Raw genomic sequence first — 288,358 nt, 5'->3', positions numbered from 1 at the left:
CCCCCAAAAATGGGCATTTCAAATGAGAAATGAGTCCAATGAACAAAATAGGGTGAATAAGTATGTATTTCAGGGGTGAGTTAGCAGGTTATTGGGGAAGTAAATCCTGATATTTTTGGAGGTTGCAGGGGCAACTACACCATTCAAAAAAGGCAGGCTTTAGCATATGCAGTTAGGCCCTGTAGGATGATTTTAGCTAAAAAGTGCCCCAAACACTCAAACGGGCTTGTATCTGGGAAGGGAAAATATGGGAAACATGACTTAGACACCAAATGATACACTGTATGCCATGTTTCCAAATTTTTATGCACAGTGGTTACAGCATGAAGCGAATGCATGTGAAAATACAAAGGTGCATTGCATTAAACAAGTCCAATGAGCGTCCCAAAATGGCCGGCCTGCCTGCTTTCATCCATCAATTGTTCTAAATTTTTCATTACCCAATGAGCTGAGGTGGAGTCTTAGCCAGTGGTACCATCAGGGAGGTGTGTAAAGCACTTTAGGCTAGACAGCCAATCAGCTGCCAGCTTCCATCTGTCAATCAAATACAGCAGCCAATCAGAAAGCTGCCCATTGATCAGCAGGCCCTTTATGACATCACAGACAGACCCTCAGAACTATCTGTGCATGTCTACTGGCTGGCTTTCAGTTGGGCGGGTGGGTGGCAGAGGGAGGGGATGTCTGTCTCGTTTCTCCTGAAAATTGCGGGTTTTTTTGCGTTTACGGGAAAAGTTGAGGTCCGACGCGCAAAATTGGGGTATCGTAGAAATCACCTTTTAAAGACGCACATTTCTGGACCCCCAAAAATGGGCATTTCAAATGAGAAATAAGTCCAATTAACAAAATAGAGTGAATAAGTATGTATTTCAGGGGTGAGTTAGCAGGTTATTGGGGAAGTAAATCCTGATATTTTTGGAGGTTGCAGGGGCAACTACACCATTCAAAATAGGCAGGCTTTAGCATATGCAGTTAGGCCCTGTAGGATGATTTTAGCTAAAAAGTGCCCCAAACACTCAAACGGGCTTGTATCCGGGAAGGGAAAATATGGGAAACATGACTTAGACACCAAATGATACACTGTATGCCATGTTTCCAAATTTTTATGCACAGTGGTTACAGCATGAAGCGAATGCATGTGAAAACACAAAGGTGCATTGCCTTAAACAAGTCCAATGAGCGTCCCAAAATGGCCGGCCTGCCTGCTTTCATCCATCAATTGTTCTAAATTTTTCATTACCCAATGAGCTGAGGTGGAGTCTTAGCCAGTGGTACCATCAGGAAGGTGTGTAAAGCACTTTAGGCTAGACAGCCAATCAGCTGCCAGCTTCCATCTGTCAATCAAATACAGCAGCCAATCAGAAAGCTGCCCATTGATCAGCAGGCCCTTTATGACATCACAGACAGACCCTCAGAACTATCTGTGCATGTCTAATGGCTGGCTGTCAATTGGGCGAGTGGGTGGCAGAGGGAGGGGATGTCTGTCTCGTTTCTCCTGAAAATTGCGGTTTTTCTGCGTTTACGGGAAAAGTTGAGGTCCGACGCGCAAAAGTGGGGTATCGTAGAAATCACCTTTTAAAGACGCACATTTCTGGACCCAGAAAAATTGGCATTTCAAATGAGAAATAAGTCCAATTAACAAAATAGGGTGAATAAGTATGTATTTCAGGGGTGAGTTAGCAGGTTATTGGGGAAGTAAATCCTGATATTTTTGGAGGTTGCAGGGGAAACTACACCATTCAAAATAGGCAGGCTTTAGCATATGCAGTTAGGCCCTGTAGGATGATTTTAGCTAAAAAGTGCCCCAAACACTCAAACGGGCTTGTATCTGGGAAGGGAAAATATGGGAAACATGACTTAGACACCAAATGAAACACTGTATGCCATGTTTCCAAATTTTTATGCACAGTGGTTACAGCATGAAGCGAATGCATGTGAAAACACAAAGGTGCATTGCATTAAACAAGTCCAATGAGCGTCCCAAAATGGCCGGCCTGCCTGCTTTCATCCATCAATTGTTCTAAATTTTTCATTACCCAATGAGCTGAGGTGGAGTCTTAGCCAGTGGTACCATCAGGGAGGTGTGTAAAGCACTTTAGGCTAGACAGCCAATCAGCTGCCAGCTTCCATCTGTCAATCAAATACAGCAGCCAATCAGAAAGCTGCCCATTGATCAGCAGGCCCTTTATGACATCACAGACAGACCCTCAGAACTATCTGTGCATGTCTACTGGCTGGCTTTCAGTTGGGCGGGTGGGTGGCAGTGGGAGGGGATGTCTGTCTCGTTTCTCCTGAAAATTGCGGTTTTTCTGCGTTTACGGGAAAAGTTGCGGTCCGACGCGCAAAATTGGGGTATCGTAGAAATCACCTTTTAAAGACGCACATTTCTGGACCCCCAAAAATGGGCATTTCAAATGAGAAATAAGTCCAATTAACAAAATAGGGTGAATAAGTATGTATTTCAGGGGTGAGTTAGCAGGTTATTGGGGAAGTAAATCCTGATATTTTTGGAGGTTGCAGGGGCAACTACACCATTCAAAATAGGCAGGCTTTAGCATATGCAGTTAGGCCCTGTAGGATGATTTTAGCTAAAAAGTGCCCCAAACACTCAAACGGGCTTGTATCTGGGAAGGGAAAATATGGGAAACATGACTTAGACACCAAATGATACACTGTATGCCATGTTTCCAAATTTTTATGCACAGTGGTTACAGCATGAAGCGAATGCATGTGAAAACACAAAGGTGCATTGCATTAAACAAGTCCAATGAGCGTCCCAAAATGGCCGGCCTGCCTGCTTTCATCCATCAATTGTTCTAAATTTTTCATTACCCAATGAGCTGAGGTGGAGTCTTAGCCAGTGGTACCATCAGGAAGGTGTGTAAAGCACTTTAGGCTAGACAGCCAATCAGCTGCCAGCTTCCATCTGTCAATCAAATACAGCAGCCAATCAGAAAGCTGCCCATTGATCAGCAGGCCCTTTATGACATCACAGACAGACCCTCAGAACTATCTGTGCATGTCTAATGGCTGGCTGTCAATTGGGCGAGTGGGTGGCAGAGGGAGGGGATGTCTGTCTCGTTTCTCCTGAAAATTGCGGTTTTTCTGCGTTTACGGGAAAAGTTGAGGTCCGACGCGCAAAAGTGGGGTATCGTAGAAATCACCTTTTAAAGACGCACATTTCTGGACCCAGAAAAATTGGCATTTCAAATGAGAAATAAGTCCAATTAACAAAATAGGGTGAATAAGTATGTATTTCAGGGGTGAGTTAGCAGGTTATTGGGGAAGTAAATCCTGATATTTTTGGAGGTTGCAGGGGAAACTACACCATTCAAAATAGGCAGGCTTTAGCATATGCAGTTAGGCCCTGTAGGATGATTTTAGCTAAAAAGTGCCCCAAACACTCAAACGGGCTTGTATCTGGGAAGGGAAAATATGGGAAACATGACTTAGACACCAAATGAAACACTGTATGCCATGTTTCCAAATTTTTATGCACAGTGGTTACAGCATGAAGCGAATGCATGTGAAAACACAAAGGTGCATTGCATTAAACAAGTCCAATGAGCGTCCCAAAATGGCCGGCCTGCCTGCTTTCATCCATCAATTGTTCTAAATTTTTCATTACCCAATGAGCTGAGGTGGAGTCTTAGCCAGTGGTACCATCAGGGAGGTGTGTAAAGCACTTTAGGCTAGACAGCCAATCAGCTGCCAGCTTCCATCTGTCAATCAAATACAGCAGCCAATCAGAAAGCTGCCCATTGATCAGCAGGCCCTTTATGACATCACAGACAGACCCTCAGAACTATCTGTGCATGTCTACTGGCTGGCTTTCAGTTGGGCGGGTGGGTGGCAGTGGGAGGGGATGTCTGTCTCGTTTCTCCTGAAAATTGCGGTTTTTCTGCGTTTACGGGAAAAGTTGCGGTCCGACGCGCAAAATTGGGGTATCGTAGAAATCACCTTTTAAAGACGCACATTTCTGGACCCCCAAAAATGGGCATTTCAAATGAGAAATAAGTCCAATTTACAAAATAGGGTGAATAAGTATGTATTTCAGGGGTGAGTTAGCAGGTTATTGGGGAAGTAAATCCTGATATTTTTGGAGGTTGCAGGGGCAACTACACCATTCAAAATAGGCAGGCTTTAGCATATGCAGTTAGGCCCTGTAGGATGATTTTAGCTAAAAAGTGCCCCAAACACTCAAACGGGCTAGTATCTGGGAAGGGAAAATATGGGAAACATGACTTAGACACCAAATGATACACTGTATGCCATGTTTCCAAATTTTTATGCACAGTGGTTACAGCATGAAGCGAATGCATGTGAAAACACAAAGGTGCATTGCATTAAACAAGTCCAATGAGCGTCCCAAAATGGCCGGCCTGCCTGCTTTCATCCATCAATTGTTCTAAATTTTTCATTACCCAATGAGCTGAGGTGGAGTCTTAGCCAGTGGTACCATCAGGGAGGTGTGTAAAGCACTTTAGGCTAGACAGCCAATCAGCTGCCAGCTTCCATCTGTCAATCAAATACAGCAGCCAATCAGAAAGCTGCCCATTGATCAGCAGGCCCTTCATGACATCACAGACTGACCCTCAGAACTATTTGTGCATGTCTAATGGCTGGCTGTCAATTGGGCGAGTGGGTGGCAGAGGGAGGGGATGTCTGTCTCGTTTCTCCTGAAAATTGCGGTTTTTCTGCGTTTACGGGAAAAGTTGAGGTCCGACGCGCAAAAGTGGGGTATCGTAGAAATCACCTTTTAAAGACGCACATTTCTGGACCCAGAAAAATTGGCATTTCAAATGAGAAATAAGTCCAATTAACAAAATAGGGTGAATAAGTATGTATTTCAGGGGTGAGTTAGCAGGTTATTGGGGAAGTAAATCCTGATATTTTTGGAGGTTGCAGGGGCAACTACACCATTCAAAATAGGCAGGCTTTAGCATATGCAGTTAGGCCCTGTAGGATGATTTTAGCTAAAAAGTGCCCCAAACACTCAAACGGGCTTGTATCTGGGAAGGGAAAATATGGGAAACATGACTTAGACACCAAATGAAACACTGTATGCCATGTTTCCAAATTTTTATGCACAGTGGTTACAGCATGAAGCGAATGCATGTGAAAACACAAAGGTGCATTGCATTAAACAAGTCCAATGAGCGTCCCAAAATCTCCGGCCTGCCTGCTTTCATCCATCAATTGTTGTAAATTTTTCATTACCCAATGAGCTGAGGTGGAGTCTTAGCCAGTGGTACCATCAGGGAGGTGTGTAAAGCACTTTAGGCTAGACAGCCATTCAGCTGCCAGCTTCCATCTGTCAATCAAATACAGCAGCCAATCAGAAAGCTGCCCATTGATCAGCAGGCCCTTTATGACATCACAGACAGACCCTCAGAACTATCTGTGCATGTCTACTGGCTGGCTTTTAGTTGGGCGGGTGGGTGGCAGAGGGAGGGGATGTCTGTCTCGTTTCTCCTGAAAATTGCGGTTTTTCTGCGTTTACGGGAAAAGTTGAGGTCCGACGCGCAAAAGTGGGGTATCGTAGAAATCACCTTTTAAAGACGCACATTTCTGGCCCCCCAAAAATGGGCATTTCAAATGAGAAATGAGTCCAATGAACAAAATAGGTTGAATAAGTATGTATTTCAGGGGTGAGTTAGCAGGTTATTGGGGAAGTAAATCCTGATATTTTTGAAGGTTGCAGGGGCAACTACACCATTCAAAATAGGCAGGCTTTAGCATATGCAGTTAATCCCTGTAGGATGATTTTAGCTAAAAAGTGCCCCAAACACTCAAACGGGCTTGTATCTGGGAAGGGAAAATATGGGAAACATGACTTAGACACCAAATGATACACTGTATGCCATGTTTCCAAATTTTTATGCACAGTGGTTACAGCATGAAGCGAATGCATGTGAAAATACAAAGGTGCATTGCATTAAACAAGTCCAATGAGCATCCCAAAATGGCCGACCTGCCTGCTTTCATCCATCAATTGTTCTAAATTTTTCATTACCCAATGAGCTGAGGTGGAATCTTAACCAGTGGTACCATCAGGGAGGTGTGTAAAGCACTTTAGGCTAGACAGCCAATCAGCTGCCAGCTTCCATCTGTCAATCAAATACAGCAGCCAATCAGTAAGCTGCCCATTGATCAGCAGGTCCTTTATGACATCACAGACAGACCCTCAGAACTATCTGTGCATGTCTAATGGCTGGCTGTCAGTTGGGCGGGTGGGTGGCAGAGGGAGGGGATGTCTGTCTCGTTTCACCTGAAAACTGCGGTTTTTCAGCGTTTACGGGAAAAGTTGAGGTCCGACGCGCAAAAGTGGGGTATTGTAGAAATCACCTTTTAAAGACGCACATTTCTGGCTCCCCAAAAATGGGCATTTCAAATGAGAAATTAGTCCAATGAACAAAATAGGGTGAATAAGTATGTATTTCAGGGGTGAGTTAGCAGGTTATTGGGAAAGTAAGTCCTGATATTTTTGGAGGTTGCAGGGGCCACTACACCATTCAAAATAGGCAGGCTTTAGCATATGCAGTTAGGCCCTGTAGGATGATTTTAGCTAAAAAGTGCCCCAAACACTCAAACAGGCTTGTATCTGGGAAGGGAAAATATGGGAAACATGACTTAGACACCAAATGATACACTGTATGCCATGTTTCCAAATTTTTATGCACAGTGGTTACAGCATGAAGCGATGGCATGTGAATATACAAAGGTGCATTGCATTAAACAAGTCCACTGAGCGTCCCAAAATGGCCGGCCTGCCTGCTTTCTTCCATCAATTGTTCTAAATTTTTCATTACCTAATGAGCTGAGGTGTAGTCTTAGCCAGTGGTACCATCAGGGAGGTGTGTAAAGCACTTTAGGCTAGACAGCCAATCAGCTGCCAGCTTCCATCTGTCAATCAAATACAGCAGCCAATCAGAAAGCTGCCCATTGATCAGCAGGCCCTTTATGACATCACAGACAGACCCTCAGAACTATATGTGCATGTCTAATGGCTGGCTGTCAATTGGGCGGGTGGGTGGCAGAGGGAGGGGATGTCTGTCTCGTTTCTCCTGAAAATTGCGGTTTTTCTGCGTTTACGGGAAAAGTTGAGGTCCGACGCGCAAAAGTGGGGTATCTTAGAAATCACCTTTTAAAGACGCACATTTCTGGACCCCCAAAAATGGGCATTTCAAATGAGAAATAAGTCCAATTAACAAAATAGGGTGAATAAGTATGTATTTCAGGGGTGAGTTAGCAGGTTATTGGGGAAGTAAATCCTGATATTTTTGGAGGTTGCAGGGGCAACTACACCATTCAAAATAGGCAGGCTTTAGCATATGCAGTTAGGCCCTGTAGGATGATTTTAGCTAAAAAGTGCCCCAAACACTCAAACAGGCTTGTATCTGGGAAGGGGAAATATGGGAAACATGACTTAGACACCAAATGATACACTGTATGCCATGTTTCCAAATTTTTATGCACAGTGGTTACAGCATGAAGCGATGGCATGTGAATATACAAAGGTGCATTGCATTAAACAAGTCCACTGAGCGTCCCAAAATGGCCGGCCTGCCTGCTTTCTTCCATCAATTGTTCTAAATTTTTCATTACCTAATGAGCTGAGGTGTAGTCTTAGCCAGTGGTACCATCAGGGAGGTGTGTAAAGCACTTTAGGCTAGACAGCCAATCAGCTGCCAGCTTCCATCTGTCAATCAAATACAGCAGCCAATCAGAAAGCTGCCCATTGATCAGCAGGCCCTTTATGACATCACAGACAGACCCTCAGAACTATCTGTGCATGTGTAATGATATGCCCCGGTGCTGGGACAGCTCCCCTGCTCCCAGCACCGGAGCAGCAGCAGGGACGAGGAGAGGGAGGGCTGGGTCCCACACGGGACACCACCGTCCCCGGCGCAGGGATCAGCTGTTTGATCCCTGTGCCAATAGTGCAGGCAGCGACGAGGAGGAACAGCGCTGGGATCAAAGCACCGATCCCAGCGCTGACAGTGCGGGCGGCGAAGCGCCGCTCGCGTCAGTTTGAATCTCCCGCCGTTCGGGAGCCAATCATGGCTCCCGAACCGGCGGCCAATGACAGACGGCCGCGGCGAGCCAATCAGCGCTCGCCGCGCCGTCCTAAAGCCCGCCCCCGGCGTCTGGCGTCAGACGCCGCCGGGAGGCGAAGGAGGATGAAGGTCCCACGCCGGCGGAGCGCAGGAGCGCCCCGGCTGAAGAAAGAAGAAGACGCCGCAGAGAACAGCAGACAGCGGCGGCGGAGACCAGAGTTCCGGCGGCCGCTGAAGAGGGCAGAAGACGCCGGGATCAAGAAAGAAGATCTCCGGCGCCTCCTGGAAGAAGAGCGGAAACGGCGCCGCCACTGGCCAGGACAGGCCAGCGGCAGAAGAAGGAAGATGGCTGCCGCGCACGGAGAGGCCAGCGGGGGTGGAAAGCATCAGAGCTGAGGAAGCTCCCCCCCGCGGCCTCTCCCAACCCCAGGTAGGCGGCCCCAGGCCACCTACCCCCTACCCTTGACCACCGGGAGTCGGGCACTAGGCCCGTGGGTATTTTCAGGCCCCTCCGGCCTGTGGGATTTGTAGTCGGGCCCTCTTGGCCCGTGGCCACTTGATTGTTGGGCCCTCCTGGCCCTCTTGGAATTGTGCTGGGCCTCCTCCCCGTGGCCCCTATCCCGATAGGCCGGGCATTAGGCCCGTGACTCAGATAGCCGGGCACTAGGCCCGTTGCACAGCAGCCGGGTGTAAGGCCCGAGGCCCCCATAGTTCGGGGGGGCTAATTGAAACAGGCCTCCTGCCTGTGCCTTATTGTCAGACCTCCGGCCTGTGTCTCGTCGGCAGGTCTACTGTCTGTGTCTTATAGGCCTGCGGCATCCATCTTAGGTCTGTCGGCCATTTTGTATGTTAGTTAACTGTATAGGAAGGGAAGGGTGATCCAGCCCTCCCACACCACAGGCCCTGAGCTGGGATAGACGGCTGTCTACCCAGGTTTTGGTGACTGTTCTAAGGGAGTACATCTGAATACAGGCAGAGGTTAAAGGAGCAGCTGGTTGGTAAGGTCTTGTACTGTATTGTATGTTGTCCGTGCAGAGCAAAGTTGTTTAGATTTGCGTAGTTGTGTTGCACCACACACACTTAGTCAGTTCTAGGGCTTTGTGTTGTAGTTATGTAGTCGTGCCACGTTTAGGTTTGTTAGGCTCTGCACGGGTCTGGTGTTTGTCTCCTTACAGGGACCTGTGAGGAGAACCGTGGGTTAGAGTACAAGAGTGCGGACGCAGTACAAGAGTGAGGACGGTGAGTGTCGTCTTGTTTGTTTGTGTGTTCCTGCCTGTTTGTGTGTTCCTGCCTATCTCCCTTCCTTCCTTCATCCAGGGCGTACGCGGACCTTGTACCCCGTGCAAGGTCAAGGCCTCACCTAGGTGCGCCAGTGCCAATAGGTGACACTCCGGGCTCTGAGGCAGTGCGCCGATGATGATGTTTCCCGGAGCCCGGAGGGTGCCACTGTAGAGACGTCGCGGGACGGAGGGCGCATCGGTCTTCGTCCAGGAGGAACAGCTCTCACCTACTCTCCTTCCTCCTAGGTGTTCGTGTCCGGGTGCCGGAGAATTCCAGGACCGTGATTTGGCACGGCCTGAAGGTGAGAGGGTGCGGCGCCAGGTAAGTGGTCCGACGACACCTGCACGGCAGCAGGCACCACACCGCACCGCCCCTACACCCATCTCACACATGTCTAATGGCTGGCTGTCAATTGGGCGGGTGGGTGGCAGAGGGAGGGGATGTCTGTCTCGTTTCTCCTGAAAATTGCGGTTTTTCTGCGTTTACGGGAAAAGTTGAGGTCCGACGCGAAAAAGTGGGGTCTCGTAGAAATCACCTTTTAAAGACGCACATTTCTGGACCCCCAAAAATGGGCATTTCAAATGAGAAATAAGTCCAATTAACAAAATAGGGTGAATAAGTATGTATTTCAGGGGTGTTAGCAGGTTATTGGGGAAGTAAATCCTGATATTTTTGGAGGTTGCAGGGGCCACTACACCATTCAAAATAGGCAGGCTTTAGCATATGCAGTTAGGCCCTGTAGGATGATTTTAGCTAAAAAGTGCCCCAAACACTCAAACGGGCTTGTATCTGGGAAGGGAAAATATGGGAAACATGACTTAGACACCAAATGATACACTGTATGCCATGTTTCCAAATTTTTATGCACAGTGGTTACAGCATGAAGCGAATGCATGTGAATATACAAAGGTGCATTGCATTAAACAAGTCCAATGAGCGTCCCAAAATGTCCGGCCTGCCTGCTTTCATCCATCAATTGTTCTAAATTTTTCATTACCTAATGAGCTGAGGTGTAGTCTTAGCGAGTGGTACCATCAGGGAGGTGTATAAAGCACTTTAGGCTAGACAGCCAATCAGCTGCCAGCTTCCATCTGTCAATCAAATACAGCAGCCAATCAGAAAGCTGCCCATTGATCAGCAGGCCCTTTATGACATCACAGACAGACCCTCAGAACTATCTGTGCATGTCTAATGGCTGGCTGTCAATTGGGCGAGTGGGTGGCAGAGGGAGGGGATGTCTGTCTCGTTTCTCCTGAAAATTGCGTTTTTTCTGCGTTTACGGGAAAAGTTGAGGTCCGACGCGCAAAAGTGGGGTATCGTAGAAATCACCTTTTAAAGACGCACATTTCTGGACCCAGAACAATGGGCATTTCAAATGAGAAATAAGTCCAATTAACAAAATAGGGTGAATAAGTATGTATTTCAGGGGTGAGTTAGCAGGTTATTGGGGAAGTAAATCCTGATATTTTTGGAGGTTGCAGGGGCAACTACACCATTCAAAATAGGCAGGCTTTAGCATATGCAGTTAGGCCCTGTAGGATGATTTTAGCTAAAAAGTGCCCCAAACACTCAAACGGTCTTGTATCTGGGAAGGGAAAATATGGGAAACATGACTTAGACACCAAATGATACACTGTATACCATGTTTCCAAATTTTTATGCACAGTGGTTACAGCATGAAGCGAATGCATGTGAAAACACAAAGGTGCATTGCATTAAACAAGTCCAATGAGCGTCCCAAAATGGCCGGCCTGCCTGCCTGCTTTCATCCATCAATTATTCTAAATTTTTCATTACCTAATGAGCTGAGGTGTAGTCTTAGCCAGTGGTACCATCAGGGAGGTGTGTAAAGCACTTTAGGCTAGACAGCCAATCAGCTGCCAGCTTCCATCTGTCAATCAAATACAGCAGCCAATCAGAAAGCTGCCCATTGATCAGCAGGCCCTTTATGACATCACAGACAGACCCTCAGAACTATCTGTGCATGTCTAATGGCTGGCTGTCAATTGGGCGAGTGGGTGGCAGAGGGAGGGGATGTCTGTCTCGTTTCTCCTGAAAATTGCGGTTTTCTGCGTTTACGGGAAAAGTTGAGGTCTGACGCGCAAAAGTGGGGTATCGTAGAAATCACCTTTTAAAGACGCACATTTCTGGACCCCCAAAAATGGGCATTTCAAATGAGAAATAAGTCCAATTAACAAAATAGGGTGAATAAGTATGTATTTCAGGGGTGAGTTAGCAGGTTATTGGGAAAGTAAATCCTGATATTTTTGGAGGTTGCAGGGGCAACTACACCATTCAAATTAGGCAGGCTTTAGCATATGCAGTTAGGCCTTGTAGGATGATTTTAGCTAAAAAGTGCCCCAAACACTCAAACGGGCTTGTATCTGGGAAGGGAAAATATGGGAAACATGACTTAGACACCAAATGATACACTGTATGCCATGTTTCCAAATTTTTATGCACAGTGGTTACAGCATGAAGCGAATGCATGTTAAAACACAAAGGTGCATTGCATTAAACAAGTCCAATGAGCGTCCCAAAATGGCCGGCCTGCCTGCTTTCATCCATCAATTGTTCTAAATTTTTCATTACCCAATGAGCTGAGGTGGAGTCTTAGCCAGTGGTACCATCAGGGAGGTGTGTAAAGCACTTTAGGCTAGACAGCCAATCAGCTGCCAGCTTCCATCTGTCAATCAAATACAGCAGCCAATCAGAAAGCTGCCCATTGATCAGCAGGCCCTTTATGACATCACAGACAGACCCTCAGAACTATCTGTGCATGTCTACTGGCTGGCTTTCAGTTGGGCGGGTGGGTGGCAGAGGGAGGGGATGTCTGTCTCGTTTCTCCTGAAAATTGCGGTTTTTCTGCGTTTACGGGAAAAGTTGAGGTCCGACGCGCAAAAGTGGGGTATCGTAGAAATCACCTCTTTAAAGAAGCACATTTCTGGCCCCCCAAAAATGGGCATTTCAAATGAGAAATGAGTCCAATGAACAAAATAGGGTGAATAAGTATGTATTTCAGGGGTGAGTTAGCAGGTTACTGGGGAAGTAAATCCTGATATTTTTGAAGGTTGCAGGGGCAACTACACCATTCAAAATAGGCAGGCTTTAGCATATGCAGTTAGGCCCTGTAGGATGATTTTAGCTAAAAAGTGCCCCAAACACTCAAACAGGCTTGTATCTGGGAAGGGAAAATATGGGAAACATGACTTAGACACCAAATGATACACTGTATGCCATGTTTCCAAATTTTTATGCACAGTGGTTACAGCATGAAGCGAATGCATGTGAAAACACTAAGGTGCATTGCATTAAACAAGTCCAATGAGCGTCCCAAAATGGCCGGCCGGCCTGCTTTCATCCATCAATTGTTCTAAATTTTTCATTACCTAATGAGCTGAGGTGTAGTCTTAGCCAGTGGTACCATCAGGGAGGTGTGTAAAGCACTTTAGGCTAGACAGCCAATCAGCTGCCAGCTTCCATCTGTCAATCAAATACAGCAGCCAATCAGAAAGCTGCCCATTGATCAGCAGGCCCTTTATGACATCACAGACAGACCCTCAGAACTATCTGTGCATGTCTAATGGCTGGCTGTCAGTTGGGCGGGTGGGTGGCAGAGGGAGGGGATGTCTGTCTCGTTTCTCCTGAAAACTGCGGTTTTTCTGCGTTTACGGGAAAAGTTGAGGTCCGACGCGCAAAAGTGGGGTATTGTAGAAATCACCTTTTAAAGACGCACATTTCTGGCTCCCCAAAAATGGGCATTTCAAATGAGAAATTAGTCCAATGAACAAAATAGGGTGAATAAGTATGTATTTCAGGGGTGAGTTAGCAGGTTATTGGGGAAGTAAGTCCTGATATTTTTGGAGGTTGCAGGGGCCACTACACCATTCAAAATAGGCAGGCTTTAGCATATGCAGTTAGGCCCTGTAGGATGATTTTAGCTAAAAAGTGCCCCAAACACTCAAACAGGCTTGTATCTGGGAAGGGAAAATATGGGAAACATGACTTAGACACCAAATGATACACTGTATGTCATGTTTCCAAATTTTTATGCACAGTGGTTACAGCATGAAGCGAATGCATGTGAATATACAAAGGTGCATTGCATTAAACAAGTCCACTGAGCGTCCCAAAATGGCCGGCCTGCCTGCTTTCTTCCATCAATTGTTCTAAATTTTTCATTACCCAATGAGCTGAGGTGGAGTCTTAGCGAGTGGTACCATCAGGGAGGTGTATAAAGCACTTTAGGCTAGACAGCCAATCAGCTGCCAGCTTCCATCTGTCAATCAAATACAGCAGCCAATCAGAAAGCTGCCCATTGATCAGCAGGCCCTTTATGACATCACAGACAGACCCTCAGAACTATCTGTGTTTGTCAAATGGCTGGCTGTCAGTTGGGCGGGTGGGTGGCAGAGGGAGGGGATGTCTGTCTCGTTTCTCCTGAAAATTGCGGTTTTTCTGCGTTTACGGGAAAAGTTGAGGTCCGACGCGCAAAAGTGGGGTATCGTAGAAATCACCTTTTAAAGACGCACATTTCTGGCCCCCCAAAAATGGGCATTTCAAATGAGAAATTAGTCCAATTAACAAAATAGTGTGAATAAGTATGTATTTCAGGGGTGAGTTAGCAGGTTATTGGGGAAGTAAGTCCTGATATTTTTGGAGGTTGCAGGGGCCACTAGACCATTCAAAATAGGCAGGCTTTAGCATATGCAGTTAGGCCCCGTAGGATGATTTTAGCTAAAAAGTGCCCCAAACACTCAAACGGGCTAGTATCTGGGAAGGAAAAACATGGGAAACATGACTTAGACACCAAATGATACACTGTAAGCCATGTTTCCAAATTTTTATGCACAGTGGTTACAGCATGAAGCGAATGCATGTGAAAATACAAAGGTGCATTGCATTAAATAAGTCCAATGAGCGTCCCAAAATTGCCGGCCTGCCTGCTTCCGTCCATCAATTGTTCTAAATTTTTTATTACCCAATGAGCTGAGGTGGAGTCTTAGCCAGTGGTACCATCAGGGAGGTGTGTAAAGCACTTTAGGCTAGACAGCCAATCAGCTGCCAGCTTCCATCTGTCAATCAAATACAGCAGCCAATCAGAAAGCTGCCCATTGATCAGCAGGCCCTTTATGACATCACAGACAGACCCTCAGAACTATCTGTGCATGTCTAATGGCTGGCTTTCAGTTGGGCAGGTGGGTGGCGGAGGGAGGGGATGTCTGTCTCGTTTCTCCTGAAAATTGCGGTTTTTCTGCGTTTACGGGAAAAGTTGAGGTCCGACGCGCAAAAGTGGGGTATCGTAGAAATCACATTTTAAAGACGCATATTTCTTACTCCCCAAAAATGGGCATTTCAAATGAAAAATGAGTCCAGTTAACAAAATAGGGTGAATAAGTATGTATTTCAGGGGTGAGTTAGCAGGTTATTGGGGAAGTAAGTCCTGATATTTTTGGAGGTTGCAGGGGCCACTACACCATTCAAAATAGGCAGGCTTTAGCATATGCAGTTAGGCCCTGTAGGCTGATTTTAGCTAAAAAGTGCCCCAAACACTCGAACGGGCCTGTATCTGGGAAGGGAAAATATGGGAAACATGACTTAGACACCAAATGATACACTGTATGCCATGTTTCCAAATTTTTATGCACAGTGGTTACAGCATGAAGCGAATGCATGTGAAAATACAAAGGTGCATTGCATTAAACAAGTCCAATGAGCGTCCCAAAATGGCCGGCCTGCCTGCTTTCATCCATCAATTGTTCTAAATTTTTCATTACCCAATGAGCTGAGGTGTAGTCTTAGCCAGTGGTACCATCAGGGAGGTGTGTAAAGCACTTTAGGCTAGACAGCCAATCAGCTGCCAGCTTCCATCTGTCAATCAAATACAGCAGCCAATCAGAAAGCTGCCCATTGATCAGCAGGCCCTTTATGACATCACAGACAGACCCTCAGAACTATCTATGCATGTCTAATGGCTGGCTGTCAGTTGGGCGGGTGGGTGGCAGAGGGAGGGGATGTCTGTCTCATTTCTCCTGAAAATTGCGTTTTTTCTGCGTTTACGGGAAAAGTTGAGGTCCGACGCGCAAAAGTGGGGTATCGTAGAAATCACCTTTTAAAGACGCACATTTCTGCCCCCCCAAAAATGGGCATTTCAAATGAGAAATGAGTCCAATGAACAAAATAGTGTGAATAAGTATGTATTTCAGGGGTGAGTTAGCAGGTTATTGGGGAAGTAAGTCCTGATATTTTTGGAGGTTGCAGGGGCCACTAGACCATTCAAAATAGGCAGGCTTTAGCATATGCAGTTAGGCCCCGTAGGATGATTTTAGCTAAAAAGTGCCCCAAACACTCAAACGGGCTAGTATCTGGGAAGGAAAAACATGGGAAACATGACATAGACACCAAATGATACACTGTATGCCATGTTTCCAAATTTTTATGCACAGTGGTTACAGCATGAAGCGAATGCATGTAAAAATACAAAGGTGCATTGCATTAAACAAGTCCAATGAGCGTCCCAAAATGGCCGGCCTGCCTGCTTTCATCCATCAATTGTTCTAAATTTTTCATTACCCAATGAGCTGAGGTGGAGTCTTAGCCAGTGGTACCATCAGGGAGGTGTGTAAAGCACTTTAGGCTAGACAGCCAATCAGCTGCCAGTTTCCATCTGTCAATCAAATACAGCAGCCAATCAGAAAGCTGCCCATTGATCAGCAGGCCCTTTATGACATCACAGACAGACCCTCAGAACTATCTGTGCATGTCTAATGGCTGGCTTTCAGTTGGGCGGGTGGGTGGCAGAGGGAGGGGATGTCTGTCTCGTTTCTACTGAAAATTGCGTTTTTTCTGCGTTTACGGGAAAAGTTGAGGTCCGACGCGCAAAAGTGGGGTATCGTAGAAATCACCTTTTAAAGACGCACATTTCTGGCCCCCCAAAAATGGGCATTTCAAATGAGAAATGAGTCCAATGAACAAAATAGTGTGAATAAGTATGTATTTCAGGGGTGAGTTAGCAGGTTATTGGGGAAGTAAGTCCTGATATTTTTGGAGGTTGCAGGGGCCACTAGACCATTCAAAATAGGCAGGCTTTAGCATATGCAGTTAGGCCCCGTAGGATGATTTTAGCTAAAAAGTGCCCCAAACACTCAAACGGGCTAGTATCTGGGAAGGAAAAACATGGGAAACATGACTTAGACACCAAATGATACACTGTATGCCATGTTTCCAAATTTTTATGCACAGTGGTTACAGCATGAAGCGAATGCATGTGAAAATACAAAGGTGCATTGCATTAAACAAGTCCAATGAGCGTCCCAAAATGGCCGGCCTGCCTGCTTTCATCCATCAATTGTTCTAAATTTTTCATTACCCAATGAGCTGAGGTGGAGTCTTAGCCAGTGGTACCATCAGGGAGGTGTGTAAAGCACTTTAGGCTAGACAGCCAATCAGCTGCCAGTTTCCATCTGTCAATCAAATACAGCAGCCAATCAGAAAGCTGCCCATTGATCAGCAGGCCCTTTATGACATCACAGACAGACCCTCAGAACTATCTGTGCATGTCTAATGGCTGGCTTTCAGTTGGGCGGGTGGGTGGCAGAGGGAGGGGATGTCTGTCTCGTTTCTCCTGAAAATTGCGTTTTTTCTGCGTTTACGGGAAAAGTTGAGGTCCGACGCGCAAAAGTGGGGTATCGTAGAAATCACCTTTTAAAGACGCACATTTCTGGCCCCCCAAAAATGGGCATTTCAAATGAGAAATAAGTCCAATGAACAAAATTGGGTAAATAAGTATGTATTTCAGGGGTGAGTTAGCAGGTTATTGGGGAAGTAAATCCTGATATTTTTGGAGGTTGCAGGGGCAACTACACCATTCAAAAAAGGCAGGCTTTAGCATATGCAGTTAGGCCCTGTAGGATGATTTTAGCTAAAAAGTGCCCCAAGCACTCAAACGGGCTTGTATCTGGGAAGGGAAAATATGGGAAACATGACTTAGACACCAAATGATACACTGTATGCCATGTTTCCAAATTTGTATGCACAGTGGTTACAGCATGAAGCGAATGCATGTGAAAATACAAAGGTGCATTGCATTAAACAAGTCCAATGAGCGTCCCAAAATGGCCGGCCTGCCTGCTTTCATCCATCAATTGTTCTAAATTTTTCATTACCCAATGAGCTGAGGTGTAGTCTTAGCCAGTGGTACCATCAGGGAGGTGTGTAAAGCACTTTAGGCTAGACAGCCAATCAGCTGCCAGCTTCCATCTGTCAATCAAATACAGCAGCCAATCAGAAAGCTGCCCATTGATCAGCAGGCCCTTTATGACATCACAGACAGACCCTCAGAACTATCTGTGCATGTCTAATGGCTGGCTGTCAGTTGGGCGGGTGGGTGTCAGAGGGAGGGGATGTCTGTCTCGTTTCTCCTGAAAAATGCGTTTTTTCTGCGTTTACGGGAAAAGTTGAGGTCCGACGCGCAAAAGTGGGGTATCGTAGAAATCACCTTTTAAAGACGCACATTTCTGGCCCCCCAAAAATGGGCATTTTAAATGAGAAATAAGTCCAATTAACAAAATAGGGTGAATATGTATGTATTTCAGGGGTGAGTTAGCAGGTTATTGGGGAAGTAAATCCTGATATTTTTGGAGGTTGCAGGGGCAACTACACCATTCAAAATAGGTAGGCTTTAGCATATGCAGTTAGGCCCTGTAGGATGATTTTAGCTAAAAAGTGCCCCAAACACTCAAACGGGCTTGTATCTGGGAAGGGAAAATATGGGAAACATGACTTAGACACCAAATGATACACTGTATGCCATGTTTCCAAATTTTTATGCACAGTGGTTACAGCATGAAGCGAATGCATGTGAAAATACAAAGGTGCATTGCATTAAACAAGTCCAATGAGCGTCCCAAAATGGCCGGCCTGCCTGCTTTAATCCATCAATTGTTCTAAATTTTTCATTACCCAATGAGCTGAGGTAGAGTCTTAACCAGTGGTACCATCAGGGAGGTGTGTAAAGCACTTTAGGCTAGACAGCCAATCAGCTGCCAGCTTCCATCTGTCAATCAAATACAGCAGCCAATCAGAAAGCTGCCCATTGATCAGCAGGCCCTTTATGACATCACAGACAGACCCTCAGAACTATCTGTGCATGTCTAATGGCTGGCTTTCAGTTGGGCAGGTGGGTGGCAGAGGGAGGGGATGTCTGTCTCGTTTCTCCTGAAAATTGCGTTTTTTCTGCGTTTACGGGAAAAGTTGAGGTCCGACGCGCAAAATTGGGGTATCGTAGAAATCACATTTTAAAGACGCACATTTATGGCCCCCGAAAAATGGGCATTTCAAATGAGAAATGAGTCCAATTAACAAAATAGGGTGAATAAGTATGTATTTCAGGGGTGAGTTAGCAGGTTATTGGGGAAGTAAGTCCTGATATTTTTGGAGGTTGCAGGGGCCACTAGACCATTTAAAATAGGCAGGCTTTAGCATATGCAGTTAGGCCCCGTAGGATGATTTTAGCTAAAAAGTGCCCCAAACACTCAAACGGGCTAGTATCTGGGAAGGAAAAACATGGGAAACATGACCTAGACACCAAATGATACACTGTATGCCATGTTTCCAAATTTTTATGCACAGTGGTTACAGCATGAAGCGAATGCATGTGAAAATACAAAGGTGCATTGCATTAAACAAGTCCAATGAGCATCCCAAAATGGCCGGCCTGCCTGCTTTCATCCATCAATTGTTCTAAATTTTTCATTACCCAATGAGCTGAGGTTGAGTCTTAGCCAGTGGTACCATCAGGGAGGTGTGTAAAGCACTTTAGGCTAGACAGCCAATCAGCTGCCAGCTTCCATCTGTCAATCAAATACAGCAGCCAATCAGAAAGCTGCCCATTGATCAGCAGGCCCTTTATGACATCACAGACAGACCCTCAGAACTATCTGTGCATGTCTAATGGCTGGCTGTCAGTTGGACGGGTGGGTGGCAGAGGGAGGGGATGTCTGTCTCGTTTCTCCTGAAAATTGCGGTTTTTCTGCGTTTACGGGAAAAGTTGAGGTCCGACGCGCAAAAGTGGGGTATCATAGAAATCACTGTTTAAAGACGCACATTTCTGGCCCCCCAAAAATGGGCATTTCAAATGAGAAATGAGTCCAATTAACAAAATAGGGTGAATAAGTAGGTATTTCAGGGGTGAGTTAGCAGGTTATTGGGGAAGTAAATCCTGATATTTTTGGAGGTTGCAGGGGCAACTACACCATTCAAAATAGGCAGGCTTTAGCATATGCAGTTAGGCCCTGTAGGATGATTTTAGCTAAAAAGTGCCCCAAACACTCAAACGGGCTTGTATCTGGGAAGGGAAAATATGGGAAACATGACTTAGACACCAAATGATACACTGTATGCCATATTTCCAAATTTGTATGCACAGTGGTTACAGCATGAAGCGAATGCATGTGAAAATACAAAGGTGCATTGCATTAAACAAGTCCAATGAGCGTCCCAAAATGGCCGGCCTGCCTGCTTTCATCCATCAATTGTTCTAAATTTTTCATTACCCAATGAGCTGAGGTGGAGTCTTAACCAGTGGTACCATCAGGGAGGTGTGTAAAGCACTTTAGGCTAGACAGCCAATCAGCTGCCAGCTTCCATCTGTCAATCAAATACAGCAGCCAATCAGTAAGCTGCCCATTGATCAGCAGGCCCTTTATGACATCACAGACAGACCCTCAGAACTATCTGTGCATGTCTAATGGCTGGCTGTCAGTTGGGCGGGTGGGTGGCAGAGGGAGGGGATGTCTGTCTCGTTTCTCCTGAAAATTGCGGTTTTTCTGCGTTTACGGGAAAAGTTGAGGTCCGACGCGCAAAAGTGGGGTATTGTAGAAATCACCTTTTAAAGACGCAGATTTCTGGCTCCCCAAAAATGGGCATTTCAAATGAGAAATGAGTCCAATGAACAAAATAGGGTGAATAAGTATGTATTTCAGGGGTGAGTTAGCAGGTTATTGGGGAAGTAAGTCCTGATATTTTTGGAGGTTGCAGGGGCCACTACACCATTCAAAATAGGCAGGCTTTAGCATATGCAGTTAGGCCCTGTAGGATGATTTTAGCTAAAAAGTGCCCCAAACACTCAAACAGGCTTGTATCTGGGAAGGGAAAATATGGGAAACATGACTTAGACACCAAATGATACACTGTATGCCATGTTTCCAAATTTTTATGCACAGTGGTTACAGCATGAAGCGAATGCATGTGAATATACAAAGGTGCATTGCATTAAACAAGTCCACTGAGCGTCCCAAAATGGCCGGCCTGCCTGCTTTCATCCATCAATTGTTCTAAATTTTTCATTACCCAATGAGCTGAGGTGGAGTCTTAGCGAGTGGTACCATCAGGGAGGTGTATAAAGCACTTTAGGCTAGACAGCCAATCAGCTGCCAGCTTCCATCTGTCAATCAAATACAGCAGCCAATCAGAAAGCTGCCTATTGATCAGCAGGCCCTTTATGACATCACAGACAGACCCTCAGAACTATCTGTGTTTGTCTAATGGCTGGCTGTCAGTTGGGCGGGTGGGTGGCAGAGGGAGGGGATGTCTGTCTCGTTTCTCCTGAAAATTGCGGTTTTTCTGCGTTTACGGGAAAAGTTGAGGTCCGACGCGCAAAAGTGGGGTATCGTAGAAATCACCTTTTAAATACGCACATTTCTGGCCCCCCAAAAATGGGCATTTCAAATGAGAAATGAGTCCAATTAACAAAATAGGGTGAATAAGTATGTATTTCAGGGGTGAGTTAGCAGGTTATTGGGGAAGTAAGTCCTGATATTTTTGGAGGTTGCAGGGGCCACTAGACCATTCAAAATAGGCAGGCTTTAGCATATGCAGTTAGGCCCTGTAGAATGATTTTAGCTAAAAAGTGCCCCAAACACTCAAACGGGCTTGTATCTGGGAAGGGAAAATATGGGAAACATGACTTAGACACCAAATGATACACTGTATGCCATGTTTCCAAATTTTTATGCACAGTGGTTACAGCATGAAGCGAATGCATGTGAAAACACAAAGGTGCATTGCATTAAACAAGTCCAATGAGCGTCCCAAAATGGCTGGCCTGCCTGCTTTCATCCATCAATTGTTCTAAATTTTTCATTACCTAATGAGCTGAGGTGTAGTCTTAGCCAGTGGTACCATCAGGGAGGTGTGTAAAGCACTTTAGGCTAGACAGCCAATCAGCTGCCAGCTTCCATCTGTCAATCAAATACAGCAGCCACTCAGAAAGCTGCCCATTGATCAGCAGGCCCTTTATGACATCACAGACAGACCCTCAGAACTCTCTGTGCATGTCTAATGGCTGGCTGTCAATTGGGCGGGTGGGTGGCAGAGGGAGGGGATGTCTGTCTCGTTTCTCCTGAAAATTGCGGTTTTTCTGCGTTTACGGGAAAAGTTGAGGTCCGACGCGCAAAAGTGGGGTATCGTAGAAATCACCTTTTAAAGACGCACATTTCTGGCTCCCCAAAAATGGGCATTTCAAATGAGAAATGAGTCCAATGAACAAAATAGGGTGAATAAGTATGTATTTCAGGGGTGAGTTAGCAGGTTATTGGGGAAGTAAGTCCTGATATTTTTGGAGGTTGCAGGGGCCACTACACCATTCAAAATAGGCAGGCTTTAGCATATGCAGTTAGGCCCTGTAGGATGATTTTAGCTAAAAAGTGCCCCAAACACTCAAACAGGCTTGTATCTGGGAAGGGAAAATATGGGAAACATGACTTAGACACCAAATGATACACTGTATGCCATGTTTCCAAATTTTTATGCACAGTGGTTACAGCATGAAGCGAATGCATGTGAATATACAAAGGTGCATTGCATTAAACAAGTCCACTGAGCGTCCCAAAATGGCCGGCCTGCCTGCTTTCATCCATCAATTGTTCTAAATTTTTCATTACCCAATGAGCTGAGGTGGAGTCTTAGCGAGTGGTACCATCAGGGAGGTGTATAAAGCACTTTAGGCTAGACAGCCAATCAGCTGCCAGCTTCCATCTGTCAATCAAATACAGCAGCCAATCAGAAAGCTGCCTATTGATCAGCAGGCCCTTTATGACATCACAGACAGACCCTCAGAACTATCTGTGTTTGTCTAATGGCTGGCTGTCAGTTGGGCGGGTGGGTGGCAGAGGAAGGGGATGTCTGTCTCGTTTCTCCTGAAAATTGCGGTTTTTCTGCGTTTACGGGAAAAGTTGAGGTCCGACGCGCAAAAGTGGGGTCTCGTAGAAATCACCTTTTAAAGACGCACATTTCTGGCCCCCCAAAAATGGGCATTTCAAATGAGAAATGAGTCCAATTAACAAAATAGGGTGAATAAGTATGTATTTCAGGGGTGAGTTAGCAGGTTATTGGGGAAGTAAGTCCTGATATTTTTGGAGGTTGCAGGGGCCACTAGACCATTCAAAATAGGTAGGCTTTAGCATATGCAGTTAGGCCCTGTAGAATGATTTTAGCTAAAAAGTGCCCCAAACACTCAAACGGGCTTGTATCTGGGAAGGGAAAATATGGGAAACATGACTTAGACACCAAATGATACACTGTATGCCATGTTTCCAAATTTTTATGCACAGTGGTTACAGCATGAAGCGAATGCATGTGAAAACACAAAGGTGCATTGCATTAAACAAGTTCAATGAGCGTCCCAAAATGGCCGGCCTGCCTGCTTTCATCCATCAATTGTTCTAAATTTTTCATTACCTAATGAGCTGAGGTGTAGTCTTAGCCAGTGGTACCATCAGGGAGGTGTGTAAAGCACTTTAGGCTAGACAGCCAATCAGCTGCCAGCTTCCATCTGTCAATCAAATACAGCAGCCAATCAGTAAGCTGCCCATTGATCAGCAGGCCCTTTATGACATCACAGACAGACCCTCAGAACTATCTGTGCATGTCTAATGGATGGCTGTCAGTTGGGCGGGTGGGTGGCAGAGGGAGGGGATGTCTGTCTCGTTTCTCCTGAAAATTGCGGTTTTTCTGCGTTTACGGGAAAAGTTGAGGTCCGACGCGCAAAAGTGGGGTATCGTAGAAATCACCTTTTAAAGACGCACATTTCTGGCCCCCCAAAAATGGGCATTTCAAATGAGAAATGAGTCCAATGAACAAAATAGGGTGAATAAGTATGTATTTCAGGGGTGAGTTAGCAGGTTATTGGGGAAGTAAATCCTGATATTTTTGAAGGTTGCAGGGGCAACTACACCATTCAAAATAGGCAGGCTTTAGCATATGCAGTTAGGCCCTGTAGGATGATTTTAGCTAAAAAGTGCCCCAAACACTCAAACGGGCTTGTATCTGGGAAGGGAAAATATGGGAAACATGACTTAGACACCAAATGATACACTGTATGCCATGTTTCCAAATTTTTATGCACAGTGGTTACAGCATGAAGCGAATGCATGTGAAAATACAAAGGTGCATTGCATTAAACAAGTCCAATGAGCATCCCAAAATGGCCGACCTGCCTGCTTTCATCCATCAATTGTTCTAAATTTTTCATTACCCAATGAGCTGAGGTGGAATCTTAACCAGTGGTACCATCAGGGAGGTGTGTAAAGCACTTTAGGCTAGACAGCCAATCAGCTGCCAGCTTCCATCTGTCAATCAAATACAGCAGCCAATCAGTAAGCTGCCCATTGATCAGCAGGCCCTTTATGACATCACAGACAGACCCTCAGAACTATCTGTGCATGTCTAATGGATGGCTGTCAGTTGGGCGGGTGGGTGGCAGAGGGAGGGGATGTCTGTCTCGTTTCTCCTGAAAACTGCGGTTTTTCTGCGTTTACGGGAAAAGTTGAGGTCCGACGCGCAAAAGTGGGGTATTGTAGAAATCACCTTTTAAAGACGCACATTTCTGGCTCCCCAAAAATGGGCATTTCAAATGAGAAATTAGTTCAATGAACAAAATAGGGTGAATAAGTATGTATTTCAGGGGTGAGTTAGCAGGTTATTGGGGAAGTAAGTCCTGATATTTTTGGAGGTTGCAGGGGCCACTACACCATTCAAAATAGGCAGGCTTTAGCATATGCAGTTAGGCCCTGTAGGATGATTTTAGCTAAAAAGTGCCCCAAACACTCAAACAGGCTTGTATCTGGGAAGGGAAAATATGGGAAACATGACTTAGACAACAAATGATACACTGTATGCCATGTTTCCAAATTTTTATGCACAGTGGTTACAGCATGAAGTGAATGCATGTGAATATACAAAGGTGCATTGCATTAAACAAGTCCACTGAGCGTCCCAAAATGGCCGGCCTGCCTGCTTTCATCCATCAATTGTTCTAAATTTTTCATTACCCAATGAGCTGAGGTGGAGTCTTAGCAAGTGGTACCATCAGGGAGGTGTATAAAGCACTTTAGGCTAGACAGCCAATCAGCTGCCAGCTTCCATCTGTCAATCAAATACAGCAGCCAATCAGAAAGCTGCCCATTGATCAGCAGGCCCTTTATGACATCACAGACAGACCCTCAGAACTATCTGTGTTTGTCTAATGGCTGGCTGTCAGTTGGGCGGGTGGGTGGCAGAGGGAGGGGATGTCTGTCTCGTTTCTCCTGAAAATTGCGGTTTTTCTGCGTTTACGGGAAAAGTTGAGGTCCGACGCGCAAAAGTGGGGTATCGTAGAAATCACCTTATAAAGACGCACATTTCTGGCCCCCCAAAAATGGGCATTTCAAATGAGAAATTAGTCCAATTAACAAAATAGTGTGAATAAGTATGTATTTCAGGGGTGAGTTAGCAGGTTATTGGGGAAGTAAGTCCTGATATTTTTGGAGGTTGCAGGGGCCACTAGACCATTCAAAATAGGCAGGCTTTAGCATATGCAGTTAGGCCCCGTAGGATGATTTTAGCTAAAAAGTGCCCCAAACACTCAAACGGGCTTGTATCTGGGAAGGAAAAACATGGGAAACATGACTTAGACACCAAATGATACACTGTATGCCATGTTTCCAAATTTTTATGCACAGTGGTTACAGCATGAAGCGAATGCATGTGAAAATACAAAGGTGCATTGCATTAAATAAGTCCAATGAGCGTCCCAAAATGGCCGGCCTGCCTGCTTCCATCCATCAATTGTTCTAAATTTTTTATTACCCAATGAGCTGAGGTGGAGTCTTAGCCAGTGGTACCATCAGGGAGGTGTGTAAAGCACTTTAGGCTAGACAGCCAATCAGCTGCCAGCTTCCATCTGTCAATCAAATACAGCAGCCAATCAGAAAGCTGCCCATTGATCAGCAGGCCCTTTATGACATCACAGACAGACCCTCAGAACTATCTGTGCATGTCTAATGGCTGGCTTTCAGTTGGGCAGGTGGGTGGCAGAGGGAGGGGATGTCTGTCTCATTTCTCCTGAAAATTGCGGTTTTTCTGCGTTTACGGGAAAAGTTGAGGTCCGACGCGCAAAAGTGGGGTATCGTAGAAATCACATTTTAAAGACGCACATTTCTGACTCCCCAAAAATGGGCATTTCAAATGAAAAATGAGTCCAGTTAACAAAATAGGGTGAATAAGTATGTATTTCAGGGGTGAGTTAGCAGGTTATTGGGGAAGTAAGTCCTGATATTTTTGGAGGTTGCAGGGGCCACTACACCATTCAAAATAGGCAGGCTTTAGCATATGCAGTTAGGCCCTGTAGGATGATTTTAGCTAAAAAGTGCCCCAAACACTCGAACGGGCCTGTATCTGGGAAGGGAAAATATGGGAAACATGACTTAGACACCAAATGATACACTGTATGCCATGTTTCCAAATTTTTATGCACAGTGGTTACAGCATGAAGCGAATGCATGTGAAAATACAAAGGTGCATTGCATTAAACAAGTCCAATGAGCGTCCCAAAATGGCCGGCCTGCCTGCTTTCATCCATCAATTGTTCTAAATTTTTCATTACCCAATGAGCTGAGGTGTAGTCTTAGCCAGTGGTACCATCAGGGAGGTGTGTAAAGCACTTTAGGCTAGACAGCCAATCAGCTGCCAGCTTCCATCTGTCAATCAAATACAGCAGCCAATCAGAAAGCTGCCCATTGATCAGCAGGCCCTTTATGACATCACAGACAGACCCTCAGAACTATCTATGCATGTCTAATGGCTGGCTGTCAGTTGGGCGGGTGGGTGGCAGAGGGAGGGGATGTCTGTCTCATTTCTCCTGAAAATTGCGTTTTTTCTGCGTTTACGGGAAAAGTTGAGGTCCGACGCGCAAAAGTGGGGTATCGTAGAAATCACCTTTTAAAGACGCACATTTCTGCCCCCCCAAAAATGGGCATTTCAAATGAGAAATTAGTCCAATTAACAAAATAGTGTGAATAAGTATGTATTTCAGGGGTGAGTTAGCAGGTTATTGGGGAAGTAAGTCCTGATATTTTTGGAGGTTGCAGGGGCCACTAGACCATTCAAAATAGGCAGGCTTTAGCATATGCAGTTAGGCCCCGTAGGATGATTTTAGCTAAAAAGTGCCCCAAACACTCAAACGGGCTAGTATCTGGGAAGGAAAAACATGGGAAACATGACTTAGACACCAAATGATACACTGTATGCCATGTTTCCAAATTTTTATGCACAGTGGTTACAGCATGAAGCGAATGCATGTGAAAATACAAAGGTGCATTGCATTAAATAAGTCCAATGAGCGTCCCAAAATGGCCGGCCTGCCTGCTTCCATCCATCAATTGTTCTAAATTTTTTATTACCCAATGAGCTGAGGTGGAGTCTTAGCCAGTGGTACCATCAGGGAGGTGTGTAAAGCACTTTAGGCTAGACAGCCAATCAGCTGCCAGCTTCCATCTGTCAATGAAATATAGCAGCCAATCAGAAAGCTGCCCATTGATCAGCAGGCCCTTTATGACATCACAGACAGACCCTCAGAACTATCTGTGCATGTCTAATGGCTGGCTTTCAGTTGGGCAGGTGGGTGGCAGAGGGAGGGGATGTCTGTCTCATTTCTCCTGAAAATTGCGGTTTTTCTGCGTTTACGGGAAAAGTTGAGGTCCGACGCGCAAAAGTGGGGTATCGTAGAAATCACATTTTAAAGACGCACATTTCTGACTCCCCAAAAATGGGCATTTCAAATGAAAAATGAGTCCAGTTAACAAAATAGAGTGAATAAGTATGTATTTCAGGGGTGAGTTAGCAGGTTATTGGGGAAGTAAGTCCTGATATTTTTGGAGGTTGCAGGGGCCACTACACCATTCAAAATAGGCAGGCTTTAGCATATGCAGTTAGGCCCTGTAGGATGATTTTAGCTAAAAAGTGCCCCAAACACTCGAACGGGCCTGTATCTGGGAAGGGAAAATATGGGAAACATGACTTAGACACCAAATGATACACTGTATGCCATGTTTCCAAATTTTTATGCACAGTGGTTACAGCATGAAGCGAATGCATGTGAAAATACAAAGGTGCATTGCATTAAACAAGTCCAATGAGCGTCCCAAAATGGCCGGCCTGCCTGCTTTCATCCATCAATTGTTCTAAATTTTTCATTACCCAATGAGCTGAGGTGGAGTCTTAGCCAGTGGTACCATCAGGGAGGTGTATAAAGCACTTTAGGCTAGACAGCCAATCAGCTGCCAGTTTCCATCTGTCAATCAAATACAGCAGCCAATCAGAAAGCTGCCCATTGATCAGCAGGCCCTTTATGACATCAAAGACAGACCCTCAGAACTATCTGTGCATGTCTAATGGCTGGCTGTCAGTTGGGCGGGTGGGTGTCAGAGGGAGGGGATGTCGGTCTCGTTTCTCCTGAAAAAATGCGTTTTTTCTGCGTTTACGGGAAAAGTTGAGGTCCGACGCGCAAAAGTGGGGTATCGTAGAAATTACCTTTTAAAGACGCACATTTCTGGCCCCCCAAAAATGGTCATTTTAAATGAGAAATAAGTCCAATTAACAAAATAGGGTGAATATGTATGTATTTTAGGGGTGAGTTAGCAGGTTATTGGGGAAGTAAATTCTGATATTTTTGGAGGTTGCAGGGGCAACTACACCATTCAAAATAGGTAGGCTTTAGCATATGCAGTTAGGCCCTGTAGGATGATTTTAGCTAAAAAGTGCCCCAAACACTCAAACGGGCTTGTATCTGGGAAGGGAAAATATGGGAAACATGACTTAGACACCAAATGATACACTGTATGCCATGTTTCCAATTTTTTATGCACAGTGGTTACAGCATGAAGCGAATGCATGTGAAAATACAAAGGTGCATTGCATTAAACAAGTCCAATGAGCGTCCCAAAATGGCCGGCCTGCCTGCTTTCATCCATCAATTGTTCTAAATTTTTCATTACCCAATGAGCTGAGGTGGAGTCTTAGCCAGTGGTACCATCACGGAGGTGTGTAAAGCACTTTAGGCTAGACAGCCAATTAGCTGCCAGCTTCCATCTGTCAATCAAATACAGCAGCCAATCAGAAAGCTGCCCATTGATCAGCAGGCCCTTTATGACATCACAGACAGACCCTCAGAACTATATGTGCATGTCTAATGGCTGGCTTTCAGTTGGACGGGTGGGTGGCAGAGGGAGGGGATGTCTGTCTCGTTTCTCCTGAAAATTGCGTTTTTTCTGCGTTTACGGGAAAAGTTGAGGTCCGACGCGCAAAAGTGGGGTAATGTAGAAATCACCTTTTAAAGACGCACATTTCTGGCCCCCCAAAAATGGGCATTTTAAATGAGAAATAAGTCCAATTAACAAAATAGGGTGAATATGTATGTATTTCAGGGGTGAGTTAGCAGGTTATTGGGGAAGTAAATCCTGATATTTTTGGAGGTTGCAGGGGCAACTACACCATTCAAAATAGGTAGGCTTTAGCATATGCAGTTAGGCCCTGTAGGATGATTTTAGCTAAAAAGTGCCCCAAACACTCAAACGGGCTTGTATCTGGGAAGGGAAAATATGGGAAACATGACTTAGACACCAAATGATACACTGTATGCCATGTTTCCAAATTTTTATGCACAGTGGTTACAGCATGAAGCGAATGCATGTGAAAATACAAAGGTGCATTGCATTAAACAAGTCCAATGAGCGTCCCAAAATGGCCGGCCTGCCTGCTTTCATCCATCAATTGTTCTAAATTTTTCATTACCCAATGAGCTGAGGTGGAGTCTTAGCCAGTGGTACCATCAGGGAGGTGTGTAAAGCACTTTAGGCTAGACAGCCAATTAGCTGCCAGCTTCCATCTGTCAATCAAATACAGCAGCCAATCAGAAAGCTGCCCATTGATCAGCAGGCCCTTTATGACATCACAGACAGACCCTCAGAACTATCTGTGCATGTCTAATGGCTGGCTTTCAGTTGGACGGGTGGGTGGCAGAGGGAGGGGATGTCTGTCTCGTTTCTCCTGAAAATTGCGTTTTTTCTGCGTTTACGGGAAAAGTTGAGGTCCGACGCGCAAAAGTGGGGTAATGTAGAAATCACCTTTTAAAGACGCACATTTCTGGCTTCCCAAAAATCTGCATTTCAAATGAGAAATGAGTCCAATGAACAAAATAGGGTGAATAAGTATGTATTTCAGGGGTGAGTTAGCAGGTTATTGGGGAAGTAAGTCCTGATATTTTTGGAGGTTGCAGGGGCCACTAGACCATTTAAAATAGGCAGGCTTTAGCATATGCAGTTAGGCCCCGTAGGATGATTTTAGCTAAAAAGTGCCCCAAACACTCAAACGGGCTAGTATCTGGGAAGGAAAAACATGGGAAACATGACTTAGACACCAAATGATACACTGTATGCCATGTTTCCAAATTTTTATGCACAGTGGTTACAGCATGAAGCGAATGCATGTGAAAATACAAAGGTGCATTGCATTAAACAAGTCCAATGAGCATCCCAAAATGGCCGGCCTGCCTGCTTTCATCCATCAATTGTTCTAAATTTTTCATTACCCAATGAGCTGAGGTGGAGTCTTAGCCAGTGGTACCATCAGGGAGGTGTGTAAAGCACTTTAGGCTAGACAGCCAATCAGCTGCCAGCTTCAATCTGTCAATCAAATACAGCAGCCAATCAGAAAGCTGCCCATTGATCAGCAGGCCCTTTATGACATCACAGACAGACCCTCAGAACTATCTGTGCATGTCTAATGGCTGGCTGTCAGTTGGGCGGGTGGGTGGCAGAGGGAGGGGATGTCTGTCTCGTTTCTCCTGAAAATTGCGGTTTTTCTGCGTTTACGGGAAAAGTTGAGGTCCGACGCGCAAAAGTGGGGTATCATAGAAATCACTGTTTAAAGACGCACATTTCTGGCCCCCCAAAAATGGGCATTTCAAATGAGAAATGAGTCCAATTAACAAAATAGGGTGAATAAGTAGGTATTTCAGGGGTGAGTTAGCAGGTTATTGGGGAAGTAAATCCTGATATTTTTGGAGGTTGCAGGGGCAACTACACCATTTAAAATAGGCAGGCTTTAGCATATGCAGTTAGGCCCTGTAGGATGATTTTAGCAAAAAAGTGCCCCAAACACTCAAACGGGCTTGTATCTGGGAAGGGAAAATATGGGAAACATGACTTAGACACCAAATGATACACTGTATGCCATATTTCCAAATTTTTATGCACAGTGGTTACAGCATTAAGCGAATGCATGTGAAAATACAAAGGTGCATTGCATTAAACAAGTCCAATGAGCGTCCCAAAATGGCCGGCCTGCCTGCTTTCATCCATCAATTGTTCTAAATTTTTCATTACCCAATGAGCTGAGGTGGAGTCTTAGCCAGTGGTACCATCAGGGAGGTATGTAAAGCACTTTAGGCTAGACAGCCAATCAGCTGCCAGCTTCCATCTGTCAATCAAATACAGCAGCCAATCAGAAAGCTGCCCATTGATCAGCAGGCCCTTTATGACATCACAGACAGACCCTCAGAACTATCTGTGCATGTCTAATGGCTGGCTGTCAGTTGGGCGGGTGGGTGGCAGAGGGAGGAGATGTCTGTCTCGTTTCTCCTGAAAATTGCGTTTTTTCTGCGTTTACGGGAAAAGTTGAGGTCGGACGCGCAAAAGAGGGGTATCGTAGAAATCACCTTTTAAAGACGCACATTTCAGGCCCCCCAAAAATGGGCATTTCAAATGAGAAATGAGTCCAATGAACAAAATAGGGTGAATAAGTATGTATTTCAGGGGTGAGTTAGCAGGTTATTGGGGAAGTAAGTCCTGATATTTTTGGAGGTTGCAGGGGCCACTAGACCATTCAAAATAGGCAGGCTTTAGCATATGCAGTTAGGCCCCATAGGATGATTTTAGCTAAAAAGTGCCCCAAACACTCAAACGGGCTAGTATCTGGGAAGGAAAAACATGTGAAACATGACTTAGACACCAAATGATACACTGTATGCCATGTTTCCAAATTTTTATGCCCAGTGGTTACAGCATGAAGCGAATGCATGTGAAAATACAAAGGTGCATTGCATTAAACAAGTCCAATGAGCATCCCAAAATGGCCGGCCTGCCTGCTTTCATCCATCAATTGTTCTAAATTTTTCATTACCCAATGAGCTGAGGTGGAGTCTTAACCAGTGGTACCATCAGGGAGGTGTGTAAAGCACTTTAGGCTAGACAGCCAATCAGCTGCCAGCTTCCATCTGTCAATCAAATACAGCAGCCAATCAGTAAGCTGCCCATTGATCAGCAGGCCCTTTATGACATCACAGACAGACCCTCAGAACTATCTGTGCATGTCTAATGGCTGGCTGTCAGTTGGGCGGGTGGGTGGCAGAGGGAGGGGATGTCTGTCTCGTTTCTCCTGAAAATTGCGGTTTTTCTGCGTTTACGGGAAAAGTTGAGGTCCGACGCGCAAAAGTGGGGTATTGTAGAAATCACCTTTTAAAGACGCACATTTCTGGCTCCCCAAAAATGGGCATTTCAAATGAGAAATGAGTCCAATGAACAAAATAGGGTGAATAAGTATGTATTTCAGGGGTGAGTTAGCAGGTTATTGGGGAAGTAAGTCCTGATATTTTTGGAGGTTGCAGGGGCCACTACACCATTCAAAATAGGCAGGCTTTAGCATATGCAGTTAGGCCCTGTAGGATGATTTTAGCTAAAAATTGCCCCAAACACTCAAACAGGCTTGTATCTGGGAAGGGAAAATATGGGAAACATGACTTAGACACCAAATGATACACTGTATGGGGTTGGGATCATTTGGTCTATTGCATTATGGTCGAAAGTCATTAGGTCGAATCCATTAGGTCGACATGCTAAAAGGTCGACATGATTCTAGGTCGACATGGGAAAAGGTCGACATGATTCTAGGTCGAAAGGTCATTAGTTCGACAGGTCATTAGTTCGACAAGGTCATTAGTTCGACATTGTCTATGTCGACATTCACAAGGTCGACATGGGGTTTTTCACTGTTTTTTTACCTGAATGTCAACACAGTCGACATGGACACAGTTTAAAGTGCACTGCATCCCCTCGCATCGCTCGCTGCGCTCGCTATGCGTCGGGCACGGTGCCTCGCTACGCTCGGCACACTATTTTATTCTCCCACCACGCCCTAGTGGATGGTAGGGCATGAAATACCGCCTGTCGGCACATGTTGGTTCAAAAAACAGTGAAAAACTCCATGTCGACCTTGTGAATGTCGACATAGACAATGTCGAACTAATGACCTTGTCGAACTAATGACCTGTCGAACTAATGACCTTTCGAACTAGAATCATGTCCACCTTTTCCCATGTCGACCTAGAGTCATGTCGACCTTTTAGCATGTCGACCTAATGGATTCGACCTAATGACTGTCGACCATAATGCAGTAGACCAAATGACCGCATCCCACTGTATGCCATGTTTCCAAATTTTTATGCACAGTGGTTACAGCATGAAGCGAATGCATGTGAATATACAAAGGTGCATTGCATTAAACAAGTCCACTGAGCGTCCCAAAATGGCCGGCCTGCCTGCTTTCATCCATCAATTGTTCTAAATTTTTCATTACCCAATGAGCTGAGGTGGAGTCTTAGCGAGTGGTACCATCAGGGAGGTGTATAAAGCACTTTAGGCTAGACAGCCAATCAGCTGCCAGCTTCCATCTGTCAATCAAATACAGCAGCCAATCAGAAAGCTGCCCATTGATCAGCAGGCCCTTTATGACATCACAGACAGACCCTCAGAACTATCTGTGCATGTCTAATGGCTGGCTGTCAGTTGGGCGGGTGGGTGGCAGAGGGAGGGGATGTCTGTCCCGTTTCTCCTGAAAATTGCGGTTTTTCTGCGTTTACGGGAAAAGTTGAGGTCCGACGCGCAAAAGTGGGGTATCATAGAAATCACTGTTTAAAGACGCACATTTCTGGCCCCCCAAAAATGGGCATTTCAAATGAGAAATGAGTCCAATTATCAAAATAGGGTGAATAAGTAGGTATTTCAGGGGTGAGTTAGCAGGTTATTGGGGAAGTAAATCCTGATATTTTTGGAGGTTGCAGGGGCAACTACACCATTTAAAATAGGCAGGCTTTAGCATATGCAGTTAGGCCCTGTAGGATGATTTTAGCTAAAAAGTGCCCCAAACACTCAAACGGGCTTGTATCTGGGAAGGGAAAATATGGGAAACATGACTTAGACACCAAATGATACACTGTATGCCATATTTCCAAATTTTTATGCACAGTGGTTACAGCATTAAGCGAATGCATGTGAAAATACAAAGGTGCATTGCATTAAACAAGTCCAATGAGCGTCCCAAAATGGCCGGCCTGCCTGCTTTCATCCATCAATTGTTCTAAATTTTTCATTACCCAATGAGCTGAGGTGGAGTCTTAGCCAGTGGTACCATCAGGGAGGTATGTAAAGCACTTTAGGCTAGACAGCCAATCAGCTGCCAGCTTCCATCTGTCAATCAAATACAGCAGCCAATCAGAAAGCTGCCCATTGATCAGCAGGCCCTTTATGACATCACAGACAGACCCTCAGAACTATCTGTGCATGTCTAATGGCTGGCTGTCAGTTGGGCGGGTGGGTGGCAGAGGGAGGAGATGTCTGTCTCGTTTCTCCTGAAAATTGCGTTTTTTCTGCGTTTACGGGAAAAGTTGAGGTCGGACGCGCAAAAGAGGGGTATCGTAGAAATCACCTTTTAAAGACGCACATTTCAGGCCCCCCAAAAATGGGCATTTTAAATGAGAAATGAGTCCAATGAACAAAATAGGGTGAATAAGTATGTATTTCAGGGGTGAGTTAGCAGGTTATTGGGGAAGTAAGTCCTGATATTTTTGGAGGTTGCAGGGGCCACTAGACCATTCAAAATAGGCAGGCTTTAGCATATGCAGTTAGGCCCCATAGGATGATTTTAGCTAAAAAGTGCCCCAAACACTCAAACGGGCTAGTATCTGGGAAGGAAAAACATGTGAAACATGACTTAGACACCAAATGATACACTGTATGCCATGTTTCCAAATTTTTATGCCCAGTGGTTACAGCATGAAGCGAATGCATGTGAAAATACAAAGGTGCATTGCATTAAACAAGTCCAATGAGCATCCCAAAATGGCCGGCCTGCCTGCTTTCATCCATCAATTGTTCTACATTTTTCATTACCCAATGAGCTGAGGTGGAGTCTTAACCAGTGGTACCATCAGGGAGGTGTGTAAAGCACTTTAGGCTAGACAGCCAATCAGCTGCCAGCTTCCATCTGTCAATCAAATACAGCAGCCAATCAGTAAGCTGCCCATTGATCAGCAGGCCCTTTATGACATCACAGACAGACCCTCAGAACTATCTGTGCATGTCTAATGGCTGGCTGTCAGTTGGGCGGGTGGGTGGCAGAGGGAGGGGATGTCTGTCTCGTTTCTCCTGAAAATTGCGGTTTTTCTGCGTTTACGGGAAAAGTTGAGGTCCGACGCGCAAAAGTGGGGTATTGTAGAAATCACCTTTTAAAGACGCACATTTCTGGCTCCCCAAAAATGGGCATTTCAAATGAGAAATGAGTCCAATGAACAAAATAGGGTGAATAAGTATGTATTTCAGGGGTGAGTTAGCAGGTTATTGGGGAAGTAAGTCCTGATATTTTTGGAGGTTGCAGGGGCCACTACACCATTCAAAATAGGCAGGCTTTAGCATATGCAGTTAGGCCCTGTAGGATGATTTTAGCTAAAAATTGCCCCAAACACTCAAACAGGCTTGTATCTGGGAAGGGAAAATATGGGAAACATGACTTAGACACCAAATGATACACTGTATGCCATGTTTCCAAATTTTTATGCACAGTGGTTACAGCATGAAGCGAATGCATGTGAATATACAAAGGTGCATTGCATTAAACAAGTCCACTGAGCGTCCCAAAATGGCCGGCCTGCCTGCTTTCATCCATCAATTGTTCTAAATTTTTCATTACCCAATGAGCTGAGGTGGAGTCTTAGCCAGTGGTACCATCAGGGAGGTGTATAAAGCACTTTAGGCTAGACAGCCAATCAGCTGCCAGCTTCCATCTGTCAATCAAATACAGCAGCCAATCAGAAAGCTGCCCATTGATCAGCAGGCCCTTTATGACATCACAGACAGACCCTCAGAACTATCTGTGTTTGTCTAATGGCTGGCTGTCAGATGGGCGGGTGGGTGGCAGAGGGAGGGGATGTCTGTCTCGTTTCTCCTGAAAATTGCGGTTTTTCTGCATTTACGGGAAAAGTTGAGGTCCGATGCGCAAAAGTGGGGTATCGTAGAAATCACCTTTTAAAGATGCACATTTCTGGCCCCCCAAAAATGGGCATTTCAAATGAGAAATGAGTCCAATTAACAAAATAGGGTGAATAAGTATGTATTTCAGGGGTGAGTTAGCAGGTTATTGGGGAAGTAAGTCCTGATATTTTTGGAGGTTGCAGGGGCCACTAGACCATTCAAAATAGGCAGGCTTTAGCATATGCAGTTAGGCCCCGTAGGATGATTTTAGCTAAAAAGTGCCACAAACACTCAAACGGGCTAGTATCTGGGAAGGAAAAACATGGGAAACATGACTTAGACACCAAATGATACACTGTATGCCATGTTTCCAAATTTTTATGCACAGTTGTTACAGCATGAAGTGAATGCATGTGAAAATACAAAGGTGCATTGCATTAAACAAGTCCAATGAGCATCCCAAAATGGCCGGCCTGCCTGCTTTCATCCATCAATTGTTCTAAATTTTTCATTACCCAATGAGCTGAGGTGGAGTCTTAGCCAGTGGTACCATCAGGGAGGTGTGTAAAGCACTTTAGGCTAGACAGCCAATCAGCTGCCAGCTTCCATCTGTCAATCAAATACAGCAGCCAATCAGAAAGCTGCCCATTGATCAGCAGGCCCTTTATGACATCACAGACAGACCTTCAGAACTATCTGTGCATGTCTAATGGCTGGCTTTCAGTTGGGCGGGTGGGTGGCAGAGGGAGGGGATGTCTGTCTCGTTTCTCCTGAAAATTGCGGTTTTTCTGCGTTTACGGGAAAAGTTGAGGTCCGACGCGCAAAAGTGGGGAATCGTAGATATCACCTTATAAAGACGCACATTTCTGGCTCCCCAAAAATGGGCATTTCAAATGAGAAATGAGTCCAATGAACAAAATAGGGTGAATAAGTATGTATTTCAGGGGTGAGTTAGCAGGTTATTGGGGAAGTAAGTCCTGATATTTTTGGAGGTTGCAGGGGCCACTAGACCATTCAAAATAGGCAGGCTTTAGCATATGCAGTTAGGCCCCATAGGATGATTTTAGCTAAAAAGTGCCCCAAATACTCAAACGGGCTAGTATCTGGGAAGGAAAAACATGTGAAACATGACTTAGACACCAAATGATACACTGTATGCCATGTTTCCAAATTTTTATGCCCAGTAGTTACAGCATGAAGCGAATGCATGTGAAAATACAAAGGTGCATTGCATTAAACAAGTCCAATGAGCATCCCAAAATGGCCGGCCTGCCTGCTTTCATCCATCAATTGTTCTAAATTTTTCATTACCCAATGAGCTGAGGTGGAGTCTTAACCAGTGGTACCATCAGGGAGGTGTGTAAAGCACTTTAGGCTAGACAGCCAATCAGCTGCCAGCTTCCATCTGTCAATCAAATACAGCAGCCAATCAGAAAGCTGCCCATTGATCAGCAGGACCTTTATGACATCACAGACAGACCCTCAGAACTATCTGTGTTTGTCTAATGGCTGGCTGTCAGTTGGGCGGGTGGGTGGCAGAGGGAGGGGATGTCTGTCTCGTTTCTCCTGAAAATTGTGGTTTTTCTGCATTTACGGGAAAAGTTGAGGTCCGACGCGCAAAAGTGGGGTATCGTAGAAATCACCTTTTAAAGACGCACATTTCTGGCCCCCCAAAAATGGGCATTTCAAATGAGAAATGAGTCCAATTAACAAAATAGGGTGAATAAGTATGTATTTCAGGGGTGAGTTAGCAGGTTATTGGGGAAGTAAGTCCTGATATTTTTGGAGGTTGCAGGGGCCACTAGACCATTCAAAATAGGCAGGCTTTAGCATATGCAGTTAGGCCCCGTAGGATGATTTTAGCTAAAAAGTGCCCCAAACACTCAAACGGGCTAGTATCTGGAAAGGAAAAACATGGGAAACATGACTTAGACACCAAATGATACACTGTATGCCATGTTTCCAAATTTTTATGCACAGTTGTTACAGCATGAAGCGAATGCATGTGAAAATACAAAGGTGCATTGCATTAAACAAGTCCAATGAGCGTCCCAAAATGGCCGGCCTGCCTGCTTTCATCCATCAATTGTTCTAAATTTTTCATTACCCAATGAGCTGAGGTGGAGTCTTAGCCAGTGGTACCATCAGGGAGGTGTGTAAAGCACTTTAGGCTAGACAGCCAATCAGCTGCCAGCTTCCATCTGTCAATCAAATACAGCAGCCAATCAGAAAGCTGCCCATTGATCAGCAGGCCCTTTATGACATCACAGACAGACTTTCAGAACTATCTGTGCATGTCTAATGGCTGGCTTTCAGTTGGGCGGGTGGGTGGCAGAGGGAGGGGATGTCTGTCTCGTTTCTCCTGAAAATTGCGGTTTTTCTGCGTTTACGGGAAAAGTTGAGGTCCGACGCGCAAAAGTGGGGTATTGTAGAAATCATCTTTTAAAGACGCACATTTCTGGCTCCCCAAAAATGGGCATTTCAAATGAGAAATGAGTCCAATGAACAAAATAGGGTGAATAAGTATGTATTTCAGGGGTGAGTTAGCAGGTTATTGGGGAAGTAAGTCCTGATATTTTTGGAGGTTGCAGGGGCCACTACACCATTCAAAATAGGCAGGCTTTAGCATATGCAGTTAGGCCCTGTAGGATGATTTTAGCTAAAAATTGCCCCAAACACTCAAACAGGCTTGTATCTGGGAAGGGAAAATATGGGAAACATGACTTAGACACCAAATGATACACTGTATGGGGTTGGGATCATTTGGTCTATTGCATTATGGTCGAAAGTCATTAGGTCGAATCCATTAGGTCGACATGCTAAAAGGTCGACATGATTCTAGGTCGACATGGGAAAAGGTCGACATGATTCTAGGTCGAAAGGTCATTAGTTCGACAGGTCATTAGTTCGACAAGGTCATTAGTTCGACATTGTCTATGTCGACATTCACAAGGTCGACATGGGGTTTTTCACTGTTTTTTTACCTGAATGTCAACACAGTCGACATGGACACAGTTTAAAGTGCACTGCATCCCCTCGCATCGCTCGCTGCGCTCGCTATGCGTCGGGCACGGTGCCTCGCTACGCTCGGCACACTATTTTATTCTCCCACCACGCCCTAGTGGATGGTAGGGCATGAAATACCGCCTGTCGGCACATGTTGGCTCAAAAAACAGTGAAAAACTCCATGTCGACCTTGTGAATGTCGACATAGACAATGTCGAACTAATGACCTTGTCGAACTAATGACCTGTCGAACTAATGACCTTTCGAACTAGAATCATGTCCACCTTTTCCCATGTCGACCTAGAGTCATGTCGACCTTTTAGCATGTCGACCTAATGGATTCGACCTAATGACTGTCGACCATAATGCAGTAGACCAAATGACCGCATCCCACTGTATGCCATGTTTCCAAATTTTTATGCACAGTGGTTACAGCATGAAGCGAATGCATGTGAATATACAAAGGTGCATTGCATTAAACAAGTCCACTGAGCGTCCCAAAATGGCCGGCCTGCCTGCTTTCATCCATCAATTGTTCTAAATTTTTCATTACCCAATGAGCTGAGGTGGAGTCTTAGCGAGTGGTACCATCAGGGAGGTGTATAAAGCACTTTAGGCTAGACAGCCAATCAGCTGCCAGCTTCCATCTGTCAATCAAATACAGCAGCCAATCAGAAAGCTGCCCATTGATCAGCAGGCCCTTTATGACATCACAGACAGACCCTCAGAACTATCTGTGCATGTCTAATGGCTGGCTGTCAGTTGGGCGGGTGGGTGGCAGAGGGAGGGGATGTCTGTCCCGTTTCTCCTGAAAATTGCGGTTTTTCTGCGTTTACGGGAAAAGTTGAGGTCCGACGCGCAAAAGTGGGGTATCATAGAAATCACTGTTTAAAGACGCACATTTCTGGCCCCCCAAAAATGGGCATTTCAAATGAGAAATGAGTCCAATTATCAAAATAGGGTGAATAAGTAGGTATTTCAGGGGTGAGTTAGCAGGTTATTGGGGAAGTAAATCCTGATATTTTTGGAGGTTGCAGGGGCAACTACACCATTTAAAATAGGCAGGCTTTAGCATATGCAGTTAGGCCCTGTAGGATGATTTTAGCTAAAAAGTGCCCCAAACACTCAAACGGGCTTGTATCTGGGAAGGGAAAATATGGGAAACATGACTTAGACACCAAATGATACACTGTATGCCATATTTCCAAATTTTTATGCACAGTGGTTACAGCATTAAGCGAATGCATGTGAAAATACAAAGGTGCATTGCATTAAACAAGTCCAATGAGCGTCCCAAAATGGCCGGCCTGCCTGCTTTCATCCATCAATTGTTCTAAATTTTTCATTACCCAATGAGCTGAGGTGGAGTCTTAGCCAGTGGTACCATCAGGGAGGTATGTAAAGCACTTTAGGCTAGACAGCCAATCAGCTGCCAGCTTCCATCTGTCAATCAAATACAGCAGCCAATCAGAAAGCTGCCCATTGATCAGCAGGCCCTTTATGACATCACAGACAGACCCTCAGAACTATCTGTGCATGTCTAATGGCTGGCTGTCAGTTGGGCGGGTGGGTGGCAGAGGGAGGAGATGTCTGTCTCGTTTCTCCTGAAAATTGCGTTTTTTCTGCGTTTACGGGAAAAGTTGAGGTCGGACGCGCAAAAGAGGGGTATCGTAGAAATCACCTTTTAAAGACGCACATTTCAGGCCCCCCAAAAATGGGCATTTTAAATGAGAAATGAGTCCAATGAACAAAATAGGGTGAATAAGTATGTATTTCAGGGGTGAGTTAGCAGGTTATTGGGGAAGTAAGTCCTGATATTTTTGGAGGTTGCAGGGGCCACTAGACCATTCAAAATAGGCAGGCTTTAGCATATGCAGTTAGGCCCCATAGGATGATTTTAGCTAAAAAGTGCCCCAAACACTCAAACGGGCTAGTATCTGGGAAGGAAAAACATGTGAAACATGACTTAGACACCAAATGATACACTGTATGCCATGTTTCCAAATTTTTATGCCCAGTGGTTACAGCATGAAGCGAATGCATGTGAAAATACAAAGGTGCATTGCATTAAACAAGTCCAATGAGCATCCCAAAATGGCCGGCCTGCCTGCTTTCATCCATCAATTGTTCTACATTTTTCATTACCCAATGAGCTGAGGTGGAGTCTTAACCAGTGGTACCATCAGGGAGGTGTGTAAAGCACTTTAGGCTAGACAGCCAATCAGCTGCCAGCTTCCATCTGTCAATCAAATACAGCAGCCAATCAGTAAGCTGCCCATTGATCAGCAGGCCCTTTATGACATCACAGACAGACCCTCAGAACTATCTGTGCATGTCTAATGGCTGGCTGTCAGTTGGGCGGGTGGGTGGCAGAGGGAGGGGATGTCTGTCTCGTTTCTCCTGAAAATTGCGGTTTTTCTGCGTTTACGGGAAAAGTTGAGGTCCGACGCGCAAAAGTGGGGTATTGTAGAAATCACCTTTTAAAGACGCACATTTCTGGCTCCCCAAAAATGGGCATTTCAAATGAGAAATGAGTCCAATGAACAAAATAGGGTGAATAAGTATGTATTTCAGGGGTGAGTTAGCAGGTTATTGGGGAAGTAAGTCCTGATATTTTTGGAGGTTGCAGGGGCCACTACACCATTCAAAATAGGCAGGCTTTAGCATATGCAGTTAGGCCCTGTAGGATGATTTTAGCTAAAAATTGCCCCAAACACTCAAACAGGCTTGTATCTGGGAAGGGAAAATATGGGAAACATGACTTAGACACCAAATGATACACTGTATGCCATGTTTCCAAATTTTTATGCACAGTGGTTACAGCATGAAGCGAATGCATGTGAATATACAAAGGTGCATTGCATTAAACAAGTCCACTGAGCGTCCCAAAATGGCCGGCCTGCCTGCTTTCATCCATCAATTGTTCTAAATTTTTCATTACCCAATGAGCTGAGGTGGAGTCTTAGCCAGTGGTACCATCAGGGAGGTGTATAAAGCACTTTAGGCTAGACAGCCAATCAGCTGCCAGCTTCCATCTGTCAATCAAATACAGCAGCCAATCAGAAAGCTGCCCATTGATCAGCAGGCCCTTTATGACATCACAGACAGACCCTCAGAACTATCTGTGTTTGTCTAATGGCTGGCTGTCAGATGGGCGGGTGGGTGGCAGAGGGAGGGGATGTCTGTCTCGTTTCTCCTGAAAATTGCGGTTTTTCTGCATTTACGGGAAAAGTTGAGGTCCGATGCGCAAAAGTGGGGTATCGTAGAAATCACCTTTTAAAGATGCACATTTCTGGCCCCCCAAAAATGGGCATTTCAAATGAGAAATGAGTCCAATTAACAAAATAGGGTGAATAAGTATGTATTTCAGGGGTGAGTTAGCAGGTTATTGGGGAAGTAAGTCCTGATATTTTTGGAGGTTGCAGGGGCCACTAGACCATTCAAAATAGGCAGGCTTTAGCATATGCAGTTAGGCCCCGTAGGATGATTTTAGCTAAAAAGTGCCACAAACACTCAAACGGGCTAGTATCTGGGAAGGAAAAACATGGGAAACATGACTTAGACACCAAATGATACACTGTATGCCATGTTTCCAAATTTTTATGCACAGTTGTTACAGCATGAAGTGAATGCATGTGAAAATACAAAGGTGCATTGCATTAAACAAGTCCAATGAGCATCCCAAAATGGCCGGCCTGCCTGCTTTCATCCATCAATTGTTCTAAATTTTTCATTACCCAATGAGCTGAGGTGGAGTCTTAGCCAGTGGTACCATCAGGGAGGTGTGTAAAGCACTTTAGGCTAGACAGCCAATCAGCTGCCAGCTTCCATCTGTCAATCAAATACAGCAGCCAATCAGAAAGCTGCCCATTGATCAGCAGGCCCTTTATGACATCACAGACAGACCTTCAGAACTATCTGTGCATGTCTAATGGCTGGCTTTCAGTTGGGCGGGTGGGTGGCAGAGGGAGGGGATGTCTGTCTCGTTTCTCCTGAAAATTGCGGTTTTTCTGCGTTTACGGGAAAAGTTGAGGTCCGACGCGCAAAAGTGGGGAATCGTAGATATCACCTTATAAAGACGCACATTTCTGGCTCCCCAAAAATGGGCATTTCAAATGAGAAATGAGTCCAATGAACAAAATAGGGTGAATAAGTATGTATTTCAGGGGTGAGTTAGCAGGTTATTGGGGAAGTAAGTCCTGATATTTTTGGAGGTTGCAGGGGCCACTAGACCATTCAAAATAGGCAGGCTTGGGGGCGTGGCCTAACGCTGCAAGAGCCAGGACGCAATTTTATAGAGCTCCGTCCCAGATTCCCCCAAAACTGCCCCAGCAACTGCCCTGGACCCCCCTGCTGCTGGCAGACACACTAATCTACCCTCAGAGGACCCCCCGAGCTGAGGCGGAGAGCGCTGCGGAGCCGGGGGTAGGAGAAATCCTGCCCTGCAGGTTGCGGCCTACGCCTGGACTGAAGCAGGGGACTCGAGTAAAGCCAGCACCCGGCGGCCGAGCTCCGGGACCCGATCGCGGCCGAAAACGGGACTCTGAGAGGTGCCGCTCGGCACTGTGAGGTGAGCGGTGTCCCCCCCTCCCTGCCCCAGTGCTGCCCCCCTGACCTGGAGTCCGTGGAGGGCCATAGGGAGCGAGGAGAGCCAGGCACATCTCCCTCCTAGCTGCAGCGGCGGCCATCTTGGATTCGGCCAGCAGCACACAGCAGCCTTGATTCCCCACACTATAAGGAGGCACTAAGCCCTATTGCACAGGGCGCCTTAGGTTTAGGGGGGAGCCCACAGACCCACCCTGATACAGCCTTTCCCCAGCTTATAAAATACAGAGGCGCTGCAGAGCCAGAGGAGTGCCCAAACAGACAGCTGGGACAGACGGACTGAGAGATCCCTCCTGCTGCCCACGGTTATACTTAACCCCAAAACCCGCGTAACGCCACCAGTACCTCCCCACAGAGTACATACGACCCCACGCCTCTCCCACCATTGTAACAGGCTGCAATTACTGGTTGGGCAGCGCTGCAGGCCGGGCTGCCACTCTGCAGGAGTTCAAGCGGATGAATAGACTTTTGTTACTAATGGCTCTCTGATACACCTGCCTTAATGGGTCTCACACCATAACCAACACCATATATTCCATGGGCGGCTAAACTCTGACATCTCTCCGGATCTGCTATAACACTTCGGTTTCACCGGCAGACCCCAGACCCCCCCCGCCTGGGACCTACTCCCCTACGATTTACCACAGCTCTATTATAATGCCACCAAAAAGAGGGAACAGGGCCTCTAAAATACCAGCGCTTATTCAAGTCCCCAAAATCCCGAATCGAAATCCCTCCTCGAGTGCTCCAGCACATCCCCCAACTCCTATAACTATGCATACATCCCCGACCTCCGCCACATCAGCGGATATGGACGTGGATATTGACCCACAAGCTCCTCTGACGACCCAAACGATGCTTAAACTGTTTTCAGCTTTCCGCACAGATATCCTTTCAGGCCTGGACTCCTCTATCCAGTCCCTCAGAGCCGATATAGTGAGCATCACAAGTCGCACTGAAAACCTGGAGGACAAAATGCAGGAGTTGGTTACTTCCCACAATGAGCTCCTTTCATCGCACTCAGAGACCCAAAGTGAAGTAGCCTCCCTACGTGAAAAAATAGCGGATATCGAGGACAGGTCAAGGAGGAACAACCTCAAGATAAGGGGAGTCCCCGACTCAGTGGCACCCTCAGAACTGAGAGGCTATGTCACCAAACTTTTCCAGAAGCTCCTCCCCTCTGCGTCCTCGCAAGATCTAATCATAGATCGTGTCCACCGCCTACCAAAACCCCGGAGTGGCTACTCTACCACCTTTCCCCGAGACGTCCTCCTAAGAGTCCATTTTTTTCACGTGAAAGAAGATATCCTCAAGGCAGCTAGAAGTATGGACCCTTCCGACACCTTGGGAGGTATACAAATTTATCCCGACCTCTCTCAATACACCCTGGATAAGAGACGCTCATATCGTCCAATTACCACCGCTCTAAGAGACAATGATATCCAGTATAGATGGGGATTTCCGGTGAAATTGATTGTTCGCTATGACTCTTCAACATTCGTAATCACCTCATTTGAGGCCGGAGTGAAACTTCTTGAAGAATGGGACATCCAGATCGCACAAACCAAAGCCACAGCTCCAGCTCAAGTGTCACCAACCTGAACGTAAGACCGTGGTGGCACCGTTCACATACTAGTTGTAACGGTGTTATTTGTCCCTTTATATCATTTGTGTGTTCTTGACTGGGTCCGGCCACCTCCCCCCTGGCTAGGCAGCTCTTTTTGTGTTTTTGGTTTTTGTTTCTTTTTTGCGCCTGGGGATGGGAGCCACCAACCAGGCCCTTTAACCGTTATACGTTTTGCAAGTTGGTTTATGTTACTGCTGTTTTTTCATAGTTAATAGTAGTATGTACGTAATGCTTCTATGGTGTTCTGGAGCTTTGCCATTAAACGAAGCTCCCATAGATCCACAAATTACACCCGCTCGTTTATCACAGTTGATATATATCTATATCTGCCATTTTTTTTCTCTCTTGTATTAAGTTGTGTGAGACCCATTGGAGGTCACCCCCCCAATGGTCTTTGTTTTGTCACCACCCTTTCCTTGTGACAAACAATGTGGCCCTGGGCACAGGGCTTATTCTTTCTTCTCCTTCTTTCTCTGTCTTTTCTTCCCCTTGTTCCCCCCCTACATTACCCCCTCCCCATCCCTCCTCCCTAGTTTGGGGTACAACTTCATCTCACTCACCTTTAGGTCAAGACTAAGATGGTTTCTCCTTCCCAATGGTTAAATTTCTTTCTTTAAACGTAAACGGCCTAAATTCCCCAAATAAGAGACGACAAGCCCTAGAAACCTTCCATGCTGAACAGGCCAAAATAATTGCCCTTCAGGAAACTCATTTTCTGGCCTCTGCCCCTCCCAAGTTTCACAACACTCGCTATCCCACAGGTTATTTCTCAAATGGCCCCGCTAAACGAAACGGTGTTGCACTCCTCTTTCACAACTCTGTTCAGTTTGTAGTAGAGTCCCAACATTCAGATAAAGATGGAAGATATCTGATCCTAGTGGGGAAATTGGATGACGTTGAGATTACCCTAGTCTCACTCTATGCCCCAAATTCTAATCAAATTTCCTTCCTACGAAAACTATTTGAGACAATCCATCGGGTCCGGAAGGGCCGAGTAGTTGTAATGGGCGATTTTAACCTGGTGTTAGATGAAAAACTTGATAAATCCCAAGCCCCATCCAGACCTCTCCCAGGTGTTCGTACATCTCTCACTTTGAATCGCCTTCTTAATGAGTTCGACCTATATGATGTATGGCGTACACAATCCCCCTCAACTAGGGACTATACCTTTTTTTCTCACGTTCACAACACGTACTCACGTATTGATCTAATCCTAGCGGATAAATGGGCACTACAACACACTGTAAAATCACATATAGTGCCAATTACATGGTCTGACCATGCTGCAGTTTCCTGGTCATGGAACCCTAACCCTGCCCAATTTTTCCCTAAACCATGGAGACTCCCAGATTATATTTTAGACTCCCCCGAGGCCCTGGCAACTATCTCAAAAACTCTCTCCTCATATCTAGAATTTAACTCCACATCTGACACCTCAATCCCCACCCACTGGTGCGCATTAAAAGCAGTCCTTAGAGGGGTGATCATTCAAACAGGAGCCAGGTTAAAGAAGCAACGATTAGAAAATCAAGAGGAGTTAGAGATGAAACTACTTCAGGCTGAGTCACTTAACAGATCCCTTCCATCTAGGGCCTTGAAACGAGAAATAGTGTCTATCCGCAATCAACTTCAAAAACTGTTTTTACTTCGCATGAAGTATGCATACTCCAAACTCCAACAGAAATTCTACTCCCTGGGTAACAAATCAGGCAAATTTTTAGCTCATAAACTCAGACTCCGCCAAACTAGAAACAGAATTAAATTGATCAAAACACAAGATGGAAGGAAACTTTTAAACCCCTCCGATATTGCGGCAGCATTCGCTAAATTCTATAACAACTTATACAACCTCAACTCAGACCCTGATACCCCCCAACCTACCCCAAATCTAATATCCTCATTCCTAGAAGACCTAAGCTTCCCTAAAGTCACCCCAGAAGACTTAGCAACCCTTAACGCAAAATGGTCAGAGGAAGAAATTATAAAAGTAGTCAAATCCCTCCCCCGGGCGAAGGCCCCAGGACCAGATGGCTTTTCCAACACATTTTACAAAAAATATATTAATGAGCTTGCCCCATCCCTTTCCACCTTGTTTAACTATGCTACAGACACAGGTACCCTCCCAGATGAAATGCTACAAGCCCGTATTATCACAATTCACAAACAGGGAAAAGACCCTTCACTCTGCCAAAATTATAGACCAATAGCCTTACTTAACACTGATTTAAAAATTTTCTCTAAATTAATCGCAAACAGAATGGCCCCCCTGGTACCCAAATTGATTCATCAGGACCAAGTAGGTTTTGTTAAAGGCCGCCAGGCTACCGATAATACTAGAAGGGTCTTCAACCTAGCGGAATACATATCCCATAAAGGAGAGGAAGCGATTTTCCTATCATTAGATGCCGAGAAGGCCTTTGACAGGCTGCACTGGGGCTTCCTCACCGAGTCCTTGACAAGGTTTGGCCTTCAGGGACCGATCCTCTCCTCTATACTAGCCCTATATAGTTCACCAAATGCGGTAGTGCATAGTAACAGCTTCACATCGCCCCCTTTTAAGATCTCCAATGGAACAAGACAAGGCTGCCCCCTGTCCCCTATCATGTATGTGTTAGCAATTGAACCCCTCGCAATGACGATCCGCCAATCTCTAGACTTCCCCGGCATAAAAGTGGGCACTTCCCTCCATAAGATAAGTTTATTTGCGGATGACATTCTTCTTTTAGCAACAAAACCTGACACCTCCCTACCTGCCCTCCATGACATAATTGATCGCTTTAGCTCAGCATCATATTATAAGCTTAATACGACCAAAACCGAGGCCCTACCATTCAATCTGAGTGCTGATAAACTTTCTAAATTTAAACAGAATCACAAATATAATTGGAAGAAAGATTACATCGTATACCTCGGAATTAACATCCCCAACTCTTTAGCCACCACCATCGAAATCAACTATTCCCCCTTAATATCCCAAATAGATACATTGTTAAAAGCTTGGTTTAGCTTGGAGATATCATGGCTCGGCAGGATTGCTGCTTTTAAGATGTCGGTACTGCCAAGACTAATGTATCTCTTCCGTGCGATTCCATATCAAGTCCCACAGAAAACCATTAATCAAATTCACTCAATAATTTTGAAATATATTTGGAAGAAAAAACCCCCCCGCATAGCTTACAAGAGCTTAACTAGACTGCGGAGACAAGGAGGACTGGAAGTCCCGGATTTAAGGAAATACCAACAAGCCTGCTTAGTGGCCCAAATAAATGACTGGTCCCTACCCACAGGCAAAAAACAATGGGTGGACTTGGAGAGACAGCTGTTCTCCCACATATCACTAATGGACTTACTCTGGACCCCCTACCAACTAAGACCCTCCTCAATTACTAAAGTACGATCTATCTCCGACTCCCTCAACGCATGGGACACACTAGTAATATCCCCAAAACATATCTCCCTCCCTCCCCGCACTCTCTCCCTACAGGCCCTATCGAAATTAATGTCCAATATAAACCTATCCAACTGGACGGCCTGCGGAATTGACTCAATTGCAACATTGGTAGACGGTGTCTCCATAACCCCATTTAGGTCTCTTCAATCCAATTTTAACATCCCAGACAGGGAACTATTCAATTATAACCGAATTGTACATTGGATTAAGAGCGTTATAAGAATTTCAGGTCCGATAGTACTCCCCCCCTCAAATATCCTAACAAAACTAGCTATGGGTAACTCCAAGGGCTCAATAAGCTTTTGGTATTCTGGACTACAAGTCGATACCCCAGAGGTTAAATCCTCTATACAATCAAAGTGGGAAGAGAGCCTGGCGCTCACGCTCTCCCATCAACAGTGGGAAAAAATCTATCTTACATCACATAAGATATCAAAATGCAGCAACCACATAGAAATGCATTTTAAACTCTTACATAACCTTTACTTTACCCCTGCTAAATTGCACAGAATTTGGCCTTCAATCTCCAATCTATGCTGGAGAGAATGTAACAACATAGGAGACACTTTCCACATTTTCTGGGCTTGCCCGAAAATAAGATCACTCTGGAGGGGAGTCTTCGACCTTGCCTCAAAAATCCTTGGGGTCTTGGTCCAAGAGTCCCCTCTCCCGGCGCTACTCCATGTTTATCCATCAGATATTCCTCACCCCAAATGTTATGTATTAGGTCACCTCCTCATAGCCACCCGGGCGGCGATAGCCCAGGATTGGAAAAAACCGACCCCCCCCTCACTCTGTAAAATCGTCAGGAAAGTTCACCATTCATTCCAAATGGAAACGATGGGCCTACCCTCTTCCACTAAACCCTCTTCTACAATGAGGGCATGGTCTTGCTGGCAGGAGTATATAACCTCAACTGAAGGGGCAAATCTATTATTTGATATGGCCTAATCTACTGGAGAATCATCATAGTATACTTATACATATTAGGAAAAGTATTATATTATTGTTATTATATCCACTGTCGTTCCATACATTATTATTGTTCCTTAGAACATTCAGTGTTGTTTTTTTTTTTTTTTTTCTTATATATGTCAATGTATCTTGGAATGTACCCCCCCCCCCTCCCCCCATCTTTATTCTGTACCCCCCTCCCCTTCCGTGCTTAACGGAACAAAACCTTTAATAAAAACTATTTCGGCAAAATAGGCAGGCTTTAGCATATGCAGTTAGGCCCCATAGGATGATTTTAGCTAAAAAGTGCCCCAAATACTCAAACGGGCTAGTATCTGGGAAGGAAAAACATGTGAAACATGACTTAGACACCAAATGATACACTGTATGCCATGTTTCCAAATTTTTATGCCCAGTAGTTACAGCATGAAGCGAATGCATGTGAAAATACAAAGGTGCATTGCATTAAACAAGTCCAATGAGCATCCCAAAATGGCCGGCCTGCCTGCTTTCATCCATCAATTGTTCTAAATTTTTCATTACCCAATGAGCTGAGGTGGAGTCTTAACCAGTGGTACCATCAGGGAGGTGTGTAAAGCACTTTAGGCTAGACAGCCAATCAGCTGCCAGCTTCCATCTGTCAATCAAATACAGCAGCCAATCAGAAAGCTGCCCATTGATCAGCAGGACCTTTATGACATCACAGACAGACCCTCAGAACTATCTGTGTTTGTCTAATGGCTGGCTGTCAGTTGGGCGGGTGGGTGGCAGAGGGAGGGGATGTCTGTCTCGTTTCTCCTGAAAATTGTGGTTTTTCTGCATTTACGGGAAAAGTTGAGGTCCGACGCGCAAAAGTGGGGTATCGTAGAAATCACCTTTTAAAGACGCACATTTCTGGCCCCCCAAAAATGGGCATTTCAAATGAGAAATGAGTCCAATTAACAAAATAGGGTGAATAAGTATGTATTTCAGGGGTGAGTTAGCAGGTTATTGGGGAAGTAAGTCCTGATATTTTTGGAGGTTGCAGGGGCCACTAGACCATTCAAAATAGGCAGGCTTTAGCATATGCAGTTAGGCCCCGTAGGATGATTTTAGCTAAAAAGTGCCCCAAACACTCAAACGGGCTAGTATCTGGAAAGGAAAAACATGGGAAACATGACTTAGACACCAAATGATACACTGTATGCCATGTTTCCAAATTTTTATGCACAGTTGTTACAGCATGAAGCGAATGCATGTGAAAATACAAAGGTGCATTGCATTAAACAAGTCCAATGAGCGTCCCAAAATGGCCGGCCTGCCTGCTTTCATCCATCAATTGTTCTAAATTTTTCATTACCCAATGAGCTGAGGTGGAGTCTTAGCCAGTGGTACCATCAGGGAGGTGTGTAAAGCACTTTAGGCTAGACAGCCAATCAGCTGCCAGCTTCCATCTGTCAATCAAATACAGCAGCCAATCAGAAAGCTGCCCATTGATCAGCAGGCCCTTTATGACATCACAGACAGACCTTCAGAACTATCTGTGCATGTCTAATGGCTGGCTTTCAGTTGGGCGGGTGGGTGGCAGAGGGAGGGGATGTCTGTCTCGTTTCTCCTGAAAATTGCGGTTTTTCTGCGTTTACGGGAAAAGTTGAGGTCCGACGCGCAAAAGTGGGGTATTGTAGAAATCATCTTTTAAAGACGCACATTTCTGGCTCCCCAAAAATGGGCATTTCAAATGAGAAATGAGTCCAATGAACAAAATAGGGTGAATAAGTAGGTATTTCAGGGGTGAGTTAGCAGGTTATTGGGGAAGTAAATCCTGATATTTTTGGAGTTTGCAGGGGCAACTACACCATTCAAAATAGGCAGGCTTTAGCATATGCAGTTAGGCCCTGTAGAATGATTTTAGCTAAAAAGTGCCCCAAACACTCAAACGGGCTTGTATCTGGGAAGGGAAAATATGGGAAACATGACTTAGACACCAAATGATACACTGTATGCCATGTTTCCAAATTTTTATGCACAGTGGTTACAGCATGAAGCGAATGCATGTGAAAATACAAAGGTGCATTGCATTAAACAAGTCCAATGAGCGTCCCAAAATGGCCGGCCTGCCTGCTTTCATCCATCAATTGTTCTAAATTTTTCATTACCCAATGAGCTGAGGTGGAGTCTTAGCCAGTGGTACCATCAGGGAGGTGTGTAATGCACTTTAGGCTAGACAGCCAATCAGCTGCCAGCTTCCATCTGTCAATCGAATACAGCAGCCAATCAGAAAGCTGCCCATTGATCAGCAGGCCCTTTATGACATCACAGACAGACCCTCAGAACTATCTGTGCATGTCTAATGGCTGGCTTTCAGTTGGGCGGGTGGGTGGCAGAGGGAGGGGATGTCTGTCTCGTTTCTCCTGAAAATTGCGGTTTTTCTGCGTTTACGGGAAAAGTTGAGGTCCGACGCGCAAAAGTGGGGTATCGTAAAAATCACCTTTTAAAGACGCACATTTCTGGCTCCCCAAAAATGGGCATTTCAAATGAGAAATGAGTCCAATGAACAAAATAGGGTGAATAAGTATGTATTTCAGGGGTGAGTTAGCAGGTTATTGGGGAAGTAAGTCCTGATATTTTTGGAGGTTGCAGGGGCCACTACACCATTCAAAATAGGCAGGCTTTAGCATATGCAGTTAGGCCCTGTAGGATGATTTTAGCTAAAAAGTGCCCCAAACACTCAAACAGGCTTGTATCTGGGAAGGGAAAATATGGGAAACATGACTTAGACACCAAATGATACACTGTATGCCATGTTTCCAAATTTTTATGCACAGTGGTTACAGCATGAAGCGAATGCATGTGAATATACAAAGGTGCATTGCATTAAACAAGTCCACTGAGCGTCCCAAAATGGCCGGCCTGCCTGCTTTCATCCATCAATTGTTCTAAATTTTTCATTACCCAATGAGCTGAGGTGGAGTCTTAGCGAGTGGTACCATCAGGGAGGTGTATAAAGCACTTTAGGCTAGACAGCCAATCAGCTGCCAGCTTCCATCTGTCAATCAAATACAGCAGCCAATCAGAAAGCTGCCTATTGATCAGCAGGCCCTTTATGACATCACAGACAGACCCTCAGAACTATCTGTGTTTGTCTAATGGCTGGCTGTCAGTTGGGCGGGTGGGTGGCAGAGGGAGGGGATGTCTGTCTCGTTTCTCCTGAAAATTGCGGTTTTTCTGCGTTTACGGGAAAAGTTGAGGTCCGACGCGCAAAAGTGGGGTCTCGTAGAAATCACCTTTTAAAGACGCACATTTCTGGCCCCCCAAAAATGGGCATTTCAAATGAGAAATGAGTCCAATTAACAAAATAGGGTGAATAAGAATGTATTTCAGGGGTGAGTTAGCAGGTTATTGGGGAAGTAAGTCCTGATATTTTTGGAGGTTGCAGGGGCCACTAGACCATTCAAAATAGGTAGGCTTTAGCATATGCAGTTAGGCCCTGTAGAATGATTTTAGCTAAAAAGTGCCCCAAACACTCAAACGGGCTTGTATCTGGGAAGGGAAAATATGGGAAACATGACTTAGACACCAAATGATACACTGTATGCCATGTTTCCAAATTTTTATGCACAGTGGTTACAGCATGAAGCGAATGCATGTGAAAACACAAAGGTGCATTGCATTAAACAAGTCCAATGAGCGTCCCAAAATGGCCGGCCTGCCTGCTTTCATCCATCAATTGTTCTAAATTTTTCATTACCTAATGAGCTGAGGTGTAGTCTTAGCCAGTGGTACCATCAGGGAGGTGTGTAAAGCACTTTAGGCTAGACAGCCAATCAGCTGCCAGCTTCCATCTGTCAATCAAATACAGCAGCCAATCAGTAAGCTGCCCATTGATCAGCAGGCCCTTTATGACATCACAGACAGACCCTCAGAACTATCTGTGCATGTCTAATGGATGGCTGTCAGTTGGGCGGGTGGGTGGCAGAGGGAGGGGATGTCTGTCTCGTTTCTCCTGAAAATTGAGGTTTTTCTGCGTTTACGGGAAAAGTTGAGGTCCGACGCGCAAAAGTGGGGTATCGTAGAAATCACCTTTTAAAGACGCACATTTCTGGCCCCCCAAAAATGGGCATTTCAAATGAGAAATGAGTCCAATGAACAAAATAGGGTGAATAAGTATGTATTTCAGGGGTGAGTTAGCAGGTTATTGGGGAAGTAAATCCTGATATTTTTGAAGGTTGCAGGGGCAACTACACCATTCAAAATAGGCAGGCTTTAGCATATGCAGTTAGGCCCTGTAGGATGATTTTAGCTAAAAAGTGCCCCAAACACTCAAACGGGCTTGTATCTGGGAAGGGAAAATATGGGAAACATGACTTAGACACCAAATGATACACTGTATGCCATGTTTCCAAATTTTTATGCACAGTGGTTACAGCATGAAGCGAATGCATGTGAAAATACAAAGGTGCATTGCATTAAACAAGTCCAATGAGCATCCCAAAATGGCCGACCTGCCTGCTTTCATCCATCAATTGTTCTAAATTTTTCATTACCCAATGAGCTGAGGTGGAATCTTAACCAGTGGTACCATCAGGGAGGTGTGTAAAGCACTTTAGGCTAGACAGCCAATCAGCTGCCAGCTTCCATCTGTCAATCAAATACAGCAGCCAATCAGTAAGCTGCCCATTGATCAGCAGGCCCTTTATGACATCACAGACAGACCCTCAGAACTATCTGTGCATGTCTAATGGATGGCTGTCAGTTGGGCGGGTGGGTGGCAGAGGGAGGGGATGTCTGTCTCGTTTCTCCTGAAAACTGCGGTTTTTCTGCGTTTACGGGAAAAGTTGAGGTCCGACGCGCAAAAGTGGGGTATTGTAGAAATCACCTTTTAAAGACGCACATTTCTGGCTCCCCAAAAATGGGCATTTCAAATGAGAAATTAGTTCAATGAACAAAATAGGGTGAATAAGTATGTATTTCAGGGGTGAGTTAGCAGGTTATTGGGGAAGTAAGTCCTGATATTTTTGGAGGTTGCAGGGGCCACTACACCATTCAAAATAGGCAGGCTTTAGCATATGCAGTTAGGCCCTGTAGGATGATTTTAGCTAAAAAGTGCCCCAAACAATCAAACAGGCTTGTATCTGGGAAGGGAAAATATGGGAAACATGACTTAGACAACAAATGATACACTGTATGCCATGTTTCCAAATTTTTATGCACAGTGGTTACAGCATGAAGTGAATGCATGTGAATATACAAAGGTGCATTGCATTAAACAAGTCCACTGAGCGTCCCAAAATGGCCGGCCTGCCTGCTTTCATCCATCAATTGTTCTAAATTTTTCATTACCCAATGAGCTGAGGTGGAGTCTTAGCAAGTGGTACCATCAGGGAGGTGTATAAAGCACTTTAGGCTAGACAGCCAATCAGCTGCCAGCTTCCATCTGTCAATCAAATACAGCAGCCAATCAGAAAGCTGCCCATTGATCAGCAGGCCCTTTATGACATCACAGACAGACCCTCAGAACTATCTGTGTTTGTCTAATGGCTGGCTGTCAGTTGGGCGGGTGGGTGGCAGAGGGAGGGGATGTCTGTCTCGTTTCTCCTGAAAATTGCGGTTTTTCTGCGTTTACGGGAAAAGTTGAGGTCCGACGCGCAAAAGTGGGGTATCGTAGAAATCACCTTATAAAGACGCACATTTCTGGCCCCCCAAAAATGGGCATTTCAAATGAGAAATTAGTCCAATTAACAAAATAGTGTGAATAAGTATGTATTTCAGGGGTGAGTTAGCAGGTTATTGGGGAAGTAAGTCCTGATATTTTTGGAGGTTGCAGGGGCCACTAGACCATTCAAAATAGGCAGGCTTTAGCATATGCAGTTAGGCCCCGTAGGATGATTTTAGCTAAAAAGTGCCCCAAACACTCAAACGGGCTTGTATCTGGGAAGGAAAAACATGGGAAACATGACTTAGACACCAAATGATACACTGTATGCCATGTTTCCAAATTTTTATGCACAGTGGTTACAGCATGAAGCGAATGCATGTGAAAATACAAAGGTGCATTGCATTAAATAAGTCCAATGAGCGTCCCAAAATGGCCGGCCTGCCTGCTTCCATCCATCAATTGTTCTAAATTTTTTATTACCCAATGAGCTGAGGTGGAGTCTTAGCCAGTGGTACCATCAGGGAGGTGTGTAAAGCACTTTAGGCTAGACAGCCAATCAGCTGCCAGCTTCCATCTGTCAATCAAATACAGCAGCCAATCAGAAAGCTGCCCATTGATCAGCAGGCCCTTTATGACATCACAGACAGACCCTCAGAACTATCTGTGCATGTCTAATGGCTGGCTTTCAGTTGGGCAGGTGGGTGGCAGAGGGAGGGGATGTCTGTCTCATTTCTCCTGAAAATTGCGGTTTTTCTGCGTTTACGGGAAAAGTTGAGGTCCGACGCGCAAAAGTGGGGTATCGTAGAAATCACATTTTAAAGACGCACATTTCTGACTCCCCAAAAATGGGCATTTCAAATGAAAAATGAGTCCAGTTAACAAAATAGGGTGAATAAGTATGTATTTCAGGGGTGAGTTAGCAGGTTATTGGGGAAGTAAGTCCTGATATTTTTGGAGGTTGCAGGGGCCACTACACCATTCAAAATAGGCAGGCTTTAGCATATGCAGTTAGGCCCTGTAGGATGATTTTAGCTAAAAAGTGCCCCAAACACTCGAACGGGCCTGTATCTGGGAAGGGAAAATATGGGAAACATGACTTAGACACCAAATGATACACTGTATGCCATGTTTCCAAATTTTTATGCACAGTGGTTACAGCATGAAGCGAATGCATGTGAAAATACAAAGGTGCATTGCATTAAACAAGTCCAATGAGCGTCCCAAAATGGCCGGCCTGCCTGCTTTCATCCATCAATTGTTCTAAATTTTTCATTACCCAATGAGCTGAGGTGTAGTCTTAGCCAGTGGTACCATCAGGGAGGTGTGTAAAGCACTTTAGGCTAGACAGCCAATCAGCTGCCAGCTTCCATCTGTCAATCAAATACAGCAGCCAATCAGAAAGCTGCCCATTGATCAGCAGGCCCTTTATGACATCACAGACAGACCCTCAGAACTATCTATGCATGTCTAATGGCTGGCTGTCAGTTGGGCGGGTGGGTGGCAGAGGGAGGGGATGTCTGTCTCATTTCTCCTGAAAATTGCGTTTTTTCTGCGTTTACGGGAAAAGTTGAGGTCCGACGCGCAAAAGTGGGGTATCGTAGAAATCACCTTTTAAAGACGCACATGTCTGCCCCCCCAAAAATGGGCATTTCAAATGAGAAATTAGTCCAATTAACAAAATAGTGTGAATAAGTATGTATTTCAGGGGTGAGTTAGCAGGTTATTGGGGAAGTAAGTCCTGATATTTTTGGAGGTTGCAGGGGCCACTAGACCATTCAAAATAGGCAGGCTTTAGCATATGCAGTTAGGCCCCGTAGGATGATTTTAGCTAAAAAGTGCCCCAAACACTCAAACGGGCTAGTATCTGGGAAGGAAAAACATGGGAAACATGACTTAGACACCAAATGATACACTGTATGCCATGTTTCCAAATTTTTATGCACAGTGGTTACAGCATGAAGCGAATGCATGTGAAAATACAAAGGTGCATTGCATTAAATAAGTCCAATGAGCGTCCCAAAATGGCCGGCCTGCCTGCTTCCATCCATCAATTGTTCTAAATTTTTTATTACCCAATGAGCTGAGGTGGAGTCTTAGCCAGTGGTACCATCAGGGAGGTGTGTAAAGCACTTTAGGCTAGACAGCCAATCAGCTGCCAGCTTCCATCTGTCAATGAAATATAGCAGCCAATCAGAAAGCTGCCCATTGATCAGCAGGCCCTTTATGACATCACAGACAGACCCTCAGAACTATCTGTGCATGTCTAATGGCTGGCTTTCAGTTGGGCAGGTGGGTGGCAGAGGGAGGGGATGTCTGTCTCATTTCTCCTGAAAATTGCGGTTTTTCTGCGTTTACGGGAAAAGTTGAGGTCCGACGCGCAAAAGTGGGGTATCGTAGAAATCACATTTTAAAGACGCACATTTCTGACTCCCCAAAAATGGGCATTTCAAATGAAAAATGAGTCCAGTTAACAAAATAGAGTGAATAAGTATGTATTTCAGGGGTGAGTTAGCAGGTTATTGGGGAAGTAAGTCCTGATATTTTTGGAGGTTGCAGGGGCCACTACACCATTCAAAATAGGCAGGCTTTAGCATATGCAGTTAGGCCCTGTAGGATGATTTTAGCTAAAAAGTGCCCCAAACACTCGAACGGGCCTGTATCTGGGAAGGGAAAATATGGGAAACATGACTTAGACACCAAATGATACACTGTATGCCATGTTTCCAAATTTTTATGCACAGTGGTTACAGCATGAAGCGAATGCATGTGAAAATACAAAGGTGCATTGCATTAAACAAGTCCAATGAGCGTCCCAAAATGGCCGGCCTGCCTGCTTTCATCCATCAATTGTTCTAAATTTTTCATTACCCAATGAGCTGAGGTGGAGTCTTAGCCAGTGGTACCATCAGGGAGGTGTATAAAGCACTTTAGGCTAGACAGCCAATCAGCTGCCAGTTTCCATCTGTCAATCAAATACAGCAGCCAATCAGAAAGCTGCCCATTGATCAGCAGGCCCTTTATGACATCAAAGACAGACCCTCAGAACTATCTGTGCATGTCTAATGGCTGGCTGTCAGTTGGGCGGGTGGGTGTCAGAGGGAGGGGATGTCGGTCTCGTTTCTCCTGAAAAAATGCGTTTTTTCTGCGTTTACGGGAAAAGTTGAGGTCCGACGCGCAAAAGTGGGGTATCGTAGAAATCACCTTTTAAAGACGCACATTTCTGGCCCCCCAAAAATGGTCATTTTAAATGAGAAATAAGTCCAATTAACAAAATAGGGTGAATATGTATGTATTTTAGGGGTGAGTTAGCAGGTTATTGGGGAAGTAAATTCTGATATTTTTGGAGGTTGCAGGGGCAACTACACCATTCAAAATAGGTAGGCTTTAGCATATGCAGTTAGGCCCTGTAGGATGATTTTAGCTAAAAAGTGCCCCAAACACTCAAACGGGCTTGTATCTGGGAAGGGAAAATATGGGAAACATGACTTAGACACCAAATGATACACTGTATGCCATGTTTCCAATTTTTTATGCACAGTGGTTACAGCATGAAGCGAATGCATGTGAAAATACAAAGGTGCATTGCATTAAACAAGTCCAATGAGCGTCCCAAAATGGCCGGCCTGCCTGCTTTCATCCATCAATTGTTCTAAATTTTTCATTACCCAATGAGCTGAGGTGGAGTCTTAGCCAGTGGTACCATCACGGAGGTGTGTAAAGCACTTTAGGCTAGACAGCCAATTAGCTGCCAGCTTCCATCTGTCAATCAAATACAGCAGCCAATCAGAAAGCTGCCCATTGATCAGCAGGCCCTTTATGACATCACAGACAGACCCTCAGAACTATATGTGCATGTCTAATGGCTGGCTTTCAGTTGGACGGGTGGGTGGCAGAGGGAGGGGATGTCTGTCTCGTTTCTCCTGAAAATTGCGTTTTTTCTGCGTTTACGGGAAAAGTTGAGGTCCGACGCGCAAAAGTGGGGTAATGTAGAAATCACCTTTTAAAGACGCACATTTCTGGCCCCCCAAAAATGGGCATTTTAAATGAGAAATAAGTCCAATTAACAAAATAGGGTGAATATGTATGTATTTCAGGGGTGAGTTAGCAGGTTATTGGGGAAGTAAATCCTGATATTTTTGGAGGTTGCAGGGGCAACTACACCATTCAAAATAGGTAGGCTTTAGCATATGCAGTTAGGCCCTGTAGGATGATTTTAGCTAAAAAGTGCCCCAAACACTCAAACGGGCTTGTATCTGGGAAGGGAAAATATGGGAAACATGACTTAGACACCAAATGATACACTGTATGCCATGTTTCCAAATTTTTATGCACAGTGGTTACAGCATGAAGCGAATGCATGTGAAAAAACAAAGGTGCATTGCATTAAACAAGTCCAATGAGCGTCCCAAAATGGCCGGCCTGCCTGCTTTCATCCATCAATTGTTCTAAATTTTTCATTACCCAATGAGCTGAGGTGGAGTCTTAGCCAGTGGTACCATCAGGGAGGTGTGTAAAGCACTTTAGGCTAGACAGCCAATTAGCTGCCAGCTTCCATCTGTCAATCAAATACAGCAGCCAATCAGAAAGCTGCCCATTGATCAGCAGGCCCTTTATGACATCACAGACAGACCCTCAGAACTATCTGTGCATGTCTAATGGCTGGCTTTCAGTTGGACGGGTGGGTGGCAGAGGGAGGGGATGTCTGTCTCGTTTCTCCTGAAAATTGCGTTTTTTCTGCGTTTACGGGAAAAGTTGAGGTCCGACGCGCAAAAGTGGGGTAATGTAGAAATCACCTTATAAAGACGCACATTTCTGGCTTCCCAAAAATCTGCATTTCAAATGAGAAATGAGTCCAATGAACAAAATAGGGTGAATAAGTATGTATTTCAGGGGTGAGTTAGCAGGTTATTGGGGAAGTAAGTCCTGATATTTTTGGAGGTTGCAGGGGCCACTACACCATTCAAAATAGGCAGGCTTTAGCATATGCAGTTAGGCCCTGTAGGATGATTTTAGCTAAAAAGTGCCCCAAACACTGAAACGGGCTTGTATCTGGGAAGGGAAAATATGGGAAACATGACTTAGACACCAAATGATACACTGTATGCAATGTTTCCAAATTTTTATGCAAAGTGGTTACAGCATGAAGCGAATGCATGTGAAAATACAAAGGTGCATTGCATTAAACAAGTCCAATGAGCGTCCCAAAATGGCCGGCCTGCCTGCTTTCATCCATCAATTGTTCTAAATTTTTCATTACCCAATGAGCTGAGGTGGAGTCTTAGCCAGTAGTACCATCAGGGAGGTGTGTAAAGCACTTTAGGCTAGACAGCCAATCAGCTGCCAGCTTCCATCTGTCAATCAAATACAGCAACCAATCAGAAAGCTGCCCATTGATCAGCAGGCCCTTTATGACATCACAAACAGACCCTCAGAACTATCTGTGCATGTCTAATGGCTGGCTGTCAGTTGGGCGGGTGGGTGGCAGAGGGAGGGGATGTCTGTCTCGTTTCTCCTGAAAATTGCGGTTTTTCTGCGTTTACGGGAAAAGTTGAGGTCCGACGCGCAAAAGTGGGGTATCGTAGAAATCACCTTTTAAAGACGCACATTTCTGGCCCCCCAAAAATGGGCATTTCAAATGAGAAATGAGTCCAATGAACAAAATAGGGTGAATAAGTATGTATTTCAGGGGTGAGTTAGCAGGTTATTGGGGAAGTAAGTCTTGATATTTTTGGAGGTTGCAGGGGCCACTAGACCATTTAAAATAGGCAGGCTTTAGCATATGCAGTTAGGCCCCGTAGGATGATTTTAGCTAAAAAGTGCCCCAAACACTCAAACGGGCTAGTATCTGGGAAGGAAAAACATGGGAAACATGACTTAGACACCAAATGATACACTGTATGCCATGTTTCCAAATTTTTATGCACAGTGGTTACAGCATGAAGCGAATGCATGTGAAAATACAAAGGTGCATTGCATTAAACAAGTCCAATGAGCATCCCAAAATGGCCGGCCTGCCTGCTTTCATCCATCAATTGTTCTAAATTTTTCATTACCCAATGAGCTGAGGTGGAGTCTTAGCCAGTGGTACCATCAGGGAGGTGTGTAAAGCACTTTAGGCTAGACAGCCAATCAGCTGCCAGCTTCAATCTGTCAATCAAATACAGCAGCCAATCAGAAAGCTGCCCATTGATCAGCAGGCCCTTTATGACATCACAGACAGACCCTCAGAACTATCTGTGCATGTCTAATGGCTGGCTGTCAGTTGGGCGGGTGGGTGGCAGAGGGAGGGGATGTCTGTCTCGTTTCTCCTGAAAATTGCGGTTTTTCTGCGTTTACGGGAAAAGTTGAGGTCCGACGCGCAAAAGTGGGGTATCATAGAAATCACTGTTTAAAGACGCACATTTCTGGCCCCCCAAAAATGGGCATTTCAAATGAGAAATGAGTCCAATTAACAAAATAGGGTGAATAAGTAGGTATTTCAGGGGTGAGTTAGCAGGTTATTGGGGAAGTAAATCCTGATATTTTTGGAGGTTGCAGGGGCAACTACACCATTTAAAATAGGCAGGCTTTAGCATATGCAGTTAGGCCCCGTAGGATGATTTTAGCTAAAAAGTGCCCCAAACACTCAAACGGGCTAGTATCTGGGAAGGAAAAACATGTGAAACATGACTTAGACACCAAATGATACACTGTATGCCATGTTTCCAAATTTTTATGCCCAGTGGTTACAGCATGAAGCGAATGCATGTGAAAATACAAAGGTGCATTGCATTAAACAAGTCCAATGAGCGTCCCAAAATGGCCGGCCTGCCTGCTTTCATCCATCAATTGTTCTAAATTTTTCATTACCCAATGAGCTGAGGTGGAGTCTTAACCAGTGGTACCATCAGGGAGGTGTGTAAAGCACTTTAGGCTAGACAGCCAATCAGCTGCCAGCTTCCATCTGTCAATCAAATACAGCAGCCAATCAGTAAGCTGCTTATTGATCAGCAGGCCCTTTATGACATCACAGACAGACCCTCAGAACTATCTGTGCATGTCTAATGGCTGGCTGTCAGTTGGGCGGGTGGGTGGCAGAGGGAGGGGATGTCTGTCTCGTTTCTCCTGAAAATTGCGGTTTTTCTGCGTTTACGGGAAAAGTTGAGGTCCGACGCGCAAAAGTGGGGTATTGTAGAAATCACCTTTTAAAGACGCACATTTCTGGCTCCCCAAAAATGGGCATTTCAAATGAGAAATGAGTCCAATGAACAAAATAGGGTGAATAAGTATGTATTTCAGGGGTGAGTTAGCAGGTTATTGGGGAAGTAAGTCCTGATATTTTTGGAGGTTGCAGGGGCCACTACACCATTCAAAATAGGCAGGCTTTAGCATATGCAGTTAGGCCCTGTAGGATGATTTTAGCTAAAAATTGCCCCAAACACTCAAACAGGCTTGTATCTGGGAAGGGAAAATATGGGAAACATGACTTAGACACCAAATGATACACTGTATGCCATGTTTCCAAATTTTTATGCACAGTGGTTACAGCATGAAGCGAATGCATGTGAATATACAAAGGTGCATTGCATTAAACAAGTCCACTGAGCGTCCCAAAATGGCCGGCCTGCCTGCTTTCATCCATCAATTGTTCTAAATTTTTCATTACCCAATGAGCTGAGGTGGAGTCTTAGCGAGTGGTACCATCAGGGAGGTGTATAAAGCACTTTAGGCTAGACAGCCAATCAGCTGCCAGCTTCCATCTGTCAATCAAATACAGCAGCCAATCAGAAAGCTGCCCATTGATCAGCAGGCCCTTTATGACATCACAGACAGACCCTCAGAACTATCTGTGCATGTCTAATGGCTGGCTGTCAGTTGGGCGGGTGGGTGGCAGAGGGAGGGGATGTCTGTCTCGTTTCTCCTGAAAATTGCGGTTTTTCTGCGTTTACGGGAAAAGTTGAGGTCCGACGCGCAAAAGTGGGGTATCATAGAAATCACTGTTTAAAGACGCACATTTCTGGCCCCCCAAAAATGGGCATTTCAAATGAGAAATGAGTCCAATTAACAAAATAGGGTGAATAAGTAGGTATTTCAGGGGTGAGTTAGCAGGTTATTGGGGAAGTAAATCCTGATATTTTTGGAGGTTGCAGGGGCAACTACACCATTTAAAATAGGCAGGCTTTAGCATATGCAGTTAGGCCCTGTAGGATGATTTTAGCTAAAAAGTGCCCCAAACACTCAAACGGGCTTGTATCTGGGAAGGGAAAATATGGGAAACATGACTTAGACACCAAATGATACACTGTATGCCATATTTCCAAATTTTTATGCACAGTGGTTACAGCATTAAGCGAATGCATGTGAAAATACAAAGGTGCATTGCATTAAACAAGTCCAATGAGCGTCCCAAAATGGCCGGCCTGCCTGCTTTCATCCATCAATTGTTCTAAATTTTTCATTACCCAATGAGCTGAGGTGGAGTCTTAGCCAGTGGTACCATCAGGGAGGTATGTAAAGCACTTTAGGCTAGACAGCCAATCAGCTGCCAGCTTCCATCTGTCAATCAAATACAGCAGCCAATCAGAAAGCTGCCCATTGATCAGCAGGCCCTTTATGACATCACAGACAGACCCTCAGAACTATCTGTGCATGTCTAATGGCTGGCTGTCAGTTGGGCGGGTGGGTGGCAGAGGGAGGAGATGTCTGTCTCGTTTCTCCTGAAAATTGCGTTTTTTCTGCGTTTACGGGAAAAGTTGAGGTCGGACGCGCAAAAGAGGGGTATCGTAGAAATCACCTTTTAAAGACGCACATTTCAGGCCCCCCAAAAATGGGCATTTTAAATGAGAAATGAGTCCAATGAACAAAATAGGGTGAATAATTATGTATTTCAGGGGTGAGTTAGCAGGTTATTGGGGAAGTAAGTCCTGATATTTTTGGAGGTTGCAGGGGCCACTAGACCATTCAAAATAGGCAGGCTTTAGCATATGCAGTTAGGCCCCATAGGATGATTTTAGCTAAAAAGTGCCCCAAACACTCAAACGGGCTAGTATCTGGGAAGGAAAAACATGTGAAACATGACTTAGACACCAAATGATACACTGTATGCCATGTTTCCAAATTTTTATGCCCAGTGGTTACAGCATGAAGCGAATGCATGTGAAAATACAAAGGTGCATTGCATTAAACAAGTCCAATGAGCATCCCAAAATGGCCGGCCTGCCTGCTTTCATCCATCAATTGTTCTAAATTTTTCATTACCCAATGAGCTGAGGTGGAGTCTTAACCAGTGGTACCATCAGGGAGGTGTGTAAAGCACTTTAGGCTAGACAGCCAATCAGCTGCCAGCTTCCATCTGTCAATCAAATACAGCAGCCAATCAGTAAGCTGCCCATTGATCAGCAGGCCCTTTATGACATCACAGACAGACCCTCAGAACTATCTGTGCATGTCTAATGGCTGGCTGTCAGTTGGGCGGGTGGGTGGCAGAGGGAGGGGATGTCTGTCTCGTTTCTCCTGAAAATTGCGGTTTTTCTGCGTTTACGGGAAAAGTTGAGGTCCGACGCGCAAAAGTGGGGTATTGTAGAAATCACCTTTTAAAGACGCACATTTCTGGCTCCCCAAAAATGGGCATTTCAAATGAGAAATGAGTCCAATGAACAAAATAGGGTGAATAAGTATGTATTTCAGGGGTGAGTTAGCAGGTTATTGGGGAAGTAAGTCCTGATATTTTTGGAGGTTGCAGGGGCCACTACACCATTCAAAATAGGCAGGCTTTAGCATATGCAGTTAGGCCCTGTAGGATGATTTTAGCTAAAAATTGCCCCAAACACTCAAACAGGCTTGTATCTGGGAAGGGAAAATATGGGAAACATGACTTAGACACCAAATGATACACTGTATGCCATGTTTCCAAATTTTTATGCACAGTGGTTACAGCATGAAGCGAATGCATGTGAATATACAAAGGTGCATTGCATTAAACAAGTCCACTGAGCGTCCCAAAATGGCCGGCCTGCCTGCTTTCATCCATCAATTGTTCTAAATTTTTCATTACCCAATGAGCTGAGGTGGAGTCTTAGCGAGTGGTACCATCAGGGAGGTGTATAAAGCACTTTAGGCTAGACAGCCAATCAGCTGCCAGCTTCCATCTGTCAATCAAATACAGCAGCCAATCAGAAAGCTGCCCATTGATCAGCAGGCCCTTTATGACATCACAGACAGACCCTCAGAACTATCTGTGTTTGTCTAATGGCTGGCTGTCAGATGGGCGGGTGGGTGGCAGAGGGAGGGGATGTCTGTCTCGTTTCTCCTGAAAATTGCGGTTTTTCTGCATTTACGGGAAAAGTTGAGGTCCGATGCGCAAAAGTGGGGTATCGTAGAAATCACCTTTTAAAGATGCACATTTCTGGCCCCCCAAAAATGGGCATTTCAAATGAGAAATGAGTCCAATTAACAAAATAGGGTGAATAAGTATGTATTTCAGGGGTGAGTTAGCAGGTTATTGGGGAAGTAAGTCCTGATATTTTTGGAGGTTGCAGGGGCCACTAGACCATTCAAAATAGGCAGGCTTTAGCATATGCAGTTAGGCCCCGTAGGATGATTTTAGCTAAAAAGTGCCACAAACACTCAAACGGGCTAGTATCTGGGAAGGAAAAACATGGGAAACATGACTTAGACACCAAATGATACACTGTATGCCATGTTTCCAAATTTTTATGCACAGTTGTTACAGCATGAAGTGAATGCATGTGAAAATACAAAGGTGCATTGCATTAAACAAGTCCAATGAGCATCCCAAAATGGCCGGCCTGCCTGCTTTCATCCATCAATTGTTCTAAATTTTTCATTACCCAATGAGCTGAGGTGGAGTCTTAGCCAGTGGCAGTGACGTGCGGTGAGGTTAGTGACAGGTGAGGCAGGAGCTTTTGCGAAATGGGAACAAGTCCCGCCAGTGCCGTAACTAGACATTTTGGTGCCCTGCACCAGAAAAGGAATTTGTGCCCCCCTATACTGAAAAACAAGTATTCATTTGGCTTCATGGAAAAGGGGCGTGGTCACATAATAGTACCAATACCACTGTAATGCCCCTCATACATTATGCCGTACACTTTAATGCCCATATTACATTATGCTGCACACTGTAATGCCCATATAACATTATTGGCGGATTGGGTTGGAAAACCAGCCTGGGAAATTGATGGAAGCAGCCCTAATAGGGGCGGGGTCAGTTGAGGGGGTGTGGTCAGTCAAGACTGTCAGGGAGCTTCCTTATAGGGCCTGATTCTGAGATGGATGCATCTGCAGCCTTCCTTATACTTTCACCAGCCCTATGCCATGTGCAGATCATCATTGGCCTCCAATGTCGGTGACTCAATGTTTCTGTACAAAACTACTATCAGAAACACGCCCATACTGCGTTACCTCTGCATTTGGTTAGCCAACCCCCTGTAACTGCCTTGGGAAGCCCAAAACATCTTAATCTGTACTGTAACTTTGAATGCAGAGCATCAGTAGGCATTTGCAGTGCATACACATGCACAGACTAAGAACATTTTGGCCCCAACAGGAAGAAACACACAGATTGGCCAATATTGTGGTTGGGGGGGCCCAAGATAAAATCTCAGTTTGGCACCCCTAGCATCTTGGCACCTTTGTCCAGTCACTTGTATCTGTATGAAACTCTAAGTAGTGAGTTGCCCCCTGTACACATTATGTCAGGTAGCTCCGCTTATTCAAATTATGCCAGTTTACGCCCTTATGCACATTATGTCTAATAGAGCCAATTACACATATTATGCCAGCTACAGTAGAGCCGCTTATAAACATTATGCCAAGTAAAGCCCCTGGTACACATTATGTGTGTTAGAGCCCATAACATACATTAAGCCAGGTAGAGTCACTTCTACACATTATGCCAAGTAGAGTTACTTATGAACATTATGCCAGGTAGAGCTCATAACACATTATACCAGGTAGCATCACTAATACACATTATGCCAGATAGCGTCGCTTATACACATTATGCCTGGCAGAGCCCATAACACACATTATGCCAGGTAGAGATGCTTATAGACATTATGCCAGGTTGAGTCGCTTGTACACATTATGCCAGGTAGGGTCGCTTATACACATTATGCCAGGTAGAGCCGATTACACACATTATGCGAGATAGAGCTGCTTATACACACTACACCAGGTAGAGAAATAGCAAGCAGCAAGGTGAGCCCACACTGCAGCCACGCTCACTTAAGCCGTGTACACACAGCTGCGATAGGGGCTGAAATCGCTGGGAATATGGTCGCTGGCGACCATATTGCCAGTGATGGGAGTGTGCCCTGGCGATAAATCGCCAGGTGCGCGCTCCCGTTTTCAGCCCCGTTCTAATCGCTGGTTGCAGGAGCGACCAGCTGATTACCTATGCGGCACCGCCCGTTCCCTTTCATCAGCGACCATTTCTGGTCGCTGATGAAAAGGAGACCCTGAGCAATATATTGCTGAGCAATATATCTCCCCTGTGTGTATGCACCTTAACAGCCTCAGCAGAGTCCAGGCCAGGGCTGTGAATGAGGTCCCACCATGGAGCCTCTGCAGCCAGAGAACCATCTAGTTCTCTCTCCCTGCATTCTTGGCTTGATGCTGCTCAGGGCTTTGCCTCCTGTACACTATGGAAACCCGGCAGCAGCACTGTCAGCAGCCTGCCAGAGAGACCTGCGGCCAGCTATTAGGAGGCACCGCTCTTCACACTGCCAGAACCGCAGGGTAGCTGACAGTAATGATGATCACAGCAACAGAGTATAGCAGAGCAGGGACAGCACCTCTCCAGTGTGGCACCTCCCTGCTCTGCATTCAGAATTGGTGCTTTCTGTCATGATTGTAGGGAGCAAGATGCCCCCTTGCCCCCCCAATTGCATGCCCCTGCATTGGCACCACATAAAAAAAACACGTTGGCCCCCCACAGAGAACATTAAAAACACAGTGGCCTCATGGGAAATGAAACACACACACACAAATGCGGCCGTCGAGGGGGTTAAACAGCGAGGATTGCAGAAAACCAGCGATCCTCGCTGTTTAACCCCCTCGCCAGCCGCTCGCCCTATTTAACGTTTTGGGGAAATCCTCGCCGTCACAGGACGGCGAGAATTCCCCAAAACAGTGAGACCCCCGGCTAGTGCAGAAAACTTGCTGTATTTAGCCGCGAGTCTCGCTGGTTCAGGAGCCGCATACGCCAATTCCCCCTCAATCAAAAATTGGAGCGAGCGGGAATTGGCGTATGAGGGGGCTGCGTTGAATACTGACAGGGTGAGTGGTGACAGCGAGCAGGAAGCTCTGCTCACTGTCGCCGCTCGCCCACAGCATTGAATACCTGCCACAATAGCCAAAACAGGAAAAACAGGAAAAAAATTAAAAAGAAACTGCACTCTACAATAAAAAGAATATGGCGTGCAAAGTGTATGAGTCTGGGTTGGGGGGAGGGGGGGGATAGTGTGTCTAGTAGTGGGCTGACACATTGACAGACAGATGCTGACACTGACACACAAAAGGACTCTGAAACACAGACGCCGACATGCACAAATGCCAACACAAAGATGCAAACATGTGCAGATACATACACACACAAACAGATGCTGATACACAGACACACACAAATGCTGACACAAAGATGCTGCCAAATGCCAAAAGGAGCTGACACAGAAACAAATGCTGACACACTGACAGACACAAAAGCCAACACAGATGCAGACAGTGACATACACAAATACCAACACAAAGATGCTGACAGAGGCTGCCGCACACAAACGCTGACAAACTGACACACAGATGCCGACACAAAATTCTGACACACACAAACAGATAAGCAGATACTTAAATACAAACAGACCTCCCCCTCAGCACAACACATACATAAGAAATACTAACCTCCTTCCTTTTCCACCCTGCATAATGAAGCAGCAACCCTGTCAGCAGCGGCCAACATCTCCCCTCTCTGTCCCCCCTGCAGCAACCTCTGACCCACCAAAAGCTGATCAATTCTCTCTGCAGTGCCTGACAACACCGCTCCCCTCACCATCCCACAGCGGCTCAGCTCCTTCTCCCTGCGGTGCCCGGCAAACCCCCTCCATCAGACAGAGGCTCTCTTCTGCAGCAGAATGGGGCCGGGCATTAAGCTGCTTACCCGGCTGCTGATCCACTGCGCACACTGAATGTCCGTTGTTCTCCCGCTCACCCCCTCAGACGCCACCACCCGGTCCAGGTATTCTTTCTTCTCTGACTGCTGCAGTGTTGCTCACGGCTAGCGGCAGCAGGGCATGAATTGGCCGCTAGCCAGAGTAGTGAGCGGCCAGAGAACAGCAGGGCAGCCCTACTTAGTACTAATTGACCGTCCCGCACGGTGCACCACTTGTCCGTGCACTGCAGACTCAGTGACAGCGGATACAGGCTGTCAGTGTGTGACAGCCTGATCCGCTGTCCTATCACATCTGTCTCAGTGACAGGGGCGTGCTTTGATGTGGGCTGAAGGCACGTCCCTGTCACTGAAGCAAATGTGTAGGTGCCGCTTCCTCATTGCTTTTCAATGAGCTTCTCTGCCTATTTTTCGCCCTGCAATTTAGCCCCGCCCCCCGCTGCTGACAGTTTGTAATTGTCAGCGGGAGGCACGGCTCCCACTGCCTCGTAGCCTCCTGCACATCGTCTCACCACATAGATTATTAAAAAAAAATGGCAAGAAGATATATTTATTTCACAGTATATGTGATATAAATATCTTTGTATTTTTTTTTTTATAATCTATGACAGGGGAGGCTCTGCCTCCCCTGCCTCCCCTGACTGCACGTCCCTGGCCAGTGGTACCATCAGGGAGGTGTGTAAAGCACTTTAGGCTAGACAGCCAATCAGCTGCCAGCTTCCATCTGTCAATCAAATACAGCAGCCAATCAGAAAGCTGCCCATTGATCAGCAGGCCCTTTATGACATCACAGACAGACCTTCAGAACTATCTGTGCATGTCTAATGGCTGGCTTTCAGTTGGGCGGGTGGGTGGCAGAGGGAGGGGATGTCTGTCTCGTTTCTCCTGAAAATTGCGGTTTTTCTGCGTTTACGGGAAAAGTTGAGGTCCGACGCGCAAAAGTGGGGAATCGTAGATATCACCTTATAAAGACGCACATTTCTGGCTCCCCAAAAATGGGCATTTCAAATGAGAAATGAGTCCAATGAACAAAATAGGGTGAATAAGTATGTATTTCAGGGGTGAGTTAGCAGGTTATTGGGGAAGTAAGTCCTGATATTTTTGGAGGTTGCAGGGGCCACTAGACCATTCAAAATAGGCAGGCTTTAGCATATGCAGTTAGGCCCCATAGGATGATTTTAGCTAAAAAGTGCCCCAAATACTCAAACGGGCTAGTATCTGGGAAGGAAAAACATGTGAAACATGACTTAGACACCAAATGATACACTGTATGCCATGTTTCCAAATTTTTATGCCCAGTAGTTACAGCATGAAGCGAATGCATGTGAAAATACAAAGGTGCATTGCATTAAACAAGTCCAATGAGCATCCCAAAATGGCCGGCCTGCCTGCTTTCATCCATCAATTGTTCTAAATTTTTCATTACCCAATGAGCTGAGGTGGAGTCTTAACCAGTGGTACCATCAGGGAGGTGTGTAAAGCACTTTAGGCTAGACAGCCAATCAGCTGCCAGCTTCCATCTGTCAATCAAATACAGCAGCCAATCAGAAAGCTGCCCATTGATCAGCAGGACCTTTATGACATCACAGACAGACCCTCAGAACTATCTGTGTTTGTCTAATGGCTGGCTGTCAGTTGGGCGGGTGGGTGGCAGAGGGAGGGGATGTCTGTCTCGTTTCTCCTGAAAATTGTGGTTTTTCTGCATTTACGGGAAAAGTTGAGGTCCGACGCGCAAAAGTGGGGTATCGTAGAAATCACCTTTTAAAGACGCACATTTCTGGCCCCCCAAAAATGGGCATTTCAAATGAGAAATGAGTCCAATTAACAAAATAGGGTGAATAAGTATGTATTTCAGGGGTGAGTTAGCAGGGTATTGGGGAAGTAAGTCCTGATATTTTTGGAGGTTGCAGGGGCCACTAGACCATTCAAAATAGGCAGGCTTTAGCATATGCAGTTAGGCCCCGTAGGATGATTTTAGCTAAAAAGTGCCCCAAACACTCAAACGGGCTAGTATCTGGGAAGGAAAAACATGGGAAACATGACTTAGACACCAAATGATACACTGTATGCCATGTTTCCAAATTTTTATGCACAGTTGTTACAGCATGAAGCGAATGCATGTGAAAATACAAAGGTGCATTGCATTAAACAAGTCCAATGAGCGTCCCAAAATGGCCGGCCTGCCTGCTTTCATCCATCAATTGTTCTAAATTTTTCATTACCCAATGAGCTGAGGTGGAGTCTTAGCCAGTGGTACCATCAGGGAGGTGTGTAAAGCACTTTAGGCTAGACAGCCAATCAGCTGCCAGCTTCCATCTGTCAATCAAATACAGCAGCCAATCAGAAAGCTGCCCATTGATCAGCAGGCCCTTTATGACATCACAGACAGACCTTCAGAACTATCTGTGCATGTCTAATGGCTGGCTTTCAGTTGGGCGGGTGGGTGGCAGAGGGAGGGGATGTCTGTCTCGTTTCTCCTGAAAATTGCGGTTTTTCTGCGTTTACGGGAAAAGTTGAGGTCCGACGCGCAAAAGTGGGGTATTGTAGAAATCATCTTTTAAAGACGCACATTTCTGGCTCCCCAAAAATGGGCATTTCAAATGAGAAATGAGTCCAATGAACAAAATAGGGTGAATAAGTAGGTATTTCAGGGGTGAGTTAGCAGGTTATTGGGGAAGTAAATCCTGATATTTTTGGAGTTTGCAGGGGCAACTACACCATTCAAAATAGGCAGGCTTTAGCATATGCAGTTAGGCCCTGTAGAATGATTTTAGCTAAAAAGTGCCCCAAACACTCAAACGGGCTTGTATCTGGGAAGGGAAAATATGGGAAACATGACTTAGACACCAAATGATACACTGTATGCCATGTTTCCAAATTTTTATGCACAGTGGTTACAGCATGAAGCGAATGCATGTGAAAATACAAAGGTGCATTGCATTAAACAAGTCCAATGAGCGTCCCAAAATGGCCGGCCTGCCTGCTTTCATCCATCAATTGTTCTAAATTTTTCATTACCCAATGAGCTGAGGTGGAGTCTTAGCCAGTGGTACCATCAGGGAGGTGTGTAATGCACTTTAGGCTAGACAGCCAATCAGCTGCCAGCTTCCATCTGTCAATCGAATACAGCAGCCAATCAGAAAGCTGCCCATTGATCAGCAGGCCCTTTATGACATCACAGACAGACCCTCAGAACTATCTGTGCATGTCTAATGGCTGGCTTTCAGTTGGGCGGGTGGGTGGCAGAGGGAGGGGATGTCTGTCTCGTTTCTCCTGAAAATTGCGGTTTTTCTGCGTTTACGGGAAAAGTTGAGGTCCGACGCGCAAAAGTGGGGTATCGTAGAAATCACCTTATAAAGACGCACATTTCTGGCCCCCCAAAAATGGGCATTTCAAATGAGAAATGAGTCCAATTAACAAAATAGGGTGAATAAGTATGTATTTCAGGGGTGAGTTAGCAGGTTATTGGGGAAGTAAGTCCTGATATTTTTGGAGGTTGCAGGGGCCACTAGTCCATTCAAAATAGGCAGGCTTTAGCATATGCAGTTAGGCCCCGTAGGATGATTTTAGCTAAAAAGTGCCCCAAACACTCAAACGGGCTTGTATCTGGGAAGGAAAAACATGGGAAACATGACTTAGACACCAAATGATACACTGTATGCCATGTTTCCAAATTTTTATGCACAGTGGTTACAGCATGAAGCGAATGCATGTGAAAATACAAAGGTGCATTGCATTAAACAAGTCCAATGAGCATCCCAAAATGGCCGGCCTGCCTGCTTTCATCCATCAATTGTTCTAAATTTTTCATTACCCAATGAGATGAGGTGGAGTCTTAGCCAGTGGTACCATCAGGGAGGTGTGTAAAGCACTTTAGGCTAGACAGCCAATCAGCTGCCAGCTTCCATCTGTCAATCAAATACAGCAGCCAATCAGAAAGCTGCCCATTGATCAGCAGGCCCTTTATGACATCACAGACAGACCCTCAGAACTATCTGTGCATGTCTAATGGCTGGCTTTCAGTTGGGCAGGTGGGTGGCAGAGGGAGGGGATGTCTGTCTCCTTTCTCCTGAAAATTGCGGTTTTTCTGCGTTTACGGGAAAAGTTGAGGTCCGACGCGCAAAAGTGGGGTATCGTAGAAATCACATTTTAAAGACGCACATTTCTGGCCCCCCAAAAATGGGCATTTCAAATGAGAAATGAGTCCAATTAACAAAATAGGGTGAATAAGTATGTATTTCAGGGGTGAGTTAGCAGGTTATTGGGGAAGTAAGTCCTGATATTTTTGGAGGTTGCAGGGGCCACTAGACCATTTAAAATAGGCAGGCTTTAGCATATGCAGTTAGGCCCCGTAGGATGATTTTAGCTAAAAAGTGCCCCAAACACTCAAACGGGCTAGTATCTGGGAAGGAAAAACATGGGAAACATGACTTAGACACCAAATGATACACTGTATGCCATGTTTCCAAATTTTTATGCACAGTGGTTACAGCATGAAGCGAATGCATGTGAAAATACAAAGGTGCATTGCATTAAACAAGTCCAATGAGCATCCCAAAATGGCCGGCCTGCCTGCTTTCATCCATCAATTGTTCTAAATTTTTCATTACTCAATGAGCTGAGGTGGAGTCTTAGCCAGTGGTACCATCAGGGAGGTGTGTAAAGCACTTTAGGCTAGACAGCCAATCAGCTGCCAGCTTCAATCTGTCAATCAAATACAGCAGCCAATCAGAAAGCTGCCCATTGATCAGCAGGCCCTTTATGACATCACAGACAGACCCTCAGAACTATCTGTGCATGTCTAATGGCTGGCTGTCAGTTGGGCGGGTGGGTGGCAGAGGGAGGGGATGTCTGTCTCGTTTCTCCTGAAAATTGCGGTTTTTCTGCGTTTACGGGAAAAGTTGAGGTCCGACGCGCAAAAGTGGGGTATCATAGAAATCACTGTTTAAAGACGCACATTTCTGGCCCCCCAAAAATGGGCATTTCAAATGAGAAATGAGTCCAATTAACAAAATAGGGTGAATAAGTAGGTATTTCAGGGGTGAGTTAGCAGGTTATTGGGGAAGTAAATCCTGATATTTTTGGAGGTTGCAGGGGCAACTACACCATTCAAAATAGGCAGGCTTTAGCATATGCAGTTAGGCCCTGTAGGATGATTTTAGCTAAAAAGTGCCCCAAACACTCAAACGGGCTTGTATCTGGGAAGGAAAATTATGGGAAACATGACTTAGACACCAAATGATACACTGTATGCCATATTTCCAAATTTTTATGCACAGTGGTTACAGCATGAAGCGAATGCATGTGAAAATACAAAGGTGCATTGCATTAAACAAGTCCAATAAGCGTCCCAAAATGGCCGGCCTGCCTGCTTTCATCCATCAATTGTTCTAAATTTTTCATTACCCAATGAGCTGAGGTGGAGTCTTAGCCAGTAATACCATCAGGGAGGTGTGTAAAGCACTTTAGGCTAGACAGCCAATCAGCTGCCAGCTTCCATCTGTCAATCAAATACAGCAGCCAATCAGAAAGCTGCCCATTGATCAGCAGGCCCTTTATGACATCACAGACAGACCCCCAGAACTATCTCTGCATGTCTAATGGCTGGCTTTCAGTTGGGCGGGTGGGTGGCAGAGGGAGGGGATGTCTGTCTCGTTTCTCCTGAAAATTGCGGTTTTTCTGCGTTTACGGGAAAAGTTGAGGTCCGACGCGCAAAAGTGGGGTATCGTAGAGATCACCTTATAAAGACGCACATTTCTGGCTCCCCAAAAATGGGCATTTCAAATGAGAAATGAGTCCAATTAACAAAATTGGGTGAATAAGTATGTATTTCAGGGGTGAGTTAGCAGGTTATTGGGGAAGTAAGTCCTGATATTTTTGGAGGTTGCAGGGGCCACTAGACCATTCAAAATAGGCAGGCTTTAGCATATGCAGTTAGGCCCTGTAGGATGATTTTAGCTAAAAAGTGCCCCAAACACTCAAACGGGCTTGTATCTGGGAAGGGAAAATATGGGAAACATGACTTAGACACCAAATGATACAATGTATGCCATGTTTTCAAATTTTTATGCCCAGTGGTTACAGCATGAAGCGAATGCATGTGAAAATACAAAGGTGCATTGCATTAAACAAGTCCAATGAGCATCCCAAAATGGCCGGCCTGCCTGCTTTCATCCATCAATTGTTCTAAATTTTTCATTACCCAATGAGCTGAGGTGGAGTCTTAACCAGTGGTACCATCAGGGAGGTGTGTAAAGCACTTTAGGCTAGACAGCCAATCAGCTGCCAGCTTCCATCTGTCAATCAAATACAGCAGCCAATCAGTAAGCTGCCCATTGATCAGCAGGCCCTTTATGACATCACAGACAGACCCTCAGAACTTTCTGTGCATGTCTAATGACTGGCTGTCAGTTGGGCGGGTGGGTGGCAGAGGGAGGGGATGTCTGTCTCTTTTCTCCTGAAAATTGCGGTTTTTCTGCGTTTACGGGAAAAGTTGAGGTCCGACGCGCAAAAGTGGGGTATTGTAGGAATCACCTTTTAAAGACGCACATTTCTGGCTCCCCAAAAATGGGCATTTCAAATGAGAAATGAGTCCAATGAACAAAATAGGGTGAATAAGTATGTATTTCAGGGGTGAGTTAGCAGGTTATTGGGGAAGTAAGTCCTGATATTTTTGGAGGTTGCAGGGGCCACTACACCATTCAAAATAGGCAGGCTTTAGCATATGCAGTTAGGCCCTGTAGGATGATTTTAGCTAAAAAGTGCCCCAAACACTCAAACAGGCTTGTATCTGGGAAGGGAAAATATGGGAAACATGACTTAGACACCAAATGATACACTGTATGCCATGTTTCCAAATTTTTATGCACAGTGGTTACAGCATGAAGCGAATGCATGTGAATATACAAAGGTGCATTGCATTAAACAAGTCCACTGAGCGTCCCAAAATGGCCGGCCTGCCTGCTTTCATCCATCAATTGTTCTAAATTTTTCATTACCCAATGAGCTGAGGTGGAGTCTTAGCGAGTGGTACCATCAGGGAGGTGTATAAAGCACTTTAGGCTAGACAGCCAATCAGCTGCCAGCTTCCATCTGTCAATCAAATACAGCAGCCAATCAGAAAGCTGCCCATTGATCAGCAGGCCCTTTATGACATCACAGACAGACCCTCAGAACTATCTGTGTTTGTCTAATGGCTGGCTGTCAGTTGGGCGGGTGGGTTGCAGAGGGAGGGGATGTCTGTCTCGTTTCTCCTGAAAATTGCGGTTTTTCTGCGTTTACGGGAAAAGTTGAGGTCCGACGCGCAAAAGTGGGGTATCGTAGAAATCACCTTTTAAAGACGCACATTTCTGGCCCCCCAAAAATGGGCATTTCAAATGAGAAATGAGTCCAATTAACAAAATAGGGTGAATAAGTATGTATTTCAGGGGTGAGTTAGCAGGTTATTGGGGAAGTAAGTCCTGATATTTTTGGAGGTTGCAGGGGCCACTAGACCATTCAAAATAGGCAGGCTTTAGCATATGCAGTTAGGCCCCGTAGGATGATTTTAGCTAAAAAGTGCCCCAAACACTCAAACGGGCTAGTATCTGGGAAGGAAAAACATGGGAAACATGACTTAGACACCAAATAATACACTGTATGCCATGTTTCCAAATTTTTATGCACAGTTGTTACAGCATGAAGCGAATGCATGTGAAAATACAAAGGTGCATTGCATTAAACAAGTCCAATGAGCGTCCCAAAATGGCCGGCCTGCCTGCTTTCATCCATCAATTGTTCTAAATTTTTCATTACCCAATGAGCTGAGGTGGAGTCTTAGCCAGTGGTACCATCAGGGAGGTGTGTAAAGCACTTTAGGCTAGACAGCCAATCAGCTGCCAGTTTCCATCTGTCAATCAAATACAGCAGCCAATCAGAAAGCTGCCCATTGATCAGCAGGCCCTTTATGACATCACAGACAGACCTTCAGAACTATCTGTGCATGTCTAATGGCTGGCTTTCAGTTGGGTGGGTGGGTGGCAGAGGGAGGGGATGTCTGTCTCGTTTCTCCTGAAAATTGTGGTTTTTCTGCGTTTACGGGAAAAGTTGAGGTCCGACGCGCAAAAGTGGGGTATTGTAGAAATCATCTTTTAAAGACGCACATTTATGGCTCCCCAAAAATGGGCATTTCAAATGAGAAATGAGTCCAATGAACAAAATAGGGTGAATAAGTAGGTATTTCAGGGGTGAGTTAGCAGGTTATTGGGGAAGTAAATCCTGATATTTTTGGAGTTTGCAGGGGCAACTACACCATTCAAAATAGGCAGGCTTTAGCATATGCAGTTAGGCCCTGTAGAATGATTTTAGCTAAAAAGTGCCCCAAACACTCAAACGGGCTTGTATCTGGGAAGGGAAAATATGGGAAACATGACTTAGACACCAAATGATACACTGTATGCCATGTTTCCAAATTTTTATGCACAGTGGTTACAGCATGAAGCGAATGCATGTGAAAATACAAAGGTGCATTGCATTAAACAAGTCCAATGAGCGTCCAAAAATGGCCGGCCTGCCTGCTTTCATCCATCAATTGTTCTAAATTTTTCATTACCCAATGAGCTGAGGTGGAGTCTTAGCCAGTGGTACCATCAGGGAGGTGTGTAAAGCACTTTAGGCTAGACAGCCAATCAGCTGCCAGCTTCCATCTGTCAATCAAATACAGCAGCCAATCAGAAAGCTGCCCATTGATCAGCAGGCCCTTTATGACATCACAGACAGACCCTCAGAACTATCTGTGCATGTCTAATGGCTGGCTTTCAGTTGGGCGGGTGGGTGGCAGAGGGAGGGGATGTCTGTCTCGTTTCTCCTGAAAATTGCGGTTTTTCTGCGTTTACGGGAAAAGTTGAGGTCCGACGCGCAAAAGTGGGGTATCATAGAAATCACCTTTTAAAGACGCACATTTCTGGCTCCCCAAAAATGGGCATTTCAAATGAGAAATGAGTCCAATGAACAAAATAGGGTGAATAAGTATGTATTTCAGGGGTGAGTTAGCAGGTTATTGGGGAAGTAAGTCCTGATATTTTTGGAGGTTGCAGGGGCCACTACACCATTCAAAATAGGCAGGCTTAAGCATATGCAGTTAGGCCCTGTAGGATGATTTTAGCTAAAAAGTGCCCCAAACACTCAAACGGGCTTGTATCTGGGAAGGGAAAATATGGGAAACATGACTTAGACACCAAATGATACAATGTATGCCATGTTTCCAAATTTGTATGCACAGTGGTTACAGCATGAAGCGAATGCATGTGAATATACAAAGGTGCATTGCATTAAACAAGTCCACTGAGCGTCCCAAAATGGCCGGCCTGCCTGCTTTCATCCATCAATTGTTCTAAATTTTTCATTACCCAATGAGCTGAGGTGGAGTCTTAGCGAGTGGTACCATCAGGGAGGTGTATAAAGCACTTTAGGCTAGACAACCAATCAGCTGCCAGCTTCCATCTGTCAATCAAATACAGCAGCCAATCAGAAAGCTGCCCATTGATCAGCAGGCCCTTTATGACATCACAGACAGACCCTCAGAACTATCTGTGTTTGTCTAATGGCTGGCTGTCAGTTGGGCGGGTGGGTTGCAGAGGGAGGGGATGTCTGTCTCGTTTCTCCTGAAAATTGCGGTTTTTCTGCGTTTACGGGAAAAGTTGAGGTCCGACGCGCAAAAGTGGGGTATTGTAGAAATCACCTTTTAAAGACGCACATTTCTGGCTCCCCAAAAATGGGCATTTCAAATGAGAAATGAGTCCAATGAACAAAATAGGGTGAATAAGTATGTATTTCAGGGGTGAGTTAGCAGGTTATTGGGGAAGTAAGTCCTGATATTTTTGGAGGTTGCAGGGGCCACTAGACCATTCAAAATAGGCAGGCTTTAGCATATGCAGTTAGGCCCCGTAGGATGATTTTAGCTAAAAAGTGCCCCAAACACTCAAACGGGCTAGTATCTGGGAAGGAAAAACATGGGAAACATGACTTAGACAGCAAATGATACACTGTATGCCATGTTTCCAAATTTTTATGCACAGTTGTTACAGCATGAAGCGAATGCATGTGAAAATACAAAGGTGCATTGCATTAAACAAGTCCAATTAGCATCCCAAAATGGCCGGCCTGCCTGCTTTCATCCATCAATTGTTCTAAATTTTTCATTACCCAATGAGCTGAGGTGGAGTCTTAGCCAGTGGTACCATCAGGGAGGTGTGTAAAGCACTTTACGCTAGACAGCCAATCAGCTGCCAGCTTCCATCTGTCAATCAAATACAGCAGCCAATCAGAAAGCTGCCCATTGATCAGCAGGCCCTTTATGACATCACAGACAGACCTTCAGAACTATCTGTGCATGTCTAATGGCTGGCTTTCAGTTGGGCGGGTGGGTGGCAGAGGGAGGGGATGTCTGTCTCGTTTCTCCTGAAAATTGCGTTTTTTCTGCGTTTACGGGAAAAGTTGAGGTCCGACGCGCAAAAGTGGGGTATCGTAGAAATCACCTTATAAAGACGCACATTTCTGGCTCCCCAAAAATGGGCATTTCAAATGAGAAATGAGTCCAATTAACAAAATAGGGTGAATAAGTATGTATTTCAGGGGTGAGTTAGCAGGTTATTGGGGAAGTAAGTCCTGATATTTTTGGAGGTTGCAGGGGCCACTAGACCATTCAAAATAGGCAGGCTTTAGCATATGCAGTTAGGCCCTGTAGGATGATTTTAGCTAAAAAGTGCCCCAAACACTCAAACGGGCTTGTATCTGGGAAGGGAAAATATGGGAAACATGACTTAGACACCAAATGATACAATGTATGCCATGTTTTCAAATTTTTATGCACAGTGGTTACAGCATGAAGCGAATGCATGTGAATATACAAAGGTGCATTGCATTAAACAAGTCCACTGAGCGCCCCAAAATGGCCGGCCTGCCTGCTTTCATCCATAAATTGTTCTAAATTTTTCATTACCCAATGAGCTGAGGTGGAGTCTTAGCGAGTGGTACCATCAGGGAGGTGTGTAAAGCACTTTAGGATAGACAGCCAATCAGCTGCCAGCTTCCATCTGTCAATCTAATACAGCAGCCAATCAGAAAGCTGCCCATTGATCAGCAGGCCCTTTATGACATCACAGACAGACCCTCAGAACTATCTGTGCATGTCTAATGGCTGGCTGTCAGTTGGGCGGGTGGGTGGCAGAGGGAGGGGATGTCTGTCTCGTTTCTCCTGAAAACTGCGGTTTTTCTGCGTTTACGGGAAAAGTTGAGGTCCGACGCGCAAAAGTGGGGTATTGTAGAAATCACCTTTTAAAGACGCACATTTCTGGCTCCCCAAAAATGGGCATTTCAAATGAGAAATTAGTCCAATGAACAAAATAGGGTGAATAAGTAGGTATTTCAGGGATGAGTTAGCAGGTTATTGGGGAAGTAAGTCCTGATATTTTTGGAGGTTGCAGGGGCCACTACACCATTCAAAATAGGCAGGCTTTAGCATATGCAGTTAGGCCCTGTAGGATGATTTTAGCTAAAAAGTGCCCCAAACACTCAAGCGGGCTTGTATCTGGGAAGGGAAAATATGGGAAACATGACTTAGACACCAAATGATACACTGTATGCCATGTTTCCAAATTTGTATGCACAGTGGTTACAGCATGAAGCGAATGCATGTGAATATACAAAGGTGCATTGCATTAAACAAGTCCACTGAGCGTCCCAAAATGGCCGGCCTGCCTGCTTTCATCCATCAATTGTTCTAAATTTTTCATTACCCAATGAGCTGAGGTGGAGTCTTAGCGAGTGGTACCATCAGGGAGGTGTATAAAGCACTTTAGGCTAGACAGCCAATCAGCTGCCAGCTTCCATCTGTCAATCAAATACAGCAGCCAATCAGAAAGCTGCCCATTGATCAGCAGGCCCTTTATGACATCACAGACAGACCCTCAGAACTATCTGTGTTTGTCTAATGGCTGGCTGTCAGTTGGGCGGGTGGGTGGCAGAGGGAGGGGATGTCTGTCTCGTTTCTCCTGAAAATTGCGGTTTTTCTGCGTTTACGGGAAAAGTTGAGGTCCGACGCGCAAAAGTGGGGTATCGTAGAAATCAACTTTTAAAGACGCACATTTCTGGCCCCCCAAAAATGGGCATTTCAAATGAGAAATGAGTCCAATTAACAAAATAGGGTGAATAAGTATGTATTTCAGGGGTGAGTTAGCAGGTTATTGGGGAAGTAAGTCCTGATATTTTTGGAGGTTGCAGGGGCCACTAGACCATTCAAAATAGGCAGGCTTTAGCATATGCAGTTAGGCCCCGTAGGATGATTTTAGCTTAAAAGTGCCCCAAACACTCAAACGGGCTTGTATCTGGGAAGGAAAAACATGGGAAACATGACTTAGACACCAAATGATACACTGTATGCCATGTTTCCAAATTTTTATGCACAGTGGTTACAGCATGAAGCGAATGCATGTGAAAATACAAAGGTGCATTGCATTAAACAAGTCCAATGAGCGTCCCAAAATGGCCGGCCTGCCTGCTTTCATCCATCAATTGTTCTAAATTTTTCATTACCCAATGAGCTGAGGTGGAGTCTTAGCCAGTGGTACCATTAGGGAGGTGTGTAAAGCACTTTAGGCTAGACAGCCAATCAGCTGCCAGCTTCCATCTGTCAATCAAATACAACAGCCAATCAGAAAGCTGCCCATTGATCAGCAGGCCCTTTATGACATCACAGACAGACCCTCAGAACTATCTGTGCATGTCTAATGGCTGGCTTTCAGTTGGGCGGGTGGGTGGCAGAGGGAGGGGATGTCTGTCTCGTTTCTCCTGAAAATTGCGTTTTTTCTGCGTTTACGGGAAAAGTTGAGGTCCGACGCGCAAAAGTGGGGTATTGTAGAAATCACCTTTTAAAGACGCACATTTCTGGCTCCCCAAAAATGGGCGTTTCAAATGAGAAATGAGTCAAATGAACAAAATAGGGTGAATAAGTATTTATTTCAGGGGTGAGTTAGCAGGTTATTGGGGAAGTAAGTCCTGATATTTTTGGAGGTTGCAGGGGCCACTACACCATTCAAAATAGGCAGGCTTTAGCATATGCAGTTAGGCCCTGTAGGATGATATTAGCTAAAAAGTGCCCCAAACACTCAAACGGGCTTGTATCTGGGAAGGGAAAATATGGGAAACATGACTTAGACACCAAATGATACACTGTATGCCATGTTTCCAAAGTTTTATGCACAGTGGTTACAGCATGAAGCGAATGCATGTGAAAACACAAAGGTGCATTGCATTAAACAAGTCCACTGAGCGTCCCAAAATGGCCGGCCTGCCTGCTTTCATCCATCAATTGTTCTAAATTTTTCATTACCCAATGAGCTGAAGTGGAGTCTTAGCCAGTGGTACCATCAGGGAGGTGTGTAAAGCACTTTAGGCTAGACAGCCAATCAGCTGCCAGCTTCCATCTGTCAATCAAATACAGCAGCCAATCAGAAAGCTGCCCATTGATCAGCAGGCCCTTTATGACATCACAGACAGACCCTCAGAACTATCTGTGCATGTCTACTGGCTGGCTTTCAGTTGGGCAGGTGGGTGGCAGAGGGAGGGGATGTCTGTCTCGTTTCTCCTGAAAATTGCAGTTTTTCTGCGTTTACGGGAAAAGTTGAGGTCCGACGCGCAAAAGTGGGGTATCGTAGAAATCACCTTTTAAAGACGCACATTTCTGGCCCCCCAAAAATGGGCATTTCAAATGAGAAATGAGTCCAATGAACAAAATAGGGTGAATAAGTATGTATTTCAGGGGTGAGTTAGCAGGTTATTGGGGAAGTAAATCCTGATATTTTTGAAGGTTGCAGGGGCAACTACACCATTCAAAATAGGCAGGCTTTAGCATATGCAGATAGGCCCTGTAGGATGATTTTAGCTAAAAAGTGCCCCAAACACTCAAACGGGCTTGTATCTGGGAAGGGAAAATATGGGAAACATGACTTAGACACGAAATAATACACTGTATGCCATGTTTCCAAATTTTTATGCACAGTGGTTACAGCATGAAGCGAATGCATGTGAAAACACAAAGGTGCATTGCATTAAACAAGTCCAATGAGCATCCCAAAATGGCCGGCCTGCCTGCTTTCATCCATCAATTGTTCTAAATTTTTCATTACCTAATGAGCTGAGGTGTAGTCTTAGCCAGTGGTACCATCAGGGAGGTGTGTAATGCACTTTAGGCTAGACAGCCAATCAGCTGCCAGCTTCCATCTGTCAATCAAATACAGCAGCCAATCAGAAAGCTGCCCATTGATCAGCAGGCCCTTTATGACATCACAGACAGACCCTCAGAACTATCTGTGCATGTCTAATGGCTGGCTGTCAATTGGGCGGGTGGGTGGCAGAGGGAGGGGATGTCTGTCTCGTTTCTCCTGAAAATTGCGGTTTTTCTGCGTTTACGGGAAAAGTTGAGGTCCGACGCGCAAAAGTGGGGTATCGTAGAAATCACCTTTTAAAGACGCACATTTCTCGACCCCCAAAAATGGGCATTTCAAATGAGAAATAAGTCCAATTAACAAAATAGGGTGAATAAGTATGTATTTCAGGGGTGAGTTAGCAGGTTATTGGGGAAGTAAATCCTGATATTTTTGGAGGTTGCAGGGGCAACTACACCATTCAAAATAGGCAGGCTTTAGCATATGCAGTTAGGCCCTGTAGGATGATTTTAGCTAAAAAGTGCCCCAAACACTCAAACGGGCTTGTATCTGGGAAGGGAAAATATGGGAAACATGACTTAGACACCAAATGGTACACTGTATGCCATCTTTCCAAATTTTTATGCACAGTGGTTACAGCATGAAGCGAATGCATGTGAAAACACAAAGGTGCATTGCATTAAACAAGTCCAATGAGCGTCCCAAAATGGCCGGCCTGCCTGCTTTCATCCATCAATTGTTCTAAATTTTTCATTACCCAATGAGCTGAGGTGGAGTCTTAGCCAGTGGTACCATCAGGGAGGTGTGTAAAGCACTTTAGGCTAGACAGCCAATCAGCTGCCAGCTTCCATCTGTCAATCAAATACAGCAGCCAATCAGAAAGCTGCCCATTGATCAGCAGGCCCTTTATGACATCACAGACAGACCCTCAGAACTATCTGTGCATGTCTAATGGCTGGCTTTCAGTTGGGCGGGTGGGTGGCAGAGGGAGGGGATGTCTGTCTCGTTTCTCCTGAAAATTGCGGTTTTTCTGCGTTTACGGGAAAAGTTGAGGTCCGACGCGCAAAAGTGGGGTATCGTAGAAATCACCTTTTAAAGACGCACATTTCTGGCCCCCCAAAAATGGGCATTTCAAATGAGAAATGAGTCCAATGAACAAAATAGGGTGAATAAGTATGTATTTCAGGGGTGAGTTAGCAGGTTATTGGGGAAGTAAATCCTGATATTTTTGAAGGTTGCAGGGGCAACTACACCATTCAAAATAGGCAGGCTTTAGCATATGCAGTTAGGCCCTGTAGGATGATTTTAGCTAAAAAGTGCCCCAAACACTCAAACGGGCTTGTATCTGGGAAGGGAAAATATGGGAAACATAACTTAGACACCAAATGATACACTGTATGCCATGTTTCCAAATTTTTATGCACAGTGGTTACAGCATGAAGCGAATGCATGTGAATATACAAAGGTGCATTGCATTAAACAAGTCCACTGAGCGTCCCAAAATGGCCGGCCTGCCTGCTTTCATCCATCAATTGTTTTAAATTTTTCATTACCCAATGAGCTGAGGTGGAGTCTTAGCGAGTGGTACCATCAGGGATGTGTGTACAGCGCTTTAGGCTAGACAGCCAATCAGCTGCCAGCTTCCATCTGTCAATCTAATACAGCAGCCAATCAGAAAGCTGCCCATTGATCAGCAGGCCCTTTATGACATCACAGACAGACTCCCAGAACTATCTGTGCATGTCTAATGGCTGGCTGTCAGTTGGGCGGGTGGGTGGCAGAGGGAGGGGATGTCTGTCTCGTTTCTCCTGAAAATTGCGGTTTTTCTGCGTTTACGGGAAAAGTTGAGGTCCGACGCGCAAAAGTGGGGTATCGTAGAAATCACCTTTTAAAGACGCACATTTCTGGCCCCCCAAAAATGGGCATTTAAAATGAGAAATGAGTCCAATGAACAAAATAGGGTGAATAAGTATGTATTTCAGGGGTGAGTTAGCAGGTTATTGGGGAAGTAATTCCTGATATTTTTGGAGGTTGCAGGGGCCACTAGACCATTCAAAATAGGCAGGCTTTAGCATATGCAGTTAGGCCCCATAGGATGATTTTAGCTAAAAAGTGCCCCAAACACTCAAACGGGCTAGTATCTGGGAAGGAAAAACATGGGAAACATGACTTAGACACCAAATGATACACTGTATGCCATGTTTCCAAAATTTTATGCACAGTGGTTACAGCATGAAGCGAATGCATGTGAAAATACAAACGTGCATTGCATTAAACAAGTCCAATGAGCATCCCAAAATGGCTGACCTGCCTGCTTTCATCCATCAATTGTTCTAAATTTTTCATTACCCAATGAGCTGAGGTGGAATCTTAACCAGTGGTACCATCAGGGAGGTGTGTAAAGCACTTTAGGCTAGACAGCCAATCAGCTGCCAGCTTCCATCTGTCAATCAAATACAGCAGCCAATCAGAAAGCTGCCCATTGATCAGCAGGCCCTTTATGACATCACAGACAGACCCTCAGAACTATCTGTGCATGTCTAATGGCTGGCTGTCAGTTGGGCGGGTGGGTGGCAGAGGGAGGGGATGTCTGTCTCGTTTCTCCTGAAAACTGCGGTTTTTCTGCGTTTACGGGAAAAGTTGAGGTCCGACGCGCAAAAGTGGGGTATTGTAGAAATCACCTTTTAAAGACGCACATTTCTGGCTCCCCAAAAATGGGCATTTCAAATGAGAAATTAGTCCAATGAACAAAATAGGGTGAATAAGTAGGTATTTCAGGGATGAGTTAGCAGGTTATTGGGGAAGTAAGTCCTGATATTTTTGGAGGTTGCAGGGGCCACTACACCATTCAAAATAGGCAGGCTTTAGCATATGCAGTTAGGCCCTGTAGGATGATTTTAGCTAAAAAGTGCCCCAAACACTCAAGCGGGCTTGTATCTGGGAAGGGAAAATATGGGAAACATGACTTAGACACCAAATGATACACTGTATGCCATGTTTCCAAATTTTTATGCACAGTGGTTACAGCATGAAGCGAATGCATGTGAAAATACAAAGGTGCATTGCATTAAACAAGTCCAATGAGCGTCCCAAAATGGCCGGCCTGCCTGCTTTCATCCATCAATTGTTCTAAATTTTTCATTACCCAATGAGCTGAGGTGGAGTCTTAGCCAGTGGTACCATCAGGGAGGTGTGTAAAGCACTTTAGGCTAGACAGCCAATCAGCTGCCAGCTTCCATCTGTCAATCAAATACAGCAACCAATCAGAAAGCTGCCCATTGATCAGCAGGCCCTTTATGACATCAAAGACAGACCCTCAGAACTATCTGTGTTTGTCTAATGGCTGGCTGTCAGTTGGGCGGGTGGGTGGCAGAGGGAGGGGATGTCTGTCTCATTTCTCCTGAAAATTGCGGTTTTTCTGCGTTTACGGGTAAAGTTGAGGTCCGACGTGCAAAAGTGGGGTATCGTAAAAATAACCTTTTAAAGACGCACATTTCTGGCCCCCCAAAAAATGGGCATTTCAAATGAGAAATGAGTCCAATTAACAAAATAGGGTGAATAAGTATGTATTTCAGGGGTGAGTTAGCAGGTTATTGGGGAAGTAAGTCCTGATATTTTTGGAGGTTGCAGGGGCCACTAGACCATTTAAAATAGGCAGGCTTTAGCATATGCAGTTAGGCCCCGTATGATGATTTTAGCTAAAAAGTGCCCCAAACACTCAAACGGGCCTGTATCTGGGAAGGGAAAATATGGGAAACATGACTTAGACACCAAATGATACACTGTATGCCATGTTTCCAAATTTTTATGCACAGTGGTTACAGCATGAAGCGAATGCATGTGAAAATACAAAGGTGCATTGCATTAAACAAGTCCAATGAGCGTCCCAAAATGGCCGGCCTGCCTGCTTTCATCCATCAATTGTTCTAAATTTTTCATTACCCAATGAGCTGAGGAGTAGTCTTAGCCAGTGGTACCATCAGGGAGGTGTGTAAAGCACTTTACGCTAGACAGCCAATAAGCTGCCAGCTTCCATCTGTCAATCAAATACAGCAGCCAATCAGAAAGCTGCCCATTGATCAGCAGGCCCTTTATGACATCACAGACAGACCCTCAGAACTATCTATGCATGTCTAATGGCTGGCTGTCAGTTGGGCGGGTGGGTGGCAGAGGGAGGGGATGTCTGTCTCGTTTCTCCTGAAAATTGCGTTTTTTCTGCGTTTACGGGAAAAGTTGAGGTCCGACGCGCAAAAGTGGGGTATCGTAGAAATCACCTTTTAAAGACGCACATTTCTGACTCCCCAAAAATGGGCATTTCAAATGAAAAATGAGTCCAATTAACAAAATAGGGTGAATAAGTATGTATTTCAGGGGTGAGTTAGCAGGTTATTGGGGAAGTAAGTCCTGATATTTTTGGAGGTTGCAGGGGCCACTACACCATTCAAAATAGGCAGGCTTTAGCATATGCAGTTAGGCCCTGTAGGATGATTTTAGCTAAAAAGTGCCCCAAACACTCAAACGGGCCTGTATCTGGGAAGGGAAAATATGGGAAACATGACTTAGACACCAAATGATACACTGTATGCCATGTTTCCAAATTTTTATGCACAATGGTTACAGCATGAAGCGAATGCATGTGAAAATACAAAGGTGCATTGCATTAAACAAGTCCAATGAGCGTCCCAAAATGGCCGGCCTGCCTGCTTTCATCCATCAATTGTTCTAAATTTTTCATTACCCAATGAGCTGAGGTGTAGTCTTAGCCAGTGGTACCATCAGGGAGGTGTGTAAAGCACTTTAGGCTAGACAGCCAATCAGCTGCCAGCTTCCATCTGTCAATCAAATACAGCAGCCAATCAGAAAGCTGCCCATTGATCAGCAGGCCCTTTATGACATCACAGACAGACCCTCAGAACTATCTATGCATGTCTAATGGCTGGCTGTCAGTTGGGCGGGTGGGTGGCAGAGGGAGGGGATGTCTGTCTCGTTTCTCCTGAAAATTGCGTTTTTTCTGCGTTTACGGGAAAAGTTGAGGTCCGAAGCGCAAAAGTGGGGTATCGTAGAAATCACCTTTTAAAGACGCACATTTCTGGCCCCCCAAAAATGGGCATTTCAAATGAGAAATGAGTCCAATTAACAAAATAGTGTGAATAAGTATGTATTTCAGGGGTGAGTTAGCAGGTTATTGGGGAAGTAATTCCTGATATTTTTGGAGGTTGCAGGGGCCACTAGACCATTCAAAATAGGCAGGCTTTAGCATATGCAGTTAGGCCCCATAGGATGATTTTAGCTAAAAAGTGCCCCAAACACTCAAACGGGCTAGTATCTGGGAAGGAAAAACATGGGAAACATGACTTAGACACCAAATGATACACTGTATGCCATGTTTCCAAAATTTTATGCACAGTGGTTACAGCATGAAGCGAATGCATGTGAAAATACAAACGTGCATTGCATTAAACAAGTCCAATGAGCATCCCAAAATGGCTGACCTGCCTGCTTTCATCCATCAATTGTTCTAAATTTTTCATTACCCAATGAGCTGAGGTGGAATCTTAACCAGTGGTACCATCAGGGAGGTGTGTAAAGCACTTTAGGCTAGACAGCCAATCAGCTGCCAGCTTCCATCTGTCAATCAAATACAGCAGCCAATCAGAAAGCTGCCCATTGATCAGCAGGCCCTTTATGACATCACAGACAGACCCTCAGAACTATCTGTGCATGTCTAATGGCTGGCTGTCAGTTGGGCGGGTGGGTGGCAGAGGGAGGGGATGTCTGTCTCGTTTCTCCTGAAAACTGCGGTTTTTCTGCGTTTACGGGAAAAGTTGAGGTCCGACGCGCAAAAGTGGGGTATTGTAGAAATCACCTTTTAAAGACGCACATTTCTGGCTCCCCAAAAATGGGCATTTCAAATGAGAAATTAGTCCAATGAACAAAATAGGGTGAATAAGTAGGTATTTCAGGGATGAGTTAGCAGGTTATTGGGGAAGTAAGTCCTGATATTTTTGGAGGTTGCAGGGGCCACTACACCATTCAAAATAGGCAGGCTTTAGCATATGCAGTTAGGCCCTGTAGGATGATTTTAGCTAAAAAGTGCCCCAAACACTCAAGCGGGCTTGTATCTGGGAAGGGAAAATATGGGAAACATGACTTAGACACCAAATGATACACTGTATGCCATGTTTCCAAATTTTTATGCACAGTGGTTACAGCATGAAGCGAATGCATGTGAAAATACAAAGGTGCATTGCATTAAACAAGTCCAATGAGCGTCCCAAAATGGCCGGCCTGCCTGCTTTCATCCATCAATTGTTCTAAATTTTTCATTACCCAATGAGCTGAGGTGGAGTCTTAGCCAGTGGTACCATCAGGGAGGTGTGTAAAGCACTTTAGGCTAGACAGCCAATCAGCTGCCAGCTTCCATCTGTCAATCAAATACAGCAACCAATCAGAAAGCTGCCCATTGATCAGCAGGCCCTTTATGACATCAAAGACAGACCCTCAGAACTATCTGTGTTTGTCTAATGGCTGGCTGTCAGTTGGGCGGGTGGGTGGCAGAGGGAGGGGATGTCTGTCTCATTTCTCCTGAAAATTGCGGTTTTTCTGCGTTTACGGGTAAAGTTGAGGTCCGACGTGCAAAAGTGGGGTATCGTAAAAATCACCTTTTAAAGACGCACATTTCTGGCCCCCCAAAAAATGGGCATTTCAAATGAGAAATGAGTCCAATTAACAAAATAGGGTGAATAAGTATGTATTTCAGGGGTGAGTTAGCAGGTTATTGGGGAAGTAAGTCCTGATATTTTTGGAGGTTGCAGGGGCCACTAGACCATTTAAAATAGGCAGGCTTTAGCATATGCAGTTAGGCCCCGTATGATGATTTTAGCTAAAAAGTGCCCCAAACACTCAAACGGGCCTGTATCTGGGAAGGGAAAATATGGGAAACATGACTTAGACACCAAATGATACACTGTATGCCATGTTTCCAAATTTTTATGCACAGTGGTTACAGCATGAAGCGAATGCATGTGAAAATACAAAGGTGCATTGCATTAAACAAGTCCAATGAGCGTCCCAAAATGGCCGGCCTGCCTGCTTTCATCCATCAATTGTTCTAAATTTTTCATTACCCAATGAGCTGAGGAGTAGTCTTAGCCAGTGGTACCATCAGGGAGGTGTGTAAAGCACTTTACGCTAGACAGCCAATCAGCTGCCAGCTTCCATCTGTCAATCAAATACAGCAGCCAATCAGAAAGCTGCCCATTGATCAGCAGGCCCTTTATGACATCACAGACAGACCCTCAGAACTATCTATGCATGTCTAATGGCTGGCTGTCAGTTGGGCGGGTGGGTGTCAGAGGGAGGGGATGTCTGTCTCGTTTCTCCTGAAAATTGCGTTTTTTCTGCGTTTACGGGAAAAGTTGAGGTCCGACGCGCAAAAGTGGGGTATCGTAGAAATCACCTTTTAAAGACGCACATTTCTGACTCCCCAAAAATGGGCATTTCAAATGAAAAATGAGTCCAATTAACAAAATAGGGTGAATAAGTATGTATTTCAGGGGTGAGTTAGCAGGTTATTGGGGAAGTAAGTCCTGATATTTTTGGAGGTTGCAGGGGCCACTACACCATTCAAAATAGGCAGGCTTTAGCATATGCAGTTAGGCCCTGTAGGATGATTTTAGCTAAAAAGTGCCCCAAACACTCAAACGGGCCTGTATCTGGGAAGGGAAAATATGGGAAACATGACTTAGACACCAAATGATACACTGTATGCCATGTTTCCAAATTTTTATGCACAGTGGTTTCAGCATGAAGCGAATGCATGTGAAAATACAAAGGTGCATTGCATTAAACAAGTCCAATGAGCGTCCCAAAATGGCCGGCCTGCCTGCTTTCATCCATCAATTGTTCTAAATTTTTCATTACCCAATGAGCTGAGGTGTAGTCTTAGCCAGTGGTACCATCAGGGAGGTGTGTAAAGCACTTTAGGCTAGACAGCCAATCAGCTGCCAGCTTCCATCTGTCAATCAAATACAGCAGCCAATCAGAAAGCTGCCCATTGATCAGCAGGCCCTTTATGACATCACAGACAGACCCTCAGAACTATCTATGCATGTCTAATGGCTGGCTGTCAGTTGGGCGGGTGGGTGGCAGAGGGAGGGGATGTCTGTCTCGTTTCTCCTGAAAATTGCGTTTTTTCTGCGTTTACGGGAAAAGTTGAGGTCCGAAGCGCAAAAGTGGGGTATCGTAGAAATCACCTTTTAAAGACGCACATTTCTGGCCCCCCAAAAATGGGCATTTCAAATGAGAAATGAGTCCAATTAACAAAATAGTGTGAATAAGTATGTATTTCAGGGGTGAGTTAGCAGGTTATTGGGGAAGTAAGTCCTGATATTTTTGGAGGTTGCAGGGGCCACTAGACCATTCAAAATAGGTAGGCTTTAGCATATGCAGTTAGGCCCCGTAGGATGATTTTAGCTAAAAAGTGCCCCAAACACTCAAACGGGCTAGTATCTGGGAAGGAAAACCATGGGAAACATGACTTAGACACCAAATGATACACTGTATGCCATGTTTCCAAATTTTTATGCACAGTGGTTACAGCATGAAGCGAATGCATGTGAAAATACAAAGGTGCATTGCATTAAACAAGTCCAATGAGCGTCCCAAAATGGCCGGCCTGCCTGCTTTCATCCATCAATTGTTCTAAATTTTTCATTACCTAATGAGCTGAGGTGTAGTCTTAGCCAGTGGTACCATCAGGGAGGTGTGTAAAGCACTTTAGGCTAGACAGCCAATCAGCTGCCAGCTTCCATCTGTCAATCAAATACAGCAGCCAATCAGAAAGCTGCCCATTGATCAGCAGGCCCTTTATGACATCAAAGACAGACCCTCAGAACTATCTGTGCATGTCTAATGGCTGGCTGTCAGTTGGGCGGGTGGGTGTCAGAGGGAGGGGATGTCTGTCTCGTTTCTCCTGAAAAATGCGGTTTTTCTGTGTTTACGGGAAAATTTGAGGTCCGACGCGCAAAAGTGGGGTATCGTAGAAATCACCTTTTAAAGACGCACATTTCTGCCCCCCCAAAAATGGGCATTTTAAATGAGAAATAAGTCCAATTAACAAAATAGGGTGAATATGTATGTATTTCAGGGGTGAGTTAGCAGGTTATTGGGGAAGTAAATCCTGATATTTTTGGAGGTTGCAGGGGCAACTACACCATTCAAAATAGGTAGGCTTTAGCATATACAGTTAGGCCCTGTAGGATGATTTTAGCTAAAAAGTGCCCCAAACACTCAAGCGGGCTTGTATCTGGGAAGGGAAAATATGGGAAACATGACTTAGACACCAAATGATACACTGTATGCCATGTTTCCAAATTTTTATGCACAGTGGTTACAGCATGAAGCGAATGCATGTGAAAATACAAAGGTGCATTGCATTAAACAAGTCCAATGAGCGTCCCAAAATGGCCGGCCTGCCTGCTTTCATCCATCAATTGTTCTAAATTTTTCATTACCCAATGAGCTGAGGAGTAGTCTTAGCCAGTGGTACCATCAGGGAGGTGTGTAAAGCACTTTACGCTAGACAGCCAATAAGCTGCCAGCTTCCATCTGTCAATCAAATACAGCAGCCAATCAGAAAGCTGCCCATTGATCAGCAGGCCCTTTATGACATCACAGACAGACCCTCAGAACTATCTATGCATGTCTAATGGCTGGCTGTCAGTTGGGCGGGTGGGTGGCAGAGGGAGGGGATGTCTGTCTCGTTTCTCCTGAAAATTGCGTTTTTTCTGCGTTTACGGGAAAAGTTGAGGTCCGACGCGCAAAAGTGGGGTATCGTAGAAATCACCTTTTAAAGACGCACATTTCTGACTCCCCAAAAATGGGCATTTCAAATGAAAAATGAGTCCAATTAACAAAATAGGGTGAATAAGTATGTATTTCAGGGGTGAGTTAGCAGGTTATTGGGGAAGTAAGTCCTGATATTTTTGGAGGTTGCAGGGGCCACTACACCATTCAAAATAGGCAGGCTTTAGCATATGCAGTTAGGCCCTGTAGGATGATTTTAGCTAAAAAGTGCCCCAAACACTCAAACGGGCCTGTATCTGGGAAGGGAAAATATGGGAAACATGACTTAGACACCAAATGATACACTGTATGCCATGTTTCCAAATTTTTATGCACAGTGGTTACAGCATGAAGCGAATGCATGTGAAAATACAAAGGTGCATTGCATTAAACAAGTCCAATGAGCGTCCCAAAATGGCCGGCCTGCCTGCTTTCATCCATCAATTGTTCTAAATTTTTCATTACCCAATGAGCTGAGGTGTAGTCTTAGCCAGTGGTACCATCAGGGAGGTGTGTAAAGCACTTTAGGCTAGACAGCCAATCAGCTGCCAGCTTCCATCTGTCAATCAAATACAGCAGCCAATCAGAAAGCTGCCCATTGATCAGCAGGCCCTTTATGACATCACAGACAGACCCTCAGAACTATCTATGCATGTCTAATGGCTGGCTGTCAGTTGGGCGGGTGGGTGGCAGAGGGAGGGGATGTCTGTCTCGTTTCTCCTGAAAATTGCGTTTTTTCTGCGTTTACGGGAAAAGTTGAGGTCCGAAGCGCAAAAGTGGGGTATCGTAGAAATCACCTTTTAAAGACGCACATTTCTGGCCCCCCAAAAATGGGCATTTCAAATGAGAAATGAGTCCAATTAACAAAATAGTGTGAATAAGTATGTATTTCAGGGGTGAGTTAGCAGGTTATTGGGGAAGTAAGTCCTGATATTTTTGGAGGTTGCAGGGGCCACTAGACCATTCAAAATAGGTAGGCTTTAGCATATGCAGTTAGGCCCCGTAGGATGATTTTAGCTAAAAAGTGCCCCAAACACTCAAACGGGCTAGTATCTGGGAAGGAAAACCATGGGAAACATGACTTAGACACCAAATGATACACTGTATGCCATGTTTCCAAATTTTTATGCACAGTGGTTACAGCATGAAGCGAATGCATGTGAAAATACAAAGGTGCATTGCATTAAACAAGTCCAATGAGCGTCCCAAAATGGCCGGCCTGCCTGCTTTCATCCATCAATTGTTCTAAATTTTTCATTACCTAATGAGCTGAGGTGTAGTCTTAGCCAGTGGTACCATCAGGGAGGTGTGTAAAGCACTTTAGGCTAGACAGCCAATCAGCTGCCAGCTTCCATCTGTCAATCAAATACAGCAGCCAATCAGAAAGCTGCCCATTGATCAGCAGGCCCTTTATGACATCAAAGACAGACCCTCAGAACTATCTGTGCATGTCTAATGGCTGGCTGTCAGTTGGGCGGGTGGGTGTCAGAGGGAGGGGATGTCTGTCTCGTTTCTCCTGAAAAATGCGGTTTTTCTGTGTTTACGGGAAAATTTGAGGTCCGACGCGCAAAAGTGGGGTATCGTAGAAATCACCTTTTAAAGACGCACATTTCTGCCCCCCCAAAAATGGGCATTTTAAATGAGAAATAAGTCCAATTAACAAAATAGGGTGAATATGTATGTATTTCAGGGGTGAGTTAGCAGGTTATTGGGGAAGTAAATCCTGATATTTTTGGAGGTTGCAGGGGCAACTACACCATTCAAAATAGGTAGGCTTTAGCATATGCAGTTAGGCCCTGTAGGATGATTTTAGCTAAAAAGTGCCCCAAACACTCAAGCGGGCTTGTATCTGGGAAGGGAAAATATGGGAAACATGACTTAGACACCAAATGATACACTGTATGCCATGTTTCCAAATTTTTATGCACAGTGGTTACAGCATGAAGCGAATGCATGTGAAAATACAAAGGTGCATTGCATTAAACAAGTCCAATGAGCGTCCCAAAATGGCCGGCCTGCCTGCTTTCATCCATCAATTGTTCTAAATTTTTCATTATCCAATGAGCTGAGGTGGAGTCTTAGCCAGTGGTACCATCAGGGAGGTGTGTAAAGCACTTTAGGCTAGACAGCCAATCAGCTGCCAGCTTCCATCTGTCAATCAAATACAGCAACCAATCAGAAAGCTGCCCATTGATCAGCAGGCCCTTTATGACATCACAGACAGACCCTCAGAACTATCTGTGTTTGTCTATTGGCTGGCTGTCAGTTGGGCGGGTGGGTGGCAGAGGGAGGTGATGTCTGTCTCATTTCTCCTGAAAATTGCGGTTTTTCTGTGTTTACGGGTAAAGTTGAGGTCCGACGTGCAAAAGTGGGGTATCGTAAAAATCACCTTTTAAAGACGCACATTTCTGGCCCCCCAAAAAATGGGCATTTCAAATGAGAAATGAGTCCAATTAACAAAATAGGGTGAATAAGTATGTATTTCAGGGGTGAGTTAGCAGGTTATTGGGGAAGTAAGTCCTGATATTTTTGGAGGTTGCAGGGGCCACTAGACCATTTAAAATAGGCTGGCTTTAGCATATGCAGTTAGGCCCCGTATGATGATTTTAGCTAAAAAGTGCCCCAAACACTCAAACGGGCTAGTATCTGGGAAGGAAAAACATGGGAAACATGACTTAGACACCAAATGATACACTGTATGCCATGTTTCCAAATTTTTATGCACAGTGGTTACAGCATGAAGCGAATGCATGTGAAAATACAAAGGTGCATTGCATTAAACAAGTCCAATGAGCGTCCCAAAATGGCCGGCCTGCCTGCTTTCATCCATCAATTGTTCTAAATTTTTCATTACCCAATGAGCTAAGGTGGAGTCTTAGCCAGTGGTACCATCAGGGAGGTGTGTAAAGCACTTTAGGCTAGACAGCCAATCAGCTGCCAGCTTCCATCTGTCAATCAAATACAGCAGCCAATCAGAAAGCTGCCCATTGATCAGCAGGCCCTTTATGACATCACAGACAGACCCTCAGAACTATCTGTGCATGTCTAATGGCTGGCTTTCAGTTGGGCAGGTGGGTGGCAGAGGGAGGGGATGTCTGTCTCGTTTCTCCTGAAAATTGCGGTTTTTCTGCGTTTACGGGAAAAGTTGAGGTCCGACGCGCAAAAGTGGGGTATCGTAGAAATCACCTTTTAAAGACGCACATTTCTGACTCCCCAAAAATGGGCATTTCAAATGAAAAATGAGTCCAATTAACAAAATAAGGTGAATAAGTATGTATTTCAGGGGTGAGTTAGCAGGTTATTGGGGAAGTAAGTCCTGATATTTTTGGAGGTTGGAGGGGCCACTACACCATTCAAAATAGGCAGGCTTTAGCATATGCAGTTAGGCCCTGTAGGATGATTTTAGCTAAAAAGTGCCCCAAACACTCAAACGGGCCTGTATCTGGGAAGGGAAAATATGGGAAACATGACTTAGACACCAAATGATACACTGTATGCCATGTTTCCAAATTTTTATGCACAGTGGTTACAGCATGAAGCGAATGCATGTGAAAATACAAAGGTGCATTGCATTAAACAAGTCCAATGAGCGTCCCAAAATGGCCGGCCTGCCTGCTTTCATCCATCAATTGTTCTAAATTTTTCATTACCCAATGAGCTGAGGTGTAGTCTTAGCCATTGGTACCATCAGGGAGGTGTGTAAAGCACTTTAGGCTAGACAGCCAATCAGCTGCCAGCTTCCATCTGTCAATCAAATACAGCAGCCAATCAGAAAGCTGCCAATTGATCAGCAGGCCCTTTATGACATCCCAGACAGACCCTCAGAACTATCTATGCATGTCTAATGGCTGGCTGTCAGTTGGGCGGGTGGGTGGCAGAGGGAGGGGATGTCTGTCTCGTTTCTCCTGAAAATTGCGTTTTTTCTGCGTTTACGGGAAAAGTTGAGGTCCGACGCGCAAAAGTGGGGTATCGTAGAAATCACCTTTTAAAGACGCACATTTCTGACTCCCCAAAAATGGGCATTTCAAATGAGAAATGAGTCCAATTAACAAAATAGTGTGAATAAGTATGTATTTCAGGGGTGAGTTAGCAGGTTATTGGGGAAGTAAGTCCTGATATTTTTGGAGGTTGCAGGGGCCACTAGACCATTCAAAATAGGCAGGCTTTAGCATATGCAGTTAGGCCCCGTAGGATGATTTTAGCTAAAATGTGCCCCAAACACTCAAACGGGCTAGTATCTGGGAAGGAAAACCATGGGAAACATGACTTAGACACCAAATGATACACTGTATGCCATGTTTCCAAATTTTTATGCACAGTGGTTACAGCATGAAGCGAATGCATGTGAAAATACAAAGGTGCATTGCATTAAACAAGTCCAATGAGCGTCCCAAAATGGCCGGCCTGCCTGCTTTCATCCATCAATTGTTCTAAATTTTTCATTACCTAATGAGCTGAGGTGTAGTCTTAGCCAGTGGTACCATCAGGGAGGTGTGTAAAGCACTTTAGGCTAGACAGCCAATCAGCTGCCAGCTTCCATCTGTCAATCAAATACAGCAGCCAATCAGAAAGCTGCCCATTGATCAGCAGGCCCTTTATGACATCAAAGACAGATCCTCAGAACTATCTGTGCATGTCTAATGGCTGGCTGTCAGTTGGGCGGGTGGGTGTCAGAGGGAGGGGATGTCTGTCTCGTTTCTCCTGAAAAATGCGGTTTTTCTGTGTTTACGGGAAAAGTTGAGGTCCGACGCGCAAAAGTGGGGTATCGTAGAAATCACCTTTTAAAGACGCACATTTCTGCCCCCCCAAAAATGGGCATTTTAAATGAGAAATAAGTCCAATTAACAAAATAGGGTGAATATGTATGTATTTCAGGGGTGAGTTAGCAGGTTATTGGGGAAGTAAATCCTGATATTTTTGGAGGTTGCAGGGGCAACTACACCATTCAAAATAGGTAGGCTTTAGCATATGCAGTTAGGCCCTGTAGGATGATTTTAGCTAAAAAGTGCCCCAAACACTCAAGCGGGCTTGTATCTGGGAAGGGAAAATATGGGAAACATGACTTAGACACCAAATGATACACTGTATGCCATGTTTCCAAATTTTTATGCACAGTGGTTACAGCATGAAGCGAATGCATGTGAAAATACAAAGGTGCATTGCATTAAACAAGTCCAATGAGCGTCCCAAAATGGCCGGCCTGCCTGCTTTCATCCATCAATTGTTCTAAATTTTTCATTACCCAATGAGCTGAGGTGGAGTCTTAGCCAGTGGTACCATCAGGGAGGTGTGTAAAGCACTTTAGGCTAGACAGCCAATCAGCTGCCAGCTTCCATCTGTCAATCAAATACAGCAACCAATCAGAAAGCTGCCCATTGATCAGCAGGCCCTTTATGACATCACAGACAGACCCTCAGAACTATCTGTGTTTGTCTAATGGCTGGCTGTCAGTTGGGCGGGTGGGTGGCAGAGGGAGGGGATGTCTGTCTCATTTCTCCTGAAAATTGCGGTTTTTCTGCGTTTACGGGTAAAGTTGAGGTCCGACGTGCAAAAGTGGGGTATCGTAAAAATCACCTTTTAAAGACGCACATTTCTGGCCCCCCAAAAAATGGGCATTTCAAATGAGAAATGAGTCCAATTAACAAAATAGGGTGAATAAGTATGTATTTCAGGGGTGAGTTAGCAGGTTATTGTGGAAGTAAGTCCTGATATTTTTGGAGGTTGCAGGGGCCACTAGACCATTTAAAATAGGCTGGCTTTAGCATATGCAGTTAGGCCCCGTATGATGATTTTAGCTAAAAAGTGCCCCAAACACTCAAACGGGCTAGTATCTGGGAAGGAAAAACATGGGAAACATGACTTAGACACCAAATGATACACTGTATGCCATGTTTCCAAATTTTTATGCACAGTGGTTACAGCATGAAGCGAATGCATGTGAAAATACAAAGGTGCATTGCATTAAACAAGTCCAATGAGCGTCCCAAAATGGCCGGCCTGCCTGCTTTCATCCATCAATTGTTCTAAATTTTTCATTACCCAATGAGCTAAGGTGGAGTCTTAGCCAGTGGTACCATCAGGGAGGTGTGTAAAGCACTTTAGGCTAGACAGCCAATCAGCTGCCAGCTTCCATCTGTCAATCAAATACAGCAGCCAATCAGAAAGCTGCCCATTGATCAGCAGGCCCTTTATGACATCACAGACAGACCCTCAGAACTATCTGTGCATGTCTAATGGCTGGCTTTCAGTTGGGCAGGTGGGTGGCAGAGGGAGGGGATGTCTGTCTCGTTTCTCCTGAAAATTGCGGTTTTTCTGCGTTTACGGGAAAAGTTGAGGTCCGACGCGCAAAAGTGGGGTATCGTAGAAATCACCTTTTAAAGACGCACATTTCTGACTCCCCAAAAATGGGCATTTCAAATGAAAAATGAGTCCAATTAACAAAATAGGGTGAATAAGTATGTATTTCAGGGGTGAGTTAGCAGGTTATTGGGGAAGTAAGTCCTGATATTTTTGGAGGTTGCAGGGGCCACTACACCATTCAAAATAGGCAGGCTTTAGCATATGCAGTTAGGCCCTGTAGGATGATTTTAGCTAAAAAGTGCCCCAAACACTCAAACGGGCCTGTATCTGGGAAGGGAAAATATGGGAAACATGACTTAGACACCAAATGATACACTGTATGCCATGTTTCCAAATTTTTATGCACAGTGGTTACAGCATGAAGCGAATGCATGTGAAAATACAAAGGTGCATTGCATTAAACAAGTCCAATGAGCGTCCCAAAATGGCCGGCCTGCCTGCTTTCATCCATCAATTGTTCTAAATTTTTCATTACCCAATGAGCTGAGGTGTAGTCTTAGCCATTGGTACCATCAGGGAGGTGTGTAAAGCACTTTAGGCTAGACAGCCAATCAGCTGCCAGCTTCCATCTGTCAATCAAATACAGCAGCCAATCAGAAAGCTGCCAATTGATCAGCAGGCCCTTTATGACATCCCAGACAGACCCTCAGAACTATCTATGCATGTCTAATGGCTGGCTGTCAGTTGGGCGGGTGGGTGGCAGAGGGAGGGGATGTCTGTCTCGTTTCTCCTGAAAATTGCGTTTTTTCTGCGTTTACGGGAAAAGTTGAGGTCCGACGCGCAAAAGTGGGGTATCGTAGAAATCACCTTTTAAAGACGCACATTTCTGGCCCCCCAAAAATGGGCATTTCAAATGAGAAATTAGTCCAATTAACAAAATAGTGTGAATAAGTATGTATTTCAGGGGTGAGTTAGCAGGTTATTGGGGAAGTAAGTCCTGATATTTTTGGAGGTTGCAGGGGCCACTAGACCATTCAAAATAGGCAGGCTTTAGCATATGCAGTTAGGCCCCGTAGGATGATTTTAGCTAAAAAGTGCCCCAAACACTCAAACGGGCTAGTATCTGGGAAGGAAAACCATGGGAAACATGACTTAGACACCAAATGATACACTGTATGCCATGTTTCCAAATTTTTATGCACAGTGGTTACAGCATGAAGCGAATGCATGTGAAAATACAAAGGTGCATTGCATTAAACAAGTCCAATGAGCGTCCCAAAATGGCCGGCCTGCCTGCTTTCATCCATCAATTGTTCTAAATTTTTCATTACCTAATGAGCTGAGGTGTAGTCTTAGCCAGTGGTACCATCAGGGAGGTGTGTAAAGCACTTTAGGCTAGACAGCCAATCAGCTGCCAGCTTCCATCTGTCAATCAAATACAGCAGCCAATCAGAAAGCTGCCCATTGATCAGCAGGCCCTTTATGACATCAAAGACAGACCCTCAGAACTATCTGTGCATGTCTAATGGCTGGCTGTCAGTTGGGCGGGTGGGTGTCAGAGGGAGGGGATGTCTGTCTCGTTTCTCCTGAAAAATGCGGTTTTTCTGCGTTTACGGGAAAAGTTGAGGTCCGACGCGCAAAAGTGGGGTATCGTAGAAATCACCTTTTAAAGACGCACATTTCTGCCCCCCCCCCAAAAATGGGCATTTTAAATGAGAAATAAGTCCAATTAACAAAATAGGGTGAATATGTAGGTATTTCAGGGATGAGTTAGCAGGTTATTGGGGAAGTAAATCCTGATATTTTTGGAGGTTGCAGGGGCCACTACACCATTCAAAATAAGTAGGCTTTAGCATATGCAGTTAGGCCCTGTAGGATGATTTTAGCTAAAAAGTGCCCCAAACACTCAAGCGGGCTTGTATCTGGGAAGGGAAAATATGGGAAACATGACTTAGACACCAAATGATACACTGTATGCCATGTTTCCAAATTTTTATGCACAGTGGTTACAGCATGAAGCGAATGCATGTGAAAATACAAAGATGCATTACATTAAACAAGTCCAATGAGCGTCCCAAAATGGCCGGCCTGCCTGCTTTCATCCATCAATTGTTCTAAATTTTTCATTACCCAATGAGCTGAGGTGGAGTCTTAGCCAGTGGTACCATCAGGGAGGTGTGTAAAGCACTTTAGGCTAGACAGCCAATCAGCTGCCAGCTTCCATCTGTCAATCAAATACAGCAACCAATCAGAAAGCTGCCCATTGATCAGCAGGCCCTTTATGACATCACAGACAGACCCTCAGAACTATCTGTGTTTGTCTAATGGCTGGCTGTCAGTTGGGCGGGTGGGTGGCAGAGGGAGGGGATGTCTGTCTCATTTCTCCTGAAAATTGCGGTTTTTCTGCGTTTACGGGTAAAGTTGAGGTCCGACGTGCAAAAGTGGGGTATCGTAAAAATCACCTTTTAAAGACGCACATTTCTGGCCCCCCAAAAAATGGGCATTTCAAATGAGAAATGAGTCCAATTAACAAAATAGGGTGAATAAGTATGTATTTCAGGGGTGAGTTAGCAGGTTATTGGGGAAGTAAGTCCTGATATTTTTGGAGGTTGCAGGGGCCACTAGACCATTTAAAATAGGCAGGCTTTAGCATATGCAGTTAGGCCCCGTATGATGATTTTAGCTAAAAAGTGCCCCAAACACTCAAACGGGCTTGTATCTGGGAAGGAAAAACATGGGAAACATGACTTAGACACCAAATGATACACTGTATGCCATGTTTCCAAATTTTTATGCACAGTGGTTACAGCATGAAGCGAATGCATGTGAAAATACAAAGGTGCATTGCATTGGACAAGTCCAAAGAGCATCCCAAAATGGCCGGCCTGCCTGCTTTCATCCATCAATTGTTCTAAATTTTTCATTACCCAATGAGCTGAGGTGGAGTTTTAGCCAGTGGTACCATCAGGGAGGTGTGTAAAGCACTTTAGGCTAGACAGCCAATCAGCTGCCAGCTTCCATCTGTCAATCAAATACAGCAGCCAATCAGAAAGCTGCCCATTGATCAGCAGGCCCTTTATGACATCACAGACAGACCCTCAGAACTATCTGTGCATGTCTAATGGCTGGCTTTCAGTTGGGCGGGTGGGTGGCAGAGGGAGGGGATGTCTGTCTCATTTCTCCTGAAAATTGCGTTTTTTCTGCGTTTACGGGAAAAGTTGAGGTCCGACGCGCAAAAGTGGGGTATCGTAGAAATCACCGTTTAAAGACGCACATTTCTGGCCCCCAAAAATGGGCATTTCAAATGAGAAATGAGTCCAATTAACAAAATAGGGTGAATAAGTAGGTATTTCAGGGATGAGTTAGCAGGTTATTGGGGAAGTAAATCCTGATATTTTTGGAGGTTGCAGGGGCAACTACACCATTCAAAATAGGCAGGCTTTAGCATATGCAGTTAGGCCCTGTAGGATGATTTTAGCTAAAAAGTGCCCCAAACACTCAAACGGGCTTGTATCTGGGAAGGGAAAATATGGGAAACATGACTTAGACACCAAATGATACACTGTATGCCATGTTTCCAAATTTTTATGCACAGTGGTTACAGCATTAAGCAAATGCATGTGAAAATACAAAGGTGCATTGCATGAAACAAGTCCAATGAGCATCCCAAAATGGCCGGCCTGCCTGCTTTCATCCATCAATTGTTCTAAATTTTTCATAACCCAATGAGCTGAGGTGGAGTCTTAGCCAGTGGTACCATCAGGGAGGTGTGTAAAGCACTTTAGGCTAGACAGCCAATCAGCTGCCAGCTTCCATCTGTCAATCAAATACAGCAGCAAATCAGAAAGCTGCCCATTGATCAGCAGGCCCTTTATGACATCACAGACAGACCCTCAGAACTATCTGTGCATGTCTAATGGCTGGCTGTCAGTTGGGCGGGTGGGTGGCAAGTCGGCTCCTGATTGGCCAGAAATCATTCTGAATACAGACGCCGAGCAAGTAACATCTCAGCGCCGGTCAAAGTCCTGCAAGCCGGGTACCAGATGGGAGCAGCGCAGTCACCGGTGAGGAGTCCGAGGTCGCCGCCGGGGACCAGGTAAGTTGGATTTGCTTCCTTAGGTACCCCTGGGGACTACCTCAGATCCCGGACCCCGGATTCTGCAGCCCAGGAGCCCCGGAACCCCAGGACCAGCCCCGGAACCAGGACCAAGGCCCCGGAACCGGACTCTTCTGCCCTGGAGCCCCGGAGGACGGACCCAGGATCCAGGGACCGACCTACGGGCTCAAGGTAGGTAAGTATCAGTGTGTGTGTGTGTTTTGTGTGTATTAAAGTTTTATTTTACAGTGTGTCAGTGTGATTTTGTGAACTATTTTTTGCACTGCAGAACTACAAGTGCCAGCGGGCCCTTTAATGCCCCGCATGCTGGGACTTGTGGTTCCCCAAGTCCCAGCATGCGGGGTAGGCTTGCTGGGACTGATAGTTCGCCAGTATAAAACAATAGTTTTAATTCTTTTTTTTACACAAGTCATCAGCCCGATGCCCACCGCCCAGGGGCATCGGGGACAGCCCCGGACTATCAGCATGGGCTGGTAAGTCCTGGAGGGGGGGGACCCCTTCAATGGGGGGGTCCCCACTTCCCCAGGACCCCTGCCCATGCTGACCAGCTAGGGGGTTAATGCTTTGGCCGCGGGAGCTTATATAATAAGTTTCCCCCGGCTGTGGCATTACCCTGCTGGCTGGTTGTGTCCGGTGCTGGTTCTTAAAATACGGGGGACCCCTAGTCACTTTGTCCCCCGTATTTTGGGAACCAGCGCCGGACCTTGAGTCTGGTGCTGGTTTCATAAAATCAAGGGGACCCCTATTTGTCGGGGACCCTGATTTTATGTCACCAGCACCGGCTCAGTGAGCCCGGGGCTGGTTATACTCGGACGGGGGACCCCGCGCTCGTTATTTTTTTTTTTTTAACCCTTTCTTTTATTTTTTACAGCAGAACCCTGCACAGAACATTGCGATCTGTGCAGGGTTCTGGCTAATTCGCCTAACAGACCCTGGTCTGAAATAAGTGCGATAATTAGTCACCTAAATAATGCGATGTGCAAATGCGCATTGCACTAAATAAGCGACTTGTATAGTTTTTCTATACGAAAACATCTGGATGCGATAAAAATGCGAATTTATCTCGCATTTTTATTCAGCATACCTTAACGCACATAATATGCGATTTCAGTCCCTGAGCGCATCCCATTAAATAAACGATTTAATGGGAAAATGCGATATCGCCATTTTGTGGTCTAATTACCGCAAAAAAACGATAATCGCATCCCATAGAATGTCACCCCCAATGATACACTGTATGCCATGTTTCCAAATTTTTATGCACAGTGGTTACAGCATGAAGCGAATGCATGTGAATATACAAAGGTGCATTGCATTAAACAAGTCCACTGAGCGTCCCAAAATGGCCGGCCTGCCTGCTTTCATCCATCAATTGTTCTAAATTTTTCATTACCCAATGAGCTGAGGTGGAGTCTTAGCCAGTGGTACCATCAAGGAGGTATGTAAAGCACTTTAGGCTAGACAGCAAATCAGCTGCCAGCTTCCATCTGTCAATCAAATACAGCAGCCAATCAGAAAGCTGCCCATTGATCAGCTGGCCCTTTATGACATCACAGACAGACCCTCAGAACTATCTGTGCATGTCTAATGGCTGGCTTTCAGTTGGGCGGGTGGGTGGCAGAGGGAGGGGATGTCTGTCTCGTTTCTCCTGAAAATTGCGGTTTTTCTGCGTTTACGGGAAAAGTTGAGGTCCGACGCGCAAAAGTGGGGTATCGTAGAAATCACCTTTTAAAGACGCACATTTCTGGCTCCCCAAAAATGGGCATTTCAAATGAGAAATGAGTCCAATGAACAAAATAGGGTGAATAAGTATGTATTTCAGGGGTGAGTTAGCAGGTTATTGGGGAAGTAAGTCCTGATATTTTTGGAGGTTGCAGGGGCCACTACACCATTCAAAATAGGCAGGCTTTAGCATATGCAGATAGGCCCTGTAGGATGAATTTAGCTAAAAAGTGCCCCAAACACTCAAACGGGCTTGTATCTGGGAAGGGAAAATATGGGAAACATGACTTAGACACCAAATGATACACTGTATGCCATGTTTCCAAATTTTTATGCACAGTGGTTACAGCATGAAGCGAATGCATGTGAATATACAAAGGTGCATTGCATTAAACAAGTCCACTGAACGTCCCAAAATGGCCGGCCTGCCTGCTTTCATCCATCAGTTGTTCTAAAGTTTTCATTACCTAATGAGCTGAGGTGGAGTCTTAGCCAGTGGTACCATCAGGGAGATGTGTAAAGCACGTTAGGCTAGACAGCAAATCAGCTGCCAGCTTCCATCTGTCAATCAAATACAGCAGCCAATCAGAAAGCTGCCCATTGATCAGCAGGCCCTTTATGACATCACAGACAGACCCTCAGAACTATCTGTGCATGTCTAATGGCTGGCTATCAGTTGGGCAGGTGGGTGGCAGAGGGAGGGGATGTCTGTCTTGTTTCTCCTGAAAATTGCGGTTTTTCTGCGTTTACGGGAAAAGTTGAGGTCCGACGCGCAAAAGTGGGGTATCGTAGAAATCACCTTTTAAAGACGCACATTACTCGCCCCCCAAAAATGGGCATTTCAAATGAGAAATGAGTCCAATGAACAAAATAGGGTAAATAAGTATGTATTTCAGGGGTGAGTTAGCAGGTTATTGGGGAAGTAAGTCCTGATATTTTTGGAGGTTGCAGGGGCCACTACACCATTCAAAATAGGCAGGCTGTAGCATATGCAGTTAGGCCCTGTAGGATGATTTTAGCTAAAAAGTGCCCCAAACACTCAAACGGGCTTGTATCTGGGAAGGGAAAATATGGGAAACATGACTTAGACACCAAATGATACACTGTATGCCATGTTTCCAAATTTTTATGCACAGTGGTTACAGCATGAAGCGAATGCATGTGAATATACAAAGGTGCATTGCATTAAACAAGTCCACTGAGCGTCCCAAAATGGCTGGCCTGCCTGCTTTCATCCATCAATTGTTCTAAATTTTTCATTACCCAATGAGCTGAGGTGGAGTCTTAGCCAGTGGTACCATCAGGGAGATGTGTAAAGCACGTTAGGCTAGACAGCCAATCAGCTGCCAGCTTCCATCTGTCAATCAAATACAGCAGCCAATCAGAAAGCTGCCCATTGATCAGCAGGCCCTTTATGACATCACAGACAGACCCTCAGAACTATCTGTGCATGTCTAATGGCTGGCTTTCAGTTGGGCGGGTGGGTGGCAGAGGGAGGGGATGTCTGTCTCCTTTCTCCTGAAAATTGCGTTTTTTCTGCGTTTACGGGAAAAGTTGAGGTCCGACGCGCAAAAGTGGGGTATCGTAGAAATCACCTTTTAAAGACGCACATTTCTGGCTCCCCAAAAATGGGCATTTCAAATGAGAAATGAGTCCAATGAACAAAATAGGGTGAATAAGTATGTATTTCAGGGGTGAGTTAGCAGGTTATTGGGGAAGTAAGTCCTGATATTTTTGGAGGTTGCATGGGCCACTACACCATTCAAAATAGGCAGGCTTTAGCATATGCAGTTAGGCCCTGTAGGATGATTTTAGCTAAAAAGTGCCCCAAACACTCAAACGGGCTTGTATCTGGGAAGGGAAAATATGGGAAACATGACTAAGACACCAAATGATACACTGTATGCCATGTTTCCAAATTTTTATGCACAGTGGTTACAGCATGAAGCGAATGCATGTGAATATACAAAGGTGCATTGCATTAAACAAGTCCACTGAGCGTCCCAAAATGGCCGGCCTGCCTGCTTTCATCCATCAATTGTTCTAAATTTTTCATTACCCAATGAGCTGAGGTGGAGTCTTAGCCAGTGGTACCATCAGGGAGGTGTGTAAAGCACTTTAGGCTAGACAGCCAATCAGCTGCCAGCTTCCATCTGTCAATCAAATACAGCAGCCAATCAGAAAGCTGCCCATTGATCAGCAGGCCCTTTATGACATCACAGACAGACCCTCAGAACTATCTGTGCATGTCTAATGGCTGGCTTTCAGTTGGGCTGGTGGGTGGCAGAGGGAGGGGATGTCTGTCTCGTTTCTCCTGAAAATTGCGGTTTTTCTGCGTTTACGGGAAAAGTTGAGGTCCGACGCGCAAAAGTGGGGTATCGTAGAAATCACCTTTTAAAGACGCACATTTCTGGCTCCCCAAAAATGGGCATTTCAAATGAGAAATGAGTCCAATGAACAAAATAGGGTGAATAAGTATGTATTTCAGGGGTGAGTTAGCAGGTTATTGGGGAAGTAAGTCCTGATATTTTTGGAGGTTGCAGGGGCCACTACACCATTCAAAATAGGCAGGCTTTAGCATATGCAGATAGGCCCTGTAGGATGAATTTAGCTAAAAAGTGCCCCAAACACTCAAACGGGCTTGTATCTGGGAAGGGAAAATATGGGAAACATGACTTAGACACCAAATGATACACTGTATGCCATGTTTCCAAATTTTTATGCACAGTGGTTACAGCATGAAGCGAATGCATGTGAATATACAAAGGTGCATTGCATTAAACAAGTCCACTGAACGTCCCAAAATGGCCGGCCTGCCTGCTTTCATCCATCAGTTGTTCTAAAGTTTTCATTACCTAATAAGCTGAGGTGGAGTCTTAGCCAGTGGTACCATCAGGGAGATGTGTAAAGCACGTTAGGCTAGACAGCAAATCAGCTGCCAGCTTCCATCTGTCAATCAAATACAGCAGCCAATCAGAAAGCTGCCCATTGATCAGCAGGCCCTTTATGACATCACAGACAGACCCTCAGAACTATCTGTGCATGTCTAATGGCTGGCTATCAGTTGGGCAGGTGGGTGGCAGAGGGAGGGGATGTCTGTCTCGTTTCTCCTAAAAATTGCGGTTTTTCTGCGTTTACGGGAAAAGTTGAGGTCCGACGCGCAAAAGTGGGGTATCGTAGAAATCACCTTTTAAAGACGCACATTACTCGCCCCCCAAAAATGGGCATTTCAAATGAGAAATGAGTCCAATGAACAAAATAGGGTAAATAAGTATGTATTTCAGGGGTGAGTTAGCAGGTTATTGGGGAAGTAAGTCCTGATATTTTTGGAGGTTGCAGGGGCCACTACACCATTCAAAATAGGCAGGCTGTAGCATATGCAGTTAGGCCCTGTAGGATGATTTTAGCTAAAAAGTGCCCCAAACACTCAAACGGGCTTGTATCTGGGAAGGGAAAATATGGGAAACATGACTTAGACACCAAATGATACACTGTATGCCATGTTTCCAAATTTTTATGCACAGTGGTTACAGCATGAAGCGAATGCATGTGAATATACAAAGGTGCATTGCATTAAACAAGTCCACTGAGCGTCCCAAAATGGCTGGCCTGCCTGCTTTCATCCATCAATTGTTCTAAATTTTTCATTACCCAATGAGCTGAGGTGGAGTCTTAGCCAGTGGTACCATCAGGGAGATGTGTAAAGCACGTTAGGCTAGACAGCCAATCAGCTGCCAGCTTCCATCTGTCAATCAAATACAGCAGCCAATCAGAAAGCTGCCCATTGATCAGCAGGCCCTTTATGACATCACAGACAGACCCTCAGAACTATCTGTGCATGTCTAATGGCTGGCTTTCAGTTGGGCGGGTGGGTGGCAGAGGGAGGGGATGTCTGTCTCCTTTCTCCTGAAAATTGCGTTTTTTCTGCGTTTACGGGAAAAGTTGAGGTCCGACGCGCAAAAGTGGGGTATCGTAGAAATCACCTTTTAAAGACGCACATTTCTGGCTCCCCAAAAATGGGTATTTCAAATGAGAAATGAGTCCAATGAACAAAATAGGGTGAATAAGTATGTATTTCAGGGGTGAGTTAGCAGGTTATTGGGGAAGTAAGTCCTGATATTTTTGGAGGTTGCATGGGCCACTACACCATTCAAAATAGGCAGGCTTTAGCATATGCAGTTAGGCCCTGTAGGATGATTTTAGCTAAAAAGTGCCCCAAACACTCAAACGGGCTTGTATCTGGGAAGGGAAAATATGGGAAACATGACTAAGACACCAAATGATACACTGTATGCCATGTTTCCAAATTTTTATGCACAGTGGTTACAGCATGAAGCGAATGCATGTGAATATACAAAGGTGCATTGCATTAAACAAGTCCACTGAGCGTCCCAAAATGGCCGGCCTGCCTGCTTTCATCCATCAATTGTTCTAAATTTTTCATTACCCAATGAGCTGAGGTGGAGTCTTAGCCAGTGGTACCATCAGGGAGGTGTGTAAAGCACTTTAGGCTAGACAGCCAATCAGCTGCCAGCTTCCATCTGTCAATCAAATACAGCAGCCAATCAGAAAGCTGCCCATTGATCAGCAGGCCCTTTATGACATCACAGACAGACCCTCAGAACTATCTGTGCATGTCTAATGGCTGGCTTTCAGTTGGGCGGGTGGGTGGCAGAGGGAGGGGATGTCTGTCTCGTTTCTCCTGAAAATTGCGGTTTTTCTGCGTTTACGGGAAAAGTTGAGGTCCGACGCGCAAAAGTGGGGTATCGTAGAAATCACCTTTTAAAGACGCACATTTCTGGCTCCCCAAAAATGGGCATTTCAAATGAGAAATGAGTCCAATGAACAAAATAGGGTGAATAAGTATGTATTTCAGGGGTGAGTTAGCAGGTTATTGGGGAAGTAAGTCCTGATGTTTTTGGAGGTTGCAGGGGCCACTACACCATTCAAAATAGGCAGGCTTTAGCATATGCAGTTAGGCCCTGTAGGGTGATTTTAGCTAAAAAGTGCCCCAAACACTCAAACGGGTTTGTATCTGGGAAGGGAAAATATGGGAAACATGACTTAGACACCAAATGATACACTGTATGCCATGTTTCCAAATTTTTATGCACAGTGGTTACAGCATGAAGCGAATGCATGTGAATATACAAAGGTGCATTGCATTAAACAAGTCCACTGAGCGTCCCAAAATGGCTGGCCTGCCTGCTTTCATCCATCAATTGTTCTAAATTTTTCATTACCCAATGAGCTGAGGTGGAGTCTTAGCCAGTGGTACCATCAGGGAGATGTGTAAAGCATGTTAGGCTAGACAGCCAATCAGCTGCCAGCTTCCATCTGTCAATCAAATACAGCAGCCAATCAGAAAGCTGCCCATTGATCAGCAGGCCCTTTATGACATCACAGACAGACCCTCAGAACTATCTGTGCATGTCTAATGGCTGGCTATCAGTTGGGTGGGTGGGTGGCAGAGGGAGGGGATGTCTGTCTCGTTTCTCCTGAAAATTGTGGTTTTTCTGCATTTACGGGAAAAGTTGAGGTCCGACGCGCAAAAGTGGGGTATCGTAGAAATCACCTTTTAAAGACGCACATTACTCGCCCCCCAAAAATGGGCATTTCAAATGAGAAATGAGTCCAATGAACAAAATAGGGTGAATAAGTATGTATTTCAGGGGTGAGTTAGCAGGTTATTGGGGAAGTAAGTCCTGATATTTTTGGAGGTTGCAGGGGCCACTACACCATTCAAAATAGGCAGGCTTTAGCATATGCAGTTAGGCCCTGTAGGATGATTTTAGCTAAAAAGTGCCCCAAACACTCAAACGGGCTTGTATCTGGGAAGGGAAAATATGGGAAACATGACTAAGACACCAAATGATACACTGTATGCCATGTTTCCAAATTTTTATGCACAGTGGTTACAGCATGAAGCGAATGCATGTGAATATACAAAGGTGCATTGCATTAAACAAGTCCACTGAGCGTCCCAAAATGGCCGGCCTGCCTGCTTTCATCCATCAATTGTTCTAAATTTTTCATTACCCAATGAGCTGAGGTGGAGTCTTAGCCAGTGGTACCATCAGGGAGATGTGTAAAGCACGTTAGGCTAGACAGCCAATCAGCTGCCAGCTTCCATCTGTCAATCAAATACAGCAGCCAATCAGAAAGCTGCCCATTGATCAGCAGGCCCTTTATGACATCACAGACAGACCCTCAGAACTATCTGTGCATGTCTAATGGCTGGCTATCAGTTGGGCGGGTGGGTGGCAGAGGGAGGGGATGTCTGTCTCGTTTCTCCTGAAAATTGTGGTTTTTCTGCATTTACGGGAAAAGTTGAGGTCCGACGCGCAAAAGTTGGGTATCGTAGAAATCACCTTTTAAAGACGCACATTACTCGCCCGCCAAAAATGGGCATTTCAAATGAGAAATGAGTCCAATGAACAAAATAGGGTGAATAAGTATGTATTTCAGGGGTGAGTTAGCAGGTTATTGGGGAAGTAAGTCCTGATATTTTTGGAGGTTGCAGGGGCCACTACACCATTCAAAATAGGCAGGCTTTAGCATATGCAGATAGGCCCTGTAGGATGAATTTAGCTAAAAAGTGCCCCAAACACTCAAACGGGCTTGTATCTGGGAAGGGAAAATATGGGAAACATGACTTAGACACCAAATGATACACTGTATGCCATGTTTCCAAATTTTTATGCACAGTGGTTACAGCATGAAGCGAATGCATGTGAATATACAAAGGTGCATTGCATTAAACAAGTCCACTGAGCGTCCCAAAATGGCTGGCCTGCCTGCTTTCATCCATCAATTGTTCTAAATTTTTCATTACCCAATGAGCTGAGGTGGAGTCTTAGCCAGTGGTACCATCAGGGAGATGTGTAAAGCACGTTAGGCTAGACAGCCAATCAGCTGCCAGCTTCCATCTGTCAATCAAATACAGCAGCCAATCAGAAAGCTGCCCATTGATCAGCAGGCCCTTTATGACATCACAGACAGACCCTCAGAACTATCTGTGCATGTCTAATGGCTGGCTATCAGTTGAGCGGGTGGGTGGCAGAGGGAGGGGATGTCTGTCTCGTTTCTCCTGAAAATTGCGGTTTTTCTGCGTTTACGGGAAAAGTTGAGGTCCGACGCGCAAAAGTGGGGTATCGTAGAAATCACCTTTTAAAGACGCACATTACTCGCCCCCCAAAAATGGGCATTTCAAATGAGAAATGAGTCCAATGAACAAAATAGGGTGAATAAGTATGTATTTCAGGGGTGAGTTAGCAGGTTATTGGGGAAGTAAGTCCTGATATTTTTGGAGGTTGCAGGGGCCACTACACCATTCAAAATAGGCAGGCTTTAGCATATGCAGTTAGGCCCTGTAGGATGATTTTAGCTAAAAAGTGCCCCAAACACTCAAACGGGCTTGTATCTGGGAAGGGAAAATATGGGAAACATGACTAAGACACCAAATGATACACTGTATGCCATGTTTCCAAATTTTTATGCACAGTGGTTACAGCATGAAGCGAATGCATGTGAATATACAAAGGTGCATTGCATTAAACAAGTCCACTGAGCGTCCCAAAATGGCCGGCCTGCCTGCTTTCATCCATCAATTGTTCTAAATTTTTCATTACCCAATGAGCTGAGGTGGAGTCTTAGCCAGTGGTACCATCAGGGAGATGTGTAAAGCACGTTAGGCTAGACAGCCAATCAGCTGCCAGCTTCCATCTGTCTATCAAATACAGCAGCCAATCAGAAAGCTGCCCATTGATCAGCAGGCCCTTTATGACATCACAGACAGACCCTCAGAACTATCTGTGCATGTCTAATGGCTGGCTATCAGTTGGGCGGGTGGGTGGCAGAGGGAGGGGATGTCTGTCTCGTTTCTCCTGAAAATTGTGGTTTTTCTGCATTTACGGGAAAAGTTGAGGTCCGACGCGCAAAAGTGGGGTATCGTAGAAATCACCTTTTAAAGACGCACATTACTCGCCCGCCAAAAATGGGCATTTCAAATGAGAAATGAGTCCAATGAACAAAATAGGGTGAATAAGTATGTATTTCAGGGGTGAGTTAGCAGGTTATTGGGGAAGTAAGTCCTGATATTTTTGGAGGTTGCAGGGGCCACTACACCATTCAAAATAGGCAGGCTTTAGCATATGCAGTTAGGCCCTGTAGGATGATTTTAGCTAAAAAGTGCCCCAAACACTCAAACGGGCTAGTATCTGGGAAGGAAAAACATGGGAAACATGACTTAGACACCAAATGATACACTGTATGCCATGTTTCCAAATTTTTATGCACAGTGGTTACAGCATGAAGCGAATGCATGTGAATATACAAAGGTGCATTGCATTAAACAAGTCCACTGAGCGTCCCAAAATGGCCGGCCTGCCTGCTTTCATCCATCAATTGTTCTAAATTTTTCATTACCCAATGAGCTGAGGTGGAGTCTTAGCCAGTGGTACCATCAAGGAGGTATGTAAAGCACTTTAGGCTAGACAGCAAATCAGCTGCCAGCTTCCATCTGTCAATCAAATACAGCAGCCAATCAGAAAGCTGCCCATTGATCAGCTGGCCCTTTATGACATCACAGACAGACCCTCAGAACTATCTGTGCATGTCTAATGGCTGGCTTTCAGTTGGGCGGGTGGGTGGCAGAGGGAGGGGATGTCTGTCACGTTTCTCCTGAAAATTGCGGTTTTTCTGCGTTTACGGGAAAAGTTGAGGTCCGACGCGCAAAAGTGGGGTATCGTAGAAATCACCTTTTAAAGACGCACATTTCTGGCTCCCCAAAAATGGGCATTTCAAATGAGAAATGAGTCCAATGAACAAAATAGGGTGAATAAGTATGTATTTCAGGGGTGAGTTAGCAGGTTATTGGGGAAGTAAGTCCTGATATTTTTGGAGGTTGCAGGGGCCACTACACCATTCAAAATAGGCAGGCTTTAGCATATGCAGATAGGCCCTGTAGGATGAATTTAGCTAAAAAGTGCCCCAAACACTCAAACGGGCTTGTATCTGGGAAGGGAAAATATGGGAAACATGACTTAGACACCAAATGATACACTGTATGCCATGTTTCCAAATTTTTATGCACAGTGGTTACAGCATGAAGCGAATGCATGTGAATATACAAAGGTGCATTGCATTAAACAAGTCCACTGAACGTCCCAAAATGGCCGGCCTGCCTGCTTTCATCCATCAGTTGTTCTAAAGTTTTCATTACCTAATGAGCTGAGGTGGAGTCTTAGCCAGTGGTACCATCAAGGTGGTGTGTAAAGCACTTTAGGCTAGACAGCCAATCAGCTGCCAGCTTCCATCTGTCAATCAAATACAGCAGCCAATCAGAAAGCTGCCCATTGATCAGCAGGCCCTTTATGACATCACAGACAGACCCTCAGAACTATCTGTGCATGTCTAATGGCTGGCTTTCAGTTGGGCGGGTGGGTGGCAGAGGGAGGGGATGTCTGTCTCGTTTCTCCTGAAAATTGCGGTTTTTCTGCGTTTACGGGAAAAGTTGAGGTCCGACGCGCAAAAGTGGGGTATCGTAGAAATCACCTTTTAAAGACGCACATTTATGGCTCCCCAAAAATGGGCATTTCAAATGAGAAATGAGTCCAATGAACAAAATAGGGTGAATAAGTATGTATTTCAGGGGTGAGTTAGCAGGTTTTTGGGGAAGTAAGTCCTGATATTTTTGGAGGTTGCAGGGGCCACTACACCATTCAAAATAGGCAGGCTTTAGCATATGCAGTTAGGCCCTGTAGGGTGATTTTAGCTAAAAAGTGCCCCAAACACTCAAACGGGCTTGTATCTGGGAAGGGAAAATATGGGAAACATGACTTAGACACCAAATGATACACTGTATGCCATGTTTCCAAATTTTTATGCACAGTGGTTACAGCATGAAGCGAATGCATGTGAATATACAAAGGTGCATTGCATTAAACAAGTCCACTGAGCGTCCCAAAATGGCCGGCCTGCCTGCTTTCATCCATCAATTGTTCTAAATTTTTCATTACCCAATGAGCTGAGGTGGAGTCTTAGCCAGTGGTACCATCAGGGAGATGTGTAAAGCACGTTAGGCTAGACAGCCAATCAGCTGCCAGCTTCCATCTGTCAATCAAATACAGCAGCCAATCAGAAAGCTGCCCATTGATCAGCAGGCCCTTTATGACATCACAGACAGACCCTCAGAACTATCTGTGCATGTCTAATGGCTGGCTATCAGTTGGGCGGGTGGGTGGCAGAGGGAGGGGATGTCTGTCTCGTTTCTCCTGAAAATTGTGGTTTTTCTGCATTTACGGGAAAAGTTGAGGTCCGACGCGCAAAAGTGGGGTATCGTAGAAATCACCTTTTAAAGACGCACATTACTCGCCCACCAAAAATGGGCATTTCAAATGAGAAATGAGTCCAATGAACAAAATAGGGTGAATAAGTATGTATTTCAGGGGTGAGTTAGCAGGTTATTGGGGAAGTAAGTCCTGATATTTTTGGAGGTTGCAGGGGCCACTACACCATTCAAAATAGGCAGGCTTTAGCATATGCAGTTAGGCCCTGTAGGATGATTTTAGCTAAAAAGTGCCCCAAACACTCAAACGGGCTAGTATCTGGGAAGGAAAAACATGGGAAACATGACTTAGACACCAAATGATACACTGTATGCCATGTTTCCAAATTTTTATGCACAGTGGTTACAGCATGAAGCGAATGCATGTGAATATACAAAGGTGCATTGCATTAAACAAGTCCACTGAGCGTCCCAAAATGGCCGGCCTGCCTGCTTTCATCCATCAATTGTTCTAAATTTTTCATTACCCAATGAGCTGAGGTGGAGTCTTAGCCAGTGGTACCATCAAGGAGGTATGTAAAGCACTTTAGGCTAGACAGCAAATCAGCTGCCAGCTTCCATCTGTCAATCAAATACAGCAGCCAATCAGAAAGCTGCCCATTGATCAGCTGGCCCTTTATGACATCACAGACAGACCCTCAGAACTATCTGTGCATGTCTAATGGCTGGCTATCAGTTGGGCGGGTGGGTGGCAGAGGGAGGGGATGTCTGTCACGTTTCTCCTGAAAATTGCGGTTTTTCTGCGTTTACGGGAAAAGTTGAGGTCCGACGCGCAAAAGTGGGGTATCGTAGAAATCACCTTTTAAAGACGCACATTTCTGGCTCCCCAAAAATGGGCATTTCAAATGAGAAATGAGTCCAATGAACAAAATAGGGTGAATAAGTATGTATTTCAGGGGTGAGTTAGCAGGTTATTGGGGAAGTAAGTCCTGATATTTTTGGAGGTTGCAGGGGCCACTACACCATTCAAAATAGGCAGGCTTTAGCATATGCAGATAGGCCCTGTAGGATGAATTTAGCTAAAAAGTGCCCCAAACACTCAAACGGGCTTGTATCTGGGAAGGGAAAATATGGGAAACATGACTTAGACACCAAATGATACACTGTATGCCATGTTTCCAAATTTTTATGCACAGTGGTTACAGCATGAAGCGAATGCATGTGAATATACAAAGGTGCATTGCATTAAACAAGTCCACTGAACGTCCCAAAATGGCCGGCCTGCCTGCTTTCATCCATCAGTTGTTCTAAAGTTTTCATTACCTAATGAGCTGAGGTGGAGTCTTAGCCAGTGGTACCATCAAGGTGGTGTGTAAAGCACTTTAGGCTAGACAGCAAATCAGCTGCCAGCTTCCATCTGTCAATCAAATACAGCAGCCAATCAGAAAGCTGCCCATTAATCAGCAGGCCCTTTATGACATCACAGACAGACCCTCAGAACTATCTGTGCATGTCTAATGGCTGGCTTTCAGTTGGGCGGGTGGGTGGCAGAGGGAGGGGATGTCTGTCTCGTTTCTCCTGAAAATTGCGGTTTTTCTGCGTTTACGGGAAAAGTTGAGGTCCGACGCGCAAAAGTGGGGTATCGTAGAAATCACCTTTTAAAGACGCACATTTATGGCTCCCCAAAAATGGGCATTTCAAATGAGAAATGAGTCCAATGAACAAAATAGGGTGAATAAGTATGTATTTCAGGGGTGAGTTAGCATGTTTTTGGGGAAGTAAGTCCTGATATTTTTGGAGGTTGCAGGGGCCACTACACCATTCAAAATAGGCAGGCTTTAGCATATGCAGTTAGGCCCTGTAGGGTGATTTTAGCTAAAAAGTGCCCCAAACACTCAAACGGGCTTGTATCTGGGAAGGGAAAATATGGGAAACATGACTTAGACACCAAATGATACACTGTATGCCATGTTTCCAAATTTTTATGCACAGTGGTTACAGCATGAAGCGAATGCATGTGAATATACAAAGGTGCATTGCATTAAACAAGTCCACTGAGCGTCCCAAAATGGCTGGCCTGCCTGCTTTCATCCATCAATTGTTCTAAATTTTTCATTACCCAATGAGCTGAGGTGGAGTCTTAGCCAGTGGTACCATCAGGGAGATGTGTAAAGCACGTTAGGCTAGACAGCCAATCAGCTGCCAGCTTCCATCTGTCAATCAAATACAGCAGCCAATCAGAAAGCTGCCCATTGATCAGCAGGCCCTTTATGACATCACAGACAGACCCTCAGAACTATCTGTGCATGTCTAATGGCTGGCTATCAGTTGGGCGGGTGGGTGGCAGAGGGAGGGGATGTATGTCTTGTTTCTCCTGAAAATTGCGGTTTTTCTGCGTTTACGGGAAAAGTTGAGGTCCGACGCGCAAAAGTGGGGTATCGTAGAAATCACCTTTTAAAGACGCACATTTCTGACTCCCCAAAAATGGGCATTTCAAATGAAAAATGAGTCCAATTAACAAAATAGGGTGAATAAGTATGTATTTCAGGGGTGAGTTAGCAGGTTATTGGGGAAGTAAGTCCTGATATTTTTGGAGGTTGCAGGGGCCACTACACCATTCAAAATAGGCAGGCTGTAGCATATGCAGTTAGGCCCTGTAGGATGATTTTAGCTAAAAAGTGCCCCAAACACTCAAACGGGCTTGTATCTGGGAAGGGAAAATATGGGAAACATGACTTAGACACCAAATGATACACTGTATGCCATGTTTCCAAATTTTTATGCACAGTGGTTACAGCATGAAGCGAATGCATGTGAATATACAAAGGTGCATTGCATTAAACAAGTCCACTGAGCGTCCCAAAATGGCCGGCCTGCCTGCTTTCATCCATCAATTGTTCTAAATTTTTCATTACCCAATGAGCTGAGGTGGAGTCTTAGCCAGTGGTACCATCAGGGAGATGTGTAAAGCACGTTAGGCTAGACAGCCAATCAGCTGCCAGCTTCCATCTGTCAATCAAATACAGCAGCCAATCAGAAAGCTGCCCATTGATCAGCAGGCCCTTTATGACATCACAGACAGACCCTCAGAACTATCTGTGCATGTCTAATGGCTGGCTATCAGTTGGGCAGGTAGGTGGCAGAGGGAGGGGATGTCTGTCTCGTTTCTCCTGAAAATTGTGGTTTTTCTGCATTTACGGGAAAAGTTGAGGTCCGACGCGCAAAAGTGGGGTATCGTAGAAATCACCTTTTAAAGACGCACATTACTCGCCCGCCAAAAATGGGCATTTCAAATGAGAAATGAGTCCAATGAACAAAATAGGGTGAATAAGTATGTATTTCAGGGGTGAGTTAGCAGGTTATTGGGTAAGTAAGTCCTGATATTTTTGGAGGTTGTAGGGGCCACTACACCATTCAAAATAGGCAGGCTTTAGCATATGCAGTTAGGCCCTGTAGGATGATTTTAGCTAAAAAGTGCCCCAAACACTCAAACGGGCTAGTATCTGGGAAGGAAAAACATGGGAAACATGACTTAGACACCAAATGATACACTGTATGCCATGTTTCCAAATTTTTATGCACAGTGGTTACAGCATGAAGCGAATGCATGTGAATATACAAAGGTGCATTGCATTAAACAAGTCCACTGAGCGTCCCAAAATGGCCGGCCTGCCTGCTTTCATCCATCAATTGTTCTAAATTTTTCATTACCCAATGAGCTGAGGTGGAGTCTTAGCCAGTGGTACCATCAAGGAGGTATGTAAAGCACTTTAGGCTAGACAGCAAATCAGCTGCCAGCTTCCATCTGTCAATCAAATACAGCAGCCAATCAGAAAGCTGCCCATTGATCAGCTGGCCCTTTATGACATCACAGACAGACCCTCAGAACTATCTGTGCATGTCTAATGGCTGGCTTTCAGTTGGGCGGGTGGGTGGCAGAGGGAGGGGATGTCTGTCTCGTTTCTCCTGAAAATTGCGGTTTTTCTGCGTTTACGGGAAAAGTTGAGGTCCGACGCGCAAAAGTGGGGTATCGTAGAAATCACCTTTTAAAGACGCACATTTCTGGCTCCCCAAAAATGGGCATTTCAAATGAGAAATTAGTCCAATGAACAAAATAGGGTGAATAAGTATGTATTTCAGGGGTGAGTTAGCAGGTTATTGGGGAAGTAAGTCCTGATATTTTTGGAGGTTGCAGGGGCCACTACACCATTCAAAATAGGCAGGCTTTAGCATATGCAGATAGGCCCTGTAGGATGAATTTAGCTAAAAAGTGCCCCAAACACTCAAACGGGCTTGTATCTGGGAAGGGAAAATATGGGAAACATGACTTAGACACCAAATGATACACTGTATGCCATGTTTCCAAATTTTTATGCACAGTGGTTACAGCATGAAGCGAATGCATGTGAATATACAAAGGTGCATTGCATTAAACAAGTCCACTGAACGTCCCAAAATGGCCGGCCTGCCTGCTTTCATCCATCAGTTGTTCTAAAGTTTTCATTACCTAATGAGCTGAGGTGGAGTCTTAGCCAGTGGTACCATCAGGGAGATGTGTAAAGCACGTTAGGCTAGACAGCAAATCAGCTGCCAGCTTCCATCTGTCAATCAAATACAGCAGCCAATCAGAAAGCTGCCCATTGATCAGCAGGCCCTTTATGACATCACAGACAGACCCTCAGAACTATCTGTGCATGTCTAATGGCTGGCTATCAGTTGGGCAGGTGGGTGGCAGAGGGAGGGGATGTCTGTCTCGTTTCTCCTGAAAATTGCGGTTTTTCTGCGTTTACGGGAAAAGTTGAGGTCCGACGCGCAAAAGTGGGGTATCGTAGAAATCACCTTTTAAAGACGCACATTACTCGCCCCCCAAAAATGGGCATTTCAAATGAGAAATGAGTCCAATGAACAAAATAGGGTAAATAAGTATGTATTTCAGGGGTGAGTTAGCAGGTTATTGGGGAAGTAAGTCCTGATATTTTTGGAGGTTGCAGGGGCCACTACACCATTCAAAATAGGCAGGCTGTAGCATATGCAGTTAGGCCCTGTAGGATGATTTTAGCTAAAAAGTGCCCCAAACACTCAAACGGGCTTGTATCTGGGAAGGGAAAATATGGGAAACATGACTTAGACACCAAATGATACACTGTATGCCATGTTTCCAAATTTTTATGCACAGTGGTTACAGCATGAAGCGAATGCATGTGAATATACAAAGGTGCATTGCATTAAACAAGTCCACTGAGCGTCCCAAAATGGCTGGCCTGCCTGCTTTCATCCATCAATTGTTCTAAATTTTTCATTACCCAATGAGCTGAGGTGGAGTCTTAGCCAGTGGTACCATCAGGGAGATGTGTAAAGCACGTTAGGCTAGACAGCCAATCAGCTGCCAGCTTCCATCTGTCAATCAAATACAGCAGCCAATCAGAAAGCTGCCCATTGATCAGCAGGCCCTTTATGACATCACAGACAGACCCTCAGAACTATCTGTGCATGTCTAATGGCTGGCTTTCAGTTGGGCGGGTGGGTGGCAGAGGGAGGGGATGTCTGTCTCCTTTCTCCTGAAAATTGCGTTTTTTCTGCGTTTACGGGAAAAGTTGAGGTCCGACGCGCAAAAGTGGGGTATCGTAGAAATCACCTTTTAAAGACGCACATTTCTGGCTCCCCAAAAATGGGCATTTCAAATGAGAAATGAGTCCAATGAACAAAATAGGGTGAATAAGTATGTATTTCAGGGGTGAGTTAGCAGGTTTTTGGGGAAGTAAGTCCTGATATTTTTGGAGGTTGCAGGGGCCACTACACCATTCAAAATAGGCAGGCTTTAGCATATGCAGTTAGGCCCTGTAGGGTGATTTTAGCTAAAAAGTGCCCCAAACACTCAAACGGGCTTGTATCTGGGAAGGGAAAATATGGGAAACATGACTTAGACACCAAATGATACACTGTATGCCATGTTTCCAAATTTTTATGCACAGTGGTTACAGCATGAAGCGAATGCATGTGAATATACAAAGGTGCATTGCATTAAACAAGTCCACTGAGCGTCCCAAAATGGCTGGCCTGCCTGCTTTCATCCATCAATTGTTCTAAATTTTTCATTACCCAATGAGCTGAGGTGGTGTCTTAGCCAGTGGTACCATCAGGGAGATGTGTAAAGCACGTTAGGCTAGACAGCCAATCAGCTGCCAGCTTCCATCTGTCAATCAAATACAGCAGCCAATCAGAAAGCTGCCCATTGATCAGCAGGCCCTTTATGACATCACAGACAGACCCTCAGAACTATCTGTGCATGTCTAATGGCTGGCTATCAGTTGGGCGGGTGGGTGGCAGAGGGAGGGGATGTCTGTCTTGTTTCTCCTGAAAATTGCGGTTTTTCTGCGTTTACGGGAAAAGTTGAGGTCCGACGCGCAAAAGTGGGGTATCGTAGAAATCACCTTTTAAAGACGCACATTACTCGCCCCCCAAAAATGGGCATTTCAAATGAGAAATGAGTCCAATGAACAAAATAGGGTAAATAAGTATGTATTTCAGGGGTGAGTTAGCAGGTTATTGGGGAAGTAAGTCCTGATATTTTTGGAGGTTGCAGGGGCCACTACACCATTCAAAATAGGCAGGCTGTAGCATATGCAGTTAGGCCCTGTAGGATGATTTTAGCTAAAAAGTGCCCCAAACACTCAAACGGGCTTGTATCTGGGAAGGGAAAATATGGGAAACATGACTTAGACACCAAATGATACACTGTATGCCATGTTTCCAAATTTTTATGCACAGTGGTTACAGCATGAAGCGAATGCATGTGAATATACAAAGGTGCATTGCATTAAACAAGTCCACTGAGCGTCCCAAAATGGCCGGCCTGCCTGCTTTCATCCATCAATTGTTCTAAATTTTTCATTACCCAATGAGCTGAGGTGGAGTCTTAGCCAGTGGTACCATCAGGGAGATGTGTAAAGCACGTTAGGCTAGACAGCCAATCAGCTGCCAGCTTCCATCTGTCAATCAAATACAGCAGCCAATCAGAAAGCTGCCCATTGATCAGCAGGCCCTTTATGACATCACAGACAGACCCTCAGAACTATCTGTGCATGTCTAATGGCTGGCTATCAGTTGGGCAGGTGGGTAGCAGAGGGAGGGGATGTCTGTCTCGTTTCTCCTGAAAATTGTGGTTTTTCTGCATTTACGGGAAAAGTTGAGGTCCGACGCGCAAAAGTGGGGTATCGTAGAAATCACCTTTTAAAGACGCACATTACTCGCCCGCCAAAAATGGGCATTTCAAATGAGAAATGAGTCCAATGAACAAAATAGGGTGAATAAGTATGTATTTCAGGGGTGAGTTAGCAGGTTATTGGGTAAGTAAGTCCTGATATTTTTGGAGGTTGTAGGGGCCACTACACCATTCAAAATAGGCAGGCTTTAGCATATGCAGTTAGGCCCTGTAGGATGATTTTAGCTAAAAAGTGCCCCAAACACTCAAACGGGCTAGTATCTGGGAAGGAAAAACATGGGAAACATGACTTAGACACCAAATGATACACTGTATGCCATGTTTCCAAATTTTTATGCACAGTGGTTACAGCATGAAGCGAATGCATGTGAATATACAAAGGTGCATTGCATTAAACAAGTCCACTGAGCGTCCCAAAATGGCCGGCCTGCCTGCTTTCATCCATCAATTGTTCTAAATTTTTCATTACCCAATGAGCTGAGGTGGAGTCTTAGCCAGTGGTACCATCAAGGAGGTATGTAAAGCACTTTAGGCTAGACAGCAAATCAGCTGCCAGCTTCCATCTGTCAATCAAATACAGCAGCCAATCAGAAAGCTGCCCATTGATCAGCTGGCCCTTTATGACATCACAGACAGACCCTCAGAACTATCTGTGCATGTCTAATGGCTGGCTTTCAGTTGGGCGGGTGGGTGGCAGAGGGAGGGGATGTCTGTCTCGTTTCTCCTGAAAATTGCGGTTTTTCTGCGTTTACGGGAAAAGTTGAGGTCCGACGCGCAAAAGTGGGGTATCGTAGAAATCACCTTTTAAAGACGCACATTTCTGGCTCCCCAAAAATGGGCATTTCAAATGAGAAATGAGTCCAATGAACAAAATAGGGTGAATAAGTATGTATTTCAGGGGTGAGTTAGCAGGTTATTGGGGAAGTAAGTCCTGATATTTTTGGAGGTTGCAGGGGCCACTACACCATTCAAAATAGGCAGGCTTTAGCATATGCAGATAGGCCCTGTAGGATGAATTTAGCTAAAAAGTGCCCCAAACACTCAAACGGGCTTGTATCTGGGAAGGGAAAATATGGGAAACATGACTTAGACACCAAATGATACACTGTATGCCATGTTTCCAAATTTTTATGCACAGTGGTTACAGCATGAAGCGAATGCATGTGAATATACAAAGGTGCATTGCATTAAACAAGTCCACTGAACGTCCCAAAATGGCCGGCCTGCCTGCTTTCATCCATCAGTTGTTCTAAAGTTTTCATTACCTAATGAGCTGAGGTGGAGTCTTAGCCAGTGGTACCATCAGGGAGATGTGTAAAGCACGTTAGGCTAGACAGCAAATCAGCTGCCAGCTTCCATCTGTCAATCAAATACAGCAGCCAATCAGAAAGCTGCCCATTGATCAGCAGGCCCTTTATGACATCACAGACAGACCCTCAGAACTATCTGTGCATGTCTAATGGCTGGCTATCAGTTGGGCAGGTGGGTGGCAGAGGGAGGGGATGTCTGTCTCGTTTCTCCTGAAAATTGCGGTTTTTCTGCGTTTACGGGAAAAGTTGAGGTCCGACGCGCAAAAGTGGGGTATCGTAGAAATCACCTTTTAAAGACGCACATTACTCGCCCCCCAAAAATGGGCATTTCAAATGAGAAATGAGTCCAATGAACAAAATAGGGTAAATAAGTATGTATTTCAGGGGTGAGTTAGCAGGTTATTGGGGAAGTAAGTCCTGATATTTTTGGAGGTTGCAGGGGCCACTACACCATTCAAAATAGGCAGGCTGTAGCATATGCAGTTAGGCCCTGTAGGATGATTTTAGCTAAAAAGTGCCCCAAACACTCAAACGGGCTTGTATCTGGGAAGGGAAAATATGGGAAACATGACTTAGACACCAAATGATACACTGTATGCCATGTTTCCAAATTTTTATGCACAGTGGTTACAGCATGAAGCGAATGCATGTGAATATACAAAGGTGCATTGCATTAAACAAGTCCACTGAGCGTCCCAAAATGGCTGGCCTGCCTGCTTTCATCCATCAATTGTTCTAAATTTTTCATTACCCAATGAGCTGAGGTGGAGTCTTAGCCAGTGGTACCATCAGGGAGATGTGTAAAGCACGTTAGGCTAGACAGCCAATCAGCTGCCAGCTTCCATCTGTCAATCAAATACAGCAGCCAATCAGAAAGCTGCCCATTGATCAGCAGGCCCTTTATGACATCACAGACAGACCCTCAGAACTATCTGTGCATGTCTAATGGCTGGCTTTCAGTTGGGCGGGTGGGTGGCAGAGGGAGGGGATGTCTGTCTCCTTTCTCCTGAAAATTGCGTTTTTTCTGCGTTTACGGGAAAAGTTGAGGTCCGACGCGCAAAAGTGGGGTATCGTAGAAATCATCTTTTAAAGACGCACATTTCTGGCTCCCCAAAAATGGGCATTTCAAATGAGAAATGAGTCCAATGAACAAAATAGGGTGAATAAGTATGTATTTCAGGGGTGAGTTAGCAGGTTATTGGGGAAGTAAGTCCTGATATTTTTGGAGGTTGCATGGGCCACTACACCATTCAAAATAGGCAGGCTTTAGCATATGCAGTTAGGCCCTGTAGGATGATTTTAGCTAAAAAGTGCCCCAAACACTCAAACGGGCTTGTATCTGGGAAGGGAAAATATGGGAAACATGACTAAGACACCAAATGATACACTGTATGCCATGTTTCCAAATTTTTATGCACAGTGGTTACAGCATGAAGCGAATGCATGTGAATATACAAAGGTGCATTGCATTAAACAAGTCCACTGAGCGTCCCAAAATGGCCTGCCTGCCTGCTTTCATCCATCAATTGTTCTAAATTTTTCATTACCCAATGAGCTGAGGTGGAGTCTTATCCAGTGGTACCATCAGGGAGGTGTGTAAAGCACTTTAGGCTAGACAGCCAATCAGCTGCCAGCTTCCATCTGTCAATCAAATACAGCAGCCAATCAGAAAGCTGCCCATTGATCAGCAGGCCCTTTATGACATCACAGACAGACCCTCAGAACTATCTGTGCATGTCTAATGGCTGGCTTTCAGTTGGGCGGGTGGGTGGCAGAGGGAGGGGATGTCTGTCTCGTTTCTCCTGAAAATTGCGGTTTTTCTGCGTTTACGGGAAAAGTTGAGGTCCGACGCGCAAAAGTGGGGTATCGTAGAAATCACCTTTTAAAGACGCACATTTCTGGCTCCCCAAAAATGGGCATTTCAAATGAGAAATGAGTCCAATGAACAAAATAGGGTGAATAAGTATGTATTTCAGGGGTGAGTTAGCAGGTTATTGGGGAAGTAAGTCCTGATGTTTTTGGAGGTTGCAGGGGCCACTACACCATTCAAAATAGGCAGGCTTTAGCATATGCAGTTAGGCCCTGTAGGGTGATTTTAGCTAAAAAGTGCCCCAAACACTCAAACGGGTTTGTATCTGGGAAGGGAAAATATGGGAAACATGACTTAGACACCAAATGATACACTGTATGCCATGTTTCCAAATTTTTATGCACAGTGGTTACAGCATGAAGCGAATGCATGTGAATATACAAAGGTGCATTGCATTAAACAAGTCCACTGAGCGTCCCAAAATGGCTGGCCTGCCTGCTTTCATCCATCAATTGTTCTAAATTTTTCATTACCCAATGAGCTGAGGTGGAGTCTTAGCCAGTGGTACCATCAGGGAGATGTGTAAAGCATGTTAGGCTAGACAGCCAATCAGCTGCCAGCTTCCATCTGTCAATCAAATACAGCAGCCAATCAGAAAGCTGCCCATTGATCAGCAGGCCCTTTATGACATCACAGACAGACCCTCAGAACTATCTGTGCATGTCTAATGGCTGGCTATCAGTTGGGTGGGTGGGTGGCAGAGGGAGGGGATGTCTGTCTCGTTTCTCCTGAAAATTGTGGTTTTTCTGCATTTACGGGAAAAGTTGAGGTCCGACGCGCAAAAGTGGGGTATCGTAGAAATCACCTTTTAAAGACGCACATTACTCGCCCCCCAAAAATGGGCATTTCAAATGAGAAATGAGTCCAATGAACAAAATAGGGTGAATAAGTATGTATTTCAGGGGTGAGTTAGCAGGTTATTGGGGAAGTAAGTCCTGATATTTTTGGAGGTTGCAGGGGCCACTACACCATTCAAAATAGGCAGGCTTTAGCATATGCAGTTAGGCCCTGTAGGATGATTTTAGCTAAAAAGTGCCCCAAACACTCAAACGGGCTTGTATCTGGGAAGGGAAAATATGGGAAACATGACTAAGACACCAAATGATACACTGTATGCCATGTTTCCAAATTTTTATGCACAGTGGTTACAGCATGAAGCGAATGCATGTGAATATACAAAGGTGCATTGCATTAAACAAGTCCACTGAGCGTCCCAAAATGGCCGGCCTGCCTGCTTTCATCCATCAATTGTTCTAAATTTTTCATTACCCAATGAGCTGAGGTGGAGTCTTAGCCAGTGGTACCATCAGGGAGATGTGTAAAGCACGTTAGGCTAGACAGCCAATCAGCTGCCAGCTTCCATCTGTCAATCAAATACAGCAGCCAATCAGAAAGCTGCCCATTGATCAGCAGGCCCTTTATGACATCACAGACAGACCCTCAGAACTATCTGTGCATGTCTAATGGCTGGCTATCAGTTGGGCGGGTGGGTGGCAGAGGGAGGGGATGTCTGTCTCGTTTCTCCTGAAAATTGTGGTTTTTCTGCATTTACGGGAAAAGTTGAGGTCCGACGCGCAAAAGTTGGGTATCGTAGAAATCACCTTTTAAAGACGCACATTACTCGCCCGCCAAAAATGGGCATTTCAAATGAGAAATGAGTCCAATGAACAAAATAGGGTGAATAAGTATGTATTTCAGGGGTGAGTTAGCAGGTTATTGGGGAAGTAAGTCCTGATATTTTTGGAGGTTGCAGGGGCCACTACACCATTCAAAATAGGCAGGCTTTAGCATATGCAGTTAGGCCCTGTAGGATGATTTTAGCTAAAAAGTGCCCCAAACACTCAAACGGGCTAGTATCTGGGAAGGAAAAACATGGGAAACATGACTTAGACACCAAATGATACACTGTATGCCATGTTTCCAAATTTTTATGCACAGTGGTTACAGCATGAAGCGAATGCATGTGAATATACAAAGGTGCATTGCATTAAACAAGTCCACTGAGCGTCCCAAAATGGCCGGCCTGCCTGCTTTCATCCATCAATTGTTCTAAATTTTTCATTACCCAATGAGCTGAGGTGGAGTCTTAGCCAGTGGTACCATCAAGGAGGTACGTAAAGCACTTTAGGCTAGACAGCAAATCAGCTGCCAGCTTCCATCTGTCAATCAAATACAGCAGCCAATCAGAAAGCTGCCCATTGATCAGCTGGCCCTTTATGACATCACAGACAGACCCTCAGAACTATCTGTGCATGTCTAATGGCTGGCTTTCAGTTGGGCGGGTGGGTGGCAGAGGGAGGGGATGTCTGTCTCGTTTCTCCTGAAAATTGCGGTTTTTCTGCGTTTACGGGAAAAGTTGAGGTCCGACGCGCAAAAGTGGGGTATCGTAGAAATCACCTTTTAAAGACGCACATTTCTGGCTCCCCAAAAATGGGCATTTCAAATGAGAAATGAGTCCAATGAACAAAATAGGGTGAATAAGTATGTATTTCAGGGGTGAGTTAGCAGGTTATTGGGGAAGTAAGTCCTGATATTTTTGGAGGTTGCAGGGGCCACTACACCATTCAAAATAGGCAGGCTTTAGCATATGCAGTTAGGCCCTGTAGGATGATTTTAGCTAAAAAGTGCCCCAAACACTCAAACGGGCTTGTATCTGGGAAGGGAAAATATGGGAAACATGACTAAGACACCAAATGATACACTGTATGCCATGTTTCCAAATTTTTATGCACAGTGGTTACAGCATGAAGCGAATGCATGTGAATATACAAAGGTGCATTGCATTAAACAAGTCCACTGAGCGTCCCAAAATGGCCGGCCTGCCTGCTTTCATCCATCAATTGTTCTAAATTTTTCATTACCCAATGAGCTGAGGTGGAGTCTTAGCCAGTGGTACCATCAGGGAGATGTGTAAAGCACGTTAGGCTAGACAGCCAATCAGCTGCCAGCTTCCATCTGTCAATCAAATACAGCAGCCAATCAGAAAGCTGCCCATTGATCAGCAGGCCCTTTATGACATCACAGACAGACCCTCAGAACTATCTGTGCATGTCTAATGGCTGGCTATCAGTTGGGCGGGTGGGTGGCAGAGGGAGGGGATGTCTGTCTCGTTTCTCCTGAAAATTGTGGTTTTTCTGCATTTACGGGAAAAGTTGAGGTCCGACGCGCAAAAGTTGGGTATCGTAGAAATCACCTTTTAAAGACGCACATTACTCGCCCGCCAAAAATGGGCATTTCAAATGAGAAATGAGTCCAATGAACAAAATAGGGTGAATAAGTATGTATTTCAGGGGTGAGTTAGCAGGTTATTGGGGAAGTAAGTCCTGATATTTTTGGAGGTTGCAGGGGCCACTACACCATTCAAAATAGGCAGGCTTTAGCATATGCAGTTAGGCCCTGTAGGATGATTTTAGCTAAAAAGTGCCCCAAACACTCAAACGGGCTAGTATCTGGGAAGGAAAAACATGGGAAACATGACTTAGACACCAAATGATACACTGTATGCCATGTTTCCAAATTTTTATGCACAGTGGTTACAGCATGAAGCGAATGCATGTGAATATACAAAGGTGCATTGCATTAAACAAGTCCACTGAGCGTCCCAAAATGGCCGGCCTGCCTGCTTTCATCCATCAATTGTTCTAAATTTTTCATTACCCAATGAGCTGAGGTGGAGTCTTAGCCAGTGGTACCATCAAGGAGGTATGTAAAGCACTTTAGGCTAGACAGCAAATCAGCTGCCAGCTTCCATCTGTCAATCAAATACAGCAGCCAATCAGAAAGCTGCCCATTGATCAGCTGGCCCTTTATGACATCACAGACAGACCCTCAGAACTATCTGTGCATGTCTAATGGCTGGCTTTCAGTTGGGCGGGTGGGTGGCAGAGGGAGGGGATGTCTGTCTCGTTTCTCCTGAAAATTGCGGTTTTTCTGCGTTTACGGGAAAAGTTGAGGTCCGACGGGCAAAAGTGGGGTATCGTAGAAATCACCTTTTAAAGACGCACATTTCTGGCTCCCCAAAAATGGGCATTTCAAATGAGAAATGAGTCCAATGAACAAAATAGGGTGAATAAGTATGTATTTCAGGGGTGAGTTAGCAGGTTATTGGGGAAGTAAGTCCTGATATTTTTGGAGGTTGCAGGGGCCACTACACCATTCAAAATAGGCAGGCTTTAGCATATGCAGATAGGCCCTGTAGGATGATTTTAGCTAAAAAGTGCCCCAAACACTCAAACGGGCTTGTATCTGGGAAGGGAAAATATGGGAAACATGACTAAGACACCAAATGATACACTGTATGCCATGTTTCCAAATTTTTATGCACAGTGGTTACAGCATGAAGCGAATGCATGTGAATATACAAAGGTGCATTGCATTAAACAAGTCCACTGAGCGTCCCAAAATGGCCGGCCTGCCTGCTTTCATCCATCAATTGTTCTAAATTTTTCATTACCCAATGAGCTGAGGTGGAGTCTTAGCCAGTGGTACCATCAGGGAGATGTGTAAAGCACGTTAGGCTAGACAGCCAATCAGCTGCCAGCTTCCATCTGTCAATCAAATACAGCAGCCAATCAGAAAGCTGCCCATTGATCAGCAGGCCCTTTATGACATCACAGACAGACCCTCAGAACTATCTGTGCATGTCTAATGGCTGGCTATCAGTTGGGCGGGTGGGTGGCAGAGGGAGGGGATGTCTGTCTCGTTTCTCCTGAAAATTGTGGTTTTTCTGCATTTACGGGAAAAGTTGAGGTCCGACGCGCAAAAGTGGGGTATCGTAGAAATCACCTTTTAAAGACGCACATTACTCGCCCGCCAAAAATGGGCATTTCAAATGAGAAATGAGTCCAATGAACAAAATAGGGTGAATAAGTATGTATTTCAGGGGTGAGTTAGCAGGTTATTGGGGAAGTAAGTCCTGATATTTTTGGAGGTTGCAGGGGCCACTACACCATTCAAAATAGGCAGGCTTTAGCATATGCAGTTAGGCCCTGTAGGATGATTTTAGCTAAAAAGTGCCCCAAACACTCAAACGGGCTAGTATCTGGGAAGGAAAAACATGGGAAACATGACTTAGACACCAAATGATACACTGTATGCCATGTTTCCAAATTTTTATGCACAGTGGTTATAGCATGAAGCGAATGCATGTGAATATACAAAGGTGCATTGCATTAAACAAGTCCACTGAGCGTCCCAAAATGGCCGGCCTGCCTGCTTTCATCCATCAATTGTTCTAAATTTTTCATTACCCAATGAGCTGAGGTGGAGTCTTAGCCAGTGGTACCATCAAGGAGGTATGTAAAGCACTTTAGGCTAGACAGCAAATCAGCTGCCAGCTTCCATCTGTCAATCAAATACAGCAGCCAATCAGAAAGCTGCCCATTGATCAGCTGGCCCTTTATGACATCACAGACAGACCCTCAGAACTATCTGTGCATGTCTAATGGCTGGCTTTCAGTTGGGCGGGTGGGTGGCAGAGGGAGGGGATGTCTGTCACGTTTCTCCTGAAAATTGCGGTTTTTCTGCGTTTACGGGAAAAGTTGAGGTCCGACGCGCAAAAGTGGGGTATCGTAGAAATCACCTTTTAAAGACGCACATTTCTGGCTCCCCAAAAATGGGCATTTAAAATGAGAAATGAGTCCAATGAACAAAATAGGGTGAATAAGTATGTATTTCAGGGGTGAGTTAGCAGGTTATTGGGGAAGTAAGTCCTGATATTTTTGGAGGTTGCAGGGGCCACTACACCATTCAAAATAGGCAGGCTTTAGCATATGCAGATAGGCCCTGTAGGATGAATTTAGCTAAAAAGTGCCCCAAACACTCAAACGGGCTTGTATCTGGGAAGGGAAAATATGGGAAACATGACTTAGACACCAAATGATACACTGTATGCCATGTTTCCAAATTTTTATGCACAGTGGTTACAGCATGAAGCGAATGCATGTGAATATACAAAGGTGCATTGCATTAAACAAGTCCACTGAACGTCCCAAAATGGCCGGCCTGCCTGCTTTCATCCATCAGTTGTTCTAAAGTTTTCATTACCTAATGAGCTGAGGTGGAGTCTTAGCCAGTGGTACCATCAAGGTGGTGTGTAAAGCACTTTAGGCTAGACAGCAAATCAGCTGCCAGCTTCCATCTGTCAATCAAATACAGCAGCCAATCAGAAAGCTGCCCATTGATCAGCAGGCCCTTTATGACATCACAGACAGACCCTCAGAACTATCTGTGCATGTCTAATGGCTGGCTTTCAGTTGGGCGGGTGGGTGGCAGAGGGAGGGGATGTCTGTCTCGTTTCTCCTGAAAATTGCGGTTTTTCTGCGTTTACGGGAAAAGTTGAGGTCCGACGCGCAAAAGTGGGGTATCGTAGAAATCACCTTTTAAAGACGCACATTTATGGCTCCCCAAAAATGGGCATTTCAAATGAGAAATGAGTCCAATGAACAAAATAGGGTGAATAAGTATGTATTTAAGGGGTGAGTTAGCAGGTTTTTGGGGAAGTAAGTCCTGATATTTTTGGAGGTTGCAGGGGCCACTACACCATTCAAAATAGGCAGGCTTTAGCATATGCAGTTAGGCCCTGTAGGGTGATTTTAGCTAAAAAGTGCCCCAAACACTCAAACGGGCTTGTATCTGGGAAGGGAAAATATGGGAAACATGACTTAGACACCAAATGATACACTGTATGCCATGTTTCCAAATTTTTATGCACAGTGGTTACAGCATGAAGCGAATGCATGTGAATATACAAAGGTGCATTGCATTAAACAAGTCCACTGAGCGTCCCAAAATGGCTGGCCTGCCTGCTTTCATCCATCAATTGTTCTAAATTTTTCATTACCCAATGAGCTGAGGTGGAGTCTTAGCCAGTGGTACCATCAGGGAGATGTGTAAAGCACGTTAGGCTAGAAAGCCAATCAGCTGCCAGCTTCCATCTGTCAATCAAATACAGCAGCCAATCAGAAAGCTGCCCATTGATCAGCAGGCCCTTTATGACATCACAGACAGACCCTCAGAACTATCTGTGCATGTCTAATGGCTGGCTATCAGTTGGGCGGGTGGGTGGCAGAGGGAGGGGATGTCTGTCTCGTTTCTCCTGAAAATTGCGGTTTTTCTGCGTTTACGGGAAAAGTTGAGGTCCGACGCGCAAAAGTGGGGTATCGTAGAAATCACCTTTTAAAGACGCACATTACTCGCCCCCCAAAAATGGGCATTTCAAATGAGAAATGAGTCCAATGAACAAAATAGGGTAAATAAGTATGTATTTCAGGGGTGAGTTAGCAGGTTATTGGGGAAGTAAGTCCTGATATTTTTGGAGGTTGCAGGGGCCACTACACCATTCAAAATAGGCAGGCTGTAGCATATGCAGTTAGGCCCTGTAGGATGATTTTAGCTAAAAAGTGCCCCAAACACTCAAACGGGCTTGTATCTGGGAAGGGAAAATATGGGAAACATGACTTAGACACCAAATGATACACTGTATGCCATGTTTCCAAATTTTTATGCACAGTGGTTACAGCATGAAGCGAATGCATGTGAATATACAAAGGTGCATTGCATTAAACAAGTCCACTGAGCGTCCCAAAATGGCTGGCCTGCCTGCTTTCATCCATCAATTGTTCTAAATTTTTCATTACCCAATGAGCTGAGGTGGAGTCTTAGCCAGTGGTACCATCAGGGAGATGTGTAAAGCACGTTGGGCTAGACAGCCAATCAGCTGCCAGCTTCCATCTGTCAATCAAATACAGCAGCCAATCAGAAAGCTGCCCATTGATCAGCAGGCCCTTTATGACATCACAGACAGACCCTCAGAACTATCTGTGCATGTCTAATGGCTGGCTTTCAGTTGGGCGGGTGGGTGGCAGAGGGAGGGGATGTCTGTCTCCTTTCTCCTGAAAATTGCGTTTTTTCTGCGTTTACGGGAAAAGTTGAGGTCCGACGCGCAAAAGTGGGGTATCGTAGAAATCACCTTTTAAAGACGCACATTTCTGGCTCCCCAAAAATGGGCATTTCAAATGAGAAATGAGTCCAATGAACAAAATAGGGTGAATAAGTATGTATTTCAGGGGTGAGTTAGCAGGTTATTGGGGAAGTAAGTCCTGATATTTTTGGAGGTTGCATGGGCCACTACACCATTCAAAATAGGCAGGCTTTAGCATATGCAGTTAGGCCCTGTAGGATGATTTTAGCTAAAAAGTGCCCCAAACACTCAAACGGGCTTGTATCTGGGAAGGGAAAATATGGGAAACATGACTAAGACACCAAATGATACACTGTATGCCATGTTTCCAAATTTGTATGCACAGTGGTTACAGCATGAAGCGAATGCATGTGAATATACAAAGGTGCATTGCATTAAACAAGTCCACTGAGCGTCCCAAAATGGCCGGCCTGCCTGCTTTCATCCATCAATTGTTCTAAATTTTTCATTACCCAATGAGCTGAGGTGGAGTCTTAGCCAGTGGTACCATCAGGGAGGTGTGTAAAGCACTTTAGGCTAGACAGCCAATCAGCTGCCAGCTTCCATCTGTCAATCAAATACAGCAGCCAATCAGAAAGCTGCCCATTGATCAGCAGGCCCTTTATGACATCACAGACAGACCCTCAGAACTATCTGTGCATGTCTAATGGCTGGCTTTCAGTTGGGCGGGTGGGTGGCAGAGGGAGGGGATGTCTGTCTCGTTTCTCCTGAAAATTGCGGTTTTTCTGCGTTTACGGGAAAAGTTGAGGTCCGACGCGCAAAAGTGGGGTATCGTAGAAATCACCTTTTAAAGACGCACATTTCTGGCTCCCCAAAAATGGGCATTTCAAATGAGAAATGAGTCCAATGAACAAAATAGGGTGAATAAGTATGTATTTCAGGGGTGAGTTAGCAGGTTATTGGGGAAGTAAGTCCTGATGTTTTTGGAGGTTGCAGGGGCCACTACACCATTCAAAATAGGCAGGCTTTAGAATATGCAGTTAGGCCCTGTAGGGTGATTTTAGCTAAAAAGTGCCCCAAACACTCAAACGGGTTTGTATCTGGGAAGGGAAAATATGGGAAACATGACTAAGACACCAAATGATACACTGTATGCCATGTTTCCAAATTTTTATGCACAGTGGTTACAGCATGAAGCGAATGCATGTGAATATACAAAGGTGCATTGCATTAAACAAGTCCACTGAGCGTCCCAAAATGGCCGGCCTGCCTGCTTTCATCCATCAATTGTTCTAAATTTTTCATTACCCAATGAGCTGAGGTGGAGTCTTAGCCAGTGGTACCATCAGGGAGATGTGTAAAGCACGTTAGGCTAGACAGCCAATCAGCTGCCAGCTTCCATCTGTCAATCAAATACAGCAGCCAATCAGAAAGCTGCCCATTGATCAGCAGGCCCTTTATGACATCACAGACAGACCCTCAGAACTATCTGTGCATGTCTAATGGCTGGCTATCAGTTGGGCGGGTGGGTGGCAGAGGGAGGGGATGTCTCTCTCGTTTCTCCTGAAAATTGTGGTTTTTCTGCATTTACGGGAAAAGTTGAGGTCCGACGCGCAAAAGTGGGGTATCGTAGAAATCACCTTTTAAAGACGCACATTACTCGCCCGCCAAAAATGGGCATTTCAAATGAGAAATGAGTCCAATGAACAAAATAGGGTGAATAAGTATGTATTTCAGGGGTGAGTTAGCAGGTTATTGGGGAAGTAAGTCCTGATATTTTTGGAGGTTGCAGGGGCCACTACACCATTCAAAATAGGCAGGCTTTAGCATATGCAGTTAGGCCCTGTAGGATGATTTTAGCTAAAAAGTGCCCCAAACACGCAAACGGGCTTGTATCTGGGAAGGGAAAATATGGGAAACATGACTAAGACACCAAATGATACACTGTATGCCATGTTTCCAAATTTTTATGCACAGTGGTTACAGCATGAAGCGAATGCATGTGAATATACAAAGGTGCATTGCATTAAACAAGTTCACTGAGCGTCCCAAAATGTCCGGCCTGCCTGCTTTCATCCATCAATTGTTCTAAATTTTTCATTACCCAAGGAGCTGAGGTGGAGTCTTAGCCAGTGGTACCATCAGGGAGGTGTGTAAAGCACTTTAGGCTAGACAGCCAATCAGCTGCCAGCTTCCATCTGTCAATCAAATACAGCAGCCAATCAGAAAGCTGCCCATTGATCAGCAGGCCCTTTATGACATCACAGACAGACCCTCAGAACTATCTGTGCATGTCTAATGGCTGGCTTTCAGTTGGGCGGGTGGGTGGCAGAGGGAGGGGATGTCTGTCTCGTTTCTCCTGAAAATTGCGGTTTTTCTGCGTTTACGGGAAAAGTTGAGGTCCGACGCGCAAAAGTGGGGTATCGTAGAAATCACCTTTTAAAGACGCACATTTCTGGCTCCCCAAAAATGGGCATTTCAAATGAGAAATGAGTCCAATGAACAAAATAGGGTGAATAAGTATGTATTTCAGGGGTGAGTTAGCAGGTTATTGGGGAAGTAAGTCCTGATATTTTTGGAGGTTGCAGGGGCCACTACACCATTCAAAATAGGCAGGCTTTAGCATATGCAGTTAGGCCCTGTAGGGTGATTTTAGCTAAAAAGTGCCCCAAACACTCAAACGGGCTTGTATCTGGGAAGGGAAAATATGGGAAACATGACTTAGACACCAAATGATACACTGTATGCCATGTTTCCAAATTTTTATGCACAGTGGTTACAGCATGAAGCGAATGCATGTGAATATACAAAGGTGCATTGCATTAAACAAGTCCACTGAGCGTCCCAAAATGGCTGGCCTGCCTGCTTTCATCCATCAATTGTTCTAAATTTTTCATTACCCAATGAGCTGAGGTGGAGTCTTAGCCAGTGGTACCATCAGGGAGATGTGTAAAGCACGTTAGGCTAGACAGCCAATCAGCTGCCAGCTTCCATCTGTCAATCAAATACAGCAGCCAATCAGAAAGCTGCCCATTGATCAGCAGGCCCTTTATGACATCACAGACAGACCCTCAGAACTATCTGTGCATGTCTAATGGCTGGCTATCAGTTGGGTGGGTGGGTGGCAGAGGGAGGGGATGTCTGTCTCGTTTCTCCTGAAAATTGTGGTTTTTCTGCATTTACGGGAAAAGTTGAGGTCCGACGCGCAAAAGTGGGGTATCGTAGAAATCACCTTTTAAAGACGCACATTACTCGCCCCCCAAAAATGGGCTTTTCAAATGAGAAATGAGTCCAATGAACAAACTAGGGTGAATAAGTATGTATTTCAGGGGTGAGTTAGCTGGTTATTGGGGAAGTAAGTCCTGATATTTTTGGAGGTTGCAGGGGCCACTACACCATTCAAAATAGGCAGGCTTTAGCATATGCAGTTAGGCCCTGTAGGATGATTTTAGCTAAAAAGTGCCCCAAACACTCAAACGGGCTTGTATCTGGGAAGGGAAAATATGGGAAACATGACTAAGACACCAAATGATACACTGTATGCCATGTTTCCAAATTTTTATGCACAGTGGTTACAGCATGAAGCGAATGCATGTGAATATACAAAGGTGCAATGCATTAAACAAGTCCACTGAGCGTCCCAAAATGGCCGGCCTGCCTGCTTTCATCCATCAATTGTTCTAAATTTTTCATTACCCAATGAGCTGAGGTGGAGTCTTAGCCAGTGGTACCATCAGGGAGGTGTGTAAAGCACTTTAGGCTAGACAGCCAATCAGCTGCCAGCTTCCATCTGTCAATCAAATACAGCAGCCAATTTGAAAGCTGCCCATTGATCAGCAGCCCTTTATGACATCACAGACAGACCCTCAGAACTATCTGTGCATGTCTATTGGCTGGCTGTCAGTTGGGCGGGTGGGTGGCAGAGGGAGGGGATGTCTGTCTCGTTTCTCCTGAAAATTGCGTTTTTTCTGCGTTTACGGGAAAAGTTGAGGTCCGACGCGCAAAAGTGGGGTATCGTAGAAATCACCTTTTAAAGACGCACATTTCTGGCTCCCCAAAAATGGGCATTTCAAATGAGAAATGAGTCCAATGAACAAAATAGGGTGAATAAGTATGTATTTCAGGGGTGAGTTAGCAGGTTATTGGGGAAGTAAGTCCTGATATTTTTGGAAGTTGCAGGGGCCACTACACCATTCAAAATAGGCAGGCTTTAGCATATGCAGTTAGGCCCTGTAGGATGAATTTAGCTAAAAAGTGCCCCAAACACTCAAACGGGCTTGTATCTGGGAAGGGAAAATATGGGAAACATGACTTAGACACCAAATGATACACTGTATGCCATGTTTCCAAATTTTTATGCACAGTGGTTACAGCATGAAGCGAATGCATGTGAATATACAAAGGTGCATTGCATTAAACAAGTCCACTGAACGTCCCAAAATGGTCGGCCTGTCTGCTTTCATCCATCAGTTGTTCTAAAGTTTTCATTACCTAATGAGCTGAGGTGGAGTCTTAGCCAGTGGTACCATCAAGGTGGTGTGTAAAGCACGTTAGGCTAGACAGCAAATCAGCTGCCAGCTTCCATCTGTCAATCAAATACAGCAGCCAATCAGAAAGCTGCCCATTGATCAGCAGGCCCTTTATGACATCACAGACAGACCCTCAGAACTATCTGTGCATGTCTAATCGCTGGCTTTCAGTTGGGCGGGTGGGTGGCAGAGGGAGGGGATGTCTGTCTCGTTTCTCCTGAAAATTGCGGTTTTTCTGCGTTTACGGGAAAAGTTGAGGTCCGACGCGCAAAAGTGGGGTATCGTAGAAATCACCTTTTAAAGACGCACATTTCTGGCTCCCCAAAAATGGGCATTTCAAATGAGAAATGAGTCCAATGAACAAAATAGGGTGAATAAGTTTGTATTTCAGGGGTGAGTTAGCAGGTTATTGGGGAAGTAAGTCCTGATATTTTTGGAGGTTGCAGGGGCCACTACACCATTCAAAATAGGCAGGCTTTAGCATATGCAGTTAGGCCCTGTAGGATGATTTTAGCTAAAAAGTGCCCCAAACACTCAAACGGGCTTGTATCTGGGAAGGGAAAACATGGGAAACATGACTTAGACACCAAATGATACACTGTATGCCATGTTTCCAAATTTTTATGCACAGTGGTTACAGCATGAAGCGAATGCATGTGAATATACAAAGGTGCATTGCATTAAACAAGTCCACTGAGCGTCCCAAAATGGCTGGCCTGCCTGCTTTCATCCATCAATTGTTCTAAATTTTTCATTACCCAATGAGCTGAGGTGGAGTCTTAGCCAGTGGTACCATCAGGGAGATGTGTAAAGCACGTTAGGCTAGACAGCCAATCAGCTGCCAGCTTCCATCTGTCAATCAAATACAGCAGCCAATCAGAAAGCTGCCCATTGATCAGCAGGCCCTTTATGACATCACAGACAGACCCTCAGAACTATCTGTGCATGTCTAATGGCTGGCTATCAGTTGGGCGGGTGGGTGGCAGAGGGAGGGGATGTCTGTCTCGTTTCTCCTGAAAATTGTGGTTTTTCTGCATTTACGGGAAAAGTTGAGGTCCGACGCGCAAAAGTGGGGTATCGTAGAAATCACCTTTTAAAGACGCACATTACTCGCCCGCCAAAAATGGGCATTTCAAATGAGAAATGAGTCCAATGAACAAAATAGGGTGAATAAGTATGTATTTCAGGGGTGAGTTAGCAGGTTATTGGGGAAGTAAGTCCTGATATTTTTGGAGGTTGCAGGGGCCACTACACCATTCAAAATAGGCAGGCTTTAGCATATGCAGTTATTCCCTGTAGGATGATTTTAGCTAAAAAGTGCCCCAAACACTCAAACGGGCTTGTATCTGGGAAGGGAAAACATGGGAAACATGACTTAGACACCAAATGATACACTGTATGCCATGTTTCCAAATTTTTATGCACAGTGGTTACAGCATGAAGCGAATGCATGTGAATATACAAAGGTGCATTGCATTAAACAAGTCCACTGAGCGTCCCAAAATGGCTGGCCTGCCTGCTTTCATCCATCAATTGTTCTAAATTTTTCATTACCCAATGAGCTGAGGTGGAGTCTTAGCCAGTGGTACCATCAGGGAGATGTGTAAAGCACGTTAGGCTAGACAGCCAATCAGCTGCCAGCTTCCATCTGTCAATCAAATACAGCAGCCAATCAGAAAGCTGCCCATTGATCAGCAGGCCCTTTATGACATCACAGACAGACCCTCAGAACTATCTGTGCATGTCTAATGGCTGGCTATCAGTTGGGCGGGTGGGTGGCAGAGGGAGGGGATGTCTGTCTCGTTTCTCCTGAAAATTGCGGTTTTTCTGCATTTACGGGAAAAGTTGAGGTCCGACGCGCAAAAGTGGGGTATCGTAGAAATCACCTTTTAAAGACGCACATTTCTGGCTCCCCAAAAATGGGCATTTCAAATGAGAAATGAGTCCAATGAACAAAATAGGGTGAATAAGTATGTATTTCAGGGGTGAGTTAGCAGGTTTTTGGGGAAGTAAGTCCTGATATTTTAGGAGGTTGCAGGGGCCACTACACCATTCAAAATAGGCAGGCTTTAGCACATGCAGTTAGGCCCTGTAGGGTGATTTTAGCTAAAAAGTGCCCCAAACACTCAAACGGGCTTGTATCTGGGAAGGGAAAATATGGGAAACATGACTTAGACACCAAATGATACACTGTATGCCATGTTTCCAAATTTTTATGCACAGTGGTTACAGCATGAAGCGAATGCATGTGAATATACAAAGGTGCATTGCATTAAACAAGTCCACTGAGCGTCCCAAAATGGCTGGCCTGCCTGCTTTCATCCATCAATTGTTCTAAATTTTTCATTACCCAATGAGCTGAGGTGGAGTCTTAGCCAGTGGTACCATCAGGGAGATGTGTAAAGCACGTTAGGCTAGACAGCCAATCAGCTGCCAGCTTCCATCTGTCAATCAAATACAGCAGCCAATCAGAAAGCTGCCCATTGATCAGCAGGCCCTTTATGACATCACAGACAGACCCTCAGAACTATCTGTGCATGTCTAATGGCTGGCTATCAGTTTGGCGGGTGGGTGGCAGAGGGAGGGGATGTCTGTCTCGTTTCTCCTGAAAATTGCGGTTTTTCTGCGTTTACGGGAAAAGTTGAGGTCCGACGCGCAAAAGTGGGGTATCGTAGAAATCACCTTTTAAAGACGCACATTACTCGCCCCCCAAAAATGGGCATTTCAAATGAGAAATGAGTCCAATGAACAAAATAGGGTAAATAAGTATGTATTTCAGGGGTGAGTTAGCAGGTTATTGGGGAAGTAAGTCCTGATATTTTTGGAGGTTGCAGGGGCCACTACACCATTCAAAATAGGCAGGCTGTAGCATATGCAGTTAGGCCCTGTAGGATGATTTTAGCTAAAAAGTGCCCCAAACACTCAAACGGGCTTGTATCTGGGAAGGGAAAATATGGGAAACATGACTTAGACACCAAATGATACACTGTATGCCATGTTTCCAAATTTTTATGCACAGTGGTTACAGCATGAAGCGAATGCATGTGAATATACAAAGGTGCATTGCATTAAACAAGTCCACTGAGCGTCCCAAAATGGCTGGCCTGCCTGCTTTCATCCATCAATTGTTCTAAATTTTTCATTACCCAATGAGCTGAGGTGGAGTCTTAGCCAGTGGTACCATCAGGGAGATGTGTAAAGCACGTTGGGCTAGACAGCCAATCAGCTGCCAGCTTCCATCTGTCAATCAAATACAGCAGCCAATCAGAAAGCTGCCCATTGATCAGCAGGCCCTTTATGACATCACAGACAGACCCTCAGAACTATCTGTGCATGTCTAATGGCTGGCTTTCAGTTGGGCGGGTGGGTGGCAGAGGGAGGGGATGTCTGTCTCCTTTCTCCTGAAAATTGCGTTTTTTCTGCGTTTACGGGAAAAGTTGAGGTCCGACGCGCAAAAGTGGGGTATCGTAGAAATCACCTTTTAAAGACGCACATTTCTGGCTCCCCAAAAATGGGCATTTCAAATGAGAAATGAGTCCAATGAACAAAATAGGGTGAATAAGTATGTATTTCAGGGGTGAGTTAGCAGGTTATTGGGGAAGTAAGTCCTGATATTTTTGGAGGTTGCATGGGCCACTACACCATTCAAAATAGGCAGGCTTTAGCATATGCAGTTAGGCCCTGTAGGATGATTTTAGCTAAAAAGTGCCCCAAACACTCAAACGGGCTTGTATCTGGGAAGGGAAAATATGGGAAACATGACTAAGACACCAAATGATACACTGTATGCCATGTTTCCAAATTTGTATGCACAGTGGTTACAGCATGAAGCGAATGCATGTGAATATACAAAGGTGCATTGCATTAAACAAGTCCACTGAGCGTCCCAAAATGGCCGGCCTGCCTGCTTTCATCCATCAATTGTTCTAAATTTTTCATTACCCAATGAGCTGAGGTGGAGTCTTAGCCAGTGGTACCATCAGGGAGGTGTGTAAAGCACTTTAGGCTAGACAGCCAATCAGCTGCCAGCTTCCATCTGTCAATCAAATACAGCAGCCAATCAGAAAGCTGCCCATTGATCAGCAGGCCCTTTATGACATCACAGACAGACCCTCAGAACTATCTGTGCATGTCTAATGGCTGGCTTTCAGTTGGGCGGGTGGGTGGCAGAGGGAGGGGATGTCTGTCTCGTTTCTCCTGAAAATTGCGGTTTTTCTGCGTTTACGGGAAAAGTTGAGGTCCGACGCGCAAAAGTGGGGTATCGTAGAAATCACCTTTTAAAGACGCACATTTCTGGCTCCCCAAAAATGGGCATTTCAAATGAGAAATGAGTCCAATGAACAAAATAGGGTGAATAAGTATGTATTTCAGGGGTGAGTTAGCAGGTTATTGGGGAAGTAAGTCCTGATGTTTTTGGAGGTTGCAGGGGCCACTACACCATTCAAAATAGGCAGGCTTTAGAATATGCAGTTAGGCCCTGTAGGGTGATTTTAGCTAAAAAGTGCCCTAAACACTCAAACGGGTTTGTATCTGGGAAGGGAAAATATGGGAAACATGACTTAGACACCAAATGATACACTGTATGCCATGTTTCCAAATTTTTATGCACAGTGGTTACAGCATGAAGCGAATGCATGTGAATATACAAAGGTGCATTGCATTAAACAAGTCCACTGAGCGTCCCAAAATGGCTGGCCTGCCTGCTTTCATCCATCAATTGTTCTAAATTTTTCATTACCCAATGAGCTGAGGTGGAGTCTTAGCCAGTGGTACCATCAGGGAGATGTGTAAAGCATGTTAGGCTAGACAGCCAATCAGCTGCCAGCTTCCATCTGTCAATCAAATACAGCAGCCAATCAGAAAGCTGCCCATTGATCAGCAGGCCCTTTATGACATCACAGACAGACCCTCAGAACTATCTGTGCATGTCTAATGGCTGGCTATCAGTTGGGCGGGTGGGTGGCAGAGGGAGGGGATGTCTGTCTCGTTTCTCCTGAAAATTGTGGTTTTTCTGCATTTACGGGAAAAGTTGAGGTCCGACGCGCAAAAGTGGGGTATCGTAGAAATCACCTTTTAAAGACGCACATTACTCGCCCCCCAAAAATGGGCATTTCAAATGAGAAATGAGTCCAATGAACAAAATAGGGTGAATAAGTATGTATTTCAGGGGTGAGTTAGCAGGTTATTGGGGAAGTAAGTCCTGATATTTTTGGAGGTTGCAGGGGCCACTACACCATTCAAAATAGGCAGGCTTTAGCATATGCAGTTAGGCCCTGTAGGATGATTTTAGCTAAAAAGTGCCCCAAACACTCAAACGGGCTTGTATCTGGGAAGGGAAAATATGGGAAACATGACTAAGACACCAAATGATACACTGTATGCCATGTTTCCAAATTTTTATGCACAGTGGTTACAGCATGAAGCGAATGCATGTGAATATACAAAGGTGCATTGCATTAAACAAGTCCACTGAGCGTCCCAAAATGGCCGGCCTGCCTGCTTTCATCCATCAATTGTTCTAAATTTTTCATTACCCAATGAGCTGAGGTGGAGTCTTAGCCAGTGGTACCATCAGGGAGATGTGTAAAGCACGTTAGGCTAGACAGCCAATCAGCTGCCAGCTTCCATCTGTCAATCAAATACAGCAGCCAATCAGAAAGCTGCCCATTGATCAGCAGGCCCTTTATGACATCACAGACAGACCCTCAGAACTATCTGTGCATGTCTAATGGCTGGCTATCAGTTGGGCGGGTGGGTGGCAGAGGGAGGGGATGTCTGTCTCGTTTCTCCTGAAAATTGTGGTTTTTCTGCATTTACGGGAAAAGTTGAGGTCCGACGCGCAAAAGTGGGGTATCGTAGAAATCACCTTTTAAAGACGCACATTACTCGCCCGCCAAAAATGGGCATTTCAAATGAGAAATGAGTCCAATGAACAAAATAGGGTGAATAAGTATGTATTTCAGGGGTGAGTTAGCAGGTTATTGGGGAAGTAAGTCCTGATATTTTTGGAGGTTGCAGGGGCCACTACACCATTCAAAATAGGCAGGCTTTAGCATATGCAGTTAGGCCCTGTAGGGTGATTTTAGCTAAAAAGTGCCCCAAACACTCAAACGGGCTTGTATCTGGGAAGGGAAAATATGGGAAACATGACTTAGACACCAAATGATACACTGTATGCCATGTTTCCAAATTTTTATGCACAGTGGTTACAGCATGAAGCGAATGCATGTGAATATACAAAGGTGCATTGCATTAAACAAGTCCACTGAGCGTCCCAAAATGGCTGGCCTGCCTGCTTTCATCCATCAATTGTTCTAAATTTTTCATTACCCAATGAGCTGAGGTGGAGTCTTAGCCAGTGGTACCATCAGGGAGATGTGTAAAGCACGTTAGGCTAGACAGCCAATCAGCTGCCAGCTTCCATCTGTCAATCAAATACAGCAGCCAATCAGAAAGCTGCCCATTGATCAGCAGGCCCTTTATGACATCACAGACAGACCCTCAGAACTATCTGTGCATGTCTAATGGCTGGCTATCAGTTGGGTGGGTGGGTGGCAGAGGGAGGGGATGTCTGTCTCGTTTCTCTTGAAAATTGTGGTTTTTCTGCATTTACGGGAAAAGTTGAGGTCCGACGCGCAAAAGTGGGGTATCGTAGAAATCACCTTTTAAAGACGCACATTACTCGCCCCCCAAAAATGGGCATTTCAAATGAGAAATGAGTCCAATGAACAAACTAGGGTGAATAAGTATGTATTTCAGGGGTGAGTTAGCTGGTTATTGGGGAAGTAAGTCCTGATATTTTTGGAGGTTGCAGGGGCCACTACACCATTCAAAATAGGCAGGCTTTAGCATATGCAGTTAGGCCCTGTAGGATGATTTTAGCTAAAAAGTGCCCCAAACACTCAAACGGGCTTGTATCTGGGAAGGGAAAATATGGGAAACATGACTAAGACACCAAATGATACACTGTATGCCATGTTTCCAAATTTTTATGCACAGTGGTTACAGCATGAAGCGAATGCATGTGAATATACAAAGGTGCATTGCATTAAACAAGTCCACTGAGCGTCCCAAAATGGCCGGCCTGCCTGCTTTCATCCATCAATTGTTCTAAATTTTTCATTACCCAATGAGCTGAGGTGGAGTCTTAGCCAGTGGTACCATCAGGGAGGTGTGTAAAGCACTTTAGGCTAGACAGCCAATCAGCTGCCAGCTTCCATCTGTCAATCAAATACAGCAGCCAATTTGAAAGCTGCCCATTGATCAGCAGCCCTTTATGACATCACAGACAGACCCTCAGAACTATCTGTGCATGTCTATTGGCTGGCTGTCAGTTGGGCGGGTGGGTGGCAGAGGGAGGGGATGTCTGTCTCGTTTCTCCTGAAAATTGCGTTTTTTCTGCGTTTACGGGAAAAGTTGAGGTCCGACGCGCAAAAGTGGGGTATCGTAGAAATCACCTTTTAAAGACGCACATTTCTGGCTCCCCAAAAATGGGCATTTCAAATGAGAAATGAGTCCAATGAACAAAATAGGGTGAATAAGTATGTATTTCAGGGGTGAGTTAGCAGGTTATTGGGGAAGTAAGTCCTGATATTTTTGGAAGTTGCAGGGGCCACTACACCATTCAAAATAGGCAGGCTTTAGCATATGCAGTTAGGCCCTGTAGGATGAATTTAGCTAAAAAGTGCCCCAAACACTCAAACGGGCTTGTATCTGGGAAGGGAAAATATGGGAAACATGACTTAGACACCAAATGATACACTGTATGCCATGTTTCCAAATTTTTATGCACAGTGGTTACAGCATGAAGCGAATGCATGTGAATATACAAAGGTGCATTGCATTAAACAAGTCCACTGAACGTCCCAAAATGGTCGGCCTGCCTGCTTTCATCCATCAGTTGTTCTAAAGTTTTCATTACCTAATGAGCTGAGGTGGAGTCTTAGCCAGTGGTACCATCAAGGTGGTGTGTAAAGCACGTTAGGCTAGACAGCAAATCAGCTGCCAGCTTCCATCTGTCAATCAAATACAGCAACCAATCAGAAAGCTGCCCATTGATCAGCAGGCCCTTTATGACATCACAGACAGACCCTCAGAACTATCTGTGCATGTCTAATGGCTGGCTTTCAGTTGGGCGGGTGGGTGGCAGAGGGAGGGGATGTCTGTCTCGTTTCTCCTGAAAATTGCGGTTTTTCTGCGTTTACGGGAAAAGTTGAGGTCCGACGCGCAAAAGTGGGGTATCGTAGAAATCACCTTTTAAAGACGCACATTTCTGGCTCCCCAAAAATGGGCATTTCAAATGAGAAATGAGTCCAATGAACAAAATAGGGTGAATAAGTTTGTATTTCAGGGGTGAGTTAGCAGGTTATTGGGGAAGTAAGTCCTGATATTTTTGGAGGTTGCAGGGGCCACTACACCATTCAAAATAGGCAGGCTTTAGCATATGCAGTTAGGCCCTGTAGGGTGATTTTAGCTAAAAAGTGCCCCAAACACTCAAACGGGCTTGTATCTGGGAAGGGAAAATATGGGAAACATGACTTAGACACCAAATGATACACTGTATGCCATGTTTCCAAATTTTTATGCACAGTGGTTACAGCATGAAGCGAATGCATGTGAATATACAAAGGTGCATTGCATTAAACAAGTCCACTGAGCGTCCCAAAATGGCTGGCCTGCCTGCTTTCATCCATCAATTGTTCTAAATTTTTCATTACCCAATGAGCTGAGGTGGAGTCTTAGCCAGTGGTACCATCAGGGAGATGTGTAAAGCACGTTAGGCTAGACAGCCAATCAGCTGCCAGCTTCCATCTGTCAATCAAATACAGCAGCCAATCAGAAAGCTGCCCATTGATCAGCAGGCCCTTTATGACATCACAGACAGACCCTCAGAACTATCTGTGCATGTCTAATGGCTGGCTATCAGTTGGGCGGGTGGGTGGCAGAGGGAGGGGATGTCTGTCTCGTTTCTCCTGAAAATTGCGGTTTTTCTGCGTTTACGGGAAAAGTTGAGGTCCGACGCGCAAAACTGGGGTATCGTAGAAATCACCTTTTAAAGACGCACATTACTCGCCCCCCAAAAATGGGCATTTCAAATGAGAAATGAGTCCAATGAACAAAATAGGGTGAATAAGTATGTATTTCAGGGGTGAGTTAGCAGGTTATTGGGGAAGTAAGTCCTGATATTTTTGGAGGTTGCAGGGGCCACTACACCATTCAAAATAGGCAGGCTGTAGCATATGCAGTTAGGCCCTGTAGGATGATTTTAGCTAAAAAGTGCCCCAAACACTCAAACGGGCTTGTATCTGGGAAGGGAAAATATGGGAAACATGACTTAGACACCAAATGATACACTGTATGCCATGTTTCCAAATTTTTATGCACAGTGGTTACAGCATGAAGCGAATGCATGTGAATATACAAAGGTGCATTGCATTAAACAAGTCCACTGAGCGTCCCAAAATGGCTGGCCTGCCTGCTTTCATCCATCAATTGTTCTAAATTTTTCATTACCCAATGAGCTGAGGTGGAGTCTTAGCCAGTGGTACCATCAGGGAGATGTGTAAAGCACGTTAGGCTAGACAGCCAATCAGCTGCCAGCTTCCATCTGTCAATCAAATACAGCAGCCAATCAGAAAGCTGCCCATTGATCAGCAGGCCCTTTATGACATCACAGACAGACCCTCAGAACTATCTGTGCATGTCTAATGGCTGGCTTTCAGTTGGGCGGGTGGGTGGCAGAGGGAGGGGATGTCTGTCTCCTTTCTCCTGAAAATTGCGGTTTTTCTGCGTTTACGGGAAAAGTTGAGGTCCGACGCGCAAAAGTGGGGTATCGTAGAAATCACCTTTTAAAGACGCACATTTCTGGCTCCCCAAAAATGGGCATTTCAAATGAGAAATGAGTCCAATGAACAAAATAGGGTGAATAAGTATGTATTTCAGGGGTGAGTTAGCAGGTTATTGGGGAAGTAAGTCCTGATATTTTTGGAGGTTGCATGGGCCACTACACCATTCAAAATAGGCAGGCTTTAGCATATGCAGTTAGGCCCTGTAGGATGAATTTAGCTAAAAAGTGCCCCAAACACTCAAACGGGCTTGTATCTGGGAAGGGAAAATATGGGAAACATGACTTAGACACCAAATGATACACTGTATGCCATGTTTCCAAATTTTTATGCACAGTGGTTACAGCATGAAGCGAATGCATGTGAATATACAAAGGTGCATTGCATTAAACAAGTCCACTGAACGTCCCAAAATGGCCGGCCTGCCTGCTTTCATCCATCAGTTGTTCTAAAGTTTTCATTACCTAATGAGCTGAGGTGGAGTCTTAGCCAGTGGTACCATCAAGGTAGTGTGTAAAGCACTTTAGGCTAGACAGCAAATCAGCTGCCAGCTTCCATCTGTCAATCAAATACAGCAGCCAATCAGAAAGCTGCCCATTGATCAGCAGGCCCTTTATGACATCACAGACAGACCCTCAGAACTATCTGTGCATGTCTAATGGCTGGCTTTCAGTTGGGCGGGTGGGTGGCAGAGGGAGGGGATGTCTGTCTCCTTTCTCCTGAAAATTGCGGTTTTTCTGCGTTTACGGGAAAAGTTGAGGTCCGACGCGCAAAAGTGGGGTATCGTAGAAATCACCTTTTAAAGACGCACATTACTCGCCCCCCAAAAATGGGCATTTCAAATGAGAAATGAGTCCAATGAACAAAATAGGGTGAATAAGTATGTATTTCAGGGGTGAGTTAGCAGGTTATTGGGGAAGTAAGTCCTGATATTTTTGGAGGTTGCAGGGGCCACTACACCATTCAAAATAGGCAGGCTGTAGCATATGCAGTTAGGCCCTGTAGGATGATTTTAGCTAAAAAGTGCCCCAAACACTAAAACGGGCTTGTATCTGGGAAGGGAAAATATGGGAAACATGACTTAGACACCAAATGATACACTGTATGCCATGTTTCCAAATTTTTATGCACAGTGGTTACAGCATGAAGCGAATGCATGTGAATATACAAAGGTGCATTGCATTAAACAAGTCCACTGAACGTCCCAAAATGGCCGGCCTGCCTGCTTTCATCCATCAGTTGTTCTAAAGTTTTCATTACCTAATGAGCTGAGGTGGAGTCTTAGCCAGTGGTACCATCAAGGTAGTGTGTAAAGCACTTTAGGCTAGACAGCAAATCAGCTGCCAGCTTCCATCTGTCAATCAAATACAGCAGCCAATCAGAAAGCTGCCCATTGATCAGCAGGCCCTTTATGACATCACAGACAGACCCTCAGAACTATCTGTGCATGTCTAATGGCTGGCTTTCAGTTGGGCGGGTGGGTGGCAGAGGGAGGGGATGTCTGTCTCCTTTCTCCTGAAAATTGCGGTTTTTCTGCGTTTACGGGAAAAGTTGAGGTCCGACGCGCAAAAGTGGGGTATCGTAGAAATCACCTTTTAAAGACGCACATTACTCGCCCCCCAAAAATGGGCATTTCAAATGAGAAATGAGTCCAATGAACAAAATAGGGTGAATAAGTATGTATTTCAGGGGTGAGTTAGCAGGTTATTGGGGAAGTAAGTCCTGATATTTTTGGAGGTTGCAGGGGCCACTACACCATTCAAAATAGGCAGGCTGTAGCATATGCAGTTAGGCCCTGTAGGATGATTTTAGCTAAAAAGTGCCCCAAACACTCAAACGGGCTTGTATCTGGGAAGGGAAAATATGGGAAACATGACTTAGACACCAAATGATACACTGTATGCCATGTTTCCAAATTTTTATGCACAGTGGTTACAGCATGAAGCGAATGCATGTGAATATACAAAGGTGCATTGCATTAAACAAGTCCACTGAGCGTCCCAAAATGGCTGGCCTGCCTGCTTTCATCCATCAATTGTTCTAAATTTTTCATTACCCAATGAGCTGAGGTGGAGTCTTAGCCAGTGGTACCATCAGGGAGATGTGTAAAGCACGTTAGGCTAGACAGCCAATCAGCTGCCAGCTTCCATCTGTCAATCAAATACAGCAGCCAATCAGAAAGCTGCCCATTGATCAGCAGGCCCTTTATGACATCACAGACAGACCCTCAGAACTATCTGTGCATGTCTAATGGCTGGCTTTCAGTTGGGCGGGTGGGTGGCAGAGGGAGGGGATGTCTGTCTCGTTTCTCCTGAAAATTGCGGTTTTCCGCGTTTACGGGAAAAGTTGAGGTCCGACGCGCAAAAGTGGGGTATCGTAGAAATCACCTTTTAAAGACGCACATTTCTGGCTCCCCAAAAATGGGCATTTCAAATGAGAAATGAGTCCAATGAACAAAATAGGGTGAATAAGTATGTATTTCAGGGGTGAGTTAGCAGGTTATTGGGGAAGTAAGTCCTGATATTTTTGGAGGTTGCAGGGGCCACTACAACATTAAAAATAGGCAGGCTTTAGCATATGCAGTTAGGCCATGTAGGGTGATTTTAGCTAAAAAGTGCCCCAAACACTCAAACGGGCTTGTATCTGGGAAGGAAAAACATGGGAAACATGACAGACACCAAATGATACACTGTATGCCATGTTTCCAAATTTTTATGCACAGTGGTTACAGCATGAAGCGAATGCATGTGAATATACAAAGGTGCATTGCATTAAACAAGTCCACTTAGCGTCCCAAAATGGCCGGCCTGCCTGCTTTCATCCATCAATTGTTTTAAATTTTTCATTACCCAATGAGCTGAGGTGGAGTCTTAGCCAGTGGTACCATCAGGGAGGTGTGTAAAGCACTTTAGGCTAGACAGCCAATCAGCTGCCAGCTTCCATCTGTCAATCAAATACAGCAGCCAATTTGAAAGCTGCCCATTGATCAGCAGGCCCTTTATGACATCACAGACAGACCCTCAGAACTATCTGTGCATGTCTAATGGCTGGCTATCAGTTGGGCGGGTGGGTGGCAGAGGGAGGGGATGTCTGTCTCGTTTCTCCTGAAAATTGCGGTTTTTCTGCGTTTACGGGAAAAGTTGAGGTCCGACTCGCAAAAGTGGGGTATCGTAGAAATCACCTTTTAAAGACGCACATTTCTGGCTCCCCAAAAATGGGCATTTCAAATGAGAAATGAGTCCAATGAACAAAATAGGGTGAATAAGTATGTATTTCAGGGGTGAGTTAGCAGGTTATTGGGGAAGTAAGTCCTGATATTTTTGGAGGTTGCAGGGGCCACTACACCATTCAAAATAGGCAGGCTTTAGCATATGCAGTTAGGCCCTGTAGGATGATTTTAGCTAAAAAGTGCCCCAAACACTCAAACGGGCTTGTATCTGGGAAGGGAAAATATAGGAAACATGACTTAGACACCAAATGATACACTGTATGCCATGTTTCCAAATTTTTATGCACAGTGGTTACAGCATGAAGCGAATGCATGTGAATATACAAAGGTGCATTGCATTAAACAAGTCCACTGAGCGTCCCAAAATGGCTGGCCTGCCTGCTTTCATCCATCAATTGTTCTAAATTTTTCATTAGCCAATGAGCTTAGGTGGAGTCTTAGCCAGTGGTACCATCAGGGAGATGTGTAAAGCACGTTAGGCTAGACAGCCAATCAGCTGCCAGCTTCCATCTGTCAATCAAATACAGCAGCCAATCAGAAAGCTGCCCATTGATCAGCAGGCCCTTTATGACATCACAGACAGACCCTCAGAACTATCTGTGCATGTCTAATGGCTGGCTTTCAGTTGGGCGGGTGGGTGGCAGAGGGAGGGGATGTCTGTCTCGTTTCTCCTGAAAATTGTGGTTTTTCTGCGTTTACGGGAAAAGTTGAGGTCCGACGCACAAAAGTGGGGTATCGTAGAAATCACCTTTTAAAGACGCACATTACTCGCCCCCCAAAAATGGGCATTTCAAATGAGAAATGAGTCCAATGAACAAAATAGGGTGAATAAGTATGTATTTCAGGGGTGAGTTAGCAGGTTATTGGGGAAGTAAGTCCTGATATTTTTGGAGGTTGCAGGGGCCACTACACCATTCAAAATAGGCAGGCTTTAGCATATGCAGTTAGGCCCTGTAGGATGATTTTAGCTAAAAAGTGCCCCAAACACTCAAACGGGCTTGTATCTGGGAAGGAAAAACATGGGAAACATGACTTAGACACCAAATGATACACTGTATGCCATGTTTCCAAATTTTTATGCACAGTGGTTACAGCATGAAGCGAATGCATGTGAATATACAAAGGTGCATTGCATTAAACAAGTCCACTGAGCGTCCCAAAATGGCCGGCCTGCCTGCTTTCATCCATCAATTGTTCTAAATTTTTCATTACCCAATGAGCTGAGGTGGAGTCTTAGCCAGTGGTACCATCAGGGAGGTGTGTAAAGCACTTTAGGCTAGACAGCAAATCAGCTGCCAGCTTCCTACTGTCAGTCAAATACAGCAGCCAATCAGAAAGCTGCCCATTGATCAGCTGGCCCTTTATGACATCACAGACAGACCCTCAGAACTATCTTTGCATGTCTAATGGCTGGCTTTCAGTTGGGCGGGTGGGTGGCAGAGGGAGGGGATGTCTGTCTCGTTTCTCCTGACAATTGCGGTTTTTCTGCGTTTACGGGAAAAGTTGAGGTCCGACGCGCAAAAGTGGGGTATCGTAGAAATCACCTTTTAAAGACGCACATTTCTGGCTCCCCAAAAATGGGCATTTCAAATGAGAAATGAGTCCAATGAACAAAATAGGGTGAATAAGTATGTATTTCAGGGGTGAGTTAGCAGGTTATTGGGGAAGTAAGTCCTGATATTTTTGGAGGTTGCAGGGGCCACTACACCATTCAAAATAGGCAGGCTTTAGCATATGCAGTTAGGCCCTGTAGGATGATTTTAGCTAAAAAGTGCCCCAAACACTCAAACGGGCTTGTATCTGGGAAGGGAAAATATGGGAAACATGACTTAGACACCAAATGATACACTGTATGCCGTGTTTCCAAATTTTTATGCACAGTGGTTACAGCATGAAGCAAATGCATGTGAATATACAAAGGTGCATTGCATTAAACAAGTCCACTGAGCGTCCCAAAATGGCTGGCCTGCCTGCTTTCATCCATCAATTGTTCTAAATTTTTCATTACCCAATGAGGTGAGGTGGAGTCTTAGCCAGTGGTACCATCAGGGAGATGTGTAAAGCACGTTAGGCTAGACAGCCAATCAGCTGCCAGCTTCCATCTGTCAATCAAATACAGCAGCCAATCAGAAAGCTGCCCATTGATCAGCAGGCCCTTTATGACATCACAGACAGACCCTCAGAACTATCTGTGCATGTCTAATGGCTGGCTTTCAGTTGGGCGGGTGGGTGGCAGAGGGAGGGGATGTCTGTCTCGTTTCTCCTGAAAATTGTGGTTTTTCTGCGTTTACGGGAAAAGTTGAGGTCCGACGCGCAAAAGTGGGGTATCGTAGAAATCACCTTTTAAAGACGCACATTACTCGCCCCCCAAAAATGGGCATTTCAAATGAGAAATGAGTCCAATGAACAAAATAGGGTGAATAAGTATGTATTTCAGGGGTGAGTTAGCAGGTTATTGGGGAAGTAAGTCCTGATATTTTTGGAGGTTGCAGGGGCCACTACACCATTCAAAATAGGCAGGCTTTATCATATGCAGTTTGGCCCTGTAGGGTGATTTTAGCTAAAAAGTGCCCCAAACACTCAAACGGGCTTGTATCTGGGAAGGGAAAATATGGGAAACATGACTTAGACACCAAATGATACACTGTATGCCATGTTTCCAAATTTTTATGCACAGTTGTTACAGCATGAAGCGAATGCATGTGAATATACAAAGGTGCATTGCATTAAACAAGTCCACTGAGCGTCCCAAAATGGCTGGCCTGCCTGCTTTCATCCATCAATTGTTCTAAATTTTTCAGTACCCAATGAGCTGAGGTGGAGTCTTAGCCAGTGGTACCATCAGGGAGGTGTGTAAAGCACTTTAGGCTAGACAGCCAATCAGCTGCCAGCTTCCATCTGTCAATCAAATACAGCAGCCAATCAGAAAGCTGCCCATTGATCAGCAGGCCCTTTATGACATCACAGACAGACCCTCAGAACTATCTGTGCATGTCTAATGGCTGGCTTTCAGTTGGGCGGGTGGGTGGCAGAGGGAGGGGATGTCTGTCTCGTTTCTCCTGAAAATTGCGGTTTTTTGGCGTTTACGGGAAAAGTTGAGGTCCGACGCCCAAAAGTGGGGTATCGTAGAAATCACCTTTTAAAGACGCACATTTCTGGCCCCCCAAAAATGGGCATTTTAAATGAGAAATGAGTCCAATGAACAAAATAGGGTGAATAAGTATGTATTTCAGGGGTGAGTTAGCAGGTTATTGGGGAAGTAAGTCCTGATATTTTTGGAGGTTGCAGGGGCCACTAGACCATTCAAAATAGGTAGGCTTTAGCATATGCAGTTAGGCCCTGTAGGATGATTTTAGCTAAAAAGTGCCCCAAACACTCAAACGGGCTAGTATCTGGGAAGGAAAAACATGGGAAACATGACTTAGACACCAAATGATACACTGTATGCCATGTTTCCAAATTTTTATGCACAGTGGTTACAGCATGAAGCGAATGCATGTGAATATACAAAGGTGCATTGCATTAAACAAGTCCACTGAGCGTCCCAAAATGGCCGGCCTGCCTGCTTTCATCCATCAATTGTTCTAAATTTTTCATTACCCAATGAGCTGAGGTGGAGTCTTAGCCAGTGGTACCATCAAAGAGGTGTGTAAAGCACTTTAGGCTAGACAGCCAATCAGCTGCCAGCTTCCATCTGTCAATCAAATACAGCAGCCAATTTGAAAGCTGCTCATTGATCAGCAGCCCTTTATGACATCACAGACAGACCCTCAGAACTATCTGTGCATGTCTAATGGCTGGCTGTCAGTTGGGCGGGTGGGTGGCAGAGGGAGGGGATGTCTGTCTCGTTTCTCCTGAAAATTGCGGTTTTTCTGCGTTTACAGGAAAAGTTGAGGTCCGACGCGCAAAAGTGGGGTATCGTAGAAATCACCTTTTAAAGACGCACATTTCTGGCCCCCCAAAAATGGGCATTTCAAATGAGAAATGAGTCCAATGAACAAAATAGGGTGAATAAGTATGTATTTCAGGGGTGAGTTAGCAGGTTATTGGGGAAGTAAGTCCTGATATTTTTGGAGGTTGCAGGGGCCACTACACCATTCAAAATAGGCAGGCTTTAGCATATGCAGTTAGGCCCCGTAGGATGATTTTAGCTAAAAAGTGCCCCAAACACTCAAACGGGCTTGTATCTGGGAAGGGAAAACATGGGAAACATGACTTAGACACCAAATGATACACTGTATGCCATGTTTCCAAATTTTTATGCACAGTGGTTACAGCATGAAGCGAATGCATGTGAATATACAAAGGTGCATTGCATTAAACAAGTCCACTGAGCGTCCCAAAATGGCCGGCCTGCCTGCTTTCATCCATCAATTGTTCTAAATTTTTCATTACCCAATGAGCTGAGGTGGAGTCTTAGCCAGTGGTACCATCAGGGAGGTGTGTAAAGCACTTTAGGCTAGACAGCCAATCAGCTGCCAGCTTCCATCTGTCAATCAAATACAGCAGCCAATCAGAAAGCTGCCCATTGATCAGCAGGCCCTTTATGACATCACAGACAGACCCTCAGAACTATCTGTGCATGTCTAATGGCTGGCTTTCAGTTGGGCGGGTGGGTGGCAGAGGGAGGGGATGTCTGTCTCATTTCTCCTGAAAATTGCGTTTTTTCTGCGTTTACGGGAAAAGTTAAGGTCCGACGCGCAAAAGTGGGGTATCGTAGAAATCACATTTTAAAGAGGCACATTTCTGGCCCCCCAAAAATGGGCATTTTAAATGAGAAATGAGTCCAATTAACAAAATAGGGTGAATAAGTATGTATTTCAGGGGTGAGTTAGCAGGTTATTGGGGAAGTAAGTCCTGATATTTTTGGAGGTTGCAGGGGTCACTAGACCATTCAAAATAGGCAGGCTTTAGCATATGCATTTAGGCCCCGTAGGATGATTTTAGCTAAAAAGTGCCCCAAACACTCAAACGGGCTAGTATCTAAGAAGGAAAAACATGGGAAACATGACTTAGACACCAAATGATACACTGTATGCCATGTTTTCAAATTTTTTATGCACAGTGGTTACAGCATGAAGCGAATGCATGTGAAAATACAAAGGTGCATCGCATTAAACAAGTCCAATGAGCGTCCCAAAATGGCCGGCCTGCCTGCTTTCATCCATCAATTGTTCTAAATTTTTCATTACCCAATGAGCTGAGGTGGAGTCTTAGCCAGTGGTACCATCAGGGAGGTGTGTAAAGCACTTTAGGCTAGACAGCCAATCAGCTGCTAGCTTCCATCTGTCAATCAAATACAGCAGCCAATCAGAAAGCTGCCCATTGATCAGCAGGCCCTTTATGACATCACAGACAGACCCTCAGAACTATCTGTGCATGTCTAATGGCTGGCTTTCAGTTGGGCGGGTGGGTGGTCAGAGGGAGGGGATGTCTGTCTCGTTTCTCCTGAAAAATGCGGTTTTTCTGCGTTTACGGGAAAAGTTGAGGTTCGACGCGCAAAAGTGGGGTATCGTAGAAATCACCTTTTAAAGACGCACATTTCTGGCTCCCCAAAAATGGGCATTTCAAATGAGAAATGAGTCCAATGAACAAAATAGGGTGAATAAGTATGTATTTCAGGGGTGAGTTAGCAGGTTATTGGGGAAGTAAGTCCTGATATTTTTGGAGGTTGCAGGGGCCACTACACCATTCAAAATAGGCAGGCTTTAGCATACGCAGTTAGGCCTTGTAGGATGATTTTACCTAAAAAGTGCCCCAAACACTCAAACGGGCTTGTATCTGGGAAGGGAAAATATGGGAAACATGACTTAGACACCAAATGATACACTGTATGCCATGTTTCCAAATTTTTATGCACAGTGGTTACAGCATGAAGCGAATGCATGTGAATATACAAAGGTGCATTGCATTAAACAAGTCCAATGAGCGTTCCAAAATGGCCGGCCTGCCTGCTTTCATCCATCAATTGTTCTAAATTTTTCATTACCCATTGAGCTGAGGTGGAGTCTTAGCCAGTGGTACCATCAGGGAGGTGTGTAAAGCACTTTAGGCTAGACAGCCAATCAGCTGCCAGCTTCCATCTGTCAATCAAATACAGCAGCCAATCAGAAAGCTGCCCATTGATCAGCAGGCCCTTTATGACATCACAGACAGACCCTCAGAACTATCTGTGCATGTCTAATGGCTGGCTATCAGTTGGGCGGGTGGGTGGCAGAGGGAGGGGATGTCTGTCTCGTTTCTCCTGAAAATTGCGGTTTTTCTGCGTTTACGGGAAAAGTTGAGGTCCGACGCGCAAAAGTGGGGTATCGTAGAAATCACCTTTTAAAGACGCACATTTCTGGCTCCCCAAAAATGGGCATTTCAAATGAGAAATGAGTCCAATGAACATAATAGGGTGAATAAGTATGTATTTCAGGGGTGAGTTAGCAGGTTATTGGGGAAGTAAGTCCTGATATTTTTGGAGGTTGCAGGGGCCACTACACCATTCAAAATAGGCAGGCTTTAGCATATGCAGTTAGGCCCTGTAGGGTGATTTTAGCTAAAAAGTGCCCCAAACACTCAAACGGGCTTGTATCTGGGAAGGGAAAATATGGGAAACATGACTTAGACACCAAATGATACACTGTATGCCATGTTTCCAAATTTTTATGCACAGTGGTTACAGCATGAAGCGAATGCATGTGAATATACAAAGGTGCATTGCATTAAACAAGTCCACTGAGCGTCCCAAAATGGCTGGCCTGCCTGCTTTCATCCATCAATTGTTCTAAATTTTTCATTACCCAATGAGCTGAGGTGGAGTCTTAGCCAGTGGTACCATCAGGGAGATGTGTAAAGCACGTTAGGCTAGACAGCCAATCAGCTGCCAGCTTCCATCTGTCAATCAAATACAGCAGCCAATCAGAAAGCTGCCCATTGATCAGCAGGCCCTTTATGACATCACAGACAGACCCTCAGAACTATCTGTGCATGTCTAATGGCTGGCTATCAGTTGGGCGGGTGGGTGGCAGAGGGAGGGGATGTCTGTCTCGTTTCTCCTGAAAATTGTGGTTTTTCTGCGTTTACGGGAAAAGTTTAGGTCTGACGCGCAAAAGTGGGGTATCGTAGAAATCACCTTTTAAAGACGCACATTACTCGCCTCCCAAAAATGGGCATTTCAAATGAGAAATGAGTCCAATGAACAAAATAGGGTGAATAAGTATGTATTTCAGGGGTGAGTTAGCAGGTTATTGGGGAAGTAAGTCCTGATATTTTTGGAGGTTGCAGGGGCCACTACACCATTCAAAATAGGCAGGCTTTAGCATACGCAGTTAGGCCTTGTAGGATGATTTTACCTAAAAAGTGCCCCAAACACTCAAACGGGCTTGTATCTGGGAAGGGAAAATATGGGAAACATGACTTAGACACCAAATGATACACTGTATGCCATGTTTCCAAATTTTTATGCACAGTGGTTACAGCATTAAGCGAATGCATGTGAATATACAAAGGTGCATTGCATTAAACAAGTCCAATGAGCGTTCCAAAATGGCCGGCCTGCCTGCTTTCATCCATCAATTGTTCTAAATTTTTCATTACCCATTGAGCTGAGGTGGAGTCTTAGCCAGTGGTACCATCAGGGAGGTGTGTAAAGCACTTTAGGCTAGACAGCCAATCAGCTGCCAGCTTCCATCTGTCAATCAAATACAGCAGCCAATCAGAAAGCTGCCCATTGATCAGCAGGCCCTTTATGACATCACAGACAGACCCTCAGAACTATCTGTGCATGTCTAATGGCTGGCTATCAGTTGGGCGGGTGGGTGGCAGAGGGAGGGGATGTCTGTCTCGTTTCTCCTGAAAATTGCGGTTTTTCTGCGTTTACGGGAAAAGTTGAGGTCCGACGCGCAAAAGTGGGGTATCGTAGAAATCACCTTTTAAAGACGCACATTTCTGGCTCCCCAAAAATGGGCATTTCAAATGAGAAATGAGTCCAATGAACAAAATAGGGTGAATAAGTATGTATTTCAGGGGTGAGTTAGCAGGTTATTGGGGAAGTAAGTCCTGATATTTTTGGAGGTTGCAGGGGCCACTACACCATTCAAAATAGGCAGGCTTTAGCATATGCAGTTAGGCCCTGTAGGGTGATTTTAGCTAAAAAGTGCCCCAAACACTCAAACGGGCTTGTATCTGGGAAGGGAAAATATGGGAAACATGACTTAGACACCAAATGATACACTGTATGCCATGTTTCCAAATTTTTATGCACAGTGGTTACAGCATGAAGCGAATGCATGTGAATATACAAAGGTGCATTGCATTAAACAAGTCCACTGAGCGTCCCAAAATGGCTGGCCTGCCTGCTTTCATCCATCAATTGTTCTAAATTTTTCATTACCCAATGAGCTGAGGTGGAGTCTTAGCCAGTGGTACCATCAGGGAGATGTGTAAAGCACGTTAGGCTAGACAGCCAATCAGCTGCCAGCTTCCATCTGTCAATCAAATACAGCAGCCAATCAGAAAGCTGCCCATTGATCAGCAGGCCCTTTATGACATCACAGACAGACCCTCAGAACTATCTGTGCATGTCTAATGGCTGGCTATCAGTTGGGCGGGTGGGTGGCAGAGGGAGGGGATGTCTGTCTCGTTTCTCCTGAAAATTGTGGTTTTTCTGCGTTTACGGGAAAAGTTTAGGTCAGACGCGCAAAAGTGGGGTATCGTAGAAATCACCTTTTAAAGACGCACATTACTCGCCTCCCAAAAATGGGCATTTCAAATGAGAAATGAGTCCAATGAACAAAATAGGGTGAATAAGTATGTATTTCAGGGGTGAGTTAGCAGGTTATTGGGGAAGTAAGTCCTGATATTTTTGGAGGTTGCAGGGGCCACTACACCATTCAAAATAGGCAGGCTTTAGCATATGCAGTTAGGCCCTGTAGGATGATTTTAGCTAAAAAGTGCCCCAAACACTCAAACGGGCTAGTATCTGGGAAGGAAAAACATGGGAAACATGACTTAGAAACCAAATGATACACTGTATGCCATGTTTCCAAATTTTTATGCACAGTGGTTACAGCATGAAGCAAATGCATGTGAATATACAAAGGTGCATTGCATTAAACAAGTCCACTGAGCGTCCCAAAATGGCCGGCCTGCCTGCTTTCATCCATCAATTGTTCTAAATTTTTCATTACCCAATGAGCTGAGGTGGAGTCTTAGCCAGTGGTACCATCAGGGAGGTGTGTAAAGCAATTTAGGCTAGACAGCCAATCAGCTGCCAGCTTCCATCTGTCAATCAAATACAGCAGCCAATCAGAAAGCTGCCCATTGATCAGCAGGCCCTTTATGACATCACAGACAGACCCTCAGAACTATCTGTGCATGTCTAATGGCTGGCTTTCAGTTGGGCGGGTGGGTGGCAGAGGGAGGGGATGTCTGTCTCGTTTCTCCTGAAAATTGCGGTTTTTCTACGTTTACGGGAAAAGTTGAGGTCCGACGCGCAAAAGTGGGGTATCGTAGAAATCACCTTTTAAAGACGCACATTTCTGGCCCCCCAAAAATGGGCATTTCAAATGAGAAATGAGTCCAATGAACAAAATAGGGTGAATAAGTATGTATTTCAGGGGTGAGTTAGCAGGTTATTGGGGAAGTAAGTCCTGATATTTTTGGAGGTTGCAGGGGCCACTAGACCATTCAAAATAGGCAGGCTTTAGCATATGCAGTTAGGCCCCGTAGGATGATTTTAGCTAAAAAGTGCCCCAAACACTCAAACGGGCTAGTATCTGGGAAGGAAAAACATGGGAAACACGACTTAGACACCAAATGATACACTGTATGCCATGTTTTCAATTTTTTATGCACAGTGGTTACAGCATGAAGCGAATGCATGTGAAAATACAAAGGTGCATTGCATTAAACAAGTCCAATGAGCGTTCCAAAATGGCCGGCCTGCCTGCTTTCATCCATCAATTGTTCTAAATTTTTCATTACCCAATGAGCTGAGGTGGAGTCTTAGCCAGTGGTACCATCAGGGAGGTGTGTAAAGCACTTTAGGCTAGACAGCCAATCAGCTGCCAGCTTCTATCTGTCAATCAAATACAGCAGCCAATCAGAAAGCTGCCCATTGATCAGCAGGCCCTTTATGACATCACAGACAGACCCTCAGAACTATCTGTGCATGTCTAATGGCTGGCTTTCAGTTGGGCGGGTGGGTGGCAGAGGGAGGGGATGTCTGTCTCGTTTCTCCTGAAAATTGCGGTTTTTCTTCGTTTACGGGAAAAGTTGAGGTTCGACGCGCAAAAGTGGGGTATCGTAGAAATCACCTTTTAAAGACGCACATTTTTGGCTCCCCAAAAATAGGCATTTCAAATGAGAAATGAGTCCAATGAACAAAATAGGGTGAATACGTATGTATTTCAGGGGTGAGTTAGCAGGTTATTGGGGAAGTAAGTCCTGATATTTTTGGAGGTTGCAGGGGCCACTAGACCATTCAAAATAGGCAGGCTTTAGCATATGCAGTTAGGCCCCGTAGGATGATTTTAGCTAAAAAGTGCCCCAAACACTCAAACGGGCTAGTATCTGGGAAGGAAAAACATGGGAAACATGACTTAGACACCAAATGATACACTGTATGCCATGTTTTCAATTTTTTATGCACAGTGGTTACAGCATGAAGCGAATGCATGTGAAAATACAAAGGTGCATTGCATTAAACAAGTCCAATGAGCGTTCCAAAATGGCCGGCCTGCCTGCTTTCATCCATCAATTGTTCTAAATTTTTCATTACCCAATGAGCTGAGGTGGAGTCTTAGCCAGTGGTACCATCAGGGAGGTGTGTAAAGCACTTTAGGCTAGACAGCCAATCAGCTGCCAGCTTCAATCTGTCAATCAAATACAGCAGCCAATCAGAAAGCTGCCCATTGATCAGCAGGCCCTTTATGACATCACAGACAGACCCTCAGAACTATCTGTGCATGTCTAATGGCTGGCTTTCAGTTGGGCGGGTGGGTGGCAGAGGGAGGGGATGTCTGTCTCGTTTCTCCTGAAAATTGCGGTTTTTCTTCGTTTACGGGAAAAGTTGAGGTTCGACGCGCAAAAGTGGGGTATCGTAGAAATCACCTTTTAAAGACGCACATTTCTGGCTCCCCAAAAATAGGCATTTCAAATGAGAAATGAGTCCAATGAACAAAATAGGGTGAATAAGTATGTATTTCAGGGGTGAGTTAGCAGGTTATTGGGGAAGTAAGTCCTGATATTTTTGGAGGTTGCAGGGGCCACTACACCATTCAAAATAGGCAGGCTTTAGCATATGCAGTTAGGCCCTGTAGGATGATTTTAGCTAAAAAGTGCCCCAAACACTCAAACGGGCTAGTATCTGGGAAGGAAAAACATGGGAAACATGACTTAGACACCAAATGATACACTGTATGCCATGTTTCCAAATTTTTATGCACAGTGGTTACAGCATGAAGCGAATGCATGTGAATATACAAAGGTGCATTGCATTAAACAAGTCCACTGAGCGTCCCAAAATGGCCGGCCTGCCTGTTTTCATCCATCAATTGTTCTAAATTTTTCATTACCCAATGAGCTGAGGTGGAGTCTTAGCCAGTGGTACCATCAAAGAGGTGTGTAAAGCACTTTAGGCTAGACAGCCAATCAGCTGCCAGCTTCCATCTGTCAATCAAATAAAGCAGCCAATCAGAAAGCTACCCATTGATCAGCAGGCCCTTTATGACATCACAGACAGACCCTCAGAACTATCTGTGCATGTCTAATGGCTGGCTTTCAGTTGGGCGGGTGGGTGGCAGAGGGAGGGGATGTCTGTCTCGTTTCTCCTGAAAATTGCGGTTTTTCTGCGTTTACGGGAAAAGTTAAGGCCCGACGCGCAAAAGTGGGGTATCCTAGAAATCACATTTTAAAGAGGCACATTTCTGGCCCCCCAAAAATGGGCATTTTAAATGAGAAATGAGTCCAATTAACAAAATTGGGTGAATAAGTATGTATTTCAGGGGTGAGTTAGCAGGTTATTGGGGAAGTAAGTCCTGATATTTTTGGAGGTTGCAGGGGTCACTAGACCATTCAAAATAGGCAGGCTTTAGCATATGCATTTAGGCCCCGTAGGATGATTTTAGCTAAAAAGTGCCCCAAACACTCAAACGGGCTAGTATCTGGGAAGGAAAAACATGGGAAACATGACTTAGACACCAAATGATACACTGTATGCCATGTTTTCAATTTTTTATGCACAGTGGTTACAGCATGAAGCGAATGCTTGTGAAAATACAAAGGTGCATCGCATTAAACAAGTCCAATGAGCGTCCCAAAATGGCCGGCCTGCCTGCTTTCATCCATCAATTGTTCTAAATTTTTCATTACCCAATGAGCTGAGGTGGAGTCTTAGCCAGTGGTACCATCAGGGAGGTGTGTAAAGCACTTTAGGCTAGACAGCCAATCAGCTGCTAGCTTCCATCTGTCAATCAAATACAGCAGCCAATCAGAAAGCTGCCCATTGATCAGCAGGCCCTTTATGACATCACAGACAGACCCTCAGAACTATCTGTGCATGTCTAATGGCTGGCTTTCAGTTGGGCGGGTGGGTGGTCAGAGGGAGGGGATGTCTGTCTCGTTTCTCCTGAAAAATGCGGTTTTTCTGCGTTTACGGGAAAAGTTGAGGTTCGACGCGCAAAAGTGGGGTATCGTAGAAATCACCTTTTAAAGACGCACATTACTCGCCTCCAAAAAATGGGCATTTCAAATGAGAAATGAGTCCAATGAACAAAATAGGGTGAATAAGTATGTATTTCAGGGGTGAGTTAGCAGGTTATCGGGGAAGTAAGTCCTGATATTTTTGTAGGTTGCAGGGGCCACTACACCATTCAAAATAGGCAGGCTTTAGCATATGCAGTTAGGCCCCGTAGGATGATTTTAGCTAAAAAGTGCCCCAAACACTCAAACGGGCTAGTATCTGGGAAGGAAAAACATGGGAAACATGACTTAGACACCAAATGATACACTGTATGCCATGTTTCCAAATTGTTATGCACAGTGGTTACAGCATGAAGCAAATGCATGTGAATATACAAAGGTGCATTGCATTAAACAAGTCCACTGAGCGTCCCAAAATGGCCGGCCTGCCTGCTTTCATCCATCAATTGTTCTAAATTTTTCATTACCCAATGAGCTGAGGTGGAGTCTTAGCCAGTGGTACCATCAGGGAGGTGTGTAAAGCACTTTAGGCTAGACAGCCAATCAGCTGCCAGCTTCCATCTGTCAATCAAATACAGCAGCCAATCAGAAAGCTGCCCATTGATCAGCAGGCCCTTTATGACATCACAGACAGACCCTCAGAACTATCTGTGCATGTCTAATGGCGGGCTTTCAGTTGGGCGGGTGGGTGGCAGAGGGAGGGGATGTCTGTCTCGTTTCTCCTGAAAATTGCGTTTTTTCTGCGTTTACGGGAAAAGTTGAGGTCCGACGCGCAAAAGTGGGGTATCGTAGAAATCACCTTTTAAAGACGCACATTTCTGGCCCCCCAAAAATGGGCATTTCAAATGAGAAATGAGTCCAATGAACAAAATAGGGTGAATAAGTATGTATTTCAGGGGTGAGTTAGCAGGTTATTGGGGAAGTAAGTACTGATATTTTTGGAGGTTGCAGGGGCCACTAGACCATTCAAAATAGGCAGGCTTTAGCATATGCAGTTAGGCCCCGTAGGATGATTTTAGCTAAAAAGTGCCCCAAACACTCAAACGGGCTAGTATCTGGGAAGGAAAAACATGGGAAACATGACTTAGACACCAAATGATACACTGTATGCCATGTTTTCAATTTTTTATGCACAGTGGTTACAGCATGAAGCGAATGCATGTGAAAATACAAAGGTGCATTGCATTAAACAAGTCCAATGAGCGTTCCAAAATGGCCGGCCTGCCTGCTTTCATCCATCAATTGTTCTAAATTTTTCATTACCCAATGAGCTGAGGTGGAGTCTTAGCCAGTGGTACCATCAGGGAGGTGTGTAAAGCACTTTAGGCTAGACAGCCAATCAGCTGCCAGCTTCCATCTGTCAATCAAATACAGCAGCCAATCAGAAAGCTGCCCATTGATCAGCAGGCCCTTTATGACATCACAGACAGACCCTCAGAACTATCTGTGCATGTCTAATGGCTGGCTTTCAGTTGGGCGGGTGAGTGGCAGAGGGAGGGGATGTCTGTCTCGTTTCTCCTGAAAATTGCGGTTTTTCTTCGTTTACGGGAAAAGTTGAGGTTCGACGCGCAAAAGTGGGGTATCGTAGAAATCACCTTTTAAAGACGGACATTTCTGGCTCCCCAAAATAGGCATTTCAAATGAGAAATGAGTCCAATGAACAAAATAGGGTGAATAAGTATGTATTTCAGGGGTGAGTTAGCAGGTTATTGGGGAAGTAAGTCCTGATATTTTTGGAGGTTGCAGGGGCCACTACACCATTCAAAATAGGCAGGCTTTAGCATATGCAGTTAGGCCCTGTAGAATGATTTTAGCTAAAAAGTGCCCCAAACACTCAAACGGGCTAGTATCTGGGAAGGAAAAACATGGGAAACATGACTTAGACACCAAATGATACACTGTATGCCATGTTTCCAAATTTTTATGCACAGTGGTTACAGCATGAAGCGAATGCATGTGAATATACAAAGGTGCATTGCATTAAACAAGTCCACTGAGCGTCCCAAAATGGCCGGCCTGCCTGCTTTCATCCATCAATTGTTCTAAATTTTTCATTACCCAATGAGCTGAGGTGGAGTCTTAGCCAGTGGTACCATCAAAGAGGTGTGTAAAGCACTTTAGGCTAGACAGCCAATCAGCTGCCAGCTTCCATCTGTCAATCAAATACAGCAGCCAATTTGAAAGCTGCTCATTGATCAGCAGCCCTTTATGACATCACAGACAGACCCTCAGAACTATCTGTGCATGTCTAATGGCTGGCTGTCAGTTGGGCGGGTGGGTGGCAGAGGGAGGGGATGTCTGTCTCGTTTCTCCTGAAAATTGCGGTTTTTCTGCGTTTACAGGAAAAGTTGAGGTCCGACGCGCAAAAGTGGGGTATCGTAGAAATCACCTTTTAAAGACGCACATTTCTGGCCCCCCAAAAATGGGCATTTCAAATGAGAAATGAGTCCAATGAACAAAATAGGGTGAATAAGTATGTATTTCAGGGGTGAGTTAGCAGGTTATTGGGGAAGTAAGTCCTGATATTTTTGGAGGTTGCAGGGGCCACTACACCATTCAAAATAGGCAGGCTTTAGCATATGCAGTTAGGCCCTGTAGGATGATTTTAGCTAAAAAGTGCCCCAAACACTCAAACGGGCTAGTATCTGGGAAGGAAAAACATGGGAAACATGACTTAGACACCAAATGATACACTGTATGCCATGTTTCCAAATTTTTATGCACAGTGGTTACAGCATGAAGCAAATGCATGTGAATATACAAAGGTGCATTGCATTAAACAAGTCCACTGAGCGTCCCAAATTGGCCGGCCTGCCTGCTTTCATCCATCAATTGTTCTAAATTTTTCATTACCCAATGAGCTGAGGTGGAGTCTTAGCCAGTGGTACCATCAGGGAGGTGTGTAAAGCACTTTAGGCTAGACAGCCAATCAGCTGCCAGCTTCCATCTGTCAATCAAATACAGCAGCCAATCAGAAAGCTGCCCATTGATCAGCAGGCCCTTTATGACATCACAGACAGACCCTCAGAACTATCTGTGCATGTCTAATGGCTGGCTTTCAGTTGGGCGGGTGGGTGGCAGAGGGAGGGGATGTCTGTCTCGTTTCTCCTGAAAATTGCGGTTTTTCTGCATTTACGGGAAAAGTTAAGGTCCGACGCGCAAAAGTGGGGTATCGTAGAAATCACATTTTAAAGAGGCACATTTCTGGCCCCCCAAAAATGGGCATTTCAAATGAGAAATGAGTCCAATGAACAAAATAGGGTGAATAAGTATGTATTTCAGGGGTGAGTTAGCAGGTTATTGGGGAAGTAAGTACTGATATTTTTGGAGGTTGCAGGGGCCACTAGACCATTCAAAATAGGCAGGCTTTAGCATATGCAGTTAGGCCCCGTAGGATGATTTTAGCTAAAAAGTGCCCCAAACACTCAAACGGGCTAGTATCTGGGAAGGAAAAACATGGGAAACATGACTTAGACACCAAATGATACACTGTATTCCATGTTTTCAATTTTTTATGCACAGTGGTTACAGCATGAAGCGAATGCATGTGAAAATACAAAGGTGCATTGCATTAAACAAGTCCAATGAGCGTTCCAAAATGGCAGGCCTGCCTGCTTTCATCCATCAATTGTTCTAAATTTTTCATTACCCAATGAGCTGAGGTGGAGTCTTAGCCAGTGGTACCATCAGGGAGGTGTGTAAAGCACTTTAGGCTAGACAGCCAATCAGCTGCCAGCTTCCATCTGTCAATCAAATACAGCAGCCAATCAGAAAGCTGCCCATTGATCAGCAGGCCCTTTATGACATCACAGACAGACCCTCAGAACTATCTGTGCATGTCTAATGGCTGGCTTTCAGTTGGGCGGGTGGGTGGCAGAGGGAGGGGATGTCTGTCTCGTTTCTCCTGAAAATTGCGTTTTTTCTGCGTTTACGGGAAAAGTTGAGGTCCGACGCGCAAAAGTAGGGTATCGTAGAAATCACCTTTTAAAGACGCACATTTCTGGCCCCCCAAAAATGGGCATTTCAAATGAGAAATGAGTCCAATGAACAAAATAGGGTGAATAAGTATGTATTTCAGGGGTGAGTTAGCAGGTTATTGGGGAAGTAAGTACTTATATTTTTGGAGGTTGCAGGGGCCACTAGACCATTCAAAATAGGCAGGCTTTAGCATATGCAGTTAGGCCCCGTAGGATGATTTTAGCTAAAAAGTGCCCCAAACACTCAAACGGGCTAGTATCTGGGAAGGAAAAACATGGGAAACATGACTTAGACACCAAATGATACACTGTATGCCATGTTTTCAATTTTTTATGCACAGTGGTTACAGCATGAAGCGAATGCATGTGAAAATACAAAGGTGCATTGCATTAAACAAGTCCAATGAGCGTTCCAAAATGGCCGGCCTGCCTGCTTTCATCCATCAATTGTTCTAAATTTTTCATTACCCAATGAGCTGAGGTGGAGTCTTAGCCAGTGGTACCATCAGGGAGGTGTGTAAAGCACTTTAGGCTAGACAGCCAATCAGCTGCCAGCTTCCATCTGTCAATCAAATACAGCAGCCAATCAGAAAGCTGCCCATTGATCAGCAGGCCCTTTATGACATCACAGACAGACCCTCAGAACTATCTGTGCATGTCTAATGGCTGGCTTTCAGTTGGGCGGGTGGGTGGCAGAGGGAGGGGATGTCTGTCTCGTTTCTCCTGAAAATTGCGGTTTTTCTTCGTTTACGGGAAAAGTTGAGGTTCGACGCGCAAAAGTGGGGTATCGTAGAAATCACCTTTTAAAGACGCACATTTCTGGCTCCCCAAAAATAGGCATTTCAAATGAGAAATGAGTCCAATGAACAAAATAGGGTGAATAAGTATGTATTTCAGGGGTGAGTTAGCAGGTTATTGGGGAAGTAAGTCCTGATATTTTTGGAGGTTGCAGGGGCCACTACACCATTCAAAATAGGCAGGCTTTAGCATATGCAGTTAGGCCCTGTAGGATGATTTTAGCTAAAAAGTGCCCCAAACACTCAAACGGGCTAGTATCTGGGAAGGAAAAACATGGGAAACATGACTTAGACACCAAATGATACACTGTATGCCATGTTTCCAAATTTTTATGCACAGTGGTTACAGCATGAAGCGAATGCATGTGAATATACAAAGGTGCATTGCATTAAACAAGTCCACTGAGCGTCCCAAAATGGCCGGCCTGCCTGTTTTCATCCATCAATTGTTCTAAATTTTTCATTACCCAATGAGCTGAGGTGGAGTCTTAGCCAGTGGTACCATCAAAGAGGTGTGTAAAGCACTTTAGGCTAGACAGCCAATCAGCTGCCAGCTTCCATCTGTCAATCAAATAAAGCAGCCAATCAGAAAGCTACCCATTGATCAGCAGGCCCTTTATGACATCACAGACAGACCCTCAGAACTATCTGTGCATGTCTAATGGCTGGCTTTCAGTTGGGCGGGTGGGTGGCAGAGGGAGGGGATGTCTGTCTCGTTTCTCCTGAAAATTGCGGTTTTTCTGCGTTTACGGGAAAAGTTAAGGCCCGACGCGCAAAAGTGGGGTATCCTAGAAATCACATTTTAAAGAGGCACATTTCTGGCCCCCCAAAAATGGGCATTTTAAATGAGAAATGAGTCCAATTAACAAAATTGGGTGAATAAGTATGTATTTCAGGGGTGAGTTAGCAGGTTATTGGGGAAGTAAGTCCTGATATTTTTGGAGGTTGCAGGGGTCACTAGACCATTCAAAATAGGCAGGCTTTAGCATATGCATTTAGGCCCCGTAGGATGATTTTAGCTAAAAAGTGCCCCAAACACTCAAACGGGCTAGTATCTGGGAAGGAAAAACATGGGAAACATGACTTAGACACCAAATGATACACTGTATGCCATGTTTTCAATTTTTTATGCACAGTGGTTACAGCATGAAGCGAATGCTTGTGAAAATACAAAGGTGCATCGCATTAAACAAGTCCAATGAGCGTCCCAAAATGGCCGGCCTGCCTGCTTTCATCCATCAATTGTTCTAAATTTTTCATTACCCAATGAGCTGAGGTGGAGTCTTAGCCAGTGGTACCATCAGGGAGGTGTGTAAAGCACTTTAGGCTAGACAGCCAATCAGCTGCTAGCTTCCATCTGTCAATCAAATACAGCAGCCAATCAGAAAGCTGCCCATTGATCAGCAGGCCCTTTATGACATCACAGACAGACCCTCAGAACTATCTGTGCATGTCTAATGGCTGGCTTTCAGTTGGGCGGGTGGGTGGTCAGAGGGAGGGGATGTCTGTCTTGTTTCTCCTGAAAAATGCGGTTTTTCTGCGTTTACGGGAAAAGTTGAGGTTCGACGCGCAAAAGTGGGGTATCGTAGAAATCACCTTTTAAAGACGCACATTACTCGCCTCCAAAAAATGGGCATTTCAAATGAGAAATGAGTCCAATGAACAAAATAGGGTGAATAAGTATGTATTTCAGGGGTGAGTTAGCAGGTTATCGGGGAAGTAAGTCCTGATATTTTTGTAGGTTGCAGGGGCCACTACACCATTCAAAATAGGCAGGCTTTAGCATATGCAGTTAGGCCCCGTAGGATGATTTTAGCTAAAAAGTGCCCCAAACACTCAAACGGGCTAGTATCTGGGAAGGAAAAACATGGGAAACATGACTTAGACACCAAATGATACACTGTATGCCATGTTTCCAAATTGTTATGCACAGTGGTTACAGCATGAAGCAAATGCATGTGAATATACAAAGGTGCATTGCATTAAACAAGTCCACTGAGCGTCCCAAAATGGCCGGCCTGCCTGCTTTCATCCATCAATTGTTCTAAATTTTTCATTACCCAATGAGCTGAGGTGGAGTCTTAGCCAGTGGTACCATCAGGGAGGTGTGTAAAGCACTTTAGGCTAGACAGCCAATCAGCTGCCAGCTTCCATCTGTCAATCAAATACAGCAGCCAATCAGAAAGCTGCCCATTGATCAGCAGGCCCTTTATGACATCACAGACAGACCCTCAGAACTATCTGTGCATGTCTAATGGCGGGCTTTCAGTTGGGCGGGTGGGTGGCAGAGGGAGGGGATGTCTGTCTCGTTTCTCCTGAAAATTGCGTTTTTTCTGCGTTTACGGGAAAAGTTGAGGTCCGACGCGCAAAAGTGGGGTATCGTAGAAATCACCTTTTAAAGACGCACATTTCTGGCCCCCCAAAAATGGGCATTTCAAATGAGAAATGAGTCCAATGAACAAAATAGGGTGAATAAGTATGTATTTCAGGGGTGAGTAAGCAGGTTATTGGGGAAGTAAGTACTGATATTTTTGGAGGTTGCAGGGGCCACTAGACCATTCAAAATAGGCAGGCTTTAGCATATGCAGTTAGGCCCCGTAGGATGATTTTAGCTAAAAAGTGCCCCAAACACTCAAACGGGCTAGTATCTGGGAAGGAAAAACATGGGAAACATGACTTAGACACCAAATGATACACTGTATGCCATGTTTTCAATTTTTTATGCACAGTGGTTACAGCATGAAGCGAATGCATGTGAAAATACAAAGGTGCATTGCATTAAACAAGTCCAATGAGCGTTCCAAAATGGCCGGCCTGCCTGCTTTCATCCATCAATTGTTCTAAATTTTTCATTACCCAATGAGCTGAGGTGGAGTCTTAGCCAGTGGTACCATCAGGGAGGTGTGTAAAGCACTTTAGGCTAGACAGCCAATCAGCTGCCAGCTTCCATCTGTCAATCAAATACAGCAGCCAATCAGAAAGCTGCCCATTGATCAGCAGGCCCTTTATGACATCACAGACAGACCCTCAGAACTATCTGTGCATGTCTAATGGCTGGCTTTCAGTTGGGCGGGTGAGTGGCAGAGGGAGGGGATGTCTGTCTCGTTTCTCCTGAAAATTGCGGTTTTTCTTCGTTTACGGGAAAAGTTGAGGTTCGACGCGCAAAAGTGGGGTATCGTAGAAATCACCTTTTAAAGACGGACATTTCTGGCTCCCCAAAATAGGCATTTCAAATGAGAAATGAGTCCAATGAACAAAATAGGGTGAATAAGTATGTATTTCAGGGGTGAGTTAGCAGGTTATTGGGGAAGTAAGTCCTGATATTTTTGGAGGTTGCAGGGGCCACTACACCATTCAAAATAGGCAGGCTTTAGCATATGCAGTTAGGCCCTGTAGAATGATTTTAGCTAAAAAGTGCCCCAAACACTCAAACGGGCTAGTATCTGGGAAGGAAAAACATGGGAAACATGACTTAGACACCAAATGATACACTGTATGCCATGTTTCCAAATTTTTATGCACAGTGGTTACAGCATGAAGCGAATGCATGTGAATATACAAAGGTGCATTGCATTAAACAAGTCCACTGAGCGTCCCAAAATGGCCGGCCTGCCTGCTTTCATCCATCAATTGTTCTAAATTTTTCATTACCCAATGAGCTGAGGTGGAGTCTTAGCCAGTGGTACCATCAAAGAGGTGTGTAAAGCACTTTAGGCTAGACAGCCAATCAGCTGCCAGCTTCCATCTGTCAATCAAATACAGCAGCCAATTTGAAAGCTGCTCATTGATCAGCAGCCCTTTATGACATCACAGACAGACCCTCAGAACTATCTGTGCATGTCTAATGGCTGGCTGTCAGTTGGGCGGGTGGGTGGCAGAGGGAGGGGATGTCTGTCTCGTTTCTCCTGAAAATTGCGGTTTTTCTGCGTTTACAGGAAAAGTTGAGGTCCGACGCGCAAAAGTGGGGTATCGTAGAAATCACCTTTTAAAGACGCACATTTCTGGCCCCCCAAAAATGGGCATTTCAAATGAGAAATGAGTCCAATGAACAAAATAGGGTGAATAAGTATGTATTTCAGGGGTGAGTTAGCAGGTTATTGGGGAAGTAAGTCCTGATATTTTTGGAGGTTGCAGGGGCCACTACACCATTCAAAATAGGCAGGCTTTAGCATATGCAGTTAGGCCCTGTAGGATGATTTTAGCTAAAAAGTGCCCCAAACACTCAAACGGGCTAGTATCTGGGAAGGAAAAACATGGGAAACATGACTTAGACACCAAATGATACACTGTATGCCATGTTTCCAAATTTTTATGCACAGTGGTTACAGCATGAAGCAAATGCATGTGAATATACAAAGGTGCATTGCATTAAACAAGTCCACTGAGCGTCCCAAATTGGCCGGCCTGCCTGCTTTCATCCATCAATTGTTCTAAATTTTTCATTACCCAATGAGCTGAGGTGGAGTCTTAGCCAGTGGTACCATCAGGGAGGTGTGTAAAGCACTTTAGGCTAGACAGCCAATCAGCTGCCAGCTTCCATCTGTCAATCAAATACAGCAGCCAATCAGAAAGCTGCCCATTGATCAGCAGGCCCTTTATGACATCACAGACAGACCCTCAGAACTATCTGTGCATGTCTAATGGCTGGCTTTCAGTTGGGCGGGTGGGTGGCAGAGGGAGGGGATGTCTGTCTCGTTTCTCCTGAAAATTGCGGTTTTTCTGCATTTACGGGAAAAGTTAAGGTCCGACGCGCAAAAGTGGGGTATCGTAGAAATCACATTTTAAAGAGGCACATTTCTGGCCCCCCAAAAATGGGCATTTCAAATGAGAAATGAGTCCAATGAACAAAATAGGGTGAATAAGTATGTATTTCAGGGGTGAGTTAGCAGGTTATTGGGGAAGTAAGTACTGATATTTTTGGAGGTTGCAGGGGCCACTAGACCATTCAAAATAGGCAGGCTTTAGCATATGCAGTTAGGCCCCGTAGGATGATTTTAGCTAAAAAGTGCCCCAAACACTCAAACGGGCTAGTATCTGGGAAGGAAAAACATGGGAAACATGACTTAGACACCAAATGATACACTGTATTCCATGTTTTCAATTTTTTATGCACAGTGGTTACAGCATGAAGCGAATGCATGTGAAAATACAAAGGTGCATTGCATTAAACAAGTCCAATGAGCGTTCCAAAATGGCCGGCCTGCCTGCTTTCATCCATCAATTGTTCTAAATTTTTCATTACCCAATGAGCTGAGGTGGAGTCTTAGCCAGTGGTACCATCAGGGAGGTGTGTAAAGCACTTTAGGCTAGACAGCCAATCAGCTGCCAGCTTCCATCTGTCAATCAAATACAGCAGCCAATCAGAAAGCTGCCCATTGATCAGCAGGCCCTTTATGACATCACAGACAGACCCTCAGAACTATCTGTGCATGTCTAATGGCTGGCTTTCAGTTGGGCGGGTGGGTGGCAGAGGGAGGGGATGTCTGTCTCGTTTCTCCTGAAAATTGCGTTTTTTCTGCGTTTACGGGAAAAGTTGAGGTCCGACGCGCAAAAGTGGGGTATCGTAGAAATCACCTTTTAAAGACGCACATTTCTGGCCCCCCAAAAATGGGCATTTCAAATGAGAAATGAGTCCAATGAACAAAATAGGGTGAATAAGTATGTATTTCAGGGGTGAGTTAGCAGGTTATTGGGGAAGTAAGTACTTATATTTTTGGAGGTTGCAGGGGCCACTAGACCATTCAAAATAGGCAGGCTTTAGCATATGCAGTTAGGCCCCGTAGGATGATTTTAGCTAAAAAGTGCCCCAAACACTCAAACGGGCTAGTATCTGGGAAGGAAAAACATGGGAAACATGACTTAGACACCAAATGATACACTGTATGCCATGTTTTCAATTTTTTATGCACAGTGGTTACAGCATGAAGCGAATGCATGTGAAAATACAAAGGTGCATTGCATTAAACAAGTCCAATGAGCGTTCCAAAATGGCCGGCCTGCCTGCTTTCATCCATCAATTGTTCTAAATTTTTCATTACCCAATGAGCTGAGGTGGAGTCTTAGCCAGTGGTACCATCAGGGAGGTGTGTAAAGCACTTTAGGCTAGACAGCCAATCAGCTGCCAGCTTCCATCTGTCAATCAAATACAGCAGCCAATCAGAAAGCTGCCCATTGATCAGCAGGCCCTTTATGACATCACAGACAGACCCTCAGAACTATCTGTGCATGTCTAATGGCTGGCTTTCAGTTGGGCGGGTGGGTGGCAGAGGGAGGGGATGTCTGTCTCGTTTCTCCTGAAAATTGCGGTTTTTCTTCGTTTACGGGAAAAGTTGAGGTTCGACGCGCAAAAGTGGGGTATCGTAGAAATCACCTTTTAAAGACGCACATTTCTGGCTCCCCAAAAATAGGCATTTCAAATGAGAAATGAGTCCAATGAACAAAATAGGGTGAATAAGTATGTATTTCAGGGGTGAGTTAGCAGGTTATTGGGGAAGTAAGTCCTGATATTTTTGGAGGTTGCAGGGGCCACTACACCATTCAAAATAGGCAGGCTTTAGCATATGCAGTTAGGCCCTGTAGGATGATTTTAGCTAAAAAGTGCCCCAAACACTCAAACGGGCTAGTATCTGGGAAGGAAAAACATGGGAAACATGACTTAGACACCAAGTGATACACTGTATGCCATGTTTCCAAATTTTTATGCACAGTGGTTACAGCATGAAGCGAATGCATGTGAATATACAAAGGTGCATTGCATTAAACAAGTCCACTGAGCGTCCCAAAATGGCCGGCCTGCCTGCTTTCATCCATCAATTGTTCTAAATTTTTCATTACCCAATGAGCTGAGGTGGAGTCTTAGCCAGTGGTACCATCAAAGAGGTGTGTAAAGCACTTTAGGCTAGACAGCCAATCAGCTGCCAGCTTCCATCTGTCAATCAAATACAGCAGCCAATTTGAAAGCTGCTCATTGATCAGCAGCCCTTTATGACATCACAGACAGACCCTCAGAACTATCTGTGCATGTCTAATGGCTGGCTGTCAGTTGGGCGGGTGGGTGGCAGAGGGAGGGGATGTCTGTCTCGTTTCTCCTGAAAATTGCGGTTTTTCTGCGTTTACAGGAAAAGTTGAGGTCCGACGCGCAAAAGTGGGGTATCGTAGAAATCACCTTTTAAAGACGCACATTTCTGGCCCCCCAAAAATGGGCATTTCAAATGAGAAATGAGTCCAATGAACAAAATAGGGTGAATAAGTATGTATTTCAGGGGTGAGTTAGCAGGTTATTGGGGAAGTAAGTCCTGATATTTTTGGAGGTTGCAGGGGCCACTACACCATTCAAAATAGGCAGGCTTTAGCATATGCAGTTAGGCCCTGTAGGATGATTTTAGCTAAAAAGTGCCCCAAACACTCAAACGGGCTAGTATCTGGGAAGGAAAAACATGGGAAACATGACTTAGACACCAAATGATACACTGTATGCCATGTTTCCAAATTTTTATGCACAGTGGTTACAGCATGAAGCAAATGCATGTGAATATACAAAGGTGCATTGCATTAAACAAGTCCACTGAGCGTCCCAAATTGGCCGGCCTGCCTGCTTTCATCCATCAATTGTTCTAAATTTTTCATTACCCAATGAGCTGAGGTGGAGTCTTAGCCAGTGGTACCATCAGGGAGGTGTGTAAAGCACTTTAGGCTAGACAGCCAATCAGCTGCCAGCTTCCATCTGTCAATCAAATACAGCAGCCAATCAGAAAGCTGCCCATTGATCAGCAGGCCCTTTATGACATCACAGACAGACCCTCAGAACTATCTGTGCATGTCTAATGGCTGGCTTTCAGTTGGGCGGGTGGGTGGCAGAGGGAGGGGATGTCTGTCTCGTTTCTCCTGAAAATTGCGGTTTTTCTGCATTTACGGGAAAAGTTAAGGTCCGACGCGCAAAAGTGGGGTATCGTAGAAATCACATTTTAAAGAGGCACATTTCTGGCCCCCCAAAAATGGGCATTTTAAATGAGAAATGAGTCCAATTAACAAAATTGGGTGAATAAGTATGTATTTCAGGGGTGAGTTAGCAGGTTATTGGGGAAGTAAGTCCTGATATTTTTGGAGGTTGCAGGGGTCACTAGACCATTCAAAATAGGCAGGCTTTAGCATATGCATTTAGGCCCCGTAGGATGATTTTAGCTAAAAAGTGCCCCAAACACTCAAACGGGCTAGTATCTGGGAAGGAAAAACATGGGAAACATGACTTAGACACCAAATGATACACTGTATGCCATGTTTTCAATTTTTTATGCACAGTGGTTACAGCATGAAGCGAATGCATGTGAAAATACAAAGGTGCATCGCATTAAACAAGTCCAATGAGCGTCCCAAAATGGCCGGCCTGCCTGCTTTCATCCATCAATTGTTCTAAATTTTTCATTACCCAATGAGCTGAGGTGGAGTCTTAGCCAGTGGTACCATCAGGGAGGTGTGTAAAGCACTTTAGGCTAGACAGCCAATCAGCTGCTAGCTTCCATCTGTCAATCAAATACAGCAGCCAATCAGAAAGCTGCCCATTGATCAGCAGGCCCTTTATGACATCACAGACAGACCCTCAGAACTATCTGTGCATGTCTAATGGCTGGCTTTCAGTTGGGCGGGTGGGTGGTCAGAGGGAGGGGATGTCTGTCTCGTTTCTCCTGAAAAATGCGGTTTTTCTGCGTTTACGGGAAAAGTTGAGGTTCGACGCGCAAAAGTGGGGTATCGTAGAAATCACCTTTTAAAGACGCACATTTCTGGCCCCCCAAAAATGGGCATTTCAAATGAGAAATGAGTCCAATGAACAAAATAGGGTGAATAAGTATGTATTTCAGGGGTGAGTTAGCAGGTTATTGGGGAAGTAAGTACTGATATTTTTGGAGGTTGCAGGGGCCACTAGACCATTCAAAATAGGCAGGCTTTAGCATATGCAGTTAGGCCCCGTAGGATGATTTTAGCTAAAAAGTGCCCCAAACACTCAAACGGGCTAGTATCTGGGAAGGAAAAACATGGGAAACATGACTTAGACACCAAATGATACACTGTATGCCATGTTTTCAATTTTTTATGCACAGTGGTTACAGCATGAAGCGAATGCATGTGAAAATACAAAGGTGCATTGCATTAAACAAGTCCAATGAGCGTTCCAAAATGGCCGGCCTGCCTGCTTTCATCCATCAATTGTTCTAAATTTTTCATTACCCAATGAGCTGAGGTGGAGTCTTAGCCAGTGGTACCATCAGGGAGGTGTGTAAAGCACTTTAGGCTAGACAGCCAATCAGCTGCCAGCTTCCATCTGTCAATCAAATACAGCAGCCAATCAGAAAGCTGCCCATTGATCAGCAGGCCCTTTATGACATCACAGACAGACCCTCAGAACTATCTGTGCATGTCTAATGGCTGGCTTTCAGTTGGGCGGGTGGGTGGCAGAGGGAGGGGATGTCTGTCTCGTTTCTCCTGAAAATTGCGGTTTTTCTTCGTTTACGGGAAAAGTTGAGGTTCGACGCGCAAAAGTGGGGTATCGTAGAAATCACCTTTTAAAGACGCACATTTCTGGCTCCCCAAAAATAGGCATTTCAAATGAGAAATGAGTCCAATGAACAAAATAGGGTGAATAAGTATGTATTTCAGGGGTGAGTTAGCAGGTTATTGGGGAAGTAAGTCCTGATATTTTTGGAGGTTGCAGGGGCCACTACACCATTCAAAATAGGCAGGCTTTAGCATATGCAGTTAGGCCCTGTAGGATGATTTTAGCTAAAAAGTGCCCCAAACACTCAAACGGGCTAGTATCTGGGAAGGAAAAACATGGGAAACATGACTTAGACACCAAATGATACACTGTATGCCATGTTTCCAAATTTTTATGCACAGTGGTTACAGCATGAAGCGAATGCATGTGAATATACAAAGGTGCATTGCATTAAACAAGTCCACTGATTGTCCCAAAATGGCCGGCCTGCCTGCTTTCATCCATCAATTGTTCTAAATTTTTCATTACCCAATGAGCTGAGGTGGAGTCTTAGCCAGTGGTACCATCAAAGAGGTGTGTAAAGCACTTTAGGCTAGACAGCCAATCAGCTGCCAGCTTCCATCTGTCAATCAAATACAGCAGCCAATTTGAAAGCTGCTCATTGATCAGCAGCCCTTTATGACATCACAGACAGACCCTCAGAACTATCTGTGCATGTCTAATGGCTGGCTGTCAGTTGGGCGGGTGGGTGGCAGAGGGAGGGGATGTCTGTCTCGTTTCTCCTGAAAATTGCGGTTTTTCTGCGTTTACAGGAAAAGTTGAGGTCCGACGCGCAAAAGTGGGGTATCGTAGAAATCACCTTTTAAAGACGCACATTTCTGGCCCCCCAAAAATGGGCATTTCAAATGAGAAATGAGTCCAATGAACAAAATAGGGTGAATAAGTATGTATTTCAGGGGTGAGTTAGCAGGTTATTGGGGAAGTAAGTCCTGATATTTTTGGAGGTTGCAGGGGCCACTACACCATTCAAAATAGGCAGGCTTTAGCATATGCAGTTAGGCCCTGTAGGATGATTTTAGCTAAAAAGTGCCCCAAACACTCAAACGGGCTAGTATCTGGGAAGGAAAAACATGGGAAACATGACTTAGACACCAAATGATACACTGTATGCCATGTTTCCAAATTTTTATGCACAGTGGTTACAGCATGAAGCAAATGCATGTGAATATACAAAGGTGCATTGCATTAAACAAGTCCACTGAGCGTCCCAAATTGGCCGGCCTGCCTGCTTTCATCCATCAATTGTTCTAAATTTTTCATTACCCAATGAGCTGAGGTGGAGTCTTAGCCAGTGGTACCATCAGGGAGGTGTGTAAAGCACTTTAGGCTAGACAGCCAATCAGCTGCCAGCTTCCATCTGTCAATCAAATACAGCAGCCAATCAGAAAGCTGCCCATTGATCAGCAGGCCCTTTATGACATCACAGACAGACCCTCAGAACTATCTGTGCATGTCTAATGGCTGGCTTTCAGTTGGGCGGGTGGGTGGCAGAGGGAGGGGATGTCTGTCTCGTTTCTCCTGAAAATTGCGGTTTTTCTGCATTTACGGGAAAAGTTAAGGTCCGACGCGCAAAAGTGGGGTATCGTAGAAATCACATTTTAAAGAGGCACATTTCTGGCCCCCCAAAAATGGGCATTTTAAATGAGAAATGAGTCCAATTAACAAAATTGGGTGAATAAGTATGTATTTCAGGGGTGAGTTAGCAGGTTATTGGGGAAGTAAGTCCTGATATTTTTGGAGGTTGCAGGGGTCACTAGACCATTCAAAATAGGCAGGCTTTAGCATATGCATTTAGGCCCCGTAGGATGATTTTAGCTAAAAAGTGCCCCAAACACTCAAACGGGCTAGTATCTGGGAAGGAAAAACATGGGAAACATGACTTAGACACCAAATGATACACTGTATGCCATGTTTTCAATTTTTTATGCACAGTGGTTACAGCATGAAGCGAATGCATGTGAAAATACAAAGGTGCATCGCATTAAACAAGTCCAATGAGCGTCCCAAAATGGCCGGCCTGCCTGCTTTCATCCATCAATTGTTCTAAATTTTTCATTACCCAATGAGCTGAGGTGGAGTCTTAGCCAGTGGTACCATCAGGGAGGTGTGTAAAGCACTTTAGGCTAGACAGCCAATCAGCTGCTAGCTTCCATCTGTCAATCAAATACAGCAGCCAATCAGAAAGCTGCCCATTGATCAGCAGGCCCTTTATGGCATCACAGACAGACCCTCAGAACTATCTGTGCATGTCTAATGGCTGGCTTTCAGTTGGGCGGGTGGGTGGTCAGAGGGAGGGGATGTCTGTCTCGTTTCTCCTGAAAAATGCGGTTTTTCTGCGTTTACGGGAAAAGTTGAGGTTCGACGCGCAAAAGTGGGGTATCGTAGAAATCACCTTTTAAAGACGCACATTTCTGGCCCCCCAAAAATGGGCATTTCAAATGAGAAATGAGTCCAATGAACAAAATAGGGTGAATAAGTATGTATTTCAGGGGTGAGTTAGCAGGTTATTGGGGAAGTAAGTACTGATATTTTTGGAGGTTGCAGGGGCCACTAGACCATTCAAAATAGGCAGGCTTTAGCATATACAGTTAGGCCCCGTAGGATGATTTTAGCTAAAAAGTGCCCCAAACACTCAAACGGGCTAGTATCTGGGAAGGAAAAACATGGGAAACATGACTTAGACACCAAATGATACACTGTATGCCATGTTTTCAATTTTTTATGCACAGTGGTTACAGCATGAAGCGAATGCATGTGAAAATACAAAGGTGCATTGCATTAAACAAGTCCAATGAGCGTTCCAAAATGGCCGGCCTGCCTGCTTTCATCCATCAATTGTTCTAAATTTTTCATTACCCAATGAGCTGAGGTGGAGTCTTAGCCAGTGGTACCATCAGGGAGGTGTGTAAAGCACTTTAGGCTAGACAGCCAATCAGCTGCCAGCTTCCATCTGTCAATCAAATACAGCAGCCAATCAGAAAGCTGCCCATTGATCAGCAGGCCCTTTATGACATCACAGACAGACCCTCAGAACTATCTGTGCATGTCTAATGGCTGGCTTTCAGTTGGGCGGGTGGGTGGCAGAGGGAGGGGATGTCTGTCTCGTTTCTCCTGAAAATTGCGGTTTTTCTTCGTTTACGGGAAAAGTTGAGGTTCGACGCGCAAAAGTGGGGTATCGTAGAAATCACCTTTTAAAGACGCACATTTCTGGCTCCCCAAAAATAGGCATTTCAAATGAGAAATGAGTCCAATGAACAAAATAGGGTGAATAAGTATGTATTTCAGGGGTGAGTTAGCAGGTTATTGGGGAAGTAAGTCCTGATATTTTTGGAGGTTGCAGGGGCCACTACACCATTCAAAATAGGCAGGCTTTAGCATATGCAGTTAGGCCCTGTAGGATGATTTTAGCTAAAAAGTGCCCCAAACACTCAAACGGGCTAGTATCTGGGAAGGAAAAACATGGGAAACATGACTTAGACACCAAATGATACACTGTATGCCATGTTTCCAAATTTTTATGCACAGTGGTTACAGCATGAAGCGAATGCATGTGAATATACAAAGGTGCATTGCATTAAACAAGTCCACTGAGCGTCCCAAAATGGCCGGCCTGCCTGCTTTCATCCATCAATTGTTCTAAATTTTTCATTACCCAATGAGCTGAGGTGGAGTCTTAGCCAGTGGTACCATCAAAGAGGTGTGTAAAGCACTTTAGGCTAGACAGCCAATCAGCTGCCAGCTTCCATCTGTCAATCAAATACAGCAGCCAATTTGAAAGCTGCTCATTGATCAGCAGCCCTTTATGACATCACAGACAGACCCTCAGAACTATCTGTGCATGTCTAATGGCTGGCTGTCAGTTGGGCGGGTGGGTGGCAGAGGGAGGGGATGTCTGTCTCGTTTCTCCTGAAAATTGCGGTTTTTCTGCGTTTACAGGAAAAGTTGAGGTCCGACGCGCAAAAGTGGGGTATCGTAGAAATCACCTTTTAAAGACGCACATTTCTGGCCCCCCAAAAATGGGCATTTCAAATGAGAAATGAGTCCAATGAACAAAATAGGGTGAATAAGTATGTATTTCAGGGGTGAGTTAGCAGGTTATTGGGGAAGTAAGTCCTGATATTTTTGGAGGTTGCAGGGGCCACTACACCATTCAAAATAGGCAGGCTTTAGCATATGCAGTTAGGCCCTGTAGGATGATTTTAGCTAAAAAGTGCCCCAAACACTCAAACGGGCTAGTATCTGGGAAGGAAAAACATGGGAAACATGACTTAGACACCAAATGATACACTGTATGCCATGTTTCCAAATTTTTATGCACAGTGGTTACAGCATGAAGCAAATGCATGTGAATATACAAAGGTGCATTGCATTAAACAAGTCCACTGAGCGTCCCAAATTGGCCGGCCTGCCTGCTTTCATCCATCAATTGTTCTAAATTTTTCATTACCCAATGAGCTGAGGTGGAGTCTTAGCCAGTGGTACCATCAGGGAGGTGTGTAAAGCACTTTAGGCTAGACAGCCAATCAGCTGCCAGCTTCCATCTGTCAATCAAATACAGCAGCCAATCAGAAAGCTGCCCATTGATCAGCAGGCCCTTTATGACATCACAGACAGACCCTCAGAACTATCTGTGCATGTCTAATGGCTGGCTTTCAGTTGGGCGGGTGGGTGGCAGAGGGAGGGGATGTCTGTCTCGTTTCTCCTGAAAATTGCGGTTTTTCTGCATTTACGGGAAAAGTTAAGGTCCGACGCGCAAAAGTGGGGTATCGTAGAAATCACATTTTAAAGAGGCACATTTCTGGCCCCCCAAAAATGGGCATTTTAAATGAGAAATGAGTCCAATTAACAAAATTGGGTGAATAAGTATGTATTTCAGGGGTGAGTTAGCAGGTTATTGGGGAAGTAAGTCCTGATATTTTTGGAGGTTGCAGGGGTCACTAGACCATTCAAAATAGGCAGGCTTTAGCATATGCATTTAGGCCCCGTAGGATGATTTTAGCTAAAAAGTGCCCCAAACACTCAAACGGGCTAGTATCTGGGAAGGAAAAACATGGGAAACATGACTTAGACACCAAATGATACACTGTATGCCATGTTTTCAATTTTTTATGCACAGTGGTTACAGCATGAAGCGAATGCATGTGAAAATACAAAGGTGCATCGCATTAAACAAGTCCAATGAGCATCCCAAAATGGCCGGCCTGCCTGCTTTCATCCATCAATTGTTCTAAATTTTTCATTACCCAATGAGCTGAGGTGGAGTCTTAGCCAGTGGTACCATCAGGGAGGTGTGTAAAGCACTTTAGGCTAGACAGCCAATCAGCTGCTAGCTTCCATCTGTCAATCAAATACAGCAGCCAATCAGAAAGCTGCCCATTGATCAGCAGGCCCTTTATGACATCACAGACAGACCCTCAGAACTATCTGTGCATGTCTAATGGCTGGCTTTCAGTTGGGCGGGTGGGTGGTCAGAGGGAGGGGATGTCTGTCTCGTTTCTCCTGAAAAATGCGGTTTTTCTGCGTTTACGGGAAAAGTTGAGGTTCGACGCGCAAAAGTGGGGTATCGTAGAAATCACCTTTTAAAGACGCACATTTCTGGCCCCCCAAAAATGGGCATTTCAAATGAGAAATGAGTCCAATGAACAAAATAGGGTGAATAAGTATGTATTTCAGGGGTGAGTTAGCAGGTTATTGGGGAAGTAAGTACTGATATTTTTGGAGGTTGCAGGGGCCACTAGACCATTCAAAATAGGCAGGCTTTAGCATATGCAGTTAGGCCCCGTAGGATGATTTTAGCTAAAAAGTGCCCCAAACACTCAAACGGGCTAGTATCTGGGAAGGAAAAACATGGGAAACATGACTTAGACACCAAATGATACACTGTATGCCATGTTTTCAATTTTTTATGCACAGTGGTTACAGCATGAAGCGAATGCATGTGAAAATACAAAGGTGCATTGCATTAAACAAGTCCAATGAGCGTTCCAAAATGGCCGGCCTGCCTGCTTTCATCCATCAATTGTTCTAAATTTTTCATTACCCAATGAGCTGAGGTGGAGTCTTAGCCAGTGGTACCATCAGGGAGGTGTGTAAAGCACTTTAGGCTAGACAGCCAATCAGCTGCCAGCTTCCATCTGTCAATCAAATACAGCAGCCAATCAGAAAGCTGCCCATTGATCAGCAGGCCCTTTATGACATCACAGACAGACCCTCAGAACTATCTGTGCATGTCTAATGGCTGGCTTTCAGTTGGGCGGGTGGGTGGCAGAGGGAGGGGATGTCTGTCTCGTTTCTCCTGAAAATTGCGGTTTTTCTTCGTTTACGGGAAAAGTTGAGGTTCGACGCGCAAAAGTGGGGTATCGTAGAAATCACCTTTTAAAGACGCACATTTCTGGCTCCCCAAAAATAGGCATTTCAAATGAGAAAGGAGTCCAATGAACAAAATAGGGTGAATAAGTATGTATTTCAGGGGTGAGTTAGCAGGTTATTGGGGAAGTAAGTCCTGATATTTTTGGAGGTTGCAGGGGCCACTACACCATTCAATATAGGCAGGCTTTAGCATATGCAGTTAGGCCCTGTAGGATGATTTTACCTAAAAAGTGCCCCAAACACTCAAACGAGCTTGTATCTGGGAAGGGAAAATATGAGAAACATGACTTAGACACCAAATCATACACTGTATGCCATGTTTCCAAATTTTTATGCACAGTGGTTACAGCATGAAGCGAATGCATGTGAATATACAAAGGTGCATTGCATTAAACAAGTCCAATGAGCGTCCCAAAATGGCCGGCCTGCCTGCTTTCATCCATCAATTGTTCTAAATTTTTCATTACTCAATGAGCTGAGGTGGAGTCTTAGCCAGTGGTACCATCAGGGAGGTGTGTAAAGCACTTTAGGCTAGACAGCCAATCAGCTGCCAGCTTCCATCTGTCAATCAAATACAGCAGCCAATCAGAAAGCTGCCCATTGATCAGCAGGCCCTTTATAACATCACAGACAGACCCTCAGAACTATCTGTGCATGTCTAATGGCTGGCTTTCAGTTGGGCGGGTGGGTGGCAGAGGGAGGGGATGTCTGTCTCGTTTCTCCTGAAAATTGCGTTTTTTCTGCGTTTACGGGAAAAGTTGAGGTCCGACGCGCAAAAGTGGGGTATCGTAGAAATCACCTTTTAAAGACGCACATTTCTGGCTCCCCAAAAATGGGCATTTCAAATGAGAAATGAGTCCAATGAACAAAATAGGGTGAATAAGTATGTATTTCAGGGGTGAGTTAGCAGGTTATTGGGGAAGTAAGTCCTGATATTTTTGGAGGTTGCAGGGGCCACTACACCATTCAATATATGCAGGCTTTAGCATATGCAGTTAGGCCCTGTAGGATGATTTTAGCTAAAAAGTGCCCCAAACACTCAAACGGGCTTGTATCTGGGAAGGGAAAATATGGGAAACATGACTTAGACACCAAATGATACACTGTATGCCATGTTTCCAAATTTTTATGCACAGTGGTTACAGCATGAAGCGAATGCATGTGAATATACAAAGGTGCATTGCATTAAACAAGTCCAATGAGCGTTCCAAAATGGCCGGCCTGCCTGCTTTCATCCATCAATTGTTCTAAATTTTTCATTACCCAATGAGCTGAGGTGGAGTCTTAGCCAGTGGTACCATCAGGGAGGTGTGTAAAGCACTTTAGGCTAGACAGCCAATCAGCTGCCAGCTTCCATCTGTCAATCAAATACAGCAGCCAATCAGAAAGCTGCCCATTGATCAGCAGGCCCTTTATGACATCACAGACAGACCCTCAGAACTATCTGTGCATGTCTAATGGCTGGCTTTCAGTTGGGCGGGTGGGTTGCAGAGGGAGGGGATGTCTGTCTCGTTTCTCCTGAAAATTGCGGTTTTTCTGCGTTTACGGGAAAAGTTGAGGTCCGACGCGCAAAAGTGGGGTATCGTAGAAATCACCTTTTAAAGACGCACTTTTCTGGAACCCCAAAAATGGGCATTTCAAATGAGAAATGAGTCCAATGAACAAAATAGGGTGAATAAGTATGTATTTCAGGGGTGAGTTAGCAGGTTATTGGGGAAGTAAGTCCTGATATTTTTGGAGGTTGCAGGGGTCACTAGACCATTCAAAATAGGCAGGCTTTAGCATATGCATTTAGGCCCTGTAGGATGATTTTAGCTAAAAAGTGCCCCAAACACTCAAACGGGCTAGTATCTGGGAAGGAAAAACATGGGAAACATGACTTAGACACCAAATGATACACTGTATGCCATGTTTCCAAATTTTTATGCACAGTGGTTACAGCATGAAGCAAATGCATGTGAATATACAAAGGTGCATTGCATTAAACAAGTCCACTGAGCGTCCCAAAATGGCCGGCCTGCCTGCTTTCATCCATCAATTGTTCTAAATTTTTCATTACCCAATGAGCTGAGGTGGAGTCTTAGCCAGTGGTACCATCAGGGAGGTGTGTAAAGCACTTTAGGCTAGACAGCCAATCAGCTGCCAGCTTCCATCTGTCAATCAAATACAGCAGCCAATCAGAAAGCTGCCCATTGATCAGCAGGCCCTTTATGACATCACAGACAGACCCTCAGAACTATCTGTGCATGTCTAATGGCTGGCTTTCAGTTGGGCGGGTGGGTGGCAGAGGGAGGGGATGTCTGTCTCGTTTCTCCTGAAAAATGCGTTTTTTCTGCGTTTACGGGAAAAGTTGAGGTCCGACGCGCAAAAGTGGGGTATCGTAGAAATCACCTTTTAAAGACGCACATTTCTGGCCCCCCAAAAATGGGCATTTCAAATGAGAAATGAGTCCAATGAACAAAATAGGGTGAATAAGTATGTATTTCAGGGGTGAGTTAGCAGGTTATTGGGGAAGTAAGTACTGATATTTTTGGAGGTTGCAGGGGCCACTAGACCATTCAAAATAGGCAGGCTTTAGCATATGCAGTTAGGCCCCGTAGGATGATTTTAGCTAAAAAGTGCCCCAAACACTCAAACGGGCTAGTATCTGGGAAGGAAAAACATGGGAAACATGACTTAGACACCAAATGATACACTGTATGCCATGTTTTCAATTTTTTATGCACAGTGGTTACAGCATGAAGCGAATGCATGTGAAAATACAAAGGTGCATTGCATTAAACAAGTCCAATGAGCGTTCCAAAATGGCCGGCCTGCCTGCTTTCATCCATCAATTGTTCTAAATTTTTCATTACCCAATGAGCTGAGGTGGAGTCTTAGCCAGTGGTACCATCAGGGAGGTGTGTAAAGCACTTTAGGCTAGACAGCCAATCAGCTGCCAGCTTCCATCTGTCAATCAAATACAGCAGCCAATCAGAAAGCTGCCCATTGATCAGCAGGCCCTTTATGACATCACAGACAGACCCTCAGAACTATCTGTGCATGTCTAATGGCTGGCTTTCAGTTGGGCGGGTGGGTGGCAGAGGGAGGGGATGTCTGTCTCGTTTCTCCTGAAAATTGCGGTTTTTCTTCGTTTACGGGAAAAGTTGAGGTTCGACGCGCAAAAGTGGGGTATCGTAGAAATCACCTTTTAAAGACGCACATTTCTGGCTCCCCAAAAATAGGCATTTCAAATGAGAAAGGAGTCCAATGAACAAAATAGGGTGAATAAGTATGTATTTCAGGGGTGAGTTAGCAGGTTATTGGGGAAGTAAGTCCTGATATTTTTGGAGGTTGCAGGGGCCACTACACCATTCAATATAGGCAGGCTTTAGCATATGCAGTTAGGCCCTGTAGGATGATTTTACCTAAAAAGTGCCCCAAACACTCAAACGAGCTTGTATCTGGGAAGGGAAAATATGAGAAACATGACTTAGACACCAAATGATACACTGTATGCCATGTTTCCAAATTTTTATGCACAGTGGTTACAGCATGAAGCGAATGCATGTGAATATACAAAGGTGCATTGCATTAAACAAGTCCAATGAGCGTCCCAAAATGGCCGGCCTGCCTGCTTTCATCCATCAATTGTTCTAAATCTTTCATTACTCAATGAGCTGAGGTGGAGTCTTAGCCAGTGGTACCATCAGGGAGGTGTGTAAAGCACTTTAGGCTAGACAGCCAATCAGCTGCCAGCTTCCATCTGTCAATCAAATACAGCAGCCAATCAGAAAGCTGCCCATTGATCAGCAGGCCCTTTATAACATCACAGACAGACCCTCAGAACTATCTGTGCATGTCTAATGGCTGGCTTTCAGTTGGGCGGGTGGGTGGCAGAGGGAGGGGATGTCTGTCTCGTTTCTCCTGAAAATTGCGTTTTTTCTGCGTTTACGGGAAAAGTTGAGGTCCGACGCGCAAAAGTGGGGTATCGTAGAAATCACCTTTTAAAGACGCACATTTCTGGCTCCCCAAAAATGGGCATTTCAAATGAGAAATGAGTCCAATGAACAAAATAGGGTGAATAAGTATGTATTTCAGGGGTGAGTTAGCAGGTTATTGGGGAAGTAAGTCCTGATATTTTTGGAGGTTGCAGGGGCCACTACACCATTCAATATATGCAGGCTTTAGCATATGCAGTTAGGCCCTGTAGGATGATTTTAGCTAAAAAGTGCCCCAAACACTCAAACGGGCTTGTATCTGGGAAGGGAAAATATGGGAAACATGACTTAGACACCAAATGATACACTGTATGCCATGTTTCCAAATTTTTATGCACAGTGGTTACAGCATGAAGCAAATGCATGTGAATATACAAAGGTGCATTGCATTAAACAAGTCCAATGAGCGTTCCAAAATGGCCGGCCTGCCTGCTTTCATCCATCAATTGTTCTAAATTTTTCATTACCCAATGAGCTGAGGTGGAGTCTTAGCCAGTGGTACCATCAGGGAGGTGTGTAAAGCACTTTAGGCTAGACAGCCAATCAGCTGCCAGCTTCCATCTGTCAATCAAATACAGCAGCCAATCAGAAAGCTGCCCATTGATCAGCAGGCCCTTTATGACATCACAGACAGACCCTCAGAACTATCTGTGCATGTCTAATGGCTGGCTTTCAGTTGGGCGGGTGGGTTGCAGAGGGAGGGGATGTCTGTCTCGTTTCTCCTGAAAATTGCGTTTTTTCTGCGTTTACGGGAAAAGTTGAGGTCCGACGCGCAAAAGTGGGGTATCGTAGAAATCACCTTTTAAAGACGCACTTTTCTGGAACCCCAAAAATGGGCATTTCAAATGAGAAATGAGTCCAATGAACAAAATAGGGTGAATAAGTATGTATTTCAGGGGTGAGTTAGCAGGTTATTGGGGAAGTAAGTCCTGATATTTTTGGAGGTTGCAGGGGCCACTACACCATTCAAAATAGGCAGGCTTTAGCATATGCAGTTAGGCCCTGTAGGATGATTTTAGCTAAAAAGTGCCCCAAACACTCAAACGGGCTAGTATCTGGGAAGAAAAAACATGGGAAACATGACACACTGTTTGCCATGTTTCCAAATTTTTATGCACAGTGGTTACAGCATGAAGCGAATGCATGTGAATATACAAAGGTGCATTGCATTAAACAAGTCCACTGAGCGTCCCAAAATGGCCGGCCTGCCTGCTTTCATCCATCAATTGTTCTAAATTTTTCATTACCCAATGAGCTGAGGTGGAGTCTTAGCCAGTGGTACCATCAGGGAGGTGTGTAAAGCACTTTAGGCTAGACAGCCAATCAGCTGCCAGCTTCCATCTGTCAATCAAATACAGCAGCCAATCAGAAAGCTGCCCATTGATCAGCAGGCCCTTTATGACATCACAGACAGACCCTCAGAACTATCTGTGCATGTCTAATGGCTGGCTTTCAGTTGGGCGGGTGGGTGGCAGAGGGAGGGGATGTCTGTCTCGTTTCTCCTGAAAATTGCGTTTTTACTGCGTTTACGGGAAAAGTTAAGGTCCGACGCGCAAAAGTGGGGTATCGTAGAAATCACATTTTAAAGAGGCACATTTCTGGCCCCCCAAAAATGGGAATTTTAAATGAGAAATGAGTCCAATTAACAAAATAGGGTGAATAAGTATGTATTTCAGGGGTGAGTTAGCAGGTTATTGGGGAAGTAAGTCCTGATATTTTTGGAGGTTGCAGGGGTCACTAGACCATTCAAAATAGGCAGGCTTTAGCATATGCATTTAGGCCCCGTAGGATGATTTTAGCTAAAAAGTGCCCCAAACACTCAAACGGGCTAGTATCTGGGATGGAAAAACATGGGAAACATGACTTAGACACCAAATGATACACTGTATGCCATGTTTTCAATTTTTTATGCACAGTGGTTACAGCATGAAGCGAATGCATGTGAAAATACAAAGGTGCATCGCATTAAACAAGTCCAATGAGCGTCCCAAAATGGCCGGCCTGCCTGCTTTCATCCATCAATTGTTCTAAATTTTTCATTACCCAATGAGCTGAGGTGGAGTCTTAGCCAGTGGTACCATCAGGGAGGTGTGTAAAGCACTTTAGGCTAGACAGCCAATCAGCTGCTAGCTTCCATCTGTCAATCAAATACAGCAGCCAATCAGAAAGCTGCCCATTGATCAGCAGGCCCTTTATGACATCACAGACAGACCCTCAGAACTATCTGTGCATGTCTAATGGCTGGCTTTCAGTTGGGCGGGTGGGTGGTCAGAGGGAGGGGATGTCTGTCTCGTTTCTCCTGAAAAATGCGGTTTTTCTGCGTTTACGGGAAAAGTTTAGGTTCGACGCGCAAAAGTGGGGTATCGTAGAAATCACCTTTTAAAGACGCACATTTCTGGCTCCCCAAAAATGGGCATTTCAAATGAGAAATGAGTCCAATGAACAAAATATGGTGAATAAGTATGTATTTCAGGGGTGAGTTAGCAGGTTATTGGGGAAGTAAGTCCTGATATTTTTGGAGGTTGCAGGGGCCACTACACCATTCAAAATAGGCAGGCTTTAGCATACGCAGTTAGGCCCTGTAGGATGATTTTACCTAAAAAGTGCCCCAAACACTCAAACGGGCTTGTATCTGGGAAGGGAAAATATGGGAAACATGACTTAGACACCAAATGATACACTGTATGCCATGTTTCCAAATTTTTATGCACAGTGGTTACAGCATGAAGCGAATGCATGTGAGTATACAAAGGTGCATTGCATTAAACAAGTCCAATGAGCGTTCCAAAATGGCCGGCCTGCCTGCTTTCATCCATCAATTGTTCTAAATTTTTCATTACCCATTGAGCTGAGGTGGAGTCTTAGCCAGTGGTACCATCAGGGAGGTGTGTAAAGCACTTTAGGCTAGACAGCCAATCAGCTGCCAGCTTCCATCTGTCAATCAAATACAGCAGCCAATCAGAAAGCTGCCCATTGATCAGCAGGCCCTTTATGACATCACAGACAGACCCTCAGAACTATCTGTGCATGTCTAATGGCTGGCTATCAGTTGGGCGGGTGGGTGGCAGAGGGAGGGGATGTCTGTCTCGTTTCTCCTGAAAATTGCGGTTTTTCTGCGTTTACGGGAAAAGTTGAGGTCCGACGCGCAAAAGTGGGGTATCGTAGAAATCACCTTTTAAAGACGCACATTTCTGGCTCCCCAAAAATGGGCATTTCAAATGAGAAATGAGTCCAATGAACAAAATAGGGTGAATAAGTATGTATTTCAGGGGTGAGTTAGCAGGTTATTGGGGAAGTAAGTCCTGATATTTTTGGAGGTTGCAGGGGCCACTACACCATTCAAAATAGGCAGGCTTTAGCATATGCAGTTAGGCCCTGTAGGGTGATTTTAGCTAAAAAGTGCCCGAAACACTCAAACGGGCTTGTATCTGGGAAGGGAAAATATGGGAAACATGACTTAGACACCAAATGATACACTGTATGCCATGTTTCCAAATTTTTATGCACAGTGGTTACAGCATGAAGCGAATGCATGTGAATATACAAAGGTGCATTGCATTAAACAAGTCCACTGAGCGTCCCAAAATGGCTGGCCTGCCTGCTTTCATCCATCAATTGTTCTAAATTTTTCATTACCCAATGAGCTGAGGTGGAGTCTTAGCCAGTGGTACCATCAGGGAGATGTGTAAAGCACGTTAGGCTAGACAGCCAATCAGCTGCCAGCTTCCATCTGTCAATCAAATACAGCAGCCAATCAGAAAGCTGCCCATTGATCAGCAGGCCCTTTATGACATCACAGACAGACCCTCAGAACTATCTGTGCATGTCTAATGGCTGGCTATCAGTTGGGCGGGTGGGTGGCAGAGGGAGGGGATGTCTGTCTCGTTTCTCCTGAAAATTGCGGTTTTTCTGCGTTTACGGGAAAAGTTGAGGTCCGACGCGCAAAAGTGGGGTATCGTAGAAATCACCTTTTAAAGACGCACATTTCTGGCTCCCCAAAAATGGGCATTTCAAATGAGAAATGAGTCCAATGAACAAAATAGGGTGAATAAGTATGTATTTCAGGGGTGAGTTAGCAGGTTATTGGGGAAGTAAGTCCTGATATTTTTGGAGGTTGCAGGGGCCACTACACCATTCAAAATAGGCAGGCTTTAGCATATGCAGTTAGGCCCTGTAGGGTGATTTTAGCTAAAAAGTGCTGCAAACACTCAAACGGGCTTGTATCTGGGAAGGGAAAATATGGGAAACATGACTTAGACACCAAATGATACACTGTATGCCATGTTTCCAAATTTTTATGCACAGTGGTTACAGCATGAAGCGAATGCATGTGAATATACAAAGGTGCATTGCATTAAACAAGTCCACTGAGCGTCCCAAAATGGCTGGCCTGCCTGCTTTCATCCATCAATTGTTCTAAATTTTTCATTACCCAATGAGCTGAGGTGGAGTCTTAGCCAGTGGTACCATCAGGGAGATGTGTAAAGCACGTTAGGCTAGACAGCCAATCAGCTGCAAGCTTCCATCTGTCAATCAAATACAGCAGCCAATCAGAAAGCTGCCCATTGATCAGCAGGCCCTTTATGACATCACAGACAGACCCTCAGAACTATCTGTGCATGTCTAATGGCTGGCTATCAGTTGGGCGGGTGGGTGGCAGAGGGAGGGGATGTCTGTCTCGTTTCTCCTGAAAATTGTGGTTTTTCTGCGTTTACGGGAAAAGTTTAGGTCTGACGCGCAAAAGTGGGGTATCGTAGAAATCACCTTTTAAAGACGCACATTACTCGCCTCCCAAAAATGGGCATTTCAAATGAGAAATGAGTCCAATGAACAAAATAGGGTGAATAAGTATGTATTTCAGGGGTGAGTTAGCAGGTTATTGGGGAAGTAAGTCCTGATATTTTTGGAGGTTGCAGGGGCCACTACACCATTCAAAATAGGCAGGCTTTAGCATATGCAGTTAGGCCCCGTAGGATGATTTTAGCTAAAAAGTGCCCCAAACACTCAAACGGGCTAGTATCTGGGAAGGAAAAACATGGGAAACATGACTTAGACACCAAATGATACACTGTATGCCATGTTTTCAATTTTTTATGCACAGTGGTTACAGCATGAAGCGAATGCATGTGAAAATACAAAGGTGCATTGCATTAAACAAGTCCAATGAGCGTTCCAAAATGGCCGGCCTGCCTGCTTTCATCCATCAATTGTTCTAAATTTTTCATTACCCAATGAGCTGAGGTGGAGTCTTAGCCAGTGGTACCATCAGGGAGGTGTGTAAAGCACTTTAGGCTAGACAGCCAATCAGCTGCCAGCTTCCATCTGTCAATCAAATACAGCAGCCAATCAGAAAGCTGCCCATTGATCAGCAGGCCCTTTATGACATCACAGACAGACCCTCAGAACTATCTGTGCATGTCTAATGGCTGGCTTTCAGTTGGGCGGGTGGGTGGCAGAGGGAGGGGATGTCTGTCTCGTTTCTCCTGAAAATTGCGTTTTTTCTGCGTTTACGGGAAAAGTTGAGGTTCGACGCGCAAAAGTGGGGTATCGTAGAAATCACCTTTTAAAGACGCACATTTCTGGCTCCCCAAAAATAGGCATTTCAAATGAGAAATGAGTCCAATGAACAAAATAGGGTGAATAAGTATGTATTTCAGGGGTGAGTTAGCAGGTTATTGGGGAAGTAAGTCCTGATATTTTTGGAGGTTGCAGGGGCCACTAGACCATTCAAAATAGGCAGGCTTTAGCATATGCAGTTAGGCCCCGTAGGATGATTTTAGCTAAAAAGTGCCCCAAACACTCAAACGGGCTAGTATCTGGGAAGGAAAAACATGGGAAACATGACTTAGACACCAAATGATACACTGTATGCCATGTTTTCAATTTTTTATGCACAGTGGTTACAGCATGAAGCGAATGCATGTGAAAATACAAAGGTGCATTGCATTAAACAAGTCCAATGAGCGTTCCAAAATGGCCGGCCTGCCTGCTTTCATCCATCAATTGTTCTAAATTTTTCATTACCCAATGAGCTGAGGTGGAGTCTTAGCCAGTGGTACCATCAGGGAGGTGTGTAAAGCACTTTAGGCTAGACAGCCAATCAGCTGCCAGCTTCCATCTGTCAATCAAATACAGCAGCCAATCAGAAAGCTGCCCATTGATCAGCAGGCCCTTTATGACATCACAGACAGACCCTCAGAACTATCTGTGCATGTCTAATGGCTGGCTTTCAGTTGGGCGGGTGGGTGGCAGAGGGAGGGGATGTCTGTCTCGTTTCTCCTGAAAATTGTGGTTTTTCTTCGTTTACGGGAAAAGTTGAGGTTCGACGCGCAAAAGTGGGGTATCGTAGAAATCACCTTTTAAAGACGCACATTTCTGGCTCCCCAAAAATAGGCATTTCAAATGAGAAATGAGTCCAATGAACAAAATAGGGTGAATAAGTATGTATTTCAGGGGTGAGTTAGCAGGTTATTGGGGAAGTAAGTCCTGATATTTTTGGAGGTTGCAGGGGCCACTAGACCATTCAAAATAGGCAGGCTTTAGCATATGCAGTTAGGCCCCGTAGGATGATTTTAGCTAAAAAGTGCCCCAAACACTCAAACGGGCTAGTATCTGGGAAGGAAAAACATGGGAAACATGACTTAGACACCAAATGATACACTGTATGCCATGTTTTCAATTTTTTATGCACAGTGGTTACAGCATGAAGCGAATGCATGTGAAAATACAAAGGTGCATTGCATTAAACAAGTCCAATGAGCGTTCCAAAATGGCCGGCCTGCCTGCTTTCATCCATCAATTGTTCTAAATTTTTCATTACCCAATGAGCTGAGGTGGAGTCTTAGCCAGTGGTACCATCAGGGAGGTGTGTAAAGCACTTTAGGCTAGACAGCCAATCAGCTGCCAGCTTCCATCTGTCAATCAAATACAGCAGCCAATCAGAAAGCTGCCCATTGATCAGCAGGCCCTTTATGACATCACAGACAGACCCTCAGAACTATCTGTGCATGTCTAATGGCTGGCTTTCAGTTGGGCGGGTGGGTGGCAGAGGGAGGGGATGTCTGTCTCGTTTCTCCTGAAAATTGCGGTTTTTCTTCGTTTACGGGAAAAGTTGAGGTTCGACGCGCAAAAATGGGGTATCGTAGAAATCACCTTTTAAAGACGCACATTTCTGGCTCCCCAAAAATAGGCATTTCAAATGAGAAATGAGTCCAATGAACAAAATAGGGTGAATAAGTATGTATTTCAGGGGTGAGTTAGCAGGTTATTGGGGAAGTAAGTCCTGATATTTTTGGAGGTTGCAGGGGCCACTACATCATTCAATATAGGCAGGCTTTAGCATATGCAGTTAGGCCCTCTAGGATGATTTTACCTAAAAAGTGCCCCAAACACTCAAACGAGCTTGTATCTGGGAAGGGAAAATATGAGAAACATGACTTAGACACCAAATGATACACTGTATGCCATGTTTCCAAATTTTTATGCACAGTGGTTACAGCATGAAGCGAATGCATGTGAATATACAAAGGTGCATTGCATTAAACAAGTCCAATGAGCGTCCCAAAATGGCCGGCCTGCCTGCTTTCATCCATCAATTGTTCTAAATTTTTCATTACCCAATGAGCTGAGGTGGAGTCTTAGCCAGTGGTACCATCAGGGAGGTGTGTAAAGCACTTTAGGCTAGACAGCCAATCAGCTGCCAGCTTCCATCTGTCAATCAAATGCAGCAGCCAATCAGAAAGCTGCCCATTGATCAGCAGGCCCTTTATAACATCACAGACAGACCCTCAGAACTATCTGTGCATGTCTAATGGCTGGCTTTCAGTTGGGCGGGTGGGTGGCAGAGGGAGGGGATGTCTGTCTCGTTTCTCCTGAAAATTGCGGTTTTTCTGCGTTTACGGGAAAAGTTGAGGTCCGACGCGCAAAAGTGGGGTATCGTAGAAATCACCTTTTAAAGACGCACATTTCTGGCTCCCCAAAAATGGGCATTTCAAATGAGAAATGAGTCCAATGAACAAAATAGGGTGAATAAGTATGTATTTCAGGGGTGAGTTAGCAGGTTATTGGGGAAGTAAGTCCTGATATTTTTGGAGGTTGCAGGGGCCACTACACCATTCAATATATGCAGGCTTTAGCATATGCAGTTAGGCCCTGTAGGATGATTTTAGCTAAAAAGTGCCCCAAACACTCAAACGGGCTTGTATCTGGGAAGGGAAAATATGGGAAACATGACTTAGACACCAAATGATACACTGTATGCCATGTTTCCAAATTTTTATGCACAGTGGTTACAGCATGAAGCGAATGCATGTGAATATACAAAGGTGCATTGCATTAAACAAGTCCAATGAGCGTTCCAAAATGGCCGGCCTGCCTGCTTTCATCCATCAATTGTTCTAAATTTTTCATTACCCAATGAGCTGAGGTGGAGTCTTAGCCAGTGGTACCATCAGGGAGGTGTGTAAAGCACTTTAGGCTAGACAGCCAATCAGCTGCCAGCTTCCATCTGTCAATCAAATACAGCAGCCAATCAGAAAGCTGCCCATTGATCAGCAGGCCCTTTATGACATCACAGACAGACCCTCAGAACTATCTGTGCATGTCTAATGGCTGGCTTTCAGTTGGGCGGGTGGGTTGCAGAGGGAGGGGATGTCTGTCTCGTTTCTCCTGAAAATTGCGGTTTTTCTGCGTTTACGGGAAAAGTTGAGGTCCGACGCGCAAAAGTGGGGTATCGTAGAAATCACCTTTTAAAGACGCACTTTTCTGGCCCCCCAAAAATGGGCATTTCAAATGAGAAATGAGTCCAATGAACAAAATAGGGTGAATAAGTATGTATTTCAGGGGTGAGTTAGCAGGTTATTGGGGAAGTAAGTCCTGATATTTTTGGAGGTTGCAGGGGCCACTACACCATTCAAAATAGGCAGGCTTTAGCATATGCAGTTAGGCCCTGTAGGATGATTTTAGCTAAAAAGTGCCCCAAACACTCAAACGGGCTAGTATCTGGGAAGGAAAAACATGGGAAACATGACTTAGACACCAAATGATACACTGTATGCCATGTTTCCAAATTTTTATGCACAGTGGTTACAGCATGAAGCGAATGCATGTGAATATACAAAGGTGCATTGCATTAAACAAGTCCACTGAGCGTCCCAAAATGGCCGGCCTGCCTGCTTTCATCCATCAATTGTTCTAAATTTTTCATTACCCAATGAGCTGAGGTGGAGTCTTAGCCAGTGGTACCATCAGGGAGGTGTGTAAAGCACTTTAGGCTAGACAGCCAATCAGCTGCCAGCTTCCATCTGTCAATCAAATACAGCAGCCAATCAGAAAGCTGCCCATTGATCAGCAGGCCCTTTATGACATCACAGACAGACCCTCAGAACTATCTGTGCATGTCTAATGGCTGGCTTTCAGTTGGGCGGGTGGGTGGCAGAGGGAGGGGATGTCTGTCTCGTTTCTCCTGAAAATTGCGGTTTTTCTTCGTTTACGGGAAAAGTTGAGGTTCGACGCGCAAAAGTGGGGTATCGTAGAAATCACCTTTTAAAGACGCACATTTCTGGCTCCCCAAAAATAGGCATTTCAAATGAGAAATGAGTCCAATGAACAAAATAGGGTGAATAAGTATGTATTTCAGGGGTGAGTTAGCAGGTTATTGGGGAAGTAAGTCCTGATATTTTTGGAGGTTGCAGGGGCCACTACACCATTCAATATATGCAGGCTTTAGCATATGCAGTTAGGCCCTGTAGGATGATTTTAGCTAAAAAGTGCCCCAAACACTCAAACGGGCTTGTATCTGGGAAGGGAAAATATGGGAAACATGACTTAGACACCAAATGATACACTGTATGCCATGTTTCCAAATTTTTATGCACAGTGGTTACAGCATGAAGCGAATGCATGTGAATATACAAAGGTGCATTGCATTAAACAAGTCCAATGAGCGTTCCAAAATGGCCGGCCTGCCTGCTTTCATCCATCAATTGTTCTAAATTTTTCATTACCCAATGAGCTGAGGTGGAGTCTTAGCCAGTGGTACCATCAGGGAGGTGTGTAAAGCACTTTAGGCTAGACAGCCAATCAGCTGCCAGCTTCCATCTGTCAATCAAATACAGCAGCCAATCAGAAAGCTGCCCATTGATCAGCAGGCCCTTTATGACATCACAGACAGACCCTCAGAACTATCTGTGCATGTCTAATGGCTGGCTTTCAGTTGGGCGGGTGGGTTGCAGAGGGAGGGGATGTCTGTCTCGTTTCTCCTGAAAATTGCGGTTTTTCTGCGTTTACGGGAAAAGTTGAGGTCCGACGCGCAAAAGTGGGGTATCGTAGAAATCACCTTTTAAAGACGCACTTTTCTGGCCCCCCAAAAATGGGCATTTCAAATGAGAAATGAGTCCAATGAACAAAATAGGGTGAATAAGTATGTATTTCATGGGTGAGTTAGCAGGTTATTGGGGAAGTAAGTCCTGATATTTTTGGAGGTTGCAGGGGCCACTACACCATTCAAAATAGGCAGGCTTTAGCATATGCAGTTAGGCCCTGTAGGATGATTTTAGCTAAAAAGTGCCCCAAACACTCAAACGGGCTAGTATCTGGGAAGGAAAAACATGGGAAACATGACTTAGACACCAAATGATACACTGTATGCCATGTTTCCAAATTTTTATGCACAGTGGTTACAGCATGAAGCGAATGCATGTGAATATACAAAGGTGCATTGCATTAAACAAGTCCACTGAGCGTCCCAAAATGGCCGGCCTGCCTGCTTTCATCCATCAATTGTTCTAAATTTTTCATTACCCAATGAGCTGAGGTGGAGTCTTAGCCAGTGGTACCATCAGGGAGGTGTGTAAAGCACTTTAGGCTAGACAGCCAATCAGCTGCCAGCTTCCATCTGTCAATCAAATACAGCAGCCAATCAGAAAGCTGCCCATTGATCAGCAGGCCCTTTATGACATCACAGACAGACCCTCAGAACTATCTGTGCATGTCTAATGGCTGGCTTTCAGTTGGGCGGGTGGGTGGCAGAGGGAGGGGATGTCTGTCTCGTTTCTCCTGAAAATTGCGGTTTTTCTTCGTTTACGGGAAAAGTTGAGGTTCGACGCGCAAAAGTGGGGTATCGTAGAAATCACCTTTTAAAGACGCACATTTCTGGCTCCCCAAAAATAGGCATTTCAAATGAGAAATGAGTCCAATGAACAAAATAGGGTGAATAAGTATGTATTTCAGGGGTGAGTTAGCAGGTTATTGGGGAAGTAAGTCCTGATATTTTTGGAGGTTGCAGGGGCCACTAGACCATTCAAAATAGGCAGGCTTTAGCATATGCAGTTAGGCCCCGTAGGATGATTTTAGCTAAAAAGTGCCCCAAACACTCAAACGGGCTAGTATCTGGGAAGGAAAAACATGGGAAACATGACTTAGACACCAAATGATACACTGTATGCCATGTTTTCAATTTTTTATGCACAGTGGTTACAGCATGAAGCGAATGCATGTGAAAATACAAAGGTGCATTGCATTAAACAAGTCCAATGAGCGTTCCAAAATGGCCGGCCTGCCTGCTTTCATCCATCAATTGTTCTAAATTTTTCATTACCCAATGAGCTGAGGTGGAGTCTTAGCCAGTGGTACCATCAGGGAGGTGTGTAAAGCACTTTAGGCTAGACAGCCAATCAGCTGCCAGCTTCCATCTGTCAATCAAATACAGCAGCCAATCAGAAAGCTGCCCATTGATCAGCAGGCCCTTTATAACATCACAGACAGACCCTCAGAACTATCTGTGCATGTCTAATGGCTGGCTTTCAGTTGGGCGGGTGGGTGGCAGAGGGAGGGGATGTCTGTCTCGTTTCTCCTGAAAATTGCGGTTTTTCTGCGTTTACGGGAAAAGTTGAGGTCCGACGCGCAAAAGTGGGGTATCGTAGAAATCACCTTTTAAAGACGCACATTTCTGGCTCCCCAAAAATGGGCATTTCAAATAAAAAATGAGTCCAATGAACAAAATAGGGTGAATAAGTATGTATTTCAGGGGTGAGTTAGCAGGTTATTGGGGAAGTAAGTCCTGATATTTTTGGAGGTTGCAGGGGCCACTACACCATTCAAAATAGGCAGGCTTTATCATATGCAGTTAGACCCTGTAGGGTGATTTTAGCTAAAAAGTGCCCCAAACACTCAAACGGGCTTGTATCTGGGAAGGGAAAATATGGGAAACATGACTTAGACACCAAATGATACACTGTATGCCATGTTTCCAAATTTTTATGCACAGTGGTTACAGCATGAAGCGAATGCATGTGAATATACAAAGGTGCATTGCATTAAACAAGTCCACTGAGCGTCCCAAAATGGCCGGCCTGCCTGCTTTCATCCATCAATTGTTCTAAATTTTTCATTACCCAATGAGCTGAGGTGGAGTCTTAGCCAGTGGTACCATCAGGGAGGTGTGTAAAGCACTTTAGGCTAGACAGCCAATCAGCTGCCAGCTTCCATCTGTCAATCAAATACAGCAGCCAATCAGAAAGCTGCCCATTGATCAGCAGGCCCTTTATGACATCACAGACAGACCCTCAGAACTATCTGTGCATGTCTAATGGCTGGCTTTCAGTTGGGCGGGTGGGTGGCAGAGGGAGGGGATGTCTGTCTCGTTTCTCCTGAAAATTGCGGTTTTTCTTCGTTTACGGGAAAAGTTGAGGTTCGACGCGCAAAAGTGGGGTATCGTAGAAATCACCTTTTAAAGACGCACATTTCTGGCTCCCCAAAAATAGGCATTTCAAATGAGAAATGAGTCCAATGAACAAAATAGGGTGAATAAGTATGTATTTCAGGGGTGAGTTAGCAGGTTATTGGGGAAGTAAGTCCTGATATTTTTGGAGGTTGCAGGGGCCACTACACCATTCAATATATGCAGGCTTTAGCATATGCAGTTAGGCCCTGTAGGATGATTTTAGCTAAAAAGTGCCCCAAACACTCAAACGGGCTTGTATCTGGGAAGGGAAAATATGGGAAACATGACTTAGACACCAAATGATACACTGTATGCCATGTTTCCAAATTTTTATGCACAGTGGTTACAGCATGAAGCGAATGCATGTGAATATACAAAGGTGCATTGCATTAAACAAGTCCAATGAGCGTTCCAAAATGGCCGGCCTGCCTGCTTTCATCCATCAATTGTTCTAAATTTTTCATTACCCAATGAGCTGAGGTGGAGTCTTAGCCAGTGGTACCATCAGGGAGGTGTGTAAAGCACTTTAGGCTAGACAGCCAATCAGCTGCCAGCTTCCATCTGTCAATCAAATACAGCAGCCAATCAGAAAGCTGCCCATTGATCAGCAGGCCCTTTATGACATCACAGACAGACCCTCAGAACTATCTGTGCATGTCTAATGGCTGGCTTTCAGTTGGGCGGGTGGGTTGCAGAGGGAGGGGATGTCTGTCTCCTTTCTCCTGAAAATTGCGGTTTTTCTGCGTTTACGGGAAAAGTTGAGGTCCGACGCGCAAAAGTGGGGTATCGTAGAAATCACCTTTTAAAGACGCACTTTTCTGGCCCCCCAAAAATGGGCATTTCAAATGAGAAATGAGTCCAATGAACAAAATAGGGTGAATAAGTATGTATTTCAGGGGTGAGTTAGCAGGTTATTGGGGAAGTAAGTCCTGATATTTTTGGAGGTTGCAGGGGCCACTACACCATTCAAAATAGGCAGGCTTTAGCATATGCAGTTAGGCCCTGTAGGATGATTTTAGCTAAAAAGTGCCCCAAACACTCAAACGGGCTAGTATCTGGGAAGGAAAAACATGGGAAACATGACTTAGACACCAAATGATACACTGTATGCCATGTTTCCAAATTTTTATGCACAGTGGTTACAGCATGAAGCGAATGCATGTGAATATACAAAGGTGCATTGCATTAAACAAGTCCACTGAGCGTCCCAAAATGGCCGGCCTGCCTGCTTTCATCCATCAATTGTTCTAAATTTTTCATTACCCAATGAGCTGAGGTGGAGTCTTAGCCAGTGGTACCATCAGGGAGGTGTGTAAAGCACTTTAGGCTAGACAGCCAATCAGCTGCCAGCTTCCATCTGTCAATCAAATACAGCAGCCAATCAGAAAGCTGCCCATTGATCAGCAGGCCCTTTATGACATCACAGACAGACCCTCAGAACTATCTGTGCATGTCTAATGGCTGGCTTTCAGTTGGGCGGGTGGGTGGCAGAGGGAGGGGATGTCTGTCTCGTTTCTCCTGAAAATTGCGGTTTTTCTTCGTTTACGGGAAAAGTTGAGGTTCGACGCGCAAAAGTGGGGTATCGTAGAAATCACCTTTTAAAGACGCACATTTCTGGCCCCCCAAAAATAGGCATTTCAAATGAGAAATGAGTCCAATGAACAAAATAGGGTGAATAAGTATGTATTTCAGGGGTGAGTTAGCAGGTTATTGGGGAAGTAAGTCCTGATATTTTTGGAGGTTGCAGGGGCCACTAGACCATTCAAAATAGGCAGGCTTTAGCATATGCAGTTAGGCCCCGTAGGATGATTTTAGCTAAAAAGTGCCCCAAACACTCAAACGGGCTAGTATCTGGGAAGGAAAAACATGGGAAACATGACTTAGACACCAAATGATACACTGTATGCCATGTTTTCAATTTTTTATGCACAGTGGTTACAGCATGAAGCGAATGCATGTGAAAATACAAAGGTGCATTGCATTAAACAAGTCCAATGAGCGTTCCAAAATGGCCGGCCTGCCTGCTTTCATCCATCAATTGTTCTAAATTTTTCATTACCCAATGAGCTGAGGTGGAGTCTTAGCCAGTGGTACCATCAGGGAGGTGTGTAAAGCACTTTAGGCTAGACAGCCAATCAGCTGCCAGCTTCCATCTGTCAATCAAATACAGCAGCCAATCAGAAAGCTGCCCATTGATCAGCAGGCCCTTTATAACATCACAGACAGACCCTCAGAACTATCTGTGCATGTCTAATGGCTGGCTTTCAGTTGGGCGGGTGGGTGGCAGAGGGAGGGGATGTCTGTCTCGTTTCTCCTGAAAATTGCGGTTTTTCTGCGTTTACGGGAAAAGTTGAGGTCCGACGCGCAAAAGTGGGGTATCGTAGAAATCACCTTTTAAAGACGCACATTTCTGGCTCCCCAAAAATGGGCATTTCAAATAAAAAATGAGTCCAATGAACAAAATAGGGTGAATAAGTATGTATTTCAGGGGTGAGTTAGCAGGTTATTGGGGAAGTAAGTCCTGATATTTTTGGAGGTTGCAGGGGCCACTACACCATTCAAAATAGGCAGGCTTTAGCATACGCAGTTAGGCCCTGTAGGATGATTTTACCTAAAAAGTGCCCCAAACACTCAAACGGGCTTGTATCTGGGAAGGGAAAATATGGGAAACATGACTTAGACACCAAATGATACACTGTAAGCCATGTTTCCAAATTTTTATGCACAGTGGTTACAGCATGAAGCAAATGCATGTGAATATACAAAGGTGCATTGCATTAAACAAGTCCACTGAGCGTCCCAAAATGGCTGGCCTGCCTGCTTTCATCCATCAATTGTTCTAAATTTTTCATTACCCAATGAGCTGAGGTGGAGTCTTAGCCAGTGGTACCATCAGGGAGATGTGTAAAGCACGTTAGGCTAGACAGCCAATCAGCTGCCAGCTTCCATCTGTCAATCAAATACAGCAGCCAATCAGAAAGCTGCCCATTGATCAGCAGGCCCTTTATGACATCACAGACAGACCCTCAGAACTATCTGTGCATGTCTAATGGCTGGCTATCAGTTGGGCGGGTGGGTGGCAGAGGGAGGGGATGTCTGTCTCGTTTCTCCTGAAAATTGTGGTTTTTCTGCGTTTACGGGAAAAGTTGAGGTCCGACGCGCAAAAGTGGGGTATCGTAGAAATCACCTTTTAAAGACGCACATTACTCGCCCCCCAAAAATGGGCATTTCAAATGAGAAATGAGTCCAATGAACAAAATAGGGTGAATAAGTATGTATTTCAGGGGTGAGTTAGCAGGTTATTGGGGAAGTAAGTCCTGATATTTTTGGAGGTTGCAGGGGCCACTACACCATTCAAAATAGGCAGGCTTTATCATATGCAGTTAGACCCTGTAGGGTGATTTTAGCTAAAAAGTGCCCCAAACACTCAAACGGGCTTGTATCTGGGAAGGGAAAATATGGGAAACATGACTTAGACACCAAATGATACACTGTATGCCATGTTTCCAAATTTTTATGCACAGTGGTTACAGCATGAAGCGAATGCATGTGAATATACAAAGGTGCATTGCATTAAACAAGTCCACTGAGCGTCCCAAAATGGCTGGCCTGCCTGCTTTCATCCATCAATTGTTCTAAATGTTTCATTACCCAATGAGCTGAGGTGGAGTCTTAGCCAGTGGTACCATCAGGGAGATGTGTAAAGCACGTTAGGCTAGACAGCCAATCAGCTGCCAGCTTCCATCTGTCAATCAAATACAGCAGCCAATCAGAAAGCTGCCCATTGATCAGCAGGCCCTTTATGACATCACAGACAGACCCTCAGAACTATCTGTGCATGTCTAATGGCTGGCTATCAGTTGGGCGGGTGGGTGGCAGAGGGAGGGGATGTCTGTCTCGTTTCTCCTGAAAATTGTGGTTTTTCTGCGTTTATGGGAAAAGTTGAGGTCCGACGCGCAAAAGTGGGGTATCGTAGAAATCACCTTTTAAAGACGCACATTACTCGCCCCCCAAAAATGGGCATTTCAAATGAGAAATGAGTCCAATGAACAAAATAGGGTGAATAAGTATGTATTTCAGGGGTGAGTTAGCAGGTTATTGGGGAAGTAAGTCCTGATATTTTTGGAGGTTGCAGGGGCCACTACACCATTCAAAATAGGCAGGCTTTAGCATATGCAGTTAGGCCCTGTAGGATGATTTTAGCTAAAAAGTGCCCCAAACACTCAAATGGGCTAGTATCTGGGAAGAAAAAACATGGGAAACATGACTTAGACACCAAATGATACACTGTATGCCATGTTTCCAAATTTTTATGCACAGTGGTTACAGCATGAAGCGAATGCATGTGAATATACAAAGGTGCATTGCATTAAACAAGTCCACTGAGCGTCCCAAAATGGCTGGCCTGCCTGCTTTCATCCATCAATTGTTCTAAATTTTTCATTACCCAATGAGCTGAGGTGGAGTCTTAGCCAGTGGTACCATCAGGGAGGTGTGTAAAGCACTTTAGGCTAGACAGCCAATCAGCTGCCAGCTTCCATCTGTCAATCAAATACAGCAGCCAATCAGAAAGCTGCCTATTGATCAGCAGGCCCTTTATGACATCACAGACAGACCCTCAGAACTATCTGTGCATGTCTAATGGCTGGCTATCAGTTGGGCTAGTGGGTGGCAGAGGGAGGGGATGTCTGTCTCATTTCTCCTGAAAATTGTGGTTTTTCTGCGTTTACGGGAAAAGTTGAGGTCCGACGCGCAAAAGTGGGGTATCGTAGAAATCACCTTTTAAAGACAAACATTACTCGCCCCCCAAAAATGGGCATTTCAAATGAGAAATGAGTCCAATGAACAAAATAGGGTGAATAAGTATGTATTTCAGGGGTGAGTTAGCAGGTTATTGGGGAAGTAAGTCCTGATATTTTTGGAGGTTGCAGGGGCCACTACACCATTCAAAATAGGCAGGCTTTAGCATATGCAGTTAGGCCCTGTAGGATGATTTTAGCTAAAAAGTGCCCCAAACACTCAAACGGGCTAGTATCTGGGAAGGAAAAACATGGGAAACATGACTTAGACACCAAATGATACACTGTATGCCATGTTTCCAAATTTTTATGCACAGTGGTTACAGCATGAAGCGAATGCATGTGAATATACAAAGGTGCATTGCATTAAACAAGTCCACTGAGCGTCCCAAAATGGCCGGCCTGCCTGCTTTCATCCATCAATTGTTCTAAATTTTTCATTACCCAATGAGCTGAGGTGGAGTCTTAGCCAGTGGTACCATCAGGGAGGTGTGTAAAGCACTTTAGGCTAGACAGCCAATCAGCTGCCAGCTTCCATCTGTCAATCAAATACAGCAGCCAATCAGAAAGCTGCCCATTGATCAGCAGGCCCTTTATGACATCACAGATAGACCCTCAGAACTATCTGTGCATGTCTAATGGCTGGCTGTCAGTTGGGCGGGTGGGTGGCAGAGGGAGGGGATGTCTGTCTCGTTTCTCCTGAAAATTGCGGTTTTTCTGCGTTTACAGGAAAAGTTGAGGTCCGACGCGCAAAAGTGGGGTATCGTAGAAATCACCTTTTAAAGATGCACATTTCTGGCCCCCCAAAAATGGGCATTTCAAATGAGAAATGAGTCCAATGAACAAAATAGGGTGAATAAGTATGTATTTCAGGGGTGAGTTAGCAGGTTATTGGGGAAGTAAGTCCTGATATTTTTGGAGGTTGCAGGGACCACTACAGATTCAAAATAGGCAGGCTTTAGCATATGCAGTTAGGCCCTGTAGGATGATTTTAGCTAAAAAGTGCCCCAAACACTCAAACGGGCTAGTATCTGGGAAGGAAAAACATGGGAAACATGACTTAGACACCAAATGATACACTGTATGCCATGTTTCCAAATTTTTATGCACAGTGGTTACAGCATGAAGCGAATGCATGTGAATATACAAAGGTGCATTGCATTAAACAATTCCACTGAGCGTCCCAAAATGTCCGGCCTGCCTGCTTTCATCCATCAATTGTTCTAAATTTTTCATTACCCAATGAGCTGAGGTGGAGTCTTAGCCAGTGGTACCATCAGGGAGGTGTGTAAAGCACTTTAGGCTAGACAGCCAATCAGCTGCCAGCTTCCATCTGTCAATCAAATACAGCAGCCAATCAGAAAGCTGCCCATTGATCAGCAGGCCCTTTATGACATCACAGACAGACCCTCAGAACTATCTGTGCATGTCTAATGGCTGGCTTTCAGTTGGGCGGGTGGGTGGCAGAGGGAGGGGATGTCTGTCTCGTTTCTCCTGAAAATTGCGGTTTTTCTGCGTTTACGGGAAAAGTTAAGGTCCGACGCGCAAAAGTGGGGTATCGTAGAAATCACATTTTAAAGAGGCACATTTCTGGCCCCCCAAAAATGGGCATTTTAAATGAGAAATGAGTCCAATTAACAAAATTGGGTGAATAAGTATGTATTTCAGGGGTGAGTTAGCAGGTTATCGGGGAAGTAAGTCCTGATATTTTTGGAGGTTGCAGGGGCCACTACACCATTCAAAATAGGCAGGCTTTAGCATATGCAGTTAGGCCCCGTAGGATGATTTTAGCTAAAAAGTGCCCCAAACACTCAAACGGGCTAGTATCTGGGAAGGAAAAACATGGGAAACATGACTTAGACACCAAATGATACACTGTATGCCATGTTTCCAAATTTTTATGCACAGTGGTTACAGCATGAAGCGAATGCATGTGAATATACAAAGGTGCATTGCATTAAACAAGTCCACTGAGTGTCCCAAAATGGCCGGCCTGCCTGCTTTCATCCATCAATTGTTCTAAATTTTTCATTACCCAATGAGCTGAGGTGGAGTCTTAGTCAGTGGTACCATCAGGGAGGTGTGTAAAGCACTTTAGGCTAGACAGCCAATCAGCTGCCAGCTTCCATCTGTCAATCAAATACAGCAGCCAATCAGAAAGCTGCCCATTGATCAGCAGGCCCTTTATGACATCACAGACAGACCCTCAGAACTATCTGTGCATGTCTAATGGCTGGCTTTCAGTTGGGCGGGTGGGTGGCAGAGGGAGGGGATGTCTGTCTCGTTTCTCCTGAAAATTGCGTTTTTTCTGCGTTTACGGGAAAAGTTGAGGTCCGATGCGCAAAAGTGGGGTATCGTAGAAATCACCTTTTAAAGACGCACATTTCTGGCCCCCCAAAAATGGGCATTTCAAATGAGAAATGAGTCCAATGAACAAAAGAGGGTGAATAAGTATGTATTTCAGGGGTGAGTTAGCAGGTTATTGGGGAAGTAAGTACTGATATTTTTGGAGGTTGCAGGGGCCACTAGACCATTCAAAATAGGCAGGCTTTAGCATATGCAGTTAGGCCCCGTAGGATGATTTTAGCTAAAAAGTGCCCCAAACACTCAAACGGGCTAGTATCTGGGAAGGAAAAACATGGGAAACATGACTTAGACACCAAATGATACACTGTATGCCATGTTTTCAATTTTTTATGCACAGTGGTTACAGCATGAAGCGAATGCATGTGAAAATACAAAGGTGCATTGCATTAAACAAGTCCAATGAGCGTTCCAAAATGGCCGGCCTGCCTGTTTTCATCCATCAATTGTTCTAAATTTTTCATTACCCAATGAGCTGAGGTGGAGTCTTAGCCAGTGGTACCATCAGGGAGGTGTGTAAAGCACTTTAGGCTAGACAGCCAATCAGCTGCCAGCTTCCATCTGTCAATCAAATACAGCAGCCAATCAGAAAGCTGCCCATTGATCAGCAGGCCCTTTATGACATCACAGACAGACCCTCAGAACTATCTGTGCATGTCTAATGGCTGGCTTTCAGTTGGGCGGGTGGGTGGCAGAGGGAGGGGATGTCTGTCTTGTTTCTCCTGAAAATTGCGGTTTTTCTTCGTTTACGGGAAAAGTTGAGGTTCGACGCGCAAAAGTGGGGTATCGTAGAAATCACCTTTTAAAGACGCACATTTCTGGCTCCCCAAAAATAGGCATTTCAAATGAGAAAGGAGTCCAATGAACAAAATAGGGTGAATAAGTATGTATTTCAGGGGTGAGTTAGCAGGTTATTGGGGAAGTAAGTCCTGATATTTTTGGAGGTTGCAGGGGCCACTACACCATTCAATATAGGCAGGCTTTAGCATATGCAGTTAGGCCCTGTAGGATGATTTTACCTAAAAAGTGCCCCAAACACTCAAACGGGCTTGTATCTGGGAAGGGAAAATATGAGAAACATGACTTAGACACCAAATGATACACTGTATGCCATGTTTCCAAATTTTTATGCACAGTGGTTACAGCATGAAGCGAATGCATGTGAATATACAAAGGTGCATTGCATTAAACAAGTCCAATGAGCGTCCCAAAATGGCCGGCCTGCCTGCTTTCATCCATCAATTGTTCTAAATTTTTCATTACCCAATGAGCTGAGGTGGAGTCTTAGCCAGTGGTACCATCAGGGAGGTGTGTAAAGCACTTTAGGCTAGACAGCCAATCAGCTGCCAGCTTCCATCTGTCAATCAAATACAGCAGCCAATCAGAAAGCTGCCCATTGATCAGCAGGCCCTTTATAACATCACAGACAGACCCTCAGAACTATCTGTGCATGTCTAATGGCTGGCTTTCAGTTGGGCGGGTGGGTGGCAGAGGGAGGGGATGTCTGTCTCGTTTCTCCTGAAAATTGCGGTTTTTCTGCGTTTACGGGAAAAGTTGAGGTCCGACTCGCAAAAGTGGGGTATCGTAGAAATCACCTTTTAAAGACGCACATTTCTGGCTCCCCAAAAATGGGCATTTCAAATGAGAAATGAGTCCAATGAACAAAATAGGGTGAATAACTATGTATTTCAGGGGTGAGTTAGCAGGTTATTGGGGAAGTAAGTCCTGATATTTTTGGAGGTTGCAGGGGCCACTACACCATTCAATATATGCAGGCTTTAGCATATGCAGTTAGGCCCTGTAGGATGATTTTAGCTAAAAAGTGCCCCAAACACTCAAACGGGCTTGTATCTGGGAAGGGAAAATATGGGAAACATGACTTAGACACCAAATGATACACTGTATGCCATGTTTCCAAACTTTTATGCACAGTGGTTACAGCATGAAGCGAATGCATGTGAATATACAAAGGTGCATTGCATTAAACAAGTCCAATGAGCGTTCCAAAATGGCCGGCCTGCCTGCTTTCATCCATCAATTGTTCTAAATTTTTCATTACCCAATGAGCTGAGGTGGAGTCTTAGCCAGTGGTACCATCAGGGAGGTGTGTAAAGCACTTTAGGCTAGACAGCCAATCAGCTGCCAGCTTCCATCTGTCAATCAAATACAGCAGCCAATCAGAAAGCTGCCCATTGATCAGCAGGCCCTTTATGACATCACAGACAGACCCTCAGAACTATCTGTGCATGTCTAATGGCTGGCTTTCAGTTGGGCGGGTGGGTTGCAGAGGGAGGGGATGTCTGTCTCGTTTCTCCTGAAAATTGCGGTTTTTCTGCGTTTACGGGAAAAGTTGAGGTCCGACGCGCAAAAGTGGGGTATCGTAGAAATCACCTTTTAAAGACGCACTTTTCTGGCCCCCCAAAAATGGGCATTTTAAATGAGAAATGAGTCCAATTAACAAAATTGGGTGAATAAGTATGTATTTCAGGGGTGAGTTAGCAGGTTATCGGGGAAGTAAGTCCTGATATTTTTGAAGGTTGCAGGGGCCACTACACCATTCAAAATAGGCAGGCTTTAGCATATGCAGTTAGGCCCCGTAGGATGATTTTAGCTAAAAAGTGCCCCAAACACTCAAACGGGCTAGTATCTGGGAAGGAAAAACATGGGAAACATGACTTAGACACCAAATGATACACTGTATGCCATGTTTCCAAATTTTTATGCACAGTGGTTACAGCATGAAGCAAATGCATGTGAATATACAAAGGTGCATTGCATTAAACAAGTCCACTGAGCGTCCCAAAATGGCCGGCCTGCCTGCTTTCATCCATCAATTGTTCTAAATTTTTCATTACCCAATGAGCTGAGGTGGAGTCTTAGCCAGTAGTACCATCAAAGAGGTGTGTAAAGCACTTTAGGCTAGACAGCCAATCAGCTGCCAGCTTCCATCTGTCAATCAAATACAGCAGCCAATCAGAAAGCTGCCCATTGATCAGCAGGCCCTTTATGACATCACAGACAGACCCTCAGAACTATCTGTGCATGTCTAATGGCTGGCTTTCAGTTGGGCGGGTGGGTGGCAGAGGGAGGGGATGTCTGTCTCGTTACTCCTGAAAATTGCGTTTTTTCTGCGTTTACGGGAAAAGTTGAGGTCCGATGCGCAAAAGTGGGGTATCGTAGAAATCACCTTTTAAAGACGCACATTTCTGGCCCCCCAAAAATGGGCATTTCAAATGAGAAATGAGTCCAATGAACAAAATAGGGTGAATAAGTATGTATTTCAGGGGTGAGTTAGCAGGTTATTGGGGAAGTAAGTACTGATATTTTTGGAGGTTGCAGGGGCCACTAGACCATTCAAAATAGGCAGGCTTTAGCATATGCAGTTAGGCCCCGTAGGATGATTTTAGCTAAAAAGTGCCCCAAACACTCAAACGGGCTAGTATCTGGGAAGGAAAAACATGGGAAACATGACTTAGACACCAAATGATACACTGTATGCCATGTTTTCAATTTTTTATGCACAGTGGTTACAGCATGAAGCGAATGCATGTGAAAATACAAAGGTGCATTGCATTAAACAAGTCCAATGAGCGTTCCAAAATGGCCGGCCTGCCTGTTTTCATCCATCAATTGTTCTAAATTTTTCATTACCCAATGAGCTGAGGTGGAGTCTTAGCCAGTGGTACCATCAGGGAGGTGTGTAAAGCACTTTAGGCTAGACAGCCAATCAGCTGCCAGCTTCCATCTGTCAATCAAATACAGCAGCCAATCAGAAAGCTGCCCATTGATCAGCAGGCCCTTTATGACATCACAGACAGACCCTCAGAACTATCTGTGCATGTCTAATGGCTGGCTTTCAGTTGGGCGGGTGGGTGGCAGAGGGAGGGGATGTCTGTCTTGTTTCTCCTGAAAATTGCGGTTTTTCTTCGTTTACGGGAAAAGTTGAGGTTCGACGCGCAAAAGTGGGGTATCGTAGAAATCACCTTTTAAAGACGCACATTTCTGGCTCCCCAAAAATAGGCATTTCAAATGAGAAAGGAGTCCAATGAACAAAATAGGGTGAATAAGTATGTATTTCAGGGGTGAGTTAGCAGGTTATTGGGGAAGTAAGTCCTGATATTTTTGGAGGTTGCAGGGGCCACTACACCATTCAATATAGGCAGGCTTTAGCATATGCAGTTAGGCCCTGTAGGATGATTTTACCTAAAAAGTGCCCCAAACACTCAAACGGGCTTGTATCTGGGAAGGGAAAATATGAGAAACATGACTTAGACACCAAATGATACACTGTATGCCATGTTTCCAAATTTTTATGCACAGTGGTTACAGCATGAAGCGAATGCATGTGAATATACAAAGGTGCATTGCATTAAACAAGTCCAATGAGCGTCCCAAAATGGCCGGCCTGCCTGCTTTCATCCATCAATTGTTCTAAATTTTTCATTACCCAATGAGCTGAGGTGGAGTCTTAGCCAGTGGTACCATCAGGGAGGTGTGTAAAGCACTTTAGGCTAGACAGCCAATCAGCTGCCAGCTTCCATCTGTCAATCAAATACAGCAGCCAATCAGAAAGCTGCCCATTGATCAGCAGGCCCTTTATAACATCACAGACAGACCCTCAGAACTATCTGTGCATGTCTAATGGCTGGCTTTCAGTTGGGCGGGTGGGTGGCAGAGGGAGGGGATGTCTGTCTCGTTTCTCCTGAAAATTGCGGTTTTTCTGCGTTTACGGGAAAAGTTGAGGTCCGACGCGCAAAAGTGGGGTATCGTAGAAATCACCTTTTAAAGACGCACATTTCTGGCTCCCCAAAAATGGGCATTTCAAATGAGAAATGAGTCCAATGAACAAAATAGGGTGAATAAGTATGTATTTCAGGGGTGAGTTAGCAGGTTATTGGGGAAGTAAGTCCTGATATTTTTGGAGGTTGCAGGGGCCACTACACCATTCAATATATGCAGGCTTTAGCATATGCAGTTAGGCCCTGTAGGATGATTTTAGCTAAAAAGTGCCCCAAACACTCAAACGGGCTTGTATCTGGGAAGGGAAAATATGGGAAACATGACTTAGACACCAAATGATACACTGTATGCCATGTTTCCAAATTTTTATGCACAGTGGTTACAGCATGAAGCGAATGCATGTGAATATACAAAGGTGCATTGCATTAAACAAGTCCAATGAGCGTTCCAAAATGGCCGGCCTGCCTGCTTTCATCCATCAATTGTTCTAAATTTTTCATTACCCAATGAGCTGAGGTGGAGTCTTAGCCAGTGGTACCATCAGGGAGGTGTGTAAAGCACTTTAGGCTAGACAGCCAATCAGCTGCCAGCTTCCATCTGTCAATCAAATACAGCAGCCAATCAGAAAGCTGCCCATTGATCAGCAGGCCCTTTATGACATCACAGACAGACCCTCAGAACTATCTGTGCATGTCTAATGGCTGGCTTTCAGTTGGGCGGGTGGGTTGCAGAGGGAGGGGATGTCTGTCTCGTTTCTCCTGAAAATTGCGGTTTTTCTGCGTTTACGGGAAAAGTTGAGGTCCGACGCGCAAAAGTGGGGTATCGTAGAAATCACCTTTTAAAGACGCCCTTTTCTGGCCCCCCAAAAATGGGCATTTCAAATGAGAAATGAGTCCAATGAACAAAATAGGGTGAATAAGTATGTATTTCAGGGGTGAGTTAGCAGGTTATTGGGGAAGTAAGTCCTGATATTTTTGGAGGTTGCAGGGGCCACTACACCATTCAAAATAGGCAGGCTTTAGCATATGCAGTTAGGCCCTGTAGGATGATTTTAGCTAAAAAGTGCCCCAAACACTCAAACGGGCTAGTATCTGGGAAGGAAAAACATGGGAAACATGACTTAGACACCAAATGATACACTGTATGCCATGTTTCCAAATTTTTATGCACAGTGGTTACAGCATGAAGCGAATGCATGTGAATATACAAAGGTGCATTGCATTAAACAAGTCCACTGAGCGTCCCAAAATGGCCGGCCTGCCTGCTTTCATCCATCAATTGTTCTAAATTTTTCATTACCCAATGAGCTGAGGTGGAGTCTTAGCCAGTGGTACCATCAGGGAGGTGTGTAAAGCACTTTAGGCTAGACAGCCAATCAGCTGCCAGCTTCCATCTGTCAATCAAATACAGCAGCCAATCAGAAAGCTGCCCATTGATCAGCAGGCCCTTTATGACATCACAGACAGACCCTCAGAACTATCTGTGCATGTCTAATGGCTGGCTTTCAGTTGGGCGGGTGGGTGGCAGAGGGAGGGGATGTCTGTCTCATTTCTCCTGAAAATTGCGTTTTTTCTGCGTTTACGGGAAAAGTTAAGGTCCGACGCGCAAAAAGTGGGGTATCGTAGAAATCACATTTTAAAGAGGCACATTTCTGGCCCCCCAAAAATGGGCATTTTAAATGAGAAATGAGTCCAATTAACAAAATAGGGTGAATAAGTATGTATTTCAGGGGTGAGTTAGCAGGTTATTGGGGAAGTAAGTCCTGATATTTTTGGAGGTTGCAGGGGTCACTAGACCATTCAAAATAGGCAGGCTTTAGCATATGCATTTAGGCCCCGTAGGATGATTTTAGCTAAAAAGTGCCCCAAACACTCAAACGGGCTAGTATCTAAGAAGGAAAAACATGGGAAACATGACTTAGACACCAAATGATACACTGTATGCCATGTTTTCAATTTTTTATGCACAGTGGTTACAGCATGAAGCGAATGCATGTGAAAATACAAAGGTGCATCGCATTAAACAAGTCCACTGAGCGTCCCAAAATGGCTGGCCTGCCTGCTTTCATCCATCAATTGTTCTAAATTTTTCATTACCCAATGAGGTGAGGTGGAGTCTTAGCCAGTGGTACCATCAGGGAGATGTGTAAAGCACTTTAGGCTAGACAGCCAATCAGCTGCTAGCTTCCATCTGTCAATCAAATACAGCAGCCAATCAGAAAGCTGCCCATTGATCAGCAGGCCCTTTATGACATCACAGACAGACCCTCAGAACTATCTGTGCATGTCTAATGGCTGGCTTTCAGTTGGGCGGGTGGGTGGTCAGAGGGAGGGGATGTCTGTCTCGTTTCTCCTGAAAAATGCGGTTTTTCTGCGTTTACGGGAAAAGTTGAGGTTCGACGCGCAAAAGTGGGGTATCGTAGAAATCACCTTTTAAAGACGCACATTTCTGGCTCCCCAAAAATGGGCATTTCAAATGAGAAATGAGTCCAATGAACAAAATAGGGTGAATAAGTATGTATTTCAGGGGTGAGTTAGCAGGTTATTGGGGAAGTAAGTCCTGATATTTTTGGAGGTTGCAGGGGCCACTACACCATTCAAAATAGGCAGGCTTTAGCATATGCAGTTAGGCCCTGTAGGATGATTTTAGCTAAAAAGTGCCCCAAACACTCAAACGGGCTAGTATCTGGGAAGGAAAAACATGGGAAACATGACTTAGACACCAAATGATACACTGTATGCCATGTTTCCAAATTTTTATGCACAGTGGTTACAGCATGAAGCAAATGCATGTGAATATACAAAGGTGCATTGCATTAAACAAGTCCACTGAGCGTCCCAAATTGGCCGGCCTGCCTGCTTTCATCCATCAATTGTTCTAAATTTTTCATTACCCAATGAGCTGAGGTGGAGTCTTAGCCAGTGGTACCATCAGGGAGGTGTGTAAAGCACTTTAGGCTAGACAGCCAATCAGCTGCCAGCTTCCATCTGTCAATCAAATACAGCAGCCAATCAGAAAGCTGCCCATTGATCAGCAGGCCCTTTATGACATCACAGACAGACCCTCAGAACTATCTGTGCATGTCTAATGGCTGGCTTTCAGTTGGGCGGGTGGGTGGCAGAGGGAGGGGATGTCTGTCTCGTTTCTCCTGAAAATTGCGGTTTTTCTGCATTTACGGGAAAAGTTAAGGTCCGACGCGCAAAAGTGGGGTATCGTAGAAATCACATTTTAAAGAGGCACATTTCTGGCCCCCCAAAAATGGGCATTTTAAATGAGAAATGAGTCCAATTAACAAAATTGGGTGAATAAGTATGTATTTCAGGGGTGAGTTAGCAGGTTATTGGGGAAGTAAGTCCTGATATTTTTGGAGGTTGCAGGGGTCACTAGACCATTCAAAATAGGCAGGCTTTAGCATATGCATTTAGGCCCCGTAGGATGATTTTAGCTAAAAAGTGCCCCAAACACTCAAACGGGCTAGTATCTGGGAAGGAAAAACATGGGAAACATGACTTAGACACCAAATGATACACTGTATGCCATGTTTTCAATTTTTTATGCACAGTGGTTACAGCATGAAGCGAATGCATGTGAAAATACAAAGGTGCATCGCATTAAACAAGTCCACTGAGCGTCCCAAATTGGCCGACCTGCCTGCTTTCATCCATCAATTGTTCTAAATTTTTCATTACCCAATGAGCTGAGGTGGAGTCTTAGCCAGTGGTACCATCAGGGAGGTGTGTAAAGCACTTTAGGCTAGACAGCCAATCAGCTGCCAGCTTCCATCTGTCAATCAAATACAGCAGCCAATCAGAAAGCTGCCCATTGATCAGCAGGCCCTTTATGACATCACAGACAGACCCTCAGAACTATCTGTGCATGTCTAATGGCTGGCTTTCAGTTGGGCGGGTGGGTGGCAGAGGGAGGGGATGTCTGTCTTGTTTCTCCTGAAAATTGCGGTTTTTCTTCGTTTACGGGAAAAGTTGAGGTTCGACGCGCAAAAGTGGGGTATCGTAGAAATCACCTTTTAAAGACGCACATTTCTGGCTCCCCAAAAATAGGCATTTCAAATGAGAAAGGAGTCCAATGAACAAAATAGGGTGAATAAGTATGTATTTCAGGGGTGAGTTAGCAGGTTATTGGGGAAGTAAGTCCTGATATTTTTGGAGGTTGCAGGGGCCACTACACCATTCAATATAGGCAGGCTTTAGCATATGCAGTTAGGCCCTGTAGGATGATTTTACCTAAAAAGTGCCCCAAACACTCAAACGGGCTTGTATCTGGGAAGGGAAAATATGAGAAACATGACTTAGACACCAAATGATACACTGTATGCCATGTTTCCAAATTTTTATGCACAGTGGTTACAGCATGAAGCGAATGCATGTGAATATACAAAGGTGCATTACATTAAACAAGTCCAATGAGCGTCCCAAAATGGCCGGCCTGCCTGCTTTCATCCATCAATTGTTCTAAATTTTTCATTACCCAATGAGCTGAGGTGGAGTCTTAGCCAGTGGTACCATCAGGGAGGTGTGTAAAGCACTTTAGGCTAGACAGCCAATCAGCTGCCAGCTTCCATCTGTCAATCAAATACAGCAGCCAATCAGAAAGCTGCCCATTGATCAGCAGGCCCTTTATAACATCACAGACAGACCCTCAGAACTATCTGTGCATGTCTAATGGCTGGCTTTCAGTTGGGCGGGTGGGTGGCAGAGGGAGGGGATGTCTGTCTCGTTTCTCCTGAAAATTGCGGTTTTTCTGCGTTTACGGGAAAAGTTGAGGTCCGACTCGCAAAAGTGGGGTATCGTAGAAATCACCTTTTAAAGACGCACATTTCTGGCTCCCCAAAAATGGGCATTTCAAATGAGAAATGAGTCCAATGAACAAAATAGGGTGAATAAGTATGTATTTCAGGGGTGAGTTAGCAGGTTATTGGGGAAGTAAGTCCTGATATTTTTGGAGGTTGCAGGGGCCACTACACCATTCAATATATGCAGGCTTTAGCATATGCAGTTAGGCCCTGTAGGATGATTTTAGCTAAAAAGTGCCCCAAACACTCAAACGGGCTTGTATCTGGGAAGGGAAAATATGGGAAACATGACTTAGACACCAAATGATACACTGTATGCCATGTTTCCAAATTTTTATGCACAGTGGTTACAGCATGAAGCGAATGCATGTGAATATACAAAGGTGCATTGCATTAAACAAGTCCAATGAGCGTTCCAAAATGGCCGGCCTGCCTGCTTTCATCCATCAATTGTTCTAAATTTTTCATTACCCAATGAGCTGAGGTGGAGTCTTAGCCAGTGGTACCATCAGGGAGGTGTGTAAAGCACTTTAGGCTAGACAGCCAATCAGCTGCCAGCTTCCATCTGTCAATCAAATACAGCAGCCAATCAGAAAGCTGCCCATTGATCAGCAGGCCCTTTATGACATCACAGACAGACCCTCAGAACTATCTGTGCATGTCTAATGGCTGGCTTTCAGTTGGGCGGGTGGGTTGCAGAGGGAGGGGATGTCTGTCTCGTTTCTCCTGAAAATTGCGGTTTTTCTGCGTTTACGGGAAAAGTTGAGGTCCGACGCGCAAAAGTGGGGTATCGTAGAAATCACCTTTTAAAGACGCACTTTTCTGGCCCCCCAAAAATGTGCATTTTAAATGAGAAATGAGTCCAATTAACAAAATTGGGTGAATAAGTATGTATTTCAGGGGTGAGTTAGCAGGTTATCGGGGAAGTAAGTCCTGATATTTTTGGAGGTTGCAGGGGCCACTACACCATTCAAAATAGGCAGGCTTTAGCATATGCAGTTAGGCCCCGTAGGATGATTTTAGCTAAAAAGTGCCCCAAACACTCAAACGGGCTAGTATCTGGGAAGGAAAAACATGGGAAACATGACTTAGACACCAAATGATACACTGTATGCCATGTTTCCAAATTTTTATGCACAGTGGTTACAGCATGAAGCAAATGCATGTGAATATACAAAGGTGCATTGCATTAAACAAGTCCACTGAGCGTCCCAAAATGGCCGGCCTGCCTGCTTTCATCCATCAATTGTTCTAAATTTTTCATTACCCAATGAGCTGAGGTGGAGTCTTAGCCAGTGGTACCATCAAAGAGGTGTGTAAAGCACTTTAGGCTAGACAGCCAATCAGCTGCCAGCTTCCATCTGTCAATCAAATACAGCAGCCAATCAGAAAGCTGCCCATTGATCAGCAGGCCCTTTATGACATCACAGACAGACCCTCAGAACTATCTGTGCATGTCTAATGGCTGGCTTTCAGTTGGGCGGGTGGGTGGCAGAGGGAGGGGATGTCTGTCTCGTTACTCCTGAAAATTGCGTTTTTTCTGCGTTTACGGGAAAAGTTGAGGTCCGATGCGCAAAAGTGGGGTATCGTAGAAATCACCTTTTAAAGACGCACATTTCTGGCCCCCCAAAAATGGGCATTTCAAATGAGAAATGAGTCCAATGAACAAAATAGGGTGAATAAGTATGTATTTCAGGGGTGAGTTAGCAGGTTATTGGGGAAGTAAGTAATGATATTTTTGGAGGTTGCAGGGGCCACTAGACCATTCAAAATAGGCAGGCTTTAGCATATGCAGTTAGGCCCCGTAGGATGATTTTAGCTAAAAAGTGCCCCAAACACTCAAACGGGCTAGTATCTGGGAAGGAAAAACATGGGAAACATGACTTAGACACCAAATGATACACTGTATGCCATGTTTTCAATTTTTTATGCACAGTGGTTACAGCATGAAGCGAATGCATGTGAAAATACAAAGGTGCATTGCATTAAACAAGTCCAATGAGCGTTCCAAAATGGCCGGCCTGCCTGTTTTCATCCATCAATTGTTCTAAATTTTTCATTACCCAATGAGCTGAGGTGGAGTCTTAGCCAGTGGTACCATCAGGGAGGTGTGTAAAGCACTTTAGGCTAGACAGCCAATCAGCTGCCAGCTTCCATCTGTCAATCAAATACAGCAGCCAATCAGAAAGCTGCCCATTGATCAGCAGGCCCTTTATGACATCACAGACAGACCCTCAGAACTATCTGTGCATGTCTAATGGCAGCCAATCAAATACAGCAGCCAATCAGAAAGCTGCCCATTGATCAGCAGGCCCTTTATGACATCACAGACAGACCCTCAGAACTATCTGTGCATGTCTAATGGCTGGCTTTCAGTTGGGCGGGTGGGTGGCAGAGGGAGGGGATGTCTGTCTTGTTTCTCCTGAAAATTGCGGTTTTTCTTCGTTTACGGGAAAAGTTGAGGTTCGACGCGCAAAAGTGGGGTATCGTAGAAATCACCTTTTAAAGACGCACATTTCTGGCTCCCCAAAAATAGGCATTTCAAATGAGAAAGGAGTCCAATGAACAAAATAGGGTGAATAAGTATGTATTTCAGGGGTGAGTTAGCAGGTTATTGGGGAAGTAAGTCCTGATATTTTTGGAGGTTGCAGGGGCCACTACACCATTCAATATAGGCAGGCTTTAGCATATGCAGTTAGGCCCTGTAGGATGATTTTACCTAAAAAGTGCCCCAAACACTCAAACGGGCTTGTATCTGGGAAGGGAAAATATGAGAAACATGACTTAGACACCAAATGATACACTGTATGCCATGTTTCCAAATTTTTATGCACAGTGGTTACAGCATGAAGCGAATGCATGTGAATATACAAAGGTGCATTGCATTAAACAAGTCCAATGAGCGTCCCAAAATGGCCGGCCTGCCTGCTTTCATCCATCAATTGTTCTAAATTTTTCATTACCCAATGAGCTGAGGTGGAGTCTTAGCCAGTGGTACCATCAGGGAGGTGTGTAAAGCACTTTAGGCTAGACAGCCAATCAGCTGCCAGCTTCCATCTGTCAATCAAATACAGCAGCCAATCAGAAAGCTGCCCATTGATCAGCAGGCCCTTTATAACATCACAGACAGACCCTCAGAACTATCTGTGCATGTCTAATGGCTGGCTTTCAGTTGGGCGGGTGGGTGGCAGAGGGAGGGGATGTCTGTCTCGTTTCTCCTGAAAATTGCGGTTTTTCTGCGTTTACGGGAAAAGTTGAGGTCCGACGCGCAAAAGTGGGGTATCGTAGAAATCACCTTTTAAAGACGCACATTTCTGGCTCCCCAAAAATGGGCATTTCAAATGAGAAATGAGTCCAATGAACAAAATAGGGTGAATAAGTATGTATTTCAGGGGTGAGTTAGCAGGTTATTGGGGAAGTAAGTCCTGATATTTTTGGAGGTTGCAGGGGCCACTACACCATTCAATATATGCAGGCTTTAGCATATGCAGTTAGGCCCTGTAGGATGATTTTAGCTAAAAAGTGCCCCAAACACTCAAACGGGCTTGTATCTGGGAAGGGAAAATATGGGAAACATGACTTAGACACCAAATGATACACTGTATGCCATGTTTCCAAATTTTTATGCACAGTGGTTACAGCATGAAGCGAATGCATGTGAATATACAAAGGTGCATTGCATTAAACAAGTCCAATGAGCGTTCCAAAATGGCCGGCCTGCCTGCTTTCATCCATCAATTGTTCTAAATTTTTCATTACCCAATGAGCTGAGGTGGAGTCTTAGCCAGTGGTACCATCAGGGAGGTGTGTAAAGCACTTTAGGCTAGACAGCCAATCAGCTGCCAGCTTCCATCTGTCAATCAAATACAGCAGCCAATCAGAAAGCTGCCCATTGATCAGCAGGCCCTTTATGACATCACAGACAGACCCTCAGAACTATCTGTGCATGTCTAATGGCTGGCTTTCAGTTGGGCGGGTGGGTTGCAGAGGGAGGGGATGTCTGTCTCGTTTCTCCTGAAAATTGCGGTTTTTCTGCGTTTACGGGAAAAGTTGAGGTCCGACGCGCAAAAGTGGGGTATCGTAGAAATCACCTTTTAAAGACGCACTTTTCTGGCCCCCCAAAAATGGGCATTTCAAATGAGAAATGAGTCCAATGAACAAAATAGGGTGAATAAGTATGTATTTCAGGGGTGAGTTAGCAGGTTATTGGGGAAGTAAGTCCTGATATTTTTGGAGGTTGCAGGGGCCACTACACCATTCAAAATAGGCAGGCTTTAGCATATGCAGTTAGGCCCTGTAGGATGATTTTAGCTAAAAAGTGCCCCAAACACTCAAACGGGCTAGTATCTGGGAAGGAAAAACATGGGAAACATGACTTAGACACCAAATGATACACTGTATGCCATGTTTCCAAATTTTTATGCACAGTGGTTACAGCATGAAGCGAATGCATGTGAATATACAAAGGTGCATTGCATTAAACAAGTCCACTGAGCGTCCCAAAATGGCCGGCCTGCCTGCTTTCATCCATCAATTGTTCTAAATTTTTCATTACCCAATGAGCTGAGGTGGAGTCTTAGCCAGTGGTACCATCAGGGAGGTGTGTAAAGCACTTTAGGCTAGACAGCCAATCAGCTGCCAGCTTCCATCTGTCAATCAAATACAGCAGCCAATCAGAAAGCTGCCCATTGATCAGCAGGCCCTTTATGACATCACAGACAGACCCTCAGAACTATCTGTGCATGTCTAATGGCTGGCTTTCAGTTGGGCGGGTGGGTGGCAGAGGGAGGGGATGTCTGTCTCATTTCTCCTGAAAATTGCGTTTTTTCTGCGTTTACGGGAAAAGTTAAGGTCCGACGCGCAAAAGTGGGGTATCGTAGAAATCACATTTTAAAGAGGCACATTTCTGGCCCCCCAAAAATGGGCATTTTAAATGAGAAATGAGTCCAATTAACAAAATAGGGTGAATAAGTATGTATTTCAGGGGTGAGTTAGCAGGTTATTGGGGAAGTAAGTCCTGATATTTTTGGAGGTTGCAGGGGTCACTAGACCATTCAAAATAGGCAGGCTTTAGCATATGCATTTAGGCCCCGTAGGATGATTTTAGCTAAAAAGTGCCCCAAACACTCAAACGGGCTAGTATCTAAGAAGGAAAAACATGGGAAACATGACTTAGACACCAAATGATACACTGTATGCCATGTTTTCAATTTTTTATGCACAGTGGTTACAGCATGAAGCGAATGCATGTGAAAATACAAAGGTGCATCGCATTAAACAAGTCCACTGAGCGTCCCAAAATGGCTGGCCTGCCTGCTTTCATCCATCAATTGTTCTAAATTTTTCATTACCCAATGAGGTGAGGTGGAGTCTTAGCCAGTGGTACCATCAGGGAGATGTGTAAAGCACTTTAGGCTAGACAGCCAATCAGCTGCTAGCTTCCATCTGTCAATCAAATACAGCAGCCAATCAGAAAGCTGCCCATTGATCAGCAGGCCCTTTATGACATCACAGACAGACCCTCAGAACTATCTGTGCATGTCTAATGGCTGGCTTTCAGTTGGGCGGGTGGGTGGTCAGAGGGAGGGGATGTCTGTCTCGTTTCTCCTGAAAAATGCGGTTTTTCTGCGTTTACGGGAAAAGTTGAGGTTCGACGCGCAAAAGTGGGGTATCGTAGAAATCACCTTTTAAAGACGCACATTTCTGGCTCCCCAAAAATGGGCATTTCAAATGAGAAATGAGTCCAATGAACAAAATAGGGTGAATAAGTATGTATTTCAGGGGTGAGTTAGCAGGTTATTGGGGAAGTAAGTCCTGATATTTTTGGAGGTTGCAGGGGCCACTACACCATTCAAAATAGGCAGGCTTTAGCATACGCAGTTAGGCCTTGTAGGATGATTTTACCTAAAAAGTGCCCCAAACACTCAAACGGGCTTGTATCTGGGAAGGGAAAATATGGGAAACATGACTTAGACACCAAATGATACACTGTATGCCATGTTTCCAAATTTTTATGCACAGTGGTTACAGCATGAAGCGAATGCATGTGAATATACAAAGGTGCATTGCATTAAACAAGTCCAATGAGCGTTCCAAAATGGCCGGCCTGCCTGCTTTCATCCATCAATTGTTCTAAATTTTTCATTACCCATTGAGCTGAGGTGGAGTCTTAGCCAGTGGTACCATCAGGGAGGTGTGTAAAGCACTTTAGGCTAGACAGCCAATCAGCTGCCAGCTTCCATCTGTCAATCAAATACAGCAGCCAATCAGAAAGCTGCCCATTGATCAGCAGGCCCTTTATGACATCACAGACAGACCCTCAGAACTATCTGTGCATGTCTAATGGCTGGCTATCAGTTGGGCGGGTGGGTGGCAGAGGGAGGGGATGTCTGTCTCGTTTCTCCTGAAAATTGCGGTTTTTCTGCGTTTACGGGAAAAGTTGAGGTCCGACGCGCAAAAGTGGGGTATCGTAGAAATCACCTTTTAAAGACGCACATTTCTGGCTCCCCAAAAATGGGCATTTCAAATGAGAAATGAGTCCAATGAACAAAATAGGGTGAATAAGTATGTATTTCAGGGGTGAGTTAGCAGGTTATTGGGGAAGTAAGTCCTGATATTTTTGGAGGTTGCAGGGGCCACTACACCATTCAAAATAGGCAGGCTTTAGCATATGCAGTTAGGCCCTGTAGGGTGATTTTAGCTAAAAAGTGCCCCAAACACTCAAACGGGCTTGTATCTGGGAAGGGAAAATATGGGAAACATGACTTAGACACCAAATGATACACTGTATGCCATGTTTCCAAATTTTTATGCACAGTGGTTACAGCATGAAGCGAATGCATGTGAATATACAAAGGTGCATTGCATTAAACAAGTCCACTGAGCGTCCCAAAATGGCTGGCCTGCCTGCTTTCATCCATCAATTGTTCTAAATTTTTCATTACCCAATGAGCTGAGGTGGAGTCTTAGCCAGTGGTACCATCAGGGAGATGTGTAAAGCACGTTAGGCTAGACAGCCAATCAGCTGCCAGCTTCCATCTGTCAATCAAATACAGCAGCCAATCAGAAAGCTGCCCATTGATCAGCAGGCCCTTTATGACATCACAGACAGACCCTCAGAACTATCTGTGCATGTCTAATGGCTGGCTATCAGTTGGGCGGGTGGGTGGCAGAGGGAGGGGATGTCTGTCTCGTTTCTCCTGAAAATTGTGGTTTTTCTGCGTTTACGGGAAAAGTTTAGGTCTGACGCGCAAAAGTGGGGTATCGTAGAAATCACCTTTTAAAGACGCACATTACTCGCCTCCCAAAAATGGGCATTTCAAATGAGAAATGAGTCCAATGAACAAAATAGGGTGAATAAGTATGTATTTCATGGGTGAGTTAGCAGGTTATTGGGGAAGTAAGTCCTGATATTTTTGGAGGTTGCAGGGGCCACTACACCATTCAAAATAGGCAGGCTTTAGCATACGCAGTTAGGCCTTGTAGGATGATTTTACCTAAAAAGTGCCCCAAACACTCAAACGGGCTTGTATCTGGGAAGGGAAAATATGGGAAACATGACTTAGACACCAAATGATACACTGTATGCCATGTTTCCAAATTTTTATGCACAGTGGTTACAGCATGAAGCGAATGCATGTGAATATACAAAGGTGCATTGCATTAAACAAGTCCAATGAGCGTTCCAAAATGGCCGGCCTGCCTGCTTTCATCCATCAATTGTTCTAAATTTTTCATTACCCATTGAGCTGAGGTGGAGTCTTAGCCAGTGGTACCATCAGGGAGGTGTGTAAAGCACTTTAGGCTAGACAGCCAATCAGCTGCCAGCTTCCATCTGTCAATCAAATACAGCAGCCAATCAGAAAGCTGCCCATTGATCAGCAGGCCCTTTATGACATCACAGACAGACCCTCAGAACTATCTGTGCATGTCTAATGGCTGGCTATCAGTTGGGCGGGTGGGTGGCAGAGGGAGGGGATGTCTGTCTCGTTTCTCCTGAAAATTGCGGTTTTTCTGCGTTTACGGGAAAAGTTGAGGTCCGACGCGCAAAAGTGGGGTATCGTAGAAATCACCTTTTAAAGACGCACATTTCTGGCTCCCCAAAAATGGGCATTTCAAATGAGAAATGAGTCCAATGAACAAAATAGGGTGAATAAGTATGTATTTCAGGGGTGAGTTAGCAGGTTATTGGGGAAGTAAGTCCTGATATTTTTGGAGGTTGCAGGGGCCACTACACCATTCAAAATAGGCAGGCTTTAGCATATGCAGTTAGGCCCTGTAGGGTGATTTTAGCTAAAAAGTGCCCCAAACACTCAAACGGGCTTGTATCTGGGAAGGGAAAATATGGGAAACATGACTTAGACACCAAATGATACACTGTATGCCATGTTTCCAAATTTTTATGCACAGTGGTTACAGCATGAAGCGAATGCATGTGAATATACAAAGGTGCATTGCATTAAACAAGTCCACTGAGCGTCCCAAAATGGCTGGCCTGCCTGCTTTCATCCATCAATTGTTCTAAATTTTTCATTACCCAATGAGCTGAGGTGGAGTCTTAGCCAGTGGTACCATCAGGGAGATGTGTAAAGCACGTTAGGCTAGACAGCCAATCAGCTGCCAGCTTCCATCTGTCAATCAAATACAGCAGCCAATCAGAAAGCTGCCCATTGATCAGCAGGCCCTTTATGACATCACAGACAGACCCTCAGAACTATCTGTGCATGTCTAATGGCTGGCTATCAGTTGGGCGGGTGGGTGGCAGAGGGAGGGGATGTCTGTCTCGTTTCTCCTGAAAATTGTGGTTTTTCTGCGTTTACGGGAAAAGTTTAGGTCTGACGCGCAAAAGTGGGGTATCGTAGAAATCACATTTTAAAGAGGCACATTTCTGGCCTCCCAAAAATGGGCATTTCAAATGAGAAATGAGTCCAATGAACAAAATAGGGTGAATAAGTATGTATTTCAGGGGTGAGTTAGCAGGTTATTGGGGAAGTAAGTCCTGATATTTTTGGAGGTTGCAGGGGCCACTACACCATTCAAAATAGGCAGGCTTTAGCATATGCAGTTAGGCCCTGTAGGATGATTTTAGCTAAAAAGTGCCCCAAACACTCAAACGGGCTAGTATCTGGGAAGGAAAAACATGGGAAACATGACTTAGAAACCAAATGATACACTGTATGCCATGTTTCCAAATTTTTATGCACAGTGGTTACAGCATGAAGCAAATGCATGTGAATATACAAAGGTGCATTGCATTAAACAAGTCCACTGAGCGTCCCAAAATGGCCGGCCTGCCTGCTTTCATCCATCAATTGTTCTAAATTTTTCATTACCCAATGAGCTGAGGTGGAGTCTTAGCCAGTGGTACCATCAGGGAGGTGTGTAAAGCACTTTAGGCTAGACAGCCAATCAGCTGCCAGCTTTCATCTGTCAATCAAATACAGCAGCCAATCAGAAAGCTGCCCATTGATCAGCAGGCCCTTTATGACATCACAGACAGACCCTCAGAACTATCTGTGCATGTCTAATGGCTGGCTTTCAGTTGGGCGGGTGGGTGGCAGAGGAAGGGGATGTCTGTCTCGTTTCTCCTGAAAATTGCGGTTTTTCTGCGTTTACGGGAAAAGTTGAGGTCCGACGCGCAAAAGTGGGGTATCGTAGAAATCACCTTTTAAAGACGCACATTTCTGGCCCCCCAAAAATGGGCATTTCAAATGAGAAATGAGTCCAATGAACAAAATAGGGTGAATAAGTATGTATTTCAGGGGTGAGTTAGCAGGTTATTGGGGAAGTAAGTCCTGATATTTTTGGAGGTTGCAGGGGCCACTAGACCATTCAAAATAGGCAGGCTTTAGCATATGCAGTTAGGCCCCGTAGGATGATTTTAGCTAAAAAGAGCCCCAAACACTCAAACGGGCTAGTATCTGGGAAGGAAAAACATGGGAAACACGACTTAGACACCAAATGATACACTGTATGCCATGTTTTCAATTTTTTATGCACAGTGGTTACAGCATGAAGCGAATGCATGTGAAAATACAAAGGTGCATTGCATTAAACAAGTCCAATGAGCGTTCCAAAATGGCCGGCCTGCCTGCTTTCATCCATCAATTGTTCTAAATTTTTCATTACCCAATGAGCTGAGGTGGAGTCTTAGCCAGTGGTACCATCAGGGAGGTGTGTAAAGCACTTTAGGCTAGACAGCCAATCAGCTGCCAGCTTCTATCTGTCAATCAAATACAGCAGCCAATCAGAAAGCTGCCCATTGATCAGCAGGCCCTTTATGACATCACAGACAGACCCTCAGAACTATCTGTGCATGTCTAATGGCTGGCTTTCAGTTGGGCGGGTGGGTGGCAGAGGGAGGGGATGTCTGTCTCGTTTCTCCTGAAAATTGCGGTTTTTCTTCGTTTACGGGAAAAGTTGAGGTTCGACGCGCAAAAGTGGGGTATCGTAGAAATCACCTTTTAAAGACGCACATTTTTGGCTCCCCAAAAATAGGCATTTCAAATGAGAAATGAGTCCAATGAACAAAATAGGGTGAATAAGTATGTATTTCAGGGGTGAGTTAGCAGGTTATTGGGGAAGTAAGTCCTGATATTTTTGGAGGTTGCAGGGGCCACTAGACCATTCAAAATAGGCAGGCTTTAGCATATGCAGTTAGGCCCCGTAGGATGATTTTAGCTAAAAAGTGCCCCAAACACTCAAACGGGCTAGTATCTGGGAAGGAAAAACATGGGAAACATGACTTAGACACCAAATGATACACTGTATGCCATGTTTTCAATTTTTTATGCACAGTGGTTACAGCATGAAGCGAATGCATGTGAAAATACAAAGGTGCATTGCATTAAACAAGTCCAATGAGCGTTCCAAAATGGCCGGCCTGCCTGCTTTCATCCATCAATTGTTCTAAATTTTTCATTACCCAATGAGCTGAGGTGGAGTCTTAGCCAGTGGTACCATCAGGGAGGTGTGTAAAGCACTTTAGGCTAGACAGCCAATCAGCTGCCAGCTTCCATCTGTCAATCAAATACAGCAGCCAATCAGAAAGCTGCCCATTGATCAGCAGGCCCTTTATGACATCACAGACAGACCCTCAGAACTATCTGTGCATGTCTAATGGCTGGCTTTCAGTTGGGCGGGTGGGTGGCAGAGGGAGGGGATGTCTGTCTCGTTTCTCCTGAAAATTGCGGTTTTTCTTCGTTTACGGGAAAAGTTGAGGTTCGACGCGCAAAAGTGGGGTATCGTAGAAATCACCTTTTAAAGACGCACATTTCTGGCTCCCCAAAAATAGGCATTTCAAATGAGAAATGAGTCCAATGAACAAAATAGGGTGAATAAGTATGTATTTCAGGGGTGAGTTAGCAGGTTATTGGGGAAGTAAGTCCTGATATTTTTTGGAGGTTGCAGGGGCCACTACACCATTCAAAATAGGCAGGCTTTAGCATATGCAGTTAGGCCCTGTAGGATGATTTTAGCTAAAAAGTGCCCCAAACACTCAAACGGGCTAGTATCTGGGAAGGAAAAACATGGGAAACATGACTTAGACACCAAATGATACACTGTATGCCATGTTTCCAAATTTTTATGCACAGTGGTTACAGCATGAAGCGAATGCATGTGAATATACAAAGGTGCATTGCATTAAACAAGTCCACTGAGCGTCCCAAAATGGCCGGCCTGCCTGTTTTCATCCATCAATTGTTCTAAATTTTTCATTACCCAATGAGCTGAGGTGGAGTCTTAGCCAGTGGTACCATCAAAGAGGTGTGTAAAGCACTTTAGGCTAGACAGCCAATCAGCTGCCAGCTTCCATCTGTCAATCAAATAAAGCAGCCAATCAGAAAGCTACCCATTGATCAGCAGGCCCTTTATGACATCACAGACAGACCCTCAGAACTATCTGTGCATGTCTAATGGCTGGCTTTCAGTTGGGCGGGTGGGTGGCAGAGGGAGGGGATGTCTGTCTCGTTTCTCCTGAAAATTGCGGTTTTTCTGCGTTTACGGGAAAAGTTAAGGTCCGACGCGCAAAAGTGGGGTATCGTAGAAATCACATTTTAAAGAGGCACATTTCTGGCCCCCCAAAAATGGGCATTTTAAATGAGAAATGAGTCCAATTAACAAAATTGGGTGAATAAGTATGTATTTCAGGGGTGAGTTAGCAGGTTATTGGGGAAGTAAGTCCTGATATTTTTGGAGGTTGCAGGGGTCACTAGACCATTCAAAATAGGCAGGCTTTAGCATATGCATTTAGGCCCCGTAGGATGATTTTAGCTAAAAAGTGCCCCAAACACTCAAACGGGCTAGTATCTGGGAAGGAAAAACATGGGAAACATGACTTAGACACCAAATGATACACTGTATGCCATGTTTTCAATTTTTTATGCACAGTGGTTACAGCATGAAGCGAATGCTTGTGAAAATACAAAGGTGCATCGCATTAAACAAGTCCAATGAGCGTCCCAAAATGGCCGGCCTGCCTGCTTTCATCCATCAATTGTTCTAAATTTTTCATTACCCAATGAGCTGAGGTGGAGTCTTAGCCAGTGGTACCATCAGGGAGGTGTGTAAAGCACTTTAGGCTAGACAGCCAATCAGCTGCTAGCTTCCATCTGTCAATCAAATACAGCAGCCAATCAGAAAGCTGCCCATTGATCAGCAGGCCCTTTATGACATCACAGACAGACCCTCAGAACTATCTGTGCATGTCTAATGGCTGGCTTTCAGTTGGGCGGGTGGGTGGTCAGAGGGAGGGGATGTCTGTCTCGTTTCTCCTGAAAAATGCGGTTTTTCTGCGTTTACGGGAAAAGTTGAGGTTCGACGCGCAAAAGTGGGGTATCGTAGAAATCACCTTTTAAAGACGCACATTACTCGCCTCCAAAAAATGGGCATTTCAAATGAGAAATGAGTCCAATGAACAAAATAGGGTGAATAAGTATGTATTTCAGGGGTGAGTTAGCAGGTTATCGGGGAAGTAAGTCCTGATATTTTTGTAGGTTGCAGGGGCCACTACACCATTCAAAATAGGCAGGCTTTAGCATATGCAGTTAGGCCCCGTAGGATAATTTTAGCTAAAAAGTGCCCCAAACACTCAAACGGGCTAGTATCTGGGAAGGAAAAACATGGGAAACATGACTTAGACACCAAATGATACACTGTATGCCATGTTTCCAAATTGTTATGCACAGTGGTTACAGCATGAAGCAAATGCATGTGAATATACAAAGGTGCATTGCATTAAACAAGTCCACTGAGCGTCCCAAAATGGCCGGCCTGCCTGCTTTCATCCATCAATTGTTCTAAATTTTTCATTACCCAATGAGCTGAGGTGGAGTCTTAGCCAGTGGTACCATCAGGGAGGTGTGTAAAGCACTTTAGGCTAGACAGCCAATCAGCTGCCAGCTTCCATCTGTCAATCAAATACAGCAGCCAATCAGAAAGCTGCCCATTGATCAGCAGGCCCTTTATGACATCACAGACAGACCCTCAGAACTATCTGTGCATGTCTAATGGCTGGCTTTCAGTTGGGCGGGTGGGTGGCAGAGGGAGGGGATGTCTGTCTCGTTTCTCCTGAAAATTGCGTTTTTTCTGCGTTTACGGGAAAAGTTGAGGTCCGACGCGCAAAAGTGGGGTATCGTAGAAATCACCTTTTAAAGACGCACATTTCTGGCCCCCCAAAAATGGGCATTTCAAATGAGAAATGAGTCCAATGAACAAAATAGGGTGAATAAGTATGTATTTCAGGGGTGAGTTAGCAGGTTATTGGGGAAGTAAGTACTGATATTTTTGGAGGTTGCAGGGGCCACTAGACCATTCAAAATAGGCAGGCTTTAGCATATGCAGTTAGGCCCCGTAGGATGATTTTAGCTAAAAAGTGCCCCAAACACTCAAACGGGCTAGTATCTGGGAAGGAAAAACATGGGAAACATGACTTAGACACCAAATGATACACTGTATGCCATGTTTTCAATTTTTTATGCACAGTGGTTACAGCATGAAGCGAATGCATGTGAAAATACAAAGGTGCATTGCATTAAACAAGTCCAATGAGCGTTCCAAAATGGCCAGCCTGCCTGCTTTCATCCATCAATTGTTCTAAATTTTTCATTACCCAATGAGCTGAGGTGGAGTCTTAGCCAGTGGTACCATCAGGGAGGTGTGTAAAGCACTTTAGGCTAGACAGCCAATCAGCTGCCAGCTTCCATCTGTCAATCAAATACAGCAGCCAATCAGAAAGCTGCCCATTGATCAGCAGGCCCTTTATGACATCACAGACAGACCCTCAGAACTATCTGTGCATGTCTAATGGCTGGCTTTCAGTTGGGCGGGTGGGTGGCAGAGGGAGGGGATGTCTGTCTCGTTTCTCCTGAAAATTGCGGTTTTTCTTCGTTTACGGGAAAAGTTGAGGTTCGACGCGCAAAAGTGGGGTATCGTAGAAATCACCTTTTAAAGACGGACATTTCTGGCTCCCCAAAAATAGGCATTTCAAATGAGAAATGAGTCCAATGAACAAAATAGGGTGAATAAGTATGTATTTCAGGGGTGAGTTAGCAGGTTATTGGGGAAGTAAGTCCTGATATTTTTGGAGGTTGCAGGGGCCACTACACCATTCAAAATAGGCAGGCTTTAGCATATGCAGTTAGGCCCTGTAGGATGATTTTAGCTAAAAAGTGCCCCAAACACTCAAACGGGCTAGTATCTGGGAAGGAAAAACATGGGAAACATGACTTAGACACCAAATGATACACTGTATGCCATGTTTCCAAATTTTTATGCACAGTGGTTACAGCATGAAGCGAATGCATGTGAATATACAAAGGTGCATTGCATTAAACAAGTCCACTGAGCGTCCCAAAATGGCCGGCCTGCCTGCTTTCATCCATCAATTGTTCTAAATTTTTCATTACCCAATGAGCTGAGGTGGAGTCTTAGCCAGTGGTACCATCAAAGAGGTGTGTAAAGCACTTTAGGCTAGACAGCCAATCAGCTGCCAGCTTCCATCTGTCAATCAAATACAGCAGCCAATTTGAAAGCTGCTCATTGATCAGCAGCCCTTTATGACATCACAGACAGACCCTCAGAACTATCTGTGCATGTCTAATGGCTGGCTGTCAGTTGGGCGGGTGGGTGGCAGAGGGAGGGGATGTCTGTCTCGTTTCTCCTGAAAATTGCGGTTTTTCTGCGTTTACAGGAAAAGTTGAGGTCCGACGCGCAAAAGTGGGGTATCGTAGAAATCACCTTTTAAAGACGCACATTTCTGGCCCCCCAAAAATGGGCATTTCAAATGAGAAATGAGTCCAATGAACAAAATAGGGTGAATAAGTATGTATTTCAGGGGTGAGTTAGCAGGTTATTGGGGAAGTAAGTCCTGATATTTTTGGAGGTTGCAGGGGCCACTACACCATTCAAAATAGGCAGGCTTTAGCATATGCAGTTAGGCCCTGTAGGATGATTTTAGCTAAAAAGTGCCCCAAACACTCAAACGGGCTAGTATCTGGGAAGGAAAAACATGGGAAACATGACTTAGACACCAAATGATACACTGTATGCCATGTTTCCAAATTTTTATGCACAGTGGTTACAGCATGAAGCAAATGCATGTGAATATACAAAGGTGCATTGCATTAAACAAGTCCACTGAGCATCCCAAATTGGCCGGCCTGCCTGCTTTCATCCATCAATTGTTCTAAATTTTTCATTACCCAATGAGCTGAGGTGGAGTCTTAGCCAGTGGTACCATCAGGGAGGTGTGTAAAGCACTTTAGGCTAGACAGCCAATCAGCTGCCAGCTTCCATCTGTCAATCAAATACAGCAGCCAATCAGAAAGCTGCCCATTGATCAGCAGGCCCTTTATGACATCACAGACAGACCCTCAGAACTATCTGTGCATGTCTAATGGCTGGCTTTCAGTTGGGCGGGTGGGTGGCAGAGGGAGGGGATGTCTGTCTCGTTTCTCCTGAAAATTGCGGTTTTTCTGCATTTACGGGAAAAGTTAAGGTCCGACGCGCAAAAGTGGGGTATCGTAGAAATCACATTTTAAAGAGGCACATTTCTGGCCCCCCAAAAATGGGCATTTTAAATGAGAAATGAGTCCAATTAACAAAATTGGGTGAATAAGTATGTATTTCAGGGGTGAGTTAGCAGGTTATTGGGGAAGTAAGTCCTGATATTTTTGGAGGTTGCAGGGGTCACTAGACCATTCAAAATAGGCAGGCTTTAGCATATGCATTTAGGCCCCGTAGGATGATTTTAGCTAAAAAGTGCCCCAAACACTCAAACGGGCTAGTATCTGGGAAGGAAAAACATGGGAAACATGACTTAGACACCAAATGATACACTGTATGCCATGTTTTCAATTTTTTATGCACAGTGGTTACAGCATGAAGCGAATGCATGTGAAAATACAAAGGTGCATCGCATTAAACAAGTCCAATGAGCGTCCCAAAATGGCCGGCCTGCCTGCTTTCATCCATCAATTGTTCTAAATTTTTCATTACCCAATGAGCTGAGGTGGAGTCTTAGCCAGTGGTACCATCAGGGAGGTGTGTAAAGCACTTTAGGCTAGACAGCCAATCAGCTGCTAGCTTCCATCTGTCAATCAAATACAGCAGCCAATCAGAAAGCTGCCCATTGATCAGCAGGCCCTTTATGACATCACAGACAGACCCTCAGAACTATCTGTGCATGTCTAATGGCTGGCTTTCAGTTGGGCGGGTGGGTGGTCAGAGGGAGGGGATGTCTGTCTCGTTTCTCCTGAAAAATGCGGTTTTTCTGCGTTTACGGGAAAAGTTGAGGTTCGACGCGCAAAAGTGGGGTATCGTAGAAATCACCTTTTAAAGACGCACATTTCTGGCCCCCCAAAAATGGGCATTTCAAATGAGAAATGAGTCCAATGAACAAAATAGGGTGAATAAGTATGTATTTCAGGGGTGAGTTAGCAGGTTATTGGGGAAGTAAGTACTGATATTTTTGGAGGTTGCAGGGGCCACTAGACCATTCAAAATAGGCAGGCTTTAGCATATACAGTTAGGCCCCGTAGGATGATTTTAGCTAAAAAGTGCCCCAAACACTCAAACGGGCTAGTATCTGGGAAGGAAAAACATGGGAAACATGACTTAGACACCAAATGATACACTGTATGCCATGTTTTCAATTTTTTATGCACAGTGGTTACAGCATGAAGCGAATGCATGTGAAAATACAAAGGTGCATTGCATTAAACAAGTCCAATGAGCGTTCCAAAATGGCCGGCCTGCCTGCTTTCATCCATCAATTGTTCTAAATTTTTCATTACCCAATGAGCTGAGGTGGAGTCTTAGCCAGTGGTACCATCAGGGAGGTGTGTAAAGCACTTTAGGCTAGACAGCCAATCAGCTGCCAGCTTCCATCTGTCAATCAAATACAGCAGCCAATCAGAAAGCTGCCCATTGATCAGCAGGCCCTTTATGACATCACAGACAGACCCTCAGAACTATCTGTGCATGTCTAATGGCTGGCTTTCAGTTGGGCGGGTGGGTGGCAGAGGGAGGGGATGTCTGTCTCGTTTCTCCTGAAAATTGCGGTTTTTCTTCGTTTACGGGAAAAGTTGAGGTTCGACGCGCAAAAGTGGGGTATCGTAGAAATCACCTTTTAAAGACGCACATTTCTGGCTCCCCAAAAATAGGCATTTCAAATGAGAAATGAGTCCAATGAACAAAATAGGGTGAATAAGTATGTATTTCAGGGGTGAGTTAGCAGGTTATTGGGGAAGTAAGTCCTGATATTTTTGGAGGTTGCAGGGGCCACTACACCATTCAAAATAGGCAGGCTTTAGCATATGCAGTTAGGCCCTGTAGGATGATTTTAGCTAAAAAGTGCCCCAAACACTCAAACGGGCTAGTATCTGGAAAGGAAAAACATGGGAAACATGACTTAGACACCAAATGATACACTGTATGCCATGTTTCCAAATTTTTATGCACAGTGGTTACAGCATGAAGCGAATGCATGTGAATATACAAAGGTGCATTGCATTAAACAAGTCCACTGAGCGTCCCAAAATGGCCGGCCTGCCTGCTTTCATCCATCAATTGTTCTAAATTTTTCATTACCCAATGAGCTGAGGTGGAGTCTTAGCCAGTGGTACCATCAAAGAGGTGTGTAAAGCACTTTAGGCTAGACAGCCAATCAGCTGCCAGCTTCCATCTGTCAATCAAATACAGCAGCCAATTTGAAAGCTGCTCATTGATCAGCAGCCCTTTATGACATCACAGACAGACCCTCAGAACTATCTGTGCATGTCTAATGGCTGGCTGTCAGTTGGGCGGGTGGGTGGCAGAGGGAGGGGATGTCTGTCTCGTTTCTCCTGAAAATTGCGGTTTTTCTGCGTTTACAGGAAAAGTTGAGGTCCGACGCGCAAAAGTGGGGTATCGTAGAAATCACCTTTTAAAGACGCACATTTCTGGCCCCCCAAAAATGGGCATTTCAAATGAGAAATGAGTCCAATGAACAAAATAGGGTGAATAAGTATGTATTTCAGGGGTGAGTTAGCAGGTTATTGGGGAAGTAAGTCCTGATATTTTTGGAGGTTGCAGGGGCCACTACACCATTCAAAATAGGCAGGCTTTAGCATATGCAGTTAGGCCCTGTAGGATGATTTTAGCTAAAAAGTGCCCCAAACACTCAAACGGGCTAGTATCTGGGAAGGAAAAACATGGGAAACATGACTTAGACACCAAATGATACACTGTATGCCATGTTTCCAAATTTTTATGCACAGTGGTTACAGCATGAAGCAAATGCATGTGAATATACAAAGGTGCATTGCATTAAACAAGTCCACTGAGCGTCCCAAATTGGCCGGCCTGCCTGCTTTCATCCATCAATTGTTCTAAATTTTTCATTACCCAATGAGCTGAGGTGGAGTCTTAGCCAGTGGTACCATCAGGGAGGTGTGTAAAGCACTTTAGGCTAGACAGCCAATCAGCTGCCAGCTTCCATCTGTCAATCAAATACAGCAGCCAATCAGAAAGCTGCCCATTGATCAGCAGGCCCTTTATGACATCACAGACAGACCCTCAGAACTATCTGTGCATGTCTAATGGCTGGCTTTCAGTTGGGCGGGTGGGTGGCAGAGGGAGGGGATGTCTGTCTCGTTTCTCCTGAAAATTGCGGTTTTTCTGCATTTACGGGAAAAGTTAAGGTCCGACGCGCAAAAGTGGGGTATCGTAGAAATCACATTTTAAAGAGGCACATTTCTGGCCCCCCAAAAATGGGCATTTTAAATGAGAAATGAGTCCAATTAACAAAATTGGGTGAATAAGTATGTATTTCAGGGGTGAGTTAGCAGGTTATTGGGGAAGTAAGTCCTGATATTTTTGGAGGTTGCAGGGGTCACTAGACCATTCAAAATAGGCAGGCTTTAGCATATGCATTTAGGCCCCGTAGGATGATTTTAGCTAAAAAGTGCCCCAAACACTCAAACGGGCTAGTATCTGGGAAGGAAAAACATGGGAAACATGACTTAGACACCAAATGATACACTGTATGCCATGTTTTCAATTTTTTATGCACAGTGGTTACAGCATGAAGCGAATGCATGTGAAAATACAAAGGTGCATCGCATTAAACAAGTCCAATGAGCATCCCAAAATGGCCGGCCTGCCTGGTTTCATCCATCAATTGTTCTAAATTTTTCATTACCCAATGAGCTGAGGTGGAGTCTTAGCCAGTGGTACCATCAGGGAGGTGTGTAAAGCACTTTAGGCTAGACAGCCAATCAGCTGCTAGCTTCCATCTGTCAATCAAATACAGCAGCCAATCAGAAAGCTGCCCATTGATCAGCAGGCCCTTTATGACATCACAGACAGACCCTCAGAACTATCTGTGCATGTCTAATGGCTGGCTTTCAGTTGGGCGGGTGGGTGGTCAGAGGGAGGGGATGTCTGTCTCGTTTCTCCTGAAAAATGCGGTTTTTCTGCGTTTACGGGAAAAGTTGAGGTTCGACGCGCAAAAGTGGGGTATCGTAGAAATCACCTTTTAAAGACGCACATTTCTGGCCCCCCAAAAATGGGCATTTCAAATGAGAAATGAGTCCAATGAACAAAATAGGGTGAATAAGTATGTATTTCAGGGGTGAGTTAGCAGGTTATTGGGGAAGTAAGTACTGATATTTTTGGAGGTTGCAGGGGCCACTAGACCATTCAAAATAGGCAGGCTTTAGCATATGCAGTTAGGCCCCGTAGGATGATTTTAGCTAAAAAGTGCCCCAAACACTCAAACGGGCTAGTATCTGGGAAGGAAAAACATGGGAAACATGACTTAGACACCAAATGATACACTGTATGCCATGTTTTCAATTTTTTATGCACAGTGGTTACAGCATGAAGCGAATGCATGTGAAAATACAAAGGTGCATTGCATTAAACAAGTCCAATGAGCGTTCCAAAATGGCCGGCCTGCCTGCTTTCATCCATCAATTGTTCTAAATTTTTCATTACCCAATGAGCTGAGGTGGAGTCTTAGCCAGTGGTACCATCAGGGAGGTGTGTAAAGCACTTTAGGCTAGACAGCCAATCAGCTGCCAGCTTCCATCTGTCAATCAAATACAGCAGCCAATCAGAAAGCTGCCCATTGATCAGCAGGCCCTTTATGACATCACAGACAGACCCTCAGAACTATCTGTGCATGTCTAATGGCTGGCTTTCAGTTGGGCGGGTGGGTGGCAGAGGGAGGGGATGTCTGTCTCGTTTCTCCTGAAAATTGCGGTTTTTCTTCGTTTACGGGAAAAGTTGAGGTTCGACGCGCAAAAGTGGGGTATCGTAGAAATCACCTTTTAAAGACGCACATTTCTGGCCCCCCAAAAATGGGCATTTCAAATGAGAAATGAGTCCAATGAACAAAATAGGGTGAATAAGTATGTATTTCAGGGGTGAGTTAGCAGGTTATTGGGGAAGTAAGTACTGATATTTTTGGAGGTTGCAGGGGCCACTAGACCATTCAAAATAGGCAGGCTTTAGCATATGCAGTTAGGCCCCGTAGGATGATTTTAGCTAAAAAGTGCCCCAAACACTCAAACGGGCTAGTATCTGGGAAGGAAAAACATGGGAAACATGACTTAGACACCAAATGATACACTGTATGCCATGTTTTCAATTTTTTATGCACAGTGGTTACAGCATGAAGCGAATGCATGTGAAAATACAAAGGTGCATTGCATTAAACAAGTCCAATGAGCGTTCCAAAATGGCCGGCCTGCCTGCTTTCATCCATCAATTGTTCTAAATTTTTCATTACCCAATGAGCTGAGGTGGAGTCTTAGCCAGTGGTACCATCAGGGAGGTGTGTAAAGCACTTTAGGCTAGACAGCCAATCAGCTGCCAGCTTCCATCTGTCAATCAAATACAGCAGCCAATCAGAAAGCTGCCCATTGATCAGCAGGCCCTTTATGACATCACAGACAGACCCTCAGAACTATCTGTGCATGTCTAATGGCTGGCTTTCAGTTGGGCGGGTGGGTGGCAGAGGGAGGGGATGTCTGTCTCGTTTCTCCTGAAAATTGCGGTTTTTCTTCGTTTACGGGAAAAGTTGAGGTTCGACGCGCAAAAGTGGGGTATCGTAGAAATCACCTTTTAAAGACGCACATTTCTGGCTCCCCAAAAATAGGCATTTCAAATGAGAAAGGAGTCCAATGAACAAAATATGGTGAATAAGTATGTATTTCAGGGGTGAGTTAGCAGGTTATTGGGGAAGTAAGTCCTGATATTTTTGGAGGTTGCAGGGGCCACTACACCATTCAAAATAGGCAGGCTTTAGCATATGCAGTTAGGCCCTGTAGGATGATTTTAGCTAAAAAGTGCCCCAAACACTCAAACGGGCTAGTATCTGGGAAGGAAAAACATGGGAAACATGACTTAGACACCAAATGATACACTGTATGCCATGTTTCCAAATTTTTATGCACAGTGGTTACAGTATGAAGCGAATGCATGTGAATATACAAAGGTGCATTGCATTAAACAAGTCCACTGAGCGTCCCAAAATGGCCGGCCTGCCTGCTTTCATCCATCAATTGTTCTAAATTTTTCATTACCCAATGAGCTGAGGTGGAGTCTTAGCCAGTGGTACCATCAAAGAGGTGTGTAAAGCACTTTAGGCTAGACAGCCAATCAGCTGCCAGCTTCCATCTGTCAATCAAATACAGCAGCCAATTTGAAAGCTGCTCATTGATCAGCAGCCCTTTATGACATCACAGACAGACCCTCAGAACTATCTGTGCATGTCTAATGGCTGGCTGTCAGTTGGGCGGGTGGGTGGCAGAGGGAGGGGATGTCTGTCTCGTTTCTCCTGAAAATTGCGGTTTTTCTGCGTTTACAGGAAAAGTTGAGGTCCGACGCGCAAAAGTGGGGTATCGTAGAAATCACCTTTTAAAGACGCACATTTCTGGCCCCCCAAAAATGGGCATTTCAAATGAGAAATGAGTCCAATGAACAAAATAGGGTGAATAAGTATGTATTTTAGGGGTGAGTTAGCAGGTTATTGGGGAAGTAAGTCCTGATATTTTTGGAGGTTGCAGGGGCCACTACACCATTCAAAATAGGCAGGCTTTAGCATATGCAGTTAGGCCCTGTAGGATGATTTTAGCTAAAAAGTGCCCCAAACACTCAAACGGGCTAGTATCTGGGAAGGAAAAACATGGGAAACATGACTTAGACACCAAATGATACACTGTATGCCATGTTTCCAAATTTTTATGCACAGTGGTTACAGCATGAAGCAAATGCATGTGAATATACAAAGGTGCATTGCATTAAACAAGTCCACTGAGCGTCCCAAATTGGCCGGCCTGCCTGCTTTCATCCATCAATTGTTCTAAATTTTTCATTACCCAATGAGCTGAGGTGGAGTCTTAGCCAGTGGTACCATCAGGGAGGTGTGTAAAGCACTTTAGGCTAGACAGCCAATCAGCTGCCAGCTTCCATCTGTCAATCAAATACAGCAGCCAATCAGAAAGCTGCCCATTGATCAGCAGGCCCTTTATGACATCACAGACAGACCCTCAGAACTATCTGTGCATGTCTAATGGCTGGCTTTCAGTTGGGCGGGTGGGTGGCAGAGGGAGGGGATGTCTGTCTCGTTTCTCCTGAAAATTGCGGTTTTTCTGCATTTACGGGAAAAGTTAAGGTCCGACGCGCAAAAGTGGGGTATCGTAGAAATCACATTTTAAAGAGGCACATTTCTGGCCCCCCAAAAATGGGCATTTTAAATGAGAAATGAGTCCAATTAACAAAATTGGGTGAATAAGTATGTATTTCAGGGGTGAGTTAGCAGGTTATTGGGGAAGTAAGTCCTGATATTTTTGGAGGTTGCAGGGGTCACTAGACCATTCAAAATAGGCAGGCTTTAGCATATGCATTTAGGCCCCGTAGGATGATTTTAGCTAAAAAGTGCCCCAAACACTCAAACGGGCTAGTATCTGGGAAGGAAAAACATGGGAAACATGACTTAGACACCAAATGATACACTGTATGCCATGTTTTCAATTTTTTATGCACAGTGGTTACAGCATGAAGCGAATGCATGTGAAAATACAAAGGTGCATCGCATTAAACAAGTCCAATGAGCGTCCCAAAATGGCCGGCCTGCCTGCTTTCATCCATCAATTGTTCTAAATTTTTCATTACCCAATGAGCTGAGGTGGAGTCTTAGCCAGTGGTACCATCAGGGAGGTGTGTAAAGCACTTTAGGCTAGACAGCCAATCAGCTGCTAGCTTCCATCTGTCAATCAAATACAGCAGCCAATCAGAAAGCTGCCCATTGATCAGCAGGCCCTTTATGACATCACAGACAGACCCTCAGAACTATCTGTGCATGTCTAATGGCTGGCTTTCAGTTGGGCGGGTGGGTGGTCAGAGGGAGGGGATGTCTGTCTCGTTTCTCCTGAAAAATGCGTTTTTTCTGCGTTTACGGGAAAAGTTGAGGTTCGACGCGCAAAAGTGGGGTATCGTAGAAATCACCTTTTAAAGACGCACATTTCTGGCCCCCCAAAAATGGGCATTTCAAATGAGAAATGAGTCCAATGAACAAAATAGGGTGAATAAGTATGTATTTCAGGGGTGAGTTAGCAGGTTATTGGGGAAGTAAGTACTGATATTTTTGGAGGTTGCAGGGGCCACTAGACCATTCAAAATAGGCAGGCTTTAGCATATACAGTTAGGCCCCGTAGGATGATTTTAGCTAAAAAGTGCCCCAAACACTCAAACGGGCTAGTATCTGGGAAGGAAAAACATGGGAAACATGACTTAGACACCAAATGATACACTGTATGCCATGTTTTCAATTTTTTATGCACAGTGGTTACAGCATGAAGCGAATGCATGTGAAAATACAAAGGTGCATTGCATTAAACAAGTCCAATGAGCGTTCCAAAATGGCCGGCCTGCCTGCTTTCATCCATCAATTGTTCTAAATTTTTCATTACCCAATGAGCTGAGGTGGAGTCTTAGCCAGTGGTACCATCAGGGAGGTGTGTAAAGCACTTTAGGCTAGACAGCCAATCAGCTGCCAGCTTCCATCTGTCAATCAAATACAGCAGCCAATCAGAAAGCTGCCCATTAATCAGCAGGCCTTTTATGACATCACAGACAGACCCTCAGAACTATCTGTGCATGTCTAATGGCTGGCTTTCAGTTGGGCGGGTGGGTGGCAGAGGGAGGGGATGTCTGTCTCGTTTCTCCTGAAAATTGCGGTTTTTCTTCGTTTACGGGAAAAGTTGAGGTTCGACGCGCAAAAGTGGGGTATCGTAGAAATCACCTTTTAAAGACGCACATTTCTGGCTCCCCAAAAATAGGCATTTCAAATGAGAAATGAGTCCAATGAACAAAATAGGGTGAATAAGTATGTATTTCAGGGGTGAGTTAGCAGGTTATTGGGGAAGTAAGTCCTGATATTTTTGGAGGTTGCAGGGGCCACTACACCATTCAAAATAGGCAGGCTTTAGCATATGCAGTTAGGCCCTGTAGGATGATTTTAGCTAAAAAGTGCCCCAAACACTCAAACGGGCTAGTATCTGGGAAGGAAAAACATGGGAAACATGACTTAGACACCAAATGATACACTGTATGCCATGTTTCCAAATTTTTATGCACAGTGGTTACAGCATGAAGCGAATGCATGTGAATATACAAAGGTGCATTGCATTAAACAAGTCCACTGAGCGTCCCAAAATGGCCGGCCTGCCTGCTTTCATCCATCAATTGTTCTAAATTTTTCATTACCCAATGAGCTGAGGTGGAGTCTTAGCCAGTGGTACCATCAAAGAGGTGTGTAAAGCACTTTAGGCTAGACAGCCAATCAGCTGCCAGCTTCCATCTGTCAATCAAATACAGCAGCCAATTTGAAAGCTGCTCATTGATCAGCAGCCCTTTATGACATCACAGACAGACCCTCAGAACTATCTGTGCATGTCTAATGGCTGGCTGTCAGTTGGGCGGGTGGGTGGCAGAGGGAGGGGATGTCTGTCTCGTTTCTCCTGAAAATTGCGGTTTTTCTGCGTTTACAGGAAAAGTTGAGGTCCGACGCGCAAAAGTGGGGTATCGTAGAAATCACCTTTTAAAGACGCACATTTCTGGCCCCCCAAAAATGGGCATTTCAAATGAGAAATGAGTCCAATGAACAAAATAGGGTGAATAAGTATGTATTTCAGGGGTGAGTTAGCAGGTTATTGGGGAAGTAAGTCCTGATATTTTTGGAGGTTGCAGGGGCCACTACACCATTCAAAATAGGCAGGCTTTAGCATATGCAGTTAGGCCCTGTAGGATGATTTTAGCTAAAAAGTGCCCCAAACACTCAAACGGGCTAGTATCTGGGAAGGAAAAACATGGGAAACATGACTTAGACACCAAATGATACACTGTATGCCATGTTTCCAAATTTTTATGCACAGTGGTTACAGCATGAAGCAAATGCATGTGAATATACAAAGGTGCATTGCATTAAACAAGTCCACTGAGCGTCCCAAATTGGCCGGCCTGCCTGCTTTCATCCATCAATTGTTCTAAATTTTTCATTACCCAATGAGCTGAGGTGGAGTCTTAGCCAGTGGTACCATCAGGGAGGTGTGTAAAGCACTTTAGGCTAGACAGCCAATCAGCTGCCAGCTTCCATCTGTCAATCAAATACAGCAGCCAATCAGAAAGCTGCCCATTGATCAGCAGGCCCTTTATGACATCACAGACAGACCCTCAGAACTATCTGTGCATGTCTAATGGCTGGCTTTCAGTTGGGCGGGTGGGTGGCAGAGGGAGGGGATGTCTGTCTCGTTTCTCCTGAAAATTGCGGTTTTTCTGCATTTACGGGAAAAGTTAAGGTCCGACGCGCAAAAGTGGGGTATCGTAGAAATCACATTTTAAAGAGGCACATTTCTGGCCCCCCAAAAATGGGCATTTTAAATGAGAAATGAGTCCAATTAACAAAATTGGGTGAATAAGTATGTATTTCAGGGGTGAGTTAGCAGGTTATTGGGGAAGTAAGTCCTGATATTTTTGGAGGTTGCAGGGGTCACTAGACCATTCAAAATAGGCAGGCTTTAGCATATGCATTTAGGCCCCGTAGGATGATTTTAGCTAAAAAGTGCCCCAAACACTCAAACGGGCTAGTATCTGGGAAGAAAAAACATGGGAAACATGACTTAGACACCAAATGATACACTGTATGCCATGTTTTCAATTTTTTATGCACAGTGGTTACAGCATGAAGCGAATGCATGTGAAAATACAAAGGTGCATCGCATTAAACAAGTCCAATGAGCATCCCAAAATGGCCGGCCTGCCTGCTTTCATCCATCAATTGTTCTAAATTTTTCATTACCCAATGAGCTGAGGTGGAGTCTTAGCCAGTGGTACCATCAGGGAGGTGTGTAAAGCACTTTAGGCTAGACAGCCAATCAGCTGCTAGCTTCCATCTGTCAATCAAATACAGCAGCCAATCAGAAAGCTGCCCATTGATCAGCAGGCCCTTTATGACATCACAGACAGACCCTCAGAACTATCTGTGCATGTCTAATGGCTGGCTTTCAGTTGGGCGGGTGGGTGGTCAGAGGGAGGGGATGTCTGTCTCGTTTCTCCTGAAAAATGCGGTTTTTCTGCGTTTACGGGAAAAGTTGAGGTTCGACGCGCAAAAGTGGGGTATCGTAGAAATCACCTTTTAAAGACGCACATTTCTGGCCCCCCAAAAATGGGCATTTCAAATGAGAAATGAGTCCAATGAACAAAATAGGGTGAATAAGTATGTATTTCAGGGGTGAGTTAGCAGGTTATTGGGGAAGTAAGTACTGATATTTTTGGGGGTTGCAGGGGCCACTAGACCATTCAAAATAGGCAGGCTTTAGCATATGCAGTTAGGCCCCGTAGGATGATTTTAGCTAAAAAGTGCCCCAAACACTCAAACGGGCTAGTATCTGGGAAGGAAAAACATGGGAAACATGACTTAGACACCAAATGATACACTGTATGCCATGTTTTCAATTTTTTATGCACAGTGGTTACAGCATGAAGCGAATGCATGTGAAAATACAAAGGTGCATTGCATTAAACAAGTCCAATGAGCGTTCCAAAATGGCCGGCCTGCCTGCTTTCATCCATCAATTGTTCTAAATTTTTCATTACCCAATGAGCTGAGGTGGAGTCTTAGCCAGTGGTACCATCAGGGAGGTGTGTAAAGCACTTTAGGCTAGACAGCCAATCAGCTGCCAGCTTCCATCTGTCAATCAAATACAGCAGCCAATCAGAAAGCTGCCCATTGATCAGCAGGCCCTTTATGACATCACAGACAGACCCTCAGAACTATCTGTGCATGTCTAATGGCTGGCTTTCAGTTGGGCGGGTGGGTGGCAGAGGGAGGGGATGTCTGTCTCGTTTCTCCTGAAAATTGCGGTTTTTCTTCGTTTACGGGAAAAGTTGAGGTTCGACGCGCAAAAGTGGGGTATCGTAGAAATCACCTTTTAAAGACGCACATTTCTGGCTCCCCAAAAATAGGCATTTCAAATGAGAAATGAGTCCAATGAACAAAATAGGGTGAATAAGTATGTATTTCAGGGGTGAGTTAGCAGGTTATTGGGGAAGTAAGTCCTGATATTTTTGGAGGTTGCAGGGGCCACTACACCATTCAATATATGCAGGCTTTAGCATATGCAGTTAGGCCCTGTAGGATGATTTTAGCTAAAAAGTGCCCCAAACACTCAAACGGGCTTGTATCTGGGAAGGGAAAATATGGGAAACATGACTTAGACACCAAATGATACACTGTATGCCATGTTTCCAAATTTTTATGCACAGTGGTTACAGCATGAAGCGAATGCATGTGAATATACAAAGGTGCATTGCATTAAACAAGTCCAATGAGCGTTCCAAAATGGCCGGCCTGCCTGCTTTCATCCATCAATTGTTCTAAATTTTTCATTACCCAATGAGCTGAGGTGGAGTCTTAGCCAGTGGTACCATCAGGGAGGTGTGTAAAGCACTTTAGGCTAGACAGCCAATCAGCTGCCAGCTTCCATCTGTCAATCAAATACAGCAGCCAATCAGAAAGCTGCCCATTGATCAGCAGGCCCTTTATGACATCACAGACAGACCCTCAGAACTACAGATGGCGCCGGCCTTATTATTGCCGCCTGGACGCCATGGCGGAGGTTCTGGCGCATCGATATTTTTATGGCGCTGGCGTCCGCCAAGCGACATGGTTGCTCGCCATGTAATACAATCTGCCACCACTGGGTGGCTAATGCTCCATCAAGATACAGTCGGAGTGATTCCTCCATTCGCCGTATTACTATACTGTATGAGAAGCTCGTGCGCGATTAGACGCTCATGCACGATGAGGTGCTCGTGGGAAATGATAAAGTACAGTACAGTACAGTAAAGTAAATTAAAATGAGACACTAGTGAACGTACAATACAGTACAAGTGAGCAAATGGAGGAGGCGCTGAAGTCAAAGTGCCTCCTGCCTTTCCAGAGTTGGACGGTATCGACTTGCGCTAAAATAAAGTACAGTACTACAGTACATGACAGCACTAATCTATGAAAGGACAAACTCAGACAATCCATGAAAGAACTACAGGTATCAGACGCTGGCGGGCCGTCCTCGGGGTTCTCGCAAGGGGGGCGTCTCAGAGGCTGCAGGGGTACTGGTTTTGCCATCACATCCTGCCACGGATTACATGACAGTACAGTAGTCTAGTGGTTAGCTGCGCGGCAAACCAAGCAGGAGGCCCGAGTTCGATTACGGAGGGGAGGGGGTTGTAAGATAATTTTGATGTTTATTTATTTATTTATTCATTTATTCATTCATTTATTTATTTATTTATTTATTTATTTATTTATAAATGCACAGTAATCAATAAAGCTAGCGTAGACCACTAAATGTGTACTGAAGGATTCACAAGCCGAGTCCTGACAGACCAGACTTCACGGAGGTTCAGGCGCATCTGCGGCCGAATCTAGATAGTACACTCGGGAGATTTAGCCGCTAATGCGACTGAACCTCCGCGAGGACCAAGAGTTACAGTATGAGTTGAAGCGTCCAGTGCGAGGTTTGCCGGGGGTGACTGGTTTAAGAAAGCCCTATTTCACACGCTGCAATACTGTATTGTCTCTTGCAAGGAGTAATGAAGTCAAGCGCCTCCTCCCCTCCCCCCAGGGGTGGAGGGGGTCGGCTAATACAGGTCATTACACTTCAACATCTCCTGCAGAGCAAAGAATCCACGAAGGGGCGGGCCGTGCCGTCCTCGGGGTTCTCGCCAGGGGGGCGTCTCAGAGGCTGCAGGGGTACTGGTTTTGCCATCACAACTGCTGCTCCTCCTCCTCCTGCCACGGTTTACATGACCGTGCAGTAGTCTAGTGGTTAGCTGCGCGGCAATCCAAGCAGGAGGCCCGAGTTCGATTACGGAGGGGAGGGTGTTGTAAGATAATTTTGATGTTTATTTATTTATTCATTCATTCATTTATTTATTTATAAATGCACAGTAATCAATAAAGCTAGCGTAGACCACTAAATGTGTACTGAAGGATTCACAAGCCGAGTCCTGACAGACCAGACTTCACGGAGGTTCAGGCGCATCTGCGGCCGAATCTAGATAGTACACTCGGGAGATTTAGCCGCTAATGCGACTGAACCTCCGCGAGGACCAAGAGTTACAGTATGAGTTGAAGCGTCCAGTGCGAGGTTTGCCGGGGGTGACTGGTTTAAGAAAGCCCTATTTCACACGCTGCAATACTGTATTGTCTCTTGCAAGGAGTAATGAAGTCAAGCGCCTCCTCCCCTCCCCCCAGGGGTGGAGGGGGTCGGCTAATACAGGTCATTACACTTCAACATCTCCTGCAGAGCAAAGAATCCACGAAGGGGCGGGCCGTGCCGTCCTCGGGGTTCTCGCCAGGGGGGCGTCTCAGAGGCTGCAGGGGTACTGGTTTTGCCATCACAACTGCTGCTCCTCCTCCTCCTGCCACGGTTTACATGACCGTGCAGTAGTCTAGTGGTTAGCTGCGCGGCAATCCAAGCAGGAGGCCCGAGTTCGATTACGGAGGGGAGGGGGTTGTAAGATAATTTTGATGTTTATTTATTTATTCATTCATTCATTTATTTATTTATAAATGCACAGTAATCAATAAAGCTAGCGTAGACCACTAAATGTGTACTGAAGGATTCACAAGCCGAGTCCTGACAGACCAGACTTCACGGAGGTTCAGGCGCATCTGCGGCCGAATCTAGATAGTACACTCGGGAGATTTAGCCGCTAATGCGACTGAACCTCCGCGAGGACCAAGAGTTACAGTATGAGTTGAAGCGTCCAGTGCGAGGTTTGCCGGGGGTGACTGGTTTAAGAAAGCCCTATTTCACACGCTGCAATACTGTATTGTCTCTTGCAAGGAGTAATGAAGTCAAGCGCCTCCTCCCCTCCCCCCAGGGGTGGAGGGGGTCGGCTAATACAGGTCATTACACTTCAACATCTCCTGCAGAGCAAAGAATCCACGAAGGGGCGGGCCGTGCCAGACGTGCTTCCAGAGCTGGCGGGCCATCCTCAGGGTTTTTTCTATTGGAATACAGTGTGTACAGTATTTTGTAGAATGATATTTAATAAAACTATACAGTACAGTATGTCCTAGCGATTTAGTATCTCCAAACTCTTTTAAATAAAGTTTTGGGCGCATGATGAAAGTCATGTGTCTAGGACCCCCGCGCCGAAATTTTGCGTCACCTGTGCTTTATTGTACTGTATGCTGTGCACCACTGCATTGTACAGTACAATGGCGGAGCGCAGAGAGGGCCCGTACAGCACCCGGGAGCTGAGGCACCTTGTGCGCTGGAGAGACAGGACTCTCTCCAGCAACAAGGAGAAAATGAAGGCCTACAGAAAGACCCGCAGGGCTATCCTTAGGGACACTGGCCGTCAGCGGTCTATCCGCTCCTTAGAGCGGCGCTGGAGTGACCTGGTCAGGAGGGATCCTGAGAGACTTCAGGCCATCAGGCGCTGTAAGCACAGTACTGTACCGAGGGGGGTACAGGGAGGGGGGGTTGGCGGCTCTAGAGAGCACCGTCGATATGGTCTGTGTGGGCCCTGGGCAGCAGACCATATCAACGGCGCACTTTCACAGTACGGGATGCGGTCATAATGTCGAATGACATAATGTCGAATGTCAAAATGTCGACACCACAATGTCAAATGTGTAAAAATGCCCTAAGCATCGCGAGCGAAGCGAGCGATGCGAGGGTCCGATTCACTATGTCAATAGTGTCCATGTCGACACTGTTGACATTTCGGGCCAAAAAAAACCCAAAAGAGCAATTCGACATAACCCCAGTCAACATTATGGCAGTCGACATTTTTGAAATGTCGACATTAACCCATGTCGACATTTTTACACATTTGACATTGTGGTGTCGACATTTTGACATTCGACATTATGTCATTCGACATTTCAATCCACACCCTACAGTACATGTACTGTACAGTACACCATAAACAATTGGGGCTGTGTGTGAATAGGGATCAACAATGCGGTGTACTGTAGGAAGGAAGAGGAGGATGAGGTGGAGCAGCAGGAGGACCAGGAGCCAGGCAGTGAGTACAGTGGTCCGGTGGAGGGGGTGCTTTGTGGGATGCGGAGGTGGGGGTTGGCTGTTGAAGTGGTTGGAAGTGCAGGTGGTTCTGGAGGAACTGAAGATGCCGTTCAGCGAAGGCATTCACTTTGGGGTGCACTGCATTGAGTGTCACGCAGCCTTTGGGCCTTTGCTGGTTGTACAGTACATATGTACACATCCCAGCATGCCACTTTTTGTATACAGTACAGTATGATGGATTGTTAAAACTGTGGCATGGCATGCTGGGTGGGATGTGTACAGTACTTCCACAACAATTGGAGGGCCATGACTTTGACACAACCGTTCTATGGAGTTCTAAAAGTAGAAGGGAATTTACTGTACAGTACAGTACGTTTACAATGTTTTTTTTTTTTTTTTTAATGCAGCATTACTAGGCCACACCCGGGAAGAAGAGGCGGTTCCCCTCGACACCGAGGAGGAAGAGGAGGATGAGGTGGAGCAGCAGGAGGACCAGGAGCCAGGCAGTGAGTACAGTGGTCCGGTGGAGGGGGTGCTTTGTGGGATGCGGAGGTGGGGGTTGGCTGTTGAAGTGGTTGGAAGTGCAGGTGGTTCTGGAGGAACTGAAGATGCCGTTCAGCGAAGGCATTCACTTTGGGGTGCACTGCATTGAGTGTCACGCAGCCTTTGGGCCTTTGCTGGTTGTACAGTACATATGTACACATCCCAGCATGCCACTTTTTGTATACAGTACAGTATGATGGATTGTTAAAACTGTGGCATGGCATGCTGGGTGGGATGTGTACAGTACTTCCACAACAATTGGAGGGCCATGACTTTGACACAACCGTTCTATGGAGTTCTAAAAGTAGAAGGGAATTTACTTTACAGTACAGTACGTTTACAATGTTTTTATTTTTTTTTATTTTTAATGCAGCATCACTAGGCCACACCCGGGTAGAAGAGGCGGTTCCCCTCGACACCGAGGAGGAAGAGGAGGATGAGGTGGAGCAGCAGGAGGACCAGGAGCCAGGCAGTGAGTACAGTGGTCCGGTGGAGGGGGTGCTTTGTGGGATGCGGAGGTGGGGGTTGGCTGTTGAAGTGGTTGGAAGTGCAGGTGGTTCTGGAGGAACTGAAGATGCCGTTCAGCGAAGGCATTCACTTTGGGGTGCACTGCATTGAGTGTCACGCAGCCTTTGGGCCTTTGCTGGTTGTACAGTACATATGTACACATCCCAGCATGCCACTTTTTGTATACAGTACAGTATGATGGATTGTTAAAACTGTGGCATGGCATGCTGGGTGGGATGTGTACAGTACTTCCACAACAATTGGAGGGCCATGACTTTGACACAACCGTTCTATGGAGTTCTAAAAGTAGAAGGGAATTTACTTTACAGTACAGTACGTTTACAATGTTTTTATTTTTTTTTATTTTTAATGCAGCATCACTAGGCCACACCCGGGTAGAAGAGGCGGTTCTCCTCGACACCGAGAAGGAACAGGAGGAGGAGGTGGAGCAGCAGGAGGACCAGGAGCCAGGCAGTGAGTACAGTGGTCCGGTGGAGGGGGTGCTTTGTGGGATGCGGAGGTGGGGGTTGGCTGTTGAAGTGGTTGGAAGTGCAGGTGGTTCTGGAGGAACTGAAGATGCCGTTCAGCGAAGGCATTCACTTTGGGGTGCACTGCATTGAGTGTCACGCAGCCTTTGGGCCTTTGCTGGTTGTACAGTACATATGTACACATCCCAGCATGCCACTTTTTGTATACAGTACAGTATGATGGATTGTTAAAACTGTGGCATGGCATGCTGGGTGGGATGTGTACAGTACTTCCACAACAATTGGAGGGCCATGACTTTGACACAACCGTTCTATGGAGTTCTAAAAGTAGAAGGGAATTTACTTTACAGTACAGTACGTTTACAATGTTTTTATTTTTTTTTATTTTTAATGCAGCATCACTAGGCCACACCCGGGTAGAAGAGGCGGTTCTCCTCGACACCGAGAAGGAACAGGAGGAGGAGGTGGAGCAGCAGGAGGACCAGGAGCCAGGCAGTGAGTACAGTGGTCCGGTGGAGGGGGTGCTTTGTGGGATGCGGAGGTGGGGGTTGGCTGTTGAAGTGGTTGGAAGTGCAGGTGGTTCTGGAGGAACTGACAATGCCTTTGGTGTAGGACTTCACTTTGGGGGGGCTCTGCGCTGGGTGTCACGCAGACTTTGGGCCTTGCCTGTTTGTACAGTACACTACTGTAGGTGGGTGGTGCCCGCTTGGAGATGGTGTGTAGACATTTCAATCTACACCATTAGGACCTTCTTCTATGGAGTTGTACTGTACAGTACATGTTCAGTACAGTACCTGTAAGTAGGCAAATGATGTTTTTTTTCCTGTACTACTGTATTTTCCTTTCTCCACTCAGACATCATTGAGGTGGAGGCCATGGAGCTGGAGGAAGATGAGGAGGAGGACGATGAAAGTGGTAAGAATTACTGTAGTACTGCACTGTAACCAGAGGTGTAAAAGTGATGGGCAACTGGTTTCCAATGGTAGAGGGAACTGAGTTCCGCCTCTGACACAGTCCTGAACAGTAATTCCAATAGAAAAGCCTGTCCCACCCACCAGCTTCTTCTTTTGGCATGGCATGCTTTATTTTATGGCATACTGTACAGTACAGTACGACCACCACCGTTGAAGTGAAGAAGGGCCACTAAGTGGAACAGGTTCTGTACATGCTGTATTGTAATGCTCACTTTTTCTCCCACTACAGTGCCAATCGTCCATGGGGGCCCAAGACACCAACTGCGGATAAGCCAGCACAGGCCAGGATCAGACTCGCAGGGGCCTGGCCCGGGTCCCGGCCCCAATTATAGAGGTACAGTTACAGTACAGTATGTCAGTGGTTGGGATTGCTTTTGTAGAATAATAATACAGTACAGTACAGTACTTACCGTACAGTACACTATAGTAACGTTAACATTTTACTTCCCCACCACAGAACAACAACAGAGGGCTCAGCGGCTCAGGGCGCTTGAGGCGGTGCGGGTGCTGATGCACCAGTTCATTGATTTCATTTTCCAATTTTTAGTTCGTTTAATTTAATTGTTATTCTGGCGTTGTTTCTTTTTTTTTCATACTGTATTTATAAATATTTTATTGTTACTCCAATGTATCCTTGTCTTTTTTCCAGCGTGAGACGATACTGTACAGTAACTTATTGTATGCTACTGCAAATACTGAATACTGTAGTAAACACTTTTATTGACAGCAGATGGATGATATGGCATACAGTACAATCAGTGGGGAAAAGGTAGCAAGGTACAGTACAGTACAGAATAGAAAAAAAAAAAAAATCACACACAGATTATTTTTTTTTTTTTATTTGTTTGGGGTGGGGGTTCAGCAAGACACACACATACAGTAAAACAGACTGTCTACAGTACAGTACATTGCACCGAATCAACATTTTTCTACTTGTTATCCACATGTACAGTACAGTAAAATACTTTTATTGACAACAGATGGATAATATGGCATACAGTACAATCAGAGGGGACAAGGTACAGTTCAGTAGCAAGGTGCAGGACAGAATAATAAACAAAAGGTACTGTACAGCAGTGGTGCAGGTAGAATTTTTTTCTTGGTGGTACAGTACTCATGGGCTCTACCAAATACTGTATGGGTGTGGCCATGTGTCATGAGTGTTCGTGGTCACACAAAGCTAGAAGAGTGACTAAGGGCCTTATTCGAATTTACTCTTTCTGACAAAATTCTTCTTAGATGGACAAAACCATGTGCACTGCAGGTGGGGTAGATTTTACTATTGCAGAGAGAATTAGATTTGGGTGGGGTTTTACTGTACTGTACTTCAAAGTACAGTACAGTAAGCTCTATATTGCAGTGTAACAATAAAGCAGTCAGTATTTTTCCTGCACAGAAACAAAATACTGTAACTCACCCAAATCTAATTCTCTCTGCTCATTATACTGTACATCTGCCCCACCTGCAGTTTTGTCCATCTAAGAAGAATTGTGACAGAAAGAGTGAATGCGAATAAGGCCCTAAATGACAATAGTGGCGTGGCATCAGGAGACAGGGAATGAGAAGCAGGAAATGACTGGGGGTCGGTTGGCTCTTGCTTGGCGGAGAGCTGGGCAGATTGTGCTTACAATTGTGGAGCCTGCTCTTCATGCTATCGCCACTGCAGATGCCTGTCAGTGTGACAGGCTAAATCAGCAGTAGCGGTAGCTACGCCAATCATAACGCTGAGTGGGCGGGCTGCGGATGTATTATATTTAGACTTAAATTAAAAATAGAATTGACAGTGGGTCAGGGAGTAAGTGGTACTGCGTACCTGCAACATACTGTATTTCTTACAGGTACTGTACAGTACTCTGTACCACACCGTACCCCCTTGCTTGCAACACTGCTGTACAGTACTGTAACATCACACACACAACTTTTATTTTTATTATACAGTATTTTGGGGTGGGGGTTCATAGAGAAACACACAGAAAACAGACTGATTAAGTACTTCTATACTATTTTAATACAGTACTACATACCACTGGGTTGTCCATTTATTTTGACTATAACAGGCAATACTTTATATAGATGATTTATGCAATTATTACAAATGTCCGGTGTCAGCACTTCTTGCCAAAATTTACGGATCCCATCCAACAGCTGCTGTTTTGTTGTCGGCTTCGCAGTGTTCCTGATGTAATACTTCATTTGAGCCCATACCAATTCAATTGGATTCATGTCCGGGGATCTAAAGTAAACAGTATGATACAATAAAGGTATTTCAATAATGTTTCTTTTAGAACAGAAAAGCATACAATCTTGATAAAACCATAAAAGTACAGTACAATATTAAAGCAATACTCACTCTGGTGGTGTGCGTTCCCAATTGATGCCTTTCTCTTCCATGAATTTTGCAGAGGCAGAGTGTTTAGGATCATTGTCCTGGAATAGTCTATGATGCGATGGGAAACGTTTCCGCACATATGGCACCATACATCCCTCTACTATTCTTTCTTGAAAGAATTGTTTATCCATGATCCCTAGAGAAAAAAGCAGTATTGTTTATTAATAACCACTGCATTCAATTTTAATTATTGTAGTGTACAGTATAGTACATTATTTCTTACAAACACAGACAACGCATGGTACTGTATACTGTACTATACTGTACCTTCGAACATTAACAATGGGCCAGCTCCCAATCGTGATATGGCTCCCCATACGTGGACTTTCAGTGGATGCTTTGGCCGTGGCTTCAATGAGATATGGTCCTTCTTACGGAATGACATTCGCGAGAACCTCTCGAGTGCAACTGAGGATTCATCGGTGAAAAGGACATCCTGAAAAGTTTCACCGCTCTCAATCCAACGACGTGCCTGTTCCACTCTCTTCTCTTTGTTGACATCTCTAACCATGGGAGTTATCCTGTCAACAGCACAAAAATATACAGGTAATTTAATACAGTACTGTATTATAGACATCATTAAACAACCGTGCAGTACTGTATGCAAATAATGTAGGTATTAACCACTTGAGTGGTACTGTACTGAATGCCTGGAGATTTTCCGGATTCAGCTGTGCTGGTGCAGTGGGCTGTCCCGGAAAATCTCAAGGCATGCCACTATACAGTAGGTGTACGCCAGTGGTGTCCTTGTGTGCACCACTGGTGCAGCACCTCCAGTCAATTCCCCCACCCCTCCCCCACTGCCGGGTATGGTTGGTGCGGCTTGTGGGGGCTGGCGAGTGCTCAGGCCGAGTCCTCCAGAGCTGCCACGAAAATCCCTCATCATGACGCCATTGTCACTATGAGGAACAGTAGCATCAAGCTCTGCCGCCGCTGCCCTGGTACTGTAGGTTTGTACAGCAAAACCCACCACTCAAGGGGTTAATGTGAAATGGCGCGCATTACTGCTCTATACAAAACTCTTACTGTACTGTACCTTGTAGCACAATATTTCCATCCCATTTTCCGACGCATTTTTCGAATGCTGGTGAGTGATATGTCAAAATCATACTCTGTTTTGAAGATGTTTTTAATTTGTCGAGCAGAGATTTCATCATTCTCACGAGTTATTTTCTCCACAATTTTTTCAGCTCTCCTACAGTGCACACAGTAAATAAGAGTTAATGTACAGTACAGTACAAGGCAATGACTGAAACGTTTCATGTTCTATATTACTGTAGTACAGCAAAGGTTAATACTACTGGACATACTGTACAGTACAGTAGTTTATACAGTACCAGTTTAACAAACAATACAGTACAGTACATTACAGGTAATTTACTACACAACACTGATCTTACCAAGAGCACTTTGGAGCAAATATTTCCTTTCTGGCCGTTGTTCTCTCGAAAGCATGATAGCGCACTGTTTGTAAAGTGACTACAATCCCACTTTCCCTCAGCCAAGCCTGGATCTCTTTGGTAGTTTTATTTTCTTTTTTCATGTTTGCAATTATTTTGCTCATCGCCTTGTTGATCTTAACTGGCATTTTGGACAGCTGTACTAGAGACTTCCCTGTATGAAGAGAAGACAGTACATTTAGAAATACAGTACATGGACTTTTTCGCAATACAAATTACTATAGTACATTTACATTAAACATTTTTTTTTAAAAATGTTACAGTACCTTTACCCCCCCCCCTCCCCCCCCAAAAAAAAAAACAACGTTGGTGGTAATAATTGACAATGATGTACTGTACAGCACTCAGTTGCTAATGCGTCAACTTCTCGTTAGCTCGAGCGTCTCATTAGCTCAAGCGTCCCAGGCTCCGGGGAGGAGGGGTCGGTGTGCTATACGGGCAAGCGTCGGTCGCTCGATATACCGCCAAACGCCTAGGGGCCTCGTGGAAGCGGGGGGGGAGGGAACACTGGGAGAGGTTTGGGAAAGGTTGGAAGCACAGAGAAAGGACGGGGAAACCAGGGCCGTGCGACAGGGAGCGGGCATACAGTAGCCCCGGGGAGGAGGGGCAGCGTCGCTCGAGAGCGCTCGAGGCAGTTTCGCTCGGAGGCAGGGTTACACAAAATGGCCGCCAAATGTCTACGGGCCTCGTGGAAGCGGGGGGGAGGGAACACTGGGAGAGGCTGGAAGCATGGCTGCACGGAGAAAAGACGGGGAAAGCAGGGCAGAGCGACGTGGAGCGGATACCGTCGTTGCTGCTCGAGCGTCTCATTAGCTCGAGCGTCCCATTAGCTCGAGCGTCCCATTAGCTCGAGCGTCCCAGGCTCCGGGGAGGAGGGGTCGGTGTGCTATACGGGCAAGCGTCGGTCGCTCGATATACCGCCAAACGCCTAGGGGCCTCGTGGAAGCGGGGGGGGGGAGGTTTGGGAAAGGTTGGAAGCACAGAGAAAGGACGGGGAAACCAGGGCCGTGCGACGGGGAGCGGGCATACAGTAGCCCCGGGGAGGAGGGGCAGCGTCGCTCGAGGCAGTTTCGCTCGGAGGCAGGGTTACACAAAATGGCCGCCAAATGTCTACGGGCCTCGTGGAAGCGGGGGGGAGGGAACACTGGGAGAGGTTTGGGAAAGGTTGGAAGCACAGAGAAAGGACGGGGAAACCAGGGCCGTGCGACGGGGAGCGGGCATACAGTAGCCCCGGGGAGGAGGGGCAGCGTCGCTCGAGAGCGCTCGAGGCAGTTTCGCTCGGAGGCAGGGTTACACAAAATGGCCGCCAAATGTCTACGGGCCTCGTGGAAGCGGGGGGGAGGGAACACTGGGAGAGGCTGGAAGCATGGCTGCACGGAGAAAAGACGGGGAAAGCAGGGCAGAGCGACGTGGAGCGGATACCGTCGTTGCTGCTCGAGCGTCTCATTAGCTCGAGCGTCCCATTAGCTCGAGCGTCCCATTAGCTCGAGCGTCCCATTAGCTCGAGCGTCCCAGGCTCCGGGGAGGAGGGGTCGGTGTGCTATACGGGCAAGCGTCGGTCGCTCGATATACCGCCAAACGCCTAGGGGCCTCGTGGAAGCGGGGGGGGGAGGGAACACTGGGAGAGGTTTGGGAAAGGTTGGAAGCACAGAGAAAGGACGGGGAAACCAGGGCCGTGCGACGGGGAGCGGGCATACAGTAGCCCCGGGGAGGAGGGGCAGCGTCGCTCGAGGCAGTTTCGCTCGGAGGCAGGGTTACACAAAATGGCCGCCAAATGTCTACGGGCCTCGTGGAAGCGGGGGGGAGGGAACACTGGGAGAGGTTTGGGAAAGGTTGGAAGCACAGAGAAAGGACGGGGAAACCAGGGCCGTGCGACGGGGAGCGGGCATACAGTAGCCCCGGGGAGGAGGGGCAGCGTCGCTCGAGAGCGCTCGAGGCAGTTTCGCTCGGAGGCAGGGTTACACAAAATGGCCGCCAAATGTCTACGGGCCTCGTGGAAGCGGGGGGGAGGGAACACTGGGAGAGGTTTGGGAAAGGTTGGAAGCACAGAGAAAGGACGGGGAAACCAGGGCTGTGCGACGGGGAGCGGGCATACAGTAGCCCCGGGGAGGAGGGGCAGCGTCGCTCGAGAGCGCTCGAGGCAGTTTCGCTCGGAGGCAGGGTTACACAAAATGGCCGCCAAATGTCTACGGGCCTCGTGGAAGCGGGGGGGAGGGAACACTGGGAGAGGTTGGAAGCATGGCTGCACGGAGAAAAGACGGGGAAAGCAGGGCCGAGCGACGGGGAGCGGATACCGTCGTTGCTGCTCGAGCGTCTCATTAGCTCGAGCGTCTCATTAGCTCGAGCGTCCCAGGCTCCGGGGAGGAGGGGTCGGTGTGCTATACGGGCAAGCGTCGGTCGCTCGATATACCGCCAAACGCCTAGGGGCCTCGTGGAAGCGGGGGGGGGGGGAGGGAACACTGGGTGCAATGAGCGTTTACATACAGAATACAGTTTAAAAATAAGGTATATTTATATCGAAATACTGATAGAAAAAGATTTACCGTTCAGGAACTTTTGCTAGTAGCACTTGAAACCAGCCGAGTTCCGTGAGGCCAGCAAAGATTTCAAATGCAAGCAGAAGTACAGGAACGGTATCAGGAAACTTCAAGAAGTCTTGAGAGGAGAGGAGCCGAACAGCAAGTCTGCTTACGAGGAAACAGGTTTGCCGAGTGGTAGCTGGAGTGCCTGGGGACGCCCTTTTTATGTGAAACAAACAAAAGGTTTTTCCCGCCCAAGATCCAGACCCTGAGATTGGTCTCTGCAGATATGTTTGGGGCGTGAACAATTTCCATAATCCAATCACAGGACCTGCTTTGGGCGTGGAAAAAACCTTTTGTTTGTTTCACATAAAACGGGTGTCCCCAGGCACTCCAGCTACCACTCGGCAAACCTGTTTCCTCGTAAGCAGACTTGCTGTTCGGCTCCTCTCCTCTCAAGACTTCTTGAAGTTTCCTGATACCGTTCCTGTACTTCTGCTTGCATTTGAAATCTTTGCTGGCCTCACGGAACTCGGCTGGTTTCAAGTGCTACTAGCAAAAGTTCCTGAACGGTAAATCTTTTTCTATCAGTATTTCGATATAAATATACCTTATTTTTAAACTGTATTCTGTATGTAAACGCTCATTGCACCCAGTGTTCCCTCCCCCCCCCCGCTTCCACGAGGCCCCTAGGCGTTTGGCGGTATATCGAGCGACCGACGCTTGCCCGTATAGCACACCGACCCCTCCTCCCAGGAGCCTGGGACGCTCGAGCTAATGGGACGCTCGAGCTAATGGGACGCTCGAGCTAATGAGACGCTCGAGCAGCAACGACGGTATCCGCTCCACGTCGCTCTGCCCTGCTTTCCCCGTCTTTTCTCCGTGCAGCCATGCTTCCAGCCTCTCCCAGTGTTCCCTCCCCCCCGCTTCCACGAGGCCCGTAGACATTTGGCGGCCATTTTGTGTAACCCTGCCTCCGAGCGAAACTGCCTCGAGCGCTCTCGAGCGACGCTGCCCCTCCTCCCCGGGGCTACTGTATGCCCGCTCCCCGTCGCACGGCCCTGGTTTCCCCGTCCTTTCTCTGTGCTTCCAACCTTTCCCAAACCTCTCCCAGTGTTCCCTCCCCCCCGCTTCCACGAGGCCCGTAGACATTTGGCGGCCATTTTGTGTAACCCTGCCTCCGAGCGAAACTGCCTCGAGCGACGCTGCCCCTCCTCCCCGGGGCTACTGTATGCCCGCTCCCCGTCGCACGGCCCTGGTTTCCCCGTCCTTTCTCTGTGCTTCCAACCTTTCCCAAACCTCTCCCAGTGTTCCCTCCCCCCCCGCTTCCACGAGGCCCGTAGACATTTGGCGGCCATTTTGTGTAACCCTGCCTCCGAGCGAAACTGCCTCGAGCGACGCTGCCCCTCCTCCCCGGGGCTACTGTATGCCCGCTCCCCGTCGCACGGCCCTGGTTTCCCCGTCCTTTCTCTGTGCTTCCAACCTTTCCCAAACCTCTCCCAGTGTTCCCTCCCCCCCCGCTTCCACGAGGCCCCTAGGCGTTTGGCGGTATATCGAGCGACCGACGCTTGCCCGTATAGCACACCGACCCCTCCTCCCCGGAGCCTGGGACGCTCGAGCTAATGGGACGCTCGAGCTAATGAGACGCTCGAGCAGCAACGACGGTATCCGCTCCACGTCGCTCTGCCCTGCTTTCCCCGTCTTTTCTCCGTGCAGCCATGCTTCCAGCCTCTCCCAGTGTTCCCTCCCCCCCGCTTCCACGAGGCCCGTAGACATTTGGCGGCCATTTTGTGTAACCCTGCCTCCGAGCGAAACTGCCTCGAGCGCTCTCGAGCGACGCTGCCCCTCCTCCCCGGGGCTACTGTATGCCCGCTCCCCGTCGCACGGCCCTGGTTTCCCCGTCCTTTCTCTGTGCTTCCAACCTTTCCCAAACCTCTCCCAGTGTTCCCTCCCCCCCGCTTCCACGAGGCCCGTAGACATTTGGCGGCCATTTTGTGTAACCCTGCCTCCGAGCGAAACTGCCTCGAGCGACGCTGCCCCTCCTCCCCGGGGCTACTGTATGCCCGCTCCCCGTCGCACGGCCCTGGTTTCCCCGTCCTTTCTCTGTGCTTCCAACCTTTCCCAAACCTCTCCCAGTGTTCCCTCCCCCCCGCTTCCACGAGGCCCGTAGACATTTGGCGGCCATTTTGTGTAACCCTGCCTCCGAGCGAAACTGCCTCGAGCGACGCTGCCCCTCCTCCCCGGGGCTACTGTATGCCCGCTCCCCGTCGCACGGCCCTGGTTTCCCCGTCCTTTCTCTGTGCTTCCAACCTTTCCCAAACCTCTCCCAGTGTTCCCTCCCCCCCCGCTTCCACGAGGCCCCTAGGCGTTTGGCGGTATATCGAGCGACCGACGCTTGCCCGTATAGCACACCGACCCCTCCTCCCCGGAGCCTGGGACGCTCGAGCTAATGGGACGCTCGAGCTAATGAGACGCTCGAGCAGCAACGACGGTATCCGCTCCACGTCGCTCTGCCCTGCTTTCCCCGTCTTTTCTCCGTGCAGCCATGCTTCCAGCCTCTCCCAGTGTTCCCTCCCCCCCGCTTCCACGAGGCCCGTAGACATTTGGCGGCCATTTTGTGTAACCCTGCCTCCGAGCGAAACTGCCTCGAGCGCTCTCGAGCGACGCTGCCCCTCCTCCCCGGGGCTACTGTATGCCCGCTCCCCGTCGCACGGCCCTGGTTTCCCCGTCCTTTCTCTGTGCTTCCAACCTTTCCCAAACCTCTCCCAGTGTTCCCTCCCCCCCGCTTCCACGAGGCCCGTAGACATTTGGCGGCCATTTTGTGTAACCCTGCCTCCGAGCGAAACTGCCTCGAGCGACGCTGCCCCTCCTCCCCGGGGCTACTGTATGCCCGCTCCCCGTCGCACGGCCCTGGTTTCCCCGTCCTTTCTCTGTGCTTCCAACCTTTCCCAAACCTCTCCCAGTGTTCCCTCCCCCCCGCTTCCACGAGGCCCGTAGACATTTGGCGGCCATTTTGTGTAACCCTGCCTCCGAGCGAAACTGCCTCGAGCGACGCTGCCCCTCCTCCCCGGGGCTACTGTATGCCCGCTCCCCGTCGCACGGCCCTGGTTTCCCCGTCCTTTCTCTGTGCTTCCAACCTTTCCCAAACCTCCCCCCCCCGCTTCCACGAGGCCCCTAGGCGTTTGGCGGTATATCGAGCGACCGACGCTTGCCCGTATAGCACACCGACCCCTCCTCCCCGGAGCCTGGGACGCTCGAGCTAATGAGACGCTCGAGCTAATGAGACGCTCGAGCTAATGAGACGCTCGAGCAGCAACGACGGTATCCGCTCCCCGTTGCTCGGTCCTGCTTTCCCCGTCTTTTCTACGTGCAGCCGTGCTTCCAACTTTTCCCAAACCTCTCCCAGTGTTCCCTCCCCCCCCCCCCCTTCCACGAGGCCCCTAGACATTTGGCGGCCATTTTGTGTAACTCTATTAACATATTACTGTACTTAAACAGTAAAGATGGGCCCCCTGCAGCTCTGGGCCCCATAGCAGCTGCACCCCTTGCACCTACTGTATGGTACAGTAGTTACGGCCATGACAGTACAGTACATACAGTACTGTACAGTCATGTACTGTACTGTAATCTACTGGACATTATTGTGCTACTGTAAAACTGCTTTACTGGATAGTGGAACACAATTTCATGTGTAATTATTTTTTTGTAGACAAACAACAATGAATGTATCAAGTGCAACATTCTATGGAAAACGCAGTGCACGTTCCAACAAGAGACAATTGGCCTTGGATGCATTGGTTCCACAGAATGCACCCAAAAAGGCAAAGAAGACTACTGCCAAAAAAGAGAACATTCCAGTCACAGTAAAGCCAAGGAAAAATGCCAAGGCAAAGAATGGTGTTTTAGAGCAGATTGTAGGTAACGATAACAACGTCCCTTTCTCTATTACAGATATTGAAGCTGGTCCTTCATACAAGGAGACTGTGTTGGCTAAAGATGTACCTGTACCAGTGGTCAGCATTGATCAAACACTGGTACAGGCAGTAAGTATTGATCCAAATGAGGAGTTTGTTGTTTTGGATTTTGTTTCGACCCCAGGTCAACAAGAACATTCTTCACCAAGAAGAAAGCTGGAGACTGTGTTGGCTAAAGATGTACCTGTACCAGTGGTCAGCATTGATCAAACACTGGTACAGGCAGTAAGTATTGATCCAAATGAGGAGTTTGTTGTTTTGGATTTTGTTTCGACCCCAGGTCAACAAGAACATTCTTCACCAAGAAGAAAGCTGGATTTTGGAAATCTTTCAGGAACAAAAGAATTGATGGACAACCTGCAAGACGACCATGGTGCACAGGAGCTTCAAGAAAAGGTACATCGGCTGGAGATCGAAAATGCTGTATTAAAAGATACATTGAAGAACACCGTTGAATCAATGAAGGAGGTCCTCATTGAATCAGTGAAAGAAGACCTCATCAAATCGGTAAGTAATACCATCATGACATCAGTCAATACCCTCATCGAATCAGCGACTCACACCATCACAACATCAGTGAATGACCGGATCATCTGCGCAATGGAAAACATCATCGTTAACACAGTGAAAAAAGCAACACCACAAACCCATGAAGTAGCTGTGCAGATGTGTCGAATTGAAGATGGACCTGGCAGAATAGATGCACTCTGCGAATTGGATGAACCGGGTGAAGTGAATTCATTTGGCGAACTGGGTGCACTCGGTGGATTGGATGGCCCGGGCGAAGTGTCTACATTCAGCGAACTGGGTGCACTCTGTGAAGTGGATTTTGGCGGCGAAGTGAATGCACCCAGTGAAGTGGACACCACAATAGTCGTGAATAGACACGTAGAACTGCCTTCTACAGCACACCAAGTGATGGACTTTGGTGAAGTGACTCTGCAGCTTCCTCGAGCACCCACTCAGTGCAGCACCCCTGCAGAGCCAGACAACGAGACAGACTGTGGACCTGTTCTGCCCAATATTCCACTGTGCGACATCACAGATGCAACGGACGACCTGCTTTATGGAAAGGCACATGAACAACTGAACAGATATGCACAATTTATTTTTCAAGAACATGTGCCACATGATCTTTATTTGTCATGGGCAAACCATGTGAATTACAATGGGAAGAATGGGAAATCTGCACTGCCAAAAAATGTAAGAAAAGACATCATGAGAAGATGTGGCAAACGGATTATACTTCAGAAGCACCATAAAACTTCCATCATCAATACCATCAACGGACTACTACGAATGAAGAGGAGAACAGCATGGAGACGCCTCGATCATGTAAGGCAACCGTTACCACCGTTGCCAACAGTTTGCCCTCCCTTGTGCACAACTCGGTGATGAAGCAGTGGTGTTACTGTACTGTACTTTTAACCGAATACTGAATTTTCCGTGAGTTTGTCTCAGTTCCTTCAAAAGTAAACCTACAGTAAAACAAAACATACTGTACAGTACAAATATACATTACTACTGTATACAGGAATAACAACAAAACATGATATCATTAAAAAAAAAATAAAAAAAAAATAATAATAATAATAATAATAATAATAATAATAAAAAAAAAGTTGCAAAGTGTTTCTCTTCACCGGTCGGTTTTCCGAGTGTGTGTGCTGCTGTTCCTACACCCCACCCCAAAGACAGTAAATCTAAAAAAAAAAATTACCCAAAACAAAAATTAATAATAATAATAAAAAAATACCTGTACAAAATTCCCAAAAAAAAAAAAAAAAGTTGTGTGTTTTGTTAACATGGTTTTTCTTGTTCTGTGTCGTGGTTACCTTTTTCCCCACTGCATCCAATATTTTCCTTCAGCAGGCTTACTGTACAGTACCTCTGTGTGTGTCAGTGTTCCAAAGTAATGGTAACCCCCTCCATCCCTCCAAAAAAAGGAAAAAAAAAAAACAAAAAAAATACAAAATTCCAAAAAGCAAAAAAAAAAGTTGTGTGTTTTGTTATCATGGTTTTCATCGTTCTGTGTCGTGGTTACCTTTTTCCCCACTGCGTCCGATATTTTCCTTCAGCAGGCTTACTGTATAGTACCTCGGTGTGTGTCAGTGTTCCAAAGTAATGGTAACCCCCTCCATCCCTCCAAAAAAGGGAAAAAAAACCCAAAAAATACAAAATTCCAAAAAGCAAAAAAAAAGTTGTGTGTTTTGTTATCATGGTTTTCATCGTTCTGTGTCGTGGTTACCTTTTTCCCCACTGCGTCCGATATTTTCCTTCAGCAGGCTTACTGTATAGTACCTCGGTGTGTGTCAGTGTTCCAAAGTAATGGTAACCCCCTCCATCCCTCCAAAAAAGGGAAAAAAAACCCAAAAAATACAAAATTCCAAAAAGCAAAAAAAAAGTTGTGTGTTTTGTTACAGTATCATGGTTTTCATCGTTCTGTGTCGTGGTTACCTTTTTCCCCACTGCGTCCGATATTTTCCTTCAGCAGGCTTACTGTATAGTACCTCGGTGTGTGTCAGTGTTCCAAAGTAATGGTAACCCCCTCCATCCCTCCAAAAAAGGGAAAAAAAACCCAAAAAATACAAAATTCCAAAAAGCAAAAAAAAAGTTGTGTGTTTTGTTAACATGGTTTTTCTTGTTCTGTGTCGTGGTTACCTTTTTCCCCACTGCATCCAATATTTTCCTTCAGCAGGCTTACTGTACAGTACCTCTGTGTGTGTCAGTGTTCCAAAGTAATGGTAACCCCCTCCATCCCTCCAAAAAAAGGAAAAAAAAAAAACAAAAAAAATACAAAATTCCAAAAAGCAAAAAAAAAAGTTGTGTGTTTTGTTATCATGGTTTTCATCGTTCTGTGTCGTGGTTACCTTTTTCCCCACTGCGTCCGATATTTTCCTTCAGCAGGCTTACTGTATAGTACCTCGGTGTGTGTCAGTGTTCCAAAGTAATGGTAACCCCCTCCATCCCTCCAAAAAAGGGAAAAAAAACCCAAAAAATACAAAATTCCAAAAAGCAAAAAAAAAGTTGTGTGTTTTGTTATCATGGTTTTCATCGTTCTGTGTCGTGGTTACCTTTTTCCCCACTGCGTCCGATATTTTCCTTCAGCAGGCTTACTGTATAGTACCTCGGTGTGTGTCAGTGTTCCAAAGTAATGGTAACCCCCTCCATCCCTCCAAAAAAGGGAAAAAAAACCCAAAAAATACAAAATTCCAAAAAGCAAAAAAAAAGTTGTGTGTTTTGTTAACATGGTTTTTCTTGTTCTGTGTCGTGGTTACCTTTTTCCCCACTGCATCCAATATTTTCCTTCAGCAGGCTTACTGTACAGTACAGTACCTCTGTGTGTGTCAGTGTTCCAAAGTAATGGTAACCCCCTCCATCCCAAAAAAATAAAAAAATTCCAAAAAAAAAATTTGTGTCTTCCTCACCTTGTAACCTTTTCCCCACTGATTGGACTACTGTACTGTACAGTATATCCCTTGTCGCACATGTGCTGTCAATAAAGAGACAATACTACAGTAGTGAACATACAGTAAACCCTTTTATGTACAGCATACTATAAATTAAAAATAAAAAATTACAGCCGTTGGAAGGCCACCGTAAACGCATGGTCCACGAGCTGGTGCATGGTGGCTTCTATGTTGGCCATGGTGCGATGGAAGTTTTCTGTTGGGGAATAAAAAGGATACTGTAGTATTACTGTACGATACAGTAAGCAAAAAACTACTGTACTTTAAGAAACATACAGTACAGTACTGTACTGTAACTACAGTACAGTATAGAAACATAGGGGAAAAAGGGACCTTTTCATTTCACAACTATCCAATTACAGTACACATGGAGTTGGATATACTGTACTGTAAACCCGAAGCGTGGCGAGCACACGCGGATTCGTTAAAAAGTACAGTATTCCACGCTCTATCGTGGGGCGCCACGCTTCGGGCTTGGCCAGGTTTACAGTACAGTATATCCAACTCCGTGCGTAGTTCGATAGTAGGGAAATGAACAGGTCCCTTTTTTCCGATAAAATTCTACGTACTGTATGTTAAAATGGACTCAGTCCATTTTAACATTGCATCCTATGTAAAAATAGGGACGATCGCGTTGGTTGCATCACATGCGATTTGGTCGGATGTGATGTGATCGACGAGATTATCGTGTCTGCCTAAATTTAAGGTCACTAAAATCTAGAGGTCACAAAAATCAGCATTCCAGTTACTACTGTACCTACAGTACAGTGCAATATGATTTACCTCTGGATACTGGGTCCTCGGGGAGAGGATGGCTGTTTGCCACAGCTCTGCAGACAAACCGAATCATCCTATGGAAAAGTGGCCAGAGAAGCCGCAGCCTCTCACGGTTGTCTGTGAAAATGCAAAGTACAGTACAGTGAAAAACTGTAGGTTTGTTTGCAGAGGTCACGCTGCGCAGAGCCAAGGACGCCGCCCCCGCCCCCCGCAGGACGCCGGACATCCCTCCCGACGCTCACCGCCACAGCCCGCCCGCCCCCCCCCGACAGGCTCCCCGGCCGCACCGCAATGTACAGTACAGTAAGTACAGTAGATATGCGGGGCGGCCGGGGAGTTTTTTTTTTTTTTTAATGGGGAGCCAATCCCGGGATCCCGGGAATCCCGGGATCTGGCATTTTTCAATCCCGAATCATGGGATTGAAAAAATGCCCCGGGATTGGCCACCCTAGTCGCCATGCTGGGAGGAGAGGGGAAGTCGTATGGACAGTATAATCCATGTACAGTAGCCCCTTTTTCAGTGACTCCATGCTGTCTCTGTCCCAGATGAAATCAGAGTAATGTACAGTACTGTACAGTACTTACCAGCTGCCACTGGCCTGGGGTGGGATGGTTCGGTTGGTCTGCGGGGGCGGGGGCGGAGGGTCATGTGGATGGGTGGGACTGCAGAAAAGAACAGAAAAAGAGGTTAGTTTGCAACATATTGTAATTTACTGTACAGTGTTATGGTCACCAAAATCTATTTTGGCTGAGGCATCCAGATGTGCCACATGGTTGGACCCCAGATACAGTACAGTAGGTACCGTATAAGGTACACACAATGACATGGACCCTTTTTCCCATACAATTCTACTGTACTGTATGTTGAATCGTATGGAAAATCGCATCGCATACAATTTGGGCGCATGCGATGCGATAATCACATTGAATCGGATTGTACTGTACAGTATGCCTTAAATTAAGGCATACAGTACAATCGTACAATAATATCGGGCGTGCAGATGCAGCATTACACCAGTACTGTACAGTACCTACAATACTGTACTTACCGACCGCGCTTGGACTAGGCTCCGGCAGGGTGGCGGCGAGGGTGGCCCTCTCCTCGAGGTGGGGGGGGAAGCTTTCAGATGCTGCAAATGTACAAAAAAGACGAAATAAAGACACTGTACAGTATAATCTCAAGCAGGGGTGTTTTTCAACAGGCTCCAGCAGGAACTGATACCCTTATTCTGCCTCCTACAGTAGATGGACAAACCCATGTGCACTGCAGGGGAGGCAGTGCAAAATGACACACCCAAATCTAACTGCACAAGTACTGTATAGTAACACTGCCTCACCAGGGGCCAGATTCTATAAGCTTTAAAAGTGATAAGTTTCACAGTGATAAACAGCCAGCCAATCAGCTCCTACCTGCCATGTCACAGACTGTGTTTGAAAAAGTACTGTAAGTACAGTAGATATGCGGGGCGTCCGGGGAGTTTTTTTTTTTTTTTTTAATGGGGAGCCAATCCCGGGAATCCCGGGATCTGGCATTTTTCAATCCCGAATCATGGGATTGAAAAAATGCCCCGGGATTGGCCACCCTAGTCGCCATGCTGGGAGGAGAGGGGAAGTCGTATGGACAGTATAATCCATGTACAGTAGCCCCTTTTTCAGTGACTCCATGCTGTCTCTGTCCCAGATGAAATCAGAGTAATGTACAGTACTGTACAGTACTTACCAGCTGCCACTGGCCTGGGGTGGGATGGTTCGGTTGGTCTGTGGGGGCGGGGGCGGAGGGTCATGTGGATGGGTGGGACTGCAGAAAAGAACAGAAAAAGAGGTTAGTTTGCAACATATTGTAATTTACTGTACAGTGTTATGGTCACCAAAATCTATTTTGGCTGAGGCATCCAGATGTGCCACATGGTTGGACCCCAGATACAGTACAGTAGGTACCGTATAAGGTACAGTACACACAATGACATGGACCCTTTTTCCCATACAATTCTACTGTATGTTGAATCGTATGGAAAATCGCATCGCATACAATTTGGGCGCATGTGATGCGATGCGATAATCACATTGAATCGGATTGTACTGTATGCCTTAAATTAAGGCATACAGTACAATCCTACAATAATATCGGGCGTGCAGATACAGCATTACACCAGTACTGTACAGTACCTACAATACTGTACTTACCGACCGCGCTTGGACTAGGCTCCGGCAGGGTGGCGGCGAGGGTGGCCCTCTCCTCGAGGTGGGGGGGGAAGCTTTCAGATGCTGCAAATGTACAAAAAAGACGAAATAAAGACACTGTACAGTATAATCTCAAGCAGGTGTGTTTTTCAACAGGCTCCAGCAGGAACTGATGCCCTTATTCTGCCTCCTACAGTAGATGGACAAACCCATGTGCACTGCAGGGGAGGCAGTGCAAAATGACACACCCAAATCTAACTGCACAAGTACTGTATAGTAACACTGCCTCACCAGGGGCCAGATTCTATAAGCTTTAAAAGTGATAAGTTTCACAGTTATAAACAGCCAGCCAATCAGCTCCTACAGTACCTGCCATGTCACAGACTGTGTTTGAAAAATAACAGGCAGGAGCTGATTGGCTGGCTGTTTATCACTGTGAAACTTATCTCTTTTGAAGCTTATAGAATCTGGCCCCTGATGAGCACATGGGTTTGTCCATCTACAGTAAGAAGGATTTTGCCAGAGAGTGAAGCAGGTGTTACACAGTACACATGTCGGTCCCACAGATACTGTACTGTACTATACAGTATTTTCCGTTGCACAAGGTGGACCCACAGTTACAGTACTGTGCAGTATATGGCACACATGTGGGCACCACAAGTACTGTACTGTACTTTGCTGTACAGCAGGGGCGGACAAACCGGTCCTCAAGATCTACCAACGGTCCAGGTTTTCCATATCACCAAGCTGGAGCACAGCTGCAGTCATTACTACAGTACAGTAACTGTCACATTTTCAAACCTGCTGCATTCATTCCTACTATACAGATCCACGGGTTGCCTGAAAAACATGAACTGTTGGTACTGTAGATCTTGAGGAAAGGTTTGGCCACCCCTGCTGTACAGTATGTACAGTACTGTACAGTATTAGAGGGTTCACATGGTGGGCCCACAGATGTGATTAAGTACACATGTTGGGCCCACAATTACTGTAATATCCGGTACATGCTGTGTGCTGTTGTACAGTACAATACTGTACTTACCATCTGCACTGGGCAACTCCTGCTCCTCCGCACTGGTATCAATCACCAGGCGTCCTGTGTGTAAAAGATGGAGTACGTATCAAGTATCGTCATACAGTATACAGTTAAATAATAGTAGAAAATAGTGACCATAACAATGATTACCACTATCAGAGCTGTCTGGGCTCAGAGACTCCTCCTCCAGCTGGGTGGGGGCAGAGGTGGCCCTCTCCTCCTGGGTGGCGGCAGGGAGGCTTTCTGGAGCTGCAAATGTCAAAAAAAAAAAGGACAAAATAAAGAGGGTGTATCGTGCAAGCAGGGGTATTTTTGAACAGGCTCCAGCAGGAACTGATGCCCTTACTCTGCTTCACTCTCTGACAAAATCCTCCCCACAGTAGATGGACAAACCCATGTGCACAGCAGGCGAGGCAGTGCAAAATGACACACCCAAATCTACTGTACAGTAGATACTGTAATTCTCTCTGCGCAAGTCCAGTAACACCTGCCTCACCTGCAGTGCACATGGGTTTGTCCATCCAAGAAGGATTTTGTCAGAGAGTGAAGAAGAACAAGGGCCTCAGTACATGCTGGAGCCTGTTCAAAAATACTTTTCCGGTACAGATGGTGAGAGCCCTGGTGTTATACTGTACAATACTTACCAACCGCGCTCAGAGACTCCTCCTCCAGCTGGGTGGGGGCAGAGGTGGCCCTCTCCTCCTGGGTGGCGGCAGGGAGGCTTTCTGGAGCTGCAAATGTCAAAAAAAAAAAAGGACAAAATAAAGAGGGTGTATCGTGCAAGCAGGGGTATTTTTGAACAGGCTCCAGCAGGAACTGATGCCCTTACTCTGCTTCACTCTCTGACAAAATCCTCCCCACAGTAGATGGACAAACCCATGTGCACAGCAGGCGAGGCAGTGCAAAATGACACACCCAAATCTACTGTACAGTAGATACTGTAATTCTCTCTGCGCAAGTCCAGTAACACCTGCCTCACCTGCAGTGCACATGGGTTTGTCCATCCAAGAAGGATTTTGTCAGAGAGTGAAGAAGAACAAGGGCCTCAGTACATGCTGGAGCCTGTTCAAAAATACTTTTCCGGTACAGATGGTGAGAGCCCTGGTGTTATACTGTACAATACTTACCAACCGCGCTCAGAGACTCCTCCTCCAGCTGGGTGGGGGCAGAGGTGGCCCTCTCCTCCTGGGTGGCGGCAGGGAGGCTTTCTGGAGCTGCAAATGTCAAAAAAAAAGGACAAAATAAAGAGGGTGTATCGTGCAAGCAGGGGTATTTTTGAACAGGCTCCAGCAGGAACTGATGCCCTTACTCTGCTTCACTCTCTGACAAAATCCTCCCCACAGTAGATGGACAAACCCATGTGCACAGCAGGCGAGGCAGTGCAAAATGACACACCCAAATCTACTGTACAGTAGATACTGTAATTCTCTCTGCGCAAGTCCAGTAACACCTGCCTCACCTGCAGTGCACATGGGTTTGTCCATCCAAGAAGGATTTTGTCAGAGAGTGAAGAAGAACAAGGGCCTCAGTACATGCTGGAGCCTGTTCAAAAATACTTTTCCGGTACAGATGGTGAGAGCCCTGGTGTTATACTGTACAATACTTACCAACCGCGCTCAGAGAATCCTCCTCGAGCTGGGTGGGGGCAGAGGTGGCCCTCTCCTCCTGGGTGGCGGCAGGGAGGCTTTCTGGAGCTGCAAATGTCAAAAAAAAAGGACAAAATAAAGAGGGTGTATCGTGCAAGCAGGGGTATTTTTGAACATGCTCCAGCAGGAACTGATGCCCTTACTCTGCTTCACTCTCTGACAAAATCCTCCCCACAGTAGATGGACAAACCCATGTGCACAGCAGGCGAGGCAGTGCAAAATGACACACCCAAATCTACTGTACAGTAGATACTGTAATTCTCTCTGCGCAAGTCCAGTAACACCTGCCTCACCTGCAGTGCACATGGGTTTGTCCATCCAAGAAGGATTTTGTCAGAGAGTGAAGAAGAACAAGGGCCTCAGTACATGCTGGAGCCTGTTCAAAAATACTTTTCCGGTACAGATGGTGAGAGCCCTGGTGTTATACTGTACAATACTTACCAACCGCGCTCAGAGAATCCTCCTCGAGCTGGGTGGGGGCAGAGGTGGCCCTCTCCTCCTGGGTGGCGGCAGGGAGGCTTTCTGGAGCTGCAAATGTCAAAAAAAAAAAGGACAAAATAAAGAGGGTGTATCGTGCAAGCAGGGGTATTTTTGAACAGGCTCCAGCAGGAACTGATGCCCTTACTCTGCTTCACTCTCTGACAAAATCCTCCCCACAGTAGATGGACAAACCCATGTGCACAGCAGGCGAGGCAGTGCAAAATGACACACCCAAATCTACTGTACAGTAGATACTGTAATTCTCTCTGCGCAAGTCCAGTAACACCTGCCTCACCTGCAGTGCACATGGGTTTGTCCATCCAAGAAGGATTTTGTCAGAGAGTGAAGAAGAACAAGGGCCTCAGTACATGCTGGAGCCTGTTCAAAAATACTTTTCCGGTACAGATGGTGAGAGCCCTGGTGTTATACTGTACAATACTTACCAACCGCGCTCAGAGACTCCTCCTCCAGCTGGGTGGGGGCAGAGGTGGCCCTCTCCTCCTGGGTGGCGGCAGGGAGGCTTTCTGGAGCTGCAAATGTCAAAAAAAAAGGACAAAATAAAGAGGGTGTATCGTGCAAGCAGGGGTATTTTTGAACAGGCTCCAGCAGGAACTGATGCCCTTACTCTGCTTCACTCTCTGACAAAATCCTCCCCACAGTAGATGGACAAACCCATGTGCACAGCAGGCGAGGCAGTGCAAAATGACACACCCAAATCTACTGTACAGTAGATACTGTAATTCTCTCTGCGCAAGTCCAGTAACACCTGCCTCACCTGCAGTGCACATGGGTTTGTCCATCCAAGAAGGATTTTGTCAGAGAGTGAAGAAGAACAAGGGCCTCAGTACATGCTGGAGCCTGTTCAAAAATACTTTTCCGGTACAGATGGTGAGAGCCCTGGTGTTATACTGTACAATACTTACCAACCGCGCTCAGAGACTCCTCCTCCAGCTGGGTGGGGGCAGAGGTGGCCCTCTCCTCCTGGGTGGCGGCAGGGAGGCTTTCTGGAGCTGCAAATGTCAAAAAAAAAAAAGGACAAAATAAAGAGGGTGTATCGTGCAAGCAGGGGTATTTTTGAACAGGCTCCAGCAGGAACTGATGCCCTTACTCTGCTTCACTCTCTGACAAAATCCTCCCCACAGTAGATGGACAAACCCATGTGCACAGCAGGCGAGGCAGTGCAAAATGACACACCCAAATCTACTGTACAGTAGATACTGTAATTCTCTCTGCGCAAGTCCAGTAACACCTGCCTCACCTGCAGTGCACATGGGTTTGTCCATCCAAGAAGGATTTTGTCAGAGAGTGAAGAAGAACAAGGGCCTCAGTACATGCTGGAGCCTGTTCAAAAATACTTTTCCGGTACAGATGGTGAGAGCCCTGGTGTTATACTGTACAATACTTACCAACCGCGCTCAGAGACTCCTCCTCCAGCTGGGTGGGGGCAGAGGTGGCCCTCTCCTCCTGGGTGGCGGCAGGGAGGCTTTCTGGAGCTGCAAATGTCAAAAAAAAAGGACAAAATAAAGAGGGTGTATCGTGCAAGCAGGGGTATTTTTGAACAGGCTCCAGCAGGAACTGATGCCCTTACTCTGCTTCACTCTCTGACAAAATCCTCCCCACAGTAGATGGACAAACCCATGTGCACAGCAGGCGAGGCAGTGCAAAATGACACACCCAAATCTACTGTACAGTAGATACTGTAATTCTCTCTGCGCAAGTCCAGTAACACCTGCCTCACCTGCAGTGCACATGGGTTTGTCCATCCAAGAAGGATTTTGTCAGAGAGTGAAGAAGAACAAGGGCCTCAGTACATGCTGGAGCCTGTTCAAAAATACTTTTCCGGTACAGATGGTGAGAGCCCTGGTGTTATACTGTACAATACTTACCAACCGCGCTCAGAGAATCCTCCTCGAGCTGGGTGGGGGCAGAGGTGGCCCTCTCCTCCTGGGTGGCGGCAGGGAGGCTTTCTGGAGCTGCAAATGTCAAAAAAAAAGGACAAAATAAAGAGGGTGTATCGTGCAAGCAGGGGTATTTTTGAACATGCTCCAGCAGGAACTGATGCCCTTACTCTGCTTCACTCTCTGACAAAATCCTCCCCACAGTAGATGGACAAACCCATGTGCACAGCAGGCGAGGCAGTGCAAAATGACACACCCAAATCTACTGTACAGTAGATACTGTAATTCTCTCTGCGCAAGTCCAGTAACACCTGCCTCACCTGCAGTGCACATGGGTTTGTCCATCCAAGAAGGATTTTGTCAGAGAGTGAAGAAGAACAAGGGCCTCAGTACATGCTGGAGCCTGTTCAAAAATACTTTTCCGGTACAGATGGTGAGAGCCCTGGTGTTATACTGTACAATACTTACCAACCGCGCTCAGAGAATCCTCCTCGAGCTGGGTGGGGGCAGAGGTGGCCCTCTCCTCCTGGGTGGCGGCAGGGAGGCTTTCTGGAGCTGCAAATGTCAAAAAAAAAAAGGACAAAATAAAGAGGGTGTATCGTGCAAGCAGGGGTATTTTTGAACAGGCTCCAGCAGGAACTGATGCCCTTACTCTGCTTCACTCTCTGACAAAATCCTCCCCACAGTAGATGGACAAACCCATGTGCACAGCAGGCGAGGCAGTGCAAAATGACACACCCAAATCTACTGTACAGTAGATACTGTAATTCTCTCTGCGCAAGTCCAGTAACACCTGCCTCACCTGCAGTGCACATGGGTTTGTCCATCCAAGAAGGATTTTGTCAGAGAGTGAAGAAGAACAAGGGCCTCAGTACATGCTGGAGCCTGTTCAAAAATACTTTTCCGGTACAGATGGTGAGAGCCCTGGTGTTATACTGTACAATACTTACCAACCGCGCTCAGAGACTCCTCCTCCAGCTGGGTGGGGGCAGAGGTGGCCCTCTCCTCCTGGGTGGCGGCAGGGAGGCTTTCTGGAGCTGCAAATGTCAAAAAAAAAAAAGGACAAAATAAAGAGGGTGTATCGTGCAAGCAGGGGTATTTTTGAACAGGCTCCAGCAGGAACTGATGCCCTTACTCTGCTTCACTCTCTGACAAAATCCTCCCCACAGTAGATGGACAAACCCATGTGCACAGCAGGCGAGGCAGTGCAAAATGACACACCCAAATCTACTGTACAGTAGATACTGTAATTCTCTCTGCGCAAGTCCAGTAACACCTGCCTCACCTGCAGTGCACATGGGTTTGTCCATCCAAGAAGGATTTTGTCAGAGAGTGAAGAAGAACAAGGGCCTCAGTACATGCTGGAGCCTGTTCAAAAATACTTTTCCGGTACAGATGGTGAGAGCCCTGGTGTTATACTGTACAATACTTACCAACCGCGCTCAGAGACTCCTCCTCCAGCTGGGTGGGGGCAGAGGTGGCCCTCTCCTCCTGGGTGGCGGCAGGGAGGCTTTCTGGAGCTGCAAATGTCAAAAAAAAAAAAGGACAAAATAAAGAGGGTGTATCGTGCAAGCAGGGGTATTTTTGAACAGGCTCCAGCAGGAACTGATGCCCTTACTCTGCTTCACTCTCTGACAAAATCCTCCCCACAGTAGATGGACAAACCCATGTGCACAGCAGGCGAGGCAGTGCAAAATGACACACCCAAATCTACTGTACAGTAGATACTGTAATTCTCTCTGCGCAAGTCCAGTAACACCTGCCTCACCTGCAGTGCACATGGGTTTGTCCATCCAAGAAGGATTTTGTCAGAGAGTGAAGAAGAACAAGGGCCTCAGTACATGCTGGAGCCTGTTCAAAAATACTTTTCCGGTACAGATGGTGAGAGCCCTGGTGTTATACTGTACAATACTTACCAACCGCGCTCAGAGAATCCTCCTCGAGCTGGGTGGGGGCAGAGGTGGCCCTCTCCTCCTGGGTGGCGGCAGGGAGGCTTTCTGGAGCTGCAAATGTCAAAAAAAAAGGACAAAATAAAGAGGGTGTATCGTGCAAGCAGGGGTATTTTTGAACAGGCTCCAGCAGGAACTGATGCCCTTACTCTGCTTCACTCTCTGACAAAATCCTCCCCACAGTAGATGGACAAACCCATGTGCACAGCAGGCGAGGCAGTGCAAAATGACACACCCAAATCTACTGTACAGTAGATACTGTAATTCTCTCTGCGCAAGTCCAGTAACACCTGCCTCACCTGCAGTGCACATGGGTTTGTCCATCCAAGAAGGATTTTGTCAGAGAGTGAAGAAGAACAAGGGCCTCAGTACATGCTGGAGCCTGTTCAAAAATACTTTTCCGGTACAGATGGTGAGAGCCCTGGTGTTATACTGTACAATACTTACCAACCGCGCTCAGAGACTCCTCCTCCAGCTGGGTGGGGGCAGAGGTGGCCCTCTCCTCCTGGGTGGCGGCAGGGAGGCTTTCTGGAGCTGCAAATGTCAAAAAAAAAAAAGGACAAAATAAAGAGGGTGTATCGTGCAAGCAGGGGTATTTTTGAACAGGCTCCAGCAGGAACTGATGCCCTTACTCTGCTTCACTCTCTGACAAAATCCTCCCCACAGTAGATGGACAAACCCATGTGCACAGCAGGCGAGGCAGTGCAAAATGACACACCCAAATCTACTGTACAGTAGATACTGTAATTCTCTCTGCGCAAGTCCAGTAACACCTGCCTCACCTGCAGTGCACATGGGTTTGTCCATCCAAGAAGGATTTTGTCAGAGAGTGAAGAAGAACAAGGGCCTCAGTACATGCTGGAGCCTGTTCAAAAATACTTTTCCGGTACAGATGGTGAGAGCCCTGGTGTTATACTGTACAATACTTACCAACCGCGCTCAGAGACTCCTCCTCCAGCTGGGTGGGGGCAGAGGTGGCCCTCTCCTCCTGGGTGGCGGCAGGGAGGCTTTCTGGAGCTGCAAATGTCAAAAAAAAAAAAGGACAAAATAAAGAGGGTGTATCGTGCAAGCAGGGGTATTTTTGAACAGGCTCCAGCAGGAACTGATGCCCTTACTCTGCTTCACTCTCTGACAAAATCCTCCCCACAGTAGATGGACAAACCCATGTGCACAGCAGGCGAGGCAGTGCAAAATGACACACCCAAATCTACTGTACAGTAGATACTGTAATTCTCTCTGCGCAAGTCCAGTAACACCTGCCTCACCTGCAGTGCACATGGGTTTGTCCATCCAAGAAGGATTTTGTCAGAGAGTGAAGAAGAACAAGGGCCTCAGTACATGCTGGAGCCTGTTCAAAAATACTTTTCCGGTACAGATGGTGAGAGCCCTGGTGTTATACTGTACAATACTTACCAACCGCGCTCAGAGAATCCTCCTCGAGCTGGGTGGGGGCAGAGGTGGCCCTCTCCTCCTGGGTGGCGGCAGGGAGGCTTTCTGGAGCTGCAAATGTCAAAAAAAAAGGACAAAATAAAGAGGGTGTATCGTGCAAGCAGGGGTATTTTTGAACAGGCTCCAGCAGGAACTGATGCCCTTACTCTGCTTCACTCTCTGACAAAATCCTCCCCACAGTAGATGGACAAACCCATGTGCACAGCAGGCGAGGCAGTGCAAAATGACACACCCAAATCTACTGTACAGTAGATACTGTAATTCTCTCTGCGCAAGTCCAGTAACACCTGCCTCACCTGCAGTGCACATGGGTTTGTCCATCCAAGAAGGATTTTGTCAGAGAGTGAAGAAGAACAAGGGCCTCAGTACATGCTGGAGCCTGTTCAAAAATACTTTTCCGGTACAGATGGTGAGAGCCCTGGTGTTATACTGTACAATACTTACCAACCGCGCTCAGAGACTCCTCCTCCAGCTGGGTGGGGGCAGAGGTGGCCCTCTCCTCCTGGGTGGCGGCAGGGAGGCTTTCTGGAGCTGCAAATGTCAAAAAAAAAAGGACAAAATAAAGAGGGTGTATCGTGCAAGCAGGGGTATTTTTGAACAGGCTCCAGCAGGAACTGATGCCCTTACTCTGCTTCACTCTCTGACAAAATCCTCCCCACAGTAGATGGACAAACCCATGTGCACAGCAGGCGAGGCAGTGCAAAATGACACACCCAAATCTACTGTACAGTAGATACTGTAATTCTCTCTGCGCAAGTCCAGTAACACCTGCCTCACCTGCAGTGCACATGGGTTTGTCCATCCAAGAAGGATTTTGTCAGAGAGTGAAGAAGAACAAGGGCCTCAGTACATGCTGGAGCCTGTTCAAAAATACTTTTCCGGTACAGATGGTGAGAGCCCTGGTGTTATACTGTACAATACTTACCAACCGCGCTCAGAGACTCCTCCTCCAGCTGGGTGGGGGCAGAGGTGGCCCTCTCCTCCTGGGTGGCGGCAGGGAGGCTTTCTGGAGCTGCGACATCCACTGGGACTGCGGAAAAGCACACAAAAAAACGACTGTGCTGTACAGTACTGTATATTCTCTAACACGAACATACTGTACTATAAAGTACAATGTGTTAAGGTACTGTATCAACACTACAGTACATACTGTACTGTGCAGTACATAACAGTACAGTACAGTACAGTACCTGCCAAAATGACCCATTCCAGGAGGGATGAAATGCTGTGGTCCTGTACAGTATCCCACATGTTTGAAAGTCAATATGCAATGTTCCGCTCTGTACTGTATACAGTATACTGTACTGTACTTACAGTGGCGGTGCTGTCTCTCCCGCAGCGTCATCCTGCTGATACCTGGAAAAATAAGAAATACAGTGCGTAAGGCATACTGTAATTACTGCAGATACAGTATTTGTAGGCCCCATATCAAAAGTTTGTAAGGGCCCACAATTTACTGTACAGTACTGTACAGTATGTCATGAAAACCAATGCTGTAGGAAATCACCCATGGCAACAAGCATGTACTGTACAGCATACAGTAGTTGCCTTCCCTCTTCAGCAGGAGACTCCCTGAAATACTGCACAGTACTGTAGCAGCAATCTCCATCTCTCTCTCATTAGTCCTACACATTATGCCATACTGTACACCAAAATACTGTACAGTACCTACTGTATTACAGTACAGTATGTACAGTATTTTACCACATTCCATAATGTCCATTACCCATTACTACACACACTATAATGCTCATTGCATATTAGGGGGTTAACATGCTCGTTGCCATGGGATGAACCTGGTCTTCCAGGTGTTGCACACTCTGGAAGGGATTAACATGCTCATTGCAAAGAATTTACTGTACAGTACATGATCTGCCATGGATTCCGGGGGTTAACATGTTGACATCACCCCAACCATGGGCTGGAAACCAGGTCTGGTGGCTGCAGGAATGGGAATGTAAGAAGTGGGGTCCAGGCCCTGGAGTTGGAGAGCGGAACAATGCTCAGAAGGACCTGTCTAATACTGCTCCCCCCAAATCTGTATCAATACCACTGCTGAACAGCTGACTCTGGCGCTCTCAGACCCGGTCCAAAAAACCTCTCTGTCCAGGTCAGCGCCCCCCCCCCCCACACACAATACAGTATCTCCATGTACAGTACAGTAGTGTACTGTATGGAAGTACTGTAGACACACCCTTCAGGTGGAGAATGACACACCCCCTAATTCTAAATTCTAATTCTAATAGCAAGTTCTGTAAAATCTACCTGAACAGTTGTACAGCAATCAGCACATTAAAAAAAAATACAGGTACAGTATACTGTAAAATCCCCCATGGCAACAAGTAAAAAAATACTGTATACAATAGCACTCAACATTGTACAGGTACAGTATGTACAGTACTTACTTTGCCTGAGGGAGTCCAGCAGTTGAGGGTCCCGACGGACCAGGTCGGACCATCTCCTCTGGAGGCTCCTAACTGGCCTGTCTCTATGGAACCTCACCCTGATGGCTTGACGGGCCCCCTGGTAGGCCTCCACAATCTCCCGATTAGAGACCAGGAGCCTGTCCCGCCAAGCCACCAGGGTGAGGAGCTCCCCTCTGCCAAAGGGCCTTGCCCTCCTGACTCTGCCAGTGTCCGACATACTGAACAGGTCCAGGTACAGTACTAGCGATACTGATAATGGCGCCTACAGTATACTGCATTAGCGTGTGCGCCGTGCGTCCTATGCGCCGTGCGTGCTATGCGCCGTGCGTCCTATGCGCCGTGCGTCCTGTGCGGAACAACGTCCCATTCTGTGCGCCCGCCGCTGAGTAGTGGGTACAGTAGTTTATCAGTAGTTTATCAGTAGTTTTTATATACTGTAATAAATTACTTATACAATATACTGTAAAATGTAATACTATACTGTAAATATAAATAATTATATTTTAATCACACAGTATATTGTCAATAATTATATCTTAGTTAAAACTGTAAAATTTGATACTATAATATTAAAGGTTTAACGCCGTAATCGAACACGGGTCTCCGGCGTGAAACACCATGCAGATAACCACTACACTACAGCCAAGAACTGTACAGTGTAATGACTACTATACTACCATGACTGATTCTACACCCAGCCTGTAGCTTAACAGTCAGGAGCTGACGGGGAAAGCAGGGCCTAGCGACGGGGAGCGGATACCGTCGTTGCTGCTCGAGCGTCTCATTAGCTCGAGCGTCCCGTTAGCTCGAGCGTCTCATTAGCTCGAGCGTCCCGTTAGCTCGAGCGTCATGCGTAATGCTGCAAAACCATATTGTGACCAAGTTTCCAATATTGTGACCGCCTTTAGAACAATACTGTACTGTATACTGAGACGCATAGCGTCCGTGTCGTACAACCTTTAGAACTACAGTACGGTGTTTGATGTTACGGTGTTTGATGTTACGCATTAGCGTCTGTGCGGCTACATCTCCTAACTGTCACTGCGTCTATAGACGCAGTGACAGTTAGAAGCCATGACGTACATGTACGTCATGTGTCGGGAAGTACCTCCCGGCCATGACGTACATGTACGACACTCTCTGTCCGCATCAGCATGATGCACTCTCGGCTGAAGAGACTGGATCACGCTCGTGCCAGCGGCATTAGAGAGGTGCTCATCGTATAATAAAGTTCATGTAATTCCTGCGCATCATGCACGCGCTGAAGCACAAATCTTACGCATGCGCAAATGAGGTTTTTAAAAGTGACATCTGGTGGTTGGTCTGTGATATTGCACTTGTCGTGAAGCGCCACGGCGATTCGCTACATGTATGCGCCATGGCGTGTGTCGGAAACATCGCCATAGGTGGCAATAATAAGACCTGCTCCATCTGTATCTGTGCATGTCTAATGGCTGGCTTTCAGTTGGGCGGGTGGGTTGCAGAGGGAGGGGATGTCTGTCTCGTTTCTCCTGAAAATTGCGGTTTTTCTGCGTTTACGGGAAAAGTTGAGGTCCGACGCGCAAAAGTGGGGTATCGTAGAAATCACCTTTTAAAGACGCACTTTTCTGGAACCCCAAAAATGGGCATTTCAAATGAGAAATGAGTCCAATGAACAAAATAGGGTGAATAAGTATGTATTTCAGGGGTGAGTTAGCAGGTTATTGGGGAAGTAAGTCCTGATATTTTTGGAGGTTGCAGGGGTCACTAGACCATTCAAAATAGGCAGGCTTTAGCATATGCATTTAGGCCCTGTAGGATGATTTTAGCTAAAAAGTGCCCCAAACACTCAAACGGGCTTGTATCTGGGAAGGAAAAACATGGGAAACATGACTTAGACACCAAATGATACACTGTATGCCATGTTTCCAAATTTTTATGCACAGTGGTTACAGCATGAAGCGAATGCATGTGAATTTACAAAGGTGCATTGCATTAAACAAGTCCAATGAGCGTCCCAAAATGGCCGGCCTGCCTGCTTTCATCCATCAATTGTTCTAAATTTTTCATTACCCAATGAGCTGAGGTGGAGTCTTAGCCAGTGGTACCATCAGGGAGGTGTGTAAAGCACTTTAGGCTAGACAGCCAATCAGCTGCTAGCTTCCATCTGTCAATCAAATACAGCAGCCAATCAGAAAGCTGCCCATTGATCAGCAGGCCCTTTATGACATCACAGACAGACCCTCAGAACTATCTGTGCATGTCTAATGGCTGGCTTTCAGTTGGGCAGGTGGGTGGTCAGAGGGAGGGGATGTCTGTCTCGTTTCTCCTGAAAAATGCGGTTTTTCTGCGTTTACGGGAAAAGTTGAGGTTCGACGCGCAAAAGTGGGGTATCGTAGAAATCACCTTTTAAAGACGCACATTACTCGCCTCCTAAAAATGGGCATTTCAAATGAGAAATGAGTCCAATGAACAAAATAGGGTGAATAAGTATGTATTTTAGGGGTGAGTTAGCAGGTTATCGGGGAAGTAAGTCCTGATATTTTTGGAGGTTGCAGGGGCCACTACACCATTCAAAATAGGCAGGCTTTAGCATATGCAGTTAGGCCCCGTAGGATGATTTTAGCTAAAAAGTGCCCCAAACACTCAAACGGGCTAGTATCTGGGAAGGAAAAACATGGGAAACATGACTTAGACACCAAATGATACACTGTATGCCATGTTTCCAAATTTTTATGCACAGTGGTTACAGCATGAAGCAAATGCATGTGAATATACAAAGGTGCATTGCATTAAACAAGTCCACTGAGCGTCCCAAAATGGCCGGCCTGCCTGCTTTCATCCATCAATTGTTCTAAATTTTTCATTACCCAATGAGCTGAGGTGGAGTCTTAGCCAGTGGTACCATCAGGGAGGTGTGTAAAGCACTTTAGGCTAGACAGCCAATCAGCTGCCAGCTTCCATCTGTCAATCAAATACAGCAGCCAATCAGAAAGCTGCCCATTGATCAGCAGGCCCTTTATGACATCACAGACAGACCCTCAGAACTATCTGTGCATGTCTAATGGCTGGCTTTCAGTTGGGCGGGTGGGTGGCAGAGGGAGGGGATGTCTGTCTCGTTTCTCCTGAAAATTGCGTTTTTCCTGCGTTTACGGGAAAAGTTGAGGTCCGACGCGCAAAAGTGGGGTATCGTAGAAATCACCTTTTAAAGACGCACATTTCTGGCCCCCCAAAAATGGGCATTTCAAATGAGAAATGAGTCCAATGAACAAAATAGGGTGAATAAGTATGTATTTCAGGGGTGAGTTAGCAGGTTATTGGGGAAGTAAGTACTGATATTTTTGGAGGTTGCAGGGGCCACTAGACCATTCAAAATAGGCAGGCTTTAGCATATGCAGTTAGGCCCCGTAGGATGATTTTAGCTAAAAAGTGCCCCAAACACTCAAACGGGCTAGTATCTGGGAAGGAAAAACATGGGAAACATGACTTAGACACCAAATGATACACTGTATGCCATGTTTTCAATTTTTTATGCACAGTGGTTACAGCATGAAGCGAATGCATGTGAAAATACAAAGGTGCATTGCATTAAACAAGTCCAATGAGCGTTCCAAAATGGCCGGCCTGCCTGCTTTCATCCATCAATTGTTCTAAATTTTTCATTACCCAATGAGCTGAGGTGGAGTCTTAGCCAGTGGTACCATCAGGGAGGTGTGTAAAGCACTTTAGGCTAGACAGCCAATCAGCTGCCAGCTTCCATCTGTCAATCAAATACAGCAGCCAATCAGAAAGCTGCCCATTGATCAGCAGGCCCTTTATGACATCACAGACAGACCCTCAGAACTATCTGTGCATGTCTAATGGCTGGCTTTCAGTTGGGCGGGTGGGTGGCAGAGGGAGGGGATGTCTGTCTCGTTTCTCCTGAAAATTGCGGTTTTTCTTCGTTTACGGGAAAAGTTGAGGTTCGACGCGCAAAAGTGGGGTATCGTAGAAATCACCTTTTAAAGACGCACATTTCTGGCTCCCCAAAAATAGGCATTTCAAATGAGAAAGGAGTCCAATGAACAAAATAGGGTGAATAAGTATGTATTTCAGGGGTGAGTTAGCAGGTTATTGGGGAAGTAAGTCCTGATATTTTTGGAGGTTGCAGGGGCCACTACACCATTCAATATAGGCAGGCTTTAGCATATGCAGTTAGGCCCTGTAGGATGATTTTACCTAAAAAGTGCCCCAAACACTCAAACGAGCTTGTATCTGGGAAGGGAAAATATGAGAAACATGACTTAGACACCAAATGATACACTGTATGCCATGTTTCCAAATTTTTATGCACAGTGGTTACAGCATGAAGCGAATGCATGTGAATATACAAAGGTGCATTGCATTAAACAAGTCCAATGAGCGTCCCAAAATGGCCGGCCTGCCTGCTTTCATCCATCAATTGTTCTAAATTTTTCATTACTCAATGAGCTGAGGTGGAGTCTTAGCCAGTGGTACCATCAGGGAGGTGTGTAAAGCACTTTAGGCTAGACAGCCAATCAGCTGCCAGCTTCCATCTGTCAATCAAATACAGCAGCCAATCAGAAAGCTGCCCATTGATCAGCAGGCCCTTTATAACATCACAGACAGACCCTCAGAACTATCTGTGCATGTCTAATGGCTGGCTTTCAGTTGGGCGGGTGGGTGGCAGAGGGAGGGGATGTCTGTCTCGTTTCTCCTGAAAATTGCGTTTTTTCTGCGTTTACGGGAAAAGTTGAGGTCCGACGCGCAAAAGTGGGGTATCGTAGAAATCACCTTTTAAAGACGCACATTTCTGGCCCCCCAAAAATGGGCATTTCAAATGAGAAATGAGTCCAATGAACAAAATAGGGTGAATAAGTATGTATTTCAGGGGTGAGTTAGCAGGTTATTGGGGAAGTAAGTACTGATATTTTTGGAGGTTGCAGGGGCCACTAGACCATTCAAAATAGGCAGGCTTTAGCATATGCAGTTAGGCCCCGTAGGATGATTTTAGCTAAAAAGTGCCCCAAACACTCAAACGGGCTAGTATCTGGGAAGGAAAAACATGGGAAACATGACTTAGACACCAAATGATACACTGTATGCCATGTTTTCAATTTTTTATGCACAGTGGTTACAGCATGAAGCGAATGCATGTGAAAATACAAAGGTGCATTGCATTAAACAAGTCCAATGAGCGTTCCAAAATGGCCGGCCTGCCTGCTTTCATCCATCAATTGTTCTAAATTTTTCATTACCCAATGAGCTGAGGTGGAGTCTTAGCCAGTGGTACCATCAGGGAGGTGTGTAAAGCACTTTAGGCTAGACAGCCAATCAGCTGCCAGCTTCCATCTGTCAATCAAATACAGCAGCCAATCAGAAAGCTGCCCATTGATCAGCAGGCCCTTTATGACATCACAGACAGACCCTCAGAACTATCTGTGCATGTCTAATGGCTGGCTTTCAGTTGGGCGGGTGGGTGGCAGAGGGAGGGGATGTCTGTCTCGTTTCTCCTGAAAATTGCGGTTTTTCTTCGTTTACGGGAAAAGTTGAGGTTCGACGCGCAAAAGTGGGGTATCGTAGAAATCACCTTTTAAAGACGCACATTTCTGGCTCCCCAAAAATAGGCATTTCAAATGAGAAAGGAGTCCAATGAACAAAATAGGGTGAATAAGTATGTATTTCAGGGGTGAGTTAGCAGGTTATTGGGGAAGTAAGTCCTGATATTTTTGGAGGTTGCAGGGGCCACTACACCATTCAATATAGGCAGGCTTTAGCATATGCAGTTAGGCCCTGTAGGATGATTTTACCTAAAAAGTGCCCCAAACACTCAAACGAGCTTGTATCTGGGAAGGGAAAATATGAGAAACATGACTTAGACACCAAATGATACACTGTATGCCATGTTTCCAAATTTTTATGCACAGTGGTTACAGCATGAAGCGAATGCATGTGAATATACAAAGGTGCATTGCATTAAACAAGTCCAATGAGCGTCCCAAAATGGCCGGCCTGCCTGCTTTCATCCATCAATTGTTCTAAATTTTTCATTACTCAATGAGCTGAGGTGGAGTCTTAGCCAGTGGTACCATCAGGGAGGTGTGTAAAGCACTTTAGGCTAGACAGCCAATCAGCTGCCAGCTTCCATCTGTCAATCAAATACAGCAGCCAATCAGAAAGCTGCCCATTGATCAGCAGGCCCTTTATAACATCACAGACAGACCCTCAGAACTATCTGTGCATGTCTAATGGCTGGCTTTCAGTTGGGCGGGTGGGTGGCAGAGGGAGGGGATGTCTGTCTCGTTTCTCCTGAAAATTGCGTTTTTTCTGCGTTTACGGGAAAAGTTGAGGTCCGACGCGCAAAAGTGGGGTATCGTAGAAATCACCTTTTAAAGACGCACATTTCTGGCTCCCCAAAAATGGGCATTTCAAATGAGAAATGAGTCCAATGAACAAAATAGGGTGAATAAGTATGTATTTCAGGGGTGAGTTAGCAGGTTATTGGGGAAGTAAGTCCTGATATTTTTGGAGGTTGCAGGGGCCACTACACCATTCAATATATGCAGGCTTTAGCATATGCAGTTAGGCCCTGTAGGATGATTTTAGCTAAAAAGTGCCCCAAACACTCAAACGGGCTTGTATCTGGGAAGGGAAAATATGGGAAACATGACTTAGACACCAAATGATACACTGTATGCCATGTTTCCAAATTTTTATGCACAGTGGTTACAGCATGAAGCGAATGCATGTGAATATACAAAGGTGCATTGCATTAAACAAGTCCAATGAGCGTTCCAAAATGGCCGGCCTGCCTGCTTTCATCCATCAATTGTTCTAAATTTTTCATTACCCAATGAGCTGAGGTGGAGTCTTAGCCAGTTGTACCATCAGGGAGGTGTGTAAAGCACTTTAGGCTAGACAGCCAATCAGCTGCCAGCTTCCATCTGTCAATCAAATACAGCAGCCAATCAGAAAGCTGCCCATTGATCAGCAGGCCCTTTATGACATCACAGACAGACCCTCAGAACTATCTGTGCATGTCTAATGGCTGGCTTTCAGTTGGGCGGGTGGGTTGCAGAGGGAGGGAATGTCTGTCTCGTTTCTCCTGAAAATTGCGGTTTTTCTGCGTTTACGGGAAAAGTTGAGGTCCGACGCGCAAAAGTGGGGTATCGTAGAAATCACCTTTTAAAGACGCACTTTTCTGGAACCCCAAAAATGGGCATTTCAAATGAGAAATGAGTCCAATGAACAAAATAGGGTGAATAAGTATGTATTTCAGGGGTGAGTTAGCAGGTTATTGGGGAAGTAAGTCCTGATATTTTTGGAGGTTGCAGGGGTCACTAGACCATTCAAAATAGGCAGGCTTTAGCATATGCATTTAGGCCCTGTAGGATGATTTTAGTTAAAAAGTGCCCCAAACACTCAAACGGGCTAGTATCTGGGAAGGAAAAACATGGGAAACATGACTTAGACACCAAATGATACACTGTATGCCATGTTTTCAATTTTTTATGCACAGTGGTTACAGCATGAAGCG

The 288,358-nt window shown here is 45.4% G+C and overlaps 1 protein-coding gene across 1 annotated transcript; it reads left to right on the top strand.

The window, feature by feature from the left end:
- Positions 1-67,786: 67,786 nt before the first annotated feature.
- On the top strand, positions 67,787-253,815 carry LOC146009599 (uncharacterized). The gene is made up of 6 exons (XM_083150048.1): positions 67,787-67,979; positions 252,102-252,200; positions 252,611-252,709; positions 253,070-253,129; positions 253,418-253,522; positions 253,646-253,815. Exons 1-6 carry the CDS (start codon positions 67,787-67,789, stop codon positions 253,747-253,749), a joined length of 660 nt encoding a protein of 219 aa, XP_083006174.1. The 3' UTR covers positions 253,750-253,815.
- The last annotated feature ends 34,543 nt before the right edge of the window (positions 253,816-288,358 follow it).

The sequence above is a fragment of the Crinia signifera genome, chromosome 6 (genome assembly GCF_055691185.1).
Source record: "Crinia signifera chromosome 6, ASM5569118v1, whole genome shotgun sequence".
Lineage (NCBI taxonomy): Eukaryota > Metazoa > Chordata > Amphibia > Anura > Myobatrachidae > Crinia > Crinia signifera.
Note: the sequence above shows the minus strand (reverse complement) of the source record. Positions and strands in the feature narration are given on the sequence as shown.

Excerpts from the sequence above, each read along its gene's own strand:
- LOC146009599 (XM_083150048.1), top strand. The coding sequence starts at position 67,787 with ATGGAGCCTCTGCAGCCAGAGAACCATCTAGTTCTCTCTCCCTGCATT. Across the intron at positions 67,980-252,101 it reads GAACCGCAGGGTAGCTGACA|CATCACTAGGCCACACCCGG; the intron begins GTAATGATGATC and ends TTTTTAATGCAG. Across the intron at positions 252,710-253,069 it reads GGAGGACCAGGAGCCAGGCA|ACATCATTGAGGTGGAGGCC; the intron begins GTGAGTACAGTG and ends TTCTCCACTCAG.